Source organism: Anguilla anguilla, chromosome 17 (genome assembly GCF_013347855.1).
Source record: "Anguilla anguilla isolate fAngAng1 chromosome 17, fAngAng1.pri, whole genome shotgun sequence".
Lineage (NCBI taxonomy): Eukaryota > Metazoa > Chordata > Actinopteri > Anguilliformes > Anguillidae > Anguilla > Anguilla anguilla.
In genome coordinates, this window is record NC_049217.1 from 19591095 (window position 1) to 19861417 (window position 270323).

General features: G+C 41.7%; 14 protein-coding genes across 26 annotated transcripts; 1 reads left to right on the forward strand and 13 right to left on the reverse strand.

Annotated features, from left to right (window-relative positions):
• Nucleotides 1–559: 559 nt before the first annotated feature.
• On the reverse strand, nucleotides 560–27401 carry LOC118216295 (GTPase IMAP family member 8-like). Of its 3 annotated transcripts, XM_035397385.1 has the most exons (8): nucleotides 27348–27401; nucleotides 25212–25256; nucleotides 24471–24539; nucleotides 23146–23829; nucleotides 7448–7492; nucleotides 6282–6944; nucleotides 5309–5953; nucleotides 560–4317 (listed from the first exon to the last, which is right to left on the reverse strand). In XM_035397385.1, the coding sequence occupies exons 2-8, from the start codon at nucleotides 25237–25239 to the stop codon at nucleotides 2471–2473; spliced, it is 3981 nt and encodes a 1326-aa protein (XP_035253276.1). In that variant the 5' UTR covers nucleotides 25240–25256; nucleotides 27348–27401; the 3' UTR covers nucleotides 560–2470. The 3 variants fall into 3 exon arrangements, with proteins under 3 accessions (XP_035253276.1, XP_035253277.1, XP_035253278.1); XM_035397386.1 differs by lacking the exons at nucleotides 7448–7492; nucleotides 23146–23829; nucleotides 27348–27401 and having other exon boundaries at nucleotides 25212–25656; XM_035397387.1 differs by lacking the exons at nucleotides 7448–7492; nucleotides 23146–23829; nucleotides 24471–24539; nucleotides 25212–25256; nucleotides 27348–27401 and adding an exon at nucleotides 19757–19813 and having other exon boundaries at nucleotides 6282–6997.
• Nucleotides 27402–28343: 942 nt separating this feature from the next.
• On the reverse strand, nucleotides 28344–60940 carry LOC118216294. Of its 2 annotated transcripts, XM_035397383.1 has the most exons (12): nucleotides 60750–60940; nucleotides 60029–60097; nucleotides 57611–57655; nucleotides 56896–56964; nucleotides 55595–56278; nucleotides 54534–54578; nucleotides 51453–52154; nucleotides 50305–50970; nucleotides 34891–35580; nucleotides 33410–34060; nucleotides 32443–33087; nucleotides 28344–31433 (listed from the first exon to the last, which is right to left on the reverse strand). In XM_035397383.1, the coding sequence occupies exons 1-12, from the start codon at nucleotides 60775–60777 to the stop codon at nucleotides 29413–29415; spliced, it is 6315 nt and encodes a 2104-aa protein (XP_035253274.1). In that variant the 5' UTR covers nucleotides 60778–60940; the 3' UTR covers nucleotides 28344–29412. The 2 variants fall into 2 exon arrangements, with proteins under 2 accessions (XP_035253274.1, XP_035253275.1); XM_035397384.1 differs by lacking the exons at nucleotides 55595–56278; nucleotides 56896–56964; nucleotides 57611–57655; nucleotides 60029–60097; nucleotides 60750–60940 and adding an exon at nucleotides 54818–54890.
• Nucleotides 60941–63878: 2938 nt separating this feature from the next.
• LOC118217131 lies at nucleotides 63879–92136 on the reverse strand. Its single transcript, XM_035398946.1, has 14 exons — nucleotides 91826–92136; nucleotides 91333–91398; nucleotides 88705–88768; nucleotides 88048–88116; nucleotides 86300–86974; nucleotides 85133–85819; nucleotides 81093–82858; nucleotides 75245–75308; nucleotides 74779–74847; nucleotides 74295–74357; nucleotides 69566–70195; nucleotides 68760–68798; nucleotides 68259–68303; nucleotides 63879–67150 (listed from the first exon to the last, which is right to left on the reverse strand). The coding sequence occupies exons 3-14, from the start codon at nucleotides 88724–88726 to the stop codon at nucleotides 65721–65723; spliced, it is 5559 nt and encodes a 1852-aa protein (XP_035254837.1). The 5' UTR covers nucleotides 88727–88768; nucleotides 91333–91398; nucleotides 91826–92136; the 3' UTR covers nucleotides 63879–65720.
• Nucleotides 92137–94195: 2059 nt separating this feature from the next.
• On the reverse strand, nucleotides 94196–110425 carry LOC118216086 (GTPase IMAP family member 8-like). 5 transcript variants are annotated; one of them, XM_035397104.1, is made up of 7 exons: nucleotides 110363–110425; nucleotides 103421–103484; nucleotides 103153–103221; nucleotides 100698–101345; nucleotides 100398–100448; nucleotides 96827–96868; nucleotides 94196–96490 (listed from the first exon to the last, which is right to left on the reverse strand). In XM_035397104.1, the coding sequence occupies exons 1-7, from the start codon at nucleotides 110423–110425 to the stop codon at nucleotides 94959–94961; spliced, it is 2469 nt and encodes an 822-aa protein (XP_035252995.1). In that variant the 3' UTR covers nucleotides 94196–94958. The 5 variants fall into 5 exon arrangements, with proteins under 5 accessions (XP_035252995.1, XP_035252994.1, XP_035252997.1 ...); XM_035397103.1 differs by having other exon boundaries at nucleotides 100398–100454; XM_035397106.1 differs by lacking the exon at nucleotides 110363–110425 and adding an exon at nucleotides 105610–106248 and having other exon boundaries at nucleotides 100398–100454.
• Nucleotides 110426–110557: 132 nt separating this feature from the next.
• On the reverse strand, nucleotides 110558–118774 carry LOC118216087 (GTPase IMAP family member 7-like). Of its 2 annotated transcripts, XM_035397108.1 has the most exons (7): nucleotides 118249–118774; nucleotides 117475–117538; nucleotides 116747–116809; nucleotides 116216–116284; nucleotides 112498–112509; nucleotides 111765–111809; nucleotides 110558–111525 (listed from the first exon to the last, which is right to left on the reverse strand). In XM_035397108.1, the coding sequence occupies exons 2-7, from the start codon at nucleotides 117494–117496 to the stop codon at nucleotides 110579–110581; spliced, it is 1158 nt and encodes a 385-aa protein (XP_035252999.1). In that variant the 5' UTR covers nucleotides 117497–117538; nucleotides 118249–118774; the 3' UTR covers nucleotides 110558–110578. The 2 variants fall into 2 exon arrangements, with proteins under 2 accessions (XP_035252999.1, XP_035253000.1); XM_035397109.1 differs by lacking the exon at nucleotides 112498–112509 and having other exon boundaries at nucleotides 118249–118773.
• A 6325-nt stretch (nucleotides 118775–125099) lies between these two features.
• On the reverse strand, nucleotides 125100–131384 carry LOC118217132 (GTPase IMAP family member 8-like). The gene is made up of 3 exons (XM_035398947.1): nucleotides 131325–131384; nucleotides 129244–129741; nucleotides 125100–126738 (listed from the first exon to the last, which is right to left on the reverse strand). Coding segments are annotated over exons 1-3 (1905 nt in total). The 5' UTR covers nucleotides 131326–131384; the 3' UTR covers nucleotides 125100–125332.
• Nucleotides 131385–138412: 7028 nt separating this feature from the next.
• Nucleotides 138413–147060, reverse strand: LOC118216653 (GTPase IMAP family member 9-like). Of its 2 annotated transcripts, XM_035398025.1 has the most exons (7): nucleotides 146918–147060; nucleotides 146243–146317; nucleotides 145476–145539; nucleotides 144750–144812; nucleotides 144210–144278; nucleotides 140202–140246; nucleotides 138413–139962 (listed from the first exon to the last, which is right to left on the reverse strand). In XM_035398025.1, exons 3-7 carry the CDS (start codon nucleotides 145495–145497, stop codon nucleotides 138974–138976), a joined length of 1188 nt encoding a protein of 395 aa, XP_035253916.1. In that variant the 5' UTR covers nucleotides 145498–145539; nucleotides 146243–146317; nucleotides 146918–147060; the 3' UTR covers nucleotides 138413–138973. The 2 variants fall into 2 exon arrangements, with proteins under 2 accessions (XP_035253916.1, XP_035253917.1); XM_035398026.1 differs by lacking the exons at nucleotides 144210–144278; nucleotides 144750–144812; nucleotides 145476–145539; nucleotides 146243–146317; nucleotides 146918–147060 and adding an exon at nucleotides 141714–141833.
• A 4673-nt stretch (nucleotides 147061–151733) lies between these two features.
• LOC118216650 (GTPase IMAP family member 8-like) lies at nucleotides 151734–160900 on the reverse strand. Of its 2 annotated transcripts, none has more exons than XM_035398020.1 (7): nucleotides 160212–160900; nucleotides 159950–160003; nucleotides 159192–159258; nucleotides 158855–158917; nucleotides 157296–157943; nucleotides 155282–155326; nucleotides 151734–154772 (listed from the first exon to the last, which is right to left on the reverse strand). In XM_035398020.1, exons 3-7 carry the CDS (start codon nucleotides 159214–159216, stop codon nucleotides 153364–153366), a joined length of 2190 nt encoding a protein of 729 aa, XP_035253911.1. In that variant the 5' UTR covers nucleotides 159217–159258; nucleotides 159950–160003; nucleotides 160212–160900; the 3' UTR covers nucleotides 151734–153363. The 2 variants fall into 2 exon arrangements, with proteins under 2 accessions (XP_035253911.1, XP_035253910.1); XM_035398019.1 differs by having other exon boundaries at nucleotides 159950–160034.
• Nucleotides 160901–161051: 151 nt separating this feature from the next.
• LOC118216651 (transmembrane protein 184B-like) lies at nucleotides 161052–174933 on the reverse strand. Of its 3 annotated transcripts, XM_035398021.1 has the most exons (11): nucleotides 174426–174930; nucleotides 174259–174335; nucleotides 170802–171044; nucleotides 168526–168691; nucleotides 166864–166954; nucleotides 166350–166425; nucleotides 166057–166148; nucleotides 165675–165844; nucleotides 164714–164908; nucleotides 163937–163963; nucleotides 161052–163545 (listed from the first exon to the last, which is right to left on the reverse strand). In XM_035398021.1, the coding sequence occupies exons 3-11, from the start codon at nucleotides 171042–171044 to the stop codon at nucleotides 163319–163321; spliced, it is 1287 nt and encodes a 428-aa protein (XP_035253912.1). In that variant the 5' UTR covers nucleotides 174259–174335; nucleotides 174426–174930; the 3' UTR covers nucleotides 161052–163318. The 3 variants fall into 3 exon arrangements, with proteins under 3 accessions (XP_035253912.1, XP_035253913.1, XP_035253914.1); XM_035398022.1 differs by lacking the exon at nucleotides 163937–163963 and having other exon boundaries at nucleotides 174426–174933; XM_035398023.1 differs by lacking the exons at nucleotides 170802–171044; nucleotides 174259–174335; nucleotides 174426–174930 and adding an exon at nucleotides 168854–169060.
• A 1707-nt stretch (nucleotides 174934–176640) lies between these two features.
• LOC118216652 (casein kinase I) lies at nucleotides 176641–187040 on the reverse strand. Its single transcript, XM_035398024.1, has 11 exons — nucleotides 186813–187040; nucleotides 183469–183558; nucleotides 183205–183315; nucleotides 182332–182480; nucleotides 181885–182113; nucleotides 181012–181182; nucleotides 180465–180613; nucleotides 179782–179977; nucleotides 179091–179230; nucleotides 178686–178757; nucleotides 176641–177602 (listed from the first exon to the last, which is right to left on the reverse strand). The coding sequence occupies exons 2-10, from the start codon at nucleotides 183542–183544 to the stop codon at nucleotides 178725–178727; spliced, it is 1254 nt and encodes a 417-aa protein (XP_035253915.1). The 5' UTR covers nucleotides 183545–183558; nucleotides 186813–187040; the 3' UTR covers nucleotides 176641–177602; nucleotides 178686–178724.
• A 324-nt stretch (nucleotides 187041–187364) lies between these two features.
• On the reverse strand, nucleotides 187365–207501 carry LOC118216648 (trinucleotide repeat-containing gene 6B protein-like). The gene is given in 22 exon segments (XM_035398017.1): nucleotides 187365–190550; nucleotides 190736–190869; nucleotides 191066–191136; nucleotides 192149–192364; nucleotides 193140–193232; nucleotides 193381–193524; nucleotides 193843–194010; nucleotides 194333–194473; nucleotides 194967–195150; nucleotides 195779–195877; nucleotides 196304–196456; nucleotides 196777–196896; nucleotides 197194–197394; nucleotides 197471–197545; nucleotides 198595–198785; nucleotides 198938–199099; nucleotides 199414–202266; nucleotides 202406–202686; nucleotides 202688–202766; nucleotides 203550–203571; nucleotides 205587–205674; nucleotides 207197–207501. Coding segments are annotated over 21 exon segments (6015 nt in total). The 5' UTR covers nucleotides 205644–205674; nucleotides 207197–207501; the 3' UTR covers nucleotides 187365–189979.
• Nucleotides 207502–208212: 711 nt separating this feature from the next.
• On the reverse strand, nucleotides 208213–225888 carry zmp:0000000896 (caspase recruitment domain-containing protein 10). Its single transcript, XM_035398018.1, has 24 exons — nucleotides 225608–225888; nucleotides 222994–223227; nucleotides 222409–222546; nucleotides 221803–221989; nucleotides 221228–221366; nucleotides 218934–219113; nucleotides 218130–218249; nucleotides 217677–217802; nucleotides 217159–217329; nucleotides 216654–216776; nucleotides 216436–216472; nucleotides 215858–215895; nucleotides 215635–215723; nucleotides 215418–215458; nucleotides 215086–215206; nucleotides 214605–214773; nucleotides 213853–213976; nucleotides 213323–213563; nucleotides 212971–213037; nucleotides 212638–212740; nucleotides 212141–212299; nucleotides 211753–211865; nucleotides 211541–211656; nucleotides 208213–211236 (listed from the first exon to the last, which is right to left on the reverse strand). The coding sequence occupies exons 1-24, from the start codon at nucleotides 225612–225614 to the stop codon at nucleotides 211029–211031; spliced, it is 3051 nt and encodes a 1016-aa protein (XP_035253909.1). The 5' UTR covers nucleotides 225615–225888; the 3' UTR covers nucleotides 208213–211028.
• Nucleotides 225889–239310: 13422 nt separating this feature from the next.
• On the forward strand, nucleotides 239311–252611 carry LOC118216672 (cdc42 effector protein 1-like). Its single transcript, XM_035398061.1, has 3 exons — nucleotides 239311–239497; nucleotides 245285–248316; nucleotides 249440–252611. Exons 2-3 carry the CDS (start codon nucleotides 247875–247877, stop codon nucleotides 250099–250101), a joined length of 1104 nt encoding a protein of 367 aa, XP_035253952.1. The 5' UTR covers nucleotides 239311–239497; nucleotides 245285–247874; the 3' UTR covers nucleotides 250102–252611.
• On the reverse strand, nucleotides 252583–267178 carry LOC118216671 (SH3 domain-binding protein 1-like). The gene is made up of 18 exons (XM_035398060.1): nucleotides 266881–267178; nucleotides 264376–264418; nucleotides 263574–263678; nucleotides 263040–263116; nucleotides 262511–262622; nucleotides 262151–262227; nucleotides 261713–261770; nucleotides 261530–261598; nucleotides 261331–261421; nucleotides 260902–261038; nucleotides 258533–258644; nucleotides 258054–258135; nucleotides 257814–257894; nucleotides 255242–255355; nucleotides 254382–254479; nucleotides 254127–254253; nucleotides 253455–253798; nucleotides 252583–253344 (listed from the first exon to the last, which is right to left on the reverse strand). The coding sequence occupies exons 1-18, from the start codon at nucleotides 266919–266921 to the stop codon at nucleotides 253091–253093; spliced, it is 2022 nt and encodes a 673-aa protein (XP_035253951.1). The 5' UTR covers nucleotides 266922–267178; the 3' UTR covers nucleotides 252583–253090.
• Between the last annotated feature and the right edge of the window lie 3145 nt (nucleotides 267179–270323).

The window sequence follows — 270323 nt, forward strand, 5'->3', positions numbered from 1 at the left end:
GCATGGTCTGATTCCATGGCCAAGCTGCTGCTTTTCACTCCTGAGAGCAGACAGACTGACCGCAGGCTCCTAAATGGTCAGAGGGGTCACTAGTGAGCAACAAGTTGAGAGGGATGTGAGGGACCTGAACAAACAACCAATGCATACAAACAAATCATACACCCAGATCCAACAAAGGTTACTACACCATGGTCTACTTTATATGCAATGCACAGATGATGAATGCAACTTAACACACACCCAACCACCCATCCACACACACACACACACACACACATACACACAAAGACATAACCATTTCCTTGGAAATAAATCAGTTCACATTTTGTTGAATTTTGTACACATTTTGTTCAAAACTTGCAAGCTGAAATAAACAATATTTAAAGTAGGGATGTGAATAACACACATTTCTGACCGTTGAATAACTGCTGTCTGAAAAGGGCAATTATAGACAAATCATATTTTCTAACCATTTGATGCAGCTAATAAAATCACGCCACTACTTGAATCAGCGCAGATCATGAGATTAAAATGTAAAATAAAATAAATTAAAAAAAAAAAAGCATTGCTACTCTACAGGTCTCACCATATAGATGTTACTGAACTTTCTATATATATAGTCCCCCTCACACATTAAAATAAAAAAAGTAGATGCAGTAGCACAGAACAGAATAGACAGCCTTAATTAATCAGGAATACATACAGGTTACTTGAATAATAATATACAAGCAATGCACTATGGTTTGAGAAGCTAGGCTGAGTTGGGGAATCTTAAAAGAAGTGAGGTGGCAACAACAGGGCCAACAAAATTCAGGTAGGGATCCCATACACTGTAGAAAACTTCCGAGGATGAATGCAGAACACAGGTCATTTGGTATAATGTCCTTATATGCAATATAGTATAATCATGTGCTTATACCAAGACTTCTTTGTTGAGGCTGAGTCCATGATCAAAAACACAAAGGATGTATATAAAAAAAGAAATAAAATATCAGGATGTTAAACAGTCTCTTGTTTTTTGTATTTGTCATGTCCGATTTGAACATCCAGGAGGTCTAGCAGGAGACATAGTGGAGCTGGTTCGATTGTCACACCAAAAATAATGCTCAGATCATTCACTATATGACTGTAGTACATATGTGTAGCATTTGGTTTACCGGAGAAGCTGGTCTTGAGAACGCCGAGTGGTGGAGAGCGCACATGCACCTGGGTTGCATTAACTAACCAGCCCAGGTGCTTATAGGTGTTTTTGCTGTCATTTGTTTTTTGTTTTAGTTTGTTGTGTTAGTTTATTGTTTTAGCCCAGATCCTGTGAGGGGGAAGGGTGAAGGTGTTTGTTCATCTGATTTTTTTGTTTTGTTATAAATACCCTCTCACTCTCCACCCCAACCCTGGGCATATTTGCCCCCCAAATGTTGAATACAAGGTTATTGTTGCTATTTATATTTAGTTACTATTAGTTTGCCACCACTTTTATGTAGTAATATTATTTTCTGTATGTGAAGTTTATGTTCTTTATAATATTGTGAATTTTTAACATTATTTAGGTGGAGGCTTCAAATAAGCCCACTGGGTTTTCTGCCTCTCCCTGCACTGTATATGATTTGCTATCTTTGTCATTTTTGTGTATTTTTTAAATTGTGCAAAAATAATAAAACTAAACTAAAAAACTAAAAACTATTTGCCTTGAGCCACACTCAAATGACTGAGATCACATGCTTACACCATCCCCCATCCGCTCCACCCCAGTCTGTGAATACTATACTATACTATCATCACTATAAGACTAAAGTTTGCCACCCTGTTTTCCTCTTGCTCATGTTTGAGCGAGCCCAACTTGCAAACTGTGGCTTAAGAAGCAGTGGTTTGATATATAATAACAATATCCTTATAGCATTTAAAAAACACCTTTTGATTGCTCAAAGTGCTTTACACTCAGGGGGAACTCACGTCACCCACCACCATTGCGTAGCACCCACCTGGGTGATGCATGGAAGCCATTTTGCACCAGAAAGCTCACCACACATTAGCGAAGGTGGAGAGGGAGAGAACATATTTTAGCCAATTAAATCTGGGGATGATTTTGGTGGCAGTTTGTGAAAGCCAGACCTGGGATTTAGCCAGGACACCGGGGAACCCCCTACTCTTAGCGATACGTGTCATGGGATCTTTAATGACCACAGTGAGTCAGAACCTCATCCGAAAGACAGCAACACGTGCTTCAGAAAGTGTCTGTTCTGAGTTCTGTCTGAGTTCTCTCAAATCGACATGATGAGGTTATGATGAGCATTGCAGTGTGGGTATGATTAGCTATTTAGGGGAAAAAGCATGAATTAAAAAAATCTCCTGATATTCATTGTTTCAAAATCCTGCTTTTTGTCCAATTGGTACATTTCACATTAGTGAAATGCACCATTTGGGTAATGTTATGTTCCAGTGCCCTTCACAGGAAAGCATGCCTGTTGCAGCTTTACAGTATTACACAATTGCCACTCGCTTTCAAGTCATCGTATTCTTTTTGGTGTTTCTCCTTCAACTTCTTCAAAGTCTCTTCCAGGTCATTAAATTTCTTTTTAAAATCATTAGATTCCTCTGCTTGTTTTCTTGCTTTTTCTTCATAATTCCTCTTCATTTCTTTCATTTTGCTTTTGTAGTCTTCCTCCATTTCTTTACGTTCTTTTTCTTCTCTTTCTTTCCTGGCCTCATCTTCCATCTTTCTCTTCCGGCACTCTACTTCTCGTTCCCTCTCAAATTCCTTCTGTAGTCTTGCCAGCCTTTCTCTCTCCTCCTCTCTTCTCTGCTCATCCTCTTTATCTCTTCTCTCTCTGTCCTGTTTTCTTTCCTTGTCCCATTCCTCTTCTTGTTTTTTCAACTGCCTTTTCTGTTCTTCAAGATTCCTCTCCATCAGTTCCTCTTTATCTCTCCTTTCCTTTTCTCTCCTTTGTCTTTCTTTTTTCCTTTCTTTCTCAAACTCATCCCTCATTATCTTTTGTTTCTCATCCCACTCTTTTCTCTCTTGCTCTTCTTTCTGTTTCCTTCTCTTCTCTTCTTCCTCTTTATTTATCTGTTCTGTTTTTCTTTCCTGTTCCCATTCCTCAGCTCTTTTCTTCATGTCTTCTTGTATCTCTTTTTTCTCCTTTTCTGTGTCTTTCATTTTCTGTTTCCACTCCCTTCTTTCTCTCTTCTCACGGTTTTTCCTCTCCTGCTCCTCTCTATCTCTATTTTTCTTTTCTTCTGCTTGCTTGTCCTCAAATTCTTTCCTTTCTCTGCTTTGTTTTTCTATCATGTCTTGTCTCTGTTTCTCCTCTCTTTTTACCCTATTTTTTTCCTCATCTTCCCTATGTTTCAACTCCTTTTTCATTCTAGATTTCTCTTTCTCTATCTTATCCATTTTCCCCTTCCACTCTAATTCTTGTTTTTCCTTTTTCTTTTTCTCTTCCTCATCTCTTCTTTCTTTTTCCTCCTGCTCTCTTTTTTTCCACTCTTCGCATTCTTTCCTTAAATGTTCTTCTTTGTCTTTCAGCTCTTTTTCCCTACGTTTTCTTTCATTCTCTTCTTGAAGTCTTTGCTCTTCCATCCTACTCTGCATCTCTTTAATCTTCCCTTCATGTTTTGACATCAGCACCTCTCTCTCTCTCTGCATCTCTTCTTCCTTCTCTCTCAGTATTCTTTCACACTCTTTCTTTATGGTCATTTCTGCCTCCTGGAACATCTCATTGGTGTAGCAGCTACCTCCGTTCTTCCTCACCATGCTGTCTATCTTATCCAGCAGCTCAGGCACTTGGGTGCAATTGCTCTTGTCTTTATTATTGAAGACATGAAACCTGTTTCCACAGTCTTGAATCAGATTCTGGATTGTAATGTTGCTCCTCTGAATGTAACTATCAATGGATCCATTAAGATCATCCCCTCTTGTGAAAATGACTATGGTGAACATTTCAGCATTTTTACCAAAGGTACTCTTAATGAGCTGCAATGTTTCCATCTCCTCTTTTGTGAATCTTCCAATCTGTACAACTAGGAGGAACACATGAGGTCCAGGGGCTAAAAAGGAGATGCATTTGGCCATTTCCTGCTGGACCTCCTCATTAGTAACTCCTGTATCAAAGAGACCTGGTGTGTCAACTACAGCAACACGCCTGCCTGCTACTTTTTCTTCTTCTTTCTTACAGCGGGTTGTCACTGATGTTGAACTGGGCTCAGACAGGAACTCCTCCCTCTGCAGTATGGTGTTTCCTGTGGCACTTTTCCCACTTCCTGTCTTCCCCACAAGCACTATCCTCAAACAGTCCGAGTTCTGATCTTTACACTCAGCACCTGCAAAATGAAGAAACACAGTATAACTCAGAGAAATTTCAGACAGTTAAGAGCACCACAAATATATCCTGCACTATCCTATGACAATTATTCAGACAATTTCATAACATATAATTACCAGGTTCAAGAATGTCTGTATTAAGGATGCATACAAATAAATACTAAGTTCATTATGAGTGTGTAAGCAGTACATTTAACAAACATGACAAACTGCAGGTGGAAACCACCTACTAAGACGAGTGTTGCTAAATTGGTTTGTTGGTGACATAAAGTCGTTTCCGTGACCCTCACATCTTACACTTAACAATAAGTGAATAATTTCCATCAAAGAATGCTTGATGTTCAGTGGAACTCACTCCAGCAGTTGAGGTGCACAATCACAGTATCAGATGAGTGCATATTGCACACTACTGACCCAGACAGACTGCAGAACCTCAATCAGGCAGCAGAGGTGCTCTTACTCATAAAGACTGCAATAACACTGTTGAATGTGTCCCTCCCTCCCTGGGTGATGCTAAAACAAACTGTGATTTCCTGCCAGGCTGCATGTCAGAGTCAGGACAGGAATTCACTGGCATGGGTAGAATTCACTGGCATAGCAGGAATTCACTGGCATTTTTAGAATTCACTGCTATGCATAGAAGCCAGTAGATTAATGGCAAGTTAGAAGGACTGAATGGCCTGACTGGTCTGTTTTCAAGAGTTATTACATTCTTAGGTTCTTAATTTGCTGGGTACAGTATAAAGCTATGCTTCAACGGGACAAATCTCAGTAAAATATGGAAATACGTATTTCCATAAGATAAGTGAAAGCAAATTGACAAGCGTTATTCATGAATCATATGAATTTACATGGAAAATAGTTATCAGCTGCATTTTTTCCATCCCATACCAATTCTGTCCACTGGTTGAATTAGCATTTTTTGTCAGTGCTGCTTTATTAGTACTACGTTAATATGACCAGACAAATAAGGAACCCCTCCAAATTTACCCAGTGATTTGTCCTTAATAGTTTCTTCTAATTCTCTGATTTTCCTTTCCTTCTTCTCCAGCTGTGCCTCCCAAAACATATTCAGGGAAAAGCAGCTTTCTGTTGCTCCTTTCACCTCCTCAATAGCCTTTAGAAGCTCTGGAACTATCGGGTTATTCACAATGTGCTGGTTGTTGAAAACATAAAACCTGCTGCCACACATCTTTAGAAGCTCCTGAGTATCTTTATTCTGCTGCAGAAAGTCAAGAACAGGCTGAGCAGCTGGATTTTCTTGGGTAAAAAGGACCACCATGTAATCAGTGACTTTTGATCCAAATATCTCCTGAATCTTTGTTATTTCCACCTTGTCTTCATCAGTGAGAGGACCAGCTGGTGTGACCAGGAGGAAGGCATGAACTCCAGGGCCACAGAGAGAGGTAAAGAGGCGAGACACAGTGGATGCAGAGAGCTGTGATTCACACAGAGCTGGCATTTCCACCAAGGTAACCAGGCGACCGCACACTTCTCCCTCTCTCCTCTCACACACTGAAGAGGGGCTGTGATCCACACTGGACTCCCTCTGTCCCAGGATGGCGTTTACTGCAGAAGTCTTCCCAGTTCCGGTGCTCCCAAACAACACCAAGTTCAGCCTGTCACCCCCAGCCACTGGAATAAAGAGGAAGAGTCTGTTATCTACTGACTTCTCACTGTATTACTGGATTTTTCAAATATTGCGCCACTTGCCTAGAATACATTTCAGTATATCTTCAGTTTTCACCAAAACACAGGCATAATTCCCCAGCTGAGTTTCTGTCCATTTTTAGCTGTTTTTGTGGTAAACGGTAATAGTAAAATGAAGGTTAATATGTAATGACCTTTGCTTTGACCCATGAGTTGACGGTTTTTCAATAACCAGTAATACATTTTTAATGTTTTCTTTATCAATTCAGAGTGCATTTTCACTAGCCTTATCTTTGGCAGTTTCCTTTCTTACCTTCAATTTGCTGTTGTTCTCTAGGCAGCGGATGTGGTTTCTGCTTCCTCTCCATCTTCTGTTCAGCCCCCATTAGTGAGCCCTCTATTGCTCCTAGCGCAGCTGATTCAGGCTCCTTGAACGTCTCACAGTGGAGGAAACCTCCTCCATTCTTCTCCACCATCTGCTCTATTTTCTTTATTAATTCAGGAACCCGGATGCACACAGTCTTGTCTGTGTTCAGTGTAAGCAAACGTCCACTACACATCCTAATAACTTTGTCAACAGGATCCTTACCAATGCTATATGATCGTTTACTCCTCTGTATAAGCAGTACCACTGAGTACTTAAAGCACTCATCACTGAAAAAGCCCAGGATTCTCTTCAGTCTTTTTCTATCACCCTTTGTAAACCCCACCTTCTCCAGCACCAGCAGAAGTGCATGAGGACCTGGGGCAGACAGGGTAACACATCTCTCTATCTGACAGAATAATTTCCTGCCAGGGAGTTCAGGGTCCAGTAAGTCTGGAGTGTTCATCAGAGTCACAGGCCTCCCATTCACCAGACCTTGTGCCCTCTCACACTGATCTTTTACTGAAAGAACCTTTCTGTCCAGGATGATGTTTCCCACTTTACTCTTCACTTCTCCAGACCTCCCCAGCAGCACAATCCTCAGCTCAGACACTGCAAAGTAGGACACCAGGGTTACTGTGAGAGAAAGCATGTTAACCCAGCATGTGTTAGGCACAGAATGTTTTATCCACATGAAACTATTCCTCTGTCAATAAAGGATGCCCACTAGTTGAGTTTAAGTTCATTTTTGCTCTGAAATGATGTGCAAGGATTTTATTCTCCAAGTTGTTACCATGGCACCTTATATTACATTAGGCCCCATTACCAGCATCAGTGGCCATACTATCCTGAATTCCACCTACAGTGGCAGCTATTGATATGTGTCTTCCTCATTTCATAGAATAACAGTTCCATTAATAACATGAATGCTGAATGCTGTTTCAGTAAGTGGTATACATATAATGTGACCTTTGCCAGCTGTAGACAATTTTGCTCAATAAATCATCCAAAGCAATTTGTCAGTGTCACCTCAATGTATGACACTATGGAAGAAGTCTGACTGTTCTCTGCACAGACCCCTGTGTATTCTATGTAGCTCTGCAAACTTTACTCACTCATTGAGTGTGGATTAATACTCATTCTCCTCCGCTGGGGTATATCTGTTAAAGAAAAAATACATCAGAGTTTCTACAACATGTGAGATATTGGTTTTTTTTGTATTGTTCGGAGCCCTCCCACCCATCTCCCACATTTTTTTCTCCCCACTCTAGAATCCTCAGATTAGGTTTCTGACTCACTAATGCACCACACACATGCCTCACTGCAGCCAAAGCATGTCCACGTCTGATGCACTACAGGTCACAAATGACTACAACAGGAGGAGAGGCGCATCTCTCACTGATAACCAGAAACTGAGAGAAGAGGAACTACTGCAGTGTTACCCTGAGAAGCTCTGCCTGGCTTAAACATGTCCTGCTCTGGTGAGGTAGGCAGCACTGTAGGGAACTAGGCTTGTAACTCTGAGATTATAATACATAACGAACATAACACTACATTTGGAATACACACAGTATGTGGAAGAAAATACAGCTACGTTTGAAATTAATGGGAAAAAATCAGCTGGAAATAGAGGTCACTTGTTAGACAATCAACCAAGCAAAACATGATTTTATAGAGTATCACACATCCTGAAATGCATCAAGACATATGAAATTAAACAAAATGTTTATTGAGTTATATATAATTTTTTAAATGACATATACTCACTGGAAATATCAGATTTTTCTTCCTGTGCTTCCCGGTCTTCTACAGACAAGGCCTGTGATTTGTTTTCTCTCTCTGTATCTTGCTCATGTACTGTCACCGAGTCCTCTGGAGTTGACGTAGTACCTTCTTCTACCTCCTTATATATCTCACAGGTGAGGTAACGTCCTTCATTCTTGTTCACTACCATGTAAATCTTTCCCATAAATTTAGTCATCTGGGTGCGGTCAGTGTTGTATATGTTGCTGAACATGCAATATCTGCATTCTTTAATAATAGAATCTTCAGTGGGATCATTTTGTTCATCAATACAATAATCTGTTTTTTCGTTTTCATGGGTGATCAGTACCATTGTGTGGTTAAAGGCCTGATCACCCAAAGTGGTCAGAATCCTCTTCATTCTGCCTCTATCCTCCTTTGTAAATTCCCCAGGACGCAGCACCACCAGAAGCACATGGGGCCCAGGGTCAGACAGACAGACACACTGCCCTATTTGCTTATCTAATTCATTTTGAGAGATTTGGGGATGCAGTAAGTCAGGAGTGCTGATCACAGTCACGTATCTCCCATCCACCAGTTCCTTGACTTTCTCACACTGCTGTGTTACTGAAAATAAGGAGGGCTCGCTTTTCCCCAGGATGATATTTCCCACTTTACTCTTCAGTTCTCCAGACCTCCCCAGCAGCACAATCCTCAGCTCAGACACTGCAAAGTTGGACACAGTTTTTACATCAAGGTCAAAGCATTTAACTTTTGGTATATTGTATAAATTGTTAGAACTCTGTGTACATTTTACCAGTTAATCATATATATCATAAATCACATATATTTAACTGGGCAAATATTGGGCATCAGCTGATGCAAATATGTGAATTTCACTATAAAAATTATTATTTACACATGCAGATTACAGCATTTCAAAGGACCATGATATCTGAACAATGCATTATGACAGTCAGGCAAATAATTATTTCCCTAATCCAAGGACCAGACAGTCACAGTGAGATACACTTGATAGGTTTATTTCTACAGAAAGAGTACAGCACACTCCCACAGAAATGTTCAATATTGTATTGAAATAAGCCACCTAAACTCTATACATGATGAATAGTGTCTATTTGGCTTTTTACAAGAAATCTATAGGATTATATAGTGCATGCATAATAATCAGACAGTGATCATGTTTTATTTGTAATAAAGCAACAGTACTGTTGGCTGGCTTAGGACCTTTTGTGGAAAATATGTGTTGCACGAGAAGAGGCTTCTTCTTGAAATAATCTGTTCAATATAACAGTACAAAAAGGTGTTGTCTCTCAAAAATCAACTGATAAAAATACACTTCATGAATTAGCCTCACAATGTTTTATGTACCGTTCAATAAGGAAACTCATCTTGCTCATGGTCACTTTATTTTCTTTGCACTATAGTCTGTGATCATGTCAGACTTCACCTACATGCTCATTCTGCTAAAAACATTGTTTCAACTAGTCAATTTCATAATTTGTCCTCATTTATCTCATACTACTGTTATTTTCTCATATGCAAAGATTGCTGGGACATATGCGTGTGCTGCTATTCTCCACTGTCAAGTGTTCCTTCCTGTTCTACTACTTCCAATTCTCACGTAAGGTCAGTGATCTAGCTAAGCAAAACAGCAAAGAGGAGTCCTACGTACAGCTAAACGTATCAAAATGCCTTATAAACCTTAGAAACACTGAAGGTGCATCTCAATGAAATAACAGAAAACAGAGCAGGACAGAAGGGTACACAAGTTGCAACCTAGGGAGCTCAAATTCTATGAGCTTGCTGATCATGGTGCAAGTCTCTTTTATACTTACGCATCCACACCCTTTGCCACAGCCAAAAACATATCTATGGAATACACACATCAGGTAAAAGTGCAAGTATAAAATGATTTTTCTTTCAAAATACCAGGATCCACTTTAATCTGCTTACCAATGTCATGGTTCTGTATTTTCTGTTTCTGTTTTTCCCCTTTTGGCCACCAAATGGCAGCACTTCAGTTTTGTATTTCATTTTGTTCTCCCTCCCTGCGTTAATTGTATTGTTGGTTTTAATTATTCTATCATTTTTCCCACCTGTGTCTTGTTATCCCCTCCTTTTCTGGTTTGATTGTTCTCTTTGACTTCACTTGTGTCGTTACCCCTGCCTATTTAAGTTATTTGTTTCCTGACTCGGGTGCTAGTTCCTTGCGTTTCTTTTGTGTTTCTGTTTGTGTTTCTGCCTGCGTTCCTGCTTGTGTGTGTTCCGCCTGCCCGTATTCTGTCCTGCCTGTGTTCTGCCCTGCCCATGTTCTGTTCTTTTCAGTTCTTAAGTATCTTTTTGTGTTTGTGGTTTTGCCCCTCGTGGCCTTTTGTTTGTTCCCTGTTTTTTCATTAAGTAACGTATTTGTTTGAATTTTCCTTTTGGAGTCTCTTGTGTTTTTTTTACTCTGCGCCTGGGACCAACTCCCCGAATCCCTGACGACGAAATTAAAGTGGGTCCATGAACTACTCTAATATGTTACACAGGATCTTCTGTCACTTAACAAGAACAAGTGAGAATATGCACCTGGATTCAGACCTACTTGATGATGATCACTATTCATTTTATTGTGCTAGTGGTATATAGGCATATGTGGTTTTCCACCCAAAACACAACTAAACCATTTAGAGACCAAATTAATCTCTGGAAGATTTATCACGATTAGGTGTTCAACAGGGTGTTTAAAATGTAAATTTTTGTCTGCAAGAAATACACAGCACATACACGCATATCTCACTTCACTACCTTCACTGCAAATTTATTCCATAACTTTCCAGGCCTCAACTGTGCTCTGGAAATTGTTGTAAATTAGAGCAGTGGTTTCCACAACCACTTTATAAATAAACACATTTACTGTGTCCCACCCTTACCAAAGTGTCACAGAAATGAATGCAAAAATTATTATTATTATTATTATTATTATTATTATTATTAAAAATATTGTAATACATAAGATCTGCAAGATAATTGAAAGAAAAATCCATGATTTAGCAGGACTGATGAACCATAAACCCATAGAGATTATCAGCAGGTTATGGTCTGTTTTATTTTGTTCTCTTTTCCTTAATGAACTCATGTTTATTACCTAGCTTGTAGATTAAAAAGTAATCGTCCAGGTACATGCACTTTTCAGATAAGCGAAAAGAAAGGGAATTTGCAAAGGGTCAGTTTAATATCTTAAAACCAGTTTCCACGAAGCAGTAATCGAAATCAGTGGATGTGTCTAAGAATGATTTATCATTACACCACCACCAGTACTGCTGACACAAAGCAGGAGAGATCCATGGATTTATGCTGTTTATTGCAAATTCTCAGCCCACCGTATGCACATCTCAGCTTAAATTGAGATTTGCCTGATCAGGAATTTTTTTCTGTTCATTCATTCATATTTTCAGTTTCAGTTCCATATTTTCAAAAACAGTTTTGATCATCAAATGCCAACTGTAACACTTCATCTCACATTCAGAGAGCATTCAGAGAAGCCCATCTGTATGCCTCTGTTGTAAACAGCTGTTATTTGAAAACATGTGGCCTTTCCATTAGCTTGAATAAGCCTTCCCATTCTCCTCAGACCTTTCTCACTAAAAGGGTATTTTTGCCCACAGAACTGAATATATATATATATATATTTTTTAATTGCACCATTCAGTGCAAACTCTAGAGGTGCATGAAAATTCCAGGAGGGCTGCTGTTTCTAAGATGACTCTGAGGCAGGCTGGGGGTGGCCACTGCTCACATAGTGAACAGACAGGAAAAACAACTGAAAGGTTTGGCTAACTGCCTTTTATTGGAACAAAACTCCAGTGCAACAGAAATAAATCAAGAAAAGGCCAATCTGACAATCAAACAGTGCAAAAGCAAAGGATTAACAAAAACAAAACAAACTGGCACCAACCCACCACACTGGGCATAATTTATCCAAAAACAAAATTAAAAACAACGATCCTAGTTGGGTCAACTTGCTTGATTTTATATTGTAATGGTGAAAAGATTTACCTTTTTCCTCAAGTTATTTAGCAAAAATATGAATTCAGCATTTAGTCCCAACTATTGCCGCACTCATGAGAACCAAAGAGCAAAAATAAAATGTTCTTCCTCTATACCAAATGTTAAACCACATTTTCAGCCAACTAGCCAACTAAAATAAGAGGAACAAACATACCTAAAGTTAATAATGATGTTAATACTAATAATAATAAATGTCATATAATGTTAAAATAATGAACGTTTAAGTACGTCACCTATTTAGTCTCCTATACTAAATATTTGGAAAGAAAGCAGGCTAATCGTTTTTGAAATGCAGCCTATCCTATCGTTTATTCGATTGTGAATAGGCCTATATAATTGGTTAATTAAATCTTGCAGGTCACAGACAATATCAATAGGGCTACACAATACACATTTCTACTTACTGGGATCAATTGAACATGGCGTGGCCATTTCAGAATAATGTGTTCTCAACAGATAATACTCAAAATGGGGCTGTAGGAATTAAAAGTGGAAGTAGCCACGTCCACCCAGTGCACAAACCGCAAGAATATGTGCTCAGCACATTCTCACTGGGGCTGGGGGGTTCGCTGGGTAAAAGCCTTCTTACATTTAATTGTTATGTTCGGTTGCCTGTCCGTTTAAAATTTATACCGCTAGTTCCGCGATAGGGGATGAATAACGCAATTGCGAAAAAATTTTTTATTTACCTTAGATACATACTGGATCGTGTGGCCCCCCACGTGGTCGTGTGGCCCCCCCTAGTGGTTGTGGCCATAAACAACCGCATAGACCGTTTATCCCATGGGCTGGCCCTGTTCAAATTTTCAAATCCAGTTTTAGTGATCACATGCCAACTGTAACACCTCTTCTTGCTGTTCTTTGCTGAGAGAACTGTAACCTGGCATGGTCTTTAGTTGCTGTAGCTGATCCGATTCAAGGTTCAATGTGTTCAGCATGCTGAGAAGCCCATCTGCACACCACTGTTATTATAATAACAGCTGTTATTTGAACATTTGTGGCCGTTCCATTAGCTTGAATGAGTCTGCCCATTCTCCTCTGACCTCTTTCATTAAAAGGTTGTTTTTGCCCACAGAACTGGATTTTTTTTTTTAATTGCACCATTCTCTGCAAACTCTAGAGGCTATAGTGCATGAAAATCCCAAGAGAGCAGCTGTTGCTGAGATGATTGTGAGGCAGGGCTGAAGAATCACTTGTAGTCTAATTATATGGGTGTGTTCTTGGTGATTTATGACAAGCATTGTAAGTAACACAGGGGACATAACTGAGGAGGTAGACCAGAAAAACTTTTTTATTGCTTTTATGGCTACTACAGCGTGAATTGAAAGGAGGGGGGATGGTCAGCACGGAACAGATGTGAAATCTCCAGCATGTGGCCCTTTTACACATGACCTATGCCTGACCTATGTGAACGATGCATTATGACAATGTTAGGTAAATTATTTTCCTTATTCAATGACCAGGCAGATTCAGTGACATATACTCAATATGTGTATTTCTGCAGAAAGAGTAGCACCTAAGCTCTATACATGTTGAATAGTGTCTGTACACCTTTTTACAAGTGATCTATTGGATTATACTTATTAATGCAACCATAATTATAAGATAGTGATTTGAGATCATTTCTTTATTTTGTAACATCAACTAAGGTAACAGTGCAATTAGCTTGCTTAGAACATTATCCTTCTATGGTATATTTGCTACATGAGAACAGAAGCTGTTTCTTTGCCTGCAGCCAGCTCAGGTCTTGTTATTGTTTAGTTCCCAGCACAGGACTCCACCAGCACTCCCTGCCTGCAGCTTTCTGAAAAGTCACAAAACTTCAACTTGTATTTTTTCCACACAGAAAGCAAACTAGAAAACACAATATTAATGTAATTTGTTTAAGTCCAGAGTACAAACAGGCATCACCTGTTTACCTGTGGTGAAAGTTTATTTCGTGAATTGCGCCTCACCAAGTGTGGTGTGGAAAGTGTTCTGTTTCTCTTCTATAAAATATGATATAAACTCTCAAAATTATTGGAATTTTCTTTGAATTTCTACTCTATTAATTGATATATAAAATTAAAGCAACCAAAAAATTTTTACTCCAAACATGAGGCTAAACATGTCCAATGCCTAATTTGGAATGGCCAACTACTGTATCTGCAACCACAGCTGGTGGTTGATTTAGACTGCATTCAGACCAGATCAGGCAATGCGGCAAAAACGGCAGTCTTCCCATTCATTTGAATGGGGGTTGTGCGTTTAGGCTGTGGGAGTGGGGACCGCATGGGGTGTAGGAAAAAAACGCAGCGGCCTGCCGGAAGAAAGCAGAACCAGAATCAACTTTCGCCATAACGCAACCCGATGTCACGCTGCGGTGGCCAATCAAGCCGGATCAGAGCGGAAGACACCCACGGGAAGAAGAGCCTTGTTTAAATTACCATGTAGCATGCCGGGCGCTATCCGGGCAGAGTTCATGGACCAAACGATGATACAATCCCAGTTGTGTCCTCGCTTGGTTTATTTTGTGTACCCAGCTTTGACGTCCGCATCTGGCTTGCAGTCTACGCTGCAAAATAACGATAGCAAGAAGCTTCCTTCAGTTTGTGTCCATTTGTTTGAGTTAGCGGACAGGAAATGGAGGAGGGAGGGGGGCTTAAAGTTCACAACACGATGTCACACAAATGGGCCATGTAGTGACAAGCCCAAAGCTCCGCACAACCCTGCGGTAAGGTGCCGCTTTGCCTGATCTGGTCTGAATGCAGCCTAACTGGCATCAACTCTTTACGTCTAACCCCCAAATGCACTCTAACTGCCAACAACCCTGTTCCCGTCTTCAGATGGATAATATAACCACCCCCTCATACGGAGCTTTACAGATTTACATTGCACAGATTTTTGTGTCAACGACAAGAATTGCAAAAAGTTTATAGATTGCTCTGCAATCATATTTCTCAGAAATAAAACTACACTTCAGTGGAAATACATCTACACATTGGCATGGAGAGAAATCACTGGGTTGGATTATGGCAGTTGAATGAGGCTGGTTTGTATCAGACTTAACCACCTGGTTTTCAACCCTGTGAGTGAATAAAGGAGAATGTTTAAAAAGTGTTTACTTATTATTGTGTCACATGCCAAAATGCTGACCATTATGCTGACCATTTCACAATAAATAGTTTCCAGGATCAAGAATGTCTAAGTAAAGGATGCACACAAATAAATATCATGTCATATCAAGTCCATCATGACTGTAGGCAGGATAACATTTCACAAACATGACAAAATGCAATTGGAAACCACCAACTAAGACAGGTGTTTCTAAATAGCATCTTGCAGATGCAATGAATGCTTGATTTTCAGTTGAAATTCACTGTGAGGTACAGTAGTTGAGGTGCACAGTCACTGTGTTAGATGAGTGCACATTTTACACACCAGTGATCTAGGCAGACTGTAAGAACTGAAACAGCCAGAGGAGGTGCCCTTCCACATTGGGATTGAAATAACACTGTTGAATGTGTCCCTCCCTCCCTAAGTAATGCTTAAGGTAACTGTGATTTCCTTCCTGTCTGCTTGCCAGAGTCAGCAGTGGCATAGTTAGTGGCATCCTACAGATGATTCAGACTACAGATGATTCAGAATGCCGCTGCCCGACTCATCTACAACCTCCCCAAATTCTCCCACGTCACTCCTCTGCTGCGATCACTTCATTGGCTACCGGTCGCTGCCAGGATCCGATTCAAAACCCTGACCCTTGCCTACACTGCCGCCAACAGGACAGCCCCCATCTACTTGCAGGACATGACTCAATTTTATGTGCCTGCTCGACCACTCCGCTCTGCGGCAGCAGGGCGTCTTGTAACCCCTCCCACCGGCCCAAAGGGATCACAGAGCTTCTCCACCCTAGCTCCCCAGTGGTGGAACGAACTCCCCGTCCCTCTCCGAACCTCCCCCTCACTATCCATCTTCCGCCGCGGCCTGAAGACTCATCTCCTCAGACTATACCTAGAATAACCACCACCATGCTGTATATTAAAAAAAAAAAAAAAAAAAAAAAAACCCTTTTTCCTGTCACTTGTTACATGTTGCCCCATCCCTGCACATCTTGGTAAATTGTATTTGTCCTAATACTGTAGCTTATTCTTCTGCCTAGTTTGGCTTTGCAGATGTTTGACCAGGATAGTGTTCATTGTTCTCGGCTAGAAATAGCTGTACAAAATAAGTAATTGTACCTTACTGAACCCGTGTTCAGCAGTTGTCTACGATCATGAAAATGCACTTTTTGTACGTCGCTTTAGATAAAAGCGTCTGCCAAATTAATGTAATGTAATGAATGTAATGTAGAATGCACTGGCATGGTTAGAATTCATTGGCACGGTAGAATTCACTGACATGGAGAGAATTCAGTTCATGGCAAGTGCAGGACTGAATAGACTGAATGACCAGTTCTCATGGTTATTATGAATTTGATTATTGTAATTTGATGCCAGAATGTGGGACTTGTTGATAAACTACAATACTGTACAATCCACCCTTCATGATCTGAAACTTGTTTTGTATGCAGACAAAACAAAACTCATGTTGTTTACAAATTCTAAGAAAAAAAACTAGGGCAAAGCAAACTAGGGCAATGAGATTGAATCTGTTTCTTTGTAAAAAATATCTAGGAATCTTAATTGATGACTCTCTCTTTGAAGCCTCACATTCAGTAACTTGTGAAAAGTCTTGCTTTTAGGGCGGTACGGTGTCGCCTCACAGCAAGAAGGTTCCGGGTTCAAATCCGGTCTGGACCTTTCTGTGTGGAGTTTGCATGTTCTCCCCATGTCCACGTGGGTTTCCTCCCACAGTCCAAAGACATGCAGATAGGTGAATTGGAGACTTTAAATTGCCCATAGGTATGAGTCTGAAAGTGAATGGTGTGTGTGCCCTGCAATAGATTGGCGGCCTGGTCAGGGTGTATTTCTGCCTCTCGCCAAATGCATGCTGGGATAGGCTCCAGCACCCCCTCTGACCCTGCCCAGGATAAGCAGGTATAATTAATGGGTGGAAGTCTTGCTTTTCTTTTGTGGCTAAAAAGAGACTTGTCTACGGTGGCTCTGAAGTGCAAAACACAAAAACAAAAAGAAAACGCAAAAACAAAAACTTTCGGCCCTGAGGTGCAGATGCAACATACAAAAACAAAAAGGAGTGGTCCTAAGGTGCAGATGCAACATACAAAAACAAAAATGTGCAGCCCTGAAGTGCAAAACACAAAAACAAAAAGAAAATGCAAAAATATAAACTTTCGGCCCTGAGGTGCAGATGCAACATACAAAAACAAAAAGGAGCAGCCCTGAGGTGCAAAACACAAACATATAAAAACTAGCAGCCCTGAGGTGCAGATGCAACATACAAAAACAAAAACTAGTTTATAATTTGTTTTACATTGTTAGTCGGCAACCATGTTATGTGCCGCTGCCTGTTTTGGCCAGGACACTCTTGAAAGAGTTTTAATCAAAATGAGGTTGTCATGTTTAAATAAAGGTTAATAAATAAATAAATAAATACATATGGATTTACATGAAATGTAGCTATAGCCACATTTCTTCATTCTATTCCAGTGCTATCCACTTTCTAAAGTTGCATTTGTTGTCAGTATTACATACTCAGACATTATTTTGCTATGGGTATAGCCGTATTACTTGATGTAATGCTCTTCACAGCAGTTAACAAATGATGAAGACTTACCCAATGATTTGCCCTTGATATGGTCTTCTAATTTTCTGATCTTCCTGTCTTTCTCCTCCAGCTCTTGGATCTTCCGCTCCAGCTGTGCCTCCAAGTACATATTCAGGGAAAAGCAGCTTTCTGTTGCTATATTCATCTCCTCTATAGCCCTCAGAAGCTTTGGAACTACTGGGTTATTCGTAATGTCCTGGTTGTTGAAAACACAGAACCTGTTGCTGCAGATCTCCAGAAGCTCCCGAATATTTTTATTCTGCTGCAGAAAGTCACGAACAGGTTGAGCAGCTGGATATTCATGGGTAAAAAGGACCATCATGTAATCAGTCACTCTTGAGCCAAATATCTCCTGAATCCCTGTTATTTCTGCCTTGTCTTCATCAGTGAGGGGAGAAGCTGGTATGACCAGGAGGAAGGCATGAACTCCAGGGCCACAGGGATAGGTAAAGAGGCGAGACACAGTGGATGCAGAGAGCTGTGATTCACACAGAGTTGGCATTTCCACCACGGTAACCAGGCGACCGCACACTTCTCCCTCTCTCCTCTCACACACTGAAGAGGGGCTGTGATCCACACTGGACTCCCTCTGTCCCAGGATGGTGTTTCCTGCAGAAGTCTTCCCAGCTCCACTGCTCCCAAACAACACCAAGTTCAGTCTGTCACCCACAGCCACTGGAATAAAGAGGAAGAGTCTTCTGACCATTATCTTATTTTATTATTGTCAATGTGTGAGTCACTTCCCCTGATTCTATATCAGTACATCTTCAGTTTTCTTCAATACACAGGCCTAATTCCACAGGTGAGTTCCCTTCTGTTTTTAGCCGTTTTAGCCATTTTGGTAAATCATAAAATGTAGGCAAATAATAAAATGTAGCCGAACATCTCACTACAAAGAAATATGAAATAATGTATTCATATTTCAGGGATTTGTTTTCACCCTTGAGTTGTCGGTTTTTAAATAATGTGTGAACATTTTCAATGTCTTGTGCATCAGTTATGAGTGTTGTGCATACATTTGCTGTAGCCAATAAAAGGCCAGATTTTTTTTCAGGTTTCATTAATCTTTGTTTATCTTGTTTCAAAGCATTAAGGTTTAACTTAACTATCAATCAATTCTCACCATTAGTCACACAAACTAATTTAATAATGACTTTTCTTGCCCTGATTCTATTTTTACCTTTTTCTCCTTTTCCCATTTGCTGTTGTTCTCTAGACAGTGCCTGTGGTTTCTGCTTCCTCTCCATCTTCTGTTCCGTCCCCATCAGTGAGCCCTCTATCACTTCTAGCGCAGCTGATTCTGACTCCTTGAACATCTCACAGCTGAGGAAACCTCCTCCATTCGCCTTCATCATCTGCTCTATTTTCTCCATTAATTTAGTAACCTGTGTGAAATTCATCTTTTCTGTGTTGTTCAACATGTGACACCTTTGACTACAGTTCTCAACAACTTTATGAACAGGACTCTTACTAAAGTAATAATACATAGAATCCTTAAGGCTTTTCTTCTCTTCTGTCACCAGCGCCACTGAGTATTTAAAGGCCTCATCAGTTAAAGAGCTCAGGATTCTCTCTAGTTGTCTTCTATCAACTTCTGTAAAGCTCCCCTTCTCCAGCACCAGCAGAAGTGCATGAGGACCTGGGGCAGACAGTGTAACACATCTCTCTATCTGATAGAATAATTTCTTGTCAGGGAGCGCAGGGTCCAGTAAGTCTGGAGTGTTGATCAGAGCCACACGCTTCCCATTCACCAGACCTTGTGCTCTCTCACACTGATCTTTTACTGGAAGAACCTCTCCCCCCAGGATGCTTTTTCCCACTTTACTCAGCACACAATCCTCAGCTCAGACACTGCAAAGTAGGACACCAGGGTTACTGTGAGAGAAAGCATGTTAACCCAGCATGTGTTAGCCATCCTGACCTGCCAGCATACCCGGGCCAGTCAAAGTGGCCTGGGTTTAATTGGATTGGCAACCCTATGACTGTAAACACAGTCAAGAAAGTTCCCGTAAATGAACTGATTGCATCTTGCACATGCAGTGCTGTCTTCGTATGTTGCGGTGAATGAAACGGCCTAAACCTACAAATACCACAGTTCTCTCCTGCCATCCCCCGAATGACATCCACGTACATAAGTGCAACCAGATCCACGCCCTGCGACTGGGAGCTTGCCTAAATGACTGCTGTCCGCAGTCCCACCTGACTGGACCCCGGCTACAGGAGCCAAGGAGGAATCCACAGGAAATATAGCGCTTCCCCACTCGGCAGCTAAGAGATGCCCGCTGCACTTTGTCAGCTCTGGGTTGTCTGGCTTCCTGTCAAAGGAGACAGAGCCCCCGCACACTGTGCACAACTTGGCAGGAACACTGTGGGCAATGGATTGCCTTTCATTTCACAAGGGCAACAATAAGGGGAAAAAGCACTGAATGTTGCCCAAGATAGTCCAGGGAACCCCCTCCCCCTTGCCAGTCCTGATACCCAGACAACGGAGAAGGAAAAGACTGGTACTATGGTGTCACAACAGCAGAAGCCAGAAGAGTGTCTTGAAGAGACTGTTGATGTCTCCACACCGCACCTTACCATTGTGGGATTTATATCTGCGTCCAGCGGAAGGCCAGCAGGTCACAACTGGCTACTCAATTTTGACATGGACTAAATGTTTTAAAAGATGGCAGATTTCCACTGAGTTTTTATTAACTAATGCTATGCAAAAAAGTTGTGTAAGTTGCTCTGAATAAAAGTGTCTGCTCAATGGCTGTGATAAAATGTAACGTAACTGCATCTCAGAAATGTAAATATGTAGTTTTCTTATAGCTATGCCCTACTTTTTACACTGTGTCATTTTTATGTGGTGATGGGAAAATAGGCTTTTAGCAGGTGCATTCACCTATTTTTAGAGAGGGAATGTAGGATATGTAGTGTTTATATTTTGGCCTTAGAGAGGGAAACAGTAAATAAGAATGTGGCCTGGCCTCCCCATCACAAGCATCAAAGCAAATGTGATTGGGGCGATTTGAAATTTCACTGATACCCTAATCTAAGCTGACAATCTATGGGTCTCAGCTCCTCAGAAGAGACGAACCAGATGACACAGGACACCATATTGGGGGTCGGAGACCCTACATGCTTAACATTTCCGTTTCCCATGTCCTCTTTAAGTTTGAATGCAATCTTTAGGTAGTCCAGTCCTTGCCATAAATTAGTCTGACCCCCCTTCCTTTCTCTTCTAAACCTTAACCCGGCATCACCCAATCAGAGCAAACATCCTCAAGCCATGCTGGGTAAGGTATTTAAGATGGCCACAGGAGAAAGTTGTTTGTGTTGTGTTTGGTTTCAGTGCCAGGAAGAAGAAGAGTTTTACTCTTTTTATTTTGGTGGTGGTTTCTAGGTTGTGTGTTTTTAGCTGGTTTCCTTGTGGTGCTTATGCTGAAAGTGGGTGATACTTTGACAAGGTCTGGCCGATCCGTTTCTCTCTCTCTCTCTCTTATCCGTCTCTCTCTCTTTATTTTATGGTATTTCTAGATTAGTTGTTTAATGTTCTGCTGTATGTATTCTGTTGTGTCATTTAGAAGTAGTGTGCCTGCATTCAATAAAGAATGTATGTTCATTAATATAATTGACTGCTTCTTATTGATTCAATTATTTAATCTGAAAACCTTGATACACAGTTTGTTATGACTTGTTAGTTGATACCACCAGTTTTCTGTAGACTGACTTAATTTTAGACGATTTAATTGATAATTTGAATTTTAAACATAATTATTAAATTAAATCTAATAAAATATATTTTACATGTAGGTTAAGTTAGGGGTTCTAGCATGCAATATCACTTGGTTCAGTATTCAGAATGCTGAACATTTTAACAAGGACATTGACTGTTGGAACTGCAGGATTCAGAAAAGAAACATATTCTTACTTAATCCTTGCTTGTCCAACAGCCCCATTACCAGCATCAGTGGCCATACTTTCATGAATTCCACCTACAGTGGCAGCTATTGATATGGGTCTTCCTCATTCCATAGAATTTCATAGTTCCATTAATAACTTGAATGCTGTTTCAGGAAGTGGTGTACATATAATGTGACCTTTGCCAGCTGTAGACAATTTTTCTCAATAAATCATCCAAAGCAATTTGTCATTGTCACTTCAATTTATGATACTATGGAAGAAGTCTGACTGTTCTCTGCACAGACCCCTGTGTATGCCATGTAGCTCTGCTAACTTTACTCACTCATTGGGGGTTCCGAAATACTAATTCTCCTCCGCTGGGGTATATCTGTTAAAGAAAAAATACACCAGAGTTTGTACAATATGTGAGATATTGGTTTATTTTGTATTGTTCGGAGCCCTCCCACCCATCTCCCACATTTTTTTCTCCCCACTCTAGAAACCTCAGATTTGGTTTCTGAGTCACAAATGCACCACACACATGCCTCACTGCAGCCAAAGCATGTCCACGTCTGATGCACTACAGGTCACAAATGACTACAACAGGAGGAGAGGCGCATCTCTCACTGATAACCAGAAACTGATAGGAGAGGAACTACTGCAGTGTTAGCCTGAGGAGCCCTGCCTGGCCTAAACATGTCCTGCTCTGGTGAGGTAGGCAGCACTGTAGGGAACTGGGCTTGTAACTCTAAGGTTGTAATACACAAGAAATATAACACAAAATATGGAATACACACCGTATAGAAAGAAATACAGCCAAACTTGGTGTTTAATATAGGTTATGAGATTGTGTTAGTCTATTGTTAGAAACTGATTTGATTTTGATGCTGTACCAAGAGGAAATTCCACCAGTTGTGCACGTGTGGTCATTCGAATGACCTGAATTGAATTGAAATTAGTGGAAAAAATACCCTGGAAATAGAAGGCACCAGCTAGCAAACGAACCAAGCAAAACATGATTTAATAGCAGATTACACATGCTGAAATGCAGCAAGACCTAGTATTCATCCATCCATGATCCATTAATGGGGGGGATCTACAGCCTGTCCCAGCATGCACTAGGCAAGAGACAGGAATAAATTCTAAACTGGCCGCCAATCCATTTGAGGGCACACGCACCATTCACTCACACACTCATACCTACAGGCAACTTAGAGCCTCCAATTAGCCAAACCTGAATATCTCTCGACTGTGGGTGGAAACAGGAGTACCCAGAGGAAACCCACGCAGACACGGAAGAACATGAGAACTCAATACAGAAAGACCCTGGCTGCGATCGACCGAATATTACAGAAATCAAATTGTTTTTTAGGTTTTAACTGAACTGTTTATTACATATACTCACGGGAAATGTCTATTTTTTCTTCCTGGGTTTTCTGGTCTTCTCTCTTGCTACTTGCTCTCTCCATATCTTGCTCACTTCCAGTCACTGGTGTTGAATGTGTACCTGATTCTGCCTCCTTATATGTCTCACAGATGAGGTAGCTTCCTTCGTTCTCCTTCACTACTCTGTTAACTCTTTCCATAAATGTACTAATCTGAGCATGGTCAGTCTTGTCTATATTGCCGAACCTGTGACACCTTCCTCTGCATTTTTCGATAAGATCCCTTTGTTCATCAATACAATCATCTGTTTTTTTGCCATCATGGGTGATCAGTACCATTGTGTAGTTAAAGGCCTGATCACCCAAAGTGGCCAGAAACCTCCTCATTCTGTCACTGTCTGTTTCTGTAAATCTCTCATGCTGCAGCACCACCAGAAGCACATGGGGCCCAGGGTCTGACAGACAGACACACAACTCAATCTGCTTGTCTATTTCAAGCTGAAAGATCTGGGGATGCAGTAAGTCAGGAGTGTTGATCACAGTCACATGTCTCCCGTCCACCAGTCCCCTGGCTCTCTCACACTGCTGTTTTACTGAAAAGAAGGAGGGTTCAGTTTCAAAAGCCTCTCTCCCCAGGATGATATTTCCCACTTTACTCTTCAGTTCTCCAGACCTCCCCAGCAGCATTATCCTCAGATCAGACACTGCAAAGTAAGACACAATCTTTGCTATAAGGCAAGGTCAAAGCCTTATATTTTAATTCAACTGCAAACTTACTTTGAATACATTTTTGCCAGCTCATAAAAATAAATATTTTTCATTTAAATGGGCAAAGATTGGGCATCACCTGATGTAAATACTTTCATAAATAAATGAATGAGATGCAACACAGGAAGCACTTCAGGTTCCACAACAAACTCAACTACTCTCTGAGTAGAGGAATCATATGAAATACAAAAAACAAAAAACTAAAGAGGTAAACATTTATTTAAAAATCCACATTCTGGCACTCATGTAAGATTTACTATAAAAAAAACTGTCACTTCTGGTGAATTAACTTTAAGGGTCGTGCAAAAATTGTTCTATATGTCTTCTTTTGAATCTCATGATTCTTTTGAATGTCATAATTATTTCTATATTATCTATAAACTGTTAGAATATTCCTTGTCCTATTTGTAATATGATTATAAGAATTTCAAATACATTTACTCTCCATCAGCTATTTTACACATTGAAAGCCAACCCAGGATATGTTAGAGGAAAAAAAGTCACTCAAGAGACTTATTATGTTTTATGGCCAACATGACACAGTACAGTGCAGTACAGATCAGTGGTATTAACTTACTGTTTGGACGGTCTTTGTCAGGGCTGTGTCTTCCACTTGGATCCTCCTCTGTGTTCACATATCCTGTTACTAACACAGTAAATCATTATTTATTATAACAACAATAATAGAAAAATTGAATACACATAGCATATAAACCTGCAAATATAATATCTCCTTAAAAATGAGCAAATTATAGGGGATATTGATATTATTTATTAGAATAGGATTAAACTTCCATAACATAGATGTACTTGGTCACCAAAAACAAGTATTTCAGAATATGCACTTACACTCAACACAATTTGATTATTATTATTATTATTATTATTATTATTATCTTTCTTTCTTTAATTTAGTTTAATTGTGAAGTCAACATCCCCCCCCAAACTGTTTCTTCACGTATGAGAATTTATAAATATAAACTATCCTCTCCTCCATTCATCGACCGAATGTTAAATTACAGCATAATACAATAAATTAACTATTAAAAATTCTACAAATTCTAAGAGAAACTGTAATAGCACGAACGTTAAAATAAGAATTTAAAATAAGCCCGAAGTCACCGTTTAAAACCGAAACTGTTAAAAAAGAATATGCCTAGCCTATAGGCTATTAAATATCCGGAGAGCAAAGAATCGTTTTTGAAATGTATCTTTTGTTTGATTATGAATGTTTCCTTTACGAATTTTCAATATTTCAAATGGTTTGCATTAAATCCTACACCTAACAAAACAAGTACACGGTTGTAGAGCTACTCACAGGCATCAGTCGAACTTCTTGTGGCCATTTTAGGGTGTGAAAATGCTGTGGAAGTTAGAAGTGAAAGTTAAATATTTCAAGCTGCGTCTTCCTCGTACAAAGAAGAATAGACGTTCATGCGGAACACCGACACAATCTAATTGCGGAAGTAACAACATACAGATCTGGCACTGTCTGTTTACTGGGAATACATTTAGGAAAGGTGTTAGACTTTGATTCCGGTAGCCCAACACAAAGTAACGGAACATTAAGCAACGCACTGCCAGGTGTGTCAGCGCTCGCTTTTAAATCAGCACTTTAATTTACTCTTTGTCGAGGGAGCGTTGGAGGCCCGAACAGCGACTACCCCTTGTTAACTTTCGGCTCACTCAGTTCTAGGAGAACTCTTGTATCAGTTGACGAATCTTGTGACCGTGTAAAATTTGTGTGATTGTGTAGATGGAGTGATTAGGAGGGTAATTGGTACCAAGCCTTTTACTGCATATAAATGAACTTTAAATAGTTATTTGATAAAAAAAAAAATTAAATAAAAAGGTGTAAATTAACTGTAAATGATTAAAATAAGAATAATGTTGAATTCATCCAGCTAATTGTGTCTTTTTTTAAAAATAAAAAAAAATAATATAAAAAAATCAATAAAATGTTGTTTCGTATTTTTGTATTTGAATATTATCATATTAAAATAAATTCAACGCAGTTTAATAAATGTTAAAGTAAATAAATCCTGTACATAAACAAATACAACGAATAAACTTTGTGTTCTCTGTATACAGTAAATATTATTTTTCATAATGTGGTGTTGATGTAAAGAGGTCAAGAGCATACTTATTAGTTATTTATCTCGTTACATTCTCAGGAAGTCAAAGCGATGCATTTGTCGATACATTTGCATTTGTCAGTCGAGATGGGGGAGGTAACATTTTTAATCATCATCATTCATTTGATGTTCTATGTATGTCCATTGTGACATTATAGTCCTTGTATGTATATGAGTTTTCGTTTAACAATCTATATAAGCGATGTATCTATTTTAATGAGGGGAGGTGGGAGGACAGTGCTGGGGAGGGGTATAGACGGGTAGCTAGACCATAGAGGGGGCTGGTTCCTAACGTGTGTTTTCACACTGAGAAAAGTCTTAAATATTGGCTATCGCCCCCCGTGTGTATCGCATTATTCCACTGTGAGAAACGTATTGATATTGGGTTAACCCAACGAGTGTGTAATTTTAAAGCGTGGACTTATATAATAATTGAACAGCACTCTTTGAGTATTGGATTTTAGCACCTAATGTGTGTCATTTGCTGTGATTGAGCCAGCCTCCTGCCACATGACCCCAAAATGTCTTACCTCCTCTTTCTAAATTGCCTCCAATGAATTTTGTTCTCTAATAAAGATATTGGTATTTTTTCTATATCAATTGTTGTGTGGGTATGTTCATGTCCTGTGACTCTGGAGCAAACTGGTTAAATGTGGTGGCAGCTACTAGTAGAACTAATCTGCTTCATTCAATATTTGGAGTCTACCCTTTTGAGCGGTTTCCCTCTCACCCCCCCCCCCCCCCCCCCCCCCCACCCCACCCCACCCCACTCCACTCCACTCCACTCCACTCCACTCCACTCTCCCTCCTTGCGGACAGCAACCTCTGGCAGCAGCAGGTCAAGAAGATTGCAGAAAACAAATACGAATTTACTAATCCATGATTGAGGTCCATTGATTTAAGTTTTTGTAAAATACCCCACCCTCATAAACAATTTGTGAAAATATACTAAATTCTCAATATTCTCAAAATATTGCACTTGTCTTTGTTATACACAGTGCTGGACATTAAATGCGGGTGCTGGCTGTTAAAACTGCAAGATTCAGAAAATTTAACATATTTTACTTAATCCTCACTTCGCTTACACTGCCTATATCTTGCTATAAAATACACTGTAAGCACAGAGATTTATCCATTTTGTTGTACTGTAGGGGAATGGATACCACAGTATGTATATGACAATATGATTATTATATATTAACTGTTGTACTTTTGCATTATATGCATCTATTCCAGCCCCAAAGATGTGGCAAAATAGTCTCCTGTCAAAAGAGAAGGTGTGAAGTATGTGATAAAAACCAAACCACAGGTGGACTCACCCCAGCTGCAGGAAACTGTCCACAGGCCCACAACTCCTTTAGTCCTTTTCCTCTGGGCCTATAATATTCCAGTTTACTTTTCTGTTTTAATGCAGTACATTTAGATTTTTGAAAGGTCAAAATATAACCAAAAAATCTGTGGACACTAAACATGGGGTTTGGAAACAAAGGAAAAGGAGAACGATCATCTCCTGGGTAATGCAGCTCGTGCTTTTGCATTACAGACGATAAATGCTTTACTATCCAAGCTCCTGCCCCCTGGCTGATCTATCCTTCCTTTGCTGTGAAATATGAAAAATGCAATTCAATTGCACCTCTCCAAAAGCATGCTAAGCAATTGCAATAATTACCACAGAAACATATGCCTGGTTTTCAAAACTCCCACAACTACTAGACAAGTCATTCTTCTCTCAAAAACTCTTTTTCTCCTAGGGAACTTACTCGGAGGTCACACCCATTAACCCATTTTGGACAGGGAGTGCTTGAGTGTTCTAAACTTTGGCAACACTTCCTCAAAATAAAAAAGAGAGCGAGAGAAAGAGAGAGAGAGAGAGAGTGCATGTGTATTTGTGTGTCTGTTTGTGTTAGAGCCCTATTCATCACAGTCTCCCAATTTGCAACAGCCAATGATTTGTGTAGCCTTTTCCCATCTCTGTGGCTAGATGCTGCTTCTCACTCCTGAGACCAGGCAGACTGACTGCAGACTCGTGAATGACCAGAGTGGTCACTATTGAGCAACATGTTGAGAGGGATGTGAGGGAACTAAACAAACTAACACATAGAAACAAATCATACGCGCAGATGTATGAAGGTTGCTACACCATGGTCTACAGTGTATTGCAATGCACAGACAATGAATGTAACCTAGCGTGCACACACACACACACACACACACACATACACATACACAGAAAAACGTTCCCTTGGAACATAATCAGACTATTGGGCAGTTCACATTTTGTTGAATGGCAAATAACACATTCACATTTTTATCCATTTAATATTTTTATTCAAAGCACATGCTCAAACCAACTATACTTAAAGGCAAAATTGCTTAAATGTCTGCATTTTTTATTGGTCCATGCAGAGGTGAATTTCATAAGCGACAATGCACTTTATAAATGTCACATTTATACAATTTTAAGATTATGAAATGACCAAGCAATAAAGCTATATTTTGTTTGTTTTGTTGGTTTTTTGAACCCTCACGGCAAAAACAGCGAACAACAGGCTACACGGTAGAAGCGGGACTTTGGGGCTCACATCTGCAGGGCATCCCCTCATACTGGACATTTCTGGCACTGCGACTGATCTCAAACAAAACTGACACAGAGCCCTCTGTACACATAATACCAACACACTGCCTAGGAGAAGCCCATCCACATCCAGTGTCCTGGGGCTGTTCATTAGAAGCATTAATCTGGGCACCCTCGCTGTGACTGGTAGTGAAGGAGTGACTGGCAGTAACGGTTGGATTGGCATAAATTAATAGATTTTTTTTGTTTTATCTTGTATTTCTGACTGATTTTTTTTTTTGCAAACAGCTTTTACATCTTTAACAATAGGGTTCCATGGGGGCTGCTGGGTGGCTTATGCTGTTAAAACACTGAACTGGTGCATGGCAGGGTCCCACAGTCTGGTGGCCGCAATTTGCACCTATTGAGACACACGTGTAAAGTGTCTTTCACATGTATACAGTGTCTTTTACATTACCTTACAATCACTTAGCAGAATCGCTCATCTTCCTCTGACTCATGTCTGCCTGAGTCTGACTTGCGAACTGTGGTATAAGAAGCGGTGGCTGACATCACATGCTTCAGAGAAGAGCACGTTTGTCTGTGTTCTCCCAAAATGATGGCTGAGGTTATGATAACCCCTGCTGTTTGGACATGATTGGCAAATTGGGAAGAGGGAGAAAGAGCATTAATTAAAAAATGTCCTGAAATTCATGTTTTTAAAAGCTGGCTTTGTGTCCGAATGGGGCACTCCACATCAAGATCTTAATCTGCACTGGAGTAATGGTATGTTCCAATGCCTAACACAGGAAAGCATGCCTGTTGCAGCATTACAGTATTACACAGTTTCTACTTTTTTTTTTCAACTCATTCAGCTGCTTAGTTACTTCTTTAAATTGCTTCTCCAACTGCCCGATGTGATCTTCCAGGGAATTCACTTGTGTTTCAGGTTCTTTAGGTTGGTTGGCACGCTGGGGCTGATGGTCATCTTTTGGTTCGGTTAGCTTCTCAAGTAGCTCTCTTAGTTTTTTTATCTCCTTTCCAAGTAGGTCCTTTTGGATGATTAGTCTCATTTCAAACTTTGTATTTGATTCTGAAAGCTGCTGTTTAAATGAATTAAATTGTTCTGCTTGTTTTCTTGCATCTGCTTCATATTTCCCCTTCATTTTTTTAAAAATTTTTTCATGGTACTCCTCCATTTCTTTACGTTCACTTTCTTCTCTTTCTCTCCTGGCCACATCTTCCATCTTTCTCTTCCGGCACTCTACTTCTCGTTCCCTCTCAAATTCCTTCTGTAGTCTTGCCAGCATTTCTCTCTCCTCCTCTCTTCTCTGCTCATCCTCTTGATCTCTTCTCTCTCTGTCCTGTTTTCTTTCCTTGTCCCATTCCTCTTCTTGTTTTTTCAACTGCCTTTTCTGTTCTTCAAGATTCCTCTCCATCAGTTCCTCTTTATCTCTCCTTTCCTTTTCTCTCCTTTGTCTTTCTTTTTTCCTTTCTTTCTCAAACTCATCCCTCATTATCTTTTGTTTCTCATCCCACTCTTTTCTCTCTTGCTCTTCTTTCTGTCTCCTTCTCTTCTCTTCTTCCTCTTTCTTTATCTGTTCCATTTTTCTTTCCTGTTCCCATTCCTCAGCTCTTTTCTTCATGTCTTCTTGTATCTCTTTTTTCTCCTTTTCTGTGTCTTTCATTTTCTGTTTCCACTCCCTTCTTTCTCTCCACTCACGGTTTTTCCTCTCCTGCTCCTCTCTATCTCTCTTTTTCTTTTCTTCTGCTTGCTTGTCCTCAAATTCTTTCCTTTCTCTGCTTTGTTTTTCTATCATCTCTTGTCTCTGTTTCTCCTCTCTTTTTACCCTATTTTTTTCCTCATCTTCCCTATGTTTCAACTCCTTTTTCATTCTAGATTTCTCTTTCTCTATCTTAGCCATTTTCCCCTTCCACTCTAATTCTTGTTTTTCCTTTTTCTTTTTCTCTTCCTCATCTCTTCTTTCTTTTTCCTTTGGCTCTCTTTTTTTCCACTCTTTGCATTCTTTCTTTAAATGTTCTTCTTTGTCTTTCAGCTCTTTTTCCCAACGTTTTCTTTCATTCTCTTCTTGAAGTCTTTGCTCTTCCATCCTGCTCTGCATCTCTTTAATCTCCCCTTCATGTTTTGACATCAGCACATCTTTCTCTCTCTGCATCTCTTCCTCCTTCTCTCTCAGTATTCTTTCACACTCTTTCTTTATGGTCATTTCTGCCTCCTGGAACATCGCATTGGTGTAGCAGCCACCTCCGTTCTTCCTCACCATCATGTCTATCTTACCCAGCAGCTCAGGCACTTGGGTGCAATTGCTCTTGTCTTTATTATTGAAGACATGAAACCTGTTTCCACAGTCTTGAATCTGATTCTGGAGTGTAATGTTGCTCCTCTGAATGTAACTATCAATGGATTCATTAAGATCATCCCCTCTTGTGAAAATGACTATGGTGAACATTTCAGCATTTTTACCAAAGGTACTCTTAATGAGCTGCAATGTTTCCATCTCCTCCTTTGTGAATCTTCCAATCTGTAGAACTATGAGGAACACATGAGGTCCTGGGGCTAAAAAGGAGATGCATTTGGCCATTTCCTGCTGGACCTCCTCATTAGTAACTTCTGTGTCAAAGAGACCTGGTGTGTCAACTACAGCAACACGCCTGCCTGCTACTTCTCCTACTTCTTTCTTACAGCGGGTTGTCACTGATGTTGAACTGGGCTCAGACAGGAACTCCTCCCTCTGCAGTATGGTGTTTCCTGTGGCACTTTTCCCACTTCCTGTCTTCCCCACGAGCACTATCCTCACACAGTCCGAGTTCTGATCTTTACACTCAGCACCTGCAAAATGAAGAAACACAGTATAACTCAGAGAAATTTCAGACAGTTAAGAGCACCACAAATATATCCTGCACTATCCTATGACAATTATGCAGACAATTTCATAATATATAATTACCAGGTTCAAGAATGTCTGTATTAAGGATGCATACAAATAAATACTAAGTTCATTATGAGTGTGTAAGCAGTACATTTAACAAACATGACAAACTGCAGGTGGAAACCACCTACTAAGACGAGTGTTGCTAAATTGGTTTGTTGGTGACATAAAGTCGTTTCCGTGACCCTCACATCTTACACTTAACAATAAGTGAATAATTTCCATCAAAGAATGCTTGATGTTCAGTGGAACTCACTCCAGCAGTTGAGGTGCACAATCACAGTATCAGATGAGTGCATATTGCACACTACTGACCCAGACAGACTGCAGAACCTCAATCAGGCAGCAGAGGTGCTCTTACTCATAAAGACTGCAATAACACTGTTGAATGTGTCCCTCACTTCCTGGGTGATGCTAAAACAAACTGTGATTTCCTGCCAGGCTGCATGTCAGAGTCAGGACAGGAATTCTCTGGCATGGATAGAATTCACTGGCATAGCTGGAATTCACTGGCATGTTAGAATTCACTGGCATGGTTAGAATTCACTGCTATGGATAGAAGCCAGTAGATTAATGGCAAGTAAGAAGGACTGAATGGCCTGACTGGTCTGTTTTCAAGAGTTATTACATTCTTAGGTTCTTAATTTTCTGGGTACAGTATAAAGCTATGCTTTAACAGGACAAATCTCAGTAAAATATGGAAATACTTATTTCCATAAGATAAGTGAAAGCAAATTGAAAAGTGTTATTCATGAATCATATGAATTTACATGGAAAATAGTTATCAGCTGCATTTTTTTCATCCCATACCAATTCTGTCCACTGGTTGAATATGCATTTTGTGTCAGTGTTGCATAATTAGTACTATGTTAATATGACCAAACAAATAAGGAACCCCTCAAAATTTACCCAGTGATTTGTGCTTGATAGTTTCTTCTAATTCTCTGATTTTCCTGTCCTTCTTCTCCAGCTGTGCCTCCCAATACATATCCATGGAAAAGCAACTTTCTGTTGCTCTATTAATCTCCTCTATAGCATTCAGAAGCTCTGGAACTATTGGGTCATTCACAATGTCTTGGTCGTTGAAAACGCAGAACCTGTTGCCACACATCTCTAGAAGCTCCTGAGTATCTTTATTCTGCTGCAGAAAGTCACGAACAGGTTGAGCATCTGGATATTCATGGGTAAAAAGGACCATCATGTAATCAGTCACTCTTGAGCCAAATATCTCCTGAAACCCTGTTATTTCTGCTTTGTCTTCATTAGTGAGGGGAACAGCTGGTATGACCAGGAGGAAGGCATGAACTCCAGGGCCACAGAGAGAGGTAAAGAGGCGAGACACAGTGGATGCAGAGAGCTGTGATTCACACAGAGTTGGCATTTCCACCACGGTAACCAGGCGACCACACACTTCTCCCTCTCTCCTCTCACACACTGAAGAGGGGCTGGGATCCACACTGGACCCCCTCTGTCTCAGGATGGCATTTCCTGCAGAAGTCTTCCCAGCTACACTGCTCCCAAACAACATCAAGTTCAATCTGTCAGCCACAGCCACTGGAATAAAGAGGAAGAGTCTGTCATCTTCTGACTTCTCACTGTTTTACTGGATTTTTATTGAACCACTTGCCTAGAATGCATTTCAGTATATCCTCAGTTTTCATAAAGACACAGGCATAATTCCCCAGCTGAGTTTCTGTCAATTTTTAGCTGTTTTTGTAGTAAATGGCAATAGTGAAATGAAGGTTAATGTGAAATGACCATTGCTTTGACCCATGAGTTGACAGTTTTTCAATAGCCAGTGATACATTTTCAATGTTTTCTTTAATAATTCAGAGAGCATTTTCTGTAGCCTTATTTTGGCAGTCTCTTTTCTTACCTTCCATTCGCTGTTGTTCTCTAGTCCGTGCCTGTGGTTTCTGCTTCCTCTCCATCTTCTGTTCAGTCCCCATCAGTGAGCCCTCTATCGCTCCTAGCGCAGCTGATTCTGGCTCCTTGAATATCTCACAGCTGAGAAAACCTCCTCCATTCTCCTCCACCATCTTCTCTATTTTCTTCATTAATTCAGTAACCTGGGTGCAATTAGTCTCATTGGTGTTCACTGCGTGACACCTTCCACTGCACTTCCCAATAACTTTGTCAACGGGATTACCAATGCTACGTGATCTTTTACTCCCCTGTATGAGCAGTACCACTGAATACGTAAAGGCCTCGTCACTGAAAGAGCACAGGATTCTCTTTAGTCTTTTGTTATCAAACCTGCCATTCTCCAGCACCAGCAGAAATGCATGAGGACCTGGGGCAGACAGGGTAACACACCTCTCTATCTGATAGAATAATTTCCTGTCAGGGAGCTCAGGGTCCAGTAAGTCTGGAGTGTTGATCAGAGCCACAGGCCTCCCATTCACCAGACCTTGTGCCCTCTCACACTGATCTTTTACTGAAAGAACCTTTCTGTCCAGGATGATATTTCCCACTTTACTCTTTACTTCTCCAGGCCTCCCCAGCAGCACAATCCTCAGCTCAGACACTGCAAAGTAGAACACCAGGGTTACTGTGAGAGAAAGCATGTTAACCCAGTATATGTTAACTACAGAAGGTTTTATCCACATGAAACTATTCCTCTGTCAATTAAGGATGCCTGCTAGTTGAGTTTAAGTTCAATTTTGCTCTGAAATCATGTGCAAGGATTTCATTCTCCAAGTTGTTACCATGGCACCTTATATAACATTAGGCCCCATTACCAGCATCAGTGACCATACTTTCCTCAATTCCACCTACAGTGACAGCTATTGAAATGAGTCTTCCTCATTTCATAGAATAATAGTTCCATTAATAACTTGAAAGCTGTTTCAGTAAGTGGTATACATATAATGTGACCTTTGCCAGCTGTAGACAATTTTTCTCAATAAATCATCCAAAGCAATTTGTCATTGTCACCTCAATGTATGGTACTATGGAAGAAGTCTGACTGTTCTCTGCACAGACCCCTGTGTATGCCATGTAGCTCAGCTAACTTTACTCACTCATTGGGGGTTCTTCAATACTCTTTCCAGCCTATCCCAGCATGCACTGGACGAGAGACAGGAACAAATCCTAGACAGGCTGCCAATCCATTTTAGGACACACGCATCATTCACTCACACACTTATACCTACAGGCAACTTATAACCTCCAATTAGCCCAACTTTCATGTCTTTGGACTGTGGGAGGAAGCAGAAGTACCCGGAGGAAACCCACGCAGACAGAGGAAGAACATGCAAACTTCACACAGAAAGATCCTGGCTGGGATCGACCGAATATTAAATAAATCAAATTGTTTTTTAGGTTTTACCGGAATTGTTTATTACATATACTCACAGGAAATGTCCAATTTTTCTTCCTGGGTTTTCTCGTCTTCTCTCTTGCTATTTGCTCTCTCCATATCTTGCTCACTTCCTGTCACTGGTGTTGATGTTGTACCTGATTCTGCCTCCTTATATGTCTCACAGATGAGGTATCTTCCATCATTCTCCATTACTACAGTCTTAATTCTTTCCATAAATGTAGTAATCTGAGCATGATCCATCTTGTCTATATTGTTGAACCTGTGATACCTTCCGCAGCATTCTTTGATAAACAACTCAATGGGATCCCTTTGTTCATCAATACAATCATCTGCTTTTTTGCTTTCATGGGTGATCAGTACCATTGTGTAGTTAAAGGCCTGATCACCCAAAGTGGTCAGAATCTTCCTCATTCTGTCTCTGTCCTTCTGAGTAAATCCCTCAGGCTGCAGCACCAGCAGAAGCACATGGGGCCCAGGGTCAGACAGACAGACACACGACTCAATCTGCTTGTCTATTTCAAGCTGAGAGATCTGGGGATGCAGTAAGTCAGGAGTGTGGATCACAGACACGTGTGTCCCATCCAACAGTCCTCCGGCTCTCACACACTGCTGTTTTATTAAACAGGGCTCCGTTTCAAAAACCTCTGTCCCCAGGATGATATTTCCCACTTTACTCTTCAGTTCCCCAGATCTCCCCAGCAGCACAATCCTCAGCTCAGACACTGCAAAGCAGGACACCATTTTTGCTATAAGACAAGGTGAAAGCATTGTATTTTCATTTAAATGTAAACTTATTAGAACTTTGTATACATTTTTGCTGGTTCATAATTTTGAAATTTTGAGCATCAAACATTTCATTTCCTGCATTCTGGTGAATTTTTATGCACCAATCTGTGCCTTTTCTGCATCAATTTATGGTGGAAATAAAAGTCCTCTGCTTCTTTCATGTTTTTATTGGGGGGGGGGGGGGGGGGGGGGGGACAAATGCACGTTTTCTAAATATTGAGGGGGACATAACCCCTGCGTCCCCCCTAAAATCGATGCCTATGGATTTAAAAATCCGCATTCTGGCACTTCACTTCTGGTGAATCAACTTTAAGTGTGGTTCAGAAATTGTTCAGTATCTCTTCTTTTGCATCTCATGATTCTTTTGAATGTCATAATAAGGAATCTTTAAATTGTTAGAATATTTCCTGAACTATTTGAAATATGATTATAAGAATTAAAAGAAATATATACATTTACTCTCTATCAACTATTTTACACCTTGAAAGCCAATTCAGGATGTGATAGAAAAAAAATGTTACTCAAGCGACTTATGTTTTATGGCCAACATGACACAGTGCAGTACAGACCAGTGGTATTAACTTACTGTTTGGACGGTTTCTGTCAGGGCTGTGTCTTCCACATGGACCCTCCTCTCTCTTAACATCCCCTGTTACTAAGTGAGTCATTATTTATTATAACAACAATAACAGAAAAATGGAATACACATAGCATATAAAACTGCAAATATAATATCCTTCAAAATGAGCAAATTATAGGGGATACTGATATTATTTATCAGAATAGGATTAAACTTCCATAACATAAATGTACTTGGTCACCAAAAACAAGTATTTCAGAATATGCACTTACACTCAACACCATTTGATTATTATTATTAATATTATTATTATCTATATTTAATTTAGGTTAATTGTGAATTTAATATTTTCTCCCAAACTGTCTCTGTCTCATACTGTCTAACGTATGAGAATTCATAAATATAAAATTACAGCATCACACAATAAATGAACTATTAAAAATTCTAAAAATTTCCAAGAGAAACTGTAATAGCACGAAAGTTAAAATAAGAATTTAAAATAAGCCCGAAGTCATCGTTTAAACCAGGAACTGTTAAAAATAACAGGCCTAGCCTATAGGCTACTAAATATCCGGAGAGCAAATAATCGTTTTTGAAATATATCTTTTGTTTGATTATGAATGCTTCCTTTACGAATTTCAATATTTTAAATTGTCTGCATTAAATCCTACACCTAACAAAACAAGTACACATTTGTGTAGCTACTCACAGGGATCAGTCGAACATATTGCGGCCATTTTATGGTGTGAGAATGCTGTGGAAATGAAAAGTGAAAGTCAAATATTTCAAGCCGCGTCACCCTCGTACAAAGTAGAATGGGCGTTCATGCAGAACACCGACACAATCTAACTCATTCCGGAAATAACAACATACAGATTTGGCATACAGGTCTGTTTACTGGAAATACATTTAGGAAAGGTGTTAGACTTTGATTCCCGTAGCCCAACACAAGGTAACGAAACATTAAGCAACACAATGCCAGGTGGGTCAGCGCTCGCTTTTAAACCAGCACTTTAATTTACTCATTGTCGAGTGAGCGTTGGAGGCCCGAACAGCGACTACCCCTTGCTAAATTTTGGCTCACTCAGTTCTGGGAGAACTCTAGTACCAGATGGCGAATCTTGTGACCGTGTAAAATTAGTGTTATTGTTTGATGGAGTGATGAGGAGGGGAATTGGTACCGAGCCTTTTATTGCATATAAATGATCTCTAAATAATTATTTTTTTAAAATTAATTAAATAAAAATGTGTAAATTAACAGTAAATAATTGAAATAAGAATAATGTTGAATTCATCCAGCTAATTGTGCTTTATTTTTTAAATAAAAATTAATAATATAAAAAAGCAATAAAATGTTATTTCATATTTTTGTATTTGAATATTATCATATTCAAATATATTCAATGCAGTTTAATAAATGTTAGAGTAAATAAATCATGTACATAAATAAATAATAACTTTTGTGTCTATATACAGTAAATATTATTTTTCATAATGTGGTGTTGTTGATGTAATAAGGTCAAGAGCGTACTTATCTCAGTTATTTATCTTGGAATTGTAAAGAGTTACTTCTCAGGAAGTCAAAGCGATGCATTTGTTGATGCATTTGCATTTGTCTAATGCGATACGATACATTTGTATCAATATTCCAAAGGAACAACCTGATAGTTCTATACGTGCCGAAAGCATGTCTTAAAATCTGATTGGCTGGAGTAGACTCAGTGGAAGAAACCTGTGGATTTATTTGCACGCAGCACGCCCTGCTGTGAGGATCCACAATAAATGCAAGCAATTCCACAAGAGCCAGACTGTGCTTAAATGGACATGGCCATTTTCCGGAAGAGATTTGTTTGTTAGTGCAACAATGTTGGTTTTATAATGGTTTTATCTGTGAACCCGCTACATTTATTTGTGGATCAGCTCCATTTATATGTGAATCAGCTACATTTACTTGTGAATCAGTTAGGATACATCTGTTTATGAATTTTATTTGTAAGTTATGAAAAATATTTGTTCTCATTTTTTTCCCTACGTCAGACTGGTTGTCTGCTAGCAGCTGTCATTTGCTTTGCAAGCTAGGTTTGACTTGAAGCGATCTTAAGGTTGAAGTTACATCAAATTCGTCTTTATTAATTTATTGGAAATAGTTTAACGCGCATGACAACTGGCATGCCTTCTATGTAAAATCATTTACCGATAATTGTTACTCGTTTGACATCCGGAAGTTTTATCAGGGACACAATGCGTTTGGGAACGTTTTTATTTTAAAGGAGGTGGAAATGAGAGGAAGTGATAAATAGAAGTAGCTACTTCTTTCTTATTAAAAATTTAATTTTCCAAAACGATGCATAGTTTCTCATATTCAATTTTACGCATTACATAACAGCACACGGTACAACAGAACAAAAAAATGCAAGGAGGGACGTAGCCTGCAATTACTACAATACACCTTAATCTTAAAAAAGGGTCCCTGCTTCTCTTGATGTATGAAGTTATTTAGCCAAGTATGCAATAGCTGTTTGTCCGCGGTTTGTCATAGACAATGAGAGAAATACAAAGTTCGTCTTTTCTCCATAAATTACTATTTTGTAGTATTTCATTTATTAAGTTAACAAAGGGATTTATGTCAGTTCACATTTGAGATGTATGTAGAAAAAAAGTATGGCTTCATATCTTATTATAATAGAGGAACACAAACCATATTTCACCTCAATTTAAAATCTATAAGTGCCTTGAACCGATTTGCCACAAGGCGTTTTTGTTTGCCTATGCGCAGAATATCAAAACAACTATTGCTCTTTCTATGCAGATCGAATGCTAATGCTACTGTGGTTCTGAGCTGGTATTTCTTCATCTGCTCATTCTGAATTTTTTTTTTACTGCTCCAAGACCTGAGTGACATCTGGTGATGTGAGGAAATTTCTATCTGAGAGGCAATTGTGCATTATGGTGAAGTGGTCATCTCCAAGGCTTGTGCCCTAGACCTTAGAGCTATTATCAAGAAATATTGATTTTCCTCTACTAAATATCATCCTGGGGAGAGAGAGGCTCTTGAAACTTGCGAGGGTAGAACATTTCACAGATTGGATTGCAGCCCTACTAGAGTTAATATCAGCTAGAGCAAGAGCTGTGGTGTGTCAGAGTTTGCTTGAAGCGAATGTGCATGTGCTTAGGGTTAATGCCCTTGCCAGAGTTAAGAAAGGATGGCAGAGCTAACCACATTTAACTTCTGTAGCGCCCCCTTTTTAACACAAGCCTGGGAATAACATACCCAAAATAAAGCAGTTGCTAATCATGAACCCCCTTTGACTACAGGCATAATCCTAATCCTAGAAAGGTAACAATTGGGAGTTTATTTTCCAAGAGTCAGAATTACTCTGAATATTACTGAAACAATGTAACAGAAGCTCAAGCACAGTGGAATATTTTTTTCTCACCTAAAAGTTTTTTTCTCTCTCTTTTTGAGTGAATACTCAAAATGCTTGTGGCTGTCCCTGCTGGACTTAGAAACACAATGGATCCACATCCACAACACTGGACAAATCCTTGATGACAATACCACCAAAAATGAACATTCAGCACCGTTTTTTTCAAAGCTATGTCTAGGCCGGTTTCCATAAAGGCCATTTGGGGACACCAAGAGGACACTTGATAACCAAAAGAAATTATGGATCTTTAGAGGTATAACATTCTGTATATTACATTCTATATGCTCGTGGAGAAAGTATCCTTAGAAGTAGTGTAGTGAGCTGTGGGGTGGTGGCGTTGGACTAAACCGCCACCCACAGCATCGCTGCCAACATGAACGTGTGTTTTCACTCTGAGAAAAGTCTTAAATATTGGCTATCGCCCCCCATGTGTATTGCATTATTCCACTGTGAGAAACGTATTGAATATTGGGTTAACCCTTGAGTGTGTAATTTTAAAGTGTGGGCTTATATAATAATTGAACAGCACTCTTTGAGTATTGGATTTTAGCACCTAATGTGTGTCATTTGCTGTGATCGAGCCAGCCTCCTGCCACATGGCCCCAAAATGCCTTACCTCCTCTTTCTAAATTGCCTCCAATGAATTTTGTTCTCTAATAAAGATATTGGTATTTTTTCTATATCAGTTGTTGTGTGGGTATGTTCATGTCCTGTGACTCTGGAGCAAACTGGTTAAATGTAGTGGCAGCTACTAGTAGAACTAATCTGCTTCATTCAATATTTGGAGTCTACCCTTTTGAGTGGTTTCCCTCTCACCCCCCCCCCCCCCCCCCCCACTCCACTTTCCCTCCTTGCTGACAGCAACCTCTGGCAGCAGCAGGTCAAGAAGATTGCAGAAAACAAATACGAATTTACTAATCCATGATTGAGGTCCATTGATTTAAGTTTTTGTAAAATACCCCACCCCACATCAACAATTTGTGAAAATATACTAAATTCTCAATATTCTCAAAATATTGCACTTGTCTTTGTTATACACAGTGCTGGACATTAAATGCGGGTGCTGGCTGTTAAAACTGCAGGATTCAGAAAATTAAACATATTTTACTTAATCCTCACTTCGCTTACACTGCCTATGTCTTGCTATAAAGTACACTGTAAACACAGAGATTTTTCCATTTTGCTGTACTGTAGGGGAATGGATACCACAGTATGTATATGACAATTTGATTATTATATATTAACTGTTGTACTTTTGCATTATATGCATCTATTCCAGCCCCAAAGATGTGGCAAAATAGTCTCCTGTCAAAAGAGAAGGTGTGAAGTATGTGATAAAAACCAAACCACAGGTGGACTCACCCCAGCTGCAGGAAGCTGTCCACAGGCCCACAACTCCTTTGGTCCTTTTCCTCTGTGCCTGTAATATTCCAGTTTATTTTTCTGTTTTAATGCAGTACATTTAGATTTTTGAAAGGGCAAAATATAACCAAGAAAATCTGTGGACACTAAACATGGGGTTTGGAAACAAAGGAAAAGGAGAACGGTCATCTCCTCAGTTATGCAGCTCCTGCCTTTGCATTGCAGGCGATCATAAATGCTTTACTATCCAAGCTCCTGCCTCCTGGATGATCTATCCTTCCTTTTTCTGTGAAATATGAAAAATGCAATTCAATTGCACCTCTCCAAAAGCATGCTAAGCAATTGCAATAATTACCACAGAAACATATGCCTGGTTTTCAAAACTCCCACAACTATTAGACAAGTCGTTCTTCCCTCAAAAACTCTTGTTCTCCTAGAGAACTTCCTCTGAGGTCACACCCATTAACCCATTTTGGACAGGGAGTGTAACTTAGGCAACACTTCCTCAAAATAAAAGAGAGAGAGAGAAAGAGAGAGAGAGAGAGAGAGAGCATGTGTGTTTGTGTGTCTGTGTTAGAGCCCTGTTAATCACAGTCTCCCAATTCGTAATAGTCAATGATTTGTGTAGTCTTTTCCCATCTCTGTGGCTAGATGCTGCTTCTCACTCCTGAGACCAGGCAGACTGACTGCAGACTTGTGAATGACCATAGTGGTCACTATTGAGCAACAAGTTGAGAGGGATGTGAGGGACCTAAACAAACGAACACATAGAAACAAATCATACACGCAGATCCAACAAAGGTTGCTACACCATGGTCTACAGTGTATTGCAATGCACAGACAATGAATGTAACCTAGCGCGCACACACACACATACACAGAAAAACGTTCCCTTGGAACGTAATCAGACTCTCGGGCAGTTCACATTTTGTTGAATTACAAATAACACATTCACATTTTTATCCATTTAATATTTTTATTCAAAGCACATGCTTAATCCAACTATACTTAAAGGCAAAATTGCTTAAATGTCTGCATTTTTTTTATTGGTCCAGGCAGAGGTTAATTTCATAAGCGACAATGCTTTATAAATGTCACATTTATACAATTTTAAGATTATAAAATGACCAAGCAATAAAGCTATATTTTGTTTGTTTTGTTAGTGTTTTGAACCCTCACAGCAAAAACAGCGAACAACAGGCTACACAATAGAAGCAGGATTTTGGGGCTCACATCTGCGGGGCATCCCCTCAAACTGGACATTTCTGGCACTGTGACTGATCTCAAACAAAACTGACACAGAGCCCTCTGTACACATAATACCAACACACTGCCTAGGAGAAGCCCATCCACATCCAGTGTCCTGGGGCTGTTCAGAAGAAGCATTAATCTGGGCACCCTCGCTGTGACTGGTAGTGAAAGAGTGACGGGCAGTAATGGTTGGATTGGCATAAATGAATAGATTTTTTAAAATCTTGTATTTCTGACTGATTTTTTTTTTGCAAACAGCATTTACATCTTTAACAATAGGGTTCCATGGGGGCTGCTGGGTGGCTTATGTTGTTAAAACACTGAACTGGTGCATGGCAGGGTCCCACAGCCTGGTGGCCGCAATTTGCACGTATTGAGACACGTGTAAAGTGTCTTTCACATGTGTACAGTGTCTTTTACATTACCTTACAATCACTTAGCAGAATCACTCATCTTCCTCTGACTCATGTCTGCGTGAGTCTGACTTGCGAACTGTGGTATAAGAAGCGGTAGCTGACATCACATGTTTCAGAGAAGAGCACGTTTGTCTGTGTTCTCCCAAAATGATGGCTGAGGTTATGATAACCCCTGCTGTGTGGACATGATTGGCAAATTGGGAAGAGGGAGAAAGAGCATTAATTAAAAAATGTCCTGAAATTCATGTTTTTAAAAGCTGGCTTTGTGTCCGAATGGGGCACTCCACGTCAAGATCTTAATCTGCACTGGAGTAATGGTATGTCCCAGTGCCTATCACAGGAAAGCATGCCTGTTGCAGCATTACAGTATTACACAGTTTCTACTTTTTTTTCTCAACTCTGTCAGCCGATTAGTTACTTCTTGACATTTCTTCTCCAACTGCTCGATTTCAACTTTCAGGGAATTCACTTGTTTTTTATTTTCGTCAGCTGTGTCGGCACACTGTTGCTGATGGTCATCTTTTGGTTCGGTTAGCTTGTTATCAGCTGTGTCAACACACTGGTGCTGATGGTCATCTTTTGGTTCGGTTAGCTTGTTATCAGCTGTGTCGGCACACTGGTGCTGATGGTCATCTTTTGGTTTGGTTAGCTTGTTATCAGCTGTGTCTGCACACTGGTGCTGATGGTCATATTTTGGTTCGGTTAGCTTGTTATCAGCTGTGTCGGCACACTGGTGCTGATGGTCATCTTTTGGTTCGGTTAGCTTGTTATCAGCTGTGTCGGCACACTGGTGCTGATGGTCATCTTTTGGTTCGGTTATTTTGTTATCAGCTGTGTCGGCACACTGGCGCTGATGGTCATCTTTTGGTTTGGTTAGCTTCTCAAGTAGCTCTTTTAGTCTTTTTATATCCTTTTCAAGTTGTTCCTTTTCTATGATTAGTCTCATTTCAAGAACTGTACTTGATTTTGAAAGCTGCTCTTTAAATTCATTAAATTCTTCTGCTTGTTTTCTTGCAGCTTCTTCATATTTCCCCTTCATTTCATTAAATGTTCTTTCATAGTCCTCTTCCATTTCTTTACGTTCCTTTTCTTCTCTTTCCCCCCTGGCCTCATCATCCTGCTTTCTCTTCTGGTATTCTGTTTTTCGTTCCTTCTCAAATTCCTTCTGCTGCTTTGCCAGCTTTTTATCCACCTCCTCTCTTCTCTGCTCATCCTCTTTATCTCTTCTCGCTCTCTCCTGTTTTCTTTCCTTGTCCCATTTCTCTTCTTGTTTTTTCAACTGCCTTTTCTTTTCTTCAAGATCCCTCTCGATTTCCTCTTTATCTTTCCTTTCCTTGTCTCTCCTTTTTCTTTCTTGTTCCCTTTCTTTCTCAAACTCATCCCTCATTTTCTTTTGTTTCTCATCCCACTCTCTTCTCTCTTGCTCTTCTTTCTGTTTCCTTTTCTTCTCTTCTTCCTCTTTCTTTATCTGTTCTGTTTTTCTTTCCTGTTCCCATTCCTCAGCTCTTTTCTTCATATCTTCTTGTATCTCTTTTTTCTCTTTTTCTGCCTCTTTCATTTTCTGTGCCCACTCCATTCTTTCTCTCTTCTCACGGTTTTTCATCTCCTTCTGCTCTCTATCTCTCTTTTTCTTTTCTTCTGCTTGCTTTTCCTCAAATTCTTTCCTTTCTCTGCTTTGTTTTTCTACCATCTCTTGTCTCTGATTCTCCTCTCTTTCTACCCTCTTTTTTTCCTCATCTTTCCTACGTTTCCACTCCTCTTCCATTCTAGTTCTCTCTTTCTCTATCTTATCCATTTCCCCCTTCCACTCTAATTCTTGTTTTTCCTTTTTCTTTTTCTCTTCCTCATCTCTTCTTTCTTTTTCCTCCTGCTCTCTTTTTTTCCACTCTTCATGCTCTTTCCTTAAATGTTCTTCTTTGTCTTTCAGCTCTTTTTCCCGATGTTTTCTTTCATTCTCTTCTTGAAGTCTCTGCTTTTCCATCCTGTTCTGCATTTTTTTCACCTCCTCTTCGTGTTTTGCCTTCAGCACCTCTTTCTCTCTTTGCATATCTTCCTCCTTCTCTCTCAGTATTCTTTGACACTCTTTTTTTATGGTCCTTTCTGCCTCCTGAAACATCTTATTGGTATAGCAGCCTCCTCCATTCTTCTTCACCATGCTGTCTATCTTTACCAGCAGCTCAGACACTTGGGTGAGATTGCTCCCGTCTTTATTATCAAAGACATGATACCTGTTTCCACAGTCTCGAATCAGAGTTTTGATTGCAGCGTCACCGTCTTGAATGTAGTCATCAATGGATTTCTTAAGATCATCCCCTCTTGTGAACATGACCATGGTGAATATTTCAGCCATTTTACCAAAGGTACTCTTAATAAGCTGCAATGTTTCCTTCACCTCCATTGTGCTCCTTCCAATTTCTAGCACGAGGAGAAACACATGAGGTCCTGGGGCCAAAAAGGAGATGCATTGGGCTATTTCCTGCTGGACTAGCTCATTATTAACTGATGTGTCAAAGAGACCCGGTGTGTCAACTACAGTAACACGCCTGCCAGCTACTTCCCCTACTTCTTTCTTACAGCAGGTCGTAACTGATTTTGAGCTGGCCTCGGACTGGAACACCTCCCTCCGCAGTATGGTATTTCCTGTGGCACTTTTCCCACTTCCTGTTTTCCCCACAAGCACTATCCTCACACAGTCAGAGTAGTGATCTTTACCCTCACCACCTGAGGAATGAAAAAAAAAAATTATAAAATTCATAGAACTAAGAACATCATAAAAAAACTATTAAAAACTGTATGTCTGAGGGATGTCAAACTCCTGGTCCTGGAGGACCACAGTGTCTGTAGCTATTTGTGGATTATTTTCAATCAGCAGCCAATTAAGATCTTAAGAACAAGGTTGGACTCTTCAGCCAACCAATGACTTAAATGAATCACTGGTGCTGAAGAACATCGAATACCAACAATCCTCAGCCAATCCACCAGCAGACGCTGCACCCCTCTACTACTGGTGTTAAATCTGGACTGAATGGTCTGTCCTCATGATTATTATCACATAATGACAATAATGACATAATGACAAGTTTGATGTCAGAACATGGGGCTTGTTGATATAAGGCAATCCATTTCTTCATCAGAACAAAACACAACCAGACCTTGAATTTTTAAAACTCAATACAAAGTGGTAATTTCCACTAGGCACGTCAAACCAATTTCAGAATTTTTATTTGAAAGTCAAATGAGTTACCAGGAAATCATCTTTTCATTCTAAAATTGAAATTGTCAGCTATTGTCAGTAATATTCTGAATTGTGTCATTACTTTGTGAAGGGTACTGCATTTCATAATTCTTTTCACAAGATGAATTATAAACAAATGATGAACCCATCCAAACCTACCTAGTGATGTGCCCATAATATTTTCTAATTCTCTGATCCTCTTGTACTGCTCCTCTAGCTCAGTCTTGTACATGGCCTCCAGCTCTCTGACCTTCTCCTGCAGAGCCTCCAAGTACATATCCAGGGAAAAGCAGATTTCTTTTGCTCCTTTCTTCTTCTCTATAGCCTTTAGAAGCTCTGGAACTACTGGGTTATTCACAATGTCCCGATTGAAAACAAATAACCTGTCGCCACACATCTTCAGAAGCTCCTGAGTATCTGTATTCTGCTGCAGAACGTCACGAACAGATTGAGCATCTGGATATTCATGGGTAAAAAGGACCATCACGTAATCAATCACTCTTGAGCCAAATATCTCCTGAATCCTTGTTATTTCTGCCTTGTCTTCATCAGTGAGGCAAGCAACTGGTATGACCAGGAGGAAGGCATGAACTCCAGGGCCACAGAGAGAGGTAAAGAGGCGAGACACAGTGGATGCAGTGTGCTGTGATTCACACAGAGCTGGCATTTCCACCACGGTAACCAGGCGACCGCACACTTCTCCCTCTCTCCTCTCACACACTGAAGAGGGGCTGGGATCCACACTGGACTCCCTCTGTCCCAGGATGGCATTTCCTGCAGAAGTCTTCCCAGCTCCACTGCTCCCAAACAACACCAAGTTCAGTCTGTCACCCACAGCCACTGGAATAAAGAGGAAGAGTCTGTTATCTTCTGACCATTATCTTATTTTATTATTGTCAATGTGTGAGTCACTTCCCCTGATTCTATATCAGTACATCCTCAGTTTTCATCAATACACAGGGCTAATTCCACACAAGTTCCCTTCTGTTCTTAGCCGTTTTAGGCAGTAGGCAGATTGGCAGTAATGGTGTGTTTGACAGTAACAGAGTGATTGGCAGTTCTTGTATAAAGAATGCTGTAATCTCTATATTGTGAAGCCAAAATGTATAAACATATCTGTTAATAAAACCTGAGTTTCTGCACTTTAACCACATTGCTTGATTACACAAAAATATATGACTTGTTCCAGACATTATAAAGGGTCACTGTATATGCAGTTTCATCTGTTGAGCCACACATGAAGTGTGTTTTACATTACATTACAATCACTTAGCCGCATCACTGATCTTACTCTGACTCCTGTCTGTGTGGCTAACTTAACAACTGCTGTATAAGAAGCAGCGGCAGACATCACATGCTTCAGAGGAGTACACATGCTCATCTGTGCTCTCTTGAATATATCCAAATTTGGATGAAAAACAGGGAAATGCATTCGTTCAAAATGCCACATTATACATGTTTTAAAACCTAGTTTTCTGTCCAAATGGTGCATTCCACATCAAGAACATGATCTACATCTGAGTAATGGTATGTTTCAGTGTCTGTCACAGAAAAGCCTGCCCATTGCAGCATTACAATATTACACATGATCTCTTGGATTTTGCAAGCAACTCTTTTGTGTATTTCCTTTTAAAGTCATTCAATTCCTCTGCTTATTTTCGAGCACCTTCTTCATATTTCATTCTCATTTCTTTATTTTTTCTTTCATAGTCTTCCTCAATTTCTTTATGTTCTTTTTCTTCTCTTTCTGTCCTGGCCGGGTCTTCCATTCTCTTCTGACTCTCTTCTTCTCATTCCCTCTCAAATTCCTCCTGTAGTCTTGTCAGCCTTTTTCTTTCTCTGCCTCTTTACTTTTCTGTTCCCACTCCCTTCTTTCCCTTATCTATCCTACCTTGTTTCTTCTCCTGCTCCTCTCTATCTCTCTTTTTCTTTTCTTCCGCTTGCTTTTTTCAAATTCTTCCTTTTCTCTATTTTGTTTTTCTTGCCACTGTTTCATCTCTCTTTCTACAATCCTGTGCTCTTCTTCTTTCCTTCTTTTCTACTCCTCTTTCATTCTCCTTTTCTCTTTCTCTATGTAATCTATTTTGCTCTTCCACTTTAATTCTTCCTTTTCCTTCCTTTTTGTCTTCCTTTTCTCTTCCCATTTCATCCTGTTCTTTTTTCTTCCACACTTCATGCTCTTTCCTCAGCACCCCCCATGACCCTGCCCAGGATAAGCGGGTATTGATAATCGATGGAAGTCTTGCTTTTCTTTTGAGGCTAAAAAGAGACTTCTCAATGCCTTCATGCATTAGATACAGTCTATCATGGAGCATTGAGCTATATTATGAATTACAAAACCCGTCAGTCACCATTGTTTCCTGTACGCTTGGATGGGATGGTCTGCACTGTCCACACACAAACTTAATCACTGGTATACTTTTGTTTATAAGGACTCAGTCCTTTGGCAGGGCATAAATTAGTGTCTATGGCCCCAGCTTTTGGAATAGTCTGCCAGAGGGTCTGAGGGCTGTTCAGTACCTGGATGGTTTTAAAAAGGAACTTAAGACATACAAGAATTCTTACTAGTCCTGTTTTAATGGTTTTTTTTTTTGGGGGGGGGGGGGAATTTTTTTCAGCTTTATTAGACAGGATAGTGTAGAGAGACAGGAAGAACTAGGAGAAGAGAGAGAGGGAGAGACATTCGACAAAGGTCGGCGGTCGTACTCGAACTGCCGACGTCGTGGCTCGCAATGAGCATGTGGAAAGCGGGCTACGCCACTGGAGGCCCCCCTGTTTTAATGTTTAATTTAATTTAATTTAATTTAATTTATCCTATTTATTTTATCACCTCTTTTACTTTTTTTGCATTTATTTTAATAAGTTTTAATGCCTTTTATGTTCTTAATTTAACTGTTCTTTTAAGTTATTGTGAAGCACTTTGTGTTGCACTAAGGCATAGAAAATGTGCTATATAAATAAAGAACGACTGATTGATTGATTGATTGATATAATGCAATTCTTACTTATATAATTATATACAAATGAAATGCGTAGGTCATTACTGTTTATGCTCCCAGGAACTACTCTTGCTTTCTGTCCCCAAAGTCTTCACAGAATTGGGATAAAGGTCATTTATTTACACTGCTCTGTTTGCTTGGGATTCATTGCAGAAGGTTTTAAATGTCCAGCAGTTCATCTCACTAGGAGCTTTTTAGTCTACGGTGAGGGATTTGGAGGCAGGTACAACAAGATGTCAATGTTTTGTTGAAGCTACTTGCATCGGTGTGGTCCTGTATTCAAATTTTGGCTTTCCTATTTTCCCCACAGCGCGCAGGAACTGCGGCCGTGGGCTATGCTTGGCAATTTGTGGCAAGTAGGTGACTTAGGTGCATTAACTGTCTTATCTACTACTTGTATTTTTTCCATAGACTGCGTTGTTGCTGTTCTCGTTGTTAGTGTTAATCAGTTTAACCTTCAGGGTCCAAGTTGAACTATGCGGTTGTTCCCTGCACTTGGACCAGTACTTCTCTGTAGGGGTTTCGTCATACTTGTTCCTGGTTATGGTTATACACTTTGTTGTACGTCGTTCTGGATAACAGCGTCTGCCAAATGCCTGTAATGTAATGTAATGTAATGTAATGGTCACTCACTCACTCACGGACGACCTGAGAGGGACATTTGGTGGGACGCATGCGCAGGTGGTACTTCATTTAGTAGGACGCATGTGCAGGTGCATCTCCCAAAATCACCGCTTCGAGCGGCACAAGATTTTTAAGCACAGCTTTATCGCCTAACGTTACTTCAGCTAACCCTAACATGTTATCGTTTTGCCTACTTTAGTTAACCTACTTCGCGCATACCACCGATACAGATGTATGGACACACGGAGGACAATAAATACCGTTACAGAGATGAGGACATGCCATAGCTAGCCTAGCTAGCTATATAGTTAGCCAGGTTTTACTCATGACACTTTGTACAGCTGTGCCATGGGTCTGCACGGTTTCCTGCTTGTTTCTACTGTGATCGTCTTTTTCCTGGTTTACATTTTTTATTTATTTATCTTGTGTTCTGTCATTTTTATTGTCTATAATTTGTTTTACATTGTTCGTTGGCAACCATGTTATGTGCTGCTTCCTGTCTTGGCCAGGACACTCTTAAAAGAGAGAGTTTTAATCAAAATTAGTTTGTCCTGTTTAAATGAATGTTAATAAATAAATAAATACAAATGGATTTACATGGAATGTAGCTGTAGCCACACTTCTTCATTCTATTCCAGTGCTATCCACTGTCTAAAGCTGTATTTGTTGTCAGTATTACATACTCAGACATTATTTTGCTAAGGGAATTACATTATTATTTTATGTAATGCTCTTCACATCAATTAACAAATGATGAAGACTTACCCAGTGATTTGGCCTTGATATTGTCTTCTAATTCTCTGATCTTCCTGTCTTTCTCCTCCAGCTCTTGGACCTGCTTCTCCAGCTGTGCCTCCCAGTACATATCCAGGGAAAAGCAGCTTTCTGTTGCTCTATTCATCTCCTCAATAGCCTTCAGAAGCTTTGGAACTATTGGGTTATTCACAATGTCCTGGTCATTGAAAACGCAGAACCTGTTGCTGCAGATCTCCAGAAGCTCCCGCGTATATTTATTCTGCTGAAGAAAGTCAAGAACCAGTTCAGCAGTTGGACTTTCATGGGTAAAAAGGACCATCATGTACTCAGTGACTCTTGAGCCAAATATCTCCCGAATCCTTGTTATTTCTGCCTTGTCTTCGTCAGTGAGAGGAGCAGCTGCTGAGACCAGGAGGAAGGCATGAACTCCAGGGCCACAGAGAGAGGCACAGAGGCGAGACACAGTGGATGCAGTGAGCTGTGATTCACACAGAGCTGGCATTTCCACCACGGTAACCAGGCAACCGCACACTTCTCCCTCTCTCCTCTCACACACTGAAGAGGAGCTGGAATCCACACTGGACTCCCTCTGTCCCAGGATGGCGTTTCCTGCAGAAGTCTTCCCAGCTCCACTCCTCCCAAACAACACCAAGTTCAGTCTATCAGCCACAGCCACTGGAATAAAGAGGAACAGTCTGTTATCTTGTGACCATTATCTTGTTTTATTATTGTCAATTTCTGAGTCACTTCCCCTGAATCTATATCAGTACATTTTCAGTTTTCATCAATACACAGGGCTAATTCCACAGGTGAGTTCCCTTCTGTTTTTAGCCATTTTAGCCACTTCGATAAATGCCAACAATAAAATGTAGCCGAACATCTCACAACAAAAAAATATGAAATCATCTTTGTTTTTCTCTTGAGTTGTCAGTTTTTCAGTAATCCATCAACATTTTCAATGTTTTGTGTATCAATTCTCAGTAATGTGCATGTATTTGCTGTAGCCAATAAAAGGCCAGATTATCTTTCGGGTTCCATTAATCTTTATTTTTCTTGTTTCAAAGCATCAAGGGTGAACTTAACTATCAATCAATTCTCACCGTAAATGACACAAACTAATTTAATAATGGCTTTTCTTGCCCTGATTCTATTTTTACCTTGTTCTCCTTTTCCCATTTGCTGTTGTTCTCTAGGCCGTGCCTGTGGATTCTGCTTCCTCTCCATCTTCTGTTCAGTCCCCATCAGTGAGCCCTCTATCGCTCCTAGCGCAGCTGATTCTGGCTCCTTGAACATCTCACAGCGGAGGAAACCTCCTTCATTCTTCTCCACCATCTGCTCTATTTTCTCCATTAATTTAGTATCCTGGGTGTAATTAATCTCTTCTGTGTTGTTCAACGTGTGACACTTTTGACTGCACTTCTCAACAACTTTATGAACAGGACTCTTACTAATTGTTGAATAAATAGAATCCTTAATGTTAAAAAAACTTTTACTCTTCTCTGTCACCAGTGCCACTGAGTACTTAAAGGACTCATCACTGAAAAAGCCCAGGATTCTCTTCAGTCTTTGTTTATCACCCTTTGTAAATGTGCTGCTCTCCAGCAACAGCAGAAGTGCATGAGGACCTGGGGCAGACAGGGTAACACATCTCTCTATCTGATAGAATAATTTCCTGTCTGGGAGCTTAGGGTCCAGTAAGTCTGGAGTGTTGATCAGAGCCACACGCTTCCCATTCACCAGACCTTGTGCTTTCTCACACTGATCTTTTACTGGAAGAACCTCTCCCCCCAGGATGCTTTTTCCCACTTTACTCTTTAGTTCTCCAGACCTCCCCAGCAGCACAATCCTCAGCTCAGACACTGCAAAGTAGGACACCAGGGTTACTGTGAGAGAAAGCATGTTAACCCAGCATGTGTTAGCCATCCTGACCTGCCAGCATACCCGGGCCAGTCAAAGTGGCCCGGGTTTAATTGGATTGGCAACCCTATGACTGTAAACACAGTCAAGAAAGTTCCCGTAAATGGACTGATTGCATCTTGCACATGCAGTGCTGTCTTCGTATGTTGCGGTGAATGAAACGGCCTAAACCTACAAGTACCACAGTTCTCTCCTGCCATCCCCCGAATGACATCCACGTACATAAGTGCAACCAGATCCACGCCGTGCGACTGGGAGCTTGCCTAAATGACTGCTGTCCGCAGTCCCACCTGACTGGACCCCGGCTACAGGAGCCAAAGAGGAATCCAACAGGAAATATGGCGCTTCCCCACTCGGCAGCTAAGAGATGCCCGCTGCACTTTGTCAGCTCTGGGTTGTCCGGCTTCCTGTTAAAGGAGACAGAGCCCCCGCACACTGTGCACAACTTGGCAGGAACACTGTGGGCAATGGATTGCCTTTCATTTCACAAGGGCAACAATAACGGGAAAAAGCACTGAATGTTGCCCAAGATAGTCCAGGGAATCCCCTCCCCCTTGCCAGTCCTGATACCCAGACAACGGAGAAGGGAAAGACTGGAACTATGGTGTCACAACAGCAGCAGCCAGAAGAGTGTCTTGAAGAGACTGTTGATGTCTCCACACCACACCTTACCATTGTGAAATTTATATCTGTGTCCAGCGGAAGGCCAGCAGGTCACAATTGGGCTACTCAATTTTGACATTGACTGAATGTTTTAAAAGATGGCAGATTTACCAGTTTTAGTTTTTATTAACTAATGCTATGCAAAAAAGTTGTGTAAGTTGCTCTGAATAAAAGTGTCTGCTCAATGGCTGTAATATAATGTAACGTAACTGCATCTCAGAAATGTAAATATGTAGTTTTCTTATAGCTATGCCCTACTTTTTACACTGTGTCATTTTTATGTGGTGATGGGAAAATAGGCTTTTAGCAGGTGCATTCACCTATTTTTAGAGAGGGAATGTAGGATATGTAGTGTTTATATTTTGGCCTTAGAGAGGGAAACAGTAAATAAGAATGTGGCCTGGCCTCCCCATCACAAGCATCAAAGCAAATGTGATTGGGGCGATTTGAAATTCCACTGATACCCTAATCTAAGCTGACAATCTATGGGTCTCAGCTCCTCAGAAGAGACAAACCAGATGACACAGGACACCATATCAGGGGTCGGAGACCCTACATGCCTAACATTTCCTTTCCCATGTCCTCTTTAAGTTTGAATGCAATCTTTAGGTAGGCCAGTCCTTGCCATAAATTAGTCTGACCCCCCTTCCTTTCTCTTCTAAACCTTAACCCAGCATCACCCAATCAGAGCAAACCTCAAGCCATGCTGGGTAAGGTATTTAAGATGGCCACAGGAGAAAGTTGTTTGTGTTGCGTTTGGTTTCAGAGCCTGGAAGAAGAAGAGTTTTCCTCTTTTTATTTTGCTGGTGGTTCCTAGGTTGTGTGTTTTTAGCTGGTTTCCTTGTGGCGCTTATGCTGGAAGTGGGTGATACTTTGGCAAGGTCTGGCCGATCCGTTTCTCTCTCTCTCTTATCCGTCTCTCTCTCTCTATTTTCTGGTATTTCTAGATTAGTTGTTTAATGTTTTGCTGTATGTATTCTGTTGTGTCATTTAGAAGTAGTGTGCCTGCATTCAATAAAGAATGAATGTTCATTAATATAATTGACTGCTTCTTATTGATTCAATTATTTAATCTGAAAACCTGATACACTGTTTGTTTTGACTTGTTAGTTGATACCACCAGTTTTCTGAAGACTGACCTATCAAAGAATTTGGCGATTTAATTGATAATTCTAATTTTAAACATAATTATTAAATTAAATCTAATAACATATATTTTACATGTAGGTTAAGTGAGGGGTTGTAGCATGCAATATCACTTGGTTCTGTATTCAGAGTGCTGAACATTTTAACAAGGACATTGACTGTTGGAACTGCAGGATTCAGAAAAGAAACATATTCTTACTTAATCCTTGCTTGTCCAACAGCCCCATTACCAGCATCAGTGGCCATTCTTTCATGAATTCCACCTAGAGTGATAGCTATTGATATGGGTCTTCCTCATTTCATAGAATTTCATAGTTCCATTAATAACTTGAATGCTGTTTCAGTCAGTGGTATACATATAATGTGACCTTTGCCAGCTGTAGACAATTTTTCTCTAAATCATCCAAAGCAATTTGTCATTGTCACTTCAATTTATGATACTATGAAAGAAGTCTGACTGTTCTCTGCACAGACCCGTGTGTATGCCATGTAGCTCTGCTAACTTTACTCACTCGTTGGGGGTTCATCAGTACTCCTTCTCCTCCGCTGGGGTATATCTGTTAAAGAAAAAATACATCAGAGTTTGTACAATATGTGAAATATTGGTTTATTTTGTATTGTTCGGAGCCCTCCCACCCATCTCCCACATTTTTTTCTCCCCACTCTAGAATCCTCAGATTAGGTTTCTGACTCACTAATGCACCACACACATGTCTCACTGCAGCCACAGCATGTCCACGTCTGATGCACTACAGGTCACAAATGACTACAACAGGAGGAGAGGCACATCTCTCACTGATAACCAGGAACTGATAGGAGAGGAACTACTGCAGTGTTACCCTGAGGAGCCCTGCCTGGCTTAGGTCCTGCTCTGGTGAGGTAGGCAGCACTGTAGGGAACTGGGATTGTATTGATTATAATACACAAGACATATTATACATAAAATGGAATACACACAATTTATAAATAAATACAGCCAAACTTGCTGTTTAATATATGTTATGAGATTGTGTTAGTCTATTGTTAGAAACTGATTTGATTTTGATGCTGTACCAAGACGAAATTCCACCAATTGTGCCTGTGTGGTCATTCGAATGAACTGAATTGAATTGAAATTAGTGGAAAAAATACCCTGGAAATAGAAGTCACCAGCTAGCAAACCAACCAAGCAAAACATGATTTAATAGCAGATTACACATGCTGAAATGCAGCAAGACCTAGTATTCATCCATCCATGATCCATCAATGGGGGGGGGGGGGGGGATCTCCAGCCTGTCCCAGCATGCACTGGGCGAGAGACAGGAACAAATTCTAAACCGGCCGCCAATCCATTTAGGGCACATGCACCATTCACTCACACACTCATACCTACAGGCAACTTATAACCTCCAATTAGCCCAACCTGAATATCTCTCGACTGTGGGTGGAAACAGAAGTACCCGGAGGAAACCCACGCAGACACGGATGAACATACAAACTCAATACAGAAAGACCCTGGCTGCGATCAACCGAATATTGCAGAAATCAAATTGTTTTTTAGGTTTTACCTGAACTGTTTATTACATGTACTCACGGGAAATGTCCATTTTTTCTTCCTGGGTCTTCTGGTCTTCTCTCTTGCTACTTGCTCTCTCCATATCTTGCTCACTTCCAGTCACTGGTGTTGAATGTGTACCTGATTCTGCCTCCTTATATGTCTCACAGATGAGGTATCTCCCTTCGTTCTCCTTCACTACTCTGTTAACACTTTCCATAAATGTACTAATCTGAGCATGGTCGGTCTTGTCTATATTGCCGAACCTGTGATACCTTCCTCTGCATTTTTCGATAAGATCCCTTTGTTCATCAATACAATCATCTGTTTTTTTGCCATCATGGGTGATCAGTACCATTGTGTAGTTAAAGGCCTGATCACCCAAAGTGGTCAGAATCTTACTCATTCTGTCACTGTCTGTTTCTGTAAATCTCTCAGGCTGCAGCACCACCAGAAGCACATGGGGCCCAGGGTCTGACAGACAGACACACAACTCAATCTGCTTGTCTATTTCAAGCTGAGAGATCTGGGGATGCAGTAAGTCAGGAGTGTTGATCACAGTCACATGTCTCCCGTCCACCAGTCCCCTGGCTCTCTCACACTGCTGTTTTACTGAAAAGAAGGAGGGCTCAGTTGCAAAAGCCTCTCTCCCCAGGATGATATTTCCCACTTTGCTCTTCAGTTCTCCAGACTTCCCCAGCAGCATTATCCTCAAATCAGACACTGCAAAGTAAGACACAATCTTTGATATAAGACAAGGACAAAGCCTTATATTTTAATTTAACTGCAAACTTACTTTGAATACATTTTTGCCAGTTCATAAAAATATTTTTCATTTAAATGGGCAAAGATTGGGCATCACCTGATGTACATACTTTCATAAATAAATGAATGCGATACAACACAGGAAGCACTTGGGTTCCACAACAAACTCAACTAGTCTCTGAGTAGGGGAATCGTGAAATACAAAACAAAAAAAACTATAAAGAGGTAAACATTTATTTAAAAATCCACATTCTGGCACTCATGTAAGTTTTACTATAAAAAACGGTCACTTCTGGCGAATTAACTTTAAGTGTTGTGCAAAAATTGTTCTGTATGTCTTTTTTTGACTCTCATGATTCTTTTGAATGTCATAATTAATTAATCTTTAAACTGTTAGAATATTTCTTGTCCTATTCGCAATATGATTATAAGAATTTCAATTACATTTACTCTCTATCAGCTATTTTACACATTGAAAGCCAATTCAGGATGTGTTAGAAAAAAAATGTTACTCAAGAGACATGTTTTATGGCCAACATGACACAGTGCAGTACAGATCAGTGGTATTAACTTACTGTTTGGACGGTCTTTGTCAGGGCTGTGTCTTCCACTTGGATCCTCCTCTGTGTTCACATCCCCTGTTACTAACAAAGTAAATCATTATTTATTATAACAACAATAATAGAAAAATTTAATTCACATAGCATATAAACCTGCAAATATAATACCTCCTTCAAAATGAGCAAATTATAGGGGGTATTGATATTATTTATCTGAATAGGATTAAACTTCCATAACATAGATGTACTTAGTCACCAACAACAAGTATTTCAGAATATGCACTTACACTCAACACAATTTGATTATTATTATCTCTCTTTAATTTAGGTTAATTGTGAATTAAAAATTTTCCCGCAAACTGTCTTTGACACGTATGAGAATTCATAAATATAAAATATCCTCTCCTCCATTCATCGATCGAATGTTAAATTACAGCATCATACAATAAATTAACTATTAAAAATTCTACAAATTCTAAGAGAAACTGTAATAGCACGAAAGTTAAAATAAGAATTTTAAATAAGCCCGAAGTCACCGTTTAAACCCGGAACTGTTAAAAAAACAATAGGCCTAGCCTATAGGCTATTAAATATCCGGAGAGCAAAGAATCGTTTTTGAAATGTATATTTTGTTTGATTATGAATGTTTCCTTTACGAATTTTCAATATTTCAAATTGTCTGCATTAAATCCTACACCTAACAAAACAAATACACAGTATAGCTACTCACAGGGATCAGTCGAACTTATTGTGGCCATTTTATGTTGTGAGAATGCTGTGGAAATGAAAAGTGAAAGTCAAATATTTCAAGCTGCGTCACCCTCGTACAAAGTAGAATGGGCGTTCATGCAGGACACCGACACAATCTGCTCATTCTGGAAATAACAACATACAGACCTGGCATACAGATGACTGGAAATACATTTAGGAAAGGTGTTAGACTTTGATTCCCGTAGCCTAACACAAGGTAACGGAACATTAAGCAACACAATGCCAGGTGGGTCAGCGCTCGATTTAAACCAGCACTTTAATTTACTCATTGTCGAGGGAGCGTTGGCGGCCCGAACAGCGACTACCCCTTGTTAACTTTCGGCTCACTCAGTTCTAGGAGAACTCTAGTATCAGTTGGCGAATCTTGTGACCGTGTAAAATTAGTGTTATTGTGTAGATGGAGTGATGAGGAGGGGAATTGTTACCGAGCCTTTTATTGCATATAAATGATCTCTAAATAGTTCTTTTAAAATGTTTTTAATTAAATAAAAAGGTGTAAATTGACAGTAAATAATTAAAATAAGAATAATGTTGAATTCATCCAGCTAATTGTGCTTTTTATAAAAATTAATAATATAAAAAAACAATAAAATGTTATTTCATATTTTTGTATTTGAATATTGTCATATTCAAATAAATTCAATGCAGTTTAATAAATGTTAGAGTAAATAAATCCTGTACATAAATAAATACAATAAATAAACTTTTGTGTTCTCTATATACAGTAAATGTTATTTTTCATAATGTGTTGTTGATGTAATAAGGTCAAGAGCATATTTATCTTGGAATTGTAAAGAGTTACATTCTCAGGAAGTCAAAACGATGCATTTGCATTTGTCTAATGCGATGCATTTGTCGATTCATTTGCATTTGTCTAATGCAATGCATTTGTATAAACATCCCAAAGGAACAAACTAATAGTTTATACTTGCCGAAAGCATGTCTTAAAATTTGATTGGCTGGAGTAGATGCAATTGAAAAAATAACCTAACTGTGGATTTATTTGCATGCCCTGCTGTGAGGATTGTCTCAGAAATCCACAATTGGCTATAGTGAGGGGATGCTTGGCCAGTACTGGTCACAGAAGCTTATAGGTGGGTTTGTTTTGTTCCAGAGAGTCCATACAAACCAGAGACAATAACATTCCTTTGCACACAATACTTTCAGTGTTTATGTGAAATGGACAATAATGATAATTCCTCAGGAGGATTGCTAAGTAAACAACAGGCATTCTATTTATGTTTCTCCACGTTAGCATGTTCTTGGGACTAAAAATGACTCTGAATATTGTGTATGCTGGATTCTTGCCATGATAAGCATACTGATTCATGTTGTCAGTGGATTTCCAAAACACCAAGAAGGTGAGGACCCCCCCCCCCCCCCCATTCTTGTTTTGCTACACCATGTTACAAAATAAGGAACCATTGTCGCTAAAATATTGCATCATAAAATTGTTGATTGAAGTGCACTGATAAAAACAATATTACGGTAATCGTTATTTGTAATGGAAATGTGGCAGTTCAAAGTTGCTCACTGTGCCCAACTGTTGAGTGATTTTAAGTGGTGATGATTTATTATTGCTAATAATTAATTAATTGAAAATTCCTATCTTCAAATTCTGATTAATTGGAGCAGACCATAAGTGTGTCCCACACACCTGCTCCTTTTTATGCTCCCGACCACCATGATGCCTGTCCTCACTTATGAGCATGCAGCCTTCATATAAACAGGAGGGGGTAGGAGGGGCTAGGGGGTGAAGCCAAAGAAGTAATGGAAAACACAATCTTTGCTATAAGGCAAGGTCAAAGCCTTATATTTTAATTTAACTGCAAACTTACTTTGAATACATTTTTGCCAGCTCATAAAAATAAATATTTTTCATTTAAATGGGCAAAGATTGGGCATCACCTGATGTAAATACTTTCATAAATAAATGAATGAGATACAGCACAGGTGGCACTTCAGGTTCCACAACAAACTCAACTAGTCTCTGAGTAGGGGAATCATGAAATACAAAACAAAACAAACTATAAAGAGGTAAACATTTATTTAAAAATCCACATTCTGGCACTCATGTAAGTTTTACTATAAAGACTGTCACTTCTGGTAAATTAACTTTAAGTGTCGTGCAAAAATTGTTCTGTATGTCTTCTTTTGAATCTCATGATTCTTTTGAATGTCATAATTATTTCATCTTTAAACTGTTAGAATATTCCTTGTCGTATTTGTAATATGATTATAAGAATTTCAATTACATTTACTCTCCATCAGCTATTTTACACATTGAAAGCCAACCCAGGATATGTCACTCAAGAGACTTATTATGTTTTATGGCGAACATGACACAGTGCAGTACAGATCAGTGGTATTAACTTACTGTTTGGACGGTCTTTTTCAGGGCTGTGACTTCCACTTGGATCCTCCTCTGTGTTCACATCCCCTGTTACTAACACAGTAAATCATTATTTATTATAACAACAATAATAGAAAAATTGAATACACATAGCATATAAACCTGCAAATATAATATTTCCTTCAAAATGAGCAAATTATAGGGGGTATTGATATTATTTATCGGAATAGGATTAAACTTCCATAACATAGATGAACTTAGTCACCAAAAACAAGTATTTCAGAATATGCACTTACACTCAACACAATTTGATTATTATTATTATTATCTCTCTTTAATTTAGGTTAATTGTGAATTCAAAATTTTCCCCCAAACTGTCTTTGACACGTATGAGAATTCATAAATATAAAATATCCTCTCCTCCATTCATCGACCGAATGTTAAATTACAGCATCATACAATAAATTAACTATTAAAAATTCTACAAATTCTAAGAGAAACTGTAATAGCACGAAAGTTAAAATAAGAATTTTAAATAAGCCCGAAGTCACCGTTTAAACCCGGAACTGTTAAAAAAACAATAGGCCTAGCCTATAGGCTATTAAATATCCGGAGAGCAAAGAATCGTTTTTGAAATGTATATTTTGTTTGATTATGAATGTTTCCTTTACGAATTTTCAATATTTCAAATTGTCTGCATTAAATCCTACACCTAACAAAACAAATACACAGTATAGCTACTCACAGGGATCAGTCGAACTTATTGTGGCCATTTTATGGTGTGAGAATGTTGTGGAAGTTAAAAGTGAAAGTTAAATATTTCAAGTTGCGTCACCCTCGTACAAAGAAGAATGGACGTTCATGCAGAACACCGACACAATCTAACTCATTGCGGAAATAACAACATACAGATCTGGCACTGTCTGTTTACTGGGAATACATTGAATTCATACAGCTAATTGTGTTTTTTATTTTATTTTTTATAATAAAAAATAATAATATAAAAAAGCAATAAAATGTTGTTTCATATTTTTGTATTTGAATATTATCATATTCAAATAAATTCAATGCAGTTGAATAAATGTTAGAGTAAATAAATCCTGTACATAAATAAATACAATAAATAAACTTTGTGTTCTCTGTATACAGTAAATATTATCTCATAAAAAAACACGTTTTCAACGTACAAAAATGCCAAGTTACTCAAAAGTATTGATATCAAAATGACGCCAAGTTACGGTACTACAAACAATATAGGCTATCTTGCCTCACCGAAATGACATAAGATGTATTTCAAAGCAATGCTACCCAATATTTCCTCAGTTCTTTCAAGTCACTTGGCCCTGTGTATAAGCATGCACTACATGGACAGGCCAAACATATGTGTGGATGGCTCTCTCACAATCAAGATTGATTGAATAGGCGTGTATATGTCCAATTTGTATTGGTATGCATGTATTTCGCTGCCCAGCCTTTCAGTTGCGTGAATGATAGTATGTTTCTTGGTATAAGTGTGTGTTCGTAAATGTGAATGTAACATGCTGCGAGGGAAATGTCCCCATGGGGATAAAGAAGTTGTCTATGTATGTATGTACAATATGTATTTTACATGCAGTATTTATTGTACGTAGCAAATATACAATAACTTGCACATGTACTCAAATTCAGTTCAGAAGCAAGTATAAACATGTTTTCTGGAGAAACATGCTTCCTGTAGTTACTCAGCAGCAGTTTTGTACATTAATTTCAATGTGTTCCATGAGGCAATTCGAAATATTTGACTCTTTGATCTGACACAAAATTTGCATGACATTGTAAAATGGTAAGATTACAAAGCACAGGGCCAAGTGATTTTTAATCATCATCATTCATTCTATGTTCTATGTATGTCCATTGTGACATTATAGTCCTTGTCTGTATATGAATTTTTATTTAACAATATCTAAACGATGTATCTGTTTTAATAAGGGGAGGTAGGAGGACAGTGCTGGGGAGGGGTATACGGGTAGCTAGGCCATAGAGGGGGCTGGTTCCTACCGTGTGTTTTCACTCTGAGAAAAGTCTTAAGTATTGGCTATCGCCCCCCCATGTGTATTGCATTATTCCACTGTGAGAAACATATTGAATATTGGGTTAACCCTTGAGTGTGTAATTTTAAAGTGTGGGCTTATATAATAATTGAACAGCACTCTTTGAGTATTGCATTTTAGCACCTAATGTGTGTCATTTGCTGTGATTGAGCCAGCCTCCTGCCACATGGCCCCAAAATACCTTACCTCCTCTTTCTAAATTGCCTCCAATGAATTTTGTCCTCTAATAAAGATATTATTAGAGAACTCTCCACTCCACTCTCCCTCCTTGCTGTCCCCTTGCAAACTCTGGCAGCAGCAGGTCAATAAGATTACAGAAAACAAATACGTTAACTGTCGAGTTTACTAATCCATGATTGAAGTCCATATTTAAGTTATTGCAAAATACCCCACCCTCATCAACAATTTGTGAAAATATACTAAATTCTCGATATTCTCAAAATATTGCACTTGTGTTCATTATACACAGTGCTGGATATTACATGGGGGTGCTGGCTGTTAAAACTGCAGGATTCAGAAAATTAAATGTATTTGACTTAATCCTCACTTTGCTTACACTGCCTATATCTTGCTATAAAGTACACTGTATGCACAGGGATTTCTCCATTTTGTTGTAATGTAGGGGAATGTATATGACAATTTGATTATTATATATTAACTGTTGTACTTCTGCATTATATACCTCTATTCCAGCCCCAAAGATGTGGCAAAATGGTCTCCTGTCAAAAGTGAAGGTGTGAAGTATGTGATAAAAACCAAACCACAGGTGGACTCACCCCAGCTGCAGGAAACTGTCCACAGGCCCACAACTCTTTTGGTCCTTTTCCTCTGGGCCTGTAATATTCCAGTTTATTTTTCTGTTTTAATGCAGTACATTTAGATTTTTGAAAGGGCAAAATATAACCAAGAAAATCTGTGGACACTAAACATGGGGTTTGGAAACAAAGGAAAAGGAGAACAGTCATCTCCTCAGTTATGCAGCTCCTGCCTTTGCATTGCAGACAATCGTAAAATGCTTTACTATCCAAGCTCCTGCCCCCTGGATGATCTATCCTTCCTTTGCTGTGAAATATGAAAAATGCAATTCAATTGCACCTCTCCAAAAGCATGCTAAGCAATTGCAATAATTACCACAGAAACATATGCCTGGTTTTCAAAACTCCCACAACTACCAGTCAAGTCGTTCTTCTCTCAACAACTCTTGTTCTCCTAGAGAACTTCCTCTGAGGTCACACCCATTAACCCATTTTGGACAGGGAGTGCTTGAGTGTTCTAAACTTAGGCAACACTTCCTCAAAATAAAAGAGAGAGAGAGAGAGAGAGAGAGAGAAAGAGAGAGAGAGAGAGAGAGAGAGAGAGAGAGTGCATGTGTGTTTGTGTGTCTGTTTGTGTTAGAGCCCAATTCATCACAGTCTCCCAATTTGTAATAGTCAATAATTTGTGTAGTCTTTTCCCATCTCTGTGGCTAGATGCTGCTTGTCACTCCTGAGACCAGGCAGACTGACTGCAGACTTGTGAATGACCAGAGTGGTCACTATTGAGCAACAAGTTGAGAGGGATGTGAGGGACCTAAACAAACTAACACAGAAACAAATCATACACGCAGATCCAAAAAAGGTTGCTACACCATGGTCTACAGTGTATTGCAATGCACAGACAATGAATGTTACCTAGCGCGCACACACACATACACATACACAGAAAAACGTTCCCTTGGAACATAATCAGACTCGCGGGCAGTTCACATTTTGTTGAATTACAAATAACACATTCACATTTTTATCCATTTAATATTTTTATTCAAAGTACATACTTAATCCAACTATACTTAAAGGCAAAATTGCTTAAATGTCTGCATTTTTTTTTATTGGTCCACGCAGAGGTGAATTTCATAGGCGACATTGCACTTTATCAATGTCACATTTACACAATTTTAAGATTATCAAATGACCAAGCAATAAAGCTGTATTTTATTTGTTTTGTTAGTGTTTTGAACACTCACAGCAAAAACAAACAACAGGCTACAGGGTAGAAGCAGGACTTTGGGGCTCATATCTGCGGGGCATCCCCTCATACTGGACATTTCTGGCACTGCGACTGATCTTAAACAAAACTGACACAGAGCCCTCTGCTGCACACATAGTACCAACAAACTGCACAGTGGAAGCCCATCCACATCCAGGGTCCTGCAGCGGTTTATAAGAAGCATAAATCTGGGTTACCCTCGCTGTGTTGCAGAAATTAATAGATATTTTTGAAGAGAATCTTGTATTTCTGACACACATTGTTTTGCAAACAGGTTTTACATCTTTATATGAAATTTGAAAACAGAAATACAATAGGTTGAATTGGACACAAATTTAAAGGAGTGAGAGGTGCAATAAGGATGTCTGAAAATGCTTCAGATGTCATTATATTAGTATCGGCTTCAGTCCACAAAAGATTATTCAATCTATAAAATAAATACTCTTATGAAAACTCAAGCCTGCTTTTTTGATGCCAAAAGGATCTAGTAGTCAGAAAAGTGGTGCCAGGCAAAGACATCTATCTATTCAAGTCCTTCTCTGTCATTCTCTGTTTCAGTATTAGGTACATCTGGATGGTTGAGGAGGAACCTGCCATCAATTTATGGTCCCTTCTTCCGTTTGAGCAGTTACGTGATGACAATGCAGTATCTTCTTTGCTCAACACACAGTCTTTTCCAAAGACACTGAAAGCAACTCTTCCATACACTAAGCATGCACTGTAGTAGACCCCTGTTGTGAATATGAGCTTGGTTGTAGCACTGTTGCTTGGCTGTTGTTGCACGTAAACATGACGCGAACAAAAAGTTTCATGGAAAAAGGTGCTGCATGCCAAAAACCTTAAACTGCTCAGCACCAAAGGGGTGGGTGGATGTGGCAAAGAGTTTATTGCTAGCTAGTGAAGAAGTACAGACACAGCGAAGCAAAAAGACAATTCAGCAGGGCTCATTTAAGAACTAGAGTTAAACAGGAAACTGCTTTTCCTCAGTGGGATCAGGTGAAGTTCACAAAAGGAAAGGAAAAGCAGCGTGGATTTGGCTTCTAAAATTTTCAAAATAAAAGTTCCAACAATAAAACCACTTTTACGTTCAACATAATGGAATGAATTAAGCTATAATCAAATCTGCCTTCTTACTGTCGCACATGGTCCTTCATTTAACAGTACTAATGTTGCCTCTATCTATCTACCTAGCTACATGAAATGGGGTTCTTGCGATGAGTGGGCTGGGTTGAAGATGGAGTAGTAGACTTGTTTGATTGTAATCACAGGACCGCAGCAAGCCTATAGTGTGCCCTTAAAATGAGTACAGTTGCTTAAATACAAATGAATTATAAATTATCCATTTAATTTCAGTGCTCAAGAGTAGTAATAAGTAGTAAGTGCCAAGTCAGTTGAAGCATCTGCAGTTTTACAATCAATGATTTTCATGTTACTCATAAGAAATAGCCCCTAGATATCTTTCCATAAAATATTCAAATACCAAAAAATCCACGCCTTCTACTAGTAAATTTCCTCAACAGCCAAGAACATCCCTTCCTGACATGGGGCAGTGCATGTGCTGTGAATCAGCAGGATGTGAGAACTTTTGAACTTTTATCAGCTCACTGTATCACACATCTTTTGTTCTTTTTTCTTGGTAAGGCCTCAAAATGATCTGAGTGTTTTATCATGAAGGATTTTAACTCTTCTGCTTGCTGCCTTGCAAGTTCCTCATGTTTCTCCTTCATTTCATTTAAGAGTCTTGTGAACTCTTCTTCTGTCAATCTCACATTTTTTTCTCTTGCTGAATCTTTAACCACTTGGTCTTCCTTCTCTTCTTGCCTTTTCCCTGAATCTCGTTTCTCCCTTATAGGCCTATCTTCACCCCTCTGACCCTTGATATCATACAACTCTTCTCGTTTTTTAGTTTCTTTAATCTTTTGGGGTGATTGCTTTGTTTTTTTTTTATGTAAAAATGTGATTCCTTTTTTCTCTTTAGCCTCCATAATTCCCATCAGTTTCTCATTTTCTTCTCTGTCTTGTTCCTTTTCTTCCTCTTGTTTGCATTTTTCTTCCTCCTCTCCATCCTCCTGGCTCTCTATAACATGTTGCTCTGGCCTCCATGTTCCACTGGCCCCTTCTCTCCCTTCCTCATTTCCTGCTTTCCGCTCCAGAAGTGTCATGTGTCCCAGTAATTCCCCCTGCACTTCATCTTGGTTATTACTTATTTTGTGTTGTTCCCCTCTTTCTGTCCTCCAGTGCTCTTTGTCCCGCTCCTTCCTCTCTCTTTTCTGCAGTTCTCTCTCCTCGGCCATACTTCTTTTCATATATTCAATGTCTGATTTGTACTTAGCCTGTAACATCTCCCGTTCTCTCTTCACCTCCTCCTCTTTCTCTTTCTTCATCTGTATTCGCATCATTGCCTTTTCTGCCTCCAAGAACATCTCATGAGTGTAGCAGCTTCCTCCATTATCCCAGTTCATCTTTTCTATCTTTTTAAACAGCTCAACGACTTGGCGTCTGTTCTTTTCTTTGTTATTGAAGACATGGTACCTGCGTCCACAGATCTGAATTAGTTCCTTCACTTCAGAATGACCTTCTTCAATGTATTCTTCAATGGACTGTTCTCCGAGGTCTTCACCTCTGGTGAACAGGATCATTGTGTAATTTTCAGCTTTGTCACCAAAGCTCAATTTGATAAACCTGAGTATCTCTTTCTCCTCTTGTGTGAAGTGTCCTACTGATATCACCAAGAGGAACACGTGAGGTCCAGGAGATGCCAACCCCATGCATTTAATGATCTCCTGCTGGGTGTCTTCAGTAGACAGGGTGGTATCATAGAAGCCTGGAGTGTCAATCACAGCTACCCGTCTTCCCAGTACAGTACCTGTCTCTTTCAGGCATTTTTTTGTAACATTTGAGGTCATTTTAGCCCTGCAGGTAAACACCTCTCTCCCCAGTATGGTGTTTCCTGTGGCACTCTTCCCTACACCAGTCCTCCCCAACAGCACCATCCTCACACACTCTCTGTTGTCCCGTTTGGCATTCACACCTGAAAAGTTTTGCATCATCATTTTTCAGGGTGTTTTAAATGCATTCTCAGGAAGAATTACTTACAATATAATAAATGTTGACCTTATGTTCAGGTTTATGCAGTAAACAAGAAAATAATAATAATAATACACATTGTTGTGTGTAGTTAAATAAATAAAGAATTATGATTAATTTGTTGTCCAAGATATTTCTACAAGAAAACAATTCAACATACATACAGTGGGGTGCAAAAAATTTGGGTACCCCTGGTTTAACTGTTTGTTACAATTAAACTCTAAGTGATCAAAAGTAAACCTGAACTCTAAATGGTACAACATTAAACACAAGACCTTTCTGCAAAAGGTTCGGGGTTGTGTGGCAGCTGTGGGCACAGGAAATATTGTGCAGGTGGAAGGAAGAATGGATTCCACCAAATATCAAGAAATTCTAAAGGCTAATGTTTGAAAGTTAGTCCAGACATTGACGCTGAAGAGAGGTTGGGTATTCCAGCAAGACAAATATCCAAAGCATACCTCAAAATCAACAATGAAATACCTCTAGGAAAGATGGATGAAGATTTTGGAATAGCCACCACAGCCCCCAATATTATCCCCTTAAATATTATTGAAAATCTGTGGAGAGATCTAAAACATGCCATACATGCAAGAAGGCCAAAGAATATTTCTGAGCTAGAAGTGTTCTGGCAGGAGGAGAGAAATTCCAAAAGCAAGAATCAAAGGACTCTCAGCTGGCTACAGGAAGCATTTGCAAGCTGTTATAGTTTCCCGAGGAAAAGTTACAAAGTACTAACTAACAGTGTTCCCAAACTTTTGCACAGTAAACTTTTGAAACTGTAAAAAATTAAAATAAATAGTAATCTTTCTTTAAAAGGAAGAAGAAATGTGTCATGTTTAACTTTGTACCATTTAGAGATCAGGTTAGCTTCTCTTCACTTAGATATTAATTGTAAAAGGCATTTTGACCAAGGGTACCCAAATTTTGCACCCCACTGTATATTTTGATAAGATTTTTTTGAAACTGTTAAAAACAGTGCAAATCAATGTTCCTCAAATAATATTTTTGCATTTGTACAGTATAGTTATGGTATATTTGTGGATCATGCTTACTTCTTCCACGGATAAATTTGGGTCTGTTTACGTTCATTGGGGGACCTGTTTAGTATTAAAAACATAAAAATTAGTACATTATTTTTATTCTTTTTTATTGTTGTGTGTAACAGTCTACATGTTGTGTGTAGCAGTCTTTTACTTTACTAAACTGATTAAGTACATTCTCACTTTTTCTCTTGGCAGGGATCATTGCGCTTCATTTCTCACCAGTGACCCCTACTGACCAATCAGGCGCCCATAGTCTGTTTACTAAATTCAAATGATTGAAACTCAAAGGGCAGTAGAAGTTATATTACAGTTGCTGAGGTGGGGCGGGTCCTAAGGCCCTCTTGAAGACTAAATGACAGCAGCCAAAGAAGAGAAGCCCTCTCTGCTCCTCCCACCCCCCCCCCCCCCCCCCCCCCCAGAATCACAAGAATCCCCATTTTACCACTTTGGAGACCTCAGGCCAAGATTTTTGGTTTGATAACAGCTTTGGCAGCTCAATTTAACACTTACGTTCTGCATGTCTCATGCTCACCATCCTTTTAACATCAGCTGAAAGCACAGAGAAAAAAAGAAGGGAAGCAGTTATTTATCACCAGGATTATGATAAATAAAAGTTTGTAATTGTGTACATCCTGAAGTCATCTCTACAATTGTTTTTTTTGTCCAATGCATTTTTTTGATTCTATACATAATTTACATCATATATAGTTTCTATTACATGGATGCAGATTCATGAGAGAATATTAAATACTGAATCTGAAGTGGTTCAATCCGTGAAGAACTTCACCATAAGTTTCGATTCTGACTGATAATTTGCACTAGAGGGACCCATCCAACACTGATCACATCTCACCAGGAAGCTCAGGTTTAAGGTGACCAGGGCTCCCAGAGTTACCACTGATTCATTCCTCCCAAAACACCTGCCAGGTCTCCATAATTTACCAGCTGCCTGACTGGAAGCCTACGAGCACCCCATAGGCAAAATGGGATCCTCCTTTTGCTCAGTAATTACTTTGTGATAGTTTAAACAAACAAATACATTTGAAGAATATATGAAGCAGTGGGGCTCAAGCATGAATATCCATAAATACAAAATGGCTGCAAATACTCCACCACTAGGGGGGTGCATAGAAACAATGATGGGCCTGATGATGGTTAATGGAAAAAGGCTAGAATACATGTGTATGTGAAGAAGAGCCGCTTTAAAAATATCGTATTTTCTAAGGGGGGTTTACTTAAAATACATTTCAAGTAAGTGGCTATTTTGAAATGTTTCTTGTTTTATCATGATTTGCTTCAGAGTTTATTCCCCTTACCTCCCACCTCTTTCTTTTTGCTCTCCAATCCTTTCCAAGTGATATCTGACCAATTAAAGATCTCTCCAGTGAAGTAACTGCCTTCATTTTCATCCACAATCTCCTGGATCTTCTCCAGAAGCTCAGTTACTTGTGTATGCTTTCTCTTGCTGTGGAAGTGAAACCTGCCCCCACAGTCTTGAATAAAGTCCAGCAGAGCATCATCACCTGGTCTAGCTGAATCACCAACACTGGCATATTCCCTGTGGTCTTCATGCATGAACAGCACCATTGAGAACCTTGAAGCTCCTTCACCGAAAGACTTCTTGAACCTCCTCAGAGTGTTTCGGTCCTCCTGTGTGATGTTCCTCTCCTGCTGCACCCACAGGAACACATGGGGTCCTGGGTCAGACAGGCTCAAACACTTCCCAACCTGCAGTGAGCGTTCGTTTTCAGTGAGATTTGGGTTAAACAGATCTGCTGTGGTGATCACTGCCAGGCTCCTCCCAGCCACAAACCCATCATGCCTCTCACTCTTCAGTGTTTCTGAAACTGGGAAAGCCTTTCTCCCCAAAATGATGTTTCCAGCTGACTTTTGTCCTTCTGCAGTCGAACCCATCAGCATAATCCTCACCTGCCTCATTTTAGTCACTGTAAAACAACACATTCAAGTTAATACAGCAGATCATACAGGCCCCATCCCACCAGGGATAATGAAAAGGGGTGCTATGCAATTTATTCCCTTCGCTTACCTGCAAAAAATACCGGTTTGTATTTGCAAACATTTTCTAACAAAATGAAAGTTCTTGATAGAGGAGAATTCTGACCACAGCTGACACCCTGTTACATTTATGGAATACAATAATTCAGTTTAAACATTACAAATGAAAATTATTGCAATACATATTCAAGTTATGCAATTAAATTCAGTTTTTGCTGGCAGAAATTTCCACCCATATTCCTGAAAAATGCCAAGGCCTACTGTATGCAAGCTCAATCTATACCTCTATTGCCATATATTCTTTCATGCATTTTTTATCCATGACATGGTGACTGTTCTAACCAAATTGCACCTTTTTTCTCTTTTTCTCTGGAATTCCACCCAAATTCCACTTTTGTAGACGAGTAGACCCACAAATTGCCACAGGTTGTAAACTATGGCTGGAAAGGCAATACCACGAGACAAGGTGGGGGGGGGGGGGGTCGTCCAAAGCCGCTGGATGGAGATATTAAAACTGCATGGGCCTGACTTGACCCTGTTGATAGGGGATGAAACAATATTTCAACCAGATTATCCCCTTGGATGACCAGCCATGGATATACCAGGTGGAGGGGTGAAAACTACAGAAAACCACCCTGCAATATATATGCCACTTTTCCACCGCATGGTACCGGCTCAACTCAACTCGACTCTACTCGACTTTTTTGGTTTTCCATTGGGCAAAAGTTGTGGATAGTACCTGGTACCTGGTACTTTTTGTTGGTATCACCTCCATCGATGTTCCAAGCGAGCTGAGGCGATACCAAAAGGTGACGTGAAAACACTGCAGACCACTGATTGGTCAGAGAGAATCGTCACTAGTTAGCTTACCCTCTTGTGTTGCCTTTTATGCTAACGAGCAACCAGAGTCATCTTGTCGTCTGAGCTTTGATGTAGGATTTCCCAAACTCTCCTGTTTTTTTAAGCCTTCTTTTGTCTTGCTGCCTTCAGCCTCTTCTGAAACAAAATTTGTATCCTTGCTGTGACAAACAGCCACATACCGAGAATCAAGAACAACATCCCTTCGATAGCCTACATTGTTCCTGTATGTGTTGTGTTGAAGATGACGTCATGACGGTTTCATGCGGCGTTGCTATGATGCCCAGCTACATTGACGGGGGTACTATCTGCAGTGGAAAATTAAGTACCTGGTTCCAAAAGTGAGTAGAGTCGAGTCGAGTTGAGCCGGTACCATGCGGTGGAAAAGCGGCTATAGAGTGCCACAGCATCTCCACATGGCATCCCTGGGTCAGGACCCCTCAAGAAAGATGACCCAGGGACATAACGTCAACTGTAATGAAATGGATCTAGGATAATATAATGAATCTGGGGAGAAGAGTTGATTGAAGAAATGTGGATGAATGTGGTGAACTGTGAATTATACCAACTGAAAAGCAGGAGATACTCTATGTTATACACAGACAGGCACACTGAGCTGTAATGATCACACATATGTACATTTATATGTAGGTGCATGTGCCTACGCAAGTATCTGGATTGTAGAGGGACTTCCATAGAAAGGTATCTAGACAAGTGATAGGTACAATCATAAAATCACACACTGTGGTACAAAGCATCTTATTACTATCTCTAGATTATGAGGGAGTTTCTCTCTTCCTGGAGGAGTAAGGGGGGGTCTCTTGGCGGTGGGGCAGGTGGTTACAGGTCTATTCCTGTCCATACCTTCTTTGGGCAAACAAAGGAAAGTGTGCAATGTGAAAGGCTTGCTCAGGATTGCATGTAATCTGGGCTGATTATAGTTACTTATTTTTTGTAATCTGATTATGTAATCCCGATTACATCTGTTAATCTGTTACTACCCAACCCTGTTACTTACTTACTTTTTACTTCTTGGTGAATTGTTGCACTATGCTTTGTAATGTGAACTATTTGACACCTGAATTTCCCTTGGGATTAATAAAGTAGCTATCTATCCATCCATCCATCCATCCATCCATCCTTGGGTATTGCCAACTGTAATATTGTGTCATTATAAAATGTTTCCCTCTTTTAGTGCATCTAAAGTATGTGGTTCACATATACATTGACCAGAGTGTGCATCTCTGTGAGAAACGATCAGTGTATTGGTCTCATTTAAGGGGTAACATCATAAATGGGTTACTCACTGGGCATAATGACAGTTACACTAGCTGGTTGTGTAGCTGCTCCGAGATGGATGTTCGTTTCAGTGTCTAGATGGATTCTGGTTTATTTAATATAAATAGTGATTGGGCCATGGTCTGAGATATTTAGATACTTAGCCTCACTAATCAGATGGAGGAACCTTAGTTAGGGCTCTGTGGGTTAGTTCCGGTATTCAGACAAACATTTTTTCAGGTCAAAGTCACTTCATGGTGTGGAAACCTTATTTGCAAGATTCCTGGGTGAGTACCACCTTTACCTGCTGGGGTAGAATGTCTTAGTGTCAGAGAACAATAAGATGAATGCAGCTGTAGATAGTTTTGCTCTGTGAAGTTCAGAGTCTTACTGCCTGTTGTATTAGCACACCCCAGTCAATGCATGTATATGCGAACTTGTATTCATACCAGTGTTGCAGGTTTTGAAGTCAATGGAGTCAGATTAACTTCTATTCATCGTTACCACCAAATCTAAATCTTTGCACCAATATAGGTCATTTACCATTATTCCCATCGTATGCCATGTGTACACTGCCATCAACATAACAATCCAATGACAGAAGTACCATCAACATATTCGTCCAATTAATAGATGCATGATCTTATTATTACATTTGGAATACATTTTTTGGGGAAGTTTCTCTTTATAAGAGGAGCTGTTAGAAATAGCTGGCGTGAACAAAAAGTGGGGTTTGTTTGCCCTCTCCCTCTTGTTTCTAGTGGGATCATCTGGTGATGTATAAAGGAATCACACTATTTACACAGAAGAATAGACCTAAAACAACAACGCTCCGACACAGTGCCACACTAATGAAAGCAGCGTTCATGTTATTTTGACAGATGCTTCAGTTTTGTTTATAGCTAGTAATGTGGGATTGAGTTTACTGGGAGTGCCAGGAGACATCACTGGGGAGTGATCAGCAAATGAAGTGCTGAACATGGTTTTGGTTAAACCAGATGAATATAGCTAACAAAAAAATGGAAATTCTGTCAACTTGCTTCAACTCATCTGCTTTTTAAAAATTAAATCTTATGACACTTGAACAATCGACTGGCCCCAGGTCACATGTGGGATTCTTGTTTATGATTATTTTCTCGATGAGCACTTGAATGCTGAAACATCTGATTTCTTGCTATTGAATTCAACTTGAATAAAGTAGACACCAAAATACCAGAACCAACCCAATTGCCCTAACCTTATTTTTAATTCAGTATACTATACTAAGTTTGACAATGAGATCAGAAAGTTTTCATGGTATCTCACTCAATCCCACCACTATCCTCAATTATGGGTAAATGTTTAAATACTGGTGTAAAGCTACATCAGTTGCAGAAGGATGGACACCATGTTTCACTTCTTTCCAGTGAAGCCTGTTTACAGGTAGGATAAAATGCAGGAGATTGATTTCCTGGATTGATTTCAGACTGGAATTCTAATCATGAAATTTGATGGTGTTAAAACCACTCCAATTGATGCTTGGTTAATGCTTTATTAATCCCTGGGAAATAATAACAATTATCCATCCATCCATCCATTATCTATACCCACTTATGCTGGGCAGGGTCACAGGGATAAGCGGGTTTTTTAGTCATTTCATAAATATTCCTTGAGCCATTTCAAAGAATAATATAAGATTTTGAAAGACCAATATAAGATTTTAAATAAAATTTAAACAAGACAATGTAAGATTTTTTAAAGACCCACAAAGAAGGAATGTTTACAACCTACCAGCTATTTACACCATTGAAACCCAAATCAAGATGTTTCAGAAAAAAACTGTCGTCTTTTAAGATGATTATGTTTTATAGCCAATGTGACCCAGTACAGAACAGATGAGTGGTATTAACTTACTCATTGGGCGATTCCAGTCAGGGCTGCTTCTTCCACATGGATCCCTCTCTCTGTACACATCCACTGTTAACACAGAGTCACTATTTAATGCACAACAAACACAACAGAAAAAAATGTAATACATATATGTAAAACCTGAAATACAAAATTTTCTCTGTCAAAATAAATAAAACTATGCACCTGTACCCAGGGCCATTTTATGATGGCGATTATTGTTATTTTATTTTTTTTATTCACTTTATACAATTCTCGCTTTTATTTAGCTGAAATATGAAGTCAGCATTTTAACTGCACTATGTGTAGGTCATCCCAATCAACATAGTTTTCTTGGCCACGTCTCCCTCGGAAAGAAAGTTTTAAACTCAAGATACTCCCTGGTTAAATAAGTGAAGGTTAATTATTATTATTATTATTATTATTATTAATAATAATAATTGATTTATTTTTTATTTTATTTTTTTAAAGATGAGTGGTATTAACTTACTGTTGGGACGGACAAATTCAGCACTGGATCGTCTACGTTGATCCTTCTCTGTGTTCACATCTCCTGTTACTAACACAGTGAATCAATATTTAATGCGTAATAAACACAATAGGAAATGTGGAATGCACACATTATATAAAACAGCAAATATAAGATTATCTCCCTTTGAAAATATAAAAAATGTTATTTATTTAAAGTTCAAATAAAAGTTAAAGCCTGACATATTTTTTTTGTTCTGTTAAAAAACAGATAATCATTATTATCTTTTGTATATCAATGGTGAATACACTCATTTTCATTTCTTGTATTCAATGCTCCCTCAAAGGAAAAAATGGTTCTTCCCAGAAATAACCATTTTGCCCAACAGAATCCGTAACCTTCATATGGCGAAAGAGGAGCCTTTTGGAACTGCTTTTTTGTGTACAGGTGACAGACAATGCTAATACACATTTGTGTAGCTACTCACAAGGATCCTTTGCTGCTGCCATTTCAGAAGAATTTGTTCTCAACAGATAGTACTCAAAATGGTGCTGCGGGAATGAAAAGTGCAATTTACATATTTCAAAGACAATCCTCCACCTTCAAATCTCACCTTGTAAGAATTCTGTATAATCACCTGGCAAACAGAAAAGTTCTATGTTTGAATAATATATCCACAGTAAGCTCATATTTTTTTAGCTGCTGTGTCATGTGACCATCAGGTCTATATTTTGTCATATTAGAATGTGGTCTGTCCTGTACTTTATTACATTTTTCCAAATAGTTGTGTACTTGTTTATTAATAAATCACAAATATACACTTATTAACTTCAAGTGTAAAATAACACATTCAGGTTAATAAAGCAGACCAGCAATCAAAAGTAAAACAATACATTCAGGTTGGGTCTTGTTCCACCAGGGGTAATAGTGTTGGCCTGAGTTTCCTGGGACTGCCAATAGGTGTGACTGGAGAGTGGTCAGCGAATTAAATGTTGCAGTTGATGTTAAACCATATGAATCTGCTTAAAAATTTGTATTTGTCAACATGCAGTTAATGCCAAAAACTTGCCTGCAATTAATTTCACATTGATATAAATAATGTAGGCACCAAAATAACATACCCAACCCAATTGTCCTCTCCTTTTTCTACATTCAGCATACTCTTTGATGATTAGATCTTCATGGTATCTCAGTTAATTCCCCACTATATCCAGAGATAGCAAGTAAATGTTTAATAGTGGCGTAAGGCTGCAGCAATTGTAGACGTGTTTACTTTCCATTTCACTTATTTCTTTACTGGAAGAGTAAATAAAGGAAATCTATTTCCTGATTGCATGAGTGTGACTCAGTCTGAAGAATTCAAAACATGAAATTTAATGGCATTAGAACCACTCCCTCTGAGGCACCTACACCTTACATAGAAGTTTACAATTTTATTTCCAGGTTCATTTTAATAATAAAAGAAGAATCAAATAAAAAATATGTTCCTGTTGGTAAAAATAATAATCAATTAGGCACTGAAATGCTTTGGTATTCACTGATGACCTATATTACAACAATCCTTTTAAAAATGTTTTTCAATAATGAAATGTTGCTGCTTTCAGACTTAAGTGAGAAAATACAAACTTGATTCTTCTCTATTATAGCTGATATGATTGATCACTTTATCATTAAACCGATTTTTAAAAATTACTCCAGAGAGCTGAAGAACTTCAGAATTAATTTCAATATACAAATAAGTATTTGAAATTCTCACACTCGTTCATTATTTTTTTCATACATTGTAAAGCACTATAACAAAATGGATACAATTATTTTTAAATCAATCGCTTTGCTTTGTGTTCAAATATGAAAATGTATCACTGACAACACTCTTTGCTTGAGAGCAGAAGACACAAGTGTATAAACTGCATATACACATCAAAATACAAGAACATTGTACTGTAGCTTCGGCTGTTGTCTGAATTATCGACTAGACACCCTTGGGGGGGGGGGGGGGGGGCAGGGGGGGGCTTCAGTTGTAGTTTTCAAATCTACTTACCGTCTGATTTTAATTCAATGTTCTGTCTTCTGGGTTTCTGTGAATTCCAGGAGTTCTAGTGAGTTCCTGTGTTCTTGATTCTTCTTGTAACAAAGAAAGCTTTGCATTATTTATATGTTTGTTAGGATTATTTAGAAGTATAATATAGAATTAGGTGATCTTACACAAGTTACACAATAAACCGATTTAGGCTGTAAATAAAGATAATAAATAAAAATAATTTTTAAAAAAAAGAATCTAAGAAAAGCAAAGTTCTTTTTACAAAATTGTTACAAAACACACAGTTCCAGTTTGTCCCATGCAGAAATCCCAGCTGCAAATAAGGTTTTTTAAGCTTTCTTTTCCATCCTTGAGGTTCATGCCCCACTCAACTCTCACCACTCTGAGTTTGAGTCACACAGACAGACACCATGACTAACTGCACTACGACAAATTTGTTTAATTATGAGTTGTCAAACCAGGACATAGTATTAGAAAACAATAAGCAAACAAACCTGCCTAACTTGCTGTATGGCATTACAATAGTTTTATTCAACACTGTCAGAAAAGCTCTAACTGCTCCCTGTTTTGTAAATTAAAAATGTATTTATTAAAAGAGCAGCAGGTATAGAACTATCTAGTTGTTGCTTTGGAATATTTAAAGATAGGAAATCAGAAGACAAATGCATTATTTTAGCTTCCTAAGAATGTAACTCTTTACAAATCAAGACAAATAACTGCATAACCATTTGTTCATGAAGCTCCAGTTGTAAAATATGATCTTGACCTTATTACATCAACCACAACACCATATTATTATGAAAAATAATATTTACTGCATATATAGAACACAAAGGCTGTATGTATTTGTACAAGACGTATTTACTCAAACATTTATTTAAAAGCATTAAATGTATAATGTGACAATACTCAAATAAAATAAATAAAAATCTATCTATTTTTTATGTTAATGTGTATAGATAAAGGCAAAATTAGTACATACATTTAATATTATGTTTTATTTTAATTAATCAGTGTTAATTTACATCTTTTTATTTAAACTATTTAAAGGTAATTTATGGGCAATCAAATGCGCATCATGGTGGAATGTATTTGGAATGAATGGGTATTGTGCCCGCTCCTGTGGCTGACTGAGGTAATGCAGCTCAGGGCTTCAGACTGCTGCCAATAATAAGGCAAATACTAAGAGATAATAGAGAGGTCATGAATAGGTAGGGAAAGATGGGATAACTAATTGTGGGTTCTGCTTGGTTGATACTATAAACATGATGTCAAAATAAACTTGGTACTTATAAATTATTTACATTCCGCATTTCATTTAGCAAAAGAAAGTGAAGCCTATACAGTTACAAAAGTACTGTTTTGATTATTCTGAAGCAGGTTACACTGCCATATCTGTCTGTTTATTATATACTTTATTCTTGGCATTAATGTCCAAGATGAACTGATTCAAAGCCTATACATTTCAGCGCTTGAATATTGTGATTTGCTTAAATAAAATGTTTGGCTACCCACCTGGGTTATGCACGGCAGCCATTTTGCACCAGGACACTGACCACACATCGCTGAAGGCGGAGAGAGATGCTGGTTGTTTTCAATCTCATATGTCCCAGGACAAATCACTGAGAATTCCTTTTTCTTTGGTTTTTCTTGTATTTTTAATCTTGCAGTCAACCTTTTGTTTTGGACAGTTCATTTATGACTCTAGGCAGCCCCTTGACTTACAGTAAAATGCTCCATTTTGCCACAATGTTTGTCACAGTCTTCATCTCTTCACAGATTCTGTTCACTCGATGGACATGACCTTTTTTGAAAGACTTGAAAGCTGTTTGGTAGGAGGAGATTATTTTTAACTATTGGTTTTCTATCTAGAGTTCTGCTGAGTTTGTTTCCGTTCTTAAAAAAAAGTTTAATCAGAAAAGAGATCTGCTCCTTGCTGGAAGAATCATCTAAATATGATTGATGGTACACAGCTTTTCAAATAATATGACAAACTCCTGTAGTTGTTCTTCTGGACCTGAACATATCAAGATAACACCAGTGATTTACCTTTTTTCTAAATATACTTCTCTTCAAAATTGCCCATAAATACATTGGCATAGTTAGGGGCCATTGCTGACCCTCTGGAAGAGCCCTGTAGTTGCAGAAAATAATTAGATTACAAAAGGAAATAATTCCTTGTCAAAACTAGATTAGGACAATAGCATCTTGGTAGATAGGGGAATGGACATCTCATGTCTGAGTATTTCTAAAATGCAGATAAGCCTAGGTCATGGGAATATTCGTATAAAGCGTAGATACATCAAGTGTCACTAGTAGGTTTGTTGCATTAACTGGAGTCAATTGCCTTATTTTTTGTTAGAAATCTGACGTACCCTCCAGTTATGATTGAAGAGTCATAACCAAAGGGGAAATTTGGTAATCCACATACTATTACTTATTCTCTGTGAGACTTCCTATTCCTGCCACTAAGAGGCGCCAGGGTGGCACGCCCAGTCTCTGTGGATGTTAGACAGTATAGAAAACTGGCCTAATTGGAATTGATTTGTAAATTAAATCAAATTAATCTTTGGCCAATTTCTCTGAATAAAGAAATGTTTTAAGATTTGTGTAGATGTCTTTTTTTCAAAAGTGTTGTGGAATCTTGACTCAATTGCCTGTAAAAAGAACTCTCTGATAACAGTCAGAGAATTTCTTGTCGATATAGTGAGAACTTAGTGAGAACTTAGTGAGAACTTGGTTCTTTTTTTTTTTTTAAGCCGTGTGTTTTCCCATCTGGAAATAAAATTGTCTTTGCAATTCTGAAATTTGTGAAACCCAGACTTGTCAGTCATTGACATTATTATTTGGTTATCAGGAGGGGAAGTGCACACGAAATTGTCGAAGCGGGGCATTCCACAATTCCCTGGGGAGTAATCCTCATTTGGGAAAGTAAATGAAAGGAGACAATCAAGCTTACATTTCGAGCGGTCGCTCAAACAGCAAAGACAACAACCTGCTATGGTACAGGCAACATTATTATAGATATAAAAAATGAAACCAACTGAGTTTTGTAAGCATTTGTATCTCTACCAACATGCAACTTTTACAAAAAACATACAAACAAATAAATGAACACAGGATCCTTCCAACTTCCAACTTCCAGAAAAAAAATGTTTAAAAAAATTTTGAATCAAAAGAAACACCCACAGCCAATTGGTAATCTACATTAGTTAGCAATTGTCATGTACATCAGTGGTTAAAACCAGCTAAGGAGGATATACCTAAAGTGTCAACAGTTTTTAAAAAGTCCTGTACCTGCATCGGGATATCAAACTTCCCCTGTTTAGGCCTACCCTGGTGCGTTACCTGTAGAATAGCTTGGAACTGCATGGTGTATGGGATTTTCATTTTCCGCAGCCATCACTTAGCCCCATCAAAGCCCTTCCACCTCAAAACACAGATGTTAAGAAGCCGATGTAGAAGGAGATTCTGTAAACTTTTAACATCAAGGGACTCACTGTGTGCAGAAGATTAGTTTTGAGCTGCGAGAATTCCAGACACGGCCACATCTAAACGCTGGCTAGCCCAAGCAATGTTGGAAGTGTGTGTCTGCACAGTCAGCATGACAGGGCTATGCTTTTCATCAATAACTTTCATAATATCAGGAGTCATCACACTTAAGGCTTTAGCCAAGGCAGTATCGAGTTCAGCTCCGGCTGCAGCAGCTGCAGTTGCAACCCCCTCAGAGCCATTCTGGTTGCCATTTTGATGGACGAGCGTTTCGTCCTCACCAGCTTTTTTGTTGCAGTTTTCCCTCTACCTCGTATCCTTTTGGGAAAAGATTGTGGCCAGAATTCTTCCAAAGATAAAACCCTAGGAACTCCTGTGGAAGTTGGTTGTATAAAATTTAGACGATGCGCTAAAATACATTAATATCGTCGAGCAGTATGGAGCTCCCGAAAAACGCTGTGCTGACCACACCATCATCATGCGACCCTTGCCTCATGTGTGTTTGAGGCCAACTGCGGTATAAGAAGCGTTAGCTGAACGCACATGATTTCTCTTGTTTGTCTGTGCTCTACCGAGTCGATAGCTGAGGTTGCAATGAACCTTGCACTGTGAGCATTATTTGCCATTGCGAATTGGGAAAAGAAAAAAGTGGGGAAATTTCATTAAAAAAATTTTTTATTTTTAATTCCCCATATTCTTGCTCATAAAACAAAATTATTTTTGGTCCGTTCCACATCTAGATCTTGGCATACCCTGAAGTAATGGTACGTTCTACTACTCTAGCATGCCCACTGCAGCATTACAATATTACACATGAACATGATCTTTTGGATTTTGCATTAAATTCATCTGCTTGTTTTCTAGCATCTTCTTCATATTTCCTTCTCAGTTCTTCCATTTCCTTTTTGTAGTTTTCCTCAATTTCTTTACATTTTTTTTCTTCTCTTTCAGTCCTGGTCTGATCTTCCTTTTTCCTCTTATGGTTCTCCTCCTCTCGTTCCCTCTCAAATTCCTCCCGCAGCTTTGCCAGCCTTTTCCTCTCCTCCTCTCTTCTCTGCTCATCCTCTTTATATCTTCTCTCTCTCTCTGCATTTCTTTCCTTGTCCCATTCCTCTTGTTGTTTTTTCAACTGACTTCTTTTTTCTTCAAGATACATCTCCATTATTTCCTCATTGTGTCGCCTGACCTTTTCTCTCCTTTTTCTTTCTTGTTCCCTCTCTTTCTCAAACTCATCCTCCATTTTCTTTTGTCTCTCATCCCACTCTCTCTTGTCTTCCTGTTCTTTCTGCTTCCTTTTCATCTCCATCTCCTCATTCCTTATACGTTCCTTTTCTCTTTCCTGTTCCCATTCCTCAGCTTTTTTCTTCATCTCTTCCTTTATCTCTTTTTTCTCTTTCTCTGCCTCTTTAATTTTCTGTTTCCACTCCCTTCTTTCTCTCTCCTCACAGTTCTTCCTCTCCTGCTCCTCTCTATCTCTCCTTTTCTTTTCATCTGCTTGCTTTTCCGCAAATTCTTTATTTTTTCTTCTTTGTTCATCTATCAGCTCGAGCTTCTGTTTCTCCTCTCCTTCTACTCTCCTCTTCTCTTCCTCTTCCCTATGTTTCCACTCCTCTTTCATTTTCCTCTTCTCTTCCTCTATCTCATCCATTTTGTTCTTCCACTCTAATTCTTGTCTTTCTTTCATCTTTTTATCTTGCTCAGATATTTTTTCTTTTTCCTCCTGCTGTCTTTTCTTCCACTCTTCCAGCTCCTTCTGTAAATGTTCTTCTTTCATCTCTTTTTCCCAATGAGTTCTTTCTTCCTGAACTTTATTTCTCTGCTCGTCTATCCTCCTCCTCATCTCTTTCATCTCGTCCTCATGTTTTGCCTCCAGCACCTCTTTCTCTTTCTGTATTTCTTCCTTCTGTTTTCTCAGTATTCTTTCACACTCTTTCCTTATGGTGATTTCTGCCTCCTGGAACATCTCATTGGTGTAGCAGCCTCCTCCATTTTTCTTCACCATCATGTCTATCTTATCCAGCAGCTCAAACACTTGGGTGTGATTGCTCTTGTCTTTATTATTGAAGACATGAAACCTGTTTCCACAGTCTTGAATAAGATTTTGGATTGTAGGGCCAGCTTTTTGAATGTATTTTTCAATTGATTCAATAAGATCATCCCCTCTTGTGAACATGACTATGGTGAACATTTCAGCCATTGTACCAAAGGTACTCTTAATAAGCTGCAACGTGTCCTCCTCCTCCCTTCCCATTCTTCCAATCGGTAGCACTAGGAGAAACACATGAGGTCCTGGGGCCAAAAAGGAGGTGCATTTGGCTATTTCCTGCTGGACCTCCTCATTACAACATGGTGCATCAAAGAGACCTGGTGTGTCAACTACAGCAACATGCCTGCCAGCTACTTCTCCTACTCCTTCCTTACAGCAGACCATCACTGATGTTGAACTGAGCTCAGACTGGAACTCCTCCCTCTGCAGTATGGTGTTTCCTGTGGCACTTTTCCCACTTCCTGTCTTCCCCACGAGCACTATCCTCACACAGTCCGAGCTCTGATCTTTACCTTTAATGCCTGCAAAATTAAAGAACACAGAATAGTTCAGAATTAAATTTCAGAGAATTTGAGCACCACAAAAATATTTAATGTTTCAAACTGTATTCAGTATGGCAGTATGGCAGTTTCTGCAGTTTTGACTCCAGTCCTGGAGGGCTGTAGTGTCCAGAGACATTTGTGGTTTCCTTTCAAACAGCAGCCAATTAAGACTGCGAGAACAAGGTATGTGGAATCTTTATCAGTGGCTTAAATAAATCACTGGTCCTGAAAATCATTGAAAACCAGCCATCAATCTAAACTACCACCAGCCAACCAATAGCAGACACTGTGGCCCTCCAGGACTGGAGTTAAACCAGCAGACACGGCAACCCTCTAGGACTGGAGTTAAACTTTCAGACATTGCCCCTTCACAACTGGGTTCTGACATCTCTTGTACTTTGGGTATTTGTATGTACAGACGCAAGCTATCCTGTGGAGATTCAGCAGTCAATTTCACAATGAATAGGTATTTATAAATCACTTTGTTGCTGGACGTCATGTAATTTCAGTGACATCTTGCAGTAAATAAATAATTTCAATCTAAGAATGTTTGAATTTTAGTGGAATATACTGTGTAGCCCAGTAGTTGAGATACACAGTCATTGAATCAGAGGAGGCACTCTTCCATATTGCAATACCATTGTAGAATGTGTCCCTCCCTCCCTGGGTGGGAGCTAAATGTGCTTTCCTGTCCGTTTGCATGTCCGAGTCAGAACTGGCAAGTTCAGAATTCACTGGCAAGGTTAGAATTCATTGGTATGGTCAGAATTCATTGGCAGAGATTAAATTCATTGGCGTGGTTAGAATTCATTGGTACAGTTAGAATTAAATTGGCATGGCAGATATTCACTGGCATGGATGGAATTCATTGCCATGGTTAGAATTCACTGGCAAGGTTAGAATTCACTGGCATGATTTGAATTGCCTGGTACAATTAGAATTCACAGGTATGGATAATATTCACTGGTGTGCTTAGAATTTACTGGTATGAATTTAATTCACTGGACATCAGTAGGTTAATGGCAAGTCTGAAGGACTAAAATGACTGAATGGGCTGTTCTCATGATTATGTTCTTACGTTTTTAAGTTCAAGTCAAAACGTGGGGCTGATTGATACACTACAAAAACTGCTTTATTCAGATTAATCACAACCAGCTAGTGTGTTTTTTAAAGTCAACTTCAAAATGCTCATTTCCTTAAGGGAAATCAAATAAAATCGAGAATCTTTATTCATACAGTGTCATGAAAAAGTATTTGTCCCCTTCCTGATTTCCTTTATTATCACATATTTGTCACACTGAATTGTTTCGGATCTTAAGACAAAATGTAATATTAGACAAAGGGAACCTGAATAAACTTAAAACACATTTTAAAAATTATAATTTCATATATTTAATGGAAAAAAGTAATAAAACACCCATATCATCCATGATGATGATAATAAGTAATTGTGCTCTTAGTTATGCAATCAATCAATGATAATCAGAGTCACCCGATTGAACACAGCCAGGCTTGAATGCAGCCAGCCCTGTTGAATCTAAAGCTCACTCATATTGAACCTAACCATCACAGTGTAATCATCAGAGTCACCACAAAGTTTCTAAAAGAACATACCACAATCAAAGGAAATTCCAGAAGAAATTAGAAAAAAGTCTGGAAAGGGTTTTTAAGGCTGGGACTCCACTGAAGCACAGTAGGTGGCTCAGTGATTTTTAAAACACCAATTTTTATAATTCAAAACAAAAAAATATAAATTGGAAATGATTTGATAATACAGCTGACATTGCCTATTTTACCACCGAGGGTAGTACAAAATATAAGTGAAGCAATTTCAGTCCGACTTTAATAAGAGAAACCACAATTTAAAGGGGAAATTTCTTTTTTACATGATGGAGTTGGGTGTTTGATAACTTTTTTCATTAAATAAATAAAACAATAATGAAAACAAATGTGTTTTAAGTTCACTCAGATTCCCTTTGTCTAATATTTCATTTGTTTAAAGATCTGAAACCATTCAGTGCAACAAACATGCAATAATAGAGGAAATCAGGGAGGGGGTAAATACTGTCACATGGATTTACATGGAAACTAGCTATAGCTGCATTTCTTCAATCTATTCCAGTGTTCTGCACTGGATACAACTGCATTTAGAGTCAGTAATATACATCTTGACATTACTTTGGGAATGGTGCTACACAATGATTTGTTGTAATGCTTTTCACAAGAATAAACAAAGAAACCCGCAACACTTACCCAGTGATTTGCCCTTAATATTTTCTTCTAATTCTCTGATCTTTCTGTCCTTCTCCTCTAGCTCCATCCTGTGGCTGGCCTCCAACTCTCTGAGCTTCTCCAGTTGTGCCTCCAAGTACATATCCAGGGAAAAGCAGCTTTCTGTTGCTCTATTCATCTCCTCTATACCCTTCAGAAGCTTTGGAACTACTGGGTTATTCGCAATGTCCTGGTTGTTGAAAACACAGAACCTGTTGCTGCAGATCTTCAGAAGCTCCCCAGTATCTTTATTCTGCTGCAGAATGTCAAGAACAGGTTGAGCTGTTGGACTTTCATGGGTAAAAAAGGCCATCATGTAATCAGTGACTCTTGAGCCAAATATCTCCTGAATCTTTGTTATTTCTGCCTTGTCTTCATCAGTTAGATGAGCAGCTGGTGTGACCAGGAGGAAGGCATGAACTCCAGGGCCACAGAGAGAGGCACAGAGGCGAGACACAGTGGATGCAGAGAGCTGTGATTCACACAGAGCTGGCATTTCCACCAAGGTAACCAGGCGACCGCACACTTCTCCCTCTCTCCTCTCACACACTGAAGAGGAGCTGGGATCCACACTGGACTCCCTCTGTCCCAGGATCGCGTTTCCTGCAGAAGTCTTCCCAGCTCCACTGCTCCCAAACAACACCAAGTTCAGTCTGTCACCCTCAGCCACTGGAATAAAGAGGAACAGTCTGTTATCTTGTGACCATTATCTTATTTTATTATAGTCAATTTGTGAGTGACTTCCCCTGAATCCATATCAGTACATCCTCAGTTTTCATCAATACACAGGCCTAATTCCACTCGTGAGTTCCCTTCTGTTTTTAGCCGTTTTAGTCACTTTGGTAAATGCCAATAATTTTTTTTTTTTAAAGTAGCCGAAGATCTCACTACAAATAATTATGAAATTGTCTTTGATTTTACCCTTGAGTTGTCAGTTTTTCAATAATCCGTGAACATTGTCAATGTTTTGTCAATCAGTTCTGAGTGATGTGCATACATTTGCTGTAGCCAATAAAAGGCCAGATTTTCTTTCAGGTTTCATTAATCTTAATTCATCTTGTTTCAAAGCATGAAGGGTTAACGTGACTATTAATCAAGTCTCACCGTTAGTCACACAAACTAATTTCATAATGACTGTTTTATTTTTACCTTTTTCTCCTTTTCCCATTTGCTGTTGTTCTCTAGGCCGTGCCTGTGGATTCTGCTTCCTCTCCATCTTCTGTTCCGTCCCCATCAGTGAGCCCTCTATCGCTCCTAGCGCAGCTGATTCTGGCTCCTTGAACATCTCACAGCGGAGGAAACCTCCTCCATTCTCCTCCATCATCTTCTCTATTTTCTCCATTAATGTAGTAACCTGGGTGTAATTCATCTCTTCTGTGTTGATTAATTTGTGACTCCTTCCACCACACTTTTGGACAACTTCATTAACAGGATTACCATGTTTTATTTTTTTTTTACTCTCCTGTATGAGCAGTACCACTGAGTACTTAAAGGCCTCATCACTTAAAATGTTCAGGATTCTCTCTAGTCTTTTTCTATCACCATCTGTAAACCCCACCTTCTCCAGCACCAGCATAAGTGCATGAGGACCTGGGGCAGACAGGGTAACACATCTCTCTATCTGATAGAATAATTTCCTGTCAGGGAGCTCAGGGTCCAGTAAGTCTGGAGTGTTGATCAGAGCCACAGGTCTCCCATTCACCAGACCATGTGCCCTCTCACACTGATCTCCTACTGAAAGAACCTTTCTGTCCAGGATGATGTTTCCCACTTTACTCTTCACTTCTCCAGACCTCCCCAGCAGCACAATCCTCAGCTCAGACACTGCAAAGTAGGACAGCAGGGTTACTGTGAGAGAAAGCATGTTAACCCAGCATGTGTTAGGCACAGACAGTTTGATACACATCAAACTGGATGTCCACGAGTTTAAGATTAAATTCATTTTCTCTCTGAGATGATATACAAGGATTTTATCCCACAAGTCGTTACCATGGCACCTTATATGACATCAGACCACATTACCTGTGCACCAGTGGTCACCCTTTATGGAAGTCTAACTGGGCTGGCAGCTCATACTGTGGGCCTTCCTCAGTTCATAGAATAACAGTTCCATAAATAAGCTGCATTCTGTTTCATAGAGCCAACTGCAGGTAACAGTAGGCAGCCCAGTGTTCAATAAATCAGTGTTCATTGTCACCTCCATTTATAATATTTTTGAAGAAGCCTGACCGGGTCACAAAGGTGCAAAATGTCTGTTATATGTATTAAGTTGAGAAAAGGGGGCGACATAGCTCAGGAGGTAAGAGCGATTGTCTAACAGTCGGAGGGTTGCCGGTTCAAACCCCACCCTGGGCGTGTTGAAGTGTTCTTGAGCAAGACACCTAACCCCTAACTGCTCTGGCGAATGAGAGGCATCAAATGCAAAGCACTTTGGATAAAAGCGCTATATAAATGCAGTCCATTTACCATTTTACCAGAAAAATACATAAAATAAGAATAGCTGAATCGTTCTATAACACTAGATAATGCAAGAGTGCGAGAGAGAGGTCAAAAGTTGATGGAAATAGGACATTTAAAAAAATGAAAATATCAGAGAAAAAAGCCCAGACGTCACTTTCTAAACAAACTCAGGTGCTCTTGGAGCAGGGGAATCAGTAGACATCCAACATAACAATATAGAGATCAGATGAGTCATATTAAATTTTTCAATACTCAAAGTCATGGGTGCTTCTTCCACATTAATTAAAATTGTCTTCCTTTTGTACATGTTAAATAGAGTCAGCTGTAATAGATAATCAGAAAGCAAATGATCCTTTTTGAAAAGAGTCCTTCAAAATACCATCATGTTTTATGGCCAGCGTGACACAGTGTAGTACAGATCAGTGGTATTAACTTACTGTATGGAGGCTCGATTTCTGCACTGGATCTTTTACATCGACCCTTCTCTGTCTTCACATCCCCTGTTACTAATACAATGATTCATTATTTCATACACAATAAACACAATAGGAAATTTGGAACACACATATTGTATAAAACACCAAGATCTCTGCTTCAAAATGAATAATATCAGGATCCCCTATAACTGCCCAAATATATACAATATGTTACGCAAGGTCTTTGGTCACAAGTATAAAAACCAGTACTTATTATTTATGATTTATTATTATTATTATTATTAATATTATTATTATTATTATTATTATTATTAGCATAATGTGAATTAAGAATTTAGGCCTCCTCACTAAAAGAATGAATGAATAAATATATAATGTCCTCCTCTCCTTCCTCCCTCTACCAAATGTTAAACCTCATCATCACACAATGAATTAATTACTAATGATACTAAGTTATATAAATCAAGTTAAAATAACATTTAAAACAAGTGTGAAGTGCCCTTTTGGACCTATTAAATACAGTTGTCTATACTAAGTATTCAGAAAGAAAGTAATATTTTGAATTGCATCAATGCATTGTGAATTCCTACTAACTTTCAATGGTTCCATTAAATCCACAGACACAGACAATACAAATCAATATCAATGGCTACTCACGGAGATCTCTTACTGTGGCCATTTCAAAGGAATTTTTTCTCAAAATATAATACTCAAAATGGTGCTGTGGGAATGAAAAGTGAAAGTTACATATTTCAAAAACAAGCCTCCAACTTCAAATCTATGCAGGTATTATTGTCTCATAAATCATTACATAAATAAGACTATCCTTACAGAAATACAATTGGATTCACAAATATTTTTGTATCTTACAAACAAAATTATTGATGATTCCAATACATGATTCCACTCAAGTAGATTATACAAAAGAGAAAATACAAATAATTGTATCAGTCACACTTTGGTGAGCTTTCTAATACGTATTTCCATATAAAATGTGTAAAAAAGAAATAAAGTACTACAAAACTGATTATAAAAATAGAAGAGTGCACTCAGTAGAGTGCAGATCTCCGCCATGTGAAACACTTGTTGATCACTTGCGGCCCCTACCGGCTGGTTAGAGATTAGCTGCGGACAGATACACACACACACACACACACAAACACATGACCAAACGTATAATCCCCTCCAGGCTCTACCTGGCGGAGATAATTAAACACAATGTTTTGTGTGTAAATCAACTACATGAAATACTTTGGGATAATACAAGTTACACATATATCCTACTAAAAAACACAAAAAAGAAAAAACTCTGTCTAAATAAAGAAGTTATTTTCTTCTTCTCTCCGTCATCTCTGAGCCTTGATTACCTAATCATGTATTGGCCTATTTTTCCATCAGATAAGATCAATTTACTTGTGCATAAGTTATAAATTAACAAGTCATTATCTACTACAAGTCATAATTCATTTACCTTGACAGGCAGACTGAAGCAATGTACATCAATCAACAAGGAAATACACCTTAAAATATTTTTCACGTTGATTGTGATCTAAATGTATCAAAACCAAAATGAATCTTTTCATACATATGCCTGAGCAGGCCTAAAAAAGGTGAATTTGAATTTACTTATTTGCAAAGATATGTACAGAAATATATATTGCAATCTTTAATAGGAATACAGTCTGGGTTTAAGGCGGAAAAGGTTATTAAGACTTAAAATCAAGTGAAGTTCAAATCCAATGGCTTGAGGTTCTGTGGTTTTGAAACAAACCCTTTTCTTTTAGTCCAGACATATTATCTCTAGGCATCCCGCTATGAATTTTAGAACTTTACCCACTACAGCTGACTTCTGACTCTATATCACACACACACACTCATACCCGCATACATACACACACATGCACACACGCACAGAGTGCACAGTGCAGGTCTGAAAACTCCACAGCCAATGCCAGTATCCCAGAGAGAGTAAGGGCTGATGTATTGATTAAGACATGCTCTACGTTTGTGAAAAAAAAGATTATAAAATTTTCTGCGCAAATCAACTACTTGAAATACTTGTGGATAATATGTTAATAAAGTTGAACTAGCCTACTGAAAAAGACTTCAAAAAAGTCAAACAAAAAAAAAACTCAATAAAGAACTTCTTTTCATCTTATCTCCCTGTTGTATCTGAACTTTGATCAGCTAACCATGTACTGACACTGTTACACCCATCTCCTTTGATTGCTTTTCCCCATCCCTGTGTGTGTGCACTTCGCACCGTAGGTGAGGTGCACGGTGCAGTCGTGGCATGGCAGATAAGGGGCTTGTTGGGTTGAATTCAGGACAGCTTTCATTCATTCAACATTGCATATCACCCCAGGCATACTACCACATTCCACTACTAGTTTTTGTTTTGGTTTGTAAATGTATTATTTTTGTGTTTTGTAATAAACTTTGTTATTCCTTTTTAAACCATGGTATGTACAAGTTGCGACTGTCCAACAGTGGTCGTGACAAAATATTGTTCCATCAGATAAGGTCACTTTGCATGTTTACAAGTTAAGAGTAAATTATTACGTCACTGTTTAAAACAGGTTATAATGCATATAAGGAAAAGAAACTTTCAAATATTTTTCACTTTGTGATCTAAATGTATGAAAACCATAATGAATCTTTTCAGGCAATACACAGCACAGGAGAGATCTGACTGTTGGTTTAAAAAGGCACTCCATTGGTGCTGTGTGCATGTGATTTGATGGGTATGAGAAAAGGTGTGTGTGATTGGTTGATTTTGGAAATGCGTGAGTATTCGATCGCTGAGGCCGGCCATGGAGTTTCCCGACCAAACTTGCTTTGCGTATTCTATGAACATTTCTCATTTAGTGGAGGAAACTTTCAATTCATCATTATTATTATTATTTGTTTCCGTTAGCTCAGTTTGAACTAAGCCCAATGACTTTCTCTTCCCTTTTGAGATGAATGAACAAATATAAAATGTCCTTCTGTCCTCCTTCCTCCCTATACGAAATGTTAAACCACATCATCACACAATCAATTAACTACTAAAATACTAAAAAAATAAATAAATAAAGTAATATAAATCAAGTTAAAATAACATTTAAAACAAGTGTGAAGTACCCTTTTGGACCTATAATATACAGTAGTCTATACTAAGTATTCAGAAAGAAAGTAATATTTTGAATTGCATCAATTGTGTCATTGTGAATTCATACTAACTTTCAATGTTTCCATTAAATCCACAGACACATACAATACAAATCAATATCAATGGCTACTCACGGAGATCTCTTGCTGTGGCCATTTCAAAGAAATTTTTTCTCAAAATATAATACTCAAAATGGTGCTCTGGGAATGAAAAGTGAAAGTTACATATTTCAAAAACAAGCCTCCAGCTCCAGTCGTCTGTGGGTATTATTGTCTCATAAATCATTACATAAATAAGACTATCCTTACACAAATACAATTAGATTCACAGATATTTTTGTATCTTACAAGCAAAATGATTGGTTCACAAATATATGTTTGCACTCACAAACAAATCTCTCCAGAGCTGACAAATGTAATGATGCATTTATAAAATTTAAAAAGGCACTTCTTTTTTAGTTGCTATGTTATGTCTTTTAGGTCTTTTTGTAATATTATAATACAATATCTTCTGTACTATTGTACGTTACATAAGCACAAAATATACAAGAAAGAAAATGCAGTAGTTTTACTTGATCAAATTACATGATTACACTCAAGTAGATTATACAAAAGAGAACATACTTACAAATAATTGTATCCGTCACGCTTTGGTGAGCTTTCTAATATGTATTTACATATCAAATATCTAAAAAAGGAATAAAATAAAGTACTATAAAACTGATTATAAAAGAAAACAGTTATAATGTGCTCTGCGTAAATCAGCTACATGAAATATCCTGGGATAATACAAGTTAAACTATCCTACTAAAAACACAAAAAAGGAAAATAAAAAACTGTCTAAATAAAGAAGTTCTGTTTGTCTTCTCTCCCTGTTGTGTCTGAACTTTGATCGACAAACCATGTACTGACTCTTTTACACCCATCTCCTTTGATTGCTTTTCCCCACCCTTGTGTGTATAGACTTCGCACCTGTAGGCGAGGTGCATGGTGCAGTTGGGGCGTGACAGATAAGGGGCTCGTTGGGTTGAATTCAGGACAGCTGTTGGGAGGCCTTTAGAATGGTGCTCTAGATTTGGAGGGGGGGCGCTGTTTCTACTTACTGCGGGTTCCCTGCTGTCCTCCCTCCAATGGACGAAGGTTATTGTTTTGTTATGCATTTAGAATATTTACTTGCATACCTTTCATTCAGGCAACATTGCATATCACCCCAGGCATGCCATTACATTTCACTACTAGTTTTGTTTTGATTTGTAAGTGTATTATTTTTGTGTTTTGTAATAAACAATGTTATTCCTTTTTAAACCATGGTATGTCTATGTTGTGACTGTCCAATAGTGGTCGTAACAACATATCGTTCCATCAGATGAGGTCACTTTGCATGTTTACGAGTTCTAAATTGCCATGTCACTGTTTAATACAGGTCCCGCTGCCAAGCTCCAAAAGATGGAAACAACACACTGAAAAATGAGCTGAAATACTCACTTGACTATTTCTTTAGTTTTGAGGTTAACTTAGATTTTAAAAATTTGTGGTAAACTTATGCCAATTAACATTAATTGAGTCAGGACAGCTCACGTATTTAAAATATTTTAATGAATGTGAAAGTACACTTTTTGGTTTGGCGCTGAATGGATCTGCTTCAGGTACTACAGTGCACGTACCAGTGTGCACTACCCTATCTAACAGGAAGCACTATACATATCCACCACTAAACCTTAACTAACCTGTGTTTTGTAGTTGTTGCAATGACCATGATATGTACTTTTGTACGTCGCTTTGGATAAAAGCATCTGCTAAATAAATAAATGTAAATGTAAACAGGAGGAATACCAGAAACATCCCAGTACCTAGAAGCATATCCAAGCAACAGGTGGTAGCTGGGGTGCAATTTTGTGCAATAGTAAACAAAGCAGCGCAGGCAATACACAGCACAGGAGAGATCTGAGTGTTGGTTTAAAAAGGCACTCCATTGGTGCTGTGTGCATGTGATTTGATGGGTATGAGAAAAGGTGTGTGTATGTGATTGGTTGATTTTGGGAATGCGTGAGTATTTGATCGCTGAGGCCGACCATGGAGTTTCCTGACCAAACTTGCTTTGCGCATTCTATGCACATTTCTCATTTAGTGGAGAAAACTTTCAATTCATTGTTATAAAAACTTAAAACTTAATTTTACAAACAAAACAACTAATGAATGTAAGTTGGCATAACTTGACTTAAGTTCACCTGAAAATTAAAATTTGTGAAGTTACCTTGAGATTTTAACATTTGTATGGTTTAATAGATTGGGTGTGGTATTATAATATTAACCTTAAGGATTGCTACTTTTATAGAATGTTCTTTTTTTTTTTTTACTGTAGGGAAAAATTGATACTGATAACTACTCTTAGGTGTTAATGTGGTTTTAAACTGTTCTTCCTGTATACTGTACACATATACATTAAATTGATAAAATCATAGGAGACAGCCCCCTCCTGTGGTTTCATGAGGTACTGCTGCTGGGAGACAAATACAGGAGTTAATCAGGTGGCACAGTGGAGCAATTGCAGCTGGTGACGTGCAAGAAGGGTAATATAGGACAGAACATTATAGATTAGGTGTGGCATTATTATAACCAAGGATTTCTACTTTTATAGAATGATCTGCTTTTTGGTTGTAAGGGGACAATTTGAATACTAAGCAATGTTTATATTTGTATACACAGATCATAGCATGCATTGCTTAGCATGCATTAGAATTTAATGCATAGCATGTATTAGAATGCAATTATGATTATGATTTTTATTTTGTTGTATTTACCATTAATATCACTGAGCTGACAGGAGACTGTTATATTCATGTCATTAGAGGAATGCTTTCATTGTGGAATTAACATCCAGTAAAGCTGAAATTTGCTTTTAGAAAGGAGTATATACATACCAAAAACCCCTCAAGAGCAAAGCAAGAGCCAAGGAAAATGGACGAAGCAATGATTACCATGACCAACAAGTTGTAGGATTAAACCCTATATTGGGACTATAACTACTTCAAGGTACAGGACATGTTTAAGACATTCTTAAGCACTAAACATAAATGTCACATCCCTGTGGGACCATCCTGGTATAGAGGTATTAGTGAATGGCTTCAGAAATCATCCTGGTTCAAGTTTTCATAAATTAACACAATTCGCTTTCCATGTTAAACACATGACATTAGCTGTAGTGTAGACATCACATCTTGCATTGTATATTAAATGTATGCTTTTTAATATAGTGCTGACATTACAGACTTGGCTCTTGAATAGTGCCTTGACAGATACCAGACGCCAGGTCCCATCCATTCACTAGAACAGTGCTTAACAGCTACCAGATCCCAGGTACCATCCATTCACTAGAACAGTGCTTAACAGTTACCAGACCATGGGGCCCATCCATGCTCTAGAACAGTGCTTAATGGACTGTGGGTCCCATCCATGCCCTGTCAAATTTTGTGGAGGCAAATGGAGCAGAATGCAACTTAAAAGATCAAAGGAAAGAAGTTCATTAAAACTGGATCTCACTTGAAGTTTTATGTACTGTTAAGCACTTAATTTAAGGAAAACAGAGGATAACGCAAAAAACTATTTTTATGATTAATCCGATTTACGTATCTGAAATACAATATGAAACATTAGAAGTGAAATCGTGCCATCACCACATTCACTAAGACACATTCCTCAGATGAGGCAATGCATGTGCTGTGCATCAGCAGGATGTGAGAAGGATGTGAACTCTTATCAGCTCACTGTATCACACATCTGCCTCCCTCTTTTCTTTGCAAGGCTTCAAAATGATGTGAATATTTCATCATGAAGGATTTAAACTCTTCTGCTTGCTGCTTTGCAAGTTCCTGATTTTTCTTAATTTCATTTATGAGTCTTTTGTACTCTGCTTCTGTCAATCTCACTGCTACATTTTCTCCGGCAGAATCTTCACCCTCTTGTTCCTCCTCCTCTCCTTGTCTTTTCTCTGAATCACGTTGCTCCATAAGAGGCCTGTCTTGCCCCCCTTGACTCTCAGCATCAGTTTCTTTCTCGTTGATTGATTTTTCAGCTTTTTTATCCAAAATATTCTTCTTCCTCTTTTTGTTTTCGTCTCCATCATTTTCTTCTCTTTTTTTCTTTTCTTTTGTCTTTTGGAATTTCTCTTTCTCCAGCCTTTTAAATGGCATTTTAAAGTCTAATTTATTCCCTTTTCTCTCTTTCCTCGACATAATTCCCATCAGTTTCTCATTCCCTTCTTCATCTTGTTTCTTTTTTCCCTCTTGTTTGTGTTTTTTTTCCTCCTCTCCATCCTCCCGACTCTCTCCACCCTGTTGCTCTGGCCTCCATGTTCCACTGGCCCCTTCTCTCCCTTCCTCATTTCCTGTTTTCCTCTCTAGAAGGGCCCAGTGCCCCAGTAATTCCCCCAGCTCTTTATCTTGGTCTACTCGTCTTTCGTGTTGCCCTCCTCTTTCTGTCCTCTCCTGATCTTCGTGTTGTTTGAGGTTATCCTTCTTCCTCTGTAGTTCTTCCAGATTTTTCTCACTCTCCTGTTTTTCCCTTTGTAGATCTTCAATTTCTAATTTGTACTTGGCCTGCCACATTTCCAGGTCTCTCTTCACCTCCTCCTCTTTCTCTTTCCACATCTGTATTCGTATCATTGCCATTTCTGCCTCCAGGAACATCTCACGTGTGCAGCAGCTTCCTTTATTATCCCAGTTCATCTTTTCTATCTTTTTAAACAGGTCAATGACTTGCCGTCTCTCCCTCTTTTCTCTGTTATTGAAGACATGGTACCTGCCTCCACTGCCCCCAATCAGCTTCTTGACCTCAGGATGACCTTCTGCAATGTAATCTTCAATGGATTGATCACCAAGGTCATCACCTCTGTTGAACAAGACCATTGTGTACTTTTCAGCTTTGTCACCAAAGATCATTTTGATAAATCTGAGTGTCTCTCTCTCCTCTTGTGTGAAGCGTCCCAAAGAGAGCACCAAGAGGATCACATGAGGTCCAGGACATGCCAATGCCATGCATTTCATGATCTCTTCCTGGACGTCCTCAGTAGACAGGGTGGTGTCAAACAGGCCTGGAGTGTCAATCACAGCTACCCCTCTTCCTGCGACTCTTCCTGTCTCTTTCTGGCATTTCTTTGTCACAGAGTTACTTTGAACTTTGGAAACAAATGCCTCTCTCCCCAGTATGGTGTTTCCTGTGGCACTCTTCCCTACACCAGTCCTCCCCACCAGCACTATCCTCACACGATCTCTGTGGTCCCATTTGCAATTGAAACCTAAAGTAAACAACAACAAAAAAAAAGGTTTTTAGAAAAAAAAAATTATCAGGCTGCCTAATTGGCTTTCCCATGTAAAATGTTTCTTACCAGGTAATAAATGATGCCTGCATGTTCTTGTTTGTGTAGTGAACATACATAAGATACATATTTAAATGGTCAACTATGATTCATTTATTTTCTATTCAAGATATTATTACAAGGAAACAATTCAACACACACTAAACATCTAGAAAATGTTTCGGAAACTGTCGAAAGGAGTACGAATGTTAATATTCTTTGAATCATGCTTTGCAAACTGTATTTAGTTACAGTATATCCGTGTATCATACTTACTTTGTGAGTGAAGTCTGTGTCTACGTTCTGCCCACAAGGTACCTAGGGTTGTATGAAAACCAAAAAAATATAAGGCAGTGAGTTGGTTCTGCTATTTTTCTTTTTTTTACTGATTGATATTTATTTTCATGATCAACATTTCCACAACATATTAGATAGTTGAGTGAACTGGCAAAAAATAAGCAACATGTTGTGTGCTGAAGCTATTTACTTTACCAAACTTCAATTAAAGCAAATTCTTGCTGAGAGGGATTCAGTTAGCCTGGATGATCGTGCCTCATCGCTCACCCACAACCTGCTAAAGTTGCACATGAACTGTTTCCCTCACTCACGTTTGTGCAAGCTCAGTGAACATGGAATTGCATTGAATCGCTTTACTTTGTGTTCACTTTTAAAGCTATTAAAACTGTTAGGCTGGAGACTTGATTTAAACTACGTAAACGCGTACACAAAATGGCTGTCATGCGTATCACCATGACCAGCGGTCATTCAGAGCGTCCTTTGTGCACGTCCTCAAAAATTAACAATACGCGTCTGTAAGGTGCAATACCCACGTAAACTGCAGGGGCATTATACATTTTATGCCTAACAACATGACTGATGCTAGGAAGCCAGGAAGAATGGCGGAATCATTTGAAGAGAAGCCCTGAGTTTCCAGTCAGACAAAAAGTAAGCAGACGAGTATGTGAACAATGTTAGCTGGGATGCAACCACTTCACATCCACTGAAAACGTACGAGAAAACGTAAATCAATGGACCTCAATCAATGGATGAGTGAACTCGATAGCTAATGCAGATATTTTCTACAGTCTTCCAGATCTAGCGCTGCCACAGCTGGCAATGAGAGCAAGGAGAGAAAGGAGAAGGGGGGGGGAGGGAGGAGAAGGGTGACAGGCAGGGGGAAAGTGAGCTCATTTCAGCACATCTTCCACTAGAAAATAGGAAACAGTATTTTTAAGGATCACTGTTTTTGTTTTTTATTTATTCATTTATTTATTTATTTATTTATTTATAAAATCTGGGAATTTATCAGTGTTTGTTTTGAATGTTTAAAAATGGGTGAAAATTGATTGGAAAAATAGCCTAAAAATCCTAGGGTGAAAGTCGGATCATAAAAATAATGCAAAGATCAAGGAGAAAATTAGATTTTTATTCCAAACATAATGTATTGCTTTGATCTCATAATCAGCAGTTTGTTTGTTTGCTTTCTCACAGTTTTTTCCTCCACTTTCTATTTCTGGAAGCTTGTTCCGTGCTGACCTGTGGCTAGCTGAGTCATCGATCAGAGTGCTCTTGTACATAGCAAATGTTGCTAACCACTACTAATTAAATAGAGTGAAATCTTATCTACCTCAGGTTTTTTTAGAATCTCAGGTACCATAATAGCTTTAGCCTGTAGTAAAAGTAAAATAGCAAAGAAGGAATTAGACATGCAAGGCCCAAGTAAACATATTGTGGCAAGAAGGTTATTCCCTGTGAGAAATCACAAAGAAGCTTAAGATTTAGGTGCAGTGTTTTGTACACGCTCAGAAGGTTCTTGCTGACGGGCAGTAATGTTAAAAGGAGAAGACGAGGAAGATTAAGAGCCTCCAAAAAAGGAGGCTACAGACTATCATAAGGGGTAAAAGACATCATAAAAAAAGAACTGGGCCATCTTACAGTCTGACTCTACCTTATGTACAGAATTACATACTTCCCCTTCTTCTTTTAGATGAGCCCCCCAGAGACAAATGCTATGTTTACACCACAGGTCTTGATGCCCAGTTACGGTTTTTTTGCCTGTATCTGATTTTTTTTGACTGCCGTTACCAGCGGAGACTGGTTGTGCATGCGATATAAGTTACGTGTCATTCAAATGCGAAAAAAGTATGAGAATATGACATTTTGAATGAGAATCGGAATGACCAGGGCTGTGTCCCAAACCGTAACCTTCCATGCTCCACACTACCGTGCTCCAAAATAAGCACTACAGGCAATGCTTGGGACTACGCACTCCGAACCATGGAAGTATGTGTCTTGGGACACAGTCCTGGATCTGTGAATTTAGATGACAGTCGCATTGGCAGATATTCGATTCCTATTAGATTTATTTACACATATGAATGTGGCCCAAAACAGATCTGAAAATATCTGATTCCATGTGTCTTTTTCGTGTTTGCAGGTTCACAGTACATTCCCAACCTATTTATCATCATCTTCTCTATGTTGGTTTTTATTTTGTTCATAGAATGTTCTTTTTTTGTTCTTTGCGTAGTTTACATCATATACAGTTATTCATTAGATTAAATCAGACTCAGAAAATAACTGCTCCCAAGTGGTGCAGTCAATGAAGGCCATCACCAGAAGAGTAGTTTTTGTGTGGTATACAGTGAATTGTTCTGTGTTAAATCAACTTTTACAGAGTACATATGGTCCCTATTGGAATCATATGTACTCTGTGAGAATGGAATTTACACCAGATATTTTACTGTGTAGTTTGTGGTCAACACTGGTTACATCTTAGCAGGAAGCTAATGTTTAAGGTGGCCCGGGCTCCTGCAGTTATCACTGTTTCTCCCCAAACCAAATTTCAGGTCCCTGTAGGTTACCAGTTGTCTAACTGAAAGCCTATGAGAACCTCAGCACAAGCACGAACATTAAATATTGTTAAGGATCCTCCTTTCTCCCTGTTATTTGTGATAATTTAAATATCCAAATACATTTATAGAATATGCCAAGCAGTGCTCCTTGGATTCAATCATGAATAGCCATCATCACAAAATGGCTGCAAAGACTTGAGACTGGTGTAAGAGGTGGAATAAGTAAAGGGTGGTTATTGGGTAAGGTTAAATCCTTGGTTTTGGAGGGCTGCACGGCGTGTTGGTTTTCATTGTTACTCAGGCTTAAAGTGATAGTTCACATCCTGGTGTTTTAAAGGGATAGTTCACTGTTTTGATATTGTTCCGTTTTAGTGTTTTGGATAGGCCCAAACAGTTCTTCTGTGCAATAAGAGATATTTTAGATATTTACAGATGATAACCAACCAGATGTACAGTGGCTGGTATGTGGGCATTCAGGGGTTTGAGGTCAAAAGAAAAAACACTTCAAGTAAGTCCAAAGCAGCTACTTTTTAATTCTAATGTTGTTTTTCATGATTTAGATTGCTTCTTAACCTGTTATTAATTGTACCACGGTCTTCTGAATATAATTGACAAGATAATTATGAATCATTCATGCTTTATTAATTCATGGCAAATAACAACAAATATGCTATACTGAAATGTGAACTATGTATTCAGCAACAGATAAAACTTCACTTTGCCAATTATCGTCACTAAGTATGGAATGGAAAGTTTTCTATATCTCTTCTTTTGAATATTATTCAGTCATCCCATAATTGTTAGAAAATTCCTTGATATATTTGAAAGACCATACGTGAAAGATATTTTTAAATAATGTTTACAAGCTACTAGCTATATTATACCATTGGCTAATTCAGGATGATTCAGAAAAGAACAGTTATGCTTTGAAGACAATTATGTTTTATGGTCAACATGAGACAGTACAGTACAGATCAGTGGTCTTAACTTACTGTTTTGACGCTCAAAGTCAGGGCTTGGATCCTTCTCTGTTTTCACATCCCCTGTAACTAACACAGTGAGTCATTATTTAATACACAATATACACAATAGAAAATATGGAAGAGATGTATCATATAAAATCACAAATATAATAGTATTTTTTTTCAAAATAAATAATATCAGGATTCCGAATGATTTGATTATCAGAATAATATTTGTACTTGAACTGTCCTAATATTACAGTGCAGTCTGAAAGTATTTGCTCAGTGACACAATCTTTGGTGTTTTGCTTCAGATTTTATTCCTCTTACCACCCAGTTCATCTCTGGAAGCCACCTCTTTCTTTTTGCTCTCCAGTCCTTTCCAAGCAATATCTGGCCAGTTAAAGATCTCCCCGGCGAAGTAACTGCATCCATTTTCATCCACAATCTCTTGGATCTTCTCCAGAAGCTCAGTTACTTGTGTATGGTTTCGTTGGCTATGGAAGTGGTACCTGCCCCCACAGACTTGAATAAAGTCCAGCAGAGCATCATCACCGGGTTTAGCTGAATCACCAACACTGACATATTCCCTGTGGTCTTCATGCATGAACAGCACCATTGAGAACCTTGAAGCTCCTTCACCAAAAGACTTCTTGAACCTCCTCAGAGCGTTTCGGTCCTCCTGTGTGATGTTCCTCTCCTGCTGTACCCACAAGAACACATGGGGTCCTGGGTCAGACAGGCTCAAACAGCTCCAAACCCTTTGTGAGTGCTCCTCTTCAGAGAAATTCGAGTTAAACAGATCTGCTGTGGTGATCACTGCCAGCTTCCTCCCAGCCACTGAACCACAATGCTTCTCACTCTTCTGTGTTTCTAAAACAGGGAAAGCCTGTCTCCCCAAAATGATGTTTCCAGCAGACCTCTGTCCTTCTGCAGTCCGACCCATCAGCATAATCCTCACCTGATTTATTCCAGACACTGTAAAACAACACATTTAAGTTAATACAGCAGAACATACGGGCATCATCCCAACAGGGATGGGAGGTGTAGGGGTGATGTGCAATAAATAAAAATTGTTGCCAGTTTGTATTTGCAAACCTTTTGTTTAACAAAACAGAGCCCCAAATATATGAGAATTCTGACTACAGCAGTTGCCGCACATTTTATGTTTATGTAGTACAATAATTCCGTTTAAACACAACAAATGCAAATTATTGCTAAAAATATTCAAGTTATGCAATTAAAATAAAATTTCTACTGGCTCAAATTTCTACCCATATTCCTTCTGCAAAATGTCAAGACCTATGTAAGGTCGACATGCACCTCTGTTACCGCATGTTCCCTCATGTGTTACCACCATTATAGACCGTTTACCATGCTTCCCTTCAAATTCCATGTGTACACTGTCATCAACATTATATTCCAATAATAGAAGTGATAGAAAGCATGTCAGTGGCGCCGAGTGTCCTGCCATAGTTTTTCCTTCAAATCGCTGTTTCATTCGCATGTGCGCTGGCTGAGCGTTAGACATTTACAGAAACTTTTCTTCCCGAATTTTGTATTGCTGATTGTGTGTTCATGCAAATTATGTGAGTATCGGAAATGACTTCCCCTTATTGGATTATGCATGACCATATGTATCAGACCACACACGACTGTCCAATCTAACACTGTTGCTGTCGTTCATTTAAACCTATCATTGCCCGTCTCTGTGTCTTAATGGCAATTGGATTCTTCATGGCTTGATGGTAATATATATCTCTCCTCTGGAGCCAGATTCTCTAACCAGAGTCCTGTTCATATAACAGATGTATGTTTTTATATATCCTTTTTGACTGGATTCCCTCTGAATTATGGCACTTTGGAATTGATGCCACTGCATCTTAAACATTTTGACAGATGCGTCGGTTTAAACTGGTGAACACCGCTAGTAATGTGGGATTCAGTGTCCTTTGATTTCCAGATGTCACCAAATTAATTGCTGGATCTGTCTGTGGTTAACCCAAATTAATATGGCTAACATAAAACAGAAAATTTGCCGCAACCTGATTGGTCACAGGATGTGGATTTTTGTATATGATTTTTTTTTTTTATGATTGCGCTGCATAATGAACCATCTACATGCCTGCTATTGAATTCAACCTGAATAATGTAGGATATCGAAATAATATAACTTACCTGGCTTGTTTATGACTAGGACTGGTTGATCTAAAAGCTGACCATGCACAGCAAACGCAACAGAAAAACATGCAACACACATATGTGAAACTAGAAATACAGAATAATCCTCCATCAAAATAAATATCAGAATGGTAAATGGACTGCATTTATATAGCGCTTTACAATTGATGCCTCTCATTCACCAGAGCAGTTAGAGGTTAGGGTTTAGGTGTCTTGCTCAAGGACACTTCGACATTCCCAGGGCGGGGTTTGAACCTGCAACCCTCCGACTGCCAGACAATCGGTCTTACCTCCTGAGCTATATCGCCCCTACACTCAAGCTAATATCCACCTACACTCATGACCATTTCATGATGGCGATTATTATTACATTTTTTTCTATTCACTACATATAATATTCTCTTTGATTTAACTGAAATTGAATTCAGCACTTTAACTGTACCATGTGTATGTCTTGCCAAACTTTAACTGTACTGCATAATTGCTTTCATGGCCAGGTCTCCCTTGGAAAACAGATTTTCAATCTCAAGAGATTTCCTGGTTAAATAAATGTCAAACAAGTGAAGGTCAATTTTTTTGTAGAAGATCAGTGGTATTAACTTACTCTCTGGACGGTCTAATTCAGCACTGGATCGTCTACGTTGATCTTTCTCTGTGTTTACATCCCCTGTTACTAACACAGCAAAAACACATTTATTTACAGTTAAAATAAAAGTCTGAAGTCACTTTTTGGATCTGTTTTAAAGAGTAGCCTATAATAAATACAGAAAACTGTTTTTGAAATTATCATTTGATCGATGGTAATTTTCATTGTTTGCCTTTAATGGAACAGATTACAGACAATATCAACACACATTTATGTAGCTACTCACGAGGATCAGTTGTTGTAGCCATTTCAGAAGAATTTGTTCTCGACAGATAACACTCGAGATGGAGCTGTGGAAATGAAAAATGCAATTAGCATTATATTTCAAAGACAATCCTCCACCTTCAGATATGACCTTGTATGCGTAGCATTGTGACCAATTGGCAGCAGAAAAGGTCCTTGTTTGAATTATATATTGCAGTAAGCTTTTTTAGTTGCTGAGTTATGTGATCATCAGGTTTTCATTTTGCAATATTAGAATGCAGTATGTCCTGTACGATTATATTTTACATTTTTTCCAAATAGTTACTGGTTTAATCATATACAACAAATATATATATATTTTTAATTTTGCATCAAATGTAAAATAACACATTCAGGGTAATAAAGCAGCCCAGGGGTCAAAAGAAAAACAACACATTCAGGTAAAAATGTTTAACCTTATGGGCCTTGTCCCACCAGGGGTAATAATGTGGGCTTGAGTTTCCCTGTGACTGCCAGTAAATGTCACTGGAGAGAGGTCAGCAAATGATGTGTTGAAAGTTGAGGTTGAACCAAATTGTTGAGCTGAGAAAATTCTCCCTTTAGAATAATCAGGCATGACAAGATATATCCATATAAAAAATTTCTGCAGAAAGAGTTTGGCACTTACACACAACAAGACGGACAAGCCTGACCTGAAGAGAAAAGTGGCAGTCCTTGCTTTTTATAAGTAAAACGTGTTTCATCAATAACATACATGATTCTGTATCTGATAGGTGCATGGTTAATACATAAGCATATATAGTACAATTTAGCAAAGTTAATTGGCTGTATCTAGACATATAGCCTGAATAATAAATAAGCACATGGTGACCTCTTACTGAATGTATTCACATAAAAATGAACAATTGTCAACATGCAGCAATAAACCTGTTTATAATAGAATTTTATGACACTACACAACAGATTGTTCTTAAGATGTGTGATTTTTGTTCATGATAATTCTGTTGATGCCAAAACATCTGCTTGCCTGCTATTGATTTCACGTTGGTATAGAATAATGCATAACCAAAGTAACATACTCTACCCATTTATCCAATCCATTTTCTAAATTCAACACTGTAATTTTGATAAGATCAGCAAGTATTCATGGTATCTCCTGAGATGGTTGGTAAACGTTGAAAGACTGGTGTGAGGCTGCATACATTGCAGGAAGTTTGACAGCGTGTTTTACTTTTCACTTACAGTATTTATAGTGAACCCTGTTTACTGGAAGGAAAAAAAAAGCAGGAAACTGATTTCCTGATTGCATGACTAGAGTATGACTCTAGTATGTCTGGATTGCATTCTGGAATTCAAAACATGTAATGGCATTAGTATCACTCCCTCTGAGGCACCTACACTTTACATAGAAGATTGCAGTTTAATTTTCCAGATGAATGTTAATAATTAAAGCAGTATCAAATTAAATATATGTTCCTATTGGTATATAATTAATAACTAAATATACTTTGGCATTCACTGATGGCCTCCATACAACAAGGTCCTGAAAAATGTTTTTCATTAATTAAATGAGCCTGCCTTTAGGAGCCACACAGAGAACTGAAAGCAAGAGAGCAACTAATTCAATACAAAGTTGATTCATCTCCATTATAGCAGATGTGATTTATCATATTTCGGCAAATGCTGAACAAATTTTTAAATATTACATCAGGAAGTTGAAGAATTTAAAAATTAAGTTCACCAGAATCTATGTATGTATATATAGATAGACACGGTATACAGTATAATTATTTGAAATCGGCACTCTTTTATTAATTTTCTATTACTTACTAATTGTAAACTATTTCTTAAATCAGTTGATTTGCCTTGTTTCAAAAACACAATATTTTACTTTTTATACATATGAAAATGTATCTCTGGCAACACACTTTGCTTGAGCGCAGAAGACATGAGAATAAAAACTACATCAAAAGACAAGAACATTGTTGCATCAGTTGTTATCAACTGTGATTATCCTTGATGATTTTTCATTTGTCGATTTTTCATTTCCAAGTCTACTTACTGTCAGATTTTAATTCAGTATTTTGTCTTAAGCAGAGTTCCCGCAAATTCTAATGAGTTCCTGTGTCTTGAACAGCCTCTTTAGGATGTAAAAATAAAGAAAAAAAAAATATTTAAGAAAAGTAAGGCCTTCTTTACTTCTTTACATACCCCAAGCAGAAATCCAAGCTGCAATTAAGGCTTTTCAAGCTTTTTCTACTCAATTTTGCCTTATGTCCCACTCTACTCTCACATTTTAGTCACACCGACAGACACCTGAATCTAACTGCGCTACAGTGAATTTGTTTCATTATGAGTTGTCAAACCAGGACACAGTATTAGAAAACGGGCAGCAGAAGAAAAGAACAACACTTGCCAAACTTGCTGTAAGGCATGTCAAAAATGTTATGAAACACCTCCAGGAAAGCCCCAACTGCTTCCTGTTTTCGTATTTAAAAACATATTTCCAGTATTAAATGAGCTGCAGGTTATAACTATCATGCTGGTGCTTTGGAATGTTTAATGATAGGAAACCATCAGACAAATTCATAGCTTTGACTTCCTGACAATGTACGTAACTAACAATTCCAAAACAAATAATTATTTATTGATGAAACTCCAATTGTAAAATATGTTCTTGACCTTATCACATCAACCACAACACCACATTTACTGTATACAGAGAACACAAAAGTTGTATGTATTTATGTACAGCATATATTTACCATAGCATTCATTCACCGGTATTGAATTTATCATCACACGATAATATTCACATAAAATAATTACACAAAATGTAATAACATTGTTTATTTTTAGAATAATTTATATTGATAAAGGTACAATTAGCTGGTTAAATTCAATATTTTTCTTATTTTAATTACTAAATGTTAAAGTAATAATCTCAAAGATTTTCATTAAAAGAAATGTCTGTTAAGTCACTATCTATCGCCAAATTAGGTAACACAATGGTGATTGAGCCTATTATTATATTAATTTATATTATTATTATTATTATTATTATTTATGATTAAAGAACTGGGTGTCTGTGGCGACATTCCCGGGAAAAAATCACAAGCGGCGCATAGTTAGTGACGCGTTTTCCATCACCCATCAGTGGTTGGTCCGCCAGAGAAGGTAGGCGAAGCTAACACAACAGGCTCGGTCTTCAACTCACTTGTGTGTGAGCGGCGTACTGTTTTTTTCCCCAGTGTCTGCAAGCGTTACAATAACAGAGAAGGGGGGGTTATGGAACCCTAAAGTTTTTGTGTGACATGAGAGGTCATATTATTTGTTGATGTAGATTTCATATTACATTTGATGACAATGTAACGTTACTAAATTACATAGCTATTTGCACAGTTAACGATAGCTACCGGACCATGTCAAGAAAGGCAACATTAGTTTAGACAACGTTGCCCAGAGTAGCCATCTCTCATATCAGGTAACGTTGCGTTAGCTAGCTAGCTAATGTAATTAACATAAACTAATGTCAGCTAACGCTAGCTAATGATACCGACCGTTACCGACCTCACAAACCGTCTCTCGAATGCAATGCTACCTTGCAAAATTCCAAGACGTCTGATTGTAAATGTTCTAAAACTGCACTTGGCAATTTGACAGGATGGGTCTTTTGAGACCCCAGGCAACGGCTTCAGATGCTCTGCAACTAACCAGTTCACACCACTGCAATTTTCTCTGTAACATTCTAAAACATGTTACAAATCATTGATCTGAACTGGAACATTACCGTTATTTACATTGCCATCAAGTTCATCAATATATTATAATGATCGGAATAAAGCCGTATTTACACAGAGCATTAACCCTGGTGTATAGGTGGAGTAGAGCCGGGTCTGATTTCTGTGTAACAATGTAAGGCCTCATATGTTCCTTCAGCCTCGATGCCCTTTTTTGATGAAATCTTCTTTGTTTTTGTTTTATTCTTCTTGTTCTGATTGCTCATTTATCACCCAGCACAGGTTTATTCTCGAACAGTTTAGCTAGTAAGACCAGAAACACCAGGGGTAACATTTTGCAAGGCAGTTGTTTCCAAAAATATCACACAACAATCATTCACAAGAAAGACTATTTTTACTGTGCACGAGATACATAATTGCACGAGCCACAGCGAATCCCGCTGATTCTTCTCAGCAGTGAAAAGATGTTCTACCGGGCAAAAGGTGGATAAAGAACATCTGTGGAAATTGATCATCACTAATTCTACCCCAGGTCTGCTACAGCATTTTAACCCGGCTCGGCAGTGTAAAGACAGCTTAAGTTAGCTTAATGTTGGACAATGAATGAGTATGTACATAACGTTACCTTTATAGCAAACTTTTTTTATTCAGTAAATAATAAGTGCAATAGTTGGCGTGGCCCAGGTGCCAACTGACTGATGTCACACAGGCGGCACTGGTTGGATCCGGTTGGATCTCTGGGAAGTGAGGTCCAAAAACACACCTGCAATTACCGCGTCTCGCCATTGGTACCACCAAAGAACAAAACGGAGATCTTCAAGATTGTAACTTTAATTTACAAGTAAATTATTCATTCAATTAGGTTTAACAGCTACTTAAAGGTCATTTATACACAATCAAATTTGGAACATGGCAGAACGTATTTGAAATCTGAAAAATGTCATTACTCACAGGTACAAAGCACTGTCTATAAGTCATTAATTGAAACATGCTAAATCTAGGCCTGCCATTAAATGTATTGATATCTAAATCAGGATAGGCCAAGTTATAAGAAATAATATTGGCTATTATAGCTCACACAAATTAAAGAAGCTGTATTCCAGAGCAATGCTACCCAGTATTTCCTAAATTATTTTAAGTAATTTGGCCCTGCATTTTTTAATCTGAAGAAAAACACGTTTTCACATTCTCTTCAGGTGGTAAGATGACAAATATCACTGTAAAAAGAAAACACATCCAAGCCATGCTGGATTTCACCAGCCTATACACAAATATTCCCCAATCAGATGGTTTAGAGGCTATTAAACATTTTCATCAGTACAGCTCATGTTGGTGTATCTATGCATGTGCCAGCTGGAGCATATACCTATGGGCAATGTACACTGACAATGTCTAGTAAAATTGAAATTTGCTTTTAGAAAGGAGCCAAAATCCTTAAGAGCAAAACAAGAGCACTAAAAGCAGCCGACGCACTGATTACAGTACCATGACAAGAATTAAACCCTATATTGGGACTATAACTGTATTTCAAGGTACAGGACATGTTTAAAGGCATACTATGCAGGATTTGTTTCTTTGCTTTGCTCCTGTGTTTACAATCAATCACCTTCTCCATTCTCAACCCCTCCGACATCCCGAAGATGATGAAGCACAATCACCAACAAAACAACTAGATATTTTTCTGTGCCTTGCTATGTCGGTAGCTTCATAACCTCACATTGCAGACTATTGGAATCATGTCTTTCAAAAATACCGCAATTTCTGTATTCATACCAGTCAAGCAGTCACAAGAACTCCCATTTTGCTGTCATATGCAGGGTAGTTATGAGATGGAACAGGGCTATGCTAGTCACTGCGAGCACAGCACCAGCAGATTTAAATCTGCGCTAGCCTGCTTGGCAGCATGGCAAAATTTGGTAACATAAGCAGGCATACTCACAAACGCAATTCATTGCCAATTTTTATTTTTGTATTTTACAAAGTCCATCTTCGTGTATTTGTTGCAGCAAAATCGTCTGACTCATCCGATGTGTAGCTAGAAGGGAGGTCGCGTTCCCCCTTCAGTAGATTGGGGAAGAAGCCGACAATATCTCTAGGCTCTGGCCTATCAGGCAACCCCCGCACATTCACCAAAATATGAAGTTAGCGGGGGGGAAATGCAATGTGTCTCTCCGAATATAGATGTTAGCTAATCATGCCTAAATTTAGTTAGCAAATAATGACAGCTACCTAGCCCATCACCGAAAGCTGACTAGCCAACTGGTTAGACACCAAGGTGACCCCATCATTCCAGCACTAACCCAGCTAAAAACGTGAAACTGTTGCCTATCCATACACGTTTCTTCTTCTCTTTTTCTTCTCCTTCTCCTTCTACTGGCCACATGCTTTACAGATACAGCCCACAAAGAAAACATGTGACGCCCAGAAACATAACACTTATTAGAATGACAAATGCAGGCAAACAGAACGGATTCTGAAGCTCTAAATCCATGGGTGAAATGAATGTGGGACTGTGGGACCCATGCATGGATGCATTAGACCAATGCCTTAACAGATACCAGACCAAGGGACCCATTCTTGTACTAAAACAGTGTCTTAACAGATACCAGACCGTGAGGCCCGCCCATGCACAAGAACTGTTTCATAACAAATACCAGAACATGGGGTCCATCCATGCACTAGAACAGTGCTTTAACCGATAACAAACCATTGGGCTGAACCATGCGCTGTGTCAAAGGTTTTAGAGACAAACGAAGCCCCAACCTTCCAGGGAAAGATGTTCATTAACACTGGAGCTCACTCGTGAAATTTTATACACTTTCATTGATGTAAAACAGAGAAAAATTCAAAAAATCCTTTTGTTTCATGATCTATAGAATTTGTGTATCTCACATACAAAATGAAACATTGCAATGAACAGAGATTTGTGTTCAAAATCAACAAACTGATGTAGAAGTATAGTTCACAGTATGGTACAATAGATAACTTATGAAAGTTTGGAACAATCAATGTAAAAGAACAGGACAAAGAGCCTTCTATTTTTAAATGAGTATAGTTGCTTAAATGCCATTTAGCCATAAATTATCTAGATTACATTTTTCAATGTTCAGGAGTAGTAATGTGCCAAGTCGGTTGAAATATCAACCGTCTCATAATGCTTCACATATTACTCATAAGGAATAGTCTCCAATTATCATGTAATGAATGTCAGGAATCTCTCTTACCATAAATTTCTGCAAATTATTTTCTAAAAGTCCTTGTCTCATAGTAAAACTGCATGTCCACATTTTTTCAACAGTTCCACCTTTTTTTCTTTCTTAAACCCAGTAAGAATTGGAAGTGAAATGCTGCAGTAACCACAGCCACTGACACTCCTGAGATGGGTTAGTGAATGTACTGTGCATCAGCAGAGTGCCAGAAAAATGGGAGCTCTTAACAGCTCAAAGTATGACACACTGTTTTGTCTTTTTTGGCACGTATTTCTTTATGAACTCTTCTGCTTGCTGCTTGTCCTCTGACTGTGTCTTTTCATTCTTGAACCATTCCTCTAAATCTTCCAGTCTCCTCACCAGAACCTCTCTTTCTGCCCTTGCCTGGTTTTCCCCTTCCTTCTCCCTCTGTGCTCCTTCCAACCTTCTGTCATTTTCCTGCTTTTCCCTTTTTAAGGCTTCATTTTCTGACTTGTACTTAGCCTGTAACATCTGAAGGTCTCTCACCTCCTCCTCTTTCGCTTTCCACATCTGCATTCGTATCATTACAATTTCTGCCTCCAGGAACATCTCATGAGTATAGCAGCTTCCTCCATTATCCCAGTTCATCATTTCTATCTTTTTAAACAGGTCAATGACCTGGCAACTGTCCCTCTTTTCTCGGTTACTGAAGACATGGTACCTGCCTCCACAGTCCTCAGTCAGCTTCTTGACCTCAGGATCACCATTTGCTATGTATTCTTCAATGGACTGATCACCAAGGTCATCAGCTCTGGTGAAGAGGACCATTGTGTACTTCTCAGCTTTGTCACCAAAGGTCATTTTGATCAGCCTGAGTGTTTCTTTCTCCTCTTGCGTGAAGCGTCCCACTGATATCACCAAGAGGAACACGTGAGGTCCAGGAGATGCCAACCACATGCATTTAATGATCTCCTGCTGGGTGTCTTCAGCAGACTGGGTGGTATCATAGAGGCCTGGAGTGTCAATCACAGCTACCCGTCTTCCCAGTACAGTCCCTGTCTCTTTCTGGCATTTCTTTGTCACAGAGCTACTTTGAGCCTTGGCGGTAAACGCCTCTTTCCCCAGTATGGTGTTTCCTGTGGCACTCTTCCCTACACCAGTCTTCCCCACCAGCACTATCCTCACACAATCTCTGCCGTCCTGTTTGAGATTCATACCTGAAAAGGAACAAGTGAAAAGCTTTGCATCATTGTTTTTCAGGCTATTTTAAAAACATTCCCCTGAGAAAATGACTTCCAATATACTAAACGTTCCTCTTATTTATGTGGTAAACAAGAATATAATAACAACAACAACAATACAATTGTTCAGAATGCATATTATAATGTTTCTCAAATCATATTTTTGTATTAGTATAGTATAGTTACAGTACAGTATATCGGTGCATCATGCTTACTTCTTAAACGATTCAGTCCAGGACTTCTTTCTTTCTTTAAGGGACCTGTTTTTGTATTAAAAACACAAACATATTAGGCAGTATACTGCTTTTTTTCTCAGGCTTATTTTTCTTTTTTACTGATGATATATTTCCATTTATTTTATCGGATATCTTCCTACTGTATATAGGATAACGGGTGAGATGGTTAATGACCAATATATGCTCTTCCAATCGCAGTCTAAAGCAGAATGATTATCATACAATTAGAAAAAAGGCTAAAGGTTGTGTGTTGAAGTTATTGACTTTACCAAACTTTGTTTAAAGTAAATACATTCATGCTGAGAGGTATTAAGTTGGCTGGGATGACCGTGCCTCATTTCTCACCAGTGACCTTTTGTAGACAAATCAGGCGCCCCCAGTCTGCTTACTAAAGCTGCACATGAAGTGTCTCTCACACTCATCTGGAATGAGCAGTTTGTGCTCAAAAACCTTCCAAGTTGGCTGAATTTAAGCAGTTTTGTGTGTGAGGTGCCTGCTTTTCGAACAGGTGTAAGCCTCCTTGACTGTGTTGAGCAGGTACACTGACAGCAAACAAAGAGGAGGAACCTTTGCTGCACCTCCCACCCTTCCAAAATCACAAAATTCCCCATTTTCCCAATTAAAAGATCCCGGGCCCAGTCTAAACGATGATTTTTTTTTTTTTGTTTGATAACAGCGTTGCTAATTTGGCAGCTCAATTTAAAACACTTACGTTCTGCATGTCCTATGCTCACCACCATTTTAACGTCAACTGAAGGCACAGAGAGAAAAAAAAAGAAGGGAAGCAGTTATTTATCACCAGGATTGTGATGAATAAAAGTGTGTAACTGTGTACACCCTGAACTCATCTCTACATTTGTTTTTCTTTTGTACAATGCTATTTATAATTTACATTGTATACAGTTTTTATTAGATGATTGCAAATTCATGAGATAATATTGAAAACTGAATCCAAAGTGGTTCAGCCCATGAAGAACTGCACCATAAGTTCAGAATCTGACTGATAATTTGCACTAGAGGGACCCATCCAACACTGATCACATCTCACCAGGAAGCTCAGGTTTAAGGTGACCAGGGCTCCCAGAGTTACCACTGTTTAATTCCTCCCAAAACACATGCCAGGTGCTTGTAGGTTACCAGTTGTCCGAATAGAAACCTATGAGCACCCCAACACAAACATTATGGAATCATTATGGATCCACCCTCCTCTCTGTTATAACTTCATGGTAATTAAAATAACTAAATATATTTAAGGAATATATGAAGATATGAAGCAGTGATCCTGGGGATCAAGTATGAATAGCTGAAAATACAAAATGGCTGCAAAGACAAGGTCTCAGAGGTGGAAAGGGTAGTTAATCGGTAAGGTAAAATTCCTGGTTTTTGAGGATGGCACAGTATGCTGGTTTTCATTGTTTCATTGTTACTTGAAGGGATATTTCAATTCCTGATATTTTTATCTTTTTCTTTCGTTCGAGGTCGCCACAGCGGATCATCCTGATCCACATATTGCCCCTGAACTCCTGATATTTTATTATTACATTTTATTGTATGATTTTCATTTGCCCCTAACAGTATTTCTGTACAATGAACAATATTTTAGATATTTACAGACGTTACTGACAACCGGCCAACTTTAGTGTTGCTGGCACAGGGGCATTCAGGGATTTATGGTCTAAAGCAGTGGTTCCCAAAGTAGAGAATGAGCCCCATAGGAGGGCTGCACAGAGACAATAGGGGGGCAAGATGAGAGTTAAAGAAAAAAGGCATCACGTAGGATGTGGGAGGGGCTTTAAAAATGTCCTATTACCTAATGACATAACACTGGTCTAAAGCAAGAAGAAAATACATTTCAAGTAAGTCCAAAGCAGATACTTTTTATTTTTTCTTGTTTTATCATGATTTATTTCAGAGTTTATTTCTCTTACCTCGCAGTTCTTCAGTTCTGCTTTCCTGTCCTTTCAGAGCGACATCTGGCCAGTTAAAGATCTCCCCGGCGAAGTAACTGCATCCATTTTCATCCACAATCTCTTGGATCTTCTCCAGAAGCTCAGTTACTTGTGTATGGTTTCTCTTGCTGTGGAAGTGATACCTGCCCCCACAGTCTTGAATAAAGGCCAGAGCATCATCACCTGGTCTAGCTGAATCACCAACACTGACATATTCCCTGTGGTCTTCATGCATGAACAGCACCATTGAGTACCTTGAAGCTCCTTCACCGAAAGACTTCTTGAACCTCCTCAGAGTGTTTCGGTCCTCCTGTGTGATGTTCCTCTCCTGCTGCACCCACAGGAACACATGGGGTCCTGGGTCAGACAGGCTCAAACACTTCCCAACCTTCAGTGAGTGTTCCTCCACAGAGAGATTTGAGTTAAACAGATCTGCTGTGGTGATCACTGCCAGGTTCCTCCCAGCCACAAACCCACTGCACCTTTCACTTTTCTGTGTTTCTGAAACTTGGAAAGCCTGTTTCCCCAAAATGATGTTTCCAGCAGACCTCTGTCCTTCTGCAGTCTGACCCATCAGCATAATCCTCACCTGCCACATTCTAAACACTGTAGAACAACACATTCAGGTTAATACAGCAGATCATATGGGCCTCGTCCCACAAGGGATAAAGGATAGGGGGAATATGCTATTTATTCCCTTCGCATACCTTGAAAAAAAAATGTTACTGGTTTGTATTTGCAAACTCTTTATAACAAAATAAAAGTAAATTTTTAACAATTCTAACTACAGCTGAGGCCTAATGTTACATTTAAGGAACACAATAACTCAGTTTTAACATTACAAATGCAAATAATTGCAATACATATTCAAGCTATGCAATTAAAAATGCAATTTCGGCTGGCTCTAATTTGTACCCATTTTCTTCTGTAAAATGCCACAGCCTATGTAAGCCCAATACATACATTGATTGCCACATGTTCCATCATGTATTGTCTTCATTAGAGGCCATTTACCATGCTTCCCATTGAATGCCATGTGGATGCTGTCGTCACATTGTCAATATGACAATAATAAAAGTACCATCAACATATTTATCAATAAATTAACTTATAGTTAAATTTAGAATGCATTTTGTCAAGAACATCTGTGTTGTCAGAGGAGCTGTTAGAAATAGCTGGCGTGAGCTCAAATTTGCGTTTGTTCGCTCTCTCTCGTCCCTGTCGAGATCAACTAGTGACATTATTCATTATAAACAAGGAATAACACTACTTACACTGAATAATAGGCCTAATACAACACCACTTCCACACAGTGGCGCACAAAAAAGCAGGGTCTGTATTATTTTTACAGATGTATCCGTTTTATATCGATTTTTGACCGGTTTCCCGCTTAATTTTGGCATTTCAGGATTGATGCAGCTGCATCTTAATCAATTGGATCAGTGCATCGGTTGAAAGTGGTGAACACTGCGATGTGGGATCGAGTCTCCTGGGATTGCCAGCACTGGAGAGTGATCAGAAAATGAAAGTGCTGAACATAGTTGTTGTGGTTCACCAAACATGCATGGCTAACATAAGGATGAAAATTCTGTCAAATCCCATCTGCATGTTTTTAACAGAATTTTATGACATTTTCACAACTGACGTGTCCCAGGATGTGGGATTTTTGTTTATGCTTATTTTTTTGATGAGCGCTTGAATGCTTTAACATCTACTTGCCTGCTTTTGTATTCAATTTGAATAAAGGAGGCCCCAAAATACCAGAACCAACTCAATTGCTCTACCCTTTTTCTTAATTCAGTATACTGTAAGTTTGACAATTAGTTCAGCAAGGCTTCATGAAATCTGATTCAGTACCACCACTATCCTTATTCTTAGTCAAATGTGGGTAAATGTTTAAATACTGATTTAAGGCTACATCAGTTGCGGAAGGGTTGACACCATGTTTCACTTATTTACAGTGAAGACCGTCTACAGCTAGGAGAAAATGCAGGAAATCCATTTCTTGATGGTATGAGAGTGAATTCAGGCTGGAATTCTAATCATTAAATGTAATGGCATTAACCCTACTCCCATTCAGGCTTCATTAATTCATGGCAAATAATAACAAATATGCCATTCTGAAATGTCAACTGAAGATAGGGATTGATAAAAGTGTGGTATGAATGGTTCTGTATGTTTATATATAATGTAAATCTTTTTTTTTTTTTGAATATGATTTCAATCATTGAATAATTATTACAATGTTCATTGAGCTATTTGAAAAATCAGAGTCTGAAAGACCAATATAAGATTCTGAACTAAATTTAAATAAGACAATATAAGATTTTTGAAAGACCCAAAAAGAAAGAATGTTTACAACCTACCAGCTATTTTCCTTCCTTGAAAAACAAATCAGGATAGTTGCACCTTCAACTATTCACTATTATGTTTTATGGCCAACATGACACCGTACAGAACAGATGAGTGGTATTAACTTACTCATTGGACGATTCCAGGCAGGGCTGATATTTCCCCATAAATCCTCCCCTGTGGTCACATCCCCTGTCACTAACACGGTGAGTCATTTAAAACACAACAAACACAACAGAAATAATAATAATAAATTATACACACATGTAAAACTGAAAATATAAAATAATTTCTCCTTCCAAGTAAACTACATCAAGATCAAATAACTTAGTTATCAGGATAATATAGTTATTTTAGCTGCCTATATATATTTCTATATACATGCTACATAAAGTTTTTAGTCATTGAAGAACAAGTACTTCTGAATATTCACCTGTACTCAAGACTTCATATATTCTCTCTTTGATTTAGGTGAAATATGAATGCAGAATGTTAATTGTACTATGTGTATGTCAATGCCAATCTTGTTTTAGTTGTACTGCATAGTTGCTTTCTCACCCAGGTCTCCTTGTAAAAGATATTTCCAATATTGAAGGGAGGGACTTCCTGATTAAATAAAAATTACACAAAATTAAAAAAAGATGAGTGGTATTAACTTACAGTTTGGACGCTCAAGCTCAGCACTGGTGCTTCTACATCGATCCGTCTCTGTGTTTGCATCTCCTATAACACAGTGAATCTTTAGTAATACACAATAAATACAAAAGAAAATGTGGATTACACAAATCATATAAAACTGCAAATATAACATTATTTCCACTTGAAAATAAGTGAAATCAGGATTCCCGATAATATTTTCATCAGAATAAAATTTGTGTTTAAACTGCCCCAATATATATGCTATACAGAGTCTCTTGTCACTTAACAAACACAAGCACTTTGGCAATATGTACCTAAACTCAAGATTATATTTATTATATATTATTATACAAATACTATTGTTATTTTCTCTCTTTAAATTAGTTTAATTATGAATTCAGCATTTAGCCTGATCCTTCTCTTCACTTCTCAGAAGTAATGAATGCAAATGTCAACTTCTCCTCCCTTTCTCTACTGACTGTTAAACTACACCATCATACAATAAATGAACTGATATGAATACCCAGAAGAAAAAAAAACGTTGTTTAATTACAAGTTATAATAAATGTTAAAGTCTGAAGTCATGTTCAGTTTCTGTTAAAAGAGTAGCCTATATTAAATCTTCGAAAATCTGATTATTGTTTTTTAAATGTATCATTTGATCAATGGTGAAGACACTCGTTTTCATTGTTTGCATTTAATGGAACAGATTACAGACAATATCAACACACATTTGTGCAGCTACTCACGGGGATCAGTTGTTGTGCTCATTTCAGGAGAATTTCTTCTTAACAGATAATATTCAAAATGGAGCTGTGGGAATGAAAAGTATACTTCAAAGACAATCCTCCACCTTCAGGAGGAGCTTGAATGCACAGCATTGTGACAAACAGCCAGCAGAAAATGTCTTTGTTTGAATATTATATTTACAGCAAGCTTTTTTGTTTTCACTGATGGCCTACATACAAAAATGTTCTGAAAAATGTTTTTCAGGAATGAAATGTTGCTGCCTTCAGAAGCCACACAGAGAACTGAGAGCTGAGAGTGAGAAACAAATTCAATACAAACTAGATTCATGTCCATTATAGCAGATAAATCATATCATACCTCTGCACATGTTAAACAGATCTTTAAATATTACATGAGAATGTTGAAGAACCTCAGAATTAAGTTAAGAAAGGAATATATATATATATATATATATATATATATATATATATATACACACACATACATACATACATACACACACAAATGTTAGAAACTCTTTCATTCATTTTTCATTCTTTTCATACACTGCATACTGTAGCACTAGACCTAAATGTAAACAATTCTTTTAAATCAGTTAATTTGCCAATATTGGACTTTTTAAACATATGTATCACTGCCAATACACTTTGCTTGAGAGCAGAAGACACAAGTGTAAAAACTACATATACACATCAAAAGTCAAGATGTGTATATGCTTCAGCTGTTGTCAATTAGCCTTGGATTTTTCTATTGTAGTTTGCGAGTCTACTTACTGTGGGATTTCAATTCAATTTTCTTCTGCAGAGCTCCTGTGAATTCTTGTGAGTTCATGTGTCCTTGATCAAGTTCTTTAGGATGTAAAAATAAAGAAGAAAAAAAAAGATTTAAGAAAAGCAAGGTCCTTCTTTACTTCTTTGCATTACCCCATGCAGCTGCAATGAAGGCTTTTCACGCCTTTTTCCCCATCTTTCAGTCTCATGGCCCATTCAACTCTCACCACTCTTTAGTCATACAGACAGACACCATGATTCTGCACATCTACACAGCCAATAATTTGTTCCATCACGAGTTGTCAAACCAGGACACAGCATTTGAAAACAAGCAGGGGAGAGAAAAAAAAAAAACTTGCCTAACTTGCTGTATAGCATAATAATAATTGTATGCAAATGTCAGGAAAGCCCCAAATGCTTCCTGTTTTGGTAATTAAAAAACATATTAAAAGAGCTACAAGTGCTCTTGAAAAAGAAAACCTTGAATTATTCATATGCCTCTTAATTCTGATTACTTGGAATCATAATATCTGTTGAGCTTACATTAGTTTCACAATTGACCTCTGTAAGACATAACAAAAATATTATCTGAGAAAAGCAAGGTCACCGTTTACACAAAATTGACAGTAAAAACACATTTTAGTCATTCCACTTTGTCCCAGCTGCAATTAAGGCTCACCTGGACTCATGGCCTGTCTTGATCTGTCCTTCTGTCTAATGTCCCACTCTGCTCCCCTTACACTGAGTTTGAGTCACACGGACTGTCACCGTGACTCTGTGACTCTGCCCTTTGGGGGAACTTACTGTAAACCTTTGATATGTCAAGGGTTTACAGTAAGGATATACTGTTCAAAAACACGCTGCAACTTGATGCTTCGCATGTCACAGATTTTTATCTCTGTCGAGAAAGCTCCAGTCATTTCCTTCTTTTGCAGTGAAATAAAAGAATGCTGTTCAACTGGAACCAGATGCACATTAATGCTAAACCACAATCGCTAGCGAGCAATGAGGTAAGGATGTCCAACAGCCAATGTTATGTCTCCCTGCTGGACTCCCAGGCAATCAGTGCCGCCTCAATCTGGATTCAAGGCATGATGGTGGGGCCCATCACTGGACCAAGGACAAGTGCTTTAGCTAAGAAATGCCAGCCTGCAGGGTCCTTAGAAACACCCTTTATGTGAGGCAACAGAATAACTTGTACTCAATAGCCTAAAAATACACAACCTCCGATTAACCACATCACAAACACCACAATATAACTTATACGCTATCTCCTATTAATGACTTCACATAACCACCACAGAATAATTTATACACTATCTCCTGTTAACGACATCAAAAACTCCACAGAATAAGTTATAGACAATCTGCTATTAATGACTTCGTGTAAAAGCACTAAACATTGTTTCAACACATTTCCTCTTTTATTTGTCTGAACATCACAATGACAAAAAATAGATGCGGAATCTGTGAAAGCATTATGTCCATATACAAAAAAACCTACATCTTCAGCAATAATATATTAATTTATCGGAAAAATAAAATACATCAGAGTTCAAGGAAATGAATAAGAATAAGATGATGAGCAAAGTTAAATAGTTTCTCTTGTAAGCCAATCAGGAACTGATAATTGCTTTGGCAACCCACTGCCTGCTTTCTCGCATACTCATTATTGTTTTTCTAATTATTAGAATTCTTTTTCTTTCCGCCTACAGTTCTGTACACTACTCTTCCCTACAGCTTTTAAGCTAGACATGCCATTCTAACTTTGTAATATTATCGTAGTTTCCTGGCTGCCTGACATATAGTCCAGGCATGCTGCCAAATGTGTAATCTCCCATGTTCAATGAGTTTCCTTAGAGAAAGATTATTATTACTGTTTTTTATCTCTTTGCAAAAACTGTAAGTTTTTCTGTCTGTCTAGGAGATATAATACTTGCTGAGTACACTGCCAGTTTTCAGAGAACTGCACAGAACCACAGATGTATTTCATTCCATGATATCATGTATTAAAGCTTCTCAACCTTGATTGAAGTTTCCATGTAAAATTGAAATAACCTTCAACAGCAAATGTTGAGTCATAGTACATGTGCTGTTCAGCCAACATTTGCCATTGATGCAATTTATTTTTCATTCCCCATTCATTCTCTATGGGATTTTTTCCCACAAAAAAAACTAATATTTGGAAAACGAGGAGAACAAGCAAAACTCACACAGAAAAGCCCATCCGGGATTCAAACCCAGGACCGCCTGTCGTGAGGAGACAGTACTATCCACTGCACCGTGCCAGCTTCTAAATTTGGCATTTTGGAATTGTGCAGCCACATCATAGACACTAGGACGGGTGCATCACTTCGAATTGGTGAACACCGCTAGAAATGGGATCGAATCGCCTGGGATTGTCAGTTGGTGTCAATGGGGAGTGATCAGCACATGAAGTGCTGAACATGGTTGTGGCTAAATCAAATGAATATGGCCAACTTAAAAATGAAAATTTGCTCAACTCACAGTAACCCACTTGTTTGTTTTTAACTGAATTTTATGACACTTGCACAATTCATTGGTCTGAAACATTTGCTTGCTATTGAATTTAACTTGAATAACGTAGGCACCAGACTGACATAACCTACACAATTGCCCAACCAATTTTATTAATTTAGCATACTATAAGACAAATCAGAAAGTCTTCATGGTATCTCACTCAATCCCACCACTATCCTCAGTTATGAGTACATGTTTAAATACTGGAGTAAAGCTACACCAGTTGCTGAAGGTTGCAGAAACACCGTGTTTCACTTATGTCCAGTGAAGCCTGTTTACAAATATGAAAAAATTCAGGAAATTGATTTCTTGACTGTATGAGTGTAAATTAAGGCTGAAATTCTAATTATGAACTTTAATGGCATGAAAACTACTCTCATTAATGCTTTATAATGGTAAATAATAACTAATATGCCATTCTGAAATGTCAACTGTGCATTATGATAGGGACTGATAAAATTTCACTTTTTGTGAATTGACCTCAGTAAGTGTGGTATGGAAAGGGTATATTCTTTCTTCTGGACATCATTTTAGTCATCTCAATTATTAGAAACTCCTTGAGCCATTTGAAATGCCAATGTAAGATTGTGAAAGAACAATATGTGATTTTGGAAAAAAAAAATTGGACAATATAATATTTTGAATAAAATTGAAATAAGACAATATAACATTTTTTGAAAGACAAAAATTGGCATTGTTTCTGGAAATCTACTGAATACCGTTCTTTCAAAATACATGGTGTTTTGATGAAGGTGGTGGTGAACAATCTCTCATAGGTGCTCAATTGGGTTGAGATCTGGTGACTTCAAAGGCCATAGCATAATGATTCACATTATTTTCATACTCACCAAACCACTCAGCGGCACCTCATGCCCTGTGGATTGGGGCATTGTCATCCTGGAAGAGACCACTCCCATCGGGATAGAAATGTTTCATCAAAGGGTAAAGGTGATCACTCCGAATAACTTTCTGTTGATTTGCAGTGACCCTCCCCTCTAAGGGAACGAGTGGACCCAAACCATGCCAGGAAAATGCCCCCCACGGCATAATAGAACCCCTGGGCCCCCTCACTGTAGGGGTCAAGCATTCAGGCCTGTACATTCTCTTGTTGTACACCAGAATACACGGCATAGTTACAACTGGCAAGCAGAAAAGGTCTATGTTTGAATAATATATTTACAGTAAGCTCATTTTTTAGTTGCCGTGTTATGTGACCATCAGGTCTTCATTTCGTAATATTAGACAACTGTCCTATTATATATTTACATTTTTCTAAATTTACTTGTTTATTCAAAAAACATACATTGTTGTAAAACAGCCCATTTAGGTAAAATGTTTGACCTGATGGGTTTTGTCCTGCCTCGTGTAATCATGTGGGCTTGAGATTCCTGGGACTGCCAGTAGGTGTCATTGGAGAGTGGTCAGCAAATGGTGTGTTTGAAGGTTATGGCTAAAACATACAAATGTGTTTCTCATTAAAAAAAAAAAAAGCATTTGTCAACATGCGGCGAAGCACCTTGTTGTTTAGAATAGAATTTTATGATGCTTGCACAACTGATTGATGATTTATGATTTTTGCTCATTTTCTAAATTCAGCACTGTAATTTTGATGATACGATCAGCAATTCTTCATGGTATCTCCGTTAATCCCCACACTATCTCCAGAGATGGCTGGTAATTGTTAAAATACTGGTGTAAGATTGCATCAATTTAAAAAACGTCTGAATTTCACTTGCAGTATGTTATTTGTAGTAAACCCTGTTTACTGGAAGGAAAAAAGCAGAAAATTGATTTCCTGATTGCAAGAGAATGACTGTAGAGAATGTAATGGCATTAGTACCAGTCCCACTGAGACACCTACACTTCGCATTGAAGATCACAACTTTTTCCAGATGAATGTTAATAATATAAGTAGTATCAAATTAAAAATATGTTCTGGTTGGTATAGTTAATAACCCCATATACACTGAGATACTTTGGTATTCACCGATGGCCTAAATACAGCAATGTTATGAAAAGTGTTTTTCAGTCGCCTTCAGGAGCCACACAGAGGATTGAGAGCAAGAGAGCAACTAATTCAATACAAACTTGATGCTTCTCCATTAGAGCAGATGTGATTTATCATACGTCTGCAAATGTTGAACAGTTTTTCAAATATTACTCCAGAAAGCTGATGAACTTCTGAATTAAGGTCACCAGAAGGAAACATTTGAAATATTCACTCTTTAATTCATTTTTTCATACACTATAAATGTGTACAATTGTTTTAAATCAGTTGATTTTCTTTGTTTCAAAAACACATATGTAAATGTATCACTGACAACACACTTTGCTTGAGAGCAGAAGACACAAGTGTATAAACCGCATATACACATCAAAAGACAGGAACACTGTAGCTTCAGCGGTTGTCAACTGTGATTATCCTTGGGGGTTATGAATTTAAATCAGACAGCAAGTCTACTTACTGTCTGATTTAAATTCAGTAATCTGTCTTTTTGCAGAGTTCCTGCAAAAAGACAGAATACTGTTCGTTTTCTATGTAGAGTTGTGCTGAGTTAGACTTGTTTTAATCCAATGCAATATCCCTCTCTTCAGGCCCCAAACATGTGCCAAAATGAAAAGAGAAGGTGTGGAGTATGTGCGAAAAACCAAACCACAGGTGGACTCACCCCAGCTGCAGGAAGCTGTCCTCAGTCCCATCCCATCCCAGCCCTCAGCCCATTTCCCTGGGCCTGGAATTTTCTTGTTTTTTTTCCCCCCATTTTAAAGGAGCAGTACATTTTCATTTTAAAAAGGGCAAAATATAAGCAAAAAATAAAAATATATGAGCACAAAATATGCGGTTTTGAAACCAAGGAAAAGGAGAGCGGATCATCTCATCTGTAATGCAGTTGTGTGTCTTTGGATGGCAGACGACCACGAACGCTTTTCTATCCAAGCTCCTGTACCCATAAAGTGCCCCCTGGCTCAATGGCTGATCTATCCCTCCTTTTCCATGAAATATAAAAAAGGCTATTCAGCTGGGCTCACCCAAAAGCATGGTTATATGCAATCGCAACCATTACCACATAAAACATACATCTGGTTTTCAAAACTATACTCTACACGACAATAGTTCAATTCCTGTTCTCCACGACTCCTTCCACTTCCTCCGGTGTGTGTGTGGTGTTAGACCCCTATTCATCACAGTCAGTAGATGTCACTCCTCACTAAGAACAAATGTGCGATAAGGTTCCATGAGATCACCATATTGTATTTTCCACCAATTAGAATTTTTTGAAAAACACTGAAAATGCATGCAACTCTCCTCCCTTTATCCTCCTATAACATAGTTGGATTTACACATCTTAGCTCAGCTCACACACCTTTATGCAGGTATTACTTTTCTAGTGTTTCTGTCAAAAAATGTCTGAATTATGAGCCAATGAAATTGCAGTGGGTGTGGCTTTCACACAGAACGTAGCTATGTGCTTACTGGGTCAGCGGCATCTTGAATCGGCAACCATTTTCTACAACATTTACTCATCTATTACTTTTCTGAGTTATTCCTTAAAGGCTTGGTTGATTCTTATGAAACTTGAAACAGGTGATTGGCCACTTGATGGTGCTACAAAAATCAGTTGAAATTAAAATTATTAAGCAATCATAACTCCTGCATTGTTTGACCTAGAGGCTTGAAAACAATTTCAGTAGAATTCCCTCCTCACAAAGAACAAATTTGCCTCAAGGAACCATATTGTATATCACACCATTTTGAGTTTTATGAGAACACTTAAAGTGCTTATCCTTCTACAACAATTAACCAGTTTACATGAAATTTTACATTTTGCCTCATCTCACAAACCTTTTTACACACATGAACTTTGTAGTAGCTGTGTCAAAATATGGCTGAATGACAAGCCAATGAAATTGGAGATGCATCTCCTTAAACTAATAATTCCAAAGCAGTTTGGCATGAAGTTATGAAATTTGGTATGTGTATCTAAGCTTAATCCAACTACATGGTGGTGCTTTAGAGGTCAAAATATAAGAAAATATTCAAAAATTCAATTAAAATAACTGTTAGGTCAGACATGTGCCAGAGTTGATGCCATGATCCATATTCTTGGTTCAGGGCCACCTTCATCAATTCTCTGTGTTTGCCAATTGTTGTTATGCTGGTTGGACCCCAGGAATCACTGCTTGCAGTTATATTTTTTTCTTGATTTGGCTCTGTACTTCACAAGGATTGTAACTGAACAGTTCACATGTGCTTAGAGTACAGATTCTCAACTTTTATTAAATGGTAATTTCATACATTTTCATTTCACCTTTTAAAAATGGCAGCACCTTTTATACATAGCCAAGTATAGCATTAATGTCTTGTAAAAAAAAAAAAATGCTAATGTTAAAAAATCCCTGTCTTCTACGTAACACCTCCAGATTTCCACTACATTTTATCATTATTCCAAAATCCAGTTTTAGTTGGAAGTGAAATGGTGCTGTCACCACATTCACCAACACACATTCTTGAAACTGGGCAGTGCATGTGCTGTGCATCTGCTCACTATATCACACATCCTCTTTCCTTTTTTCTTTGCACAGCTTCAAAATGATCTAAGTATTTCAACATGAAGGATTCAATCTCGTCTGCTTGCTGCTTTGCAAGTTCCTGATATTTCTGAGTAATTTTATTTATGAGTTTTGTGTACTCTGCTTCTGTCAAACTCACTTCTACATCATTGATTGGTTTTTCGGCCTCTTTATCTGCATTATTGGTCTCGCTTGTTTTCTTTTCCTCTTCATCATTATCTTCTCTTTTTTTCTTTTCTTTCATCTTTTGTTTTGATTTCCTCATTTTCTCAGGCATTTTAAATGATATTTTAAATTTGCTCCCCCTTCTCTCTTTCCCCTCTCCTCCAATCAGTTTCTCATTCCCTTCTTCATCTTGTTCCTTTTTTTTCTCTTGTTTGCATTTTTCTTCCTCCTCTCCATCCTCCTGGCTCTCTATAACATGTTGCTCTGGCCTCCATGTTCCACTGGCCCCTTCTCTCCCTTCCTCATTTCCTACTTTCTTCTCCAGAAGTGACAGGTGTCCCAGTAATTCCCCCTGCTCTTCATCTTGGTTATTACTTTTTCTGTGTTGCTCCCCTCGTTCTGTCCTCTCCGGCTCTTCCAGTTGTATGAATTTGTCCTTCTCCCTCTGTAATTTTTCCAGATTTCTCTCTCTCTCCTGTTTTTCCCTTTCTAGATCTTCAATTTCTGACTTGTACTTAGCCTGTAACATCTGAAGGTCTCTCACCTCCTCCTCTTTCGCTTTCCACATCTGCATTCGTATCATTACAATTTCTGCCTCCAGGAACATCTCATGAGTATAGCAGCTTCCTCCATTATCCCAGTTCATCTTTTCTATCTTTTTAAACAGGTCAATGACCTGGCAACTGTCCCTCTTTTCTCTGTTACTGAAGACATGGTACCTTCCTCCACAGTCCTCAATCAGTTTCTTGACCTCAGGATCACCATTTGCTATGTATTCTTCAATGGACTGATCACCAAGGTCATCAGCTCTGGTGAAGAGGACCATTGTGTACTTCTCAGCTTTGTCACCAAAGGTCATTTTGATCAGCCTGAGTGTTTCTTTCTCCTCTTGCGTGAAGCGTCCCACTGATATCACCAAGAGGAACACATGAGGTCCAGGAGATGCCAACCCAATGCATTTCATGATTTCCTGCTGGGCGTCCTCAGTTGACAGGGTGCTATCAAACAGGCCTGGAGTGTCAATTATAGCTACCCCTCTTCCCACTACTGTTCCTGTCTCTTTCTGGCATTTCTTTGTCACAGAGCTCATTTGGGACTTGGAAGAAAACGCCTCTCTCCCCAGTATGGTGTTTCCTGTGGCACTCTTCCCTACACCAGTATTCCCCACCAGCACTATCCTCACACGTTCTCTGCTGTCCTGTTTGAAATTCATACCTGAAAAAGAAACAAGTTTGCAACAACATATTTCAGGTTGTCTTAAAGGCATTCTCATGTATAACTTTTATGCATAGCCCCTCCATTTTAAACTGACTGATTAGTCAGTTGTGTTCAATTGCTTCCCTAGAGCAGATATAAGAGAGCTCTTAGTATCTAGTCTTGATTCTAGGCTGTTGATTGCCCCTGGAGTGTTACTGGCCTTTGTCATAATGAGGACCAGAGTTGTGCCAATGAAAGTCAAGCCTTTATGAGGCTGAGAAAAAAAAAAAAAAACAGTCACAGACATAGGCCAAACCTTAAGCCTACCAAAATCAAATGTTTGAACATCATTAAGAAGAAAAACAGCACTAGTGTGCTTAGTAATCGCTTGGTGTTTGTTGAATTTTGTTGAAAGAATGTAAATTTTAATATTCTTAAAATCATGAGTTTTATGTACTGCATTTGTATCTTATTGTTCCAATATATTGGTGTATCATACGTACTTCTTGAATGGCTAAGTATGGTAGGAACTTTTCTCCTCAAGGGACCTGTGTATTAAAAATATAAAAATATAAGGCAGTATATGGTGTGTTTTTTCTTATTTCTACTGACGACATAAAAAATATATTTTCCTGATTATCACTCCTACTACACACTAGATAATGTGTGAAATGATCAATATGCTCTTTCAGTCTAAGTCTAATCAAAAAATGGGTAGAAATGGGAAAAAGCTGAAAAAACATTTTTTCTGCATTAATGTTGTATATGTAACTGCAATTATCTTTTAAATAATTAAAAATCTAAATGTAGTAAATTAATGTATGATATAGTATATGCAATTAATTATATTTATGAAAGTAGTAACCATTTATGTATGTATATATAATAATGGCTATACTTCTCAACATTTAAAAATGAATACCTTGTCTACTAAGCATTAAAGGAAACAAGACAGTGTATGTAACACACATATATGTACAGTGGTGATTTAACCCATTTCCATACATAGTTAAAATGAAGAACTCATTTGGCCTGTGAATTCTGTTGCATAGAGCTGTGCCTTATGGCTTTTTCAACTCTTGCTGGTCTGCTGCTCTTGCTTTGCTCAATTCCTTATGTCTGACATGTACTTACTGTTTGTAGTAGAGAGAGGAATATGTAAGGGGAAGAAGTCTGGTGGAGTTTAGCAAACTAGCTGGTTAGCTAATTTGGCAACCTTCATGTTAACCGGAGGTTTTTTTTTGTGTGGTTTTTTTGCCCCCATCAGGGGCAAAATATAAAATATACTTGTGATTAGTTTGCCTTTATTGTTACTTGCTAACATTAGCTGTAGTTTATTAGGATAAATTTTGGTTGTATTTGTCATACGGTATAAATGAACTATTACCTAGTACTAGGTTTCCTTCAGTTTTTGCCATTAAGTAAAAGCTAGCTAAGATAGTTGATTATAACCTGATTGATTCCGCACCTGTCAATTCTTTTTGGTATTATTAATTCAACACTTAAAGTTAGATAGTTAAAAGTGTGTGTTTTAACGTTGTGGTCTTGGTGTCTCCATCTCGACAACTTAGCCTAGACTTAGGGAAAGATAGGGTGATAGGTTGAAAAAATACGGCCAAAGCTGTGTGAGGGTTGGAGGATGATGACGCTTCTGGAAAGAGATTTCTAGGGGGAGTTCGTCTGGCACCGTTGCCGGCTAGACTCCACAGTTCGCAGCCGGTAGTTTCAGGAACTGGGTAGCATTGTCCTTTAATGAACTGGTGTGCACGCCACAGCTGGGAAGTGGGGACAATCCAGAGCAGGCAGGGAGAGATAATTGGGTGACAATAAGGCGCAAGCGCAGCGAGTGGGAGGACTGACGAGCCACTGGGCACCCAGAAGAAAAGGGAGTTGGTGATTGTGGGGGACTCAATTATTACAGGGGTACACATGCAAAAACAAAACTGGACATGAAATCACATGTACATCTTCACATGGGAATTCCACATTTTCATGTGTGACATTTTCAAACTACAATTTTCACCTGTAAAACAAACATTACTTGTACATAAACTACCCTTTTCTGCCCTCATAAGTGGGATATTTGTTTACTCTTCACATGTTGGGTGTTCATGTGATTTTTTTTTCGTAAGGGTTGATATTGTTTCAGTTATAGTGTATGTTTTTGATTGGCCCAAATGATTTTTGTGTGTAATGAAGGACATTTTTGATATTTACAGACATTTCTGACAACCTGTCAGCTTTACAGTGGCTGGTATATGACCAACTGGACGTTTGTGGTCAAAATAAAAAAGTTCTTCAAGTTAGTCCAAAGCAGCTACTTTCTATTTTAATCTTGTTTTATCATGATTTACTTCAGAGTTAATTCCTCCTACCTCCCAGGTCCTCTCCAGAAGTCATTTCTTTCTTTGTGCTCTCCGAGCCTTTCAGAACAGCTTCCGATGGTTTAAAGATTTCCCTGGTGAAGTAACTGCCTCCATTTTCATCTACAATCTCTTGGATCTTCTCCAGAAGCTCAGTTACTTGTATGGTTTCGTTGGCTATGGAAGTGATACCTGCCCCCACAGTCTTGAATAAAGCCCTGCAGAGCATCATCGCCTGGTCTAGCTGAATCTCCAACACTGACATATTCCCTGTGGTCTTCATGCATGAACAGCACCATTGAGAACCTTGAAGCTCCTTCACCGAAAGACTTCTTGAACCTCCTCAGAGCGTCTTGGTCCTCCTGTGTGATATTCCTCTCCTGCTGCACCCACAGGAACACATGGGGTCCTGGGTCAGACAGGCTCAAACAGCTCCAAACCCTTTGTGAGTGTTCCTCTTCAGAGAAATTTGAGTTAAACAGATCTGCTGTGGTGATCACTGCCAGGTTCCTCCCAGCCACTAAACCACAATGCTTCTCACTCTTCTGTGTTTCTAAAACAGGGAAAGCCTGTCTCCCCAAAATGATGTTTCCAGCAGACCTCTGTCCTTCTGCAGTCTGACCCATCAGCATAATCCTCACCTGATTTATTCCAGACACTGTAAAACAACACATTTAAGTTAATACAGTAGATCATACAGGCCTCATCCCACCAGGGATGGGAGGTGTAGGGGTGATGTGCAATAAATAAAAATGTGTTGCCAGTTTGTATTTGCAAACTTTTTTTTTTAACAAAACAGAGCTCCAAATATATGAGAATTCTGACTACTACTATGTAGTACAATAATTCCGTTTAAACAAAAAAAAAAAAATTATTGCTAAACATGTTCAAGTTATGCAATTAAAATTAAATTTCTACTGGCTCAAATTTCTACCCATATTCCTTCTGCAAAATGTCAAGACCTATGTAAGGTCAACATGTACCTCTGTTACCGCATGTTCCCTCATGTGTTACCACCATTATAGACCGTTTACCATGCTTCCCTTCAAATTCCATGTGTACACTGTCGTCAACATTATATTCCAATAATAGAAGTGTTAGAAAGCATGTCAGTGGCGCCGAGTGTCCTGCCATAGTTTTTCCTTCAAATCGCTGTTTCATTCGCACGTGCGCTGGCTGAGCGGTAGACATTTACAGAAACTTTTGTTTTGCTGATTGTGCGTTCATGCAAATTCTGTGAGTATCGGAAATGACTTTCCCTTATTGGATTATGCATGACCATATGTATCAGACCACACACGACTGTCCAATCTAACACTGTTGCTGTCGTTCATTTAAACCTATCATTGCCCGTCTCTGTGTCTTAATGGCAATTGGATTCTTCATGGCTTGATGGTAATAAATATATCTCTGCTCTGCAGCCAGATTCTCTAACCAGAGTCCTGTTCATATAACAGATGTATGTTTTTATATATCCTTTTTGACTGGATTCCCTCTGAATTATGGCACTTTGGAATTGATGCCACCGCATCTTAAACATTTTGACAGATGCGTCGGTTTAAACTGGTGAACACCGCTAGTAATGTGGGATTCAGTGTCCTTTGATTTCCAGATGTCACCAAATTAATTGCTGGATCTGGCTGTGGTTAACCCAAATTAATATGGCTAACATAAAACAGAAAATTTGCTGCAACCTGATTGGTCACAGGATGTGGATTTTTGTATATGATTATTTTTTTTATGATTGCGCTGCATAATGAACCATCTACATGCCTGCTATTGAATTCAACCTGAATAATGTAGGATACCGAAAAAATATAACTTACCAGGCTTGTTTATGACTAGGACTGGTTGATCTAAAAGCTGACCATGCACAGCAAACACAACAGAAAAACATGCAACATACATATGTAAAACTAGAAATACAGAATAATCCTCCTTCAAAATAAATAATATCAGAATATCTACCTACACTCATGACCATTTCATGATGGCGATTATCATTACATTTTTTCGATTCACTACATATAATATTCTCTTTGATTTAACTGAAATATGAATTCAGCACTTTAACTGTACCATGTGTATGTCTTGCCAAACTTTAACTGTACTGCACAATTGCTTTCATGGCCAGGTCTCCCTTGGGAAACAGATTTTCAATCTCAAGAGATTTCCTGGTTAAATAAATGTCAAACAAGTGAAGGTCAATTTTTTTGTAGAAGATCAGTGGTATTAACTTACTCTCTGGACGGTCTAATTCAGCACTGGATCGTCTACGTTGATCTTTCTCTGTGTTTACATCCCCTGTTACTAACACAGCAAAAACACATTTATTTACAATTAAAATAAAAGTCTGAAGTCACTTTTGGGATCTGTTTAAAAGAGTAGCCTATAATAAATACAGAAAACCAATTTGAAATTATCATTTGATCAATGGTAATTTTCATTGTTTGCATTTCAGAAGAATTTGTTCTCGACAGATAACACTCGAGATGGAGCTGTGGAAATGAAAAATGCAATTAGCATTATATTTCAAAGACAATCCTTCACCTTCAGATATGACCTTGTATGCATAGCATTGTGACAAATGGGCAGCAGAAAAGGTCCTTGTTTGAATTATATATTACAGTAAGCTTTTTTAGTTGCTGAGTTATGTGATCATCAGGTTTTCATTTTGCAATATTAGAATGCAGTATTTCCTGTACGATTATATTTTACATTTTTACCAAATAGTTACTGGTTTAATCATATACAACAAATGTTATTTTTTTTAAATTTTGCATCAAATATAGAATAACACATTCAGGGTAATAAAGCAGCCCAGGGGTCAAAAGAAAAACAACACATTCAGGTAAAAATGTTTAACCTTATGGGCCTTGTCCCACCAGGGGCTCTGTACTCGTGACATGTGCAATGACAATAAAGTTGAATCTAATCTAATCTAATCTAATAATGTGGGCTTGAGTTTTCCTGTGACTGCCAGTAAATGTCACTGGAGAGAGGTCAGCAAATGATGTGTTGAAAGTTGAGGTTAAACCAAATTGTTGACCTTTGAAAATTCTCCCTTTAGAATAATCAGGCATGACGAGGTATATCCATATGAAAAATTTCTGCAGAAAGAGTTTGGCACTTACACACAACAAAACAGACAAGCCTGACCTGAAGAGAAAAGTGGCAGTCCTTGCTTTTTATAAGCAAAAAGTGTTTCATCAATAACATACACGATTCTATATCTGATAGGTACATGGTTAATACATAAGCATATATAGTACAATTTAGCAAAGTTAATTGGCTGTATCTAGACATATAGCCTGAATAATAAATAAGCACATGGTGACCTCTTACTGAATGTATTCACATAAAAATGAACAATTGTCAACATGCAGCAATAAACCTGTTTATAATAGAATTTTATGACACTACACAACAGATTGTTCTTAAGATGTGTGATTTTTGTTCATGATCATTTTGTTGATGCCAAAACATCTGCTTGCCTGCTATTGATTTCACGTTGGTATAGAATAATGCATAACCAAAGTAACATACTGACATTTATCCGATCCATTTTCTAAATTCAACACTGTAATTTTGATAAGATCAGCAAGTATTCATGGTATCTCCTGAGATGGTTGGTAAACGTTGAAAGACTGGTGTGAGGCTGCATACATTGCAGGAAGTTTGACAGCGTGTTTTACTTTTCACTTACAGTATTTATAGTGAACCCTGTTTACTGGAAGGGAAAAAAAAGCAGGAAACCGATTTCCTGATTGCATGACTAGAGTATGACTCTAGTATGTCTGGATTGCATTTTGGAATTCAAAACATGTAATGGCATTAGTATCACTCCCTCTGAGGCACCTACACTTTACATAGAAGATTGCAGTTTAATTTTCCAGATGAATGTTAATAATTAAAGCAGTATCAAATTAAATATATGTTCCTGTTGGTATATAATTAATAACCAAATATACTTTGGCATTCACTGATGGCCTCCATACAACAAGGTCCTGAAAAATGTTTTTCATTAATTAAATGATCCTGCCTTCAGGAGCCACACAGAGAACTGAAAGCAAGAGAGCAACTAATTCAATACAAACTTGATTCATCTCCATTATAGCAGATGTGATTTATCATATTTCGGCAAATGCTGAACAAATTTTTTAATATTACATCAGGAAGTTGAAGAATTTAAAAATTAAGTTCACCAGAATCTAGGTATGTATATATAGATACACACTGTATACAGCATCATTATTTGAAATCGTCACTTTCATTCATTTTCCATACAGTGTAAAGCACTCTTACTAATTGTAAACTATTTTTTAAATCAGTTGATTTGCCAATATTTTACTTTTTATACATATGAAAATGTATCTCTGGCAACACACTTTGCTTGAGCGCAGAAGACATGAGAATAAAAACTACATCAAAAGACAAGAACATTGTTGCATCAGTTGTTATCAACTGTGATAATCCTTGATGATTTTTCATTTGTCGATTTTTCATTTCCATGTCTACTTACTGTCAGATTTTAATTCAGTATTTTGTCTTAAGCAGAGTTCTCGTGAATTCTAATGAGTTCCTGTGTCTTGAACAGCCTCTTTAGGATGTAAAAATAAAGAAAAAAAAGATTTAAGAAAAGTAAGGTCCTTCTTTACTTCTTTACATACCCCAAGCAGAAATCCAAGCTGCAATTAAGGCTTTTCAAGCTTTTTCTCCTCCATTTTGCCTTATGTCCCACTCTACTCTCACATTTTAGTCACACGGACAGACACCTGAATCTAACTGCGCTACAGTGAATTTGTTTCATTATGAGTTGTCAAACCAGGACACAGTATTAGAAAACAGGCAGCAGAAGAAAAGAACAAAACTTGCCAAACTTGCTGTATGGCATATCAAAAATGTTATGAAACACTGCCAGGAAAGCCCCAACTGCTTCCTGTTTTAGTATTTAAAAACATTATTTCCAGTATTAAATGAGCTGCAGGTTAGAGCTATCAGGCTGGTGCTTTGGAATGTTTAATGATAGGAAACCATCAGACAAATTCATAGCTTTGACTTCCTGACAATGTACGTAACTAACAATTCCAAAACAAATAATTATTTATTGATGAAACTCCAGTTGTAAAATATGTTCTTGACCTTATCACATCAACCACAACACCACATTTACTGTATACAGAGAACACAAAAGTTGTATGTATTTATGTACAGCATATATTTACCCTAGCATTCATTCACCGGTATTGAATTTATTATCACATGATAATATTCACATATAATAATTACACAAAATGTAATAACATTGTTTATTTTTAGAATAATTATATTGATAAAGGCACAATTAGCTGGTTAAATTCAATATTTTTCTTATTTTAATTATTAAATGTAATAAAAGTAATAATCTTAAAGATTTTCATTAAAATAAATGTCTGTTAAGTCACTATCTATCGCCGAATTAGGTAACACAATGGTGATTGAGCCTATTATTATATTAATTTATATTATTATTATTATTATTTATAATTAAAGAACTGGGTGTCTGTGGCGACATTCCCGGGAAAAAATCACAAGCGGCGCATAGTTAGTGACACGTTTTCCATCACCCATCAGTGGTTGCTCCGCCAGAGAAGGTGGCGAAGCTAAGACAACAGGCTCGGTCTTCAACTCACTTGTGCGTGAGCGGCGTACTGTTTTTTTCCCCAGTGTCTGCAAGCGTTACAATAACAGAGAAGGGGGGGTTATGGAACCCTAAAAAGTTTTTGTGTGACATGAGAGGTCATATTATTTGTTGATGTAGATTTCATATTACATTTGATGACAATTACTAAATTACATAGCTATTTGCACAGCTAACGATAGCTACCAGACCATGTCAAGAAAGGCAACATTAGTTTAGACAACGTTGCGCAGAGTAGCCATCTCTCATATCAGGTAACGTTGCGTTAGCTAGCTAGCTAATGTAATTAACATAAACTAATGTCAACTAACGCTAGCTAATGCTACCGACCGTTACCGACCTCGCAAACCGTCTCTCGAATGCAATGCTACCTTGCAAAATTCCAAGACGTCTGATTGTAAACGTTCTAAAACTGCACTTGGCAATTTGACAGGATGGGTCTTTTGAGACCCCAGGCAACGGCTTCAGATGCTCTGCAACTAACCAGTTCACACCACTGCAATTTTCTCTGCAACATTCTAAAACCGTTTTGTCTCGTTGCGAATCATTGATCTGAACTGGAACATTACCGTTATTTACATTGCCATCAAGTTCATCAATATATTATAATGATCGGAATAAAGCTGTATTTACACAGAGCATTAACCCCGGTGTATAGGTGGAGTAGAGCCGGGTCTGATTTCTGTGTAACGATGTCAAGCCTCATATGTTCCTTCAGCCTTGATGCCCTTTTTTGATGAAATCTTCTTTGTTTTTGTTTTATTCTTCTTGTTCTGATTGCTAATTTATCACCCAGCTCAGGTTTATTCTCGAACAGTTTAGCTAGCAAGACCAGAAACACCAGGGGTAACATTTTGCAAGGCAGTTGTTTCCAAAAATATCACACAACAATCATTCACAAGAAAGACTATTTTTACTGTGCACGAGATACATAATTGCACGAGCCACAGCGAATCCCGCTGATTCTTCTCAGCAGTGAAAAGATGTTCTACCGGGCAAAAGGTGGATAAAGAACATCTGTGGAAATTGATCATCACTAATTCTACGCCAGGTCTGCTACAGCATTTTAACCTGGCTCGGCAGTGTAAAGACAGCTTAAGTTAGCTTAATGTTGGACAATGAATGAGTATGTACATAACGTTACCTTTATAGCAAACTTTTTTTATTCAGTAAATAATAAGTGCAATAGTTGGCGTGGCCCAGGTGCCAACTGACTGATGTCACACAGGCGGCACTGGTTGGATCCGGTTGGATCTCTGGGAAGTGAGGTCCAAAAACACACCTGCAATTACCGCGTCTCGCCATTGGTACCACCAAAGAACAAAACGGAGATCTTCAAGATTGTAACTTTAATTTACAAGTAAATTATTCATTCAATTAGGTTTAACAGCTACTTAAAGGTCATTTATACACAATCAAATTTGGAACATGGCAGAACGTATTTGAAATCTGAAAAATGTCATTACTCACAGGTACAAAGCACTGTCTATAAGTCATTAATTGAAACATGCTAAATCTAGGCCTGCCATTAAATGTATTGATATCTAAATCAGGATAGGCCAAGTTATAAGAAATAATATTGGCTATTATAGCTCACACAAATTAAAGAAGCTGTATTCCAGAGCAATGCTACCCAGTATTTCCTAAATTATTTTAAGTAATTTGGCCCTGCATTTTTTAATCTGAAGAAAAACACGTTTTCACATTCTCTTCAGGTGGTAAGATGACAAATATCACTGTAAAAAGAAAACACATCCAAGCCATGCTGGATTTCACCAGCCTATACACAAATATTCCCCAATCAGATGGTTTAGAGGCTATTAAACATTTTCATCAGTACAGCTCATATTGGTGTATCTATGCATGTGCCAGCTGGAGCATATACCTATGGGCAATGTACACTGACAATGTCTAGTAAAATTGAAATTTGCTTTTAGAAAGGAGCCAAAATCCTTAAGAGCAAAACAAGAGCACTAAAAGCAGCCGACGCACTGATTACAGTACCATGACAAGAATTAAACCCTATATTGGGACTATAACTGTATTTCAAGGTACAGGACATGTTTAAAGGCATACTATGCAGGATTTGTTTCTTTGCTTTGCTCCTGTGTTTACAATCAATCACCTTCTCCATTCTCAACCCCTCCGACATCCCGAAGATGATGAAGCACAATCACCAACAAAACAACTAGATATTTTTCTGTGCCTTGCTATGTCGGTAGCTTCATAACCTCACATTGCAGACTATTGGAATCATGTCTTTCAAAAATACCGCAATTTCTGTATTCATACCAGTCAAGCAGTCACAAGAACTCCCATTTTGCTGTCATATGCAGGGTAGTTATGAGATGGAACAGGGCTATGCTAGTCACTGCGAGCACAGCACCAGCAGATTTAAATCTGCGCTAGCCTGCTTGGCAGCATGGCAAAATTTGGTAACATAAGCAGGCATACTCACAAACGCAATTCATTGCCAATTTTTATTTTTGTATTTTACAAAGTCCATCTTCGTGTATTTGTTGCAGCAAAATCGTCTGACTCATCCGATGTGTAGCTAGAAGGGAGGTCGCGTTCCCCCTTCAGTAGATTGGGGAAGAAGCCGACAATATCTCTAGGCTCTGGCCTATCAGGCAACCCCCGCACATTCACCAAAATATGAAGTTAGCGGGGGGGAAATGCAATGTGTCTCTCCGAATATAGATGTTAGCTAATCATGCCTAAATTTAGTTAGCAAATAATGACAGCTACCTAGCCCATCACCGAAAGCTGACTAGCCAACTGGTTAGACACCAAGGTGACCCCATCATTCCAGCACTAACCCAGCTAAAAACGTGAAACTGTTGCCTATCCATACACGTTTCTTCTTCTCTTTTCCTTCTCCTTCTCCTTCTACTGGCCACATGCTTTACAGATACAGCCCACAAAGAAAACATGTGACGCCCAGAAACATGACACTTATTAGAATGACAAATGCAGGCAAACAGAACGGATTCTGAAGCTCTAAATCCATGGGTGAAATGAATGTGGGACTGTGGGTCCCATGCATGGATGCATTAGACCAATGCCTTAACAGATACCAGACCAAGGGACCCATTCTTGTACTAAAACAGTGTCTTAACAGATACCAGACCGTGAGGCCCGCCCATGCACAAGAACTGTTTCATAACAAATACCAGAACATGGGGTCCATCCATGCACTAGAACAGTGCTTTAACCGATAACAAACCATTGGGCTGAACCATGCGCTGTGTCAAAGGTTTTAGAGACAAACGAAGCCCCAACCTTCCAGGGAAAGATGTTCATTAACACTGGAGCTCACTCGTGAAATTTTATACACTTTCATTGATGTAAAACAGAGAAAAATTCAAAAAATCCTTTTGTTTCATGATCTATATTACATTACATTATAGGCATTTAGCAGACGCTCTTATCCAGAGCGACTTACACAACTTTTTACATAGCACTTTACATTGTATCCATTTATACAGCTGGATATATACTGAAGCAACGCAGGTTAAGTACCTTGCTCAAGGGTACAACGGCAGTGTCCTTACCCGGGATTCGAACCTGCGACCTTTCGGTTACGAGCGCAGTTCCTTACCCACTGTGCCACACTCCGTCCCCTATAGAATTTCGTCCCCTATAGAATTTGTGTATCTCACATACAAAATGAAACATTGCAATGAACAGAGATTTGTGTTCAAAATCAACAAACTGATGTAGAAGTATAGTTCACAGTATGGTACAATAGATAACTTATGAAAGTTTGGAACAATCAATGTAAAAGAACAGGATAAAGAGCCTTCTATTTTTAAATGAGTATAGTTGCTTAAATGCCATTTAGCCATAAATTATCTATATTACATTTTTCAATGTTCAGGAGTAGTAATGTGCCAAGTCGGTTGAAATATCAACTGTCTCATAATGCTTCACATATTACTCATAAGGAATAGTCTCTAGTTATCATGTAATGAATGTCAGGCATCTCTCTTACCATAAATTTCTGCAAATTATTTTCTAAAAGTCCTTGTCTCATAGTAAAACTGCATGTCCACATTTTTTCAACAGTTCCACCTTTTTTTCTTTCTTAAACCCAGTAAGAATTGGAAGTGAAATGCTGCAGTAACCACAGCCACTGACACTCCTGAGATGGGGCAGTGCATGTACTGTGCATCAGCAGAGTGCCAGAAAAATGGGAGCTCTTAACAGCTCAAAGTAGCTGTTTTGTCTTTTTTGGCACGTATTTCTTTATGAACTCTTCTGCTTGCTGCTTGTCCTCTGACGGTGTGTTTTCATTCTTGAACCATTCCTCTAAATCTTCCAGTCTCCTCACCAGAACCGTCATCTCTCTCAATAATTCCCCCAGCACATTATCTTGGTCAGTCCTCTTGTGTTCCTCCTCTCTTTCTGCCCTTGCCTGGTTTTCCCCTTCCTTCTCCCTCTGTGCTCCTTCCAACCTTCTGTCGTTTTCCTGCTTTTCCCTTTTTAAGGCTTCAATTTCTGATTTGTACTTGGCCAGTTCTCTGCTCGTCTCCTCTCTCTCCTTCATCATCTGCATTCGTATCATTACCTTTTCTGCCTCCAGGAACATCTCATGAGTGTAGCAGCTTCCTCCATTCTCACAGTTCATCTTTTCTATCTTTTTAAACAGCTCAATGACTTGGTTTCTGTCTCTCTTTTCTTTGTTATTGAAGACATGGTACCTGCCACTACAGGCCGCAATCAGGTTTGTGACCTCAGGATCACCTTCTGCAATGTAATCTTTAATGAACTGATCATCAAGGTCATCACCTCTGGTGAAGAGGACCATTGTGTATTTCTCAGCTTTGTCACCAAAGGTCATTTTGATCAACCTGAGTGTCTCGCCCTCCTCTGGTGTGAAGCGTCCCACTGACATCACCAAGAGGATCAAATGAGGTCCAGGAGATACCAACCCCATGCATTTAATGATCTCCTGCTGGGTGTCTTCAGCAGACTGGGTGGTATCATAGAGGCCTGGAGTGTCAATCACAGCTACCCGTCTTCCCAGTACAGTCCCTGTCTCTTTCTGGCATTTCTTTGTCACAGAGCTACTTTGAGCCTTGGCGGTAAACGCCTCTCTCCCCAGTATGGTGTTTCCTGTGGCACTCTTCCCTACACCAGTCTTCCCCACCAGCACTATCCTCACACAATCTCTGAGGTCCTGTTTAAGATTCATACCTGAAAAGGAACAAGTTAAAAGCTTTGTATCATTGTTTTTCAGGCTATTTTAAAAGCATTCCCCTGAGAAAATGACTTCCAATATACTAAACATTGCTCTTATTTATGTGGTAAACAAGAATATAATAACAACAACAACAATACAATTGTTCAGAGTGCATATTATAATGTTTCTCAAATCATATTTTTGTATTAGTATAGTATAGTTACAGTACAGTATATCGGTGCATCATGCTTACTTCTCGAACGATGCAGTCCAGGTCTTCTTTCTTTCCTTAAGGGACCTGTTTTTGTATTAAAAACACAAACATATTAGGCAGTATACTGCTTTTTTTCTCAGGCTTCTTTTTCTTTTTTACTGATGATATATTTATATTTATTTTAATGGATATCTTCCTACTGTATATAGGATAATGGGTGAGATGGTTAATGACCAATATGCTCTTTCAATCGCATCTAAAGCAGAATGATTATCATACAATTAGAAAAAAGACTAAAGGTTGTGTGTTGAAGTTATTGACTTTACCAAACTTTGTTTAAAGTAAATACATTCATGCTGAGAGGTATTAAGTTGGCTGGGATGACCGTGCCTCATTTCTCACCAGTGACCTTTTGTAGACAAATCAGGCGCCCCCCAGTCTGCTTACTAAAGCTGCACATGAAGCAGTTATTTATCACCAGGATTGTGATGAATAAAAGTGTGTAACTGTGTACATCCTGAACTCATCTCTACATTTGTTTTTCTTTTGTACAATGCTATTTATAATTTACATTGTATACAGTTTTTATTAGATGAATGCAGATTCATGAGATAATATTGAAAACTGAATCCAAAGTGGTTCAGCCCATGAAGAACTGCACCATACGTTCAGAATCTGACTGATAATTTGCACTAGAGGGACCCATCCAACACTGATCACATCTCACCAGGAAGCTCAGGTTTAAGGTGACCAGGGCTCCCAGAGTTACCACTGTTTAATTCCTCCCAAAACACATGCCAGGTGCTTGTAGGTTACCAGTTGTCCGACTAGAAACCTATGAGCACCCCAACACAAACATTATGGAATCATTATGGATCCACCCTCCTCTCTGTTATAACTTCATGGTAATTAAAATAACTAAATATATTTAAGGAATATATGAAGATATGAAGCAGTGATCCTGGGGATCAAGTACGAATAGCTGAAAATACAATGGCTGCAAAGACAAGGTCTCAGAGGTGGAAAGGGTTTTCATTGTTTCATTGTTACTTGAAGGGATATTTCAATTCCTGATATTTTTATCTTTTTCTTTTGTTCGGGGTCGCCACAGCGGATCATCCTGATCCACATATTGCCCCTGAACTCCTGATATTTTATTATTACATTTTATTGTATGATTTTCATTTGCCCCAAACAGTATTTCTGTACAATGAACAATATTTTAGATATTTACAGATGTTTCTGACAACCGGCCAACTTTAGAGTGGCTGGTACAGGGGCATTCAGGGATTTATGGTCTAAAGCAGTGGTTCCCAAAGTAGAAAATGAGCCCCATAGGGGGGCTGCACAGAGACAATAGGGGGGCAAGATGAGAGTTAAAGAAAAAAGGCATCACGTAGGATGTGGGAGGGGCTTTAAAAATGTCCTATTACCAAATGACATAACACTGGTCTAAAGCAAGAAGAAAATACATTTCAAGTAAGTCCAAAGCAGATACTTTTTTTTTGTTTTTGTTTTATCATGATTTATTTCAGAGTTTATTTCTCTTACCTCGCAGTTCTTTATTATTGCTTTCCCGTCGTTTCAGAGCGACATCAGACCATTGAAATACCTCTCCAGTGAAGTAACTGCCTTCATTTTCATCCACAATCTCCTGGATCTTCTCCAGAAGCTCAGTTACTTGTGAATGGTTTTGTTGGCTATGGAAGTGATACCTGCCCCCACAGTCTTGAATAAAGTCCAGCAGAGCATCATCACCGAGTTTAGCTGAATCTCCAACACAGACATATTCCCTGTGGTCTTCATGCATGAACAGCACCATTGAGTACCTTGAAGCTCCTTCACCGAAAGACTTCTTGAACCTCCTCAGAGCGTTGTGGTCCTCCTCTGTGATGTTCCCCTCCTGCTGCACCCACAGGAACACATGGGGTCCTGGGTCAGACAGGCTCAAACACTTCCCAACCTTCAGTGAGTGTTCCTCTTCAGAGAAATTTGAGTTAAATAGATCAGCTGTGGTGATCACTGCCAGGTTCCTCCCAGCCACTAAACCACAATGCTTCTCAATCTTCTGTGTTTCTAAATCAGAGAAAGCCTGTCTCCCCAAAATGATGTTTCCAGCAGACCTCTGTCCTTCTGCAGTCGAACCCATCAGCATAATCCTCACCTGCCTCAGTCTAAACACTGTAGAACAACACATTCAGGTTAATACAGCAGATCATATGGGCCTCGTCCCACAAGGGATAAAGGATAGGGGGAATATGCTATTTATTCCCTTCGCATACCTTGAAAAAAAAATGTTACTGGTTTGTATTTGCAAACTCTTTATAACAAAATAAAAGTAAATTTTTAACAATTCTGACTACAGCTGAGGCCTAATGTTACATTTAAGGAACACAATAACTCAGTTTTAACATTACAAATGCAAATAATTGCAATACATGTTCAAGTTATGCAATTAAAAATGCAATTTCGGCTGGCTCTAATTTGTACCCATGTTCCTTCTGTAAAATGCCACAGCCTATGTAAGCCCAATACATACATTGATTGCCACGTTCCATCATGTATTGTCCTCATTAGAGGCCATTTACCATGCTTCCCATTGAATGCCATGTTGCTACCGTCACATTGTCAATATGACAATAATAAAAGTACCATCAACATATTTATCCATAAATTAACTTATAGTTAAATTTAGAATGCATTTTGTCAAGAACATCTGTGTTGTCAGAGGAGCTGTTAGAAATAGCTGGCGTGAGCTCAAATTTGTGTTTGTTCGCTCTCTCTCGTCCCTGTCGAGATCAACTAGTGACATTATTCATTATAAACAAGGAATAACACTACTTACACTGAATAATAGGCCTAATACAACACCACTTCCACACAGTGGCGCACAAAAAAGCAGGGTCTGTATTATTTTTACAGATGTATCCGTTTTATATCGATTTTTGACCGGTTTCCCGCTTAATTTTGGCATTTCAGGATTGATGCAGCTGCATCTTAATCAATTGGATCAGTGCATCGGTTGAAAGTGGTGAACACTGCGATGTGGGATCGAGTCTCCTGGGATTGCCAGCACTGGAGAGTGATCAGAAAATGAAAGTGCTGAACATAGTTGTTGTGGTTCACCAAACATGCATGGCTAACATAAGGATGAAAATTCTGTCAAATCCCATCTGCATGTTTTTAACAGAATTTTATGACATTTTCACAACTGACGTGTCCCAGGATGTGGGATTTTTGTTTATGCTTATTTTTTTGATGAGCGCTTGAATGCTTTAACATCTACTTGCCTGCTTTTGTATTCAATTTGAATAAAGGAGGCCCCAAAATACCAGAACCAACTCAATTGCTCTACCCTTTTTCTTAATTCAGTATACTGTAAGTTTGACAATTAGTTCAGCAAGGCTTCATGAAATCTGATTCAGTACCACCACTATCCTTATTCTTAGTCAAATGTGGGTAAATGTTTAAATACTGATTTAAGGCTACATCAGAAGGGTTGACACCATGTTTCACTTATTTACAGTGAAGACCGTCTACAGCTAGGAGAAAATGCAGGAAATCCATTTCTTGATGGTATGAGAGTGAATTCAGGCTGGAATTCTAACCATTAAATGTAATGGCATTAACCCTACTCCCATTCAGGCTTCATTAATTCATGGCAAATAATAACAAATATGCCATTCTGAAATGTCAACTGAAGATAGGGATTGATAAAAGTGTGGTATGAAAATGGTTCTGTATGTTTATATATAATGTAAATCTTTTTTTTTTTTTTGAATATGATTTCAATCATTGAATAATTATTACATTGTTCAAAGCTATTTGAAAAATCAGAGTCTGAAAGACCAATATAAGATTCTGAACTAAATTTAAATAAGACAATATAAGATTTTTGAAAGACCCAAAAAGAAAGAATGTTTACAACCTACCAGCTATTTTCCTTCCTTGAAAAACAAATCAGGATAGTTGCACCTTCAACTATTCACTATTATGTTTTATGGCCAACATGACACCGTACAGAACAGATGAGTGGTATTAACTTACTCATTGGACGATTCCAGGCAGGGCTGATATTTCCCCATAAATCCTCCCCTGTGGTCACATCCCCTGTCACTAACACGGTGAGTCATTTAAAACACAACAAACACAACAGAAATAATAATAATAAATTATACACACATGTAAAACTGAAAATATAAAATAATTTCTCCTTCCAAGTAAACTACATCAAGATCAAATAACTTAGTTATCAGGATAATATAGTTATTTTAGCTGCCTATATATATATATATATATATATTTCTATATACATGCTACATAAAGTTTTTAAGAAGAACAAGTACTTCAGAATATTCACCTGTACTCAAGACTTCATATATTCTCTCTTTGATTTAGGTGAAATATGAATGCAGAATGTTAATTGTACTATGTGTATGTCAATGCCAATCTTGTTTTAGTTGTACTGCATAGTTGCTTTCTCACCCAGGTCTCCTTGTAAAAGATATTTTCAATATTGAAGGGAGGGACTTCCTGATTAAATAAAAATTACACAAAATTTAAAAAAGATGAGTGGTATTAACTTACAGTTTGGACGCTCAAGCTCAGAACTGGTGCTTCTACCTCGATCCGTCTCTGTGTTTGCATCTCCTATAACACAGTGAATCTTTATTAATACACAATAAATACAATAGAAAATGTGGATTACACAAATCATATAAAACTGCAAATATAACATTATTTCCACTTGAAAATAAGTGAAATCAGGATTCCCGATAATATTTTCATCAGAATAAAATTTGTGTTTAAATTGCCCCAATATATATGCTATACAGAGTCTCTTGTCACTTAACAAACACAAGCACTTTGGCAATATGTACCTAAACTCAAGATTATATTTATTATATATTATTATACAAATACTATTGTTATTTTCTCTCTTTAAATTAGTTTAATTATGAATTCAGCATTTAGCCTGATCCTTCTCTTCACTTCTCAGAAGTAATGAATGCAAATGCCAACTTCTCCTCCCTTTCTCTACTGACTGTTAAACTACACCAGCATACAATAAATGAACTGATATGAATACCCAGAAGAAAAAAAAACGTTTAATTACAAGTTATAATAAATGTTAAAGTCTGAAGTCATCTTCAGTTTCTGTTAAAAGAGTAGCCTATATTAAAATCTTCGAAAATCTGATTATTGTTTTTTAAATGTATCATTTGATCAATGGTGAAGACACTCGTTTTCATTGTTTGCATTTAATGGAACAGATTACAGACAATATCAACACACATTTGTGCAGCTACTCACGGGGATCAGTTGTTGTGTTCATTTCAGGAGAATTTCTTCTTAATAGATAATATTCAAAATGGAGCTGTGGGAATTAAAAGTATATTTCAAAGACAATCATCCACCTTCAGGAGGAGCTTGAATGCACAGCATTGTGACAAACAGCCAGCAGAAAATGTCTTTGTTTGAATATTATATTTACAGCAAGCTTTTTTGTTTTCGCTGATGGCCTACATACAAAAATGTTCTGAAAAATGTTTTTCAGTAATGAAATGTTGCTGCCTTCAGAAGCCACACAGAGAACTGAGAGCTGAGAGTGAGAAACAAATTCAATACAAACTAGATTCATGTCCATTATAGCAGATAAATCATATCATACCTCTGCACATGTTAAACAGATCTTTAAATATTACATGAGAATGTTGAAGAACCTCAGAATTAAGTTAAGAAAGGAATATATATATATATATATATATATATATATATATACACACACACATACATACATATACACACACAAATGTTAGAAACTCTTTCATTCCTTTTTCATTCTTTTCATACATTGCATACTGTAGCACTAGACCTAAATGTAAACAATTCTTTTAAATCAGTTAATTTGCCAATATTGGACTTTTTAAACATATGTATCACTGCCAACACACTTTGCTTGAGAGCAGAATACACAAGTGTAAAAACTACATATACACATCAAAAGTCAAGAACACTGTTGCTTCAGCTGTTGTCAATTATCCTTGGATTTTTCTATTGTAGTTTGCGAGTCTACTTACTGTGGGATTTCAATTCAATTTTCTTCTGCAGAGCTCCTGTGAATTCTTGTGAGTTCATGTGTCCTTGATCAAGTTCTTTAGGATGTAAAAATAAAGAAGAAAAAAAAGATTTAAGAAAAGCAAGGTCCTTCTTTACTTCTTTGCATTACCCCATGCAGCTGCAATGAAGGCTTTTCACGCCTTTTTCCCCATCTTTCAGTCTCATGGCCCATTCAACTCTCACCACTCTTTAGTCATACAGACAGACACCATGACTCTGCACATCAACACAGCCAATAATTTGTTCCATCACGAGTTGTCAAACCAGGACACAGCATTTGAAAACAAGCAGGGGAGAGAAAAAAAAAAAACTTGCCTAACTTGCTGTATAGCATAATAATAATTGTATGCAAATGTCAGGAAAGCCCCAAATGCTTCCTGTTTTGGTAATTAAAAAACATATTAAAAGAGCTACAAGTGCTCTTGAAAAAGAAAACCTTGAATTATTCATATGCCTCTTAATTCTGATTACTTGGAATCATAATATCTGTTGAGCTTACATTAGTTTCACAATTGACCTCTGTAAGACATAACAAAAATATTATCTGAGAAAAGCAAGGTCACCGTTTACACAAAATTGACAGTAAAAACACATTTTAGTCATTCCACTTTGTCCCAGCTGCAATTAAGGCTCACCTGGACTCATGGCCTGTCTTGATCTGTCCTTCTGTCTAATGTCCCACTCTGCTCCCCTTACACTGAGTTTGAGTCACACGGACTGTCACCGTGACTCTGTGACTCTGCCCTTTGGGGGAACTTACTGTAAACCTTTGATATGTCAAGGGTTTACAGTAAGGATATACTGTTCAAAAACACGCTGCAACTTGATGCTTCGCATGTCACAGATTTTTATCTCTGTCGAGAAAGCTCCAGTCATTTCCTTCTTTTGCAGTGAAATAAAAGAATGCTGTTCTCAACCAGATGCACATTAATGCTAAACCACAATCGCTAGCGAGCAATGAGGTAAGGATGTCCAACAGCCAATGTTATGTCTCCCTGCTGGACTCCCAGGCAATCAGTGCTGCCTCAATCTGGATTCAAGGCAGGATGGTGGGGCCCATCACTGGACCAAGGACAAGTGCTTTAGCTAAGAAATGCCAGCCTGCAGGGTCCTTAGAAACACCCTTTATGTGAAGCAACAGAATAACTTGTACTCAATAGCCTAAAAATACACAACCTCCGATTAACCACATCACAAACACCACAATATAACTTATACGCTATCTCCTATTAATGACTTCACATAACCACCACAGAATAATTTATACACTATCTCCTGTTAACGACATCAAAAACTCCACAGAATAAGTTATAGATAATCTGCTATTAATAACTTCGTGTAAAAGCACTAAACATTGTTTCAACACATTTCCTCTTTTATTTGTCTGAACATCACAATGACAAAAAATAGATGCGGAATCTGTGAAAGCATTATGTCCATATACAAAAAAACCTACATCTTCAGCAATAATATATTAATTTATCGGAAAAATAAAATACATCAGAGTTCAAGGAAATGAATAAGAATAAGATGATGAGCAAAGTTAAATAGTTTCTCTTGTAAGCCAATCAGGAACTGATAATTGCTTTGGCAACCCACTGCCTGCTTTCTCGCATACTCATTATTGTTTTTCTAATTATTAGAATTATTTTTCTTTCCGCCTACAGTTCTGTACACTACTCTTCCCTTCAGCTTTTAAGCTAGACATGCCATTCTAACTTTGTAATATTATTGTAGTTTCCTGGCTGCCTGACATATAGTCCAGGCATGCTGCCAAATGTGTAATCTCCCATGTTCAATGAGTTTCCTTAGAGAAAGATTATTATTATTACTGTTTTTTATCTCTTTGCAAAAACTGTAAGTTTTTCTGTCTGTCTAGGAGATATAATACTTGCTGAGTACACTGCCAGTTTTCAGAGAACTGCACAGAACCACAGATGTATTTCATTCCATGATATCATGTATTAAAGCTTCTCAACCTTGATTGAAGTTTCCATGTAAAATTGAAATAACCTTCAACAGCAAATGTTGAGTCATAGTACATGTGCTGTTCAGCCAACATTTGCCATTGATGCAATTTATTTTTCATTCCCCATTCATTCTCTATGGGATTTTTCCCCACAAAAAAAACTAATATTTGGAAAACGAGGAGAACAAGCAAAACTCACACAGAAAAGCCCATCCGGGATTCAAACCCAGGACCGCCTGTCGTGAGGAGACAGTACTATCCACTGCACCGTGCCAGCTTCTAAATTTGGCATTTTGGAATTGTGCAGCCACATCATAGACACTAGGACGGGTGCATCATTTCGAATTGGTGAACACCGCTAGAAATGGGATCGAATCGCCTGGGATTGTCAGTTGGTGTCAATGGGGAGTGATCAGCACATGAAGTGCTGAACATGGTTGTGGCTAAATCAAATGAATATGGCCAACTTAAAAATGAAAATTTGCTCAACTCACAGTAACCCACCTGTTTGTTTTTAACTGAATTTTATGACACTTGCACAATTCATTGGTCTGAAACATTTGCTTGCTATTGAATTTAACTTGAATAACGTAGGCACCAGACTGACATAACCTACACAATTGCCCAACCAATTTTATTAATTTAGCATACTATAAGACAAATCAGAAAGTCTTCATGGTATCTCACTCAATCCCACCACTATCCTCAGTTATGAGTACATGTTTAAATACTGGAGTAAAGCTACACCAGTTGCTGAAGGTTGCAGAAACACCGTGTTTCACTTATGTCCAGTGAAGCCTGTTTACAAATATGAAAAAATTCAGGAAATTGATTTCTTGACTGTATGAGTGTAAATTAAGGCTGAAATTCTAATTATGAACTTTAATGGCATGAAAACCACTCTCATTAATGCTTTATAATGGTAAATAATAACTAATATGCCATTCTGAAATGTCAACTGTGCATTATGATAGGGACTGATAAAATTTCACTTTTTGTGAATTGACCTCAGTAAGTGTGGTATGGAAAGGGTATATTCTTTCTTCTGGATATCATTTCAGTCATCTCATAATTATTAGAAAATTCCTTGAGCCATTTGAAATGCCAATGTAAGATTGTGAAAGAACAATATGTGATTTTGGAAAAAAAAAATTGGACAATATAATATTTTGAATAAAATTGAAATAAGACAATATAACATTTTTTGAAAGACCAAAATTGGCATTGTTTCTGGAAATCTACTGAATACCGTTCTTTCAAAATACATGGTGTTTTGATGAAGGTGGTGGTGAACAATCTCTCATAGGTGCTCAATTGGGTTGAGATCTGGTGACTTCAAAGGCCATAGCATAATGATTCACATTATTTTCATACTCACCAAACCACTCAGCGGCACCTCATGCCCTGTGGATTGGGGCATTGTCATCCTGGAAGAGACCACTCCCATCGGGATAGAAATGTTTCATCAAAGGGTAAAGGTGATCACTCCGAATAACTTTCTATTGATTTGCAGTGACCCTCCCCTCTAAGGGAACGAGTGGACCCAAACCATGCCAGGAAAATGCCCCCCACGGCATAATAGAACCCCTGGGCCCCCTCACTGTAGGGGTCAAGCATTCAGGCCTGTACATTCTCTTGTTGTACACCAGAATACACGGCATAGTTACAACTGGCAAGCAGAAAAGGTCTATGTTTGAATAATATATTTACAGTAAGCTCATTTTTTAGTTGCCGTGTTATGTGACCATCAGGTCTTCATTTCGTAATATTAGACAACTGTCCTATTATATATTTACATTTTTCTAAATTTACTTGTTTATTCAAAAAACATACATTGTTGTAAAACAGCCCATTTAGGTAAAATGTTTGACCTGATGGGTTTTGTCCTGCCTCGTGTAATCATGTGGGCTTGAGATTCCTGGGACTGCCAGTAGGTGTCATTGGAGAGTGGTCAGCAAATGGTGTTTGAAGGTTATGGCTAAAACATACAAATGTGTTTCTCATTAAAAAAAAAAAAGCATTTGTCAACATGCGGCGAAGCACCTTGTTGTTTAGAATAGAATTTTATGATGCTTGCACAACTGATTGATGATTTATGATTTTTGCTCATTTTCTAAATTCAGCACTGTAATTTTGATGATACGATCAGCAATTCTTCATGGTATCTCCGTTAATCCCCACACTATCTCCAGAGATGGCTGGTAATTGTTAAAATACTGGTGTAAGATTGCATCAATTTAAAAAACGTCTGAATTTCACTTGCAGTATGTTATTTGTAGTAAACCCTGTTTACTGGAAGGAAAAAAGCAGAAAATTGATTTCCTGATTGCAAGAGAATGACTGTAGAGAATGTAATGGCATTAGTACCAGTCCCACTGAGACACCTACACTTCGCATTGAAGATCACAACTTTTTCCAGATGAATGTTAATAATATAAGTAGTATCAAATTAAAAATATGTTCTGGTTGGTATAGTTAATAACCCCATATACACTGAGATACTTTGGTATTCACCGATGGCCTAAATACAGCAATGTTATGAAAAGTGTTTTTCAGTCGCCTTCAGGAGCCACACAGAGGATTGAGAGCAAGAGAGCAACTAATTCAATACAAACTTGATGCTTCTCCATTAGAGCAGATGTGATTTATCATACGTCTGCAAATGTTGAACAGTTTTTCAAATATTACTCCAGAAAGCTGATGAACTTCTGAATTAAGGTCACCAGAAGGAAACATTTGAAATATTCACTCTTTAATTCATTTTTTCATACACTATAAATGTGTACAATTGTTTTAAATCAGTTGATTTTCTTTGTTTCAAAAACACATATGTAAATGTATCACTGACAACACACTGCTTGAGAGCAGAAGACACAAGTGTATAAACCGCATATACACATCAAAAGACAGGAACACTGTAGCTTCAGCGGTTGTCAACTGTGATTATCCTTGGGGGTTATGAATTTAAATCAGACAGCAAGTCTACTTACTGTCTGATTTAAATTCAGTAATCTGTCTTTTTGCAGAGTTCCTGCAAAAAGACAGAATACTGTTCGTTTTCTATGTAGAGTTGTGCTGAGTTAGACTTGTTTTAATCCAATGCAATATCCCTCTCTTCAGGCCCCAAACATGTGCCAAAATGAAAAGAGAAGGTGTGGAGTATGTGCGAAAAACCAAACCACAGGTGGACTCACCCCAGCTGCAGGAAGCTGTCCTCAGTCCCATCCCATCCCAGCCCTCAGCCCATTTCCCTGGGCCTGGAATTTTCTTGTTTTTTTTCCCCCCATTTTAAAGGAGCAGTACATTTTCATTTTAAAAAGGGCAAAATATAAGCAAAAAATAAAAATATATGAGCACATTATGCGGTTTTGAAACCAAGGAAAAGGAGAGCGGATCATCTCATCTGTACTGCAGTTGTGTGTCTTTGGATGGCAGACGACCACGAACACTTTTCTATCCAAGCTCCTATACCCATAAAGTGCCCCCTGGCTCAATGGCTGATCTATCCCTCCTTTGCCATGAAATATAAAAAAGGCTATTCAGCTGGGCTCACCCAAAAGCATGGTTATATGCAATCGCAACCATTACCACATAAAACATACATCTGGTTTTCAAAACTATACTCTGCACGACAATAGTTCAATTCCTGTTCTCCATGACTCCTTCCACTTCCTCCGGTGTGTGTGTGTGTGTGTGTGTGTGTGTGTGTGGTGTTAGACCCCTATTCATCACAGTCAGTAGATGTCACTCCTCACTAAGAACAAATGTGCCATAAGGTTCCATGAGATCACCATATTGTATTTTCCACCAATTTGAATTTTTTGAAAAACACTGAAAATGCATGCAACTCTCCTCCCTTTATCCTCCCTTAATCCAAATAGTTGGATTTACACAGCTTGGCTCATCTCACAAACCTTTATGCAGGTATTACTTTTCTAGTGTTTCTATCAAAAAATGTCTGAATTATGAGCCAATGAAATTGCAGTGAGTGTGGCTTTCACACAGAACGTAACTATGTGCTTACTGGATCAGCGGCATCTTGAATCGGCAACCATTTTCTACAACATTTACTCCTCTATTACTTTTCTTAAAGGCTTGGTTGATTCTTATGAAACTTAGCATATTGCTAGATGGTGGCACCCAATAACCCAATACTAAATTAGCAGGTGATTGGCCACTTGATGGTGCTATCAGTTGAAATTGAAATTATTAAGCAATCATAACTCCTGCATTGTTTGACCTGGAGGCTTGAAAACAATTTCAGTAGAATTCCCTCCTCACAAAGAACAAATTTGCCTCAAGGAACCATATTGTATTTCACACCATTTTGAGTTTTATGAGAACACTTAAAGTGCTTATCCTTCTACAACAATTAACCAGTATACATGAAATTTTACATTTTGCCTCATCTCACAAACCTTTTTACACACACAAACGTTGTAGGAGCTGTATCAAAATATGGCTGAATGACAAGCCAATGAAATTGGAGCTGCATCTCCTTAAACTAATAATTCCAAAGCAGTGTGGCATGAAGTTATGAAATTTGGTATGTGTATCTAAGTTTAATCCAACTACATGGTGGTGCTTTAGAGGTCAAAATGTAAGAAAAGATTCAAAAATTCACTAAAAATAACTGTTAGGTCAGACATGTCCCAAAGTTGATGCCATGATCCATATTCTTGGTTCAGGGCCACCTTCATCAATTATCTGTGTTTGCCAATTGTTGTTATGCTGGTTGGACCCCGGGAATCACTGCTTGCAGTTATATTTTTTATATTTGGCTCTGTACTTTGTAAATAGAATTGTAACCGAACAGTTCACATGTGCTTAGAGTACAGATTCTCAACTTTTATTAAATGGTAATTTCATACATTTTCATTTCACCTTTTAAAAATGGCAGCACCTTTTATACATAGCCAAGTATAGCATTAATGTCTTGTAAAAAAAATGCTAATGTTAAAAAATCCCTGTCTTCTACGTAACACCTCCAGATTTCCACTACATTTTATCATTATTCCAAAATCTAGTTTTAGTTGGAAGTGAAATGGTGGTGTCACCACATTCACCAACACACATTCCTGAAACTGGGCAGTGCATGCGCTGTGCATCTGATCACTGTATCACACATCCTCTTTCCTTTTTTCTTTGCACAGCTTCAAAATGATCTGAGTATTTCAACATGAAGGATTCAATCTCGTCTGCTTGCTGCTTTGCAAGTTCCTGATATTTCTGAGTAATTTTATTTATGAGTTTTGTGTACTCTGCTTCTGTCAAACTCACTTCTACATCATTGATTGGTTTTTCGGCCTCTTTATCTGCATTATTGGTCTCGCTTGTTTTCTTTTCCTCTTCATCATTAGCTTTTCTTTTTTTCTTTTCTTTCGTCTTTTGTTTTGCTTTCCTCATTTTCTCAGGCATTTTAAGTGATATTTTAAATTTGCTCCCCCTTCTCTCTTTCCCCTCTCCTCCAATCAGTTTCTCATTCCCTTCTTCATCTTGTTCCTCTTTTTTCTCTTGTTTGCATTTTTCTTCCTCCTCTCCATCCTCCTGGCTCTCTATAACATGTTGCTCTGGCCTCCATGTTCCACTGGCCCCTTCTCTCCCTTCCTCATTTCCTGCTTTCTTCTCCAGAAGTGCCAGGTGTCCCAGTAATTCCCCCTGCTCTTCATCTTGGTTATTACTTTTTCTGTGTTGCTCCCCTCGTTCTGTCCTCTCCTGCTCTTCCAGTTGTATGAATTTGTCCTTCTCCCTCTGTATTTTTTCCAGATTTCTCTCTCTCTCCTGTTTTTCCATTTCTAGATCTTCAATTTCTGACTTGTACTTAGCCTGTAACATCTCCAGGTCTCTCACCTCCTCCTCTTTCGCTTTCCACATCTGCATTCGTATCATTACAATTTCTGCCTCCAGGAACATCTCATGAGTATAGCAGCTTCCTCCATTATCCCAGTTCATCATTTCTATCTTTTTAAACAGGTCAATGACCTGGCAACTGTCCCTCTTTTCTCGGTTACTGAAGACATGGTACCTGCCTCCACAGTCCTCAGTCAGCTTCTTGACCTCAGGATCACCATTTGCTATGTATTCTTCAATGGACTGATCACCAAGGTCATCAGCTCTGGTGAAGAGGACCATTGTGTACTTCTCAGCTTTGTCACCAAAGGTCATTTTGATCAGCCTGAGTGTTTCTTTCTCCTCTTGCGTGAAGCGTCCCACTGATATCACCAAGAGGAACACATGAGGTCCAGGAGATGCCAACCCAATGCATTTCATGATTTCCTGCTGGGCGTCCTCAGTTGACAGGGTGCTATCAAACAGGCCTGGAGTGTCAATTATAGCTACCTCTCTTCCCGCTACTGTTCCTTTCTCTTTCTGGCATTTCTTTGTCACAGAGCTCATTTGGGTCTTGGAAGAAAACGCCTCTCTCCCCAGTATGGTGTTTCCTGTGGCACTCTTCCCTACACCAGTATTCCCCACCAGCACTATCCTCACACGCTCTCTGCTGTCCTGTTTGAAATTCATACCTGAAAAAGAAACAAGTTTGCAACAACATATTTCAGGCATTCCCATGTATAACTTTTATGCATAGCCCCTCCATTTTAGTGCACCATAATATTTAGGACAAATGACTTGACAGGTGTTTCTGATTAGTCAGTTGTGTTCAATTGCTTCCCTAGAGCAGATATAAGAGAGCTCTTAGTATCTAGTCTTGATACTAGGCTGTTGATTGCCCCTGGAGTGTTACTGGCCTTAGTCATAATGAGGACCAAAGTTGTGCCAATTAAAGTCAAGCCTTTATGAGGCTGTGTAAAAAAATAAATTAAAAAAAGTCACAGACATAGGCCAAACCTTAGGCCTACCAAAATCAAATGTTTGAACATCATTAAGAAGAAAAAGAGCACTGGTGTGCTTAGTCGCTTGGTGTTTGTTGAATTTTGTTGAAAGAATGTAAATTTTAATATTCTTAAAATCATGAGTTTTATGTACTGCATTTGTATCTTATTGTTCCAATATATTGGAATCTCATACTTACTTCTTGAATGGCCAAGTATGGTAGGAACTTCTCTCCTCAAGGGACCTGTGTATTAAAAATATAAAAATATAAGGCAGTATATGGTGTTTTTTTTCTTATTTCTACTGACGACATAAAATATATATTTTCCAGATTATCACTCCTACTACACACTAGATAATGTGTGAAATGACCAATATGCTCTTTCAGTCAAAGTCTAATCAAAAAATGGGTAGAAATGGGAAAAAGCAGAAAAAGAAATTTCTGCATTAATGTTGGTTATGTAACTGCAATTATCTTTTAAATAAGTAAAAATCTAACGTAGTAAATTAATGTATGATATAGTATATGCACTTAATTATATTTATGAAAGTAGTAACCATTTATTATGTATATATAATAATGGCTATACTTCTCAATATTTAAAAATGAATACCTTGTCTACTAAGCATTAAAGGAAACAAGGCAATGTATGTAACACACATATATGTACAGTGGTGATTTAACCCATTTCCATACATAGTTAAAATGAAGAACTCATTTGGCCTGTGAGTTATATTGCATAGAGCCGTGCCTTATGGCTTTTTCAACTCTTGCTGGTCTGCTGCTCTTGCTTTTGCTTGATTCCTTATGTCTGACATGTACTTACTGTTTGTAGTAGAGAGAGGAATACGTGAGGGGAAGAAGTCTAGTGGAGTTTGGAAAAGTTTATGACAGGACTGTATTGTGCTTTCAAGTGTGTATTTCAGATTAGTTTGAGTTTTTAAAAAAGTAATATTATAAGTAAGGTAAGACCTTGCTGACGTTAGAGGACGGGGGAATTTTCCTCCATTAAATGCTCAGTTAGCAAACTAGCTGGTTAGCTAATTCGGCCACCTTCTTGTTCACCGGAAGGTTTTTTTTGTGCGGTTTTTTGCCCCCATCAGGGGCAAAATATAAAATATACTTGTGATTAGTTTGCCTTTATTGTTACTTGCTAACATTAGCTGTAGTTTATTTGGATAAATTTTGGTTGTATTTTGTCATAAGGTATAAATAAACTATTACCTAGTACTAGGTTTCCTTCAGTTTTTGCCATTAAGTAAAAGCTAGCTAAGATAGTTGATTATAACCTGATTGATTCCGCACCTGTCAATTCTTTTTGGTATTATTAATTCAACACTTAAAGTTAGCTAGATAGATAGCTAGAAGCTAGATAGTTAAAAGTGTGTGTTTTAACGTTGTGGTCTTGGTGTCTCCATCTCGACAACTTAGCCTAGACTTAGGGAAAGATAGGGTGATAGGTTGAAAAAATACGGCCAAAGCTGTGTGAGGGTTGGAGGATGATGACGCTTCTGGAAAGAGATTTCTAGGGGGAGTTCGTCTGGCACCGTTGCCGGCTAGACTCCACAGTTCGCAGCCGGTAGTTTCAGGAACTGGGTAGCATTGTCCTTTAATGAACTGGTGTGCACGCCACAGCTGGGAAGTGGGGACAATCCAGAGTAGGCAGGGAGAGATAATTGGGTGACAATAAGGCGCAAGCGCAGCGAGTGGGAGGACTGACGAGCCACTGGGCACCAAGAAGAAAAGGGAGTTGGTTATTGTGGGGGACTCAATTATTACAGGGGTACACATGCAAAAACAAAACTGGACATGAAATCACATGTACATCTTCACATAGGAATTCCACATTTTCATGTGTGACAGACATTTTCAAACTACAATTTTCACCTGTAAAACAAACATTACTTGTACATAAACTACCCTTTTCTGCCCTCATAAGTGGGATATTTGTGTACTCTTCACATGTTGGGTGTTGTTTCAGTTATAGTGTATGTTTTTGATTGGCCCAAATGATTTTTGTGTGTAATGAAGGACATTTTTGATATTTACAGACATTTCTGACAACCTGTCAGCTTTACAGTGGCTGGTATATGACCAATTGGACGTTTGTGGTCAAAATAAAAAAGTTCTTCAAGTTAGTCCAAAGCAGCTACTTTCTATTTTAATCTCGTTTTATCATGATATTATTTACTTCAGAGTTTATTCCTCCTACCTTCCAGGTCCTCTCCAGAAGTCATTTCTTTCTTTGTGCTCTCCGAGCCTTTCAGAACAGCTTCCGATGGTTTAAAGATCTCCCTGGTGAAGTAACTGCCTCCATTTTCATCCACAATCTCTTGGATCTTCTCCAGAAGCTCAGTTACTTGTGTATGGTTTCTCTTGCTGTGGAAGTGATACCTGCCCCCACAGTCTTGAATAGAGTCCAGCAGATAATCATCACCAAGTTTAGCTGAATCACCAACACAGACATATTCCCTGTGGTCTTCATGCATGAACAGCACCATTGAGTACCTTGAAGCTCCTTCACCGAAAGACTTCTTGAACCTCCTCAGAGCGTTTCGGTCCTCCTGTGTGATGTTCCTCTCCTGCTGCACCCACAGGAACACATGGGGTCCTGGGTCAGACAGGCTCAAACACTTCCCAACCTTCAGTGAGTGTTCCTCTTCAGTGAGATTTGAGTTAAACAGATCTGCTGTAGTGATCACTGCCAGGTTCCTCCCAGCCACGAACCCATCATGCCTCTCACTGTTCTGTGTTTCTGAAACTGGGAAAGCCTCTGTCCCCAAAATGATGTTTCCAGCAGACCTCTGTCCTTCTGCAGTCTGACCCATCAGCATAATCCTCACCTGCCTCATTCTAGACACTGTAAAACAACACATTCAGGTTAATACAGCAGGCCAGGGGTCAAAGGTAAAATTACACACTTGGGTTAATATGACTGGTTAAATGACCACGTGGGCATTGTCTCATCAGAGGTGATAATGTCGACTTGAGTTACCTGGGAGTGCAAGTAGATGTCAAGAGGTATCAAGAAATAAGTAAAAGATCAAACAAGACAACAAAAAGAGCTGAATATTGTTCTGATAAAACTGAATGAATGCAGCCAGCTTAAAAATTAACATTCTCTCAACATCCTGCAACAAACTGTTTGTTTTTAATAGAATTTCATGACACTTGCACAACTGACTGATCTCAGGATCCAGGTTTTGTTGTTCATGATGGCTTGAATCCTGACACATAAACAAGCACCTCCAGAACAGTGAGATTTATGGGTAAAGACTTGCATAACTGGTCATTTTCATTAAAACACATCATCCACATTCAAGGACGCCAGGTAAACAAACAAATAACTCAAGGGGAAAACGTATGTTTCAGTGACTCTGAACTTTTTTAATGAACAGTCATTCATGCTTTATTAATTTATGGCAAATAACAACAAATACTGAAATGCGAACAATGCATTATGATAGCAAGTGATAAAACTTCACTTTGTGAATTAACCTCCCTAAACATCCATCCATTAGTGAGGGATGCTCTCTTTTGAATATGATTATACTCATCTCATCATTATTATAATGTTCCATGAAATATGTGAAAGACCAGAATTTAAAATAATTTTTAAAAATAATGTTTACAACCTACCAACTATTTCACACCCTCAAAAACCAATTCAGAATGTTTCAGAAGAAAAACAGTCACTCTTTCAATTATGTTTATATCATATTTTATGGTAAACATGAGACAGTACAGTGAAGATCAGTGGTATTAACTTACTGGTTGGACGAACAAATTCAGGGCTGTGCTTTACACATGAATCCTTCTCTTTGTTAATATCCCCTGTTAATAACACAGTGAAATATTACTTAATACACAATAAACACAATGGAAAATATGAAATACACATAAGAAACTACAAATATAAAATCCTATTTTCCTCTAAATAAATAATATCATAAATCAGGATCTAGCCTATACTAAATCTTCAGAAAACAGATATTATTTTATTTTAATTTGTCATTTGTTTGTTGGTGAATACATATTCATTTTCAATCCTTGCATAAAATCCTACAAGTCATAGACAATGCCAATTCCCAATTCTGCAGCTACTCACGGGGATCAATGGAAAGTGTAGTCATCGCAGGAAAACTTGCTGTCGACAGAAAATACTCAAAATGGTGCTGTGGGAATTAAAATTGAAAGTTAAATATTTCAAAGACAAGCCTCCACCTCTAAATGTGACCTTAAATACACAGCATTGTTATAAATGGCAAGTAGAAACGGTTTAATTTCATTTACATTACATCAGTATGTCCCAAAAATGATGGTTACCTGAAATATGGCAGGGGGGGGGTTATGGCCTGTGTAAAAAGTCCTGTAATTTCTACATGGTGAAACCAAAGCAGATAAAAAATACCCTGAAATAACAATTGAGAATGTGGACTTCAACCACATATGTCTTTGTCCCATTATGGAACTCAATGTATGTATGCAAGTTCTCATAACTCTGCAAATGTTGAATAAACTTTGAAATATTATATCAAAAAGAAATCAAAAGATGAAAAACTTCAGAATTAAGTTCATAAGAAGGAAAATATAAATAGTATGAATATTTCAAATTTTCACTCTTTCAGTTTTTGAGTATACTGTAAATGTATACTATTCCTTTAAATAAATTGCTTACCTTCATAAAAAACAATTTTTGACTTTTCATCCATATGAAAATGTACCAATGACAACACACTTTCCCTGAGAGCAGAATACATGTGCATAAGCCACACATACGCATTAAAAGACAAGAACACTAGCTTCAGCTATTGTCAACTGGGATGAACCATGAGTCTTTCAGTTGTAGTTTGCAAATCTACTTACGGTCTGGCTTAAGTTCAGTGTTCAGTCTTCAGAGTTCCTGTGAGTTCCAGTGCTCTTGAAAAAAAAAATCCTTAATTCTGATTACCTGGAATCATAACACAGAATCTGTTGATCTTACATTAGTTTCACAATTGACCTCTGTAAGACATAACAAAAATACTATTTGAGAAAAGCAAGGTGGCCGTTTACACAAAATTGACATTAAAAACATATTTTAATCATTTCACTTTGTCCCAAGCAGAAATTCCAGCTTAAGGCTCACCTGGACTCTTGGCTTCTCTCGATCTGTCCTTCTGTATAATGTCCCGCTCTGCTCCCCCTACACTGAGTTCGAGTCACAGATGGACACTGTGAATCCAACTGTACTGTGGGGAACTTCAATCTTCATTTGTCAAACAACAATGGTCAAAATCATGCAGCAAAAAAAAAACTTGCCTATCTTGTTGTTTAGCATATCACAGATTTTATGCACCACTGTCGGGAAAGCTCCAATCAACGCCCTCCCTTGTGAAATTTTAAAAATGCTGTTCAACTGGGCTCATCGCAAAGTACGTTAATGCGTAACCACTATCAGTACCAAAAATATGTCTACCCGTGCCAAACGCTGGTATTCAAAACAACGCCTGCCATGACTACACAACCTGTTGTTCTCTCACCAACTCCTGTTTCTCCACGACTCCTTTCCCCTCCTCTGGATGAGGTCACACCCATTACCCCATTTTGGACAGGAAGCGCCTACATGCTGCATCATGGCAATGGTAACAAATTATTATGAGTGTACGTGTTTGCCCCTTATCCGCCAGTCTCCCAATTTGGAATACCCAATGATTTGTGTAGGCCTGTCCCATCTCCGCAGGCTCCTGAGTGACCAGAGGGGTCACTGGCGAGCAACAAGAACAGGATATCCAGCAGCCAACACTACATTGCCCAGAAGGGCTCCCAGCCAATCAGCACTGCCTTAATCTGGATTCCAAGAACGAGTGCTTTAGCTGGAAATGCCAGTCTGCAGGGTTCTTAGAAACACCCTTTATGTGAGGCAACAGAACACAGAATAAGTAAAACTCTAATCTCCTATTAATGACTTCTCAAAATGCACTAAAGATAATTTAAACACATTTGCTCTTTTATTAATCTGACCATCACAATGACAAAAAATAGAAGCAGAATCTGTGAAAGCATTAAGTCCATATACAAAAAGCAAAGAAATAAAAACAGAAAATTAAATAAACGGACAGCAATAGTACAAAACTAAGCACTTTTTTTCTCAGCTCAACATCAGCATGGTGAACACGAAAGCTATTTTCACAGGACCTCCTTTTACAATTTATTTACAAATAACCTGCATCTTCAGCAATAATATATTCATATATCGCAATAATAAAATACATCAGAATTCAGGTAAATTAATAAGAATAAGAGGATGAGCAAAGTTAAACAGTTTCCTTTCATTTAAAAAAACCCCTTGTGATAGGAGGAGATACGTTAAAGAGAACCATGTTGTCACATAAGCTAAATAAATCAGTTCATTGTTTCTTACAGTGTGAACCTGTTTATTGGTGTTTCATTTGCTAAGGGAATGTGGTCCCACAGACACTGAGGCTCATTGCTTATTTAGCCCCATGTCTCACAATAGCTGCTCAAACACTGCAGACCTCCACTGGCATCACTGCAGCAGTGACAGAGGGGTAAGACAGCTGTGATGTCACCGCAGGAGCTCCACCAATCACAGTGTAACAACCAAAAGAACGCTGGTGGTGACTAATAGATCAATGTCAATCAATGCCGGCATTGTTCTTTTGGTGGTTACTCTGTGATTGGTGGAGCTCCTGAGGTGACATCACAGCCACTGTACCGCAGTGATATTGTCCCTGTACTGAAGAGGCCTATGTAGTGTTGGCACTGGTTCTGGATCAGGATTCTCAGGACAGGAGCACTGTCATTCACAGGGAAGAAACCAAACGAAGGAAACTATGGCACAATCCAGACACGCATCTTACTATGGGACCCTGAGGACTCTGTGTACAAGTACGAGTGTCATATCTCCACAAAAACATCCTGGGAGCCAAGTGGATAGTAATGATAAAAATAAACACTCTGTCGCCCCCTAGTGGCACATGCTATGTACAACCACGTGCACTTGTGGATTCACACGGCTGACGGCACTTCTGTGGCTGACAGCTTCTCTCTTACGTCCCTTGAACACAGTGCACAGGGGGCGTACCATGGTCTGCACGGTTATGATAAAACACAAAGAGACAAGACTGGCACCAAACGTTCATCTAACGTTATCTTGTAGTTTCCATATAGGCTTCAAAAGTTTTTGTTTGAATGCAGTTAAAAGCCTTCTGCATCACATTACACATCACATCACAAAATAATAGTGATTCTCATAAAACCACAGCTCATATTCCATCACTGCTTATGTCTCAAGAGATATAACCTACATTATTTGTACAGCCATTTAACCGACATTGTCTGTTAAGGGCCACACTGTAGTGTCTTATGTCCTGCTTATAGCCATCCACAACGGCCCAATTACTCTGTTATAATCCAGACTGCTCCAGGCTATAGCCAAAGCCCAGAGCCCTTGTCTCTCAATTGGTCACCCCCTCAACTAAGCCCCACCGGCAGCTGTCAGTCACAGAGGCCCTCCCTCTGCCCCTCTACAGCACAAAAGAAATCCACACGTCACTACTTAACATATTTCGTTCAGAAGGAAAGTCACCCACAAGCTCAAATATCAATCGCAAAACTATTACTTTTTTTCACACAAATGTAATATGTAACAATTCTCAGCAAATATCTAGGACCCTTTCAGACACCCCAATTAATTGTCCCCAATTAAACAAAATAATAACAATAATAAACAATACTTAAAAAGCTGAGGGGGACAGAGGAGTCCTTATTCTACTATTTGGCAACAATTTGGTGAAGAGCTCATGAATGAGGGGAATGAGAACTGACATGAAATAAACAGAGTGACTGTGTTATACATTTTATCTGTCTCTACTGAATGTGTGCGTGTGTCTGCCTGTTTGAGTGTGAATGTGTTATACCTTTAAGTCTCTCTGCTGAGTGTATCTGTGTATTTTGTGTGTGTGCGCACATGGGTGTGCGTGTGTGTGTGCGCATTCTTGTGGGTGCATGTGTGTGAGAGAGTGTGTGCGTGCGTGCGTGTGCGTGCGTAGGATGACTCTAGCCTTTTTCACAAACACAGTGTGCTTGTACCTGTAATGTGCCCATCTAAGTCCTAATTTCAGAGACAGGTTACCACGGTGCCTGCGCATTCCTGTGGCGCAGTGTCCCCTTCATAAGCCCCGCCCATGGCACACCCCCCCCCCCCACCCTCCACCGACCCCCCGCCGAGGCTCAGAACTCGTCGTCGGAGCTGAGCAGCAGGGTCTTCTCGTTGTCGCGGGCGCTGGCGGCGCTGTGGCTGCGGGACACGGGGGGGCCTGAGCGCTGCTCCAGGCTGGACTGCTGCGTGTACTGCTGGTAGGCCGGGGAGAAGTTGTGGATGGCGTCCTGCACCATGTCCCCCGGGTTCATGGTCTCCTTCAGGCTGCTGGAGATGCTCTTCATGGGGGCACAGCGGCCTGGGATGGGGGGTGGGGGGGGGTGAGGGAGAGAGAAAGATAGAGAGAGAGGGAGAGGGAGAGAGAGAAATGAACAGACTTGCTAAGTATAAACAGGCTGAATGTGGCTACACTCTTAAGTAGCTCTGGATTAATGCTGCCATTGCCATCTGCCAAATGCACAAATGTAAATAAAAACGCAAATAAGCAAACGGAAAACAGCGGAAATGTGTGAGAAATGAACCTTGCTAAGGAAAGGGGGGGGGGGATACCTAAATGTGTGCGGGGCTTTTTGTTTACAGCAGCATGAGCTCAAACGTAAGACGGGATGAATAAAAACAAAAAAAAAACAAAAGCACATAAAGGCTGAGCGGAGGAGGAGCAGCGGAAAGGGGCGGAGTCTCAGACTCACCGTACTGTCCATAGATGGGAACAGGCCCTTCAGAGCGCGCCACACAGGGAGAGAGGGAGAGAAGGAGAGAGGGAGAGAGGGAGAGGGGAAGGATAAGGAGAGGTATGGGATACGGGATAAACAGAATACAGAAAATGTGGTAGGAGTGAGAAGGAAAGAAGATTAAAAAAAACAGTCAGTAGAGAGGTGAAAAAAGAGAGGCGTTAAAGACATGGAGAGGAGAGAGAAAAAGAAAAACAAAAAATCAGAGGAATACAGGAAATTGGAGAAAGAATGAGGGGGAGAGAGAAAGCAGAGGAGGGGGAGAAAAAGGGAAAGAAAGAGAGAGATCATTGAGGAGATCAGAGTTGTTAACCAGAAAGAGTGAGAAACTCAGAGATAACAACCAAAGCCAGTATAAAAACAACCAGGGCTGAGTCTGACCACGTTTGAGACACACAGGCAGAACACAGCCTAAAGGTCGAAGTCCACAACAGGAACGCGTCTCTTACAAACACCAAAGCGTGCTAAAAAACTGAGCTGGGACACAACTGAACCCGGCATTGTACGCAACACTGCACGGACACAACGGCTGCTCAGATAAAGTCACTTTTCCAGGACGGCTTTTGCTTCCGTACACGGGCACAACACAGCAGGCCTGCTGGGTGAACGGTCGCCTTCAGCTGAGGGGAGCATGTGAACCCCTCCCTCCCTCCCTACTCCGCCCTCCCTCCTTCCCTCCTTCCCTCCTCCCCCTCCCCCTCCCCCCCCCCCCCTCCCTCCCTCCCTCCTCCTCACCCTGGGAGTCCAGCCGCTTGTCCATGTACACCTTGTAGGTGAAGGCGTGGCGGAGGGCCAGGGCGGCGAAGAACATCTCCACGCAGATGATGAAGTTCTGGTAGCCGGCGGCGACCGTGCCCTCGCCCACAGACATTTCGGCCGAGCTGATCTGGGGGATGGCCCCGCACTTCTCCAGGATGGCCAGCAGCATGCCTGCGGGGAGGAGGGCAGAGGGGCGGGGGGGTGGGGGGTCATCTCACTGTATCACTGATTCCTCCCATCAAAAGAGAGAGAGTGAAAGAATGAAAGAGTTAGAGCGTGAAAGAGGGATGCCATTCTCAATTTTTCGTTATGCCCATCAATTAATTTGGCAATTTAATTGATAATCGATATCATTTGATAATAATTATCAAATTAAATCAAATAAATATATTTTACATGTCGGAAAAGTGAGGTGTTTTAACTTTTGATGCACTTGTGTTCGGCATTCAGAGAGGTAGGCATGAAACAAGAGTGTTACCAGTTAAAAGCACTGGATTTGGAAAATTGAAAAGTGTTTGTTCAATATATATCGATCTTATATTTTGAAAATCCTGACAGAATAATTAACGAGTCCTTCTGCTTATCTCATCGTGTTCCGCCTCACCTCTGGTCACTTGGCAGGTTTGCCTCGCATCGCCAGCAATCTGCAAGGCATGCTGGGAATGCTGTGAGGCAAGCAGGCGAAGCAACCAGAAGTGACGGGGAACACAATCGCAGAGATAACCACATTAAAAACCCGTGTAAATTCCACATATTTCTCTAAAGAGAACTCCTTAATTATTGCCGTGTGGGGATTTACTAAATACACGATCGATACACATTTAAATGCATTTTGCTAAATCCTCACTTCGCTGACAACATTTACCTGCGTTTTTTGGCAAAACGAGATGTCTCTTATTTTGAATTTGAATTGTAATCCGTGTGCACAGAGACCGACCTTGCCAGAAGGAGAGGAAGATGACGGACTTGACCATGAAGAACTTGAGCACGGGGCTGTAGGGGACGAGCAGCTCGCGGGTGGCAAAGTAGAAGAGGAAGAGCGCGTAGAGGGAGAGGCTGACCGAGATGTTGTACACGATGGTGACGTACAGATACCCACTGGCCACGCTGAGAGGGAAAGGAGACCACAGGAAGAGCTTCAGCATGAACGCTAACACCCTCAGCATCTTCACCACTGACTTTAACCACACACCCCCTTCAGCACAGAACACAGCACGCTTCACACACTGGCCCAATCCAATAAATGCTAATGCTAAAGTAGCACGTAGCACACGGAGACTGGAATAAATCAGGCCCCATGTCACAGTGCACAGACGTACTTGAAGTCTCCGTCTCTGTACTTTCCGAACGCCTGCAGAATGACTGTGATCATGGCCATCAGGGGCTTCACCACACAGAACTGCAGAGTGGCCTGGGGGAGGGACAAGAGGGGGGGGGGAGATGGGAAATTAGTGCAAGCCTACAGGAAAGAGAGAGACCAAAAGAGAGAGATAGAGAGACAGACAGACTGACAAAGAGAGACAGATGAAAAGGGAGACAGAGAATGAGTGTGACAGAGACAAACAGACAGAGAGACAGAAAGGGAGACGAGCAGGAGGAATGCTGTTCATACCTGTTTACAGAAACGGAGGAAACCGATGGAGTACGTCTTTCCCCAGAGACAACATGTCCCGTACATGCAGCTGGACCTGCCCCAACACAGAAAGACCCGTCACACCCTCTCACACGGGTCAGCTGTGCCCCATTTCCACACATTTACCAGCTAGCACACCTGTGAGGACAGAGTGCGAAAATCAGCACCTCCCCCCCCTCAGCCTCCGATTTCAGCAGTCTTCCCGCCCAATGAGCAGGTATGGAAGAACACGCAGGTTAGAAACGTGGGGGTGTAACGTGACCACTTCCCAAATGCTGCTCATGTACCCGCCGATCCCCTGTACCCTAGTCCCAACAGGACACCCGCAGTGTCAGAAAACAGACCGTTCAGCTGGATGCAAGAGAACTCAACTCCCTCCAAACCCACGGTGGTTTAAAGGTAAAATCAGACTTTGGGTAACTGAAACAGCTGTCCAGGCCAGGCTGTGAAGCAGGACGTGGTGTTTTCCCCCAGCTGAGAGCGGCAGACTCACTCGATGGGTTTCCCTCTGATCTCAGACATGATGGAGCTCTCCCCTCCCAGGTACTCGTAGCACAAGCTCAGGAAGTTGTAGATCACAAACGCTGAGGAGAACAACCAGAGATCATTTCAGTTCTCTGCACTCTGTCATGCAGCGTGTGTGTGTACGTGGCCATGAGAGAGAGAGAGAGATTGTGTGTGTGTGTGTGTGTATGTCTGACCGTGAGAGACAGTGGGTGTGTGAGTGTGTGTTTGTATGTGTGGGTCTCAAGCGTAAATCTCTAACTGAAATAATTATAGGCCAAAGGCCTTTCCTTCACATTTTGTGATTTTATGAGCTCAAAACCCACTTGTAACAAACTTAATAATTATCTAATCACTTCCACGCCATCATCCTCACTTCTACTTATGTCATGTATACTGCATCCGTTCGGATCTCCCATCTCCAGAGAACCTTCCGGAAACTACCACCAGGCAGATACACTGCATCTGCAGCCAGGACCTACTGCAGGGTCATAGCCCTATGTACTGCACAGTACAGACAGAGATGGAGGTGTGTCAGTACTCCCCCACCTCCCACTCTGCCTACAGTGAATCTGCCCATACTGTATAGAGCAGGAAACCCATCTGCATCAGCAGGGCGTGGCAGTGCTAAGATACTGCCTGAGATGATGGTCTCACAGCTTAGCCATGCAATCCAGGCGTTCACTGCAACCATTTCGCAGTTGCAGAAGTGTCCGGAAACGATTCGTTGTTGCTATGGGAATACAGCTGATCGGATAACAATGCTCCGCCGATTTATGAGTTTATCTGTCTGAGTGAGCCGCTTTCAAAAAACCTCTCCGCAAGGCCGCGGTGCGCACACGGTCGCCAGGCAACCGACATCCCCCTGCCCAGCCGTCCCAGCAGGCCTTGGAACAACAGAACAAAGATGGCTGTCCTCAGAAAGCCAGGGGGGAGAGAGAAGGCCATCTGTCATCAGGGAGGAACAGATTCCCACGTGCACGCACACACACATGCACGCACACACACACACACACACGGACACACGCATGTGCGCGTACGCACACGAGCACAGGCTGTGCGAACATTGCGTCGCATTAGCAAGGCCACCTCCCGCAGAGCTGCAGCACAGTGTAACACTGCAGCGGCTACAGCATATCACAACGGTTAGCATCACAGGGTCTGTGTACAGTCAGTATTAAAGGTTCTCTTATAGTGACACAGTCCTGGGCAGCTGTAAGTAATATGTACATGTGTACCTGTGTATCTGCATGCATGTGTGTGTACACATGCGTATTTTTAATTACAGTGACACTTTTATGTATTTTGTATGAGTGTTTCATTACATATTCATCATTACATATCCTTTTTTTTTTTTTTACATTTTCATGTGGGGTTCAATCAGGTATGTAGGTGTGTGTGTGTGTGTGCTCACGTATATGCGTGTACACATGCACGCGTGTACTTGTGTATATGTGTGTGTGTGTGAGCTCGTGCATGCGTATGTGTGCAACTGCATGTTTTTGTGTGCGTGTGTGTGTATGGGTGTGTGTGCTTGCACATGCGGGAGTATGTGTGTCTGTGTGTGTATGTACTGCACATGGGTACCCACACACTCCTCATATGAGCCGTGCTACTCATTCCCACAGCAGTGCAGTGTGCAGGGCCGTACCCTCGTAGCAGTCGCGCACCGTGTCGAAGTACACGTAGTACTCCTCATTGGTGAAGAACAGCAGGCTGAGCCAGGAGTCGAAGGCGTAGATGGGCACGATGAACAGGATCCTCACGATGTGCCTCTGCTCGTTCGGGGCGCTGTAGTACCTCAGGTGCATGTAGATCTGTACCGGGGAGGAGGCCCAGCACGGGACCGCGTTAGCCAAACATTTACTCACCTAGCCATTTTCAGCAGCACGGGTTTTAAATTTATCATCGAGATAACACCACATAATCAAGTCCTTCCACTCGACCATTTTGAAAATGGAAAAGAGTACAAGTACCACCAATTTTGGGTTGTTTGGGTGCGCATCCAGTTATGCGCTCGTGGCACTGGTCTAATGCGCGGATGGGCCCCACGTCCGAGATCGACTCCAGACTGTGCCAGTGCCCACCGTGTCGGGCAGCCGTGCAGGGCGAATGCCAGCTGGTTCTAGCATCGGGATTCATTCGGCTGGGATGACAGCACTTCATCGCGCGTTGGCGCCCCCGGCTGGTGGTTCGGGTGCTTGCAAGCCTGCCTCCACAGTTTATGCGAAGTGTCGTCTTCTGAATCACGTCTGCGTGAGCTGCAGCATGATAAGAACTGGCGGCTGACAACACGCTTGTCTGCACTCTCCTGATTGGGCAGCGGAGGTTGCAGCATGAATACGATTGGGCATTGCAAATTGAGAAGAGAAAAAAGGGGGGGAGCATACTAAAAGTCCCAATTTTCAATCAATCATTCGTAAATTATGGAAAAATAACAGAGAATCTCAGACACTGTAATTCAGATTTTTAATACCCTTTCGGTTTTATATAATACATGACACTACTTGTCAACTTTCACTATTAAATAACAAGGCAAGAGCAGCAGTACAAATGTCCTGCATGTACAAAACTTGACTTTCCTCCTCACAAACTTACCAGCTATGTTCCGTTGGAAAGGGCCCAGTTGGCTCAAAGTCTCATATTTATCTTTTTAAAATTTGAATGTATTTAATTTGAATGTTTTACACTGCAAAGCAGTGAGCATTCATCAACATTCAACCATATGCACTTATGTCTGGCAAAGCCTATTTACATGGATCTTGACTGCGCTATTGATTTCTGCTTTTTGGAGAAAACGGGAAAATATAGTGAATTTAAGGGAGTGTTAACCCGACAGGAACTAAGACCCCAAGTGTTTCAGCTACACAGAAAACAGACGTTCCACAGAAACTGGGGGAGATGAAGAGGGCGTAAATAATTTACGGCGGGTAAGCCGCACTAGAGGCGCTGAAAACTAGGAAACGTCGTAAGAATATAACACGAGCCTGCACCAACACGGCTCCTTCATCTACGAAAAAAAAGCAAATGTTTCAAACGAGATGAAAAACAGGAAGTTCTGCACCACGGCCCTGAGGCTGTTCAGCCCACATCCTGCGGACTGCTGCGCACAACAGCGTCGAACGCCCGTCAGATGGCGTGACCCTGGGCGCTTTACGTTTCATTCAAATCGACACGTCTTTTGTCGTCGGAACCCTTTGTCAGCGACATCCTGTTACCCCCCCCCCCACCCCCCGTTGCTTTGTCCAATGGGCAGCCATCACCTCGCTTGAATTGCGCCACTGTTTTGGCGAAGCAAACACGAAAATAAACACGCGTATACAGGGGACCATGAACTATAAGGTGTTGCTAAGCAACCCGCTCAGTTCTGACATCACTGCAGAGCAGGTGCACCTGTTGTCCCTGTGACAGCTCGTTTTAACCTTTCCATTGCCAAAAACAGAAGAAGGACAGACCCTCACAGGTAGGGGACAGAGGGTACCAATGAGGGGAATCTTTTCAAGAGAATCCTGCAACTCCCATCTCTGCAGAACACCACTAAAAACATCCACTTCAATAAGGTCTGCAGACCAAAATTAACTAGGAAACAACTTCCCAGGGGTTTGAATAAAAATACTTGTACATTATCACTGTCAAAGGAAATAGATATGCAAACACAAATGCAAAGGTTCAAAGGCAATAAAATAAAGCAATAAGTCAAACAAATAATATTATTGTGTGTATGTGAATGCCTACGTGCCTGTATATATGCGTATGAGGGTATGTGTGTGTGCATATGTGTATGGATGTCAGTATGTGTGTGTTTATGTACATGTGTGTGCATATGTGTATGGGTGTGTGTAAGCGTGTGTGTGTGCATGTGTGTATGGGTGTGTGCGGGGGTCTATGTGTGTGTGCATGTGTGCACGTGCATGGGTCCAGGCTCACCTGGTGGCAGGTGAGCAGCAGGGCAGTCCACACGAAGAAGCCGGACACAGCCTGAGCGGCGGTGGTCATGAGGAAGATGGGTGGCTCTGGGGTCACCAGGGGGGCCTCCGGGAGCCAGGAGATGTTGGGCCCCGCGGGGCCCGGGGGGGCCGCGGTGGCCGGAGGTCCTGGCGCCATTCCCGCGGGAGAGTCGCTCCCCAGCCGCTCCGACAGGGGGACATCACGCCTCCACAGCCCGTTCATCTGCAGGGGGGAGGAAACGCCTCCGTAGTTACACGCGCCACAAACTGCCAACGCTTCCTATCAGCCAGAGGACCGGTCTGGAAGGACCAATCCGAGCCCTGCGGATGCAGCGCCCTCCTTCGCTGCACGACAGCCGCCGTTCATACTCGCTAGCAGCCCCGCATTCGCACGGTCTGTGTGCTTAATACCCTGGCTTCATTTCAACAGGGCTAATGCACTGTTTAACGAGCACACACTTCCCTTCCTTCAGCAAGCTGTGAGCCGGTGAGTGTGAGGACGCTGATGACTCTCTCTACCCCCCCCACAGTGCTCACGATATTCAACCCCCCCAGTCTGAGTGCCCGTACGCCCACCACCGCCCACCCATTTCTCCACGGCCAGCCATCTTTCGTGGTCGTTTAAGTAGGTGTTCTGCGCTTGCCGCTCTCTCCCCATTTAGCACATAGAAAGGCAGCCGCCCTTTCGCCTGCAAGCACCCGTTAGTACGGCCGTCGTGGAAGCCCCCGAGCCCAGTTAAGGCAAAAACAGGAAAGCGTTCACACACGCTACGCTGCGCTGCATGTGTGAAGGGTGTGGGGGTGGGGGGGGGGGGGGGGTGGGAGAGAGAGAGAGAGAGACAGAGAGAAAGAAAGATGACGAAAGGAGAGCGAGGGAGAGAAAGAGAGGATGTGGCCCATGAGCTGGCATAGTGTGCTACTGGATAGAGGATATGTCTGTGTGTGTGTGTGTGTGTGTATGTGTCTGGGAATTATATCCAAAATTATACATATAAATCACCACAGACAGACATGGGGTCTGTGTGCCAAACTGTTTTAACAACAAGAATTGGTTGACAGCATTCATGAGTATCTACAAAGTCAACATTTAAGTGTGATAACCCACACACAGATGAGTGTAGTATTTTGTCGCCGGTTTGCCTTCATCATTAAAATGGCACAACAGAGCAGAAGGCATCAGCAGGATCACCTAATAATAAGAGCCAATAATCCATCAGGGATGACCAAAGGGCAAAACCAATAAAAAAAACAACCCCCAGATCCAGGATTGCAACTCTTAGCAAAATCAAGAAGACTGAAGTGCAAACACGTGACTGCTGATCATCACTTGTACACAAACTTTGTACTGACCACTCATCGAACACAACACTCACTGACTATAAGAGAGAAACTCACAGAGCAGCAGGCACATGTCTGCAGGCAAAGCCCCCAGGGCCTAGTGATGCTGGTATAGCATAAGGATACATCATTCTGAACCTACGCTGGCCATGCGTCTTACATCCTTCCTTCCGTCTTGATTCCTGGGCACTCCATCATACAAACACCAGCTCCTGTACTGTCCATGGAAAACTCTGAGAAAATTCAATTCACTCAACAGGATTTGAGTCTGTACAATAGTGTAATTTTAAAAAGGAGTAAATTAAGGTACACTTTCACCAGTCAAAGGTGAACCACACAATTTGAAAGATTAGCCACTGTATGTCTTTGCTGCCCCAGAACTACAGATGCCAACCTGTATTTTATAAAAGGCCTAAGTGAGTAAGAAATGTATAATAATTTTTAAAAAAAGAACCTACACTACATAGCCAAAAGTAAGTGGACACCTGGCATCCAACATCTCATCCAAAATTATGGGAATTAATATAGAGTTGCTCCACCCTTTACTACAATAACAACCTCCACTCTTCTTTATACTAGATGTTGGAACATTGCTGCTGGTATTTGATTCTATTCAGCCAGAAGATCATTAGTGAGGTCGGGCTCTGATTGGGTGATTTGGCCTGGCTCGCAGTTGGCTTTCCAACTGATCCGAAAGGTGTTGGATGGTGTTGGTAAGGTAAGGGCCAGTCCAGTTCTTCCACAGCGTTCTTGACAAAACATTGCCATATGGATCTCCCTGTGTGCCCCGGGGACATTGTCATGCTGAAACAGAAAAGGGCCTTCCCAAGACTGCTGGGGGAGCACAGAATCATCCAAAATGTGATTTTTCCTTCACTAGAACTAAGGGGTGAAGCGCAAACCATGAAAAACAGCGGCAGACCAAGGGGTGTGCAGATACGTTTGGTCATGTAGTTTATCTCAAGGCTAAAAACAGCCACCAATTCCTGACTCGCTCTCTGCATCAAAGACAGTCACAGCAATACTTAGAACATTCTGACCCAAGGACCTTTATTTCTTATAGAATACATCTGACACTGCATCCGCCTAACTCCGAAGACCCGGTACCAAGAGCGCAAAATCTGTGCTCAATACTTGTGATATTCCTCTTAATAGCATACCGTTCTCAGGACCATCGTCGGCGTTTTTTTTTTCTTTTCGTGTAAAAAAGTATTCTTTTTAAACCAGACATACGGAGGTTTAGGCTCAGATTCTACGCAGCCTGCGGACAGCGACGCCGACTCCGTTTACCTGCCGTGGGAAATGCGCATTTTATCTGGAAGGGTAAAGGGCGTCGATAACGAGTGAGACTTGAAAAAAAGACAGACGTACAGATTAAGGGAAAATTTACAGTTATAAGGTCTTACATATTAAGCCATCTCGGTATGTACAGTTAGGCCTAATCTAAATAACAAAAAATGTTAAATTTACCATATTTAGCTCTAAAGGCGACAATAATACCACGACAAAAAGGCACTTTTGATATGATACAAAGTACCAACCACAACAATATCTCAAATAGGGTAGTTTTTTTTTTTTTTTTTTTTTTTTTTTAATCGCTGCTGTCGGTTTTTTCATAAATATGGAGGTGTGTCCGACTGAAGTTGACATGTTTTCACCCCAGCGTACGCTGCATCGTCCGTCACAGGGTCTGGACGGCATCGAGAGACTGGCACCGTCAAAATTGCTAAATACCACCATCTTGTTCAAGAAATCGTTAAAACAACTCACGATTATATTAACACCTGTAAAAAATGTAATATCAACATAAACGAAAAACGAACTGTGGTACAATTACAAGGATGCGCTACGTTACACTAATGTTAGTTATATACTGATGATTCGCAGGTCTTAACTACACGTAGCTATAGGCATGATAATATAAAAAATCCACTGTTATTTTCAAATAAAATGTATGACTAGCTACTTGAATATTGCCCCGTAATCATTCGTATTTGCGAACGAGATCCCTAGAAATACAACCCGCAAGCTAACGTTTGGCAAAAATGGGAATCATTTTAAACCAAGGCGTGGGAAATCCTAAATCAAACGCATCTCACCTCCTTTGCAGCAGCCCGTGAACTTGTTTACGTTGCGACTGGTTGACTCCAATCATTCAATTTTCTTCCAAGGATTTCTGTCAATGAAAACATGTAGCTATATTTATTATTCACATCGCAAGCTAGAGTGTACAAAATTTACTGCATTAAACAACGTTGAAACTCACAGGTTTATTTCTTTTGCTTGCTCACAGATGTCGCGTGGTGATCAACTGCTTTCTGCAACCGCTGCATATAACGTTACTGTAGCCTAGTAGGCTCACCACTCCCGACACACTAAATAAATGCAAATAGCGACTCTCTGGTTAGTGAGCTGTAGGCGTTGAATTTGTGTTTGGAAGATTATGGAAGAGAATGATGCCGTCCTAAATCCACAAATAAATCGTTTCGCAGGCACACTTATTTAACATTAGCCACCTGCTTCCCGATGCAACATTAACGTGGTTAGCTTGATGGTTATTTATCTAAACTGAATTCTGCCGGCTTCCTTGATCTACAGTCAGCCTTTATCTAAACCAGTTCGTTGAAAATGACCAAAAACCCTCTGCCCTCTATATTGCGTATCCACGCAGTCGCTCTTTCCCAGCACAATCCCTGGGGATTAGCTACAGTAAATCAGACTGTCCGCAAGTACCGCTACCAGGATTCTGATCCTGCGCATGTGCACACAGGGCCCGACCTCCTTTCCCAAGTAAATGACGTAATCGACCTTCTCTATGCGTCTGCCAGCTGTGCGAACATACGCTTGTGTACATAACACGCCGTGTGATACATCGGCGCCTCTCAGAAAAACTTCATTGTAGTTAGCTGTATTTGCTAAACAACCCGATAGATCAAATGTCCTATAGTTATAGTTCGATAAGAGCGATTGGTGGCAACTACATTGAATTCATTAGCACATAATACATCAAGCCTGAAGAATCTGTTATGAACATACAGTAGACTATATTAGCTATATTCATAGACTATATCAGGTTTTTTTGAACGGTATTCGTTAAAGGGCGACACACTGGTATGGTACAACATGTACATGAAATCCACATAAACAGCATCAAGTGCTTGGAATAATTTTCTTTTTTTATTATTACTTCATAAAATATACACAAATACTGTTGTAAATAAAGTTAAAGTGTGTTAAAGAACTGTACAAGATATCAGTACACAATACATAAAGTGAACGCCCGCCCGCCCCCCCCCCCCGCCCCCGCCCCCGCCCCCCAAAAAAAAGCCACCCCGTTTGGAACCCTCCCCACAATAGTGTCACACTGCCACTGGGTCAGCAAAGCAAAGACCACGTGCGTGTGGCGTAACCAGTTTATCAGCAATGACATCATTACAAGGAGCTGACATGACATCACAATTACTTCAGCATCCCTTTCCCAGATGTCACTGTACAAATGAAATCAGTCAATTTGTCAGTCAACTCCCGTACTGGAACACAAGTTCACAGGTAATGCGGAAGAGACCTGTGGACACTACAATAACATGCAGTCACTGCAGGCGGTGCAAAAGCACCCGTATTTTTGGGAAAAAGTTGATCAGTAAGGATTAACCAAAGTGAATCAGCACAGAATTTGCTGACTTTTTTTTGCATTCTCTAAAATCTTAAGGCGGATCTGATAATGCATATTTTGAGGATCAGGAGAACCTGTCTCGGGGGAGTCTGCACAGCCTGTGCACTTGTTCAGAGAAACAGACATTCTGCTGTTAGAAGGTAATCACAATATCTACCGCCTTAACATTTAAAAAAGGAGAACTGATGACCCAACTGGCAGTGTAACTACAGCTATATCCCCACCGTATTGAACCGTTTTTATTATTTTACTGTATAACCCAGCCCATTTAATGCAATTACTTTTTTTTCTTGTTCTACATTACAACTTAAAACAAACAACCACGTTTTGGCTTTACACAGAAATCAAAAAAATATATATTTACAGTGATGTTAAAAAATAAAAAATAAAAACATAAATCCATTGTGTACCATGACCTCTCTCTCACTCCACTGCTCCCCAAACTAAAAAAAATGCACTGAAATGACAAGGTTGACAATAAGAACAATTATTTTTTTAAATGTAACCATGAGCACAGACTGAAAGGGGCATAACAGGGCGACATGGTAAGAAAGCCCCAATTTTCCATCGAAACCACAGACTGGGAGAGACGTGGCATCTTCTGAAATTAAAACGGAAAAAATCCTTTACCCCCCCCACCCTCGCAGCCCTCATATTGGTTATTACAATCCAGGAACGACAACACCTGTGAGGGAGTGAAAGAGAGAAGAAGGAGAGGGGAAGGGAGGATGAAAAAGGGATGGCGAGGAGAGCGGGTGGGTTGACCACGCTCTTCCTCAGTCTCTCTCTCTCTCTCTCTCTCTCTCTCTCTTTCTCAGTTGTGACTTCAGCATGTGGTCACCATCTCCCAGCTGCACAAGGCCGCTAAGACCTAGCGCACAGAAACACACATAAGATTCTTCAGTAAGACATCAGCAGTGGAGCCAAACCCCCGGTGGTATTGCGGCTAGTCCCCTAACAGCCAATGAAGAAAAAACAAGAATGGCTCAAATTCACTTATTCCTTCTCCTTTCTGTAACACACCTTCCATATCTGTCCATCGGTCTCACATACAGTCTCTCCAGTTTTTTCTTTTTTTTGTTTTTGCAAATATAAAACGAAATCTTAAAAGGACAATGTCGTTTTTATAAGCCCCACCCCAAAACAAGAACCGTCCAACAAGGATTTTGCAAAGCTGGTATTTGTATGATTTTATACACAGCAACTGAGCTGTGGTCGTTTAAAACCGTAGGTGAAAATAAGAAGTCTGTAACCTGCAAGTGCGTATCTGTATTTGTGGACAAATTTTTTCCCTTAACTTCACATCCATGGTTACACCACAGCTCCCACTGTGTACACAACAAAACCAAGCAAAATGAAGTTCCGATTAAATCCAACTTTACACGTCCACTTGAATATGCATATGCCGATGACGACGTTCCATTTAAGCAATACTGCAACCTACTTAGCTTAACTGTACCCCCACATTCACCACCTCCAAAAATAAAGAACACCCAAGCCTTCTTCGCTATCCAGGGGCAGGGTACGGAGGGTGTGGGTGGCAGTGTGTCAGGGTTACCATGGTAGTGGAATGATCTGAAGGGGCTCCTTGTGGCTTTCAAATTTTTGAGGCGGGGGGCCTGTCATGTTTGTCCTCAGCTAACCGTCATCCATTCTTCCTCTGTTTGACCTGCTTTTTCTTCATCTCTCCATCTTCTCTCTCTCTGTCTCTTTCTCTCGGTTTGTCTCATTGGCAATTAAAAAAGGGGGGATGGGGTATCATTTGAAGCCCTGAAATGACAGGAGGGCAGAGAGAAGACTTTTACACATCAAATCATTTGCCTTTCGTTCAAAACCCTTCAACCTGCCAAAGTTTTCACTTTGTACCGTCAGCAGTCAAATGACCACTGTCTGCACTCCGAACGCAATTAACTGAAGTGCAGCAGAGGCCTTTTCCCATTCCAACCCACACTGGGGTTCCAGATTTGCATGCATGAATGAATAAATAAATAAATAAATGAATGAATGAATAAATAAATAAATAAATAAATAAATAAATAAATAAATAAATAAATAAATAAATAAATAAATAAATAAATAAATAAATAAATAAATAAATAAATAAATAAATAAATAAATAAATAAATAAATAAATAAATAAATCCTTTAGCTGGTGCTACACCAGTAACAGAAATAACAAAAGCTCACATTCCCTTTTATCTGCTCGTGTCCTCACTATTGGTACGCTGCTGATAAAACACAACAATCTGCAAGGAAAAATGCCATCCCAAGACTTTTTTACAGATATTCAGGTTTTTAAAAAATAAATTTTATTCAATAACTAATCTAATTCTACATGGACAGCTTGTACACACTAATAAGTTCTTAATATTCACTATTGACAACTCAGAGCCACAAAGGAGCTGAGGGCATTATGGGATTCAGCACAATCTTATCCAGCAACGCGTATCTCAGCATCAGCAAACAGAGCATTTAACCAATGTGAAACAAAACTCATGAGACAGCAGATTGTAAGAGGCTTGAATTCAAATGGCACGTGCATGTGCTCCAAAAAGTTTAAAAAAATGCAGGACAAGCTTGCCTTTAAAGTTCATTCAAACCAAACCGTCTGTTCCCTTGTGACCCATTTCATTTTGTAAAAGAATGTAGTGTCCGCAAAACAGTAGCTATGAATGTAAGACATGTTATCAACAATTTACTAGACACTAGACACAAAAGATTAACTCCCCAGCTTTAAAAATAATTTTCACCTTTTGAAAGCGTGCTTCAACATAGTGCTTCTGTGCAACTGCAATTAAACAGGAGAGTGGGTGTGGCCAACACATGTATACATACAGTGGGGGATATCCATACCTGTCAAGTGTCCAGCAGGTGAGAGAAGAGCTGCAGGGATCATTTCCCCAGGTGCTCAAATGGCATGCTCACCTGTTGAGACAGGAGAAAATGTGCACACAAGCAGAGTTAACCAGCGCTGAAGAACAGGGAGCATGTGAGTGTGCAAGAACTGCACAGTGAGTCAGCATTTGTGTATGTGCTTACACACATCTGAGCAAAGCATCAGACCCATTAGTGCATAAAGCATTCCCTTAATGGATAACAATTACAACAACATAACAAGGAAGAATAATAGTTTTAAATACATAAGCATACATACATAAAACTATACACACACACGCGCGCTTTGTTCAGACTTGCTGAGGTGCGTCGGGGCGTGGCAGGGTGAAGCAGGAAGAGCAGGCAGGTGAAGTGACGGCGTACCTGTGAGGTGGAGATGCGGGATTGGTCATGGCGGGCGGTGAGGTCGGAGGAGGACACGTTGGCGGGGGCCCCGCGGTGCAGCCGCATGCTCACCTTCCTCTCCCTCTCTGCGCGGGAGACGGCCCGGGGGGACGCGTTGCCTGGAGACAGGGGAGAGGGCGGAGTCAAGCAGACAAGCATCAGCAACACGGCAGCCGCCATTCATATCCACGTGGCAAGACCTCATGGTGCGGTCCGTGCGACGGCCGACTTTTTACAACCTGTTTACAAATCCCCCGTGTGGCTGGGGGTCCCGTTCCCTGCCACAGCACTTTCCATACAGCGATCCAATGTTCACGCGTAATCCAGCCCCCCCCCCCCAACAAAACCACCCCCACCAGAACAAAAGGTACAAAAATATACAAGGGCAGCTTAACTACTCTCCTTCAAAAAAAACTCTACATTACTACAAAATCTATTACACACAAAGCTGAGAGTCATGACAATTATGAGACTATTGACCTGTGCCCACATCGGTACTTTTTTCTAAAGGCACTGCAAGAACACCAGGAAGCGAGGTGAGCCTGAGTTTCCAGAAGCCATCCTGCCCACTGAGCCATCCATGTCAGAACCCCACCAAGCCGCAGTTTCCACGAACGGGACAGACGGCGGCATTGCTATGAGACGCACCGGCGTCAGGGACTAAACTCACCGGACTGTGGTACCCGGGAAGCGGGGTTGGAGACGGCCGCTTCCGGGCCGTTCCGCACCCTGTTGGCGGCCGGCGGGTTGGGACCTGGGGGCAGCGCCCGAGCTGCCAATCCCCGGGGACCTCCCACAATCCTCTCATCCCTCTCCTCCCCGGCCCGGCGCTCTCTTTCCCCGTCCTCCGCCGTCCGGCTCGCGCCCTGAAACGGAGGGACAAACGTCAGAATACGGGCGCGATGTACGCAGAGCGGACCGAACGGGAGTGAATGTTAACTTGGCACTAAGGAGAACCTGAAGCACACACACTGAACGCACACACACTAAAAAAGACTTTCCAAGTCAAGGGTCCTCCACAGAACACAACAGATTTAACCAGTTGAGCTAACCGCTTGCACTAAGCGTGAAGTACCAAAAACAGGGTTAACAAACAGATACTGCACATGGTTATCATTATGCCTTTTACAGTGGCAGACACTTATCCAGAGCAATTTACACAGTTCACATTCTTTAACATACAAACTCTATGTGCACCTGGATATTTACTGAAAAAAATTTAAGTTGAGGACTTGAGTGCTCAAGGAAACACTGGCAGTTCCTGAAACCGGAATCAAACCAGCAACCTTGGAGATGCAAGCCCAGTTCCCTAACCTTTATACTGCACGGAAAACTCCTTAGGATTAGACTCACAAATTTAAGCATGTTCCAGTCGAAGACATAGTCGTAGGAGAAGCCCTGTCTGTGGAACAGATTCCTGAAGAGCTGGCGCAGGTACGAGTAGTCTGGCTTGTCGTCGAAACGCAGGGAGCGGCAGAAATTCAGGTAGGTGGAGAACTCCGCTGCAGACAAAGACCCAACAGAGTGAGTGTTTAACATGAGAATTTCCAGACGCTTCTATACTACTCATTTGGCTTTTTTCTTTTTTTGCACCCATTACACATGCAAGTAAACCATTCTTAATTGATCAGCCTCTCCTTCATTGTGTTTACTTCCACAGACCGACCAAGAGGCACATTCATTGACTGGGGGTGGGGGGTGAATAACCTGTGTTGGATGCCTAATATGCACAGTGATGTACAGACCACTGTCTCTCTGCATAGTGCCTTACAGGAAGGGAGCTAGGGAGTGGAACACACTGGCTACCTGTGGACCAGCCACACAGGGGGGCAGATAAACCACACAGGAGGGCAGATGAGTCGAACAGAAGGGCAGGCAAACCACGGATAAGCGGACTTACAGGGGTAGCCCTTGCAGAGCACCTCGATGGGAGTGGACATCTTCTTCTCGCTGATCCTCTCGTACTTCTGCCTCTTGGTGGCTGCTTTGAGGCCCTGCCACGGCAGGGAGCCCAGGTTGAAGTACATGAGCACGTAGCCCAGAGACTCCAGGTCGTCCCGCCTGGACTGCTCTGGAGGGGGGAGGGGAAGAGGGAGGCGCGAGGGTCACTGAGAGACGGACATAGCCACACCCTTTTCTTCAGGGCTTCATGTGACAACAGAACAGGGTCAAAGACCCAAAACTCAGTAAAAATTGCCTTCATGTCTCATGTTTATGAAAATGTTTGCAAGCAAAATGTTCATATCGGCAAAAATGAGCAGCAAACCACGAGGACGAGCAGCAAAAATGGGTTCGATGTGAATATTCAGAGGGAGAGAAGAATGCATAGAACACTCATAGACACAGAAGGGAGTATGTGATTGGTGGGGGGGGTAATGTAGCATTATGGTTCGGAAACTGGGCTTGCAGGTTTCCCAGTTAGGACACTGCCATTACATCCTTGAGCAACACACATAACCACAATTGCTTTTAGCATAAATGGATACAGTGTAAAAAAGTGGCTCTGGTTATGAGCCTCTGTTAAAAGCCTGCAATGCATTTAATGGGGTGAGGGAAGGATATTTTGGACAGGTACGCTGGGTTACAGGAAGCAAGTGGATAAGGAGATCCAACTGGTTACCTGGGGAAATATGCTGTATGTGGGCCATGGCCTGGGTGGGGGGGGGCTAATCTACAGCACAGCCAGATGTGTCATTTACTAAAACCCTGTCCAATCCTAACCTTGGGGATCAGCAACAATCAGAGTGAATCAAGTGCATTTGCAGGTTCATACCTATGCCCAGGTGGGTGTTGATGGAGGCGTAGCGGGCGGTGCCCGTCAGGTTCTTGTTCTCCCTGTAAGGGATGTGCTGGTGGGTGCGGGCGTCGCGGTACTTCTTGGCCAGCCCGAAGTCGATGATGTAAACCAGGTTTCCTTTCTTGCCCAGGCCCATGAGGAAGTTGTCGGGTTTGACGTCCCGGTGGATGAAGTTCTTGGAGTGGATGTATTCTATGCGGCTGATCTGGGGACGGTGGTTAGGGATAAAAGAGAAGGCAGAGAACGTAAAGATTTTCTTCCAGTAACCGAAATGTAAAAGTCGTCTGAAGTTGCACGTCATTGCCCAGTCAAGCGTTACCAAAGGTTTTACTGAATGTGGCAAAGGGGGATGAAGGAGCTCATTACATACATTATTTATTTATTTATTTATTTATTTATTTTAAACGCAAAGAGGTCACATACCATCTGATCAGCCAGCAGAAGCACAGTCTTAAGGCTGAACTTGCGGGAGCAGAAGTTGAAGAGGTCCTCCAGGCTGGGACCCAGCAGCTCCATCACCATCACGTTGTAGTCGCCCTCCGCCCCGCACCACTTTATGGAGGGGATTCCCACTGCAGGGCAGAGGGGTAGACATGGTCCGAACCCAGGCGGAGCACAGGAAGGACGCGCATGCGAATTCCGACGCCAGTCACGCCATTAAACTGATATCTGACCGCGGTTTACACCCCTTTTAAATCCAAAGTACCTAAACAACAATACAGGTTTTCAAACCAGCGACTAAAACAGGCGTTCCACCTTGTTGAAAATAACTCGAGTTGAGAAACTGACAGCAACCTGCCCAATCATTCAAGTCCATAAAATTGGTTCAAGCCTCATAGACCTATTTTTGTGCACAAAGATTATTCCAATTATGCTCAAACCTTCTCTCTGAATGGGATGATGGCCTCAATCTCCCCATTTAAAGACAGGCTGCTCATTTTAGCACAACTGATAATGAGCTCTGGCAGAACATCCTTCAACTTATCAAGCCCAAAGCAGGTCTGATTAAATATAAAATATATGAATGAGACTCTTGACAATTACCTGTAGACAATAACACGTACACTTCTTGTAATTGGTGTAAATATGTTCACAGACAGGTTTCAGAAGACTCATTATGATTCAGTTCCACCCCCTTCACCAAACGCATGTTTAGGGATTCTTGTATGCTCGTATGCCCACCGTGTGATTATATATCCTGTAATGCACTGTTCTCTTTCTCTTCCCTGATATAAACACGAACCCGTGAACCAAGCAGCATCCCCCACTCATTTCCCTCCCTCACTCTGTCCATACCTCCTCCCTGCATCATCTTGTAGAACTTGCTCTCGATGTGCAGCTGTGGGTGTTTGGTCTTCACACATTCCAGCTTGATGGCCACTTCCTCGCCAGTCGCTATGTTGGCACCTGGGAAGGAAGGAGAGACGGATCAGCCACGACGCATCAGCTGCGCTGCGACGGCGGATCAGCGGCGGTGAAAAGACAGATCAGCCGCAGTGATGCCAGTACTAAACAAAAACCAAAGGCTGAGATCTTGAAAAACTAAGAACTAAGACTTACCCAAGTAGATGTCCCCAAATGAGCCACTCCCAATCTTCCTTCCCAGCCGGTACTTATTCCCCACTCTCAGCTCCATGGTCACCCGTGTGCCTGCGCAAAAGGTAAAGGCCCACAATAAGGATAAAGGTTGAGCCTTCTTTAATCACCAAACTGAAACATTATCTTTTTAATACAGCAATGTCACATACAGCCAAAGCACCGGGGAACATGAACAATGAAATATAGGCTTCATGTTACACGTCCCCATGGAAATTCTGTACCTTCAACACTACCAAACAAGTCAGTTCAGTCTGCTCAGTTTCTCAGTGGCAATTATCATGCAGTAAACGATGATGTGTAGATCTGTATCTGTGTTGTGTAACTAGCATACTGTGGGGGACTTAATTTGAGTCACTGTGACTGATGCATATGCAGGCAGGTAGGCGAGGTGGGCAAAGAATCAGCACTGCAAGCAGGTGTGTGGAGAACAGGCCGCAAAAACAATTATGCGTGTAGAGGCAGTCATCCATATGACCAGCTCTCATAGTCTAATACATTTGAAATGGTAGTCTTTTACAAAAAAAAAATCTAAATCATATATTTAAACTTGAATTTTATACTGATGACTGTACTAGGTCCTTCCAAAATCCTAAAATAATTATTGCAATCCTGGTACTGCACGTTTGCACTGCCTGGCTGCAAGTTTTATGACACGTGAACTCAGCCACACACACATTTTTGGAGGGTTCGTAGCCATGAATTGACAAATGCTAAGCAGTTAAACCGAATTTAAGCAATAGCCTGATGTCATATGAGGGCGGCGTAGCAGACAGCTTAGCCAGCTGGATGGAGAGCAGTTTGGAGCAAGCTGGGACCCAGGTAGAAAGAGCTGCCAGACGAAAAGCTGGAAACTGGTTCTTCTGAGCTGGAGTGCCCATGAAATACAAGTATAATCATAATTTATTCAGTAAATTTCCACAACTCCATCACATTTCGGACTCACGGCATGACAAAGGCAAGTGTCACACACAGACACTCACACACACATACACTTTATTGTTAAATAACAAAATCTCTGTCCCTCTCTCATTTACAAATTTTGCACCCAAACATCTTGCAATTTTTAAAAAAACTTATTTGCGTAACACCCAGATCTTGTTATAGGTCCCACTACATTTAGATACAAAATGAACTATTTTATCTATTTAAAAAATAGAAATACTACTATATGCAATGAAGGAGAAAAAGAGCATTTCACTACTGGAGATCACCTTATCTAAGAGTGAAGCAACTGGAGCTTAACGATTTCAGTAGACCGATGCATACTGGGAAGGCCCCAAAAACAATCTGTGGTCATGAACAATACCAAAGCTAAACACTGAACACACATGCGCACAACAAATGGGCATGTTATGTATCATAGTGATTGCGTAAATACGCAGGCGAACACACACAGTGCCTGATAAGTTAGTTCTTCAGTAGTTACAACCTCCACAATATATCTACGCGCTTTGGTGAGCAGGGGATGCATGCACTGTATAGTTCAACTTCACTAAGGGGTTGTTTTCTGCGGGCATTACCTCATTCCCTATAGTTATGTCTCGTGCAACAAAAAATATTCAGCATGAGCTTCCGCTCGGTCGACAGCGGTCTTTCTGGTCGTAAATCCAATACAGCAGAACGCACAATAAAATATTCCGTATTCGATAATGTCCTTCCACGTTTATTGTTTTTGTGCTATATTGTTGTTGCCTTCTTGCTAGCTACACTTTCCAGGAACATCAAAGCGGCCTACATAACGAAGCCACATCTAAAAAAAAAACAAAGGACGCTCGGTATCGTCTGTTAGCTCACGTCCTAAGTAGCCTAGGCTATCCTCAATGATAACGTTTCATGGATGAATTTGTTGCTGGGAATGATCACAGCCATTTAAATCTAGCCAATACAAATGTTATTTTTATAATTAAACAAATCATTGCTTTCGTATTAATAAGCACAAAGACCCTTAGCTTATCCGTTCGTGACAAGCACTTGTAGTAACTGGCATCAAGTAGCTAGCAGAATGGACTGGGCAGACGGTATCAGAACCGGGGAACAATATGTTTTGTTACTGAAGATTAGCCTATGTTTGATAGAAACTGTCAAGAGATGCTTTGTGACACTACATTAACTAGGCACAAACACGGTACCCCCTTGATTCCAAGTAGGCTACTGTTTACGTCAAGCCGTCGTGAATTTGAGAACGCGTAGGTTTCCTTTCAATGTTTACAGCGAGTTATTTCAGTTATGGGCAGCGATGCTAATGTTAGCTAGCTATTTAATTTAACGTCGTTTACTTAATAACATAGCCAACAACTAGGTGTAGCTCACATTTTACCTCCTTTTAAATGATTACCTCGATAGTAATAAGTATAAGTAGTCAATCCGTCCACTGAAAGCAGCGTACATTTCTGCAAGCATCGTGTATTAAAATTTATGACTCGTATCACAATGTAGGGAACTGATAGCTACTTGTGTAGCTAGCTCTGTTATCCTGTAACAGCCAACTACCATCAATTCAATATTCGTATGCCTAGCTACAATGGCAAATCAACAAAGCTTTCACAGTTTGCTTGTTTGGTACCAACATGCAAAAATAGTAGCGAGCCTATATTAGGCGTGTGGCTCGTTAGCTGCATGTTGTCCAATTTCAATGCTAGCTACTTCCTTTGTAACGCATTAGCCTACAGTTCGGAAATGTCAAATACAGCTAACATGGATTTAATTTAGACTGGCCTTACATTATTTAACTTGCCAGTTAAGTTTGCGATGAAACACAACCTCTGACGATTAGGCAGAAGCCTTCCGAATGCACGCAGTTGTACATGTGAAAGCTGTTCCAGCTGCTAGCCAGTTTACCTGGTTGTGCTCATACGTCACCCTCATTGGAGCTGATCGAACGGGGACATCATCGGTGGAAACAATTTAACAACAATGTTCCACATTTCACAATAGACTTGCATTAACCAACTAGCAACAAAAACGTGTGACAAAAGACTGTGGGCTTAGATGGAGCGCTACGAGTAACAATCGACAGGGATAGTAGCTCTCCCATTGACCATAGTAGGATACTACTGATCGCTGAGCACATCTCTGCGAACCCAGAACCATTTTAAATAGTTAATTTGCGACAACCATTCACCTCCTAACTGTTTCCTATTCTATAGCCGCACCCTAGCATCGAACTATATTGTAATTCCCTAGTCTATAGGGATGTATCTTTTCCCAAGGCGCCCCCTCCCCCCTCTCCAGCGCTCGGAGTTCGGCCGAAACAAGTCCAAACACTTTCCCCCCTGGTTTCAACGCTCGCCGGATTTTCTGCTCACCCGATATTGTGTTTTTCCGAGAGGTGGGTCGGGGTCGGTACTGATCCGATGGTTGTCAGTCAGACTGGGCCTTGGGCAGCGCAGGATGGGACCAGATTCTGGCGGTTCTCATACCCCAAATGTTCCTCTTCCGTCGGTTGTCCTCGATGTTGATACTCTACTCCCTGAGACGCTTCTACTCGAATGACAGTCTGTAACAGTCTGACTTCCCTCCCCCCCCCCAGTCGCTCGAAACGCACCATTGACAACATCGATGATGTCATTCGCGGAAGAGCGAAATACCCGGATTGAGTTAAAGAAACCGCATACAGGAGCGGGCAACCTGGCACAGCTCTGCGGGATTATGGCCTTCGCTCATCAATTTCATTACAGCAAGGTTTTACGACACATTGATAAAAGCGAGTAATGCTTGCTACAGACTGCTACAGAAGGTAAGTTAAATAAGCAGTTTAAACGCAGGCAGTTCGTCCATAATGTGCTTATTCGACCTCTGAAAGCAGGAAATGCAGAACAAAAGCAACAGAACACGATTAAATAAGCATGAACCACAAGTGAAAACAAACTGTTTATTTGGAATTTGTAAAGAGGATATTACGGTTGACCCTGAACCTCATCCCCAAAAATTTTCATATTGTTTACATTACATTTTACATATATACACACACTTAATTGTCAAAGTCTCCCAGCAAAAACAACAACAAAAAAAACTGATTCCAGTTGTAACCAGGTCATTGTACATCTAAACAACAGTAAACAAACCCGTGACAGGCAAACTTGCAAAAGAAATGTAACAAATTATCGAAACTGAACATTGTCAATGTGAATACCAAAGTCCTGCACTTCTGGTTTTTACTGTCGATGACCAGAGATGAGCAACATGCACCTCCTGCGTGAGATTCAGCTGCATTTTATTCTGGCCCCAATTCAATACCTCCCCGATTTCCAGCCCCTCCCTCTCTACTGCAGTGCTCTGCAGGCTCGGTTCAGTCAGAAAGGCTGTATCAGAAGGACTCCTTCAGGCGAGACCGCAGTGCTGTGTAGATATTCTGCCCTCAGAATGGTAGGGCTTTGGACTGGGGCTCGGTAAAGCAGTCCTGAATTAGTTGCCGGGGGGGCCAACAGGCCCCAAACACGCATCTGAGGTCCAAAGTCAGGGGGAGCCGGTAGCTGCCTAGGTCTGACATCACAGAACGAAGCGAGAGCCTGCCGACCAATCAAGCCCCGTGCTGAGCCCTACAGGAGAATGTTGGGCCTGCCACTGACGGCTGAGTCACGCCCCCAAAAATGTGAGAAGGCCACAACGTACATGTTTCAAACGCGATCCAGTTTAGCCTTCCCGCACAGGATTGAGGCCTGAAAGAACGAGAGAAGGGTAATGCTGAGGGCACTGCCAATGGCCTCGTCTTAAACCCTGGGGGGCAGGGGGCAGGGCACATGACCCCGCTTCTAGAATTAACCCCACATCAGTGGTTGTGAAGGACGACAGACATCAAACCTACAAAGACGGATACAAAGAATTCAACAGGATTTTTCTAACGGGGCACGTGCTGATGTTGCGTAGGTGTATTTTTCTAATGGGGTGTGTCTTGCGTAGGTGTGCGTCTGTGCAGGCAGTTATTAAAGCCCTTATTTTGTGCTTTTTAAACACAATTTAAACACAAGTAATCAAGTAACAACAAAGAAAAAAAAACATCTGCAACTTGAAGCGTATTCTAGGTCTAACGCAGCGCCTACAGGAAGAAGCGAGCACTGGTAAAGTGACAGCCATTTTGAACGAAACGTTACAGGATATTGCAGAAGCACGGTGTCCGAGACGGACGGCGGGAGTCTCTGTGAGCGCACAGAGAGCACCTGCAGCACACCCAGGGGCTCCCGGACTGCAGCGAGCAAACTCTCAGAACCGCAAGAACAGATCGTGTCGTGGCCCGAAGCAGCGCGTAAAACGCGACATAATCACAGGACAGAGAAACCAATACTTTCAACTTTATTACCTCCACCTCTCCTTCCTTTCCTTTGCAAAACCAGGAAACAAACATCCGAACAGGAGTGTTAAAGCCCGTCTTAATTTAAAACATTAAACAACAAAAATAAAAACATTGTAACTTTTTTTTTTTATCTCCTTTAGGTGTCTGTAAACACCTACCGTTCCAACTAGGTTTAATAAGATTTGGCATCTCTTTTCCGATGTGTGTCTTCAGCTGCTTGTCTTTAAAATATCTTGTTTATTATTGCATTCAGATGATAAAAAAGGCTGCTAAAAACATGACTTACAACAAGGACAAAAACATTAGTGCCAATGTTCCTGAATGAGCAGACTGCACATACTGCATACACTGAGCACACTCGAAATACATGAACACCTGCCCCATACTCACTCACTCACATCTCTAACTGAGACGGAAAGAAACTCGCACAAGCACGCAGTCTCGCTAAAACACATTCACACCTCTCTCATTCCCAAAAATTCTCTTACACGCTTTAACACTATGATGCATCATACCACTAAACAAAATCAAAATAAAATAATTATAGTCTTAATAACAAATAACAAGAGTGAACTTGATTGAGATACGAGACAAAAAAGAAAAATGAGGAGGTCAGCATTTGAGGAGAAGAATGAAGGATCTGCAATCCACTGTCCCAAAAATGGCAAAAACAAAAATACTATGACAGCTTGTCAACTCAAATATTAGAAATGTGTATGAGAGTCCGTTAATGATAGTTACTAGGATAATCATCCTATGCTGTGTGTCCAATAACAATGATGTAATATTACAGTGTCCATCTGATAGTGTGTGTGTGTGTACGTGCGGTGTGTGTGCGTGCGTGTGGTGTGTGGTGTGTATGTGTGTATTTGCATGCCTCCAGCCCAAGGATAAGGTTCATACAGTTAAATCTTTATGCATCACAATTGCTAAGATTCCTTCTATTCAAGTCTTGTAGTTGACGTCTTCATTTTGTGGGAAAGCCCTTGCCTGTCTCTGTGCAGGTCTCCATTTTATAAGATTATGAGGGTATGAAGGGGTTAGTTTTCCCTGTCAACCATGTTTGTGTGTTTGCGTGTGTGTGTGCATTAGTTTATGAATGTGTGTGCGGCTACTTGCTTGTATACTAGTGCGTGTCCGAGGGTGGATTTATGCACGTGTGTGTGTATACATGTGTGTCAGTCAGATTGAGTCAGCCCCTCCTCCCAGCAGGTCACCTGGCAACAGTGCAGCTGGGCTGCCCATTTGGTGTCTGTCCTCCATTTGTGGCGCTCCCCAGAGGCTGCTACTGGGGTAACCAGGGGTCACGCCCCCCCAGAGCCCCGACCTGCCAGGATCCACGCTCCCTGTCCCACCCCCCACTCCTCCCCCGGCCCCGTTGCTGCTCCATTGAGCGAAGATGCTCAGCCCGGGTCCTTGGGCAGAAGAGGCGTCTGGAGAGCTGCCTGTACCGTCCAAACTTTTCCAGCCTGAGCTGGAAGGCCCCACGCTTCCTATGCCAGCGGGTCCGGCGGTATTCCCCCCCGCCGCCGCGCTCCCTACAGCAGCGCGCTCCCGCTCACTCCCCGGGGTGCCCCCTCCACCGCCGGCACCCGCCGTCCCCGTCCCCGACGGGACCTGGCCAGCCCCGGGCCCCACGGTCCCACCTCCGCCGCTGCTGCTCCCGCCTCCCGCCTGGGAATGTGCAAAATAGCGACTGACCTCCTCCTCGCTCACAAACTCCGCCAGAATCGTGGTGTTTCCCAGAACGCACCTGGAACGCACAAAAAGACTTAATGTCAGACCGTCAGTAACTCTGATGTGAAACCCATCACAGGACACAGTGGTACAAACACAACCCTCCCCCATGTGAGCCCTCATTGGCCAGGGGCTGTCACTGCATTTGGTTGACAGAGCCTTTAAATGGCACATCATCGTGTCTGGCAGCAGTTCACCTACATGTGCAGGGCACTCTGCGCCTTGGCCGCTTCCTGCTGGGTGCTGTAGCGAATCAGAGCGCTCCCCTGGCCGAGGTGAAAGGTCAGCAGGGGGCCGTGCTGCATACAAATGGTGCGAAGCGTGGAGCCATCAATCTGTGGAGGGGAGGCAAGACGCATTTAACAAAATTATCCATCAGCCCTCAACTGTAGTGCGAGATAGTGTCTTGGTTGAGGCCTTTTTGGAGACTGGTTAAAAACCAAAGGGAGGTCTGAGGCCAGTGATGTGCATTACAGTGTTATTCCGCCTCTGACTAAAAAGTACGGGAACCCCCCTCCCCTGCTCCCGTACCTGTGGGGTGAGGTTACTCAGAACCAGCCAGCAACTCCCCCTCAGGGACGCAGCATCGCTCCACGCAGAACCTGCAGAGAGCACCCCGAAAATCACAACCCACACAAAACCCCTCAAACAGACCCACCAGCCCCAAAACTTACACAGACCCCTCAAACAGACCCACCAGCCCCAAAACCTACACAAACCCCTCAAACAGACCCACCAGCCCCAAAACCTACACAAACCCCTCAAACAGACCCACCAGCCCCAAAACCTACACAAACCCCTCAAAACAGACCCACCAGCCCCAAAAACTACACAGACCCCTCAAACAGACCCACCAGCCCAAAACATACAGAAACCCGCCAAACAGACCCACCAGCCCCAAAACCTACACAAACCCCTCAAACAGACCCACCAGCCCCAAAACCTACACAAACCCCTCAAAACAGACCCACCAGCCCCAAAACCTACACAAACCCCTCAAACAGACCCACCAGCCCAAAACATACAGAAACCCGCCAAACAGACCCAGCAGCCCCAAAACCTACACAGACCCCTCAAACAGACCCACCAGCCCCAAAACCTACACAAACCCCTCAAACAGACCCACCAGCCCCAAAACCTACACAGACCCCTCAAACAGACCCACCAGCCCCAACACCTACAGAAACCCCTCAAACAGACCCACAGCAGACCCACACCAATCAGCAGCAAGGCCTTGTAGTTTTTATGTGATAGAAAAAAACATACCACATGATCACATAGGAGCTGTACGACCTTGCTGCTGATTGGCTGTCTTATCAACACCCAACAGATATCAGTGATAAAAGTTTTTTGGGGTATAATTAAAGAAAAAAAAGGCGAAATGTCACCTTCCATCACATCCCGTGATGGAAGTTACACTTATTACGGTTAAAATTTATTATTATTATTTTTTAAAAAGTGATTCAATATATTGTGCAGCCCTAAACGATGCGAATAATGCACTGTAATAACACGAAGACATCACACATAATAATACAGCATTTACATGGTGCTGCCCAGGGCCTCCCTCGATGGAGCGCAACAGACAAGACTCCATTATTAACCAATCCTTACCTGACCCGTATCTTGTTTCCTGGCTGGCTCCAGACCCACCCCAATTTCTGGCCAATCTGGGGCCTCCACCCCCCCAAGGGGATTGAGAGGATTGTTTCTGATTGGTTAATCCAGGAGGTGGGCGTGGCATCTGGGAACTGTTGCGATTGGACTTCCACAGCTTGTTGTGTCCTATAGGGTCCGGAGGCCAGCTGGGTTTATAATCCGTATACTTTGCTAAAGAAAGAAAGACAGAAAGACAGACAGTGACAGAGTGTATCAGTGTTCACTTATATTTGAAACTAATGTTCTGAGAATCTAACATGTTATCTGAATGACCTTTATTGTCACCAGTGCAGAACACATTAAAGTGGAATGTTACCATCCATCACCTTGGTTCCCTTATCGCGCCCCCTTGCAGACACACAACTGGCAACACCTAAAAATCCCCTATATATTTAAGGGCAATGTAATAACTATGCAAATTTTGCAATAAATGTTCAACTGTAATCAAATGGCTGTTTTTTTTTTTTTTTTGGAATACAGTATTCAAATGTATTTTTGTGGACCAGTTACAGCTGAGGTTCTGTGTGAGTGAGTGTTGGGTTGTCATAAAGATCATAGAGTTGTGTGTGCTGCTGTGCTTATGGTTGCTGTGGAGACCTTACCTGAGTTGTGTGTGTTGCTGTGTGTATGGTTGCCATGGAGACATTATATTTATTTGGCAGATGCTTTTAGTCAAAGCGACATACAATAAGAGCATACCAGAACAAGATAGAAAGATACAAGTGATAAGAGCGACCATAGATTGGGAGTAGTAATAGTAAGTCCAGAGATGTGTCTTCAGACACATGATGGGCAATGACCAAGTAGTTCACAGAGAAATGAGAAGTTTGTTCCATCACTGCAGAGCTAGGGCGATCGGGACAAGCGAGAACCATTCACCCGGACGGCAGGGAGTGCAAGTCGCCCTGCTGCAGCAGAGCGGAGTGTAGGGCTGAAGAGACCGTACCTGAGTTGTGTGCGTTGCTGAGGGGGCTGTCTGAGGCACTGTAGGGCCAGGCTCCTGGTGAAGGCAGCAAGGTGTTGAGGGAGGGGTTAGAATCTGGAAGGGAAAGAGAGAGTGAGAGAGAGTGAGAGAGGGCTACGCAGTACGAATGCTACAAAGGTGCTTTCCTGTGCGCAGCCACGGGCGTGTACGCACATACAGAAGGGCGAGCATGTTTGCGCGTGCAGATACACGCGTTCAGTACCTGTGTTGTCTCGCAGTAACTGATGTTCCGTGTCGTTGAGGCTGGAAGCCCCAGATGAGCCCAGCGCGCTGCCCGGGGTCACGTAGGGGTCAGATTCAGGGTCTGCGCTCTGAATTCCCTTCCACGGTACACCAGGCTGGAACTCTGCCACCGCCACACCCACAAAGACCGATTAAACGAACATATGCACACACGCACACAAACACACAAAGAAAACATATTTAACGGCGCACACACACACACACACACACACACACACACACACAGAGTCATTCTATTATGCCCAGCCGCTTACTGTAGCGATTATGTTTTCAGTAACAGCAAACAGGTGTGTGTCAGGAAAAGGATGCCATGTTTTGTATCTAAAACGTGTGAAAATCTCTGCTTTTCCCCACAATGGGATTCTCACATCAGTGTGGACTGAAAGGGCAGCGGGGGGGGGGGGGGGGGGGGGGCTGTTACCTGGAGGCCAGCTAGAGGTGCCCATCTTGGCCCCCATCTTGCTTCCAGGAGTTCGGTGCCAGTTATCAGAGGGGCCCTGAGGGGGCATCCCCAAGCCTTCGCCCCCCAACAGCTCATACTGGGAGTAGGGGGAGCCACCCCCCATTTTCACAGGGGTAGAGATGGGACCTGAGCAGTGAGAGAGACAGAACATACAAACACCATCACACAGTGATGGTGAGTTGTCCCAGACTCTTCATCTGACATGGAAACAGAAACCTGGGGTCATTTGCTACTGTTCTACACGTGTCCGTTAGTTGCGGCAGGAAATAGACCAGTTAATACATGTCAAACAAAAGTTTTGGTCCCGAAATTCAAATTAGTTACGCCATATAGAACTTCTAAAAAACTGAACACGAGAACACTCCAAGAGAACATTCTAAATGAACACTGAATGTTCCAAGAGAGCCGTCCAAGTAAGCAGTAATTGTGTTATACAGGCGTGTCTCACCGTTCTTGTGCAGGGTGGAGTCAGGAGGTGACGGAGCAGGAGAGCGGCCCTCCATCATCCACTTGAAGCGGGACTGCTGCCCCCCACTGTCCTTCATGCCCCCCAGCTCCAGTCCCGACAGGTTCACCCCCGAGGGAAACCCTGAGAACAGCACAGAGCATGCCACTGATCAGCATTAAGACACAATGAACAGCTCTGTGCCACTGATCAGCATTAAGACTCAATGAACAGCTCTGTGCCACTGATCAGCATTAAGACTCAATGAACAGCTCTGTACCACTGATCAGCATTATGACACAGCGAACAGCTCTGTACCACTGATCAGCATTACGACACAGCGAACAGCTCTGTACCACTGATCAGCATTAACACAATGAACACGTTTGTATCCCTGATCACACAGTGAACAGGTCCATGCCATTGACGGTCTGGTCCTACAAGTGTACTGGACATCTCAAAACTGAAAGGCCTTTTACTTTTAACTGAAAAGAAAACCCCGAAGAGAAGACAACGTCATTGCTCAGTATAACAGCATCTGCAAGATGACTGCATTGCCATGTGATGTCAGGCAAGGCCCTGAACAGCCGAAACAGGCTTCTGATAACCTGGCGCACCAGAGAGGGCAGGGGCTCACCAGAGTACCCTCCCTGGGTTTTAGGGTGCAGATCAGCCAGGGAGCCGCCCATGCCCGGGTGAGGCAGGGGGTCTGCCATTGGCTGTTTGGGAGCGCCTCCACCCAGGTGAGATGGGGACAGTTTGGAGCCCACGCCCTGCTGCTGTCTCTGCTGCTGCTGAAGGATTGCCATGACTCTGGCCAGCTGGGAGAGGAGGGAGGGGGGGGAGGGACAGGGAGAGAGAGTTGCGGCAAAAAATAAACAATAAGTTATGTTATCCCACCCAAATGATTTGCCTCTGAATTTCTATGCAGTTAAGCCAAACAGAAAAATGTACAGTTAAGCTTTTTAAAAAAATGAGAAGAGAACACTAAATGAACAATGAACATTCCAAGAGAATATTCCACAGCACATTCTAACAGTATTTATGTTATACATGTGAGAGAGAGAGAGAGAGAGAGAGAGAGAGAGAGAGAGAGAGAGAGAGAGAGAGAGAGAGAGAGAGAGAGGACACAGAGAAAGAGGGAGGGAGAAGATAGAGAAAGACAAATGGAGAGAAATTCTGGTGACAGGTGACCAGCAGTACTGAAATTAATTAAAAACAACGGGCAAAAAATATCACATTATACCACACAGTGAGCAGGTCATTAAAGCAGGTCGTTAAAGGGTTAACATATGACACAAAGGCCAACACCCTGATATTTACATACTGTCCAACACCCTGATATTCACATACTGTCCAACACCCTGATATTCACATACTGTCCAACACCCTGACAATTACAGGCTCGGCGCTAGCATGACGGAGGGGTTTTATTTTAAGTGCAGGTACCTGCTGTGGGTCGGGGGGCTGGCGCAGGTTCTGAGGGAACTTCCTCTGATTCTGCAGGAGGTGCTGCTGCTGCTGCTGCTGCAGGAGGAGCTGGCAGGCCTGGGGGAGCACAGAGGGAGGGAGGGAGGGAGCATCGCTCACTCAGTGCACATTTACCAGCCCACAGAGCTTCCAGCAGCACGTGAGAGAGTGACACGGATTTAACTCTCCATCACAAAGAGAAAAGCGCGTCAGCATCGAGTCCCGAGAGTGAAGGAAACCGATGAGAACCCAACACACACCTGAGGGGAAAAGCTGCAGGTGTGTTTGGAGATGTGAGTGAGTGCGTTTATGTGTGTGTGTGTGTGTGTCTGTTTGAGTGCATGGGTGTGTGCGCGCGTGTGTATACGTACGTGTGTGTGTGTGTGTGTGTGTGTCTGTTTGAGTGCATGGGTGTGTGCGCGCGTGTGTATACGTACGTGTGTGTGTGTGTGTGTGTATGTGTGCCTGCGTGTGCTGTTTGCAGGGGCAGTGCAGTGTGTTTACCAGGTGGAACTGCTGTACGTGGGGGTAGATGTTGCTCAGCATGGCGATGTGCTGGGGGGAGAGCTGGGGCGGAAAGACTCCTCCCCCCACCCCTGCAACTCCGCCCACATTACTGCTGGGAGGGGCCATCTGCTTCAGCACGGAGCCCGGCACCTGCCACACACACACAAACACGAGCGTTTACATATACAAATATGCACACAGATAGACACACCTCAGACTGACAATAGAGATCATCTATGATTTCAGAGAAAGACGTCTTTACTGCACAGACTGGTCACCTTGAAAGCAACTCCTGAGCCAGTAATATTTGTAAGAGATGCAGCGGTTGGTAAAAATCTTACCATTTCATGGATCAGTTCACATATAATGACGATATTCTGGGCCACCATAATATTCCAAATGCCAACTATTACTGAAGACAAAATGTTGTCGCAGCCTGGCAACAGTTCAGGGGAAACACTGCAATGTACCTGAGGCGACAGGAACTGATGAGGCACTTGTGCTCGTATCCCTGGGGAGGGGTTTATGGAGGGCACCCCCCGAGACTGAGCCATCCCAGCGCCGCCACCAAACGCACTGTGCCCACCCGTCTGACGGAGAAAGCAAGGAGAGGGGCTTCAGTGACAGGTACAAGAGCGCAGACACCGAGGGCAGGGAGGAGGAAGAGACAGAGAATGACGGACGAAGGGGAAGAACGAGTGCAAAGCACACGAGCAGTGAAGTCTCAAAGCAGCCAGGAGCGGGCAAAAGAAACGACACGGCTCCAAGGAGCCAGAGAGGCACGTGTCCATTAGAATGAGCCAATGGGAGGGGAGGACACAGACAGAACTGTGGACAGAGGCCGTGCTGCGGTCTTGCGTGCCCAGGTGTGAACGTGTTCTCGGTACCTTGTCGTAGTAAGACCCAGGCTCGCCGGGGCCCGTGTCTTTGGCCCCGTGCGGGCGGAACACGGCCCCTCCTCCCCTCCCTCCTTTGCGCATCTCTCCGTTGTAGTCGTTCAGGCTCATCCCCCTCTTCTCTCCTTCCTGCTTCTTGTCCTGGGTCAGGCCCGGGGCCAGATCCAGGGGCCGGCTGCCGGGCTCCTCTCCCTGGGGACAGCAGCGGACACCGTTACCGCCATTGACGCGGCTACGCGGCAATCGGGTCTGCACGGGCGGGGCTTACCAGGAGACCCATGTTGGAGAACTGTCTGGTCACGGGGTTCATCCAGGAGTCCCCCCCACCGCCTTTCAGGGCACCCTGGCACACAATCGGACAAAATCATTAGCCTGTCTCCAAGAGAGGCAACCTAATCTGTCTGAAGTCTAAACCAAGGGAAAGAGTTAGGGTGTAAAGCGTGGATACTGGGCCTCCAATCTGAATCTGGGCCTGGTTTTCTTTTCTCCCAGGCAATTAACTGAACAATTGGGGCTACTGATTGGCCAGACTGTCTTCACACCTGACTCCCAGGTCAAATCAGCAGTTCTCTGTGATTTTCGTAACTGGGTTATAAGGCATTAAATTAACTTCAAGTACCTCCACAGTAGACAATTACGTCGCGCCTCCAGAGATTGTACATAAAACCCAATTATAGTTTTAAAAAAATTATGTGTAAATTAATTTTTTGGTATGAAACCATTTCCTGTGAAACATGCAACCCGAGATGGGGGAAAGAAGAACAGGCATGATATCAATACAGACATACATGTTTATAGTTGTGGATAAATGCTATAAAACTATTGTGTTCATTTGTACAGCCTCTGGAAACACAACGTTGCTGTACAAGCTGCTTTGGAGTTACTCGAGTGTGTCTTGGTTTAGACCACACACCCTAAATGCACACACAAGCTGTCTTGGCCAATGCAGAAAAACTGAAATAATATCTAAACCCCCAGAAAGCAAAGTCAATCCCCCTGCCCAGTCCGCCCCCATCCCCAGCCCACCCCCATCCCACCCCCATTCCCAGCCCACCCCCATCCCACCCCCATTCCCAGCCCACCCTCATTCCCAGCCCACCCTCATCCCCATCCCACCCCCATTCCCAGCCCACCCCCATGCCCAGCCCACCCCAGCCCACCCCCATTCCCAGTCCACCCCCATCCCACCCCCATGCCCAGCCAACCCCCATTCCCAGCCCACCCTCATCCCCAGCCCACCCCCATTCCCAGCCCACCCTCATCCCCATCCCAGCCCCATCCCCAGCCCCAGCCCAGCCCCATTCCCAGTCCACCCCCATCCCAGCCCCATTCCCAGCCCACCCCCATGCCCAGCCCACCCTCATCCCCAGCCCAGCCCCATTACCAGCCTACCTTGCTGGAGCTCTTCTTCCCGCTCGGGCCCCAGCTGCCGGAGTTGTAGGAGGAGCCGCTGCCCTGGGACCCAGCGCTGTTCCACACGCCGCCTCCGTCCTCCTCCTCCTCCCAGCTGGAATGGCGGGAGGCACTGACGGACCCGCCCGCCTCTGCCCCCTCGCCCCAGCCCTCTTGCATAGACTTCGAACCTGCGGGGAAATGGGGAGGGGCCGATTGAGGAGTGAGAGAGAGCATAAGAGTGCGCAAGGGCTGCACAAGGAGCTCCAGAAAGGATCACTGTGCACAAACACGCACACAAGCTCACTGACTCACGTGCACTCACTCACGTGCACTCACTTACCAGACTTGACTGGATTGGGGGACGGGTTTCCCCAGCCAGAGGTCTTCCCAGAATCCTCCAAGTCACCCCAGCCGGTGGACGAGTCCACCTTCCCCCAGGCGGCAGTGCCGCTATCCGTACCTTGGCCAGAGGGGGCGATACTGCCTCCCCACAATGCAGGAGCTAACAAACAGTCGAGAAAGAAAAGAATGAATAATATTGGTGACGATTCTTTTTTAAAAGGTACCATGGCTCGCTGCATAAACCCCAAGGAAGAAGGTTGGGACGGATCTTGTTATGCGATTGGAGAGCACAAGTTTTTGGCTAAACACAAAATCGCTTAGGACTACCTTCAAAAATTAATACCTTTCCAGACGGTTTCAAAATTTTGTTTCATCATATATTTTGATAGCCAGTAGGTTTCAATGGATTGGAGTGGAACGCATTTCATTTTCTATTGATCCCGTCAGCAAATAAAATCTGTCAAAGGTCCTTACCCTTGCTAGACTGTGCGGGGTTCCCAGCAGCAGCAGGCGGGTGTGCGGCCCTGCTTGCCGGTGGCTGCTGCTGGGCGTGGCCCTGGGGCTGATGGGTGGCGCCATGGGGATGATGGGCGGGGCCCTGAGGCTGATGGGCGGGGCCCTGGGGCTGATGGGCGGGGCCCTGGGGCTGCAGCGCAGTGCCACCGTTCTTGTCCCACAGGTTGACGCTCTTGCCGTTGTAGACGTTGGGGTCGCCCCAGGCGGAGGTGCCGTCGTCGATCTCCATCTTGCGGCTGATGGAGTGGGGCGATGGCTCCTCCCACCCGCTGGCCTCCGGCCCCTCGCCAGAGCCGCTGGCCGTTTGGGGGACAGGGCCCGAGGTCCAGCCCCAACTTTGGTTCTGCTTCTGGGAGGGGGGCCCCCCTGATCTACCCCAGCCGCCCTGCAGGGCCCCTGGGTCCAGAGGCTGCGATTGCTGCGCCGGTGGCTGAACCGGGCCCTTCGGCGGCCCCCCCTGGCTGTTTGGTATCTGCGATGGGTGTGCTTTCCCCCCCCACCCCTGATGAGGCTTACCACCCATGTCCCCTCCCGCTCCACCTCCCCAACCTCTCTTTGGCCCTCCTTCGTCCCAATTCCCCCAAGATCCCGTTTCCGAACCCCCCCCAGCACCCCCACCCTTCCCATCACCCCAACCCCCACTGGCTGGTTTGGGCTCTGGCTCCCCCCAGTCTCCACCCCCACCCTGCCCCCAGCCCCCTCCTTCTCTTCCCACTTCCTTCCACCCTGCTGTCCCTTTTGGCTCCTGGCTACCCCCCCAACCACCGCCGCCGCCGCCGCCGCCGCCACCACCGCCACCGCCTCCGCCAGCGGGGGTACCCTGCTGCCCAAATTCCCCCCACTCCCCCCTGCGCTCTCTCCACTCCGGACCCTCGCCGCCGCCCCACCCTTTCCCCTGTCCTTCCACCGGGCCCGTCCCGCCCCAGCCCCCGCCCCCCTTCCCAGGGCCACCGCCCACACAGCCCCCGGAGGCGGGCGAAGCGGCATGCGTACCGCTGGGATTCCGCGCGTGGGGAGCGCCGGGCGGCGGGCCCCGGGTCAACAGCGAGCCGTTAGCCCCGCCCTCCCAGCCCTCTGCTGAGAGCGCGGCGGCGGGCGTGGGGCCGGGGCCGGGGCCCGAGGGCCCGGGAGGCGGAGCGGGTGGCACAGGCGGATCAGTAGTCGCTGAACTGGCGTTGGCGGGGTAAGCATGAGCAGGATTAGTAGTATTATTCGCCGAGAAGGCCGAGGGGCCTTTGCCCCCCTTCAGGTCCCAGGCCACATTCTGCCGGATCTGGGTCTGGCCCCAGCCGGTGTTGGACAGGACGCGTGGGTCCAGGTCGGACCGGCTGAGCAAGTTCTGTAAGGCCACTTCAGTGCTGGGGGGAGGGGCGGCGAGGCGGTGCCGCTGATTGGCGGGGCCGTTCCCGGCTCTGGAGCGCCCCCCACCGCTGGAGGAGGAAGTGCCCCCCGCACCGTGCCCCTGGCCGCCCCACTCCCCGGCCTCCCCGGCCTCCCCCGCACCCCCCTCCCCGACACCCTTCTGATTGTCCCAAGCTCTGGCGGTGGTTGGGGGCAGGGGGGAGGAGGTGGAGGGGGGCTTGCCCACGCTGCCCCCACTGCAGCTGCTGCTCTTGCTGCTGCCGCTTCCTCCAGCCGGATCGCAAGGCCCCGCCGTGACCGCCACCCCTCCCGAACTGCCCCATTCCCCGACCAACAGGTCCTCCCCGCTCCACTCTCCCTGAGATGCCCTGGGGGTCTTACAGCTGCCCCCATTTCCTGCCCCCCAACTTTTCCCCCCTTCGGACCCCGAGCTCCCTCTGTCCGAGCCACTGCGACCCCAGGAGTTCCCCCCCTCTCCCGGGACGTCGCCCCCTCCCTCTCCGTGCTCCCAGCCGTCGGTCCTGGAGGCGGCAGTTTTGCAGGAGAAGGCCGGGTCTCTCCACGAAGAGGAGGACAGAGAGGGCGGGGCGTCCCCTGCTCCCGCAGTCCCGCTGTCCCCGTCCTCTACGCATTTTTTTGGTCCTGCTCCCTGCTCGGGCCCCACGCCCCCCCACTCCCCGTCCCCGGCCTCTGCTTCGCTAAGTCGGTTCTGATGATTGGCTGGGTCCGCGGAAGGTGGGGCGTGGCCGAGGGCGGGGTTGGCCGACAGGGAGGGTGGAGGTGGGAGGGAAGAGGGAAGGTCCACGGGCACCCCCGTCCCCGCCCCCGTCGTCTCGTCCTGCACCAGGGCTGGCCAAGCAGAGGGGTTGGCGTTGGGGTTGAAGTTGGCACCAGGAGTCCCACCGCTGACGCCAATGGCGTCGTCTGCAGTCCCAGGGAAAGAGGAGGCTTTGGATTTCGAGGGCGCGACCCCTGCCGCTGTCGCCGCCGCACCTCCTCCGATACCCGTCTGCGAGGAGGACCCCCACGCGACGCCGCCGGACAGGGTACATTCATCTGGCGAGCAGGAGGAGGAGGAGGAGGAAGGCGGGGAGGGGCTGTCGGAGTTCCCAGCATTCCCTGCCCCTGACGCTTTCTGCTGGAGCTGTCTGTCCATCCATGAGGCACTGCTGTTTTGGGCATCGCCCGTCTCCGTCCCCCCGGCGCCTCCCCTGTCTCCGCCCCCGGCCCCCACGGCGATGCTGGGCCACTCCTCCAAGTCGGATCCGTCCACTATCACCTTCTCCCAGCCCTGAGAGGGGGGCTGGCTGCCAGAGCCCGCCCCCCACGTGGAATTTGCATAATTTGAAGAAGAAGAAGCAGCGACTGATGATGACGAAGATGAAGAGGACGAGGAGGAGGACTGGGGAAGTGAGGAAGCAGCTGAACCCTGAGACCCAGGACTGGAATCTGAAATGGATTAACGTACAAGACATTTATCACCACGTTAGAGAAATGCAATGATGTCTATACAACCTGCGGCTAGCATCTGTTATTTCCTGTATCCTACACAAGAGTTTTCCCCTGATTTATTAGCTTCTGCGCTCACCCGAGGCTCCAGCTGCGACTGCATCGGAGGCGTCTCCCTGCGACAGAGGGGGGGCTCCCCCGCCGGTGCCCCCCCCCAGCAGCATGCAGGACAGCGGCGGCTGGCCCCTCTTCAGTAGCACTTTGTGGTCCTGCTGGCAGCGGAATCGCGGGGGCACTTCGCGGGGCATGTAACGCTGGGCAGCAGGGGCGCCGGAGGGGGGCTGTCCGTTGGGCACCGCCTGGCGCTTGGCATTGTTCCCGCCCTGGGGGGTGGTACCGGTGGTGGCGGGGGACGGGGGGGGGAGGGGGGCCAGGGCTGGGGGACGTAGAGCTGGGGGTGGCTGGAGACGGGGCGGACGTTGGCTTGGTCAAATCTGGCACTGGGAAGAGACGGAAGTTAGACTTAATAGAACACTGGAAAACAGACTGAGCAGACTATGATGCATTAAAACAAACAGACACAACAAGGAAGGTTTCAGCAGCACAACTGTGCACAGACATCAGATTCTGAGCCACAGAAACACAAACCCAAAAACAGAGAAAGGTGATGAGATGAGAAAGGTGATGACATGGACCGTTTCACTCTTTTCCCTCCATTCTCATAGTGAACTAATCCAGATGTTGACTTGGAAGACAAGGAAGGTGCAACAATTATGCAGATTTAAATTAACTGCCTTTTGCAAGATCCAGGAGAAAGGACAAAGCGATCCAGACATGCTTCCATGTACCAGTGTTTAAATACACTCAGGAAGGCGCCAAATTTCAACCACTCAGCTGGAGGGTCCCGTAGTACATGGTGGCTCACTTAGTGTTTAGGAACCACTTTTCCAGGGCAATGCATAATTAAAATATTGAATTTTAATAGGCCAAAGCTGGCGTGAGCAACAAATAAACCATAATTATTAATAAAACAGGGAAGCTTCTAAAGCATTCATTTTAGCAGGTGATTGTCTGAAAAAACTGGTAAGAAGGTGAATGTGAGGTTAAGCACACCGAATGAAAGAAAGGCTGGGACGTGCACGGTTCTGTGTCACAGAAAGACAGGACAAACTGGTCAGGGACAGGGGAGGGCGAGCTGCAGACGGACGGGACACATGGACCACGTGAGAAAAACAGAAGAGTCAATGCAACAGAATGAGCTGGGCACAAAAGAAACGGCTTACCTTTGTTTTTATGTTCAGTAATCTGCAAAGAGACAGGAGACAGAGTTACAGCCTGCGATGAGCACCGCCCTAACTAACGTTTAAAGCAGGGCTTCGCCAGCACACAGACCAGTACTCCAGGACCGGAGCGGAGCGCCCCTGGTTTAAAGCAAGGGCTGAAGGTAAAATGACACGCGTCAGTGCATGAACACATTTAAGGAACGTCTGCTAGCTCAAGCTTGAGCTCCACAGACGACCAGTGAATTTCAGTCAACACACTGGGACCCTGACCAAAGAGGACACACTCAAGAGACTTCAGATGTCAGCTGAAAAGGAAATGGTGTTAAAAAAAAAAAAAAAACCTTCAAACCACACTGTATTTCCTGTATCCATGGAAACAGTCTTTCATTTGAAGTAGCTGAACTCAGCGCCTCAAGCACCGTTTCTGTGGCGGTGCGAGTGAATAAAACTTGTTTTAATCGCACGTGCGAACGTCTCCTTGTTCAGTTTCAAAGCGTCACTATAAGGACTGCAGACAATATTATTCCACACACTGATGCATACGTGTCCACACAGCAAACCAAACTAATGTTGTACAATGTCAAGCCATAACTGAAAAAAAAAGACAAAATTACTGACATTTCAGACCGTTAACAGAAACTGCTGACAATTAACAGTACATCTTTTATATTCAGTCTCTTCACAAAAGTAAAAACTAAGACTGACTTTATTTTTTAAAAATAAAGTCAGTCTTCCTGACTACTGACCACAGTCCAAGACTACAATTTAAAAACATCCAACTACACTAGCAGCAACAGGAGACCTGTGCCCTATTGTCCCCGCCCAGACAATGAAAATACAGGTGTGGAGGCGTGGTTCCACTAGTGACCATATATTATACATGGCACTTAGGTACCTGTACAACCAAAACCTGTACAGTCCAAACCCTGCCTCCAGCATAACTACGGTAACAGGAAAGCTCCGGAATTCAAGAGAACCAAATAAACGGCAGACCCACCTGTGCCCGGACAGGTTGGTACAATGAGCAACCCCAGACTCAAAAATGCAGCATGCGTACGCAAGTGTGCTGACAGTGTGTCCAAAACGTTGAAGTGCTTCCCAAATTAAAAATCACTGAGGACAAGCGATGGGGGGGGGGGGGGGCTCCTCCCGCTAGAGCGCAAGGTTTCAGTGTAGCGATGCGCCCCAAGGCCCTGTACCGAACCCTGCGACCGTTCCCGTGCGAACTGCCTGCCACCCCACTAGTGAAGCGCATAACAGGCTATGGCGGCACCGGACAGAGAGGGTTACTGCAGGGGGGACTTCCTTGGGCTCCGGCGGGCTACCAAAACCTGAGAGACACTGACCAAAAAGGGTTCGGGTTTCCTAAAATGATCCTGGATAACTTGTCAGAGAAAAAGTCTCCATTGCCCTCCTGTGTCTCTCTGCAGTTATTTCCTGGAAAATACTGCATGGTGTGGTGTTCAGTCGCATGACAATGCTTCTAGTGTGGACATCAAGTCACAACAACAAACACTCATTACACTCTACTTAATGCACATGTCCTGTTGTATTCCGACAGTATATTTTGCTTATTTTTTTTATATGCCTATATTATCATATTTTTCCAAGTTTGGAATGTCAAATTATTTCCAAAGACCAACATCACTGCAGCATCCAAATTCACCCAGAGACAGCTCAGACCAGCACGCATCTCTCTACTCTACCAGCATCCACTTAGTTTCTTCCCTGCAGTCGACCGGCCGACCTGCGCAGTCACTGCACTTGCAGATCAGGAGTCCAAGCAACCGAAGGAGCTCAACCCTGCCAACCGAAACCCTCCTTCCCTGTGTCACACCACCGATTACGCACCCCCCATGCAGGACTGCCACCCACTTCCACAACCGGCACTCGTGGAAGCCAATACACTGAGAGTTGGTGGATTTTTCCAGGGGAAGCCAGCAGTCATCCTGCCCAGCCCAGGACCAGTCGAACATTTACCTGCCCCAGAGGAGAGCACCTTACACGTACTTTAATGTACAAATCAATATCCTGTACCTTCTGAGAAGCTTCTTTTTTTCTTTTCTCTTCTTTCTTTCTTTTCTTGTCTTCCATGAACTGCTGTTCCCTTTCCTGACACTCCTCTCTAACCAATGAGATGGAGAAAAGGGGAAAGTCAACAACAAACCTTCAGTAACACAATGAAAGAATGTAAAGCCACCATACACACTTTAACGAAAGCTAAATTCAGATGGATGTGGCGAGAAGACCCCTGCATGTGAAATGGTGATGTTTACAGCACTCCAAACAATTGACATTACTCTTAGAGCTTCAGTCATTTCATAAGTACAGCAAGTTAGACATGCTGGCATATAGTATGGAGGACTAGCTTCAATGCCACTGACAGTCGACAAGATTCCTAATACACCGAATGTACTATGAAAATGACAGGCTAGCAGGAAAAGCTTGGTCGATAACTAAAATTCCACCAAGTCAACCCCCTCCGAGCAAACCTTAGCACTACTAGCACTAGTATTAGTGACCACAAGCAAACCCTAATTATTGTTGCTGGCTGACAACTGGACATAGAAGGCAAGACAATACCTGAATAGATGATTTAGATTCGCAAAATCTAAGAACGCAAAACTAACTTGATGGCTAGCAGCTGTCAACTTGCTTGAAAGCCAGCTATCAGTAACTCTCTGGCCACAACATCCAGCTGTTCATGCATTCAACCACAATGATGGGCCAGCTAATCTAACAGCACATGTAAACAACATTTTACGTTAGCGACAGCTAACTGACCCTCTAGTACTGAGCCGATAAAAAAGTTAACAAGCTAGCTAGTTAACTAGAGGACATACGCACATGCCAAAATACATGCGCTATCTGAACTTGAATATGTACCTTGCTATATTATACTGAAGTCAGTGGTTAGCTTATTGTAATGCGTTTAAATGTAGCAAACCAGTCAAGTTTTCTGCCCCCGGATCGCCCGGGCCCACCCCGCGAACAGGCCCGATGCAAGCCTGGCAGTCCACGGCAGACTTTGGGAACGTAGCAGCGGGGTCGACATGAGACCGTCATCGTGTTGCTTATTCGAGCACCTCGATGAATACGTACCGCTATCGCGTTGCATCCTGTGCAGCTCATATTTAGAGAGTCACATGCACACAATTCACAGACAGCGAAGGCACTGCTTACTAACTTCAAAAAGCAGGATTGCAAAGCCTATACTGCCTGCCAGGAGATTAGCTACGAGGACGTTAGCCCAGAAGCTAGCCAACTAACAAGACTGCACAACATTCAATGCAAATGTAGCCAGCTTTAATTTTAGCCATCAAACTAAGACCCGTGTTATAATCTATATATGCGACAAACAAATTGAGGATACAGCGTGAACAACTGCGTGGCGAACCTGCTTACCATCAGTAAATAACGTCGTTTATTTCCCACCTTATTAGCCAGTCAGCTACTAGCAGCAGGCTAGAATATGGATACTGCTAGCGTTAGCTATAGCTGCGCAGACCGCTGTTCTAGCGCTCAGCTCATTTTATGCGCTGCATTAAAATAAACCATTAAAGCGACACTATTCTTTCTATATAACTAAACAGGACAACTGACAACAGTTCCAACAACAACTGCTCACTAGTACATCAGATACTCACCTCAGGAATTACATATGAAATAAAGTGCTTCAGTGCGAAATTCCAGTTTATGGAGGCATTCGAAGCGCAACAATGTGCGATACAATACGAACATGAAGCGAGTAGCAAGCTAACTGCACAAGGGACAATAATGTCCTTTTCCAACACTCAGCCGATTATGTGCATGCAGCACGATGCGAACTAACGAGCTAAATACGCTCAATATCTTCGGTTTCTAAAGCGCTGTAGAGTCAGTTGGTTGACGGGCGACCATTTTGCTTCTCGGTGTGTTGTGTGTCTGGAGAGGGGGGGGGTATGAGAGATTTTCTTTACCCCAGCAGCGAGCTAATGACTAAAGTACTACACTGACTCAGTGCGGTCATATGGCCATATTTGGTTTAGTTCCACCCCTAATAAGACCACTTAAACACACACACACACGATGTAGGATCACACATCAACATGGTGGCATATCATCGGACAGTTTTCCTGAAAGCGATTTTTGCCTGGTCTCAGTAGAAACGTAGGTAGTTTTAGTTCGGAGATATAAGTCAAATTGTCAAAAACCTCGCACGGTTTTCAGACGACAGGAAAACATTCTGAGTCTTGCGGGATCCTCAGAAAAAAATAAAACATGTTTCCCTTTTAGTAAAGTTTTTTTTTTCCATATTACGTACATTGAATGCATGGCATGTTTTATGCTAAGATTCATAATAGGATGAGATCACGAATAAGTATATTTTGTGCAATGTTTGATAAATATCCACTGTTACAGCCTCTATTGACTGTTAAAAGTGTCAAAACAACTTTATTCAAGCGTTTTAGGAAGGTACAAAAACATAAGAGAACAGATATACGATTTTTTATATTTCGTTTTCGGATCACCATATAGTAGGCTATGCATCACTTACAAACACGCGCGCGCACACAGATTTTCATTCATCTGTCTCCTGTTGTCCAACACCCGAACTGCATATTTGACATCATCAAGTGGACCCCCCCGCCCCCCCCTTTTGGACAACACCCTCGCCCCTATTTTATAAATGCCTCAAGCGTAGTTCACTTGCGCATAGCCACGCGGTTCAAAGTTTGCAAATTGAGCCCTAGTAGGCTAGAAGTGGGACATAGTCCCTACAAAGAGAACTAATTTTTCGACATCAGAGAGGCTGATCGCTACTGGCGTGCAAAAATCTTCGTAGTCAATGGCCGCCTTAAAATCCCATAGTGCGAGATGAGCGATGCAGTGCTGCACGCGGTCTCGCGCGTTCGTTTCCAAAAACGTTTTACAACCCAGAACCACAGGCTGCATGGGAATTATCCAGGAAAGTAGGTATGGCGTAATTTCACAGGACAAATATGTGTCAGTCGGTCAAGTTGCGTACGTTTGCGTCTCCACTCCCACGTGGAATTGTGTACGTTCTAGATTTTACAGTCAGGAAGCATACAGAAATTGCATTACTCCAAAAATAAATACGTAAATAAATAAATAAAACAAGAGTTCCCGTATTTACAGGTTTCATAACCATGCAAATGCTTGGGGGTGATGACATAAAAGAGACAAAGAGAAAAGACATTCGAACAATCATCGCTTAAGAATTTATCTTGCTTGGTACCTCTGTAATGCAGTGTTGCGGGGTGTGGTGTCAGGGGGAAAATAAATGGACGTCTTATCAGAGAATTGCAGGTTTGAGTCCTGGGTGGGGCATAGCAGTCGTGCCCTTGTACAATGGATTAACTGGCATGCCATCAGTAAATGTCCAGCTCTAGAAATCGATGATTTGGCAAAAGCCAACTGCCCTGTATATTTCTGATAAATAATGGTATTGTTTGCTTTCCTTAGTAGACTTGCAAAATTTAACCACTGAGATGTTGATTTGTGGTAAGGTTTGCACTTCAAAATAAAAATTTGACTGAAATGTTGTGTGAGCATATCTGAAGGACCATGGTCAGCTGTTAGTCAGCACAACTCTGACCGTCACCAACACATATTTCACACTCAGTGTCTGTACAGTTTGTCCTTTATTCGCCCACAAAAGTCCTGTTAAATTAAAATGCTTCATAAGAAAAAAAGTTTTTTAAAAACATTTTTGAAGATATTTATTTTTTACAGGTATTATGTTGTCTGTGTAGATATTTTAAAAGTTTACTTAATTATCCCTTTATACAGCATAGCATTGATATGTCTGTAAAACTTACTTCTCTTTAGAAGAAACTGAAGTTTGCCCAGCAGACCACAGTTACATGTTCTTAAGACCTTGCTTGTTTACTGTTTTGCCCCAATATTGTTTTTCTGAGTGGCAGCTTTGCAATATAAAATATCAAACACACTAAACTACATTCCTAATATAAACACTGAGCTGCTTGGATCTGAACATTTGCTATAAAATAGTGTATTATGTTCTAAGTCTACTATAAATTACTAAATAAAGAAGGCTGTACTCCATGGATAAATCATGTACAGACAAATACTGCATTAAAACTAAGTGACAAATACATAGTTTGTAATTAGTCATTTTCCACAAGGTCATCCAACTGAAAGCTGTAGACCAAAAAATAGCTACTTTACCCTTTTTTTCAAGACTAGCACCAGAATGATCCTGTCAGTTTTCTTCAATACCATCCCTGAGACTGTTCAATATTCACTGTTTATTTGGAGTTGAGGAACAAGTGAACTATTGCAAGTCTACAATTTGCAAGTAATACACAACTGTTTCTGGGCCGATCAATACATATTGTGTATGGGTATTAGCAAAATAATTCAAAATACTGTTAATGGACTGGGAAATCTACTGGAAGCAAAGGATTATTTTGTTTCTGACATCTGTGTGTTTCTGTCTTCTTTCCCTGTTATCTTTCTCTCCACGCCTATGATACACTCCATTACTCTCTCCCACTAGCTCAACTCCACTCCATGTTTTCCCAACATACTCATTCACTGTGGTTAAACTGAACTTACTTTCTACTTTGAATGCTGGGACTGTAAATCACAAATTAAATTGTATCAATATTCCTAATGCAAACCGACAAACTCACACAAATAATACCTAGATGATTCCTGGTCTCTTCAGTTGGCACGGGAGCTATCCTCGTGAAAATGTGTCCTCTTTCTAAAGAAAGGCTGTTGTCCATTAAATACCTGCTGACTCTGAACGGTGACCCTCCAGCTCAATAGCCTGGCTGCCCCTGGCATGGACTGTTCTAGGGAAACACGAAGGACCTGGTCTGCATTCAGTTCACAAAGCATTTGTGTGAAGCTTTATGAAAGAACGGGACACCCACCTGCAAAACACCCCCAGTATGACAAAGAGTGGATGTGTGCGAGCTCAAGAACAGAGAACAGAAGCAACTCATATCCAGAAAATAATATATGAGCTAATTACCACTATCACTATGAAGAACAACAGATACGTTTCATGAAATATATATGTATGTGTATCTGTGCATGTATATATACACACACACACACATATATATATATACACATACACATATATATATAATTGTACATACACACACTCATAAATATACACACACACACAACTGATCTCATGGCAAAGATAATGTTGAATGTCCTATATTACTACAAAATACATAAGATTTGTATATGACAGCTGACTTTCTCCAGGGTTTTCAGAGATTTAATAGTCTGTCATCAACAGCAGCCACAACAAAGATGGCCGACACAGCAAGCCTGTAGGTCACCTGCTTTTAGGACTTTGCCACAATTATAGTGAAATTGCATATGAACAGCGTTGGAAAGCTTTGCGGAGAGTTTAGGGTGAACCGAACGATCACGTCTATGGCATTCACAGCATTTCGGAACATTGAAGTAGTTAATATGCACCCCTGCATTCTACTGCAGTCTGTCCTGTTCCACCCAAAGTGCTGTCCCCTGCTGGTGCTGTATGGCCTTGCGTATGGCGCCCAGCAGCTCCTCAGTGCAGGTCCAGGTGCTAGGCTCTACAGTGTGGTATAGCAAGGGGAGGTTCTCCAGCTGCAGCTCTTCGGCCTGACAGACCTGCTCCATCACACCGTCCTCCTTCCATCCAGAGAGCAGCTTCCTGCCAGAGGGCAAGGGTTAGGAGACAGGGAGAGATGTGTAGCTGTTTATTTAGATCTCCAAGTAGCTACTGTAAGGACAGCAGCTACTCTTCCTGAGAGAAAGAGAGAGGAATGGAGAAAAAGGGGGTGAGAGGGAGGGAGAGAAACAGAGAGGGATAGAAAGGCAGAGGGAGAAAAAGAAGGCGAGTGAAAGAGAAGAGAAAGAGAGGGAAAGAGAGGAAAAAAGAGAGGGAGAGAAACAGAGTAGAAGGGATAGAGGAACAGAGAGTCAGTGCAATGCCAGAGAAATGAAGTGACACTCACTTGAACTTCCTGCCTTTTTTATCCTTTGGTCGGATGTGAATAACTATGGGGTACACGCCCTGTCTGAGCAGCCCCTCCACGCTGCTCAAACCCAGCTCCAGCAGGCAGTGCTTATCCTGCGAGGCACACAGTGAAATCACGCTGCAGTGTATGAACCATTCACAGACAGCACACAGAACAAAATGGCTGATCACTGGGAGAGTGGGCCGCACCTGGCTTATGACCTCCTGAATGGACTCCAGTCGGACACCCAGGGGCTGCCCTGATGAGGACGGGTTCAGAGGGAACACTCTCCTGTCCTTTCTGTCTGCAGCACTGATGGGCTCTGGGAAGTGAAAAAAGAAAAACATGAGCGAGTGAGAGAGAGAGAGCCAGTGGGAAACTTGACACTGTGACTGCTAAACGGTGTAACCGTAAACGCACTGATCAGTTATATGCGTGTTTGTATGAGAGTGTATGAATGAGTCAAAGAGAATGTGTGTGTGTGTGTGTGTGTGTGTGTGTGCGTGTGAGTGCGTGCGTGTATGTGTGTGTGTGTGTGGGTGTGTGTACTTGTACGTCTACGTGTGTGTGTGTGTGTGTGTGTGTGTACGTACGTACCTGGTTGACAGGTGTTGAAGGCCAGTCCAGACTCAGCAGGCTGCAGCAGTCTCTCTATCAGACCACGGGACAGCAGTGACGGGGAGAAAATGACAGGTCTCTTGGACAGGACTGACACCTTCTGCACCATACTGTACGGGATCAGATTCTCCTCATGTCCTGAAACCACACACACACACACACATGCACAGACACACACACACATTCACACATACATAGAGACATACACACACACACACACACACACACACAAATGCACACATACACAGAGACAAACACACAGACGCACACATGCACCCAGTCACACACATTCACAAACACACAAACACGCACACACACACATTTATTTGTCCCTTAGTTTCTGAAGTAAAAAAATGAAGCATATTGTAAGAGGGGACTAATGGCCAGGGTTACTGGCACATTGCTAAGTGGCAGCCAATGGATCACGCTGCCCTGAGGCTGTAACCGTGGTGACAGTGTGGAAGGGCAGTCCTTACGGTGGCTGAGAGTGTAGAGGACCTGTAGGGAGGAGCCAATCCCACGGCAGCAGGGGGACACCGCTTTCACCAGCCGCACGCGCTCAGGACACTTTTTGGAGAACTGTGTTGAGGGACAGAGGGCAGACAATGTAGCAGCGGTGTGATTAGCCTGAACAGGCTGTGGACACACGGGACAGACACACGGACATGGATGGGACAGGCACACGGACATGGGTGGGACAGACACACGGACATGGATGGGACAGGCACACGGACATGGATGGGACAGACACACGGACATGGATGGGACAGGCACACGGACATGGATGGGACAGGCACACGGACACGCACCTTCTTCTTCGAGTCTTTCTGCCCCAGAGCCATAGTGCGTAGCCTGACCAACAACAGCTGCTGGGCCCTGAAGCAGAGGGGGGAGGAGGGATGAGGGGAGAGAGAAGGATTAAGGTGACTATGTTATACCCTACAGGTCACAGAGTACTACAGGTGAGCCAGTGACTATTTTATACCCTACAGGCCTCACAGTGCTACAGGAGAGACTGTGAATATTTTACACCCCACAGACCACTCACCCACCCATGGGCCTGCTTTTCTGGGTTTTTTTTTATTAGAATGGCAACCTGATCTAATAAACTGTGCAGTGGCCCCGCCCCAGTTGACTCGCGCCCCCCACGTCTCCTGGCACCTGTTGTAGTTGGGCACGACCCCGGTCTGCAGGGGCTTTGCGGTGTGGGGGTGGACTCTGGCGCAGCACCACTGGTATTTCCCGTTGTAGACCGTGTCCGTGACATGAAGGATGTCATCACAGCGCACCCCCAGGCAGGCGGGGTCACCCTGGGGGTCTATGTCTATGTTGACCCTGACGTAAAAGGAGTCACAGCCTGAAAAAGAGGGAGAAGACAGCTGTGCGCACAGCCTGGAATATGCTGTACACAGGAAGGGAGAGAGAGAGAGAGATGAATCAGAACCAGCACTTCATTACAATGTGATTACTGTCCCTCCAATAGCATGCGGTATTAACACAGGGTACAAATAGAAAACAGCCTTTTACCCTACTGTGTTTATTTTGTGCAGAGGTGCTGGTTGTAGCAAGAGTATATTTTATGTTAATATTAACATGGGGTAATGACATCATTATTATGGGTGATGTTGTGTGTAATAGTGAGGCTGGAACAGGACAGGGAGAATTGGGGCAGGACAGGGGAACAGTCTTACCCTCGGTGTTGAGCTGGTGTTTGAGGGAGGAGGGCTCAGTCCACCACTGCAGGGAGAAATGCGCCACTTCGCTGGTGCACTGTCCAAACTGCACGCTGTCCCCCCCAAAGAGCACGTGCTCCAGCTAGAGCCGGGAGGGGGCAGAAAGAAGGCACACACCAATCTCACCGTTCAATCTATTATTCACCACTGGGCCCAGTGCATCAAGCCTGAATGACCAGTGCTGGGCGGACAGCGTTTCATCTCTCTCTCTCTCTCTCTCTCTCTCTCTCTCTCTAGCTCAATCTACTTTCGCACTCGTTCAATTTACGGTCACTGCTTCATAGGCTGTAGGTATGTAAGCCTGATGTGCCAACACTGGAGTTTTTCACATGCTTCAGAGCATATCTCTCTCTCTCTCTCTCTCTCGAAATTCCATTTCCATTTCAATTTAAAATGACATTTAACAGTCTACATTGCCAAAGCTTAAAAAAAGTGTATTAGTATTAGTGTATAAGTGTATTAGTATATCAGGACCAAAGTGCCTTTCTCTGACTCATGAATGTGTGAGTCCAACTTGTAAACTGCAGTGTGATAAGAGGCAGTGGCTGACATCATGTGCTTGGTAGGAGAGTACATAATGGTGGAAGGTGCAGTGATGAGCACATTAGATTTGATTGGACATCCCAAAACGGGAGAAAAAGGGGAATTAAAGGGGGAAAAGTATAACAAATTAAAAATCATAAACAATAATAACAAACAGTAGCACTCACCTGCAGTAACTCACTGCCCTCTCTCAGACCACACTGTTCTGCCGGTGACCCCGCCCTCACGCTGCGAACGAATATCCCGGTGCGATTACCCCCCGTGATGGTAATGTCATCAGCCAGGCTGCCTTTTTTGGGACGGTTCGGCGCCGGAGACGGGGGGAGGGACGCCACCCTGTGAGAGAACGTGTGAGACAGACAGAGAGTAAGAAAAAGAAAGATCAAGAGAAAGAGGCAGGATGGGCCTGGTTATGGATTTATAAATATGGAGTGACTTTATTACTGATCCCTTAAGCACTGATCCCTCACTGAAAAAACAATAACTATAAAAATAACAATAACAATAACTATAATAAGACAATAACTAGCACAGTGCAGGAATAAGCTCATCTTTAAAGTGCTTGATACAAGTTCCAGAAAGATGAACGCTGTAAGACAGGCCACCCCTACACACAGAGACGGGTACGGAAAATGGAACAGGTGCTACCCAAATGTGCTGAGGGAAGGTCTCTGTGGGGGGGTGGAGGGCAGGTTGACCAGGTCAGGGGGGAAGAGGTGGGAATTCAGAGAGCTCCAGGAATCTGACAGCGAGGATTCGCTCTGCTCTCCTGTAGGATGCACAAAACAACACAAATTCAGATGCAATATGCAAGACTTATGAACATTTAGTCAGGTTATACGAGTGCCCGAGCAAATATCTACCCAACCGAATATGTTTCATACAGTGTACCGCTACAGTTAATGCTATTGACCGACAGCCAGGCCAGCTGCATGAAAGACAAACAGACACAGGTAGAGCGTCAGGTAAGGGTGGCACACCTGACAGATTGTCATCACTGCCCCAGGAGTCCATGTCAAACCTGCAGGTACATTAGTGCATGTTAGTGGGGGTTCTCACTCCTCATCTGCAATAACACTGAGGAATGCGCACATTAATAATTAGCCCTTTAAGGAATGTGCACATTAATAATTATTATTTAATGGTACGTGCACATTAATAATTAGCCTTTAAAGGAATGTGCACACTGATACTCACTCCGTATTGCATCTGCGATTTATGGAGTTCACACAGGGAGGGAAAGGAAATATGGAGAGTCTGTTGATCTCCTTCTCACTGTCCTCCATCTTACAGTACAAAGACACAAACAGAAAAGGTCAAATTGGTAATCACATTTTGACACAGCAACCATGTCAGCACTTCATCAGTGTTGCAATATTAACACTCAATCGGTGTTGGTGAGCAAAATAACAACACTCACCGGTGTCAGTAGATTTTCTTCTGAATTGTAACAGGACCCTTGAGGGCAGCAAAAACAGATGCAATGAGTTTGCACTCAGTTATCAATATATCTAGGTATCTATATACCTGTCCACACCTCTCTCCCCTTCCACCAATCTGTTTCTCTCCTGTTTTCCTTCTCTCTCTTCATACATTCTCCTTTTTTCCCTCCATCCTTCCTCTCCAGGCCTGACAGCACCATTTTCACTTGAATCCCAGAGTCTTTATTTTAAAAAACCACAAGCATTTACAATAGGGAATATAATGTGGCTAAAATCTATTGCTTAGCGTGAATAAATTGATGACATATAACAATGTCACACCGTTGTATTTGAGTCTACTATAATCCAAACCCATGGTTATCATATGCATTTTATTCATTAAGTTACATAAATACTGTGTAAAAATCCTACTAGCCCAAAGACTACTACATTTATAAGCCACGTTCATTTCAGTTATGTTAGAAAGAAAAATGGCATTCATGAGCAAAATTTCCTTCCAAGAAACCAAGAAAGTTCCAAAGACCCAAACACTGAAGAGCCCAGCATTAGTACTCACCCCCAGACCGTTCACTTCTTTGGCCACTAGAGGGAGTCTGTGCAACAGAAATAAAACAGGAATGAAACACTCCGCCGGTCACAGACAGCACAAACACCTGCTCAAAAGGTTGCACAACAATGCACAGCAAGCGAAAGTGTATATGTGAGAGCACCCATTGCAGTGTGAGTATAGCCGCAGCTGTGAGGATGATGATGATGATGAAGGGGTGCGGTAACCTTGCGCAGGAGCAGCTGCGAGCTGTCCGACCGAGGGCTAGTGCACCCGATGTCTGATAGGGCCAGTCCCAGCGAGCAGCAAGGTCCATAGCACTGATCCTCACAGATCAGAGACAGGTGAGACTGGGAGAGGAGGAGTGGGATGGATCAGCCCAGAACAGAAGCCATTTCACATACTCTTTCAGACACTTTCACACACTTTCACATGCTTTCACACACACAGTAATGTTACAGTGTTAATTGAACTCTGAACAGATAGTTGTTAAGATATGAACAGCTAAGAGTTGAATTAACACTGGACATTTTGCTCTGCACTATCAGATGCTTTCACACACTTTCACGGACTCTTTCGGACAGCACATGATGATTTTTAAAAAAAGCTGGTGGCTTCACAAACCACAGAATCGTATGACAGAGGAATTCTATCCTGGCGGGATGTGTGCTTGTTCGACGTTGTAACGAATTGTATCAACAGATTAAATAATGTCTGAAAACGCATACTCACACAGTGCAGACAGGGGGCGCTCTGGTCTCTGCTGGTCTCCTTTTCTGTCTCCAGATCTCTCCGCAGCTGCTCCATGCTGGCCTGCAGCTCTGTTAGCCTCTTGCGGAGCTGGTCCTTGTCCAGGAGGCAGTCAGTGTACTCCAGCTGCAGGCTGTCTCGACTGCGCAGGGCCTGGGGGGGGGGGGGGGGTGCAAAAGCAAGAGACGGGGAGAGGGAGATTGTCAACACCATTATTTTTACTGTTGTTTACTACGACAAGTATCAGAGTGTTATTGAGTTTGTTGTCATTTATATATAAATTGTTCCAGACCAGCGAGTGTAAATGCAACATTGCTAAATCGCTAGTGTGCTGTGCTAACCAAGAACCATTCTGCAACCAACCAAAACCAAAATACTAATTCTCAAAGGATACTGGTTACACCCATGACAAGTCCTATGATGTCATAAAACCATAAAACACCATAACCAAGCATGCAGCTCTGAGCAGTGCAGAGCTCTCCCCCCTGTCCTGCACTGACCTGATCCCGCTCCTTCTCCAGCTCCATGATCTGGTTAAAATAGGAGATACTTCTCTTCTGCTCTGTCTCCAGGTCCAGCTGCAGGGTTCGAACCCTCTGCTGCAGCTGCTCACAGTGTCCCTGCACCTACAGGAGCACAAGGGCAGCTTGAAAAGCAAGCACAAAACAAGGACAGCTTCAGAAGCAAGCACAAAACAAGGACAGCTTCAGAAGCAAGCACAGAATAAGGACAGCTTCAGAAGCAAGCACAAAACTGAGTTCTCGGGGCTTCAGAAGCAACACATTTATGAAAAAAACACTCTCTCCCCTCTCATCCCCTTCCAGCATCCCACTTTCTGCCCCCAACATTTATCTGGCCTAAACCGTAACCCCCCTAACAATAACAAATGCATTAGAGAGGCCAAAACCGGGAAGGTCAGTTTTTGGGGACTGAATTTGCCTATGCCATTCCACCTTATCCCTGTGTGCCTCTGTGCTCTCCAGCTCCCCCTGCAGTCCGGCGATGGTGCTGCACAGCTCGTGCCTCTGCTCTGCCGCCTCCTTTCGGTCCTGCTGGAGGATGTCCAGAAGAGCCTGGAGGAACAGGAGTGGCACAGCATCACAGGGCCGTCCCACACCAGCACTGGGCAACATCAGGGGCCCACCCCACCACAGCATCATCGGCCTGTCCCACATCTGCACTGCACAGCATCACAGGCCTGTCCCACATCCGCACTGCACAGCATCACAGACCTGTCCCACGTCCACACCGCAGAGCATCACAGGCCTGTCCCACATCCACACCGCACAGCATCACAGGCCTGTCCCACGTCCACACCGCACAGCATCACAGGCCTGTCCCACGTCCACACCGCACAGCATCACAGGCCTGTCCCACATCCGCACTGCACAGCATCACAGGCCTGTCCCACATCCACACCGCACAGCATCACAGGCCTGTCCCACATCCGCACTGCACAGCATCACAGGCCTGTCCCACATCCGCACTGCACAGCATCACAGACCTGTCCCACATCCATACTGCACCGAAATTAAATAAAAGCCACATTCTCACTGAACTGAGAGCCACATTCACACTGAAATAGCAGTCATATTCCCACTGAAATGACAGCTGCATTCACGCTGAAATGACGGCCACATTCACACTGAAATTATAGAGATTTTAAAGGGCAGCACTTGCTTCAGTCAGACAGGGGATTCAAGGCATAAAGCTGGAGGGAGAGAAACACGTGATGTCAGAATGAGAGCTTACTGTACCTGTGTGTCGTTGGGGACCCTGAGGTGGGTGTCAGTGCACAGCGGCTCCTCCAGCTGGACAGTGGGGGTAATGTGTGCTGGGTGCAGCTCCTGGCTGACCGTCCTGACAGGAGGTTCTGAGGCGGGGTAGGCCCCTGTCTGTGTCTCGGCCTCATTCAGCCTGTTCCTGAGCTGGTCTACCTGTGGGACGGCCCGGCACATGGTGGTCAATCCTCCACCTCCGCTCACAGTTATGTGTCCACAGCTACAATATGTTCAGCATTATATTACATTTGTATGACCTGTTCTCACCAGTTTTGGTTCCATTTCACACTAGACTTTACCTTGTTTTACCTTTCTTTACTTTTATTGTATTGCATTTAGTGGACAGCACTTTGAATGCCTTTATGAGAATCGCTATATGAATAAAGTTTTTTAAAATTCTTCTTCTTCTTATTATAATTATTATTATGAGTTCATACAGTTTCATACAGTAGCTGCTCCACTCTCAAACCAAGCCCAGTGTAAAGAAAACTTCACAAGCAAATAAAACTTCACCATTCACAAACAGTCATTTCCGCTGGTCTACCTCAGAAGTAGGTAGGTGTGGACGGGCAAAGGCATTGCCACAGCAAAGACACTGAACGTTAACAAATTCCAGGCACACAGAAGGTTTGCCACAAACCAAGTAAGCTAAGGGGAAGTAGGCATGTTTTAATGGGTAAGGAACTGGTCTTGAAACTTAAAAGTCACAGGTTAGGTTCCCAGGTAGGACACTGCTGTTGTACCCTTGAGGAAGGTACTTAACCTGCATCGCTTCAGGATATATCCTGCTGTATAAATGAATGCAATGTAAATGCTATGTAAAAGCTGTGTAAGTCGCCCTGGATAAGAGTGTCTGCTAAATGCCTGCAATGTAATGCAATGTACAGGCCATAAAATAGCAATTTGATGTTCCATTCCTATCCAGCCTCATCCGCTCCATTCTTGGTTACACTCTTTCTCCAAAACAGGAATAAGAAAGGCAGGTACCAGGATTTCTCCCTCCACTATAAGACCGCACAAAAGCAGACAAGCTAGCAATTTCGATCACTTGTTTACAAGCGTGCAGCATACGTGCGGGTTGGTGGTCCCACCGAGGTTCAGCTCTATAGAGCAGCTGGAGTAGCCAGCACAGGGAAGTGGGAGAATCGTTGGCAGCTGGAATGTTCTTTTTTCCGCACAGGGTTTAGTACTTCCCACAGGCGTGAGCCAGCGAAGAACGGTCTCAAGACCTAGAATCCAGCAGCCGGAGAATCACTGATACAGTCCACCCCCACCCGCACCCTAAACCCAGTGTATGAGTCACAGGAATCCCCCTCCGGCCAGATTCCACCCCCAGCGCTGCCCTAAACACAGTCTGTTTCAGTAGCTCCGCCCCCAACGCTGAACTAAACCTAGTGTGCATTCCAACCGATTCTTTTTTCTTCTTTCCTTGTCTCCTTTCCTAATATGGAAGGCCAAAGGGGTAACAAATATGTGAAATTGACGTCTGGTATCACACGTTTGCCAACAGTGCTTATTTTATCTCCTTGCTTCCTTTCCTTGCTCCTAGCTCCACCCATTGGGGGACGCACGGAAAGGACGTGGGGACAGAGGAATCAAGGCGACCTCTATAAGACAATTGAAATATCCTTGCTCTTTCAAGCGCCAGGTTACAATTACAGATGTGGTAGATGGGGAGAGGTGGATGAACAGGTTGATCATGACATGTCACACGTTCAAAAAACACATTTCCACAAAGGATGCACTGGTGTTTCCAGTCTGCCAAATGTCTGCCAAATGATGTAATGTAATGTGTTTCCTTGCTCAAAAAATCTTCGGGAGCCTCCAAGCTCCTTGAAGGAGCATTTAACAGGTTGGAATGTTCTCAAAGATGGTGCAACTCGATCAATTTCTGGGCCGGTCAAGGACCTCAAAGACAAAGGACGAATAAAATAAGCAACTGGAATGCACCTACGTTCAAAACACGTGATTCCAGATATCAATTTCACATATTTTTTGATCCGTTTGGCCATCCATACAAGAAAAGAAGGCAAGGAAAGAGAGCAAGGAGGTAAAAAATAAGCAGTTGGAACGAAGCTCTAGTCTGTAGGGGATACCCAATTAGATTAAAGATTCGACGTGGGAACTGTCTCCGATTTCAAATTTATTCCCCCCATTCCTCACAAGGAAGACTCCTTAATTATTGCCTAAGTTTCAGAAGCACCACCCCATCGCTGCCTCGATGCCAGCCTGTTTCACTAGCTCCCCCCCGCTCCCCCCGGGCGGTGTACCTGTGCCAGCAGCTCCCTCTCACGCGCGGAGGCTCTGCCCTGCTCCTCCAGGGCGCGGGAGTACTTCACCGCCTGCTCCAGGTGTGTCTCCTTCAGCCGGGCCAGCTCCCTGCTGCCGGCCTCCCAGTCCTGCCGCAGCCTGCGGGGTCAGACACACAGCGTTAGCCGCCCGTTAGCCGCGGCGCCCGCGCGCAAAGCACCCCGCTACAGACTCGATTCCTGCTATCCCCCGCGGCTGTGGGACGGGACGGGGTGTTAAACTGCAGTGAAGGCTGTGTGTGCGTGTGTGTGTGAGTGTGAGTGAGTGAGTGAGTGTGGATGTGTGTGAGTGAGTGAGTGAGTGCGTGTGGATGTGTGTGAGTGAGTGAGTGAGTGCGTGTGGATGTGTGTGAGTGTGTGTGAGTGTGCGAGCGTGTGTGTGAGTGAGTGAGTGAGTGAATGAGTGAGTGAGTGAGTGAGTGTGGATGTGTGTGAGTGTGTGTGAGTGTGCGAGCGTGTGTGTGAGTGAGTGAGTGTGGATGTGTGTGAGTGTGTGTGAGTGTGCGAGCGCGTGTGCGTGCCCGGGCACGTCCCACCTCTCCAGCTGCAGCCGGTCGTGCCGCAGCTCCTGCGTCTTGCGCTCGGCGCGGCTGCGCTCGTCCTCGGCCATGCGGCAGCGCTGCGACAGGCGGCGCTCGCACAGGCGGCTCCCGCGCAGCTGCTCCCGCAGCTTCCGCACCTCCACCAGGAGGAACTGGGTCAGGCCCTCCGGACCCTCCTCGTCTGGGGAGGGAGACAGGGCCCGGGGGGGGCGTGGTTAAAATCACAGCTCACCGTCAGCAGGCCAGCCACCGGCAATCTGAACACTGCACACCATCAGATCAGTGCTGGCACACACTCACTCACTCACTCACACACAAATGCACGCACGCACGCACGCATGCACACACACTCGTTTACTCACTCACTCACGCACACACACACACACACAAACACATTCACGCTCACACACTCACTCACACACACACACACACTCACTCACTCACTCACACACACAAACGCACGCACGCACAGACACTCACTCATTCACTCGTATACACACTCACTCACTCACGCACACACACACGCACACACACACACACAGTTCACCGCACACACACACACACACACACACACACACACACACACACACACACACACACCCAGGATTATGGAGCAGCGCTGGGTAGGTTTCCGGCCTGTTAGCTGGGTGTACTGCTCAGGATGGTAGAACTCCAGAGATTCCATGAAGGCTTGCAGACCCCGCTGACCCCGCCCACGCAAGATGTCAATCAGACGCCCTGAGAGAGAGGAAGAGAGAGAAAGAGTGCGAGAGAGGGGAGAGATGGAGGGATAGAGATAAATACAAATAGAATGCAGATATTAACACAATAATTTTAATTCAAATGCAATATATAAGCATTATCAAAATGTTTAGAACCAAGATCAGAGTATCATTGTGATGTGTGAACTCAAAGTTATAGTTTTAAAACGCCAAACAGCAAAAATGGCCATATGCTCTCTCCCAAACTCTTGCTCTCTCCTCTTCCACCTCTCTCTCACCCTCCCTCTCCCTCTATCGCACTCTCCCACATCCCCCTTCTTCCCTCCCTCTCCCTCTATCGCCCTCTCCCACATCCCCCTCTCCCTGTCTCTCTCCCCCTCTCCACTCTCTTTCTCTCTCCCCCTCCCTCTCTCTCTCTCTCTCTCTCACCCTCCCTCTCTCTCTCTCTCTCTCTCGTTCTCACCAGCTTTGCTGATGCGCAGGGGATACTGTGTGGAGTTGAGGATTTCGTCTTCGTCCTGCTCATCAATGACCTTGCACTGGCGCAGGTACGGGGTCAGCTTGGCCGGGTTCAGGATTCGGGTGAGTTTGTGCCTCACCCCCTCCACCCTGTCCCACAGCTCCTCGTCCTTCTCCGGGTCCCAGGGGGGCGCAGACTGCCCCCTGCCCTGTCCCGGCTCGTCTGCGGATATCCATTCTGGGGGAGAACCATAAAATAGATAGAGACAGAGAGAAAGAAAGAGAGACCAACAAATTAGTACATTATTATTATTATTATTATTATGTCATTTATTCCACTGTTGTCCCAGATATGTTTAGTATTTTGATGAATCTGTACTCATGTTCAAATATATTGGTGTGCACTTTGGAAATATTGTACAAATGTATGTCCTGTCAATAAAGTACTAGAACAGTGCCTTCAATGATGGGACAGAACCAATGTCATATACCCTTGTCCTCCAGTTGGTGCTAGCTTCTTCTTCTGTGGTGCATACTGTTGGAGTGCATGCACAGCTGATGCAAAAGAGGCACAATCCAGTGGAGTGAATAATAAAGAGGGCGGAAAGGCATTGAGCTTCCTACCATACAATGTCCCACTAGGTTCTGTTTTTTTGTTTTGTTTTACACTACACGTTGTGGGCTTTGGCCAGACTCCTCCTCCTTTTGTGAAAGTGGAGAAAACATTTTAAGTAAGACCATTTAAACCGTGCGCAGAACACAAGGAAATCACACGGCAGACATAAAAAGGACTACGAGGGGAATTGAAAATGAAGAGGCACTGAGGCGTCAGAGCATTTTTCGCACTGCGAAGACGGAGGGAACCTGAGCGTAAGGAGGCAGAAACAGCTGTGACAACAAACAAGTCTCAGCACATTGTGCCTTGTTCCCTCTCTCCTTTAGCCTCACCTGGGAAAGGTGTGCTCCCGAGGCACGGGCTCTCACGTACAGGAGACACGCAGGAATGCAGCTGCCCTCCAGCAGGGGCTAATGGCCGCGAAACACCGTTCCACCACCTGAACACGATCCTCTGAGACCCGCAGACGGGAGGCGGCTTTCGTCTCACTCACACTGAAACCCTCAGACGCGTGGGACGATTTGTGACACGCCCAATCCAATGCGTGCGCGCTCCAGGATTTGTTGTTGTAGTCATTTATGGAATATGTTGGTACACACGGGGAGGTGTCGGAGGGGGGATTTCAGGACCAAAATTTGTTTATTTGAAACGCACATCTCCATGGTTATATCTGACTATCTGAAAAGAATTCCTTTTGACTCATACCACATTAATAGTACCTATTACTCTCTCTAGTCTAATGACTAATCTGCTCTGTGGCTGACACATACCCAGGAAGAAACTAAATTGATTAATCATTTAGGATTCATCATCTGTTTTTTGTTTTTGTGGGGGGGGGGGGGGTCGCATGACAGAAGTAGGTAGCCTTTTCCTGGCACAGTAGAGATACACAAAGCAAAACACAAAACATTTCACTGGAAGAAACAGGCTATCTGGGACAAGCTAGAACAGATCTGAGTGAGGAATCTCTGCCCAACATCCCGATCCCCCCTCTCACCATCGATACAGGAAAGAGCAGTGTCTACATTAAAGCCTCAGCATTTCTTTCAATACGACAAACAACAGTCTTGAATAAATTTGATATGAGGCCAAAATTATGATTATATTACTTATCCACGATGAGGGGGATCTTTTGTTTATTTTGTATAAAGTGCAATAGTGCAAATGAAACAGGACGGGAAAGATTGGGGTTTGGTGATTTTCACTTAGCGGTTTTTCTGACATTTCACTTCTCTTTTTATTAGTCTACTCTTCTTTTTCAAACAAACTCCTTTCCAAACAAATACTGAATACTAAGCTTTCATCCGTCTCTTCAGCAGACAGTACACTCAGAAAAAAAGGCATGAAAAGGTGCCTAAAAAGGAACAACACTTGTCACTGAGGTAGTACCCTGGAGGTACATAGAATTGTAACCCAAGCCATGGGTTTAATAATTCATAAGTACCCTTTTTCTTGTAAAAGGTACTTATTATTACCTAAAGGACGTTACTGTACCTTTCAGGGTATATTTGGGAAATTTGTTCCTTAAGAACAAAAATGTACCTCCGATGTACCTTTATTTCTGAGAGCGTAATGGTACCGATTAACTGAAATTAATCTAAGGCCCATCTGAGTCTGGTTATTACAGTGGATGAAATGTAAATGCAATACGATGCAAATTGTATACATAAATAACCTCACGTAACATCTCCGTGTACATCACTGAGTATGGCTGCAATTTAAAAAATAAACAAAATACAACAGAAACAAGCTCATAAAGATATTGGCATGAACCCTGCTAAATTGGGTGATGGCCCAGAACGTGACATCGCTCAGTGCACAGTGAATTGACTAAAACAGTCACAACACTGTAACACTCTCTGACATTACCCAGTGCTAGCGTGGAGACACGCGTTCAAAGAGTAATGTGCAGTTAAATATATTTACGCAAAAAATCATCGTTAAACTGAATGAAAATTGAAAGAACTGAGGTTAGAAAGTGCAGAAGGACAGTTGACTTTACCGCTCATGGTCACTCTTTACGTCCGCTTGAACTGGAGTTTCAGCCGAGTTGCTAAATGTTCCGTCTCTGAGTCACCAACAATGCAGCAAACGCCGTCCGTAGCAAACCAGATTAAAGTCGGGTAGTACCGGTTTAATGAACTACCACTAACATCTGCTGAGTTGCGTTAATGTTCAATAATATTAACGGTCAAGAAAGCTTCTTTTGGAGAATTCCAATGACGCGATGAGCGACTATGGAAGAATCGCGTTACCTGTTTCGCTCTCCACCTTTCAGTACGTCCCCTCCCCTTTGCCCAAGTTCCGCCTAATCCCTCCACCCACTCCTCCGGGCGGCTCTGGAGCACGTCTGGTGCGCGGCTCCAGCTCCTATCTCTTATCTCTTATCTTGGCCTAACCTGTTACGAGCTCAGGCTGAGCCCCATAAAACTGTGGTTGCCCAATACCCTTGCACAGAAATAGACAGTTTTTAATCGGTCAGTCCCCAGCTGTATACTGATATTCGACATGATAATATTAAAACAGCACGTGTATCTAAGTAATGTAATTGCTCGTCTAGCTTTTTTTGTACAAAATATCAGCAGCTGTGTGCAGGGACAAATCTTATACACTAGGCGGAGACACAGAATCACTAATCAATAACATTTAACTTCAGTTTTTAGCTTTTTTATTTTCATAAACGCTACTGGGGCTCCCAGTTTCTTATAACTGGGGTTATAAGAAAGTAATGTCAGAAAGTTCTTACTGTAGTGGGTATCCATCAAAAGAGACACATAGGCCTACTGTACCTTAGATTTCATAGACTGTCAATTTGTGTGGTCACTGTAATAATTTCCACAACATTCTGCCGATTCTAAGACAGTTCCAAGCTATGCCCAAACTCACTTGAGGTGGTTCGAATATTGCAAATGACCGCAGCGCAAGTAATTTTCCGCTACAGCCCTCAACAGCCAAGTGAACCTACACATCAGGCTTCTTTTCCATGCAGGGTAGTGGGAGAGGATGTTCACGAAATAATTACTCACTTATTGAATGGTTGTGAAAGACGCGTAACTCTGCTTTACACAACCCAAACCTAATAATTTATCAGACTTGACTCAGCGTAACCATATAAGTCTAAAATAAGTCTAAAACACAGATCGTTATCTACAGTCATGAAATGAGTAGGCTACACACAACCTTAAAAGGCGTAACCTATGGAATGTAGAGCATGCCTTGGAACAGAAATAACACCAACAAAACATCCTGCAAAAATATTGTCCGACGGCATCGTCCAAACTCATGGAAAATTTTAAAAAAATAACTTAAGTTAAAATTCTCGAAACATGTAATATGATGGCTAAGTAGCAATCGCTTAATTGTGGGAGCTGGATGAAATTACAGAAGCAAAGGTGACTAGGGAGGGTGAGCCTTGCTTATCTAAAATGTGTCAAATGAACACCAAGTGTTTTGGATTACCGTAGCGTGCGGACGCTTTGTATGCTTCAAGTGAGCGCATCTGCTTACAAATGTTCCTCTTGGAACATAGAGAGTGCGGATGGTGGGAGACATCTCATACCACATAGAGCAGTCGACCATCACAAATGTGGTTTCCAGCATGTCTGTAGCCTGTTCATGTGGAACAATGAACGTTCGTATAGACTAGAGGATATTTTCTATTCAGTGCATTATTGGGGGACGGGGGGGCCCAGAATGTCTCAGATCAGAGCTGTGAAGAAGGATGATGGTGGGTGATATAAGGCTGCACAGTTGTGGTGCCCCATATTCACTGCAATACAGAACTAGAGACAGAAAATCAGGAGCTGTGGAGTGGCTCAACATTTTAAGGGTGTTCTAATGCACAGCATGGGCCCTGGGGTCTGGTATCTGGCACTTTTCAAGGTGGGCAGGGAGAGAGCCATGGCTGGGATTCGATCAAAGTTTTTCCTGAACTTTAACTAACTTACCACATTAAGTCATTCAAATTAACTTACTACTTTAAATTAAAAGCAAGAATTATTCATTTTTTTCTTCACAAAGTTTGGTGAGTTCTGCCATCACTAAAACTAACTTGCCAAAACTGGGTCTCTGAAGAAAAAGTGTGACACTTCCATTTCCTTGTGAGTAAAAGTTAAGGAAAATTGTCGATTGAGCAGGGGCCAGAGTTTCTCTGAGCACAGATTGCTGGGTGCACTGCTCCTAGGCGGCGACAGAGGAGAGTGAGACTAGGAGTTATGGCGGGTGAGACAGGAAGTGTGCAGTGCCCGAGTGAGGAATGCGTCTCTTTTTAGGCCAGCTGACAGGAAATAGTCGTAGTTCAGTCACAGGCCCGGGGCCTCCCCTTCATAAACAAAACCACTGAAATCCTAAAACTGGGCCTGTAATTCAGCGGCAAGCCCCCAGTGACACGCTTTGAGGAAAATATGCCCATTCGGTTGTATCTCTACCTCTATCTGCACTGTTCATTCGTCTGTTTTTCTAAGCGCTCAATCTGCCATTTATCTTCTCACAAAATATTTGGGTTTGTTTGACAAAACAAAGACTTTCATGTTCCAAAATAAAAATCGTTCACACAGTGTTTGCAAAATGTTGTTCCAGTCGAGTAACTAGATACCTATGGAAAACATTCGAAATAGACAGTAGGATTTCTTCAAGGAAAAATCTGGATTATGCTTGTTCCTGAAAGAGGAACAAACAGTCTTAATTATTTGTAGAAGGAAATGGCATAGGAAATAAGCCTTAGTTAGGATCTGTTTTGCGCTCCACCTCCCTCTCTGGCTAATCCTGTTTGTGGACCACCGCGCGGGGCTGGGGGAGGCAGTGCGCTGGGCCTTATTTAGGTGACGTACAGCGTATCGCAGACAGAGAGGGCACAGAGAGCCTCACGACGCGGCGAAGCCGAGCTGGAATGTGCCGTTCCGTTCATCACAACAACGCCCGCCTTTCACCAGCTGACCAGCAGCCCCGTCCCGGACACACTGGCACAACAGGCAGCAGAATCGGCCCTTTGTGCTGCCGAAGAATCTGCCTTTTTATTTTTGGGAAACAGTAAGGGGGGAGTCTGGGTGTTTGATGGGAGGGGTGGAATCGGGGGGAGGGGGGGGGGTTGATAGCAAGCTAGTTACATTTTAATTGTATGCCGTGACTTTCTCTGTCAAATTCGTACTTATTTTCATTTGGGGTTTAATGCAAGTTGATTAAATTTTTTGTTTGTTTGTGAGCTTTTCAATAATACATATATACTGTACTATAATATTATAATCTTTAACACAGTTATCCATTGCACCCTAGACCTGAGTAGAGTTTGGAGGGGGAAGCAGTGGAGTGTTTTATATAGGTGGGATCCCACAGTGGAAGAATGCAGTAGAAGAAAGAAAGAGGGGTTCAGGGTTAGTTTTAGGGTTTGTTTGTTTGTCCTGTTCTGTTTTACTGTGTGTGGGTGGACACTGAGGGAGCCGGAGCTGGTGTGTGTTCTGCTTCACCACTTCCTCTGCCTACTCCTGATTGTGACATCACAGTGTTCACCTCGGTACGTGCTCACTTCGTGAAAGGGACAGAGGTTAAAAAAGCAGTCAGGAAGGCAGCCTTTCTGATGTGAGTTACAACGGAGTAAAATCTAATTGGACCTTTGAGGACCTCCAAGTGCTAACAGTAATGTACTTCATTTTCACCAAGATTTATTCTACTCTTTTTCTTATATTTTTTCCCCCCGAGCGTTTTGTTCCACAGCATTGCTGTTGTGCGGGATCCTTCAGAAGTTTAGATTTAAACGTGGTCCTGTTCCTGGGTCAAGAGTTCAAGAATTTTCTCATGGTCAGTGTGTTTGTGCACACGTCTGTGAGTGTGCCTGGGTATTTATTTGAGTGCATTTGTGTGTGTGTGTGCGTGTGTGGCGGGGTGTGTGTGTGCACGCGTGGGTGGGTCTGCGTTAGTGTGCGTTGGGGGTGCTGAGGATTGGAGACATAGCTTTGAATCAGATACTGAGTTCCTGCCCTTAGGCAGAAATAATGGAAGTTTAATCATGCGTCTAATGGGCGGGGTCTCACAGGGGGCGGAGCCAGTGCCACCTTGTGCACCCACAGGGCGGAGATCAGTGAAGTTAGTGCCATTGCGCACATTTCCTGCTTGACAAGAAGCTGCAGCTCTCTCAGTCAACTGCCTGCATGTCAGTGGACACACTGAGCCACACATACACAAGCCCACCACAAGCACCCTTTTGAGATCTCTACCTGAGTGTTTTGTAGACTGTACTCTGTAAGAATTGCTTTAACACTGAACTTGTTACTGAACATGTTACATGTAAATTAGCATCGCTCTGTTATCCCCGAGCAGAACACAGCGGGGTGTATGGATCTGTGGGTGGAGGACCAGCACACCATACAGTTTATAGGGCCATGTAGCCAGTGCAGGCATAGCAACGGTCCAGCGTGCGTGTGAGCATGCTGTCTCTCTCACACACACACAAGCTCACACACACACACACAAACTCATCCAGACGCATGCACACGTACACAAACACACATGCAAGCACAGTCACATAAACACGCTCATATGCAGACACACTGTGTGTAGGCGTGTGTGCATGTGTGTGTGTCTTTGGAAAGACTGAAAAACATGAAACAGATTCTTTCACCCTTCACTTTCTCTACAAGGACATTCCCAGATCCAATGCCCTTGGTTTCTCTGCACTGTAATGAACAACACATTTACACACACAATATTATTGCAGTGCAAGGAATTCTGAACTCAATTTACACACACAACGCCATACTGGAGTACAATAAGGGATTCTGAACTCCCTGGCGGTTCACTGTGTTGGAAGTGCGAAGCCAGACCATTGCAGATGGAGCATCAGAGTCTCTGTACTGTTACTGGTCACTCACACCATAAAGACTCTGCCAGCTTCTGAAGGCACAGAGCTAACCCCGATAAATCAGTGGGCCACTGCTAACGGCTCTAGGGCTGTTGACTGTGGGGTTGCGGGTTCAAATCCAGCATAGAAGGCTATGTCTTAATCTCCTTCCGGCACCCTCTACCCACCCTATAAACCACCCGCCACCTACCCCTCTCCCACGCTGCTTGCTCTTCTTCTCTCTTTCACTCCTTTTCTTTCTTTCCCATACCTCTGTCTCTCCCTCACTTTCCAATGTAACTACAGTATGTGGCTCCAGCTAGGAAAGCAGAATTACAGAGTGTAAAATTCTATTTAAATGTGGAAGCTACCACATGAACACATGGTACCACATACAGCGTACTCAGCCATAACACACATGCACAGAAACATATAGACACAAACACGCATGCATGACCGAACACAGACAGACATTGTACACACAGACATATACACACACATGCATGCACATACATAGCTATTTTCAAGATTCTTTACCACACGTTTATTGTAATATATAGACCGCCACATGTTAACAAATCGAAAACAATCTGACATTAATCAAAAAGTACATTTTCTGACCACTTCCAAAAAACTTTGTTTTTGATGTCATTTTTGTGGGATCTTTCACTCCTGGGACCTTTTAATTTAGCTGGGAAACACAAGCAGAAAAGCCATATCACTGCAATTGTTGTGTCCTTGTTTGTGGTTCCAGTGTAAGCATTGAAAGATCCAGACATACATACCAATATGCACACACATCAGACCTGGGTCAGACACATCAATACTTTAGACACCAGTTAAATTCCTGAAAATCCTAAAATAAATACTGTATTTATGTTCACCAATATTCAGAATAAAATTATTCTTTTACATGATTATACATTTAGATTAAAAACATTTTGTTGCACATTCTCTGGAATAAGCTGGAGTGTGTTCAAATTTTACCAGTTAAAATGTTTAAAGTATTTGTTGGACCCGCACACACACACACACACACAAAATGGTCAAAGATGAAGCCATTAATTAATCATGTCTCAAAAAAAACTCAAAATATGAATTGCCAATTATCTTATCATTCCAACTTTCAAGTAAATAAGACAGGGTCATCCCAAAAGGGGTCAGAATTCATGCAGAATTGCCTCCTTACTGTTTGATTTAGGCCAGAGGTGATGGGGCCCAGATGCAAACAAGAAATATGATACCAGAATCTTCCTGGAAATGTTTAAATAAAGAGTAACAATTAGGGTATTCAATAACCCCACCCCACCCCAAAACTCCACCTATAAGGCTTTTAATGGGATACAGTCTGGTTTGTACAACACAACAGTCCCCACAAAAAATTACCAAGGGACATAGTTTGGCATGTACAGTACTACCTGCCCCACAATAGATTACAAAGGGATGCAGTTTGGTGTGTACAATGGTACAATCCCATCAGCAGGTTTCAGTGACAAAAAGAGACCGGAGAAACATAGGGTGGGACAGAGGAAGCTAATCAATGTTACACAACAGAACGCAGGAATGAGTGTGTGTGCGCGCGTGCATGTGTGTGAGCAGGAATGTGCCAGAGCGTGTGTGTGTTTGTGAGGGAAGCCAGGCATGAAACAGACGCACAGGGCCGGGCCTCCAGGTCAAAGGTCACACACAGACATTTTTCACAATTCCAAACACACACACACACACATACCCCACGCCTCACTTTCCCAGGACCTGAGAGATCCCTCTGAAACTGGGTTAAATTAAACCAACACACGGCTGTGTCACTCCTCTGCATAACCCCCACCGTGTCCAGCCACACAGTATGTGGGGCTGCTGCTGTTGTGTGTGTGTGTGTGTGTGTGTACGTGTGCGTGTGTGTGTGTATATGAGTGTGTGTGGAGGAAAAAGAGATATTTGAGGAGAGAGTGGCAGAAAAATGTACGAGAGAAAAAGAGGGGGAACCTTTACATGTATGTTATGAAGTGTTTTTTGTAATGTACTCTACATGTAGGTGAGTGTGTGTGAGTGTGCATGTGTATCCGTATGTCTACATTTGTGTGGAAACTACAGAATGGCAGGTATGTATGTGTAAACATTATCACTGGTTTTCGACTGAGCGCCTTTTGAAAGGACACCAAGGAGTAGAACTATCCTAAACAGAAGCTGAGGGGGTCACCATAAAAAAAAGATGAAAAGATTTTTTTTTAAAACAGCACAAAAGAAGGAGAAGTCCCATCAGTCAAGTCATGCTGAGTGAATCATCTGACCTGGGAGAGGCCAGGGCTATATTTAGCCCGGCCCATAAAACGAAGAGGTAAATTACTGCACTGCCCAGCGTCACCGCGCAAGACGCCAGTCGTAACGCGGGCCTTCCTGTTTCAACCTCACGCGAGTCCGGGACCCACTTCACAATGGCCCATTGTCTCCAGGCCGAGCCGGGCTTCCTGATGGGTCAGAATTCACGGAAATAGGGGCGCAGTCCAAACAAACACAAAACGATATGTCACTGCCCCCCAAAACTGCTACCCACCCCACCACTCGCCCCTACCATATTACCACCACCACCACCATTCCCTGACACACCCACACTTACACTTACCCAGCCAGAATCTCTGAAGGGGAACCAAGCACTCTGAAGAGGCACTGTTCCTTACAGGAAGCTAATAAGTGTTGCACAGCTAGGTAGGGGAGAAAAAGAAGGACTGGTGATGTAAGACGTGTAACCTAGCACTGCACTATGGGCCAAGAACTACATGATAGCAGTCATTGGTTAAAGTCAGCCAGAGGCTGCAGGAGGTTCAGCTGGTATGCTGTGGAAGCAGCCATGCCAACACTGTTATGCCATAGATGCCTCACAACACCCTCATTTTCACAGAATTCAGCCCAAAAAATTGCTGGTCAATGCAGTTGTCCCAACACTCACATTGTGGTTACCTATAACCACCTGGTTTTGAGGTTTGGTTTGCTTCTTTGGGGGTTAAAACTGTTCAGGTATGTTCAGCCCTTTTTGATTTCAGATGAAGAAACCACAAAGTTTGTTTGCACTTTTGTGGAGCTGCATCCCAGTTAGGCAGCCAGAGGCTGAACCAGAGCTGTGTGCGTTAACTACCAAGATGACTACCACCACATTGCTTAGCTGTCCAGAATCCGTCATGAGGATGACCGCAAGGTGCCAAAGACGTCCCTCACCAGACTTACAATGTACCGCTTACAGTTTATTTCTTTTTCAGACACTTTCAGGCAAAGAAACTAATAACCAGTTTTTTTAGACATGGAAAACAGGGCCCCAAGACCTGCAAAACAAGTGAGAGTGAGGGGTTGATTTAAAAAAATAGAAACATTGAAATTTCTGAAACAAAAGGCGTGTTTTCAGGCCTGTCTAATGTAAAAGAAGCACACACAGTCTGAATCTGAGTCTGAATTTGGCTTGTTTTGCTAAATACTGGCAAGGTGACAAACATGTTCTTGAAAATAACAGATGTTAGGAATGGTTTCGGTCCATGGAAAAATTTCCCTCTCACCTGAGCCTTTAAGGGAATAAAATTTAATGGCATTTAAAGGTAAAGACATATTTTCGGTAGTGAGTTTTGTGTGACCTTGTGACCGACGGTGGGGCGAGGGTGTATGAAAGGGGTTAAATCTCTCTGGCAGCGGGCAGAAACTGTGTGAAAGCCATTTCCTGGAAAGAAATCCTTTTTCTGTCTGGGAAACTCTCATCCTGTTTTACTAGCCCCCACCCCGACCCCCACCTTTTCTTCCCTACTCTTACTCCTCACACACCCTCTCTCCCGTTCACCTCCTTTTCCTCTCCCTCTCTCTCCTTTCTTCTGCTTCTCCTTTTACTCCTCTCCCCCTCTGTCTTCCTCTCTTTCTCTGCAGCTCTCGTGTTTCTTTCTTGTCTTTCTTGCCATTTCCTTGCCTCTTGCCGCATCTCTGCATGTTTTATAAGAGGTCTGTAAGGAGCATTCCTAGCCTTCCTCAAAAGGTAGCCCCGCCCCCCCCCCCCCCCCCGAGTTCCTGTCGTCTCCCTCTTCCCCTTCGGTCTGGACTGCCACATTCCTCTGTTCCTGATGTAGCTCCTTAGCTTTCTCTAAATGCACACACACACACACACATACACACACACAGACAAGCACACACACACATATTTGAACACTTAATTTGAATCTCGATTCCATAATATATCATATACCCACAGATATAAAGTAGGATTTAAACATTCTGCATACAAGGATGTGAATGAAAGTACAAATACAGACATACAGAAATCTATCATAGTTTTTCAGACACAAAAAACCGATAAACGTGGACCCAAAAAGGGTTCCGCAGCTGTTGCAGGTCTGCCTGACGATGCCAAAGCAGACCAGCAGTAACGTGCCAATCTGCTCTGATTAAGCGATCACATGATTCAGTGGTAAAGCACACATTATAGACCAGCGGTTCCCAACTCTGCTCATGGAGAGCTACCGTCCTGCAGGTATTCATTTCAGTTTTCAGCCCTATATACCCAATAGGGCACACCTGATTCAACCAATCAGCAGCTCAACGAGATCTCTAGCTGTTGAATGTGATGGGCCTTGTCAGGGTTGGAGTGAGAAGCCTACAGGACGGCAGATCTCCAGGAACAGGGTTGGGCACCATCGTCATAGAAATACGTGTGCCCATGATTACGCAGCGATGGCCATGGAAATGTGCGTCTGGTCGAGGATCCAAAACTAATAAGCAGCGATAATTGCTCCCAGGCTCCCAGAGTGAACAACCTCTCAGCTTCTGAACTCTCCAGATCGTCTCCTCACCAGTGACCATTGTAATTAAACCGCCTTGTGTTCCTAGGAAAGATTTGGACTTAAGGGTTTTGGATGTGTTGACCCCCACATAACTGATTTGCCACCAATGATCCCCCTGTCCCCAATGCTCACACACACAAACACACACACACACATACACAGACACACACACACACACACTTAAGAGAAGACTGATAATGAGCAGATACAAAGAAGACCAAAACACCATGACACCAGCGTCAACGAGTCACTGCGAAACACAAAACAAGTTATAGTACATCACATACACACAAGCACACACCACAGCACACACACACAGGCTTGAAAAAAATTGTAAAACATACAAGAGGATAAGACATGACAAAAATACCAACAGACCAGCTACTTAACTGCTCCCAGCAGACCTCCCTCCTGGGCCCTCTCCACGGGCCTGTTTCTGCAATTACGTGCTCATTAGGTGCACACCGCCAAACTCTGATCTCTATCTCTTTGCAATGCAACGGCAGTCTAAACAAAGTCTGAAAACAAGGCGCTTCGCCGTGCTATAAGAGATTACACGCCAGCATATCCATCAACAGAGCTCAAGCACCTCCAAGCCACACGGCCGTGTGCAGAAAGTCAGAGCTGCATGCGGAACCTCCGAGCTGCATTTGGAACTTCCGAGCTGCATGGCTGAATGCAGAAATTCCGAGCTTGCATGCGGAACCTTCGAGCAGCATGGTCGCATGTAATACTCTTGTACTACTGAGAATGCCAAGCCAAGCCAACAATCAACTCAATATATTGAACATATGTGAGTATTCATGATTATGATCACAAGATTCATGATTATGATCGCAAAATTGCCAGCATTGTTTTATGAAATTGAATCTTTGGATTCACCACTTATGGAGCTGATCTGCCTTCGACACGTTGTTGGTAAAGTTTAGCTGGTTGCCATGGCAACACCATTTTGAAAGTTTGTATATAAACCTGATTGGGTCTGATCACCTCCAGCAAATCATGCAAAGAATATGGAGGCTTTTTATTCTTTAACAGCACTAATGAATTATGACTATCTGAACATTTACTGGGTGAGGTAAGAGTCTACAAAAAGGAGGAAACAGACAGCAGTTGATCCGTTGAGTCTGGTAGTCTTGGCTCTAGAAAATCCAGTGTCAGCACCTTAATTGCATAAAAATCCCCTGAAACCTTTTACGGAGACACAACACCATCTAGCAGATGTGCAAGGGCACAAAAAGCAGTCCAACAGAGGCAAACAGCCATTTTTGCTCAGCCACTATGACCAATGACAATTAAACAAAACACAGGCAAGCTCCAGTCACAGCCCTTCTCCCCCTACCTACAATCCAAAAAAAAAATCTAATTTTCTCAAAAGATCTATTCAATTGGCTATATAAGTGCCTGAGTTTTATATGGTCCATGATCCATCAGCCAAAGACAAGTGGTCATTTTCTTTGCTGGTTTTTGTTGCAGCAAAGTATTTAATGTCACGTTAATTGGACACTACTGCTGTCAAAGAGTAAACGACAGGAGACAGATCTGTATGAACAAGTCCCTGGAAGCTCAGCGGAGATAGAAAACAGAACACGCAGTGATTCACCGTGGCCAGAAATGGGAAACGAAGGGCCAGCGCATGGAAACTATCAAACACTTCATTGCAAATTAGTGCACAAAGAAATGTTTCAAAAAAGCACTTACGGCGTGTTTATAAGCTTGGGAAAAGCACTGCGAGATGGAACTTCTCAAAGACGAAGGCGCGCTTGTTTGCTTTCTTGGCGTTTGGTGCGAAACTGGGTCGCCTTTCAGCCTCGGAACACACAGGAAATTCACCCCCACAGCGCCGCTGAATTCCGCCCCAGAAAGGGTTGGGATGTTGGGTACAGCGTTGAGAGAAGGCCTGCGGTTCCCCTCACACATATTTGGGGAAAGGGGTTGGCAGAAGCTGGAGAAACAAAAAAAAAATAGCTAAAGAAAATTGACGTGAAAAGATTTTCTGAAATGCTTTAATAGTTGACAACGAATTGGCGATCATCCACTCTGCAAAAAAAAAAAAAAAAAAAGAGTCTGTTTCCCCTCACACAGGGCTGAGTGTGACCCAAAGATTCCTCCTGACAGGATGGGCGAGAGGGGGTCAGCTAACAGGGTCAGACGGCTCAAACATCTCAAACTCTGTAAACATGGCGGTCCTCGCAGCTCTGGGTGACAGCGGTAGAATTTCAGCTGTCACGCTCTCGATAAAGAAACAGAAGGAGGGAGAGGGAAAAAGAAAGGGACCCCTGGCCTCCCTATGGTTACTCATATCTGCAGTCCAAAGTCCTTATGGTGGGGTTTTGACCACTCAAAACTGCCAAGGATTGTTTCAATGGGAAGAAGGAGAGCCAACAGCTTAGAGCGAGAGAATGAGAGGAAGATAGAGAGACTGAAAGAGGGAAGAAAAGAGTGGTGGATAGGCAGATGGTATTGAGAGAAGATGAGGGAACACAGGGCGACTAACCTGACAAACTCTCTGGACTGGATCTTATCTCTGGGCTGGATCACATGTTAGACCAGGTTTATGGCAGGCTTTGTTTTTGGATCTGAGTGAACAGTGCCATTGCACCTTTCTTTTTCTTTCTGGACAAGTGAAAGAATATTGATTTCAGCGTCTACCCATGTGGACCTGGGTAATGTAGTGCAGTGCACACATGTAGCTGGGAGATGTAGTGAAGTGTCTTGGACAGTCAGTGTGCATGAGAAGCTTACAGCACTAAATATGTGTCATTCCCATCCAACAAAGGTGGTCCGGAGGTGGCCTGTTTCTGACTATTAAACACAACTCATACCTTGCCAGTTCTCTGTGGAATGCCACTCACTGATAAGACTGATAAGATTGTCTCTGCTGTGGAAGTAAGGGCCAGCCTAAGTGCACATTACCTGGGCCTGCAGGATGCCAACATCCTTACAGCACTGGCCATAAAGCTCACCACTTCAGAGAGCTGACCACTTACTGGCACATTTGTGTATGGTGGACACTCCTGCATTTCCTGTCAAGGTCATATCCTGTTGGAATGTCCAGTATGGATACCCACCCCTGCCCCTCACCTCCTGCACTGCCTGCACTGCCTGCACTGTGTGCCATTGTCAAGCTCGTTGGCCCTTCAACCCAATGTAAATACATACAGTTTTACGGAAGCATAGTCTCGCTAATAGGTCTTTTTTTCTCAAGTATGTTACCGTGTTTCAGGTGCACTGATCCAGCTGAGCCAATCAAATTGTTTAATATAGTGATGAGGACACAGAACAGGGAGGGACAACTGACCAGTTAATCCATCCATTATTCCATCAAACAATCAGTCAACCAATAACATTTCAGTGTAATACACTTATAAAAAATATGTGACCACAATATGAAATTGGTTTTCAACCAATTGCTGCATTCTCACCTTGAACTGATATTTAGCAACCATAAGAAAATTATGAATTCAGAATATTTCTTTTCATTGTCAGGATCATTATGTGTGTAGTAATGAATATGCACTTCTGAAAATAATCGGGTTTTTCTTCCCCTTTCCTAATAGTTTTTAATTAAAGTTGGCTCTGCGCGGTATGTTTGTGTCACAGGATGGACAGCGTTATCAATAGCCTATATGCGACGTATATGTTTGTACTTCTCAAACCTTCTCAAACCTTTTACAGAATAAATAAAAAGTGTGTGCGCGCGTGTGAAAATCAGTCTCAGTAACACTCCTAAACACACTGCTTTTCAAGCCATTCGTTAGGATTGATTTACAACGAGTGGTTGGCAATATTACGTCCCTCTAATAACAGAAATGTGGAATGGCGCGCGCACTGATACATATTTTGAAAGATATTAGCCTACCTACCTTAGTTATGTTTTACGTTTGGCGCATACAGTTGGATTGACAAAATAAAACCCTTGAACGAATTTGAAATCTTCCCAGTCCTGTCCCAACCTCTGTCATTCCCCAGTGGTGTGTGAAAGTATATTGCCTGATGCTGATTGGATAGCTTTTTAGTCTTTCACAAAACTTGAAACCGCCCATCCCCTCATCTCCTCCTCGCATTACTCTGTTCTATTTCCATGCAGTAGCGGTCACTCAGTATCAAGGGGTCCCGCTGGGGATGAGTTGTCCCAATATTAAATTTAAACGGATACAATAGAAAGACTGAAGAGGACCAGATTTTCGACAGTGCGAGAAATTCACGCAAGAAAATACGGATTTGTTCAGTACAGTCCGCCAAACCGAAGGTAAGCTTATTGGGACTGTAGCGCTAAATTATTATTAATCGATGCTGATTTTAAAAATCTTTAAATGTTTCCATCACTAATGAGTTTGTTTTGGGAATTTCCATTAAAGTGAGCAAGCAAATCTCAATTTAGTGTATGAACAAGAGAAATGCTTTTTTGCAAAATAGGTTGGGACAGGGAGATACAGATATAACATGCATTCATGTCAGTGTTAACTATCCTTGCATCGTGTGTAGGAAAGTTGTGAGTGCTGGTTATGAATGGAATGGAACATAACATCGCGTGCATATATAAAGATATAATAGCTACAGTAAGGGTTAAGTCAAAGATTCGACCTTATTTGTTTATGTATACTTATTTAATATTTACATTTTAATTAGTATTTGTATATGTATTAAAAATGTGATCAATGTGCATGATAGCCTAGCTGCCACGCTGGGATTGTCACAGGGCGATATAACGTTACTGGTAGCTCAGGACGAAAAGTTTGGAACTGGGAGCCCCGTGCTTAAATGACCTCTGCTTTTAATTTCCAAGGAGCCACAGTCTAAGTCCCTCAACCCAATGACTCACTACGAATAATTCCTTTGAAAAAGTGTACGGTGATTGGACTGATTAAATAGTGACTGTAAGCTAACCTGCGTATGTAGATTTGCAAAGTTTTTTTTCTTTTTTTGAAACTGGAAGAAAAGTTGCTTATTCTTAGTAATATGGATAATGTTGAAGTTTTGCACTTTTTACGAGTCAGTCGTCGTGATTGACAAATTAACGTGAAACAGCATGTGAGTCTGCAACTGTGCGCTTGTGAGTGCGTGTACGCGCGTGGCTGGCCTCTGGGCAGTTAAGTGGAAATATAATCTCCGCGGGACTGCAGCCTATTTAAATTGGTTTGTGCCACGATATTTTTCCTCCACCTCCGCTCTGATTTCTCACATTCTTAAAACCCCAGCATCCCTAGTGAGTAGACTACTTCACTAAGCATAACGTTCACGCTTTTTGGTGCTTACTTTAGGTTTTTTTTATTTTTATTTTAAATTCATTTGACGTTGTATGGAAACTGTTGAGCACGGTTTGTTCCCGTAGGCGACATCTTAATTAGATGGACGATAGGAAAGCAGTAATTATGCGGCATCAAGTCAGACATCAAGTCAAACAACTTAGTCTATATTATACAATATTATCATTTATAATATATTACATTATGAACGTGAGTTCAGGTAAAGTTGGGACATTCATGCTTTTGGGTGTTGTGCAATGCCAGTATAACATAACATATTTGTAGCATTGTCACACTTTACCTGATGGGTTAGATAAAACAGGGCAGCATTCTTCAACTGAAGTGTGATGGAAGTACAACATCCATTACCCACACATTACACATTTATTTGTGTTAAACTATTCGTGTCATTATTATTCATGTGTTTGTTCAATTAGAAGACAGTATGTAGGCCACCCCCCCCCCCCCCCATTACGAATATGTCTATGCAGGCTAAGCCAAATAAGTTCAGTACTGGCCACAGGAAACTGTGTGTAATAACATTGTAATTATATGCATTATTATAAATATAGTAATGTTTATGTACATAGTGCATTTATTAATTACAGAAATTCAGAATTAAAACATTGAGAAAGGCCAATAGAAGGGAATCTGTTAATGCAGAAATAAGATACTAGAAAAATGAAGGAAAAGAAAGTGAAATGAAAGAACACATAAGATGGAAGGAAAGAGTGCGTTTGAAGCTGTGGTGTGAAGTCCAGATCAGTGCGTTCGTGTTCCCTGAAACCTTTGTACAGTGACTGATGACTGACTCAGCTTTTGAGCTCCTGTTTGTTCGCCCCTCATGACTTCAGACCCAGGTCTGGTCGTCGCCCACGTTTGTCACACAAAGGTGTTTTTGTATTTTTTCGCGCATTCTGTTGCTTGCTCCAATCCGCAGTCAGCCAGCCCCAGAAACAATGTCCGAGTGTCAGGCTTTCCTCTTCTCCATGCGCAGCGCTTTGAGGACATGGGCACACACCTGGCCTTTTCCCTACACATGTGCGTGATAAATGGAGGGTCGCGGGGGTAAAAAAAAAAAAAAAACTACAAGAAAGGGATGGAGTAAAGAAGAAGAAGAAAGGCAAAGTTTAAAAGGGACAGAAGAAAAAAAGCAGAAAAGAGAGAGAGAACGTGAGAGCTGAGAGAGAAAAAAGAGGGGTAAAGAAGGACAGAGAAGAGAGGGCAGGATCGTGGGGGGAGTTGATGCTGAAAAACTTCAGTGCTTTTCTGGCTCGGTGTTGCAATGTTTCCCTTGACGTGTAACAGTTGTGAAAAAATGCCATGGAACCGAGGCAGCAGGGCTGAGTGTAGAACGAGGCCTTATCTCGCATGTTTGTCCGTTCGGTTAATTTAGTTAAGGATTAGCGGAGCGGAGCAGCTGGTAAGAGGAAGAACTGGGGAGGGAATGAAAGCTAAAAAGACTTCATGGCAGTGGAAGTGAAAAATGCGTTGACCAGAAATGAAGAGGGCTTCCCCGCAAAGAGAAAGGGCAGGACTTTGAGTGAAGGTCAGACTCACTGTGCAGAGAAATACTAGTACATTTGATCTTATTCACAGACACACACACACACCCTGGTGTAAGTAAATTCATATACACATACTCAGATATGAATACACATACATGCACACAAGCAAACAATAATACACCTACATGCACTAATAAAGAAAAATACAGTGTGTTCCCGTGCTATACTGTCCCTCATTACGTACAGCGCTTCATGTACAAATGTCCTCTCACAGGAAACCATTTTGTTTCTGCCCTGTTATACTGCCCCCCACTAGCTCTCTGAACAGATCCAATGTAGACAAATGCAAAATTTGAAACCTTATTGTGCTGTCAGCAGGTAAAAACAGAAAAGCACAAGAAAAACACAATTTCCCAAAGCATTCTATATACAGTATATGACCAAAACTATCTGGACACCCCTTGGTCTGGGGCTGTTTTTCATGGCTTGGACTAGGCCCCGGCGTTCCAGTGAAGGGAAACCTTAATGCTACAGCATACAATGACATTCTAGAGCATTGTGCCCTTCCAACTTTTTTTTTTTGACAACAGTTTGGGGAAAGCCCTTTCCTGTTTCAGCATGACAATGCCCCCATGCAAAAAGCAAGGTCCATAAAGAAATGATTTGCTGAGTTTGGTGGGGAAGAACTTGACTGGCCTGCACAGAGTCCTAACCTCTACCCCATCAAACACCTTTGGGATGAATTGGAGTACCGACTGTAAGCCAGGCCTTATCGCCCAACATCAGTGCCCAGACCTCACTAATGCTCTTGTGGCTGAATGGAAGTGAATCCTTGCAGCCATGTTTCAAAATCTACCTAAAAGCCTTGCCAGGAGAGTGGAGGCTGTTACAGCAGCAACGGGGGGGTCCAACTCCATATTAATGCCCATGGTTTTGCAATGAGATGTTCAACGATTAAATATGGATGTGATGTTCAGATGTCCACATATTTTTGGAAATGTAGGGCGCCATGTTTTTGAAAAAAATGTGAATTTTCTCATGAATTACCGATAAGCACATTTTTGTTGTAAAGCAGACTACCGGTAAAGCCACATAGACATGTTTATTGGCAAATCCATTGCCTGATACAAATGTTTGATTAAGATATAATGCATTGTAGTTGTATAACTAAAGTTTTGATTATTATTCACACATAAGTTTGTTCCCTTCACCTTCGTTTTTATCACCAACTGTAGCCCCATGTTTTTATCTGGTGGTACAACAAAAGAGCACTGTAATACGCATTTGCACAAACACACACACACAGACACTCAAACACACACTCTAATTCACACAAGGACATGGCAGTGCAAGCTTAGCCAAGTTTCAGAAGCAGGCCCATGTAATTTTAGCATGTGGCGCTGGCAGTTGTAAGCAATTTTCTTGAATCTTTGGTTTCGGCCCACAGCCTGGTGCCACGCTGAAATAGACGTGATGTCACAGCAATCCAGGCCTGTAGCTGACCTGCATCGGCGGAGCGGTGCCCGTCTTTTGTAATTTGTGGTTCTGAGGTTCCAGATGTTCTTTTAAAGCTTTGAAACCAAACCCTGGATGGGGTCACAGTCCATGGCAACGGATCCTAAACTGTTGGTCCTGACCCGCTGGTCGGATATTATAAGCTTTCCGTTGACATTCACAAAAGTCAGAGTAAACACTGTACTGGTTACTTTCACAGCATGTGCAGGAAACAGGAAAGGTTTCATTGATCAACACCTTTTCTGTGTTAATGAGCAAAAAAGAAATACGCATTTTTGCTTATAAAGTGGGCTTAATCACTGGTTTAAGGGACTGAAAGAAAGAAACATGTTTTTAATCAGAAGTTCATATCCTTTATTTGATGACTGTAATAGATAGTCTGCACATTTTTTGGTTTTGCATTCTGTTCACACGCTGTTTCTATTACAATCTCTGAGCCTTGTGGTTTCATGGGTTTACTTCAGATGCAGTCTACCCCACAACAACCAAATATCTCAAGGGTTTCATTGTGTCATGCTCATATTGTTTATGGGTGTGTGCTGGTGGTATATTTATAGAGTTCTGCAAACGTGGAGCCGTGTGTCTGTGTGCGCACACACGCATGTACACACTATGAAGTATATGACTGTGATTATAACGAGTGTGAGTGGCTTCCGAAGTACACACTTCCAGCCACTGCTCATTGTTCACTATGCTGTGCACCAGCTGAGCTGCAGTACCCTGACTGACCAGAGGGGTCACTCTTGCGTTATGAGGCAGACATAACCCTGCCCATAGAAACCCTAAGCCAGGGGCCTGAAGCTCTATTCCTGGAAGGCTGCAGTCTCTGTTGGTTTTTGTGATTTCCTTTTAATCAGCAGCCTATCTAGGCCCTGTAGGAATACATCAAAAGCCTGCAGCCCTGCAGGATTTTTCAAGGGGAAGGAAATCAGCATATAATCACCAGGGTCAGGATGGAATCAAGTGAGAATCAGCATATAATCACTAGGGTCCGGATGGAATCAGGGCAGCATCACCTCGCTTTGATGCTTGCTGGCACAGTCGGCCAACAGCATCTCGCACCGGCAAGGCATCAAAGCTCCCTAACTGAATCTCTGCTGATTATTTATAAGCCCAGCAGCAATGCAGTACAGGCAACCTGTCGTAAAGCCCAGAATGATGGGAGTCTAGCCCCCTCTCCCTGCAGTCTGGTAGCCTCTCCCTCACACTGACAGGGCTTGACACTAATCTGAGCTCCAGTTGGAGGATCCCGCAGTTTACACGTGTAGTTTAGCCGCGGACTTCCTGCCGGGGAGGGTTCTCTCGAAAAATAGAAAATCTTTTTTTAAAAATCTTTTGAAAATGACATGATGCTACATTTTTTTAGGTAGAGAAGTGCCAGCATGTTATTTATTATTTTCTTTTTTCTCAGACAATAGTATTTAAGTCCCTGGTTACAGTGTGGTACCGGTCTAGATTGTACAGGCCACTTCAGCAAAGTAAAGGGATTAAATTCAAAGCCCACAGTGAGTGATGGGCATTTTGGTGCACTTTACTACCTGTTGCAATGGACTTAAAGCACAGCCCTTCTTGCTCTGTCATGAATACAGAACTGTTACATGCAGCAGGTGTCTTGTGAGCATTGTGTTTTCGGTAGTACAGAGGACTCACAAATAATATACTGGGCTACAGTGAATAACCCGAGGACATTGAACTAATGGAACTGTGCTCTTCATTTCTCTTTTTCTTTCCTTTTCTTTCCTTTCCTCTCTGTCTCTCTCACTGCAGACTCAGAAGCAATGGCAGGGCTTTGGTCTGAATGAAGACAGACAACCTGTTCAAGCCTGGATCACAGAGCACTAAGTGGATTGAAGGAGACGGATGGACGAGAGAGAAGGAGGGAGAGAAGAGACGAGAGATTACAGACTAATCCAGGACTTGACCAATCCCCGTCTAGCCTTTTTTTTTTTTTTGTTCAGGACGCAGACAAACAGTGCAGGGATTATTGAGTTTAGTTTACTGCTTTTTAAAGAATTAACATTTTATAGCATTCCCTGTGTGCTTTGGGAATCCCAGGATCTTGGGGGGCTGCGTTTGCCAAGTTCTAAAACAAAAGATCAGGAGGAGGAAGCTCCGTAGCAGGTGGGGCAGGTCGCCCAGACAGACGGCGCAGAGCTTGGGTCATCTGCCACGCAAGAGTGTCTCCCACATCTGAACTGGACAGTGAAGTCGGGGCTCCTGTGGCCATTTTGTTTCAAAGAACTTACAACGAGGGAATTGTCCCGTGGAATACTACCCACCCGGAGCGGAATTACGAGAATATACAGGGATTCGGAACAACAGGACAGAACTGTTGTTCTTGTCTTTGGAGATTTTTTTTTTTTTTTTTAGATAAACGAAGACAGACTGGACATCACTAACTCATGCTTAATTCTTTGGCCTCACATTTTATTTTGTATCTCGATGCTATTTAGATTGTAATTTAGCACACAGATGGGGTTGGGACGTGAACATTAAGATAAGAGACCTGCAATAGCATAAAATCTCCTTGTGTGCTTTGGAAAAAAAGCTACTTTGGAAAGAACAGTGGTAGTCTGTTAAGTAAGCTGTTTTGGGTGCATATGTGGTATGTTTAACGGTAAGCAACTTTTGGACTGTTTGGCTTTTGGAAACATTTCTCTGACACCCACAGACAGAAGGGCTTTTTTTATTGCTGAACCTGTTGTTTTGTGAAAAAGATGAGACCAGCTGCTGGCTGTCTGTGCTTCTCAGAGTGTTTCCGTGGGAACTGGCCCAGGTGGAAATGAAGGTACTGGACGAGAATTAAGAGCAAACAAAAAAAAGTGCTTTAAAACCATCAAAATCCTATTACAGTTCCCTAACAGCATATTTATACAGTCAAACAAGTGAGCAGGCTTCCTGTGGGAAAGTATATAACAGCTACCACCAGTTGTGTGTAAATGTAAAAATACATATTCATATACATTTCTTTTTTTATACAGATATCCACACAAGGCAAGTTAACTGAATTTTTAGTGTTTGTTGACATAGGAAATATATTTTCTCTGAAAACTAGGCTTTACTCTGCATTTCAAATAATATGGAATCTTTAGGCAAAATTTTGGATGCTTGTAAACAAAGGTGCAAGCTGCAGGTCCAGACTAGCTGACAGTGTTAAACTAGGACAAAGGGCAGCTTTTGAATCTAGATTAAACATTTCAGATTAAAATCTAAAACCTTTCATCTAAAAAAATGCATATGTCGTTTCGGAAGTGTATGTTCTGTAACAGGATGCAGAATCAGAGATTATATAGAATAGTACTTTCAGAATCAGAAAATATCTGACGAGGAATTTAGATTGTTTAGTCTAAATCTTGGTGAAACTATTAGCTGACTGTGGTATTCAAACTGAGAGGAAGCTAAGGTACTATATTGCAATTTAAGATATTTACTTGTGTAAACTTTTAGTGAAGCACTGCATAGCCAGAGGAAAGTAAAAAGTTCTTTTGTTTTTACAAGCAAATCCCAAAATCAGAAAAACAATACATACTACTTATTTAGGCCACAGACATTAAATTAAATTCAATATATTTCTGATAGAAGCAGAAAAAGTAACAATATCCCATAGTGAATATTTGCAGTTTGTTTTTTTATTTTTATTTTGAGTGACGTCTTTGCATTTCCTCTGCGTTTTACATTGGAAACATTGGACAAATGTTTTTTTCTGCAGAACCCCAGAGATATTTTCGTCTAGAACCACACATTTTTCTGAACTGAGGTTTTATAAACCGTATTCTGAAAAAATAGCGGAGTTGAAGACACACAGGTCCTGGGATATATCATTTACTCTTTCTGTCAAGACTAAAATCTGATAAACTGTGGTCATACATGAGAATAACACTGATACAGAACTTATACTGGAAAGTGTCAGTGGAGCTGGATTTTAAATGAGCATTGGAATAGACTGACGCTGGTCTTTTTGCTCAACTTCTCAGAACTGCCATTTTTACAAGATGAACTCTGAGCAATTCCAAATAGTGTCTTCCTCTATTAGTTCAGCCTCTTAAAGACGACATCCAAAAACAACAGCTGGCACAAAAAACCTTTATGCCAGAAAATATTTGGCGCTTGACCGGTGAGAAATTGATTGTACGCTGGTTTTCTGTGCTTGACTGCTGGGAGTCACTTTAGGTTCCGAGGGGATTTTCAGTCTGTTAGCTGGTCCCTCTTTCATCAGACTTGCAGGGACTTCTGCCGCTCTCTTCTTTTTTTGGGATTAAAGAGTCCCCCCCCCATTTCACTTGCTAGTTTGAGGAGGGAGGAAATAGGGAAGTAATTTTTGTCTTTTTTGGTGCTGGAACACAGCCCTGACGCTGCCATGAGTCTCGGGAAGCTTCCGGGGATTAAGGGGCTGGTGTCCAGCTCCCAGGGGAAGCGGCGCTTTAAGAACGACCTCTCGGTGGACATGATCAGCCCGCCGCTGGGCGACTTCCGCCACACCATGCACGTGGGCCGCGGCGGGGACGTGTTCGGCGACACCTCCTTCCTTAGCAACCACGGCGGGGCGGGCAGCGAAGAAGCCGAGTCCGGAGGCTCCAAGACCGCCAAGTTCTTCTCCCGCACCCTGCGCCACGTGCGCAAGACCCCCGCCCGCCCCCGGGGCGGCTCCCGGGACCTGTCCTCGCCCCCGCCGCCCGTCTCCCCAATCATCAAGAACGCCATCTCCCTGCCGCAGCTGAACCTGGACAACGGCTGCCTGCAGAGGGCGCTGTTCCCCATGTCCCCCAGCTGCCCCGAGGGCTCCACTTTCTCCTCCTACGGTGAGAGACTGGGGAGCACAGTCTCCGTCTGGCTCTACAGCGCCACCCTGTGCATGCGCATGTAATGTACATACTCACTGGTGATTTCAGCTGGTGAATGACCACACACTCACTGGATCGAGTCATTGTGAATCACCTAGGTAACATTTGTACACGATTACTTTCACACACACACACACAACTGGGACAATACGACTTTTGTGTGTGTGTGTGTGTGTGTATGTATGTGTGAGTGTGTCTGCACGCGTGTGTGCTTGTCAGTGCGTGTATGTATAAGCTGTGGGTGGATATCTGGAATTCCCTCCCAGCCGCCAGATTGTTATCCAACACTTAAGGAATTCACCCAAATCATGAGACATGGGGGGGGGCAGCAAACGGGTTAACCATCACCCCGTAACAGTCTGGATTGGACTCAGGACTAATGCACATATCGTCTCAATCTCACTTTCATTTTACTATCATCCCACATTCTCCTCCTCTCCCTTCCTTCTCTTTCATTCAGGTCTTCTCTCTCCCTCTCTCCTGTTCTTTCTTTCTTTCTTTCTGTCCCCTGCCATTTCTTATTCCAGCCCCGACTGAAAAAAGTGCCCAGTAGGCATATAATTCAGTTTCCCTCCAGCCAGCATTCAGAGCCAGTGAAGTCATGGCACAGAGGAATGCATGTGGGCTGGGCCAGAGTCCACCATACAAAAACACCTGGCAGTTACTGGCCTGTTTCGCACTGCCACCTGCTGGCACACAGGCCAAACTGCAGGCAAAATAACTGCTCAAACTGCTTTATAGTCTCAAATCTATGGGTGGCCAATTCTGGTCCTGGAGGGCTGGTATGTTTGTCGCTGGTTCATGTAAAGATTGAAACATTATATATAGGAACACAAGAACAGTCTTCGGTCATCATTCATGAACTCATCAAGATGTGTAGCTAAAGTGTCAGATGGCATAGATTTTAGGGCCAATTAAGCATATATACTAATTAAGGCCAGAAGTTGGCATAAAAACCGGAAACAAATACAGCCCAAGCACATGCCTGTGTGAAATCTTAGTGATTCTCATTACAGTCAGGGCATTGATGCGTTAATTATTCCATCCGCCATAACACAGCAACGCCTCTCGCTGCCCACAGGTTTGCAGTCAGGGTTCGTCACCCTCCCACGCGTCTCCCGCCTCGATCGGCAGGTGCAGGACTGCTCTGGAAGCCCGGAGTTCCGGCGCAACTCGCTCCCGGACGACGACGACGACTACGCCATGATGCGCTCCGACTCCATGACCTCGTTCACCGTGGACCTGGGGCCCTCCCTGATGAGCGAGGTCTTCAGCGTGATCGACAGCCCCAACCACATCCATACGGCCAATCATGGCTGGGGGGAGGAGGAGGAAGAGGTGGAGGAGGAGGAAACGAGCTCCACCCCCGAGCCAAAAGCCGACGCCCCTTCAATTAATTCACCCTCCATGTCCCCGCTGAGGCAGAGCAGGAACAGTAGGGGGAGCTCTGGAGATGGAGAGTGTGGAGCAGAGGAGGAGGGGGAGAGCAACGAGCCTCTTAAAATGGCCACTCCTGAGGAGGTGATGAGGTCCCCTTCCAGAGAAGAGCTGGGGATGGAGCCTGAAAGGTTCAAGAGGGCCGCTGACGTGCTGGCACGTCATTACAGCTCCGGCGAACTCAGGCAAGACCAGCCTGGAGACGAGGACCGCCCACACGCCGGTGTTGCCAGTAACTCCTCCGTTCGTCTCCAGAAGAGGGCGCCATACGCCTACCACGACGAAGAGGATGAGATCAAAGTCTGAGCAAAAAAAAGTAAATAAAAATCCAGCGTTCCGTGTTCCATAACTGCGCCCGTGCCCATGTCTTAGTGCCTCGTGGTCACTTCAGAGACCCCTGAGAACTTACAGATTCCGTACAGTTCCCTGTGAGTTTCCCCATGAAATTTATTAATTTCTATATTAAAATAGCTTCAATTCCATGACAACACCGAAATGAAATACAAAACCTGAAAATACAGAGTTTGAATACCCCTGTTAAGTTCCAGGGCATGCATATGGAGTGGAAATTACAGATTGTGATTTAGAACAGTGGGAAAAATGTAACTTCAAACTAAGAGAGAGTTGTGGACCTCAATTTAATAATAGTCCATTCATTATTAATTGCATACTGTTAATTAGTGCATCTTTTAGAATGCCATTTTAAGATAACCCAGTGCCAACTGATTCCTATTTCACTTAATTGCATTTAATGGAGTGCTGTTGCATTTTATAACAAAAATGATCAGTGTAAAGTTAAAGAAAATCTCAAGTTGCTTTCTTTTATTCAAAATGATTTCATAAAGCAAACCTATTTTTGTGATTCAAACATTCTTTCCTAACATTCTTTGAAGCCTACAAGAGGAATCTCTAGAGTTGTGACAACGTAAAACCTTAATGAGGTTCTGATGGACTTCTCCATTGAAACTGGCAAGAGAGGCAAAATCAGGACAATTATCAGCTTAAACAGGCAGTATATCAATTTACAGATAATATTATTTTCAAGATATATTCTTTTTCTTAATGACTTTCAGTAAGGTCGGATTATTGTCAGTACTGCCCTCCCCTTGTTTGAGCACACACACACACACACACACACATTTATATATATATATATAAATGGTGTATATTATGCTGTTAAATAGTGCTCAAGAATGAGATGGCAGGTGATTGCATCACAGTGCAGCCTGTCCCTTGTGTAGGACACTCCTCTTTAAAAACCTCAGTGGCAAACAGACTGAACGGGTTGAAACAATTTAACAGAAATAGGCAAGAGTGGACAGGGCATGTGAACAAAGAAGGACAAATATGCAAATGTGGAAACGCATCAGTTACAGGAAGAGAGAGAGAGAGAGAGAGAGAGAGAGAGAGAGGACAGGAACAGAGCGGACTCTCTGTCAGTCATGTACTTTGCCACCTGTTCACTTCTGTTAACAAATACAGACAAACTGAACTTTCGTCTCTTTGGCTTCCCCTCGCTCTTGCACCACTGCCCTCAGTGCTCAGCTCAACCCTGCTAAACAGGCCTTCCCATGTTACAGTATTTTGGGCGATGTTTATGGGAACGCTCTGCCCCACACTCTTCAAGGACGAGGTTTCCCCCGAGCAAACCGACCAGGACGAACCTTTGCATTTCACTGAATTTAAGTGAAATGAAGCGGATTAAAAAAGGGAAATAAAATGATGTTTCTTTCAGTATTGCTGCAGTTTTAACCCACAGGCAGAAGCTCGTGGGAATTATGCAATAATGGGATTTTTTTGTACTTTTTGTAATGCTGTTTGTTCTGAAACGGTCTGTGCAGGATGGTTTACAGCAGGCGACTGAGGCACGTATAGGACCTATGGGAAAACTAAGAGAGATGTGTTCTTGTTACAGAAAAAGGCATTTTATTCCCGTTTGAAACACGAAACCATCGTCTGAGATCGTTTTAACAAAGCAGGAGGAAAAAAGGCAACAAAAACCCGTCTGCTTTGTGATGCAGGCAGAACAAACATACCTGACCCATGTTTCTGCGGACAAACGGCCAGCGTTTGGTGGTGTAACCGTAGAAACACTACAGTCTTAACAACACAACCTCGCCTGACACCGTTTCTCAGTAGCAGCACTAAGATCCTGTCACTTGTGCTCCTGGATGTACACTTTTTGATAGGTTCCTGAATACAGGGAGGAGAGCGTGAGAAATGGGCTTCACTCATGTTGGTGGAGACGGAGAGCGCTAGCGCGCGGCTCACACAGTACAGCTGAAAGTCAAGTGTTTGGGGGAAGCTGCTTCACTGCTCCTGTGCTAATAAAAAAAGATCTATTTGCCACTGTTGGACTACTGTAAAATGCTATAAGGATGCTAAGTCTTATTCCATTAGTAAACTGGCCCATCCCACAGGTTTTTTTGTTTGTTGTTGTTGTTGTCGTTTTTGTAAAGGTAAAACCTGCACGGCATTATTCTGAACCTGTACATTTTGATTTCATTGCAATAAAAGCGTACATGCGCATATGTTAACAAACTGAAACAAAAGCTTTGGTATACACCTGTGGATGTCCTTTTTTAACTGAATTAACAGAAATCTCAAAAGTGTGACGATAGCTACACTTTTGAAAACCTCTTAGGCCAACCAGCCTACTTCTTATACATGGTAATACATTTTAAAATGCATGACATATTAGTAATACCTATTATGAATACTGTGTATGAATGCAGTATAAAATTCAAATGTATGTGGTACACTTACAAATAACAACAATATCCTTAATGGCGATTATAATAAAATGATGTTTTTAATAAGCTTGGCAGTGTTGTATTTACATATTATACCATATATTTCACCAGAACTACACAGCAACATTGTGTAAAGCAAATACTACACTACTGATAACAGTGGAGCTTAGAGATGAAGATGAAAGTCTGACTCCAAAAGAACTTCTTGGACAAAAGCCTGATCCCTGAGATTTCTGGCAAAGGTTATTTAATCCAGGCTGCACCACATATTTGTAGCGGCCCTACTAGAATTATCACAACACCTGGGTAACTCAAAGCCAAAGACCTTCTGGAACTGTGGGCATTTTTCTCTGGATACCAGAAGTAGTTCAGTGAGAGGAAGCTGCTGTGAAGGTGAGCTCTAGTTTAGCTTAAAAATGGAGTAACAGGGGAGGCACAGGCCCCCCTCAAGTCCTCGCTTCTCAGAAAGATGCTGGTGCTTCAGCACCAGGATGTGACTAAAGGGGATTGCAACCTTAATCTCTCGCAGGATGCCCCTTGAGCTACTTACTGATTGCTTGGGGTGGCTGGGGGGGTGGCTGGGGGGGTGGGCATCTGGGGGCTTTGACCGTTAACTTTCTGGGCCTGGCCATGTTGTTGAGTGAAGCCTGGGGCTCGACTGAAATGGGTGGCTTGGGGGCGGTCGCTCTGGCAAGGGGGGGACCTGGGGCTCTGGGTTTTGCAACAGGGCGAGGCCCCGGCTCCATCTGAGTCTTCGGGGCGAGCGGTGGCTTGGTGGCCTGGAAGGTTCTCTTGGCTGCGAAGGAAAAGAACACTACAGATGAGGATAAACGGAAACATCGGCGTGTGTTACTTCATTTTTTAAAACTGATTTTTTTTTCTGTTCCTTTGTGACACAAAGGCTACCTTTGTATGGTGTAGGTCCAGAACTCTGAGGAGGCTGGCCAGAAGTGGGTTCTGGCTGGTTGGACTGCATCGTCTGGGTCAGGTTAGAGGTGGGATTTGTATTTGGGCTCTGGTTCTGATTCCGAAAAGAATTCCGGCTGGTGTTGTCAGTCTCGAGGTTTGGGTCCTTGTTCTGGGTGGGATTCTGGCTGCCATTGTCTGAAGTCAGACTGGGGGTTGGGCTCTGTTTCAGGTTCAGCTTCGGATCCTGGTTCCGGGTGGGATTCTCCCAAACAGTGGTCCGGTGGATCAGTGGGCCAGTCTTTACATTGAAGGAACCAGAACGACTCTCAGGCGACAAGGAGCTGAGGGAGAAAAACAGAGGAAACACCACAGAGAGCAGTGAAGGAAAGTTTGGGGTGTGGGAAAGGGTCAAAAGCAGTATAGCAAAGTGTGTACACTGCTTTATTTTCAATGAATGTCTCAGATAACCAAGCATACTATTACTCTATATCACTCATATCTAAAAACACTCCATGGTGATACCTCTGCGGCTGACAAGAACAATATTTTACATATTGATTTACTGACTCAAATTTACACAGGAAACATCTAAGTAATGAATAATAGTGTTGAGTTGCGCAGAGGAGAGCGAATTTGTCTCAGTCGGGTCTGTGATTTCAGGGCTGCTACCTGTCAGTGGGTGAGGGTGAGGAGGGGGTTGTGACTGCAGGGGTCTGCTCTGTCCCAGACTCGGGACGGGAGGTCACAGGCGCTGGTGGGTCATCCCCCTGGGGTTCGGGGATCTCGAAATCCACAGCTTTAGGAAGAAATAAAGGATCCGAGAAAGAGACAGAAAACAGATAGGATTGGTTCTGTCTCACAGTAAGCAGAAGAGCGTGATTGGTTCAGTGGTAGAGCTGAGCAGAGATGTGGGACACGTAGTACCTTCCGGGAACAGGCTTTTAGCGTGCTGAATCAGTGGCTCGATCACCGTGACAACCTGCACAGAGGAGGCTGATGCCATGTCCAGAAGGGCGTCCATCCTGAGAGAGAGAGAGAGAGAGAGAGAGAGAGAGAGAGAGAGAGAGAGAGAGAGAGAGAGAGAGAGAGAGAGAGAGAGGGAGAGGGAGAGGGAGAGGGAGAGGGAGAGAGGGAGGGAGAGGGAGAGGGAGAGGGGGAGAGGGAGAGGGAGAGGGAGAGAGGGATAGAGATTACCCTTCCATATAGTGCATAAAACACATGCGCACACACACGCACATGCACAGAGAGAGAGAAAGAAATTTCCCTTCCATATACAGTATAAAACACAAACACACACTCACACTCACAGTCACAGTCACAGTCACGCGAACAGTAGTCAATATGTGGAATAGCCTGCCAGGTCATGTATTGGAGGCAGAAACGCCAGGGATTTTCAAGACTAGGCCGGACACAGTGTTAGATACTATCAAGTCTGTAGGTAATCAGAACACTAATTTAGTCAGGAAAATAGTGAGCATTGTTGGGCTGAATGGCCTGCACATGCAGAGATAGGGAGAAATTAGCCTTCCATATACCCTTCCATATAGTGCATAAAACACACACAAACGCACACATACACAGAGGAGTACTCTCCTATATACTGTAAAAAAAACACATAGCACACAGACACAGAGATATAATGTGACACACACACACACACACACACACACACACACACACACACACACACACACACACACACACACAAACACACAAACACACACACACACACACACACACACACACACACACACACACGCACACACACACACACACACACACACCCCTCAGTGCGAGGCCACAGCAAGTTGGGCCCCAGCACGATGGCGATGTTACTTGGGCTCATCCTGTTCACGGCCTGATACTCCGACAGACGAGCCAGGAACTGCACCAAGTACCTGAGAAACGGAGAGAAAACGGAGAGGGAGAGGGACGGAGGAAGCAGAGGGACAAAGGGATAGAAAGAAGAAAGAGGAAACGGGAAGTAGAGAGAAGGGAAGAGTAAAAAAAAAAGATGGATGAAGGGAGCAGAAAGGGAGAAAGAGTATGTAGAGACAGATTGAGGGAAAGGTGTAAACAAAAAGTAAAGACGTTTGAATAATTTGTGAAAATACTGCCTACAAATAAACAATGCGCATCAATGAACATTTCAGTTTCCACTTCGATGTAAATGTGCCGGAGTTAACTAATGAGCTCATTTTCATCCGTAGTCCCTGGGCAGGTTATGAAAAATAAATAACCTAGTGTCATCAATACAGTTCTTACAAATACTACAACACAAGTTGGTATTGTTATTCATGATTGCAGTCATTGCTCTGTCTGAGACACTGCTACCTGAAGAGATAACAAGGCTATTTGAAATGCCGAAATACAACTCAGTTCCTTTATTGTTGAAAAGAGAGAAAGAGCAGGTGGTGGAGTATCCATCCATGAGCATAAAGATCTTCAGTACAATAGAAGAGATGATCTCACTCTCAAGCTGGATTCAGTTGAGTCACTCTGACTAATCCTACTTTGGTCGGGGAAACAATTATTATTGCCTGTATATACCAACCCCATGACTCATACATTGTCATTTTTAATGATGACTTACCTACTTAACCTTTCTCCTTTGAACACAGCAGATTACAAAAATCACAAAATCTATAAGAACAAATACACCCAACTACTTGCTACACAGAAATTGCTGAACAGAAATACTTTATTTTACTAACAATAATAATAGCAAATCCACATGGACAATCAGTCAACTTCTGAACAAAAACTAAGCTTCTACTGTTCTTCCTTCTGAACATTTGTACATCTGTTGGAAATAGAACCTTTACTGAACCATATGAAATATTTTGAATTCAATAACTTCTTCGTCAATGTCAGTGCAACCCTCTCAGAAAAGATTTTGGCTCTCCACTTGAGTACTTGGAGGATCACTGTCCTTCGTTCTTGGGATCTTAACCACCAAATTAAAAAGAAGTTATTGAAATAATTGGTAATGTGAAGAATCTAGCAACAGGTTATGATGAGATCACTTTGTCACTCATAAAAACTAAATGTGCCCATCAATAATTAAACCATTAACTCTTATCTTATCTTAAAACATTAGAAACTGGTGTAACACTGGCTTAGCAGATATATCAAAATGGTTTAAACTGAACAAACGGTCACTAAGTGTTAAAACAATCAAACCATAATTTTCACAACAATAAATAAATAAATACTGTGAAACAAATGCCAGTTTCTCCATCAACAACAGTACAATTTAACAAATGTCATCAACTATATTTCCTTGACATTATAACTGAGGAAGCCCACGTTCATCGTATTTGTAATAAAGCATCAAGGCTCATTGGTATTATCAGCAAAATCAGTAGCTTGGTCCATCAGCCCTGTCTACTAACGTAGTGCTATGGTTACTTTGTATTTATAATTTATCCAGACCACGCCTATTGTAATATTGCCTGGGCTTCCACATACACCACTACTCCCCTGAGAATAAACGGAGTACACAAAACATTTGTAAGCCTAGCCACCTCTCCAAATCGTAGTGAACCCTCAGGCCCGCTGTTTAGTCAACTTACATATTTGACATCAATGTTTATCAGACTTTCACTTTCATATACAAACATGCATATTGTCCCTTGAATTGTAAAAACATCATTCAACACTAGAAAAGCAAACAACTTCCATATCCCCATCTTCCACCCTACACTGTGCCACTTTACAGTGGCTCATATTTAGGCCACACACTCTCTCTCTCTCTCTCTCTCTCTCTCTCACACACACACACACACACACACCCACTCTCTCTCTCTCTCTCTCTCTCACACACACACACACACGCACACTCACCCATGTTCACACATTTTGTCTGGTAGTTTGTTTGCAGGATTTTTACTTATGTTTCTTTTTTTTTCTTCCCCTTTTATCTTCCCCATATGCCTCCCTGAAGGCACTTGCTTTAAAAGATTTTTTTTTGTTCTTTCTTTCATTTTTATTATCGTTTATCATTTCAGTTGATTAATTAGTACTAGGTGAGAGGACCATAAGCCTTTTGGGATTTTTTTCTCACTTGCACAATTGGTATGTAGCTGCTGTTTTGTCTGTCTGTTCGCATGTTTTCCTTGTGCAAATAAATAAAACACATAAACACGATGTGTTTATCTGTTTGCTTTAAGTCACATCTTAAGTTTGTGTGTAAAGGTAAGGTATTTCAGTATATGGGATCAGCATCACATGTTCCTTGACTACATAAAAATGAGAATAATTTAGCCTTTCATAGCTCCTGCTGTGTTTCTATTGGACGCAGTCAGAAAACTGAATCATAAGATGATAAAGATGGAGGGGCACAGCTGCACTGACCGAAGGTTGCTGTAGTTCTCTGTGGGAAGTTTACTCAGTGCTCCCTTCAGCTGCTCTAACTTGTCTGCAACCTCTTTTTCCCTGCAAAAGGAGGGAGGGAGGGAGGGAGGGAGAGAGGGATGGAAAGGGAGAGAGAGAAGAGGGGGTGAGGGAAGTGAATGTGTGCATGCAGAGTCTCACTTGAAATGACTGGTCCAAGGTTTGCCTCTATAATGTTTGGGATGACCAGTCAGCACTTACCCTGCTGCTTTGAACCAATCATTATAGAGTTCAAATGTCATGAGAGGTTCAGGCAGCTCTCTGAGGTATGACTTCAGGGCTCCTGCCAGGCAAAAAAAAAATAGTGAGAGAGAGAGAATGAGAGATAACATATATCTGATACACCCTGAGAAAGATAGCAGCTTAGAATACAGGAGAATTAAAGGAGAATTAAAAGCAGGATACATTTACGCTCAACAGTCCACACGATTCAAGCATTACTCCCTTTCACTCCAATAAGGAACTACTGCATGACCAAATTCACTGCCCTTAGCAGTGGTCATTTATCCTGTAGTGTTACATGTGCACCAGCAGAGGGCAGTTGGACGAACTTGACTGCACCAATGAAATGCAGTCTCCTTCTTAACTTCCCTTTTTCGCTCACACTGACACATTCCTTTGTATGCTATTCATCCCTCTCCCACACCCACCCGCTGCCCTGCCCGGTCCCGATCGCCCACCTGCCACTGCATGAGGATCAGAGTTGAACTCGCTGTGGTCGACGTTTCCACTGTCCAAGCTGCACTTCAACTGCTTAACTACAGAGGCTGCTGCAGCCAGCCTGAACAGACCCTGAGAGAGAGAGAGAGACAGAGAATATATAAACACACACACTCACGCACGCAGACATGCACGCATGCTCACATGCACACAGACACACACAAGCACATGCACACAAGTATGCGCACACGCACTCAGACACATACATACACGCACATGCACACACACGCATGCACGCTCGCGCACAAACACACACATACACACGTACACACACATGCAAGAACACACACACACGGAAGGAATAAATCATAGCAAGCCTGGGCTGGTAATGCCACAGAGTGCATATGTACGGCTCGAAATGGTTTATTCCAACTTAACCTACAGCACTTACCATACAAATATTACATTACATATGTACAATAAATAAAACAGTTACTCAAGCGATCAAAATAAAACAGGGAAGATACTGGGAAAATGTACAATGCAAGTTGTAAGTATTAGGACAGTGGTACAAGTTTTGTCATTTTGACTTTGTACTCCACCACTTTGGATTAAAAAGGAAGTCATGAATATGAGATTAAAGTGCAAAATATCATATTCAATTTGAGGGTATTTACATCCATATCCATATATCTACTAACCTGCAGGTTTTCACTCTAACCCTATCAAAGCCCATCACATTCAACAGCTAGAGATCTTGCTGAGCTGCTAATTAGTAGACTCAGGCGTGCCAAATTGGAGTTGAAATGGAAACCTGGAGGATGGTAGATCTCCAGGAACAGGGTTGGATACCTCTGTTACACAGAGCCCCCCCCCCCATTTCAGGGGACCGAAAGTTACTGGACAATTGACTGCTCAGATGTTTTTTGCCCAGTTGTGTGTCACTGCATCATTACTCGACCACAGGAAAGCGACTGTTGTGGCCAACTGAAGAATACTTTCTATTGTGAAGAAAAAGCCCCTTTCAACTGTCTAACAGATCAAGAACACTCCCCAGGAAGTAGATACAGATGTTTCAAAGACTACCATAAAGAGAAGACTACACCAGCTTCACCACTGGACACAAACCACTGATAAACGTCAAGAACAGAACGGCCAGGTTACTGAAAAGTATATTATAAATTAGAGTTCTGTAACAAAGTCTTATGAACAAAGGAGAGGAGTATTCACCTATACCAAACTGACAGAATAAGGAAAGTGTGGAGAAACCAAGGAACTGCTTGTGATTCAAAACATGCCACCGCATCTGTGAAACATGATAAAGTTTCATGACTTGGACATGCATGGCTGCCATTGAAACTGGCTCACGTGTCTTTATTGATGAGGAGACTACTGATGGCACCAACAGGATGAGTTCTGAAGAGTACAGAAACATCTTATCTGTTCAGATCCAACCAAATGCCTCAGAAATTAATTGGACAGCACTTCACCCGACTTGAATCTAACTGAACATGTGTTTCACTTGCTAAACACAAGACTGAAGCCAGACAGCCTCGCCCCCAAAAAACAGGAACTGAAAATGGTTGCAGTAAAAGTGTAGCAGAGCATCACCTGATATACAGCTTATGGTGAGGTCTATGGTCCATAGACTTCAGGCAGTAATCAAACCTTAAGGACTTGCAACCAAATACTAAACACGACAACTTTATTTTAAATGACATTAATTTGTCCAGTTCCTTCGGGTCCCCTAAAATGGGGGGGCTATGTATAAAAAAAAGGCTGTAATTCCTACATGTATCACGGATCACCCTCAAATTAAAGCTGGCAGTCTGCACTTTAGCCACATATCCATTGTTTCATTTGAAACGCAATGTGCCGTAGTACAGAGCTAAAACAACAGCAAATGTGCCACTGTCCAAATACTTATGGACTGTACTATACATTTGCCAATATTAACATTGCTGTTTATATTCTTCTGCTTTATTGCTAAGTGAACAGAGACCGTTAGATGTAAACAGCACTGTTTCCAGTGGAGACCTAAAGCCACTGATCTGTGATTCCTCTCACACAGTATGTACGCCCAGCATCAAGTCAACAGCCCAAAGCAGAAGTAGTACCAGTAAAGTAACATATATTCTTAGGTGTACTAATTGTACTTGAACTCTTCCATGTTAAGTCGATCAAACGTAAGTTTGCGTCTGAAGCGCATATACAGCCGTGAGACCCCAGTTTGTGTGTGGGTGTACCCATGTGTGCAGGAGAGAGGCCGAGGGGAAGGCGCATATACAGCCGTGAGACCCCAGTTTGTGTGTGGGTGTACGCATGTGTGCAGGAGAGAGGCCGAGGGGAAAGGAAGAGGGTTAGAGCTGAGGCGTCACCGGGTGCCCACCTCCTCCTTCATGCCCTTCTGCAGCAGCATGCGCACGCACTCCTGGATGGGGGCAGCGATCTGTCGCCCGCTGTGCTGCAGGTGAGCCAGGAGGGGTGCTCCGTACACCCGCCCCGAGGGGACGCACAGCTTGGGCCCTGTGGACCAGACAAGGACACACACTGACTACACGCTTGACACACACACACACACAGGTAAATGCAAAAGCAGTGGGACAGTGACCAAATTTCTGTTGTTTGGGCTCTGCACTTTAACCACAATGAAAATGAGGTTAAAGTGCAGACTGTCACACAAACCGTACATACGCACACACACACACACACACACACACACAGAAGCATGCACACATACGCACACAAAAATGTGCGTGCACACACACACACACACACACACACATTGCAGTATATCCAGATACACACATATGCATACCTGACAGACTGTGGTCTTCTTTCATCTCTTTGATATTTGTCTCCAGACAGTCCAGGGAATTCTTATGATAGTCAGCTTGCAGCTCTAACAGCTAAAACAAGCAAAGAGAAATAACTGACACACTTCTGCCACTGGCCCATTTGTACACTGCATCATTGGGAACAGGAGAACACAGAGCCATTTAAGAAGGACGACTCACACGGATGAAGTAGTTGGCGTAGCTGTCCTCCTTAGAGGCGAAATGATACAGATCTGCAGAGTACTGGTCCTGTAAGCATGTTACACTCACAATTACAAATGGCAGCCAGCAAAGTTAACAAAGAAGATGACATCACAAGATTATTGCTGACATCAGGAAGGATGTCATCGATGCGGCCGTCACCTTGATGCACTCCAGCTTCTTCCAGGCCTCCTCCACCTCCACAGTGCTGGTCTGGGACCTGAGGGTCAGCGGAACAGGGCATAACTGGCACAGGCAGGCAAGGAGGGGTGGGGTCAGAATTAAGGACAACCATGGGACAGACAAAGGCAAACACTGGGATATACGCAAGCAAACATGAGGAGACTGAGTTGGGGAAACAGGGGAAGCAGTGGGTGCCCAGGATACAGACACAGAGGCAGTGTGTGAGGGACAGACGGACAGAAATAACAGAAAACAGAGAAAGAAATGGGGGAACGTACACAGATACTGTGGGATTCCTGTGTTGACAGGCCCACATGTTTTCAAACCCACTCACATGCATACAGATGCAGACAGAAAGTGATGAAACTATGGGCTCTGACCACTGGTACCAAACACCTGTGAAGGAGGCAGGCCTACCTGTTCCGGGCCGCGTGCCAATCAGTGGTCAGTTTGGCAAACAGCTTCTTGTTCCTCAGAATCTCTGGCAGGTCCTCCTGAGAGCGGATTCTGTATTAGCCTCAGTCTTAGATGCAGAGACTATAGCCTAATCAGAGTCCCATTTAAAATGAATAAACATTGAGGGGCCTCCATCTTCACCAGCAAGATCAGCCTTATTTCATCTGTGTCTTCATCACCTACCTCCAGAGAGCCCATCCCCTTAGTGAAATACAAGGCACTGATTTCTCACTCAAGAGGCCAAGACACAAATAGAACACACACACATATACAAAGAGACAAAAGACAAAAATTCATCACTGTAAAGAGAGAAAGCCTCACCTCACTGAGTTTATGGAGTGGCTCCAAAACCTCTCTCTCCAGCTGCAGCTCAAAATCTGCCAGAGTCTTCGCCAGAAGCGTCTGCATGAAGCAGCACATCTCCAGAACCTTCCTGCAGAGCAGACACAGACAAAATAAATATATATGCTTTTAATCACATATGGGCAATTCTTCATTAAAATGTTACACCATTGGGAAAGAAAACATTTCTCCGGAAACACAAGAAGTAGTGAAACAGAATGTACATGTCAGCACATGAGACACATCGACACAATACGCAAATCCCATTTTCAGTCAAAAGTACTGTTTCACACTTTGGAAATTGATTTAAAACTGATGGGAGAGACACAGGTAGAGATGGCGGGAGAGACAGAAAGACCGAGAGAAGATGCAAAGTAAAAAGAACCTGACGGAACATGGGAGAAATGGTAGTGGTGACACAAGTCAGATAAACTAACAGACCACATCAGAAATGAAAGTACAGAAACCAAAGCTGCATTCAGTCAGTGAGCTTCCCTTTTGTTCTCACCTTATGGGAGAATCTCCGTCAAAGTCTTTGAGGCTCTCTGCCATGCTGACAGACAGCAGCATCAAAGGGAGCTTTTTCTGTGGTGAGGGAAGAGGAACAGAGTCATTACAGACAGAGATCATCTGAACACTGAGCTACACTTCATATGGGTTAAAGGCACATATCAAGGGTGAGTAAATATCACAGGCAAATGTTCAATAGGGATCACATGTACTCTATACCAGTTGATTTAACACTGAACATTTCACTGTGGATCACAGGCAAATGAAGCACAGACAGAATAAGGAAATGGTTCACAAACAACTAAAAAATGGACGGAGCCATTACACACTCACTGGTTTGAACCAATCAAAGCATTTTCCTGTGGATAGCAAGCAAAGGCTTTTTTTATTGGTGCATGCATGTCAGTGATTGACAGCATACGATAGCAAGATCAACTGCACAGCCCATTAAGGCTGGCCCTCCCATCGCCCAGCTATAGCGGAGATCCGGGCTGATGCGCATTCACACTCGCAGCGCGGGATTGGCCATTACCGTGCGCTTCTCTGCGTCCACCCCCTGCTGACTCTGCAGACAGCCCGCCAGCCTCTTGTGAATGACCTGCGCGGCCCTCTTGACTGGCTCCACCCTTTGCTCCACCTGCAGCCAATGAGATCAATGCATTTGGGCTTGCTCTGACATTTTCAGGAAATGCCAGCATATGAAGAAACAATAATCCAAGAAAAAAACAAGACCTGAACAAACAAATCTTGAAAAAAGTATACTTAAAAAGACAAATGCCTGAAGAAAATATTAATATTATGAATAAATGTTTTGTTTATAATTGCATGCAGACAAAACCATGTGTTGCTGAATTGCAGAGTAAAAATCATGGCTGTTGCCTTCCTTCTTCCAGCATTAACCCGAATCTCCCAGAAGTCCAGAATGCCCACATTCTCCCAGGAATCTCTTACATCCCCAAAGGATTGGAAACGGAGGATTAATATCAGTACAGATCAGAACCACTGCCTGTCTGTCTATCTGACTGGCTGCCTAATGCCGTACGTGATTATGTTTATGTTTAAGGCAGAGGTTCTTAAACCCAGGCCTGAGGACCAACAGTTAGTTCAGGCTTTAATTCCAACCATTACTAGAAGCTCTAAATTACAACAAGCTGCCAATTATTCATAATGTGATTTTTCTCATGTGTTCTTAGAGACGATTTACCCTTTTAAGGCCACGTTACATCAGAAATAGCTGTGTGTACTAAAAAGCACACATATTCCTTATTTGCAACTCAGGACTTCAAGTATGGCAACTCTGGGGCAACTCTGGGACCCTGAGGACATGGACTCACCAGCACCAGGTCATCTGTGAGAAGGTCAGTGGCATCCTGATTCCTGCAGGGAATACATGGAAGACGTGTCAGAGGGACAAACGAAGAGTCCAGGGGGGGCGGGGAGCTGGGTAGGGCAGTCAAAAATTGCACAGCCATGATAAGGATACCGGTATGGGGAATATGAGCATCAGAAACGGGGCATGGGAAAGTTTCAAGTTGACGCAGACAAGAAACTGAAACAAAAATTCAGAGTTGACGAGAGCCAGCAATTTAAAGATGCAGGAGCCAGCTTTATTCATACCATTTTGAGAGGATTATTTGACATATTTTACCAACTAAAGTCAAGTCTAAGAGAGCTCACATCCATCCAGTCGGGTGTAACTGTGGCCCTGAACACAAGAGAATGACAGGGAAAAGGCCTTGTCTGTGTAAGGGCGTTGCTCGCATTGTTTTCTTCGTGTGGTCGGCACCCCTGATGTTCCTTCTCTCTTTCTCACGGTTGGTCCCCCTGCGTGCCTTTTAGATCTGAACCTCATCACACATCAAAGGCTTTGTGACTTCCACCAGCAGCTCTACACCTCCTGCTTTACACCTCCACCCACAACATGCACCCTCCACTCAATGCGGGTTGGATGCTGCAAGCCGAAGGTTCCGCAGCCCATAAATGGCAAGTTTCAGCAAGAGCAGTCCATTAGAACACTGCCACGCCCACACAAACCTCACAGCTATAATGTACTTTACTTTAGAAATCACAACTAATGGCTTATTATATTAGAGCAATGTGCCGTGTTCCTCGTTTGATGAAGGCACCACGCTGCCGAGCATGGATGAGCATCATGGCCTCGGATAAAGGCAGCGTTAGGGCCGAATACAATCCGAGGAAGTGTGTTTAGGTCTAAAGCATGCGGCTGCTCGGCCTCTCTCTGCACACTCACATTCTCCAGTAACAGCAGCTGTAAACTGCTAAACGCTATCGGTGCAGAATATGTGAGATAGTCTGAGGGTTATGCAGAGCATATATCAATTAGTGCACCCAAGCACACACACGCCCGCACACACACACGCACACGGATGCATGCATGTACACATACACACACACACACACACACTCACACACCATGCATGTCTGCACACATACATGCACACACGGACACATGCATGCATACGTATACACTCACACTCACTCACACACACACACACACACACACACACACACACATTCTTATACTGTACGAATAGTAATGAAACTCAGTGGGTTTTTTCAACGCTTCAGCCTGTGGGAGGAAAGTGGCTTTTCTGGTCATTTCTAAAAAAAGTTTGGGGTCCTTGTAGTGCGCCTCTCTCTCTGCACTGTGGTAGAGCACAAAAATCCTCCACAATAAGCTCTTAATTTGTTGCACGACTAGTTTTGAGATTAATAATAACTACAGACCTCAATTCCAGAGCAGGTTGCAAAAACCATGCAAGTGCTGTGCAGCAGCAATCAGCAACATGATGCGTCACTTACACCACATTAACAAACACGAATGCAGATACTTTTTTAGACAGATGGCATTTTAAGGTTTTTATATCTTATTCTTTTACCTGTTTTTAACCCTAAATCTTATTTCCCCGATTTTTGAATGTCCAGTTGCCATTTTTAGTGCCAGGATCTGGGGCAGTGAAATTCTATTTGGCTCTTTGTTGAAAATCCCACAATTCTGAGGCAATCCAGTTGTTTAATGGATCACTTACAGCAAACTCAGCAGCCATTTTATATAACTGTCATGGTGTACTCTGGCTAAAGCCAAATGTACCTTTTAGTAAAAATGTGTGTGTTCTTTTCTGGCCATACTTCAGACATTACAGATACACACAGAACTAACGGAGTGGTTTGTGTTTATCTAGCTTAGTCATATCACAATATTAAGCACCCATCATTTTGCACGGTCTTAAAAGACACACGGCGCCTTGTTTAATAAATTTAATACATCAGTTTCATCTATAAATCTTCACCCTCCTGAACATCAAAAAAAAAAAGACAGATTTTAAAAAGTAAAATGCGTAACGCGGTTGAGGATCCTGACACCGCTAATAAGATCAGTCACCCATTGTAGCCATGACGACACCAGTACTGCAGGCAAATGCAGGTCATGTGACCCAAAGAGAACAGAGACAGGAAGGGGCCGGGGTGACTGGCGCTTCTGCAGCGACCTGAACAATGGGACTCGCGTCCGTCTGAAGCAGTGAGTCCACTAGAGACAAGGGCTCATTTTGTGAGCTAACTTGGTCCTGTGGGGTTTCAGGATGGCCCTGCTTATACCTGGCAGCGCAAAAACAGAATCTAACCTAAATTCGCAAAGCCACAGAAAAAGGCATAAAGACGTAAATTATTCATTTTTAAACACTGCTCGTCTCATCACCCAGTCAAATAGATAAGAACATGACTGTGGCAAAAGCATACAGAGCTGAAGGTCAAAGACCGGATTCATTTCTTAAGCTGGAAAAAAGAAATGGTATTAAGAAACAAAGAATTTCACTTACTTCCCCACAGATCCAAACTGCTGTTTCAAGAGGTTGAGCATGGTTGTATAGGAGACAGCGGCACACTTTCTTCTCCAGGCACTCTCCTCTTTGCGCCAAAATCCACCTCAGATGTACGGTCCAATTCAGGTCCAGTTTGGATCAGTTTTTCAGCTCGACACCTGCTTGCTTCAAGCTCTCCGTTTCTTGTTCATTGTAAGCCAGCTCTCGCCGTCAGCCTGCCAATGGTTTTAGTTCTTGTTTCGGAAGTATTTGGGGCTCAACTGTCACCCACACCACCGCATGCACACGCGCACATGCACGCCCGTCTCATCGGGTTATGAAAAGGGAAGTGACTTGTAAAATTTGTAGATGGTTACAGCGAGTTTTAGAATTTCATAACGCAAACTGATAATCATGGTAACCCCACTATAGGTGAACACAGCTGAACATGTGATTTCCACTTAATCTGCCACATGATTAAAAAAAAAAGATGATCACAGCAGCCAAGAATCATGTGGTTGATCCAGCAAACGATGTTAGAAACTTAACTTTGTACATCACAAATGCAGATGTGGATTCCACCAACATTTGTCCTTTAATTTCACTTTCAAATAGACACAGGCATCACACATTTGCTTCAAAAATTCATTCAGAGTTATAATTGTTAGTCAAAGGACAAAAAAAATTAAGGAAAAATGTTAATTGAACCTATGCCATAAGGAGATATAATTTCAGGGTCGTAAGTTCATCACTGCAGACATAACCCCCCACAGGAAATAAAATCTATCATTGCCTACACCTTTGCATTAAAAATTGTCACTCATTTGGGCTGATTTAGCCTGAGCTGAAAGATAATGTCAACAAAGGATGGGACAGTCACATGCATGTTTGCATGCAGACAAAAGAGCAGTCAATGAGCACAGTCATGCTGAAAAAGAAATCTGACTGGAGCTTGCTGGAGCTTTAAATAATGGAGGGTATTGTGGAACCCCAATTAACCTGTCAGCCCAAATAACATTGGGTGTGGGCAGGAGCACAGGAAGCGTGCAGCCATGCTACAGGAAACAGCCTTTGCATTAGATTGTTTATGTAGCACCAAGCTAAGCTGAATGACCTTATAGAACCACAACGTGGCACTGACAGTTGCTCCTCCCAGAATTCAAATCAATATTTTACACAGCATTACTGGCCTTTTCCTTCAGCTAACTCACATCCAACTCAAATGTCAGCCCACACCACATAAAGTCAGTATATTTACTTCTTCTCGGACCACAGTTTGTCTGCACCCAAAAACAACTCAACTGACACAAATATAAGATCATTAATTTCACATCATTTCCAAACAAAATTTCCAGATTTGTAATTTTCACAAAAACTGCTGTCAGGGCACAACAGTATCTACTGTTAGCAGGGCTCCAGCTATAAAATCTCAAGCCCAGGACAAAATATACTGAGAGGGCCCCCTCTGCAATATATTTTGTAACAAATTAAAAATTGTTACACCCCATATTCTGGAACCTCCTCAGGCCTGGGCCCAGTACAAGGTGACCCCAGTCACCCCCCCCCCTTTTTTTCTGCGGCCCTGACTAATAGCATTACTGCTGACAGAGAACAGCCCTGGTTACCCCTCACCAGTAGTGATCAGGAAGTGATCGCACGCTCCTCACCTTCTCAGCGTGATGTAAAAACAAAGAGATGACAGCTCCAGGGAACAAAAGAAGAGAGCCAAAAGCCAGTGCACGCAGTGTGTGCTCACTTCTTCATTTCAGTTCTACAGTTACAATGCACAAATCAGAGAATAAAAAACAACACAACAAAGGTGTGTTAAGAAGAGGAATACATTTCACCGGGGGAGAAATTCAGATTACTGAACATTTCACCTGGGGAGACATTCAGATTACTGAACATTTCACCTGTGGAGATATGCAGATTACTAAACATTTCACCTGTGGAAATATTCAGCTTACCGAACATTTCACTTAAGGAGTCATTCTGATCACCAAAAAGGACGCCGACAATGGCAAAAATCTCTGGAGTGAAAATTCATTATGCCACCTGCCAGTGTATTAACCGATATGAGCAGGCACACACTGAAGTGGCATCGAGTCACAACGAGCTGTGCAGTTTGGAGCACTGTGCTGTGCGGTCTGCAAACTGTGCCTTACAGGCTGCTAAATCTGGCTGGAGAAAACCGCATATGGTTTACTGGCTGGTGAAGTGTCAGTTGCTATATGCAGGCATGAGCCATGTGCATACTTGCACACGAAATTGATTTTTTTTTTTTTGGCACGCTCGCCAATCTTTGATATGCCCCTGATGACTAAGCACAGCAGTAAGCAGGGGGTGAGTCCATTTTGAAAACTGAAATTTTCCCTCCCGCCCTCTCTGCGTTTCTGAACGATGCGACTGTGGACCGAGGCCACCGGTATTCTGTGGGGCCCCGTGTAGATTCAAGCCAAGCTCGGCCAATGAGGACAGGGTCCTAACCGGCTCTCAGCCCCCCCTTCCTCTACTGACCGCAGGGCTCTGGAAGGTAGAGCAACAGGATGTGAGAGAAAAAGGGGAAATGATGCCGGCCCTCTCTTTGACAGGAAGTGCATACGTACCGTTCCTATAATACACAGGCCCAAACACCCATGCTTTAAAATAGAACGGAGAAAATTAGCATTCAACTCTTGCGTCAAACATGCAACGCTAGTCCACAAGCTTTCACTGCCCCTACTGAACCACTGCAGGTTCCCCTTAGCCTTTTTACCGCAGCAAATTGCAAAGGCCTCCATTCTCCGTATCCAGCCAGAATACCCGTTTGCTGCGTGTTCAAAGTTTTGATGTGCAATTTCTTTATACAGTTTATTATTAGGTTTTCCTCCCAGCTTCTTTTTTAAGATTCAAGACTCAAAACAAGACACGCGACAGTGGCTGGTTTTTTAAACAATGTTTTTATATGCACAACCTAAAAACAAGTTTTAAAAGTGGAGACGGAGCTCCACGCATTCTTAGTAAATGTCGCCAGCTTGTGGCGGAGGAGCATTATTGCTGACCGATCAGAGGTAAATGGTAAATGGTAAATGGACTGCATTTACATAGCGCTTTTATCCAAAGCGCTTTACAATTGATGCCTCTCATTCGCCAGAGCAGTTAGGGGTTAGGTGTCTTGCTCAAGGACACTTCGACATGCCCAGGGCGGGGTTTGAACCGGCAACCCTCCGACTGCCAGACAATCGGTCTTACCGCCTGAGCTATGTCGCCCAGAGGTGCCTATTGGAAACGGTTTGCGTGCAGATTTTATATGGATCTGGATGATTACTACGAACAGAATTCCAGGGGTGTGGCAAACTTTTCCCAGAATGGATCCATTTTGAAAAAGAAACTCCCTCAAGAGCCCAGATGAGATCATATGAAGGAAGAAGCAAACTGCAAATCTTTGGAAATTACTCAAATTAAGCACAAAAAGAATGGAA

Bases quoted from the DNA above. Each gene is read 5' to 3' on its own strand.
- LOC118216295 (XM_035397385.1), bottom strand. From the start codon at position 25,239: ATGGCCACAAGAAGTTCGACTGATGCCT. The intron at 7,493-23,145 runs GTGAGTATATGT...TTTCTTTAACAG, and splicing joins AGAAAAAATAGACATTTCCC to ATATACCCCAGCGGAGGAGA. The intron at 4,318-5,308 runs GTAAATTTGGAG...TTCATTTTGCAG, and splicing joins TATTAAGGACAAATCACTGG to GTGCTGAGTGTAAAGATCAG.
- LOC118216294 (XM_035397383.1), bottom strand. From the start codon at position 60,777: ATGGCCACAATAAGTTCGACTGATCCCT. The intron at 56,965-57,610 runs GTGAGTAGCTAT...TTACTTTGTTAG, and splicing joins AATAAGTTCGACTGATCCCT to TAACAGGGGATGTGAACACA. The intron at 50,971-51,452 runs GTAAAAATAGAA...TCTTTATTCCAG, and splicing joins AATGGGAAAAGGAGAACAAG to TGGCTGTGGCTGATAGACTG.
- LOC118217131 (XM_035398946.1), bottom strand. From the start codon at position 88,726: ATGGCCACAGTAAGAGATCTCC. The intron at 75,309-81,092 runs TAATGCTGCAGT...TCATTCCCGCAG, and splicing joins CATGTTCATGTGTAATATTG to CACCATTTTGAGTACTATCT. The intron at 68,304-68,759 runs GTAAGTGTTAAA...AATACTAAACAG, and splicing joins GAGCATGAGACATGCAGAAC to GTCCCCCAATGAACGTAAAC.
- LOC118216086 (XM_035397103.1), bottom strand. From the start codon at position 110,425: ATGTGGACATGCAGTTTTACTATGAGACAAGGACTTTTAGAAAATAAT. The intron at 103,222-103,420 runs GTGAGTAGCTAC...TTGCTGTGTTAG, and splicing joins GGCTACAACAACTGATCCTC to TAACAGGGGATGTAAACACA. The intron at 96,491-96,826 runs GTAAGTATGATA...TGTTTACTTTAG, and splicing joins ACACAGACTTCACTCACAAA to GTTTCAATTGCAAATGGGAC.
- LOC118216087 (XM_035397108.1), bottom strand. From the start codon at position 117,496: ATGAGCACAACAACTGATCCCC. The intron at 116,810-117,474 runs GTGAGTAGCTGC...ACTGTGTTATAG, and splicing joins GAGCACAACAACTGATCCCC to GAGATGCAAACACAGAGACG. The intron at 111,526-111,764 runs GTAAGCATGATG...GTTCCTTTTCAG, and splicing joins TGGACTGAATCGTTTAAGAA to GTATGAATCTCAAACAGGAC.
- LOC118217132 (XM_035398947.1), bottom strand. The intron at 126,739-129,243 runs GTAACTGAGCTT...TTTCTTTTTCAG, and splicing joins TAGCCAACGAAACCATACAA to GTATGAATTTCAAACAGGAC.
- LOC118216653 (XM_035398025.1), bottom strand. From the start codon at position 145,497: ATGAACACAACAACTGATCCCC. The intron at 144,279-144,749 runs GTAAGTTAATAC...TCACCGTGTTAG, and splicing joins TGAGCTTGAGCGTCCAAACT to TGACAGGGGATGTGACCACA. The intron at 140,247-144,209 runs GTAAGTTAATAC...ATACAAAAACAG, and splicing joins TGCCTGGAATCGTCCAATGA to GTCCCTTAAGGAAAGAAAGA.
- LOC118216650 (XM_035398020.1), bottom strand. From the start codon at position 159,216: ATGACTACACTTTCCATTGATCCCC. The intron at 157,944-158,854 runs GTAAGTTAATAC...GTTGTTTTACAG, and splicing joins TGAATTTGTTCGTCCAACCA to TGTCTAGAATGAGGCAGGTG. The intron at 154,773-155,281 runs GTAAGTATGAGA...TTTCTTTTTCAG, and splicing joins CATACTTGGCCATTCAAGAA to GTATGAATTTCAAACAGGAC.
- LOC118216651 (XM_035398021.1), bottom strand. From the start codon at position 171,044: ATGAACGGGCTGTGGAGGCGTGATGTCCCCCTGTCGGAGCGGCTGGGG. The intron at 168,692-170,801 runs GTGAGCCTGGAC...TCCCCGGTACAG, and splicing joins TGCTGCTCACCTGCCACCAG to ATCTACATGCACCTGAGGTA. The intron at 164,909-165,674 runs GTCGGTCTCTGT...TCCTCCCCGCAG, and splicing joins CTTCCTCTCCTTCTGGCAAG to GCATGCTGCTGGCCATCCTG.
- LOC118216652 (XM_035398024.1), bottom strand. From the start codon at position 183,544: ATGGAGCTGAGAGTGGGGAATAAGTACCGGCTGGGAAGGAAGATTGGG. The intron at 182,114-182,331 runs GTATGTGACCTC...CACCGTCCCCAG, and splicing joins TTCTGCTGGCTGATCAGATG to ATCAGCCGCATAGAATACAT. The intron at 180,614-181,011 runs GTAAGTCCGCTT...CTTTGTCTGCAG, and splicing joins GCTCTGCAAGGGCTACCCCT to CGGAGTTCTCCACCTACCTG.
- zmp:0000000896 (XM_035398018.1), bottom strand. The intron at 217,803-218,129 runs GTGGAATGGCAT...GTGCTCCTGTAG, and splicing joins CAGAGGCACACAGGGATAAG to GTGCAGGGACACTGTGAGCA. The intron at 212,300-212,637 runs GTAAGGACTGCC...GTGTGGTTTCAG, and splicing joins CCTCTACACTCTCAGCCACC to GACATGAGGAGAATCTGATC.
- LOC118216672 (XM_035398061.1), top strand. From the start codon at position 247,875: ATGAGTCTCGGGAAGCTTCCGGGGATTAAGGGGCTGGTGTCCAGCTCC. The intron at 248,317-249,439 runs GTGAGAGACTGG...CGCTGCCCACAG, and splicing joins CTCCACTTTCTCCTCCTACG to GTTTGCAGTCAGGGTTCGTC.
- LOC118216671 (XM_035398060.1), bottom strand. From the start codon at position 266,921: ATGCTCAACCTCTTGAAACAGCAGTTTGGATCTGTGGGGAA. The intron at 255,356-257,813 runs GTCAGTGCAGCT...TCCGTTTCTCAG, and splicing joins GAGAACTACAGCAACCTTCG to GTACTTGGTGCAGTTCCTGG. The intron at 254,254-254,381 runs GTACTACGTGTC...TTCTTCCTAAAG, and splicing joins TAAAAGCCTGTTCCCGGAAG to CTGTGGATTTCGAGATCCCC.